General features: G+C 46.3%; 5 protein-coding genes across 11 annotated transcripts in view; 3 read left to right on the forward strand and 2 right to left on the reverse strand.

The window, feature by feature from the left end:
* POGLUT1 (protein O-glucosyltransferase 1) overlaps positions 1 to 1,315 on the forward strand; it is a 19,304-nt gene extending 17,989 nt beyond the window's left edge. Inside the window, exon 11 of one of the 2 annotated variants that reach the window (XM_077820139.1) lies at positions 1 to 1,315. This exon is cut by the window's left edge and continues 693 nt beyond it. Coding sequence is in view for 1 of the 2 variants with exons in the window: in XM_077820148.1 (XP_077676274.1) it covers positions 677 to 728 (52 nt within the window). In the remaining variant the exon portion in view is untranslated. The other variant, XM_077820148.1, reaches the window with a different exon arrangement.
* A 2,951-nt stretch (positions 1,316 to 4,266) lies between these two features.
* On the forward strand, positions 4,267 to 20,497 carry TIMMDC1 (translocase of inner mitochondrial membrane domain containing 1). Of its 5 annotated transcripts, none has more exons than XR_013346492.1 (8): positions 4,267 to 4,459; positions 6,733 to 6,898; positions 8,813 to 8,901; positions 10,717 to 10,784; positions 12,593 to 12,671; positions 13,371 to 13,481; positions 15,890 to 16,133; positions 18,698 to 18,799. XR_013346492.1 is itself a non-coding variant. In XM_077820161.1 (7 exons), the coding sequence occupies exons 1-7, from the start codon at positions 4,350 to 4,352 to the stop codon at positions 18,840 to 18,842; spliced, it is 768 nt and encodes a 255-aa protein (XP_077676287.1). In that variant the 5' UTR covers positions 4,267 to 4,349; the 3' UTR covers positions 18,843 to 20,497. The 5 variants fall into 5 exon arrangements, 3 of the variants coding, with proteins under 3 accessions (XP_077676287.1, XP_077676298.1, XP_077676313.1); XR_013346493.1 differs by lacking the exon at positions 18,698 to 18,799 and adding an exon at positions 16,459 to 18,651; XM_077820161.1 differs by lacking the exon at positions 15,890 to 16,133 and having other exon boundaries at positions 18,698 to 20,497.
* Positions 20,498 to 26,851: 6,354 nt separating this feature from the next.
* On the reverse strand, positions 26,852 to 52,195 carry CD80 (CD80 molecule). The gene is made up of 6 exons (XM_077820198.1): positions 52,099 to 52,195; positions 37,720 to 38,067; positions 34,063 to 34,341; positions 31,966 to 32,091; positions 29,710 to 29,854; positions 26,852 to 27,329 (listed from the first exon to the last, which is right to left on the reverse strand). The coding sequence occupies exons 1-5, from the start codon at positions 52,193 to 52,195 to the stop codon at positions 29,727 to 29,729; spliced, it is 978 nt and encodes a 325-aa protein (XP_077676324.1). The 3' UTR covers positions 26,852 to 27,329; positions 29,710 to 29,726.
* Positions 52,196 to 83,648: 31,453 nt separating this feature from the next.
* On the forward strand, positions 83,649 to 108,969 carry ADPRH (ADP-ribosylarginine hydrolase). Of its 2 annotated transcripts, XM_077820209.1 has the most exons (5): positions 83,649 to 83,705; positions 87,624 to 87,774; positions 101,537 to 101,882; positions 104,506 to 104,866; positions 107,172 to 108,969. In XM_077820209.1, exons 3-5 carry the CDS (start codon positions 101,570 to 101,572, stop codon positions 107,569 to 107,571), a joined length of 1,074 nt encoding a protein of 357 aa, XP_077676335.1. In that variant the 5' UTR covers positions 83,649 to 83,705; positions 87,624 to 87,774; positions 101,537 to 101,569; the 3' UTR covers positions 107,572 to 108,969. The 2 variants fall into 2 exon arrangements, with proteins under 2 accessions (XP_077676335.1, XP_077676344.1); XM_077820218.1 differs by lacking the exon at positions 87,624 to 87,774 and having other exon boundaries at positions 83,667 to 83,705.
* A 5,049-nt stretch (positions 108,970 to 114,018) lies between these two features.
* IGSF3 (immunoglobulin superfamily member 3) lies at positions 114,019 to 224,306 on the reverse strand. Its single transcript, XM_077807286.1, has 9 exons — positions 223,931 to 224,306; positions 165,976 to 166,386; positions 163,937 to 164,326; positions 161,746 to 162,147; positions 156,220 to 156,624; positions 128,307 to 128,717; positions 124,682 to 125,089; positions 116,746 to 117,168; positions 114,019 to 114,269 (listed from the first exon to the last, which is right to left on the reverse strand). The coding sequence occupies exons 1-9, from the start codon at positions 224,304 to 224,306 to the stop codon at positions 114,019 to 114,021; spliced, it is 3,477 nt and encodes a 1,158-aa protein (XP_077663412.1).
* Positions 224,307 to 288,358: the final 64,052 nt, after the last annotated feature.

The following is a 288,358-nucleotide window of genomic DNA, read 5'->3' on the forward strand; positions in this document are numbered from 1 at the left end:
CCTGGGGCATGATCCAAAGTCCACTACGTGAGCTATTTAAATCCTCTTTGCCTCCCTCCATGTAGGTATACTCCTATTGGGGGCAAATTGGCAATGTTATTGTGATTGTGTGATGGCAGTTTGGGTACAGGTGTTTTCTGTCAGCAGCCGTGGTTGGGGCTTTATGGGTAGCTTAGGGTTGTTGTTTTTTTTAAGTCTGTAAAGCACTCAGATGTTAACACCATGTTGGACATTAAAAAATACCTTTGGACAGCAAAGCTACCTACTTCACAGAGGGGTTTTGATGATGAATGAATGTTTTTAAAGTGCTCTGTTATCCTGAGATGAGAGGTGCAATCATAATGTACAGTGTTCTCTGCCTGTGCAACCCAAAGGGGCATGCCTCCTGTCCCTTGCATTTGCTCTAAATAATCTCAAGGCCTTGCATAACCACCTGTCTTTTGACCAAGGATAGCTGGATGTAGGTTTTAGTCTGTGCATTCCTTTGGATGCTTTTACCTTACGTTTTAAAAATTGGGTGTCTTCTCCATGTAAGCTGTGAACTGTCCGTCTCTGTGAGTTGAGACTCTGTCTTCTAGACCATGTGGCTGTGTTAACAGTACCAGCTTGTCTGATTTTCAGCACATTGGCTTTGAATATGAAAGGTCGGATGTCACTGGAACACTTCTTTTTGCAGCTTTCAACATGGCTCCTTAGTTGTGTGGTGGGCTCACTGCAGAATGAAGTAAAGTGCTAAGACTGTCTGAAAGCACAACAGCGTAAGCATCTGCTTGGAGTCTCACTCTTTTGAGGTTTTTGCATCTTATGTAAGTACTGCAACTCGGCTGGCCATGTTCTACGTAGATAACTGGTGGGGTGGGGAGAGGGAACAGAGGGGAGATGGAGGCAACTACTTACCCCCTACTCCTCCTTTGTCAACTGAATCAGAGGAATAGAAAAAGCCATGACCTGATTTTTCTGACTTCTGGCAGATTGGGGTGCTGCAGAGTTCTCACACACAAACACACCCCAACATCAGGCCCCAGTACAGAGCAAGAAGGACTAGACATGACAGGCAAACATCAATTTCTAGTGCAGAGCGCCAATTACAGGACCACTGGCTGGGCTGACCCAGCATGTAAAAGAGTTAAATTAGAAAATGAATAACTTGGAGTCAGAACTGTGTAATATTGGAAGACTTTTTAATAAAAGCTTGAATGACAGGTTTTAATGAGGTGATGGAATTATCTGAAATGATACAACAGATTTATCTACTGTATCTTTAAACCCTTTTTGTTTTTAATGAAGTGCTTTTGGATTACAAACAAAAAATCAACAACCCTTTTTACTGGCTGAATTATTTCTCAATCAAAAGAATGATTCTCTCATAATAAAGGAACTGGACAGTCAACAGCTGTTCTACCCAACAGGATGTGGCAATAATACATTCCTTACCATTTGTTCTCTTTAGGGAGACTATTTAGAGGAATTGCATAGCTCATGGGAATGGGATTGAGAAGTGGAGCCTTTCACATCTAAAGCTATATCTATACTTAAGGGAGCATGTAGAGTACACGCACTACACAGGTTGCTGAATGCTACAGTGAAAGTCAGGCTGTGTCCACCTTTTGTCATTGTGGTGTGTAGCTACCCGTGACTGGAAAGGCTCAGAGAGCAGGAAGGCAGCAGGGCATTACACTGGTAAAAATAGTGTGAACATGGAAGGCACTGTTTGGGTGTGTAGAGAACCGTGTAGTGTATATACCCTGGGAGTTCAGGCATGGAGGGCACTCTGCTCACGTAAGCCATGTCTCACCGTCTGCACTGCTATTTATACCCATGTTAGCTGGGCGTACAATGTCTGTACTCTACACATCACCATAAGTGTGGATGTACCTTACGTCACTAGTTCAAATCTTGTCCAAAATTGGTAGAGATTTGGTAAGAATTGTTACCATCCAATAGCTGTTCAGTGGCCCATGTGAAATAATTTAGGGAACTGAGTTCATTTCCTTGTAGGCAGGCAGACACATCACTAAATCAGGTGTGACTAATTGGCCCCCTTGCTGCCCATCTCAGTAGAAAAGCCAAAGATTGTGTTGGCAGGAGACTGGAGTCCAATCTCCACCCTAGGGGTGGTTTCTCCCTCCAGAGTAACATTTGTAACACATTCTTGGGGCAGTGTGTTAAAACTGCCCTATTCTGTGAGTATATCATTTGTAATGCAGCTGTAGTTTAGGAGCCCTAGTTAAGGACCAGGATCTTATTGTGATAGGCAGTGTACAAATGCAATAAAAAGACAGTGTCTGTCCCAAAGAGCTTACAATCTAAGACAAGAGACAACCGGTGAATAAGACAGATGGGGGAGCCCAAGGAAACAGTGAGCCAATACTGGTAAGTATGATAAGCAGAGGTCTCAGCACACCAGCTGGTTAACTTGTCAAGTTGGTTGTGGGCATCATGGCAAAGGGGAGCTTTAAGGAGGGATTTGAAGGAGAACAAGGAGTTATCTTTACAGGTGTTTAAGGGGAGCTCCTCCCAAGCTTGAGGGACAGCATGGGAGAGAACATGAAGGTGCATTTTTTTAAAACCAACAAGTGGGTGATGAAGGCTGGCATCATTAGCAATGCAGAGGCAGGAGCCAACTCAACAGCATATATCATAGGTAGGGTGAGGATAGGCTGGGAAGGGCTCTGAAAGTGAAGGTATGTAGTTTGTGCTCCATGAGCTGGAGAAGGGTGAGTCAATGGAGGGACAGAAAAGGATGATGTAGTCAAAGCAATGAGCCAGGCAAATTATCTTTTCCAGTTGCATTTTGAATGGGTATAAGCAGCAAGACTTCTGTCTCTAGAGCATCAGCACTAATTTTCCAGTCAGAATTTAAAAAGACGAAAAAAGGTATGAACTCTAAAGTACACAAGGACCAGCTCAGGATTGTAGATCGTGAGGTATGAGGGGAAGTACTACTCCCTCTTGTATTTCTTCACTTCTGGGTACAGTATGGTTAAGGTTTCCCTGGACTATACTTTTTGCATTTTCAAAAAGGAATATAGCTTTGGTTTCATTTCTTGTATTTTTTTAAATATCTTTTTATCCTACTGAACCATACAGAAAACTAATGTAAGGAACCATAAGCAGAGGCACTAAGCATTAGGATTGAAACACAACTTCCTCCAACCATACATTCAAATCACAATAGGGCTAAACCTGTCCTATCTCTTTTGGAAGTAGATAAATGAAGCTCCTTGCCCTTTATTGGGGAAGGGAGGTCAATTAAATCTTACAAACCAAGATCCTTTTTGTACTTTGTGTGGACATTAAAGATTCCCTAGTAATTTTTCATTAAGTGAGGGTTGGAATATCCCATTTCTGGGCTGTTGTACTGGGTGCTGGTTGCCATGTTCCACTTTGGAGGTGCTTGTATTTCAGTGGTGCTACATATGTAATAGAAGTGGGCCAGTATTGCCAAAATTTCTTCACAAATGTTTGGAGCAAAGTTGTAGCTTTTATTTGAACAATCTTCTTGGTGACCCTTTTTATTAGTTTTCCACAAATATTTGTACATGAGTGTTGGCAGAAAGTGTAAGTCCTAGGAAAACTTGTACATGTGTTTTAGGGTGACCAGATGTCCTGATTTTATAGGGACAATCCCAAGGTTTGGGGATTTTCCTTACATAAGTGCCTATTAGCCCCCACCCCGTCCCGATTTTTCACACTTGCTATCTAGTCACCCTAATGTCTTTCCATTAAATATTTTTGTTTTTCTTCCTCCCCTATAAAATTCACAAGTCAGGCAATCAAAAAGCTGAAACAAGACTGTACAAGTTAGATGAGCAATCAGACACCATAAACTGCAGAAGTGAGCAGTTCACCATTAGCCTATAGGTGGACATACAGCGGCATAACGTGTTCAGTACTTTTGAATAATGAACAGATCAGTAGAAATCTGTTTTGGGATCGTCTGAAAACCAACAAAAATTAAAATTCATCAAATCATTGCCCAGGAGTAGATTGCCCCGCTACTGTCTAGGGCGTGGTCCGTGACTTTGGAAAGCCCCTAGGGGGGCTCTGGTGCGGCGCGTTGGCGGCAGGGCCCGGCTCCCGCCCCATGAGCGGGCAGACAGGGCGGCTCGGGCAGCGGCGCGGGGGGCAGCAGCGGTGCCACCCGACCCCTGGGCCGGTGAGGTGCGGGGCCGGGCTGTCCCCGGCGGGGCCGCTGAGGGCCGCTGCTTGCGCTGCCCCTCCCGGGCGGCAGGGGGCGGGGCGGGGCCGAGCCGGGGCCGCTCTTGCCGCCGGGTGAGGCGGGGGAACCCAGGCGTCCGGCAGCGGAGGCTGGAGCCCGCCCGCGGTTCCCGCGGCAGCAGCCGGACATGGCAGCCCCCGAGAGCGGCCGGGCGCTGGGCTCGGCGCCCCGGCACTTGGGCACCGCGCAGCCCCCGGGCACGGGCTGGGAGCGGCTGCGGGAGCTCTGGCACCGCGAGTGAGTAACGCCGGGCTGGGCCTGCAAGGACACGGCCAGGGCAGCCCGCCCTCCTCCCCGTGTGTGCGCGCCCGCGCGCCCCTTCCTCCCTCCCCCACCCCCACATTGCTGTGCTTGTGTGTGTGTGTGTGTGTGTGTGTGTGTGTGTGTGTGTGTGTTCCCCCCGCCCGACACATGCACACGGTCTGCGGTGGTTATCTGTCCCCTCCTCTTGTCTCTTTGCACCCACACACTGCTGTGGTTGTCCTGTCCCTCTCCCCCCACTGTGGTTATCTGTGTCCCTCTAACACAGACACCCCCCCACACACACCTTGCTGTGATTGTCTGTGTCTGTCTGTCCATCCCTCCCACACGCATGCGCACACTGCTGCGCTTATCTGTCCATTCGTCCACCCATTCCCTCCTATCCATCCATCTCCCACACACATCCATCTATCTATCCATCCATCCATACATGCCCCCCCTCAGCTATGGTTTTCCATTTATTCCATCCGTCCCCCACCACACACACATCTGTGTATTCATACATGCGCCCCTCCCATCTATCCATCCTATACACACACACTCTGCTGTGAGTGTCTTGTCTGTCCATTCCCCCCCTTGACACACACACAGTCCCGTTAGATTATCGGTTCTATTCATCTGTCTGTTCTCTCTCTTTATTCTCCCCCCGCCCCCATCCCACACACACATGCATTCTGCTGTGATTATCTATCTATCCATCACATGCTTCTGTGGTTATGTGGCCTCCTCATTCCAGCACTTATCCTGCACAGCCATTCACACCTTTTCCTGGTGCAACACCCGTTGGTGAATCATTCACAGCCACGTGGATGTACACCCAGGCTGACCTGCACACACAGAAATTCACACCTAGTACATAACATAACACAGTTATAAGGGAAAATAGCACTGTTTCCATCAGGCCGGGAAACAACATTAGCAACCTGCGAGTACTGATCATGTTCCTCTCGGGTGAGCATGGCCTATACTGCTATGCCAACCGCAAGCACTGGAAAATCATGAGATTGATTTAAACACCATTTAATTTGCTCTGGATTCTGAGCTCTTGGGGAGCATTTGAGTCATGTTTTTGACCTTGTCTCCACAACGTGGAGGGTTAGAAACATACCTTTTAAAAACAAAAACTGAGATTCTCCTGTGATCACCTGACTCGAGGAACTGGGGCTTTAAGAATAACACCCAATATCACAAGACTCACAATAAAATCATGATAGCTGGCAACTACTACCTTTGTGATATTTTGTATTGCCATTTTGTTTGTCCTGCAAATAGGTCTGTGCAGGCAAGACCCTACCCCAAGTCTTGTTCGTTTCAGTGGAGTTCTAGGCAAGTGCACGGATTTGCCCACATGGAGCAGTTTACAGAACTGAGACCTTCGTTTGTGATTATAATGTAATTGTAGTTTATAATACATTTCACTCAGCTATCTCAAAACATTTCCCAACATTTAATGAATTAATGTATTATGGAAGAATTCATATAGGTGGCCACCAGAGAGAAGGCTGCAAAATGGTTGTAAAGGTGATACCATGTTTTCAGATTCACATAATGTAACACATTTTCATTTAGGATAAATCAATCCAGTCTTGGTCTCAGCCCAAAGATTTGGGTTTGGGGCTTTCTTAAGTTTAAGCAAAGTTTCTTTGGTTATTGTTTGGTTGAGCATGCAAGAATATTGGGGAGTAATTTTTTTTAAATGTCAGATTGATTTATTTTTTTGCTCCCCCAACTGAAAAATGACAAATATAAATTCATTCCACTCAGTCCTGCCAAAATGTCTAAACCCTGCCTAGGAGAGGTCACTTCTAGGTGTGAGAAAGCACAGTCTCCGGGGTTCACTCAGTCCTTGGCCTTTTTGCTGAGACTTCCCCTGAGAGACGTTTGTTAGGGGTGTGGGTTTTTTAAATACCCTGAGACCCACCAATTCATTTCACATAGACCTCCAAACAGCCATTTTTGGACACTACTGATCTTGACTACATCAGAACCTGTGAACAAAAGATGAAAGACTCTCTGTCCCATTCACTTTAGCTGTCCGGTCCTGTCCAAGAAGGATTTAAAAAAATATAATGTTACCTGTTTGCTTAATATTGATGGCAGATTATGAGTTTAATCTCTAAATGCAATAATTTGAAGAGTAGTGTCTGAAATAATGCTACGTGTGATACGTTTTAGCAGGAATGACTCTTGTTAGGATAGCAGTGCTCCCAAATGCTAAATCTCCCAGTAACATTGTTTCTTTGTGCTAGTGAACTACAGCAGTACCCAGAAGAAACTCTCAACATTATCAAAGCTACATTTTCAGGGGCTGTCATTGGCTGGGCGTATGGAGGTTTGCCAGCTTTTCACCATGCGAAGACACAATATATTGAGCGGAGCCAAGCGGAGATTTTTCAGAACCGTCTGGATGCTGTGGTATGGACCAAAATCATGCATATTGGCACCAAAACTGCTCCTTTTTTGTAGAGCCTGTTTTCTGCAGCAAAGAGCCTGTAATGAACTGCATCTCCCATATCTGGCCAATGGTTGGGTCAGGAGAGGCTTATGTGCAGAACTCACACCTAAGGTTAATGAACTTTAAGGTGGGGCTGGTTGAGACTTACTTTAAACATGGGAGCTGCGGGGTCGGTGCCTGCAGGCGAGGGCAGCACACGGAGCCCTCTGCCCACCCCACTCCTCTGGGCCGCAAGGACGTGGTGCCGGCCGCTTCCGGGAGTGGCACGGAGGCAGGGCAGGCAGGGAGCCTGCCTTAGCCCAGCGGCACCACGGGAGTGGCAATCCCGTGGGCCGGATCCAAAGCCCTGAGGGGTTAGATCTGGCCCGTGGGCCATAGTTTGCCCACCCCTGCTGTAGATGCTGGCTGTTAATCAGGCCAACTATTTTAGGAGACAGGTTGACCTGTTGTGCTAGACCAAAATGTTAAAACTTGAAAGAAAAACATCCGTACTTAAATATGAATTTTTAGATTGGCACTGCTTGTGGTTGCAAATTTAACAAATTGGGCTGCTGTGTCACTTACTGGCTGCTGCCATTGTAGAGTTATAGCATTGTACGGTACTTCTCATTTGGAGGTCTAGTGTACAACAGAGAATTCAGTTCCCATTGGCAGTCAAATTTAAAGGGCAAGATATTTTTATTACAGGTAAGTGCGCAAAATGTGAGTGTAATTACCTACGTAATTTTCATGCACGGTTACTGTGATTGCATTCGAAAACTACCAAACTCTTTGATTTATATTCATAAATATATAATTTGTGTAACCATCTGTGGTAATTATGTACCTCAATTAAGTGTTGAGTTATGCTCACATTCTGCATACTTATGTACTCAAAGTTATATTTAAGCTATTAAATTAGGCAAATTCTATTATTTCAAAAAATGGCTTTCAAAAATGTTGAGTCTCTAATTTCCAGTGTGTTTTAATGGCAACCATGTTCTCTTCTAATCTGCATCATGAGGCTGTCAGATTGGTAGCTGCTTCTTTCCTTGTCAGCGTTTTTTGTTTTATTTAAAACTTGAATAATTGTAATTTTATTCTGTTATTACATCCAGCTGCAAAAAAGAATATTTTATATTTCACTGGATCATGTCTTTAAAAGGACTCTTTTTTAAAATCTTACCTATGTTAGTAATTTGGATATTAAAATAGAAATGACTTTAAAAATACTTTTAATCATTTATAGTATTTATTTAGTTTTGGCGTTTTGATGAGCTTCCACAAAAAAACTAGAGCAGCCAGTTTCTCTCTCTGTTTCTAGTCTGTTTCAGGCTGTTATATGTTTGCACCAGCATTTGGGTTGGAAGCACTCAAAAGAAGGTGTTGGATTTAAGCAATCTTAATTGAAATGTTTTAAAATTTCATGAGATTTCTATTAATATTACATCTTGTAAAACCTTATTTATTTTCAAAGCTTAAATGTTAGGCCTAAACTACAGTGCTTGAGGGTCCTTCTTAATGTTTAAGCCAAATGGTTATCATTCAGTTATTTAAAGACTATTTACCCATAGTTAAAATCAGTTAGAAACTAGTTTAAAGTTTCTGTCCCAATAGGTTTCTGCACTGCCAGTGTCATAAAAGACATTACTTTTCTGAAAGATGGCTGCCTTCAGCTCTAGGATTGGAAATACCAATTGGAATTACACATTTACATTCATTCTCAGTTTTCCTGTTGAATGGCTGAGATAAATGGGGGCTGTTTCCCCTTAAGATGGAACCAATGTATCAATTCCATCAGTTTGAGTACTATCAAGATGGGTAATCTTAATGGACTAGCCAGCGTCTCAAGTATCATCGTCTGATCATCTAACCATCTCTCATTCTCCCCATAGCAATCTGCACATCGTGCTGCAGTCAGGGGATTCATCCGTTACGGCTGGCGCTGGAGCTGGAGAATTGCTACTTTTGTGGCAATATTCAAGTAAGTTTTTCATACCTGTGTTTATGGGGAAACATCAGGATAAGAACCTGCAGAGATTTGTTTAGGTGAAAATAACAGCTATAAGTATTAAAAGGTCTTTGTCAGGTTGAAAAACATATTTTAAAAAAGCTTTTTAAAACAAATGTAATTTATTTTTCACCATTAATACTCTTAGTTTTCTTTTGACTTTTCACTGAGCGTGGAAGATAAAAACAGAGTGGTTGGTTTCTCTTTTGGGGCTAAATCCATAAAGGAGACGTGGGTTCAGGATTGCAATGCCTAAATTTAGATGTTCTGCCACCTAGTGGAATGCACAACTGCAAGTTAGGCCCCCAAGCTCTTTGCCCAGTGCATGGGGAGAGATAGGTGCCTAAAAAAGATATCTACAAAAGCCAGCAAGCTGAATGGATTGTTGCCTAAGATAGCCAATAGGAAATGCTGAGGAGAGAGGTGTGGCCTAAGTCCCACCCCTCTCAGGGGCTGAAGCACCTGACTTTGGACTGGAGGAAGAGGTCTTTCTCCACTCGGGGTTCACAGCTGAATCCTAAATTCACAGGAAATCCAGTTTCCTGGATTTAGGTGTTTCAGCCAGGTCAATGCTTTCTCTCAAAAATGGAGGAGGTGGTGGTGGTGGTGTTGTCATCCCTTTTAGCCCTGAAGCCTCATGCTTAGGTCACTCACCTAGGAGGTGGGAGATCTGCAGTAAGTTCCTGCTCCTCGCAGGCAGAGGGGGACCTTGTTTGAACCTTGTTTCTGATGAAGCTGTTCCATTTAGCATGAAATACTGAAATATTCATCGGAGCAGGAACTTGAACTTGACTCTCCCCCATCCCAGGTGAGTGCCCTAACCAGTGGCCTATAGAGTCATTCTTCAGTCCAGTGAGTATTTAATTATTTTATGCAAAGTGGAACAGTTTCATCAGGAAAGATTGAAAGACCCACCTCACTGGTGTTTGCAGTTCCTCACAGTTCAGTACCCTTTTCAGATTTAATTGGTGTGCTGTTTACGCCTTCTTCTGGAACTTTAAATACTGGACCTAGCACACGTCCTTGTGGTTTCCCCACAGCTGTCTCCAGACATCTTCCTCACAGCTTGAGACATTGCTCTTTTTCATTGCCCCCTTGGATTTTTATTCTATAGCCAGTATTCAACCTACATGGCTGACAGTGTCCATGTGCAAACCATTTTATAGTCATTTTGGGAGTAAGTTTTTGAGATAATGAAATGCCTTCCTAAAAGCCAAATACAGAATTTCTGCTGCATTCCTCCTTTCCACTAATCATAAGCTTGACCAGTAATTCCCTAACCCCCCCACCCCCCCAAAAAAAACCCCAAACAAACAAGAATAACCCAATAACCCACAGTTGATGGATTTATCCTCACTCAGTAGTTTGAGACATAGGCTGTGCTTTAGGAGTTGACCAGCCACGCTTGTGGCTCCCACAAAATGTTCATGGTATGCTGTCATGATTGGTAGGTTCACTTTTGGGTCTAACCTGCTTGCAGACTTCATAGGGTTTTAATTTATGCTTGGAAATGTTGCTTTAAAAAAATTACATAAAAAACCTTGGAGTTCTTGCTCCTCCACATCCTGCTGCACTGCAGCATGAGATAAGATGATTGAAGTCAACGCATTAGTGGCTGCTGTGTGTGTCCCAGACAGATGGGCTGTAGGGAGGATGGTGTGGGCTGACTGCTTAGCTCCCCATTCTTTAGTGAAATCTTCTCTGATTTGGGTTCCATACGGCTGTATTGTCAAGTGTGCTCTTTGTTCATGTCTGCCTCCTGACTCTCTCTGTGCTCCACGCTTGCAGCACAGTGAGCACTGGTCTGTCCGTGTACCGCAATAAAACAGCCTTCAGTCACTTCGCTGCCGCAGGAGGTGAGACTACTTTATTTTATATTCTGCTCTGTTTGAATGAGGAGATACTATCTTTGATTTGAGTCAGTGGGAGTCAGGACTCCTGGCTTGTCTTTCCTCTGCTGCCACTGACTCTCTTTATGACCTTGGTTAATTATTTAGCCATCTGTGCCTGTTTCCCATTCCTAATACAGGGGTGATAAAACTTTCCTAACACGCCAGAGAGTTGCAAGGCTTCCTTAATGTTTGAAAGTTTGTTGGCCTTTTTGAGTGAAAGGTACTTGGGTGGTATAAGTGCAGCAGAACAGCGTATACCATCTCATTCTCAAAAAATGAGAAATGAGCATTAGGAATCCATCAATGAGGGGGTATGCATATTTCTTCCTTCTCTTCATAACAGCTTAATGCTGGTGCTTACAAATGTGTCCATGGGAAAGATGATTTTTGAGTTTGCTCTAGATATAAAACAGGGTCTTTTCTCTGTTATTTTTATACAGGCATATAGTGCGGTTCCAATTGGATATATTTTCCCTCACTTCCTGTTTTAAACTGTTAGGTAGTATTACTGGTTGTTGTTGAACAACTGCTTTGCTCCGTCAGAGGTAGCTCCATTTCAGTAGTGGGTGGGCTGGTAGTGCTCCCCAAACATTTAGTCCTTACAGCTCTTTGGGAATCTTTTGGAAGAAATTTTGTGCTGTGTTTCGTGTCAGAGAAGATACAGATTAAAAAAAGACCTATTAGGTTGCCACTCCCATCTTCCCTTCCAATCTGAATTGGAAATATGGCAACCGGGGCCAAAATGTGACTGTTGGGAGTGAAGCAGCTTTACTGAGTCACGTGACTCCATATTGTGACATTGTCCTAAAAGTGGTGAACATAGAGCATTGTATGTAATAGAGTACAGACTGTCACACATGTTCAGGCCCCTCAGAGATTGGCTGAGCCACTGCTGGCTCAGTATTTGGTTTCTGCTCTCTTGAGACTGGCTTTTGTCATTCAGGGGGTCGGAGGTGGAAGTGACAGAGCAGTTCCCTCAGTCTGTGTGTGGTGCTAGGACTCCTTAGAGCAGGGATAGGCAAAGTTTTTGGCCCAAGGGCCACATCGGGGTTGTGAAACTCTATGGAGGGCAGGGTAGGGAAGGCTGTGCCTCCCCAAATGGCCTGTCCCCCCGCCCTCTATCTGCCCCCTCCCACTTCTTCCCCCCTCAGAATCCCCAACCCATCCAACCCCCCCCACTCCTTATCTCCTGACTGCCCCCCTAGAACCCCATCCACTATCCAACCCCCCTTGCTCCCTGTCCCCTGACTGCCCTGACCCCTATCCACACCCCTGCCCCCAGACAGGGCCCCCCAGGACTCCCATGCCTATCCAACCCTCCCCGTCCCCTGACCCTCCCCCCCCAGAACCTCCGCCCCCTATCCAACCCCTCTTGCTCCCTGTCCCCTGACTGCCCCAACCCCTATCTACACCCCCGCCCCCTGACAGGCCCCCTGGGACTCCCATGCCTATCCAACCCCCCCCGTTCCTGACTGACCCCTGGAACCCCCTGCCCATTATCCAGTCCCCCCGCTCCCCGCCCACTTAACATGCTGCTCAGAGCGGCAGGAGCTCGCAGCCCCACCACCTGGTCAGAGCCATCCACGCTGCCCGGCAGGAGCAATGGGCCGGAGCGATGGGCCAGAGCGCTGGCGGCGTGCTGAGGATGCGGGGGAGGGGCTGGGGGCTAGCCTTCCCAGCCAGGAGCTCAGGGGCTGGGCAAGACGGTCCCGTGGGCCGTAGTTTGCCCACCTCTGCCTTAGAGGCTCATGTCTGTGGCTTGTGTGTTTTAGCCTTTACAGGGGGCCTGTTCAGAGTGCATTTGGGCCTGAGCAGAATGGCAGCTGGCAGTGTCTTTGGAGCAGCATTTGGGTAAGCTGCACACATACCAAATCAATGACCAGGGTCAGAATTGCAGTCTTTAGCTAGTGTATGTTGGATGATGACCTCCCAAGTCAAGCCTTGATCTGAGGAGGGGCTACAGCAGACTTCCCATACCCTCAGCACCCTGCTGGATTTTCTGCATCCCTTTGTGTACCATGATGATTTCTGTCTCCAAAAGTCCCCATCCAATTTTTCCGTACTTTGCACTTCATTTTTCTTCCAGTGATGGCTGGATACATGGAGATTTCCCTCTCTCCTTAGGGTTGATCAGTGCCTGCTCCTTATATGGCCATTGAAGATGCTGATTAGCATTAAAACAGAAAAACCACTGACTTCCTGTATGCCCTTGTGCAAATCACTTAGCTTCTCTGTGCCTGTTTTCCCAGCTGTAAAATTTTAATATTACTGACCTACCTTGTCTGATAAGAGGCTTAATGAGTGCTTACAAAGCACATCAGAAAGTTGTAGCAGGGGTATTGTGTTTCCTTAATAGCTGTGTGAGGTGTTGAGCTTCATGCAGTGGTTGTCCCAGCTTAGTGAAAAGGCAGGTCTGAATATTGAAGGAGGTTATGCATCACTGACCACGTGATTGCCCTCCTTCCCACATACTCCTTCCTTATTGCCAGTAATTTATCACTATTTGTGTCTTCTAGTGGCTTATCTGTAACTTTCTCCTCCACATCTCAGCATCCCTGCAGGAGGGCTGTTATTGGCAGTGCAGAAGCTCGCTGGTGAGACCATACAGGAGAAAAGAACACGTGAGAGAAGATTGCTGCATGAACAGAAGTTAGCAGAGTGGTAAGAAACAGTGTTGCACTATCTAAATTAGTGAATCTGTATCACTGATCAGAGATGGCTGTAGTTTCAACTTTTTCATTTGGCAAACCAATTTGTAAAAGAGATCATTGGATGGTCCATTTCTGCTTCCAGCCCCAGTTCCTCACTGTTTGATTCTCAGGTTGTTTTAGGGATCAGTCTAAGAACCACTGATCTGGTCTTCCGAGCCTCAGATTGCACCATTTATTGTCCAGTGGAAGTCATTCCAGTCAATGCTGTAATTTGCTTATTTTGTAATACAGTTGTTTGAATTTGTAGCTTGCCTCCCCTCAAAACTCTCCCAACATAGATCATAGAATATCAGGGTTGGAAGGGACCTCAGAAGGTCATCTAGTCCAACCCCCTGCTCAAAGCAGGGCCAATCCCCAATTTTTGTCCCAGATCTCAAATGGCCCCCTCAAGGATTGAACTCACAACCCTGGGTTTAGCAGGCCAGTGCTCAAACCACTGAGCTATCCCTTCGCCTATCTCATGTGGCTGGAAAAGTAAACAGGAGATTTTAATGTATTTTAAAGAATGTTTGGACTTTACTGAGTCTTTTATTACAATTTGCCGGCTGGGGTCGAGGGGAGTCAAACAGGGTCAAAATTATTCTCATGTAGCTTTACATTTCTCTTTATTGGAAAAGGGATGCCAGAAGTCTTTGGGAAGGAAGGCCTCCCCTAAAGCTCTTGAAAACTGAACAGTGTATATATTTATTATATTAAAAAATACCCCTAAAGATGGAAGAGAGCTTATTAGGTCTTCTATTCCATCTGCCTCCAGTAACTTGTGCAGGATTGTTCCCTATAATACATTTTCCACTGCTTTGTCCTGATCCATTTTAAATGCTTGAAGCCGATGTGCTTTCACCACTCCATTCCTCGAGTAGCTGGAAAACCGTCTGTCTCACTCTATTTCCTAAATTGTCCTTTCTTCTCAGAATCACTGCACATGCAAAACCCACTTACGGTGTCCCATTGTGCCTCAGCACAGGAGTTTGGAACGGTGTCCCTTGCAGTGTCCCGCAGGAGTCTCCTGTCCCGCAGGAGTCTCGCATGCCCGCGCTGCCCTCCCCTCTGCATTCCAGAGGGCGTAAAGGGCAGAGTGACCTCAACTGCCACTCAGCTCTTTCCAACTGCCTCAGGTAGTGAGTCAGAACAATATAGTGTCCCTCTGTAGTGCTCCTGTTACTTTGTAATTAAGCAGATAGTTAATTTGTTTATAGTTAGTAGTTAGTGTTCTCGTTACTGTTTCATTTAGCTTAGATTAGGAGAGGGGGAAAAAAAGAGAGCAAACACCGTAGTTTATGGCAGAGCCCAGATCTCCTCGTTTCAAGCTATGCCCTCCTGTGAGGGATTATTCCTCTGACTGACACCCACAACAGACCCTTTTGCTGCGAGGAACATACCCTCGCTAAGTGTGCAGTTTGCAAGTTCTTCAAGAAACAAACACAGGAGAGGCAAGGCAGATAGAAGCTTTTTCTTATGGAAAAGTCCATGAGAACCATGTTGGACTAAATCACGGATCTGGTACAGAGGCGGCTTCTTGCATAACTCATCCCTCCAGTGCTCCTGTCACCAGAGATACAACACCTAATACAGGAACAGTTAAGAAGACAAAAGGAACTGAGAAATTATCTACTGGAGCAGTTGGGGATCCTCCTGTCTTGAGGGCTGAGTGGCTCTGACTGTAAATTAGTTTCTTGCCACTGAGCCCTGTCTCCCTATCCCCTGAAAAGATACTGGATGTGGCAAAAGACCTTTATGCTACCCCTGCTTCAATTTCAGCTACTTCAGAATGCACTGGTCTTAGATACTAGGTACCATCCAAGGGTTTTGGGTATGCTTATATTCATCCAACTCAATCACATTGGTTATTGCTGCTGCCAGTAAGGGATTTAACAATCAGGAAAGATTACTCCTGAGGAGAAAGAGACTGGATCTCTTTGGGAAGAAAGTCTACTCTTCAGCCTCCGTACAGGTCAGGGTAGCAAATTGTCAAGCCGTGCTATCCAAATATGGTTACTTGTAATGGGCTAGATGGCCAGATTTTAAGGACAGAGTTTAGATACTAATTCAAGGCTATTTGTGAAAAGGGTCAACTGCTTGCTAAAACCTCTCTTCAAGAGGCATTACATGCTGCTGATTAGATGTTTGTTGACTACAGGTATTGTGATGGGGCATTCCTCTTGGTTATCTTCAGGTTTACCAAGAGAGGTACAAGCAACAGTTGAAGATTTACCATTTGAGGGCAAGACTCTATTTAGTACTAAGATTGATGAGTCTCTGTATGCATTAAAAGATTTGAGTTCCATGCTCAGTTCATTGTGTTTATATACTCAAGTGTTTAAAAAAACAACAGTTTCACCACCACTCATCATTCTTTAGATACAGAAACACCTAGTCGTTGTCGCCATATTCTCAGTACCTGAGGCCTTCCAGACCATTCAGAAAGAGATTCAGATATCAGAAAAAAGAGTCAGTTCCACTATCATCTTCTATAATTAATCAGTGGGTCAGGCACAGAGACATCAGATTTGATGCGATGGTCAAGGATCTTGGACTAATCTGCAAGGATTACCCAAAATGAGCTTGTCAGACGCATTGCTCATTTGGACATTCAGGATTTTTGGTGAGTTCAAATTTGTCTAAACAGACTTCACCTGTACATGGCATAATAGTAAACAGTGGGGAAGATAAACTAATGTGCATCCCAGAATGTGCCCCTGTTTGGACTAGCAGCCTGCATGCCATTCAGAATCAGCCAGTGTGCCATGTTTGGCACAGATGCCATAGGTTGCCAATCCCTGCTGTCCAGGTGAAGTAGTGGCACCTTTTGGCCTGCCAAGTTTTGGACACTGGATTATCCAGTCCACCAGAAAATGCAATTGAATATTACTGCCCTATACCTTTATGGGTCCAAAGAGTCATTACTAATTCAGAGTACTCTCTTTCAGAATTTCAGCAGCCATAAGGGTGTTTACAAAGTGCCTCTCAATAATAGCAGCCCATCTGCGCAAACAAGGATTGCACATTTACCCTTACATAGATGACTGGCTTGTAGGGGGATGTCATAAGTACTGGTCATAGTGGCAGAAAAGAAACGGATTCATTTATTTTCATCTCTGAGTTTGAGGATCAACTTGAAAAAGTCAACTCTGATTGTGTCCCAGTCTACAGAGTTCTCTTAGACTCAATAACAACAAGAGCATTCCTCTCATTGGACAGATTTCAGATAATAAATCTGATTATCCACTTCCAGCCTTACCCTCGAACAACAATAAGAATGTGCCTCAAATGTCTAGGCTATATGGCTTCATGGTCATTTGTAACCCCATTTGCCAGATTACATTTCAGACCACTTGAAGCATGGATTAAGTCCATTTACAGATCCGCAATCCACAATATGTCACTGAAGGTGCTGATTCCAGATCAGATTTTATCCTTGATGTAATGGAGGATGATAGATGGAAATGTATGTGTGGGAATTCCATTTGCACTTCTAAATTGTGTCTGAAATTTTGATACAGTTAATAAATTCATAGATTCTAAAGCCAGATGGGACATTGTGATCATCTGATCGGACCGCCTGTATAGCCCAGGCTGCCCCAAAATAATTCCTAGAGCTTTTAGAAAAATATTCAATCTTGATGTAAAAACGATCAGAGGTGGACAATCCATCGCAACCCTTGGTAAATTGTTCCAATTTTTAATTACTCTAACCATTAAAAATGTACACCTTATTTCTAGTCTGAATTTGTCTAGCTTCAACTTCCAGCGATTGGATAATGTTATATCTTTCTCTGCTAGATTGAAGAGCCCATCATTAAATATTTGTTTGCCATATAGATACTTATAGCCTGTAATCAAGTCACCTCTTAACATTTTCGTTGTTAAAATAAATAGATTGAGCTGCTGGAGTCTATCACTAAAACATCAGTTTGTAGAACAAGCAGATTACAAGCCCCAATGATAAATCTTCCATACACAGTTTTTCACATGGATAGCGTAATTGAGACCATGTCCATCTTTTATTCCAAAAGTACTATCAGATTTTCATATCTATCAATTCATTCACTTACCATTTGTCCAAAACCTCACTCTTCACCTGCTGGATCTAAATTACTTCATTTAGACATGAGACTATTGCTGTTACTTTACATAGAAAGAACTAACTCTTTTCATAAAACTTCAAGACTTGTTATTGCTTATGGTAACAAACCAAAAGGGATGGATATTTTATCACAAAGACTTTCAAAATGTGTATAGGATTGTATTAGAACTGTTTATGATATTAATAAGAGGAGCCCTCTATCAAAATCAGAACTCACTTCACACAACCACAAGTTGCATCAATAGCATGCCCAAGTCAGGTTCCCACACTGGACATATATAGAGCTCCTACTCTGTCTTCAGCTCATACACTTACAAAACATTATTCATTACTCGTTGCTTCAAGATCTGATGCCAACTTTGGAGGAGCAGTTTTGCAATCTCTTTTCAGATAACTCCTAGAGCTCACCATCTAGAAAGATGATTGCCAGCTGATCACCACAAGCGGGATCAACATGTGCAGTAAAGCAAAGAAGAAAGATGGTTATTTAACCTTTTAAGAAACTATGGTTCGTTGAGATGTTCTGCACATCTGGACCCCATGACCCGTCCTCTGTTCCTGCAGCTCAGAAGCTTATAAATAAGGATTCTGGGCTGCAAAGGAAGTTAGTGGTAGTTGAGGTCACTCTGCCCTTTGTCTGCTTTGAGGAGGATGGGGGATTGAGGCCATGCATGGCGCATGTGTGACCCTGGTAGGGAAAATATTCCACACTCCAGTGCTGGGGCCCAATGGACACCATCAGTGGGATCCAGGTGTGTGGAACATCTCAAAGAATGATGGTTACTGTAAGGTAAGTAACCATTCTTTGTTCATTTTCAGTTTGAGCATTCATTTGACTGGCAGCTTGGGAAACAAGTGTGTTCAAAGGGATAAGCCTGGTTCTTGTCAATGACACTGTTTGTGTGACTCATAAAAAGTTACAAATAGTGACAAAACTAGACAGAGCCTAAAGATTTGGGCTTTCAGGTTGCTGGTGTTTGTTTTACCAATGAGCAGGAGGAGATAACTAGACTCCAGGGCTGCAAATAATACACTTAGAGTACAGAAACTGAAATTACTTTATCTTCCCTCTCCCCTTTTAGGAAAGCTAGGCTTAATGTTACTGAGGCTGACTTGGAAGAAATTGTCAGTAATACTCAGGAAGGAACCATGGAGAGAGACATCGAGAAGATCCAAGAGTTGTTAAATCTTCCCAAGAACCCTCTGCCATCGGAAGATAGGAACTAGTCTGAGCTCTGACTTCAGTCAAGGCATCTTGGAAGACTGGCATGAATCTGTTTCTGTATCCATTGTTTTTGGCAGCAGCAGTTTGAGGACAATGTTGTTGTGGATATGCATCATGACGGAGGGAGGGTTTGAGATCTTCAACTGGAGTAATGACCGGTGAGCTGTGTTTTGTGTGAGGGCAGCAACAGTACTCTTAGTGGCTACTTCACACTTGAATGCCCCAGGGCCACATCTTAATGCAATATACACAGAGAAAGGGGGGTTCATTAGTGCTGCAAGAGTGCATATCCTTATGCCACTGTTGTGAGTGGCATGATAGCTGAGTCTAGGAGCTGCCAATCTCCCAAAGAAGCCTGTAATAATATTTTTGTCCTTATTCGAAAACAATTCAGTTTTGGTGAAACTGGCTGCACTGACATTGCTGTAGTCCTGCCTATCCACTGCCCAGGTGCAGCACGGGCAATGCCCATGCTAGTTCCCTCCACTCTATTTTTTCAGCGTACCTCAACGGTGCTCCGGTAGGAACGGTGCTACGGGTTGGAAGAGTTTGGTGACTGTGGCCTACTCAGGCTTTAGGCGTTTTTGCGGAAATAAATGGTTCTCAGTTTTACAAATGAGGCTTGCGAGTGTCAGGATCACAAAGAAAGTGCCTGACATGGACATACCTTGGGTTCCTCTAAAGCAGGGTGCCCTCCCTTGACGGGGAAGGGGGCTACAACAAGGATGACTGCGCGTTGGCAGGAGAGCTTAGCATTACGGACACATTTTAACAAAATAATGTGATTGTGTTAAGTTACAAATCACAGGATCCTCTTGGAGGAAAACTATTGGAAATGCTATTTAACAGACATAACCACTCACGGTGTCTAGACTGTTTTGTCTGCTAGAAGCTCTTCTTACTCTGGTCATACAGTATTGTAATTGAGCTCACCAGCAAGACTACTGCCAGGGATGAGGTGAGTTAAGTCTCGTAGCCCCATTCAGGCTCTTGAGACTGACAACTGCAGTTCTCATAGCAAGAGCAAACAGCTTTGTCGTGAAAATTTAGGGCTGGCTTTGAATTATAACAGTCTGTGGTTGAAATGGCTCTGTGTCCCTTCACCACTTCATGCTCAGCTGAAGCCAGTTTTTAGAAATGCTAGTAGTTAATCCCTGTAACTGTGAGGTCGTAGCTGCACGTCCCTGCTCCATGTAATGGAAGAAAGTTCCAACAAGTTAAAGACAGGAACCTGTTGACAAGCCATAACAGGATCAGGGACTAGGTATGTAGCTTCCCTCCTTAGGGTTCAGCCAGGTCCATGTAATTAAATTCTGCCTAAATGTGTTATTCCTCCACTTCCAGGTTGCTGTTAACATCTGCACAGCTCAGTCAGCAGAGCATGTCCCACCCACCCAAACGCAGTTCCTCACACAACTTGTTTAAATAAGGCACTGGTTTTCAGAAATGAGCATATTCTCTATCAGCTATTCTCTAGTTTTTCCATAGAAGGAAAAAAATGCATTTTTGGGGCGGGCTTGTCTTGCTCCTTCAAGGGGAGGAATGTGTACAGCCATGGCTCTGCTTCATTGTTGGTCTCACCTTTCCTCCACACCTATGTACATGTCATCAACAATGCTGCCACGACCCTCAACAAACACATGTTTTTGCCACTCTAGTTATGCTGCATTGTTTTTCAGCCTTGACCAGTTGCCTAATTCTTTCATGCTCACATACTTTCTTGCTTCCCCATTCCTCGTAAGCACCCCACACTTTCACAACTTCAGTTATGAGCTATATGCTGATATGGCTCATTGCTCTCTCTGCCTCTTTTAATGGCTGTTCTGGGAGCGATGATTAACGTGTGCACAGTGGAATGCATGCTAGAAAAAACATCAGAGCAAAGCTAGTTTCATAGAGCTTTTTCACTCAGTGAGGGTCAAATGCTGTGCTTTAGTATTAGAAGTTGATTCACTTGCTCTTTCAAAAGTCAGAATTGAAACACCCTCCTTGATGCATTTCCTGCCCAGTCTGTGTTTCTGTGTACTTCCTTATTTTGTATAATCCCAGCCACTGCTTCAGTCACAGCTCAGAATGGGGAATGAGGCGTTGGTTCTGAACTGTGTTTTTTAAAAAAGCATTTTTACTAGTGGTAAGAAGTGGCATGTTGCACAAAGACTGCAAGCCTTTAGCTATGAGATAGGTTCATGGTGGAGGTGTGTGTGCTGAGCATACCTGTGCTGTGTCAATGCTATAGTGGAGGGCTCATGGGCTCGGAGTTGAAGGGGGATTAGGAACAAGCCCTTCAGGCTGCTGCTGAGACTGTGCAAAGAGGCATCAGTTACTGCTGATGGAGTCTGTGCGTACCAGCATGACCCACCTGCTCCTTTACTGCCTGGAATACTGACAAAATGGGGGTTAACACATGCACACTGGCTCTTGCCCGGTGACCGTTGGTGCTGACCTGGCACGTGCCAAGTACCCTGGGCTCTCGCTGGCATTAGCACTGCACACACCTTGCAGGACTGGACTTTAAGGTGCAGGCCCCCTTTCCACCTCAGGCCCCTTTGGTTGAGGATTGCATTGGTGTAACTCGCCAACCTTGCACATACTTTGTACTGTGGCAGCCAACTGGCTAGAGCAGGGGTGGCCAACCTGTGGCTCCAGAGCCGCATGTGGCTCTTCAGAAGTTAATATGGGGCTCCTTGCGTAGGTGCTGACTCAGCCCCAGGCTCTGCCCCCACTCCACTCCTTACCCCCAAATCCCCACCCCGTCCTGAGCCTGCAGCTCCCTTGCTCCTCCCCCCTCCATCTCAGAGCCTCTTGTACACTGAAACAGCTGAACATGGTAGGCAGGGGGAGGGAGGGAGAGTTGCTGATCAGCAGGGCTGCTGGGGATGGGGCTGCCGACTATTACTGTGGTTCTTTGGTAATGTACATTGGTAAATTCTGGCTCCTTCTCAGGCTCAGGTTGGTCACCCCTGGGCTAGCGCCACAGAAGACTACAGCACCTAGCTGCCACTTTAAACCAAGTCCAACTGTTAGAGCCTCAGAAAGCTCACTCAGCTGCCACTTCACTTGGTGCCTAAATTTCATGGGCACCAATGTTTCTGCCAGTAACATCCTGATACCTCCACATGGCTTGGTGCCTAAGCCCTGGCAAGCTCCTCACACTAGCTCTAACCACCGGGCTAGTGGGAATAACAGGGGGAGGAGGGCAGGGGTAATGGCACCACCACAACCATGTTTTGCAGGAAAGGTTTAACCTGGTATAATTGCCTAACTCTAGGTTTGGGACACTGTTCACAGCTGTGAATCCCAGGTGTAAGGCAGCAGCACCTCCCTCTCACCCAGGTGGCTCCGGCCTCACCTCTTGCAATTACTTCTTATTTACTAGCATAAATAGCTTCCTCTGCTCAGCAGGCTGGATTTTGTGGAGCCCATTCTTAGGTGTTTAACTCTCCCCATGCATGTATAGGGAGCCTGGGCACCTAACACAGGGCTGTGGATTTTACTAGGCAGCAAGGCACCTAAATGTTAGGTTTCAGAGTAACAGCTGTGTTAGTCTGTATCCGCAAAAAGAACAGGAGTACTGGTGGCACCTTAGAGACTAACACATTTATTTGAGCATAAGCTTTCATGGGCGACAGCCCACTTCATCAGCTGCATAGAATGGAACATAAGTATGAAATATATACATACAGATAAGTTGGAAGTTACCATACAAACTGTGAGAGGCTAATTAGTTAAGATGAACTATTATCAGCAGGAGAAAAAAACTTGTAGTGATAATCAAGATGGCCCATTTAGATAGTTGACAAGAAGGTGTGAGGATACTTAACTTAAGGAAATAGATTCAATATGTATATCCTCTGATTCCACTGAGGATTACCAAAAGAAACGATATCATCTTTTCAAGAAACTCCCTGAAAAAGCACAGGAACAGATCTGTGCAGACACATGCCTAGAACCCCGACCAGGGGTATTCTATCTGCTTCCCAAGATCCATAAACCTGGAAATCCTGGACGCCCCATCATCTCAGGCATTGGCACCCTGACAGCAGGATTGTCTGGCTATGTGGACTCTCTCCTCAGGCCCTACACAATCAGGAATCCCAGCTATCTTCGAGACACCACTGACTTCCTGAGGAAACTACAATCCATCGGTGATCTTCCAGAAAACACCCTCCTGGCCACTATGGATGTAGAAGCCCTCACACCAACATTCCACACAAAGATGGACTACAAGCTATCAGGAACAGTATCCCCGATAATGTCATGGCAAACCTGGCGGCTGAACTTTGTGACTTTGTCCTCACCCGTAACTATTTCACATTTGGGGACAATATATACCTTCAAGTCAGTGGCACTGCTAGGGGTACCCGGGTGGCTCCACAGTATGCCAACATTTTTATGGCTGACTTAGAACAACACTTCCTTAGCTCTCATCCCCCAACACCCCTACTCTACTTGCGCTACATTGATGACATCTTCAGCATCTGGACCTATGGAAAAGAAGCCCTTGAGGAATTCCACCATGATTTCAACAATTTCCATCCCACCATCAACCTCAGCCTAGACCAGTCCACATAAGTGGGCCATTTCCTGGACACTACGGTGCTAATAAGCGATGGTCACATAAACACCACCCTATACCGGAAACCTACTGACCGCTATATTTACCTACATGCTTCCAGCTTCCATCCAGGACACACCACACGATCCATTGTCTACAGCCAAGCTCTAAGATACAACCGCATTTGCTCCAATCTCTCAGACAGAGACAAACACCTACAAGATCTCTGTCAAGCATTCTTAAAACTACAATACCCACCTGCTGAAGTGAAAAAACAGATTGACAGAGCCAGAAGAGTACCCAGAAGTCACCTACTACAGGACAGGCTCAACAAAAAAAATAACAGAACACCACTAGCTGTCACCTTCAGCCCCCAATTATAACCTCTCCAGCGCATCATCAAAGATTTACAACCTATCCTGAAAAATGATCCCTCACTCTCACAGATCTTGGGAGACAGACCAGTCCTTGCTTACAGACAGCCCCCCAACCTGAAGCAAATACTCACCAGCAACCACACACCACACAACAAAAACACTAACTTAGGAACCTATCCTTGCAACAAAGACGGATGCCAACTCTGTCCACATATTGATTCAAGTGCCACCATCATAGGACCTAATCACATTAGCCTCATCATCAGGGGCTCATTCACTTGCACATCTACCAATGTGATATATGCCATCATTTGCCAGCAATGCCCCTCTGCCATGTACATTGGCCAAACCGGACAGTCTCTATGCAAAAGAATAAATGGATACAAATCTGACATCAGGAATCATAACATTCAAAAACTGGTAGGAGAACACTTCAACCTCTCTGGCCACTCAGTAAAAGATTTAAGGGTGGCAATTTTGCAACAGAAAAGCTTCAAAAACAGACTCCAGCGAGAAACTGCTGAGCTTGAATTAATATGCGAACTAGATACCATTAACTTGGGTTTGAATAGAGACTGGGAGTGGCTGGGTCATTAAACATATTGAATCTATTTCCCCAGTTAAGTATCCTCACACCTTCTTGTCAACTGTCTAAATGGGCCATCTTGATTATCAGTACAGAAGTTTTTTTTCTCCTACTGATAATAGCTCATCTTAACTAATTAGCCTCTCACAGTTTGTATGGTAACTTCCAACGTAGCTGTGTGTGTGTGTGTGTATATATATATATATATCTTACTATATGTTCCATTCTATGCATCCGATGAAGTGGGCTGTAGCCCACGAAAGCTTAAGCGCTAATAAATTTGTTAGACTCTAAGGTGCCACAAGTCCTCCTTTTCTTTAAATGTTAGGTGGTGCACGATTGACCCTGATTCCCCATTGTAGATCTACATCCTGCTGCTTACTCTGTGACTATATAGCTTTTAGCCAGTGTAGAAGCTAATGAGTTCCTGTAGTTTCTCAGCACATAGAGTGGATATGTTTATTATTAAGAAAAGGAAACCAAATGCAGAGTTTACCTTTTAATACAATTAAGGGGGGAAAAAACCCCATAGAATATCTTAGCCAAAATGAAGATGTTAAACTGAAAGCAGTTCACCTGTTACATTGGTTCAGACATTAAATAAGCTGAAAGGTCTCATGGAAACCATGTGCATTTCACTGAAAACACTGTGAGACAGTAGAAAACATAAAACATGTTTTATGGTGTGGGAAAAATCAAACCCTACATTTCCTGTATTTCTGTCAGTGTGAAATCCCTTAGCTCAGCTAGAAGGAATTATTTACAATGTCGAAGGGTATCTGGTGATTTACAAAAGCATATGCTCAACAGAAAAACCCTGCCCCAGAGAGCTTACAGGCTTCAGTTAGGATCACATATTAAGTATGGAACAGCTGGAGGAAGAGGGTTGGGAGTACGCCTGGTGCTTTTTGGTTTTGTTTTTATTTTAAACAGGAAAGCCATTGTGGTACAGATGCATTTCTAGGAGGAGAGGGGGAAGTTACAGAGCAGCATGAAAGAAGGCACAAAGCTGAGAGTGGGCAAGTAAGTACAGAGTGGCATAGTGGACCGTGGCCCAGTAGGAGAATACAGTAGTTAAAGCTGTCAGTAGCAAGAGTACAGACTGGTTGGTGGGTAGTAGGAATGGGAAGAAAAGAAAAATGTGACACCATTCCCACCACCATCCTAACTTGCACAGGCGTCTCACCCAGAGCTTGAGCTTCCTTAAGCTGCCTTTATTGGCTTGGTTTCCCGCCAGTAATTTCTCTCATACACACCTATTTACCAGAAAGAGGAGTGTAGGATTAGGGTGTCCCAGTGCTGCCTCCCAGCTGTGCACTCATTGGTTGCAGCAACGTCAAAAAAGTGACCAATGAGAACTCTGTGATGCGCAACCAGTCTCCACAGTTAGTATCCACTCTGCACTGCTGCCATGCGGTTACTGGTTCCCCCCCGAACAATGGCTGCAGAACAGGCTGAATGAAGCTGTAACTCACAGAGCCTATAACCAGTTAGCTTTAAAGACAAAGCAGAAGGGGTAGAATAGAATATGATAAGCAAACTGGGGCGGAGTTATGTTAGTAAATCCCATTGTGCAAGCAGCCTGTTGGGTTTTGGTTTTCCCCTCAAAATGAGAAATCGCTCTTTCCTACACAGTAGGCAATAAAACCATTCAGGCGAGATCTGGATAGGTCCTATCCAATGCTAGAGCCCAAGTCGGGCTCTTCCATGCTTCAGCTTCTGAATGGATACAGGGGGCAGACTCTGAGAACAGCAGCCATAGACTGAACAGCAGCATCCTTGGCCAGGGTAGTCCCATACTACCAAGTTTTCTGCAAGAAACTAAAGACTCAGCCCACCTCAAGCCTTGTGGAGAAGCAGTGGTAACAAGGGTGTTGTATTCACACATCCCCACACACCCTTAAGAGGAGCAGACCTGTGTTTTTGGTACTAGACAGAAATTTTCTATTTCATGTTACATTCATGTAAGTTAGCTGCTGAGCAATCTGACCACATATGAGTGTTGACCAGGGGAAATACATATAAAAAGTACCAGTTGGGTGTGTCTGCATGCTGTTAGTTGGCTGGAATGTGCAGATGAGCTTTTGGCACATCAGCTTCCTCTTTGGGGTGAACTAGCAGAGCTGTATCTTTGATTCACTAGCTGGAGAGGTTTTTGGGACAACAGGTCACGAGTACTAGCATTGCGCTGCAAATGAGGCAGATAGCTGTACGCACGTTAGTTAGCAAATGGGCAGGGTGTCAGTATATTAATGTCACTCCAGACTACACTAAATGTTATGGCTGGTGAAATAAGCATAAGACGTATTTCCCTGTCTCTGTTCAGTTCTTCCTTAAGGAGTGGCTGAACCTTGCATCCTTACTGGAGAAGGGGCCCAAGACAGGAGACATCTGTGATTGTCAGGTCCTCAAATACATTCTTAATCCAAACTCTACTCCAAGAACTCTACTGGCAACATGTCCAAGCCCAAGGACCATGCATAGAATGGAACAGATTACAGCTGCCCTCAGCTCTAACAAAGAGGTGCAGTCTGTGCTTGGCTCAAGATTGCACATTGGGACCTGTCATCTCCCAAGGGCCAGCCCCTCCTTACTAAAGATGGGCTACCTGGTAAAGCACCACAGGCCACCCTTGCCTTAGTGACAGTGTCAAAGCCAAACATCCCAAACTCTGAGGAGGCAGGTGGTGTCCTGGAGCATCAGGATGCTGGCAATATTTCTTCTTGCAGCTAATCAGGAAAATGGAGCTTCCTTTGAGGTGGCATTGCAGACACAGGGCTCTGGTGCGTGACTGTCCGAACGCTTCTGTGGTGGTGGTGTTTATTCACAAAACACCATTTTCCCAGTCCTCTTGAGCAGATTTCCTGCCTGCTCCGTCATCCTCTTCTGGAAGAGCCAAACAGTCTATGGAATAAGCCTTGGCCACAGAGGACAATGGGGACTGCAGTGCAGGGCACACGGGGTACAAGATCTGAGGGGACACAAAGGTTAGATTTTTTTACTCCTAAAACATCCATGAAAATGACTGTCAGAGATAACAGAACCATCTGCAGACTTCATGACGGCATCTAATCTAAAAAGCAGTAGCAGACGGGGTGCTTTGCCTGGGTGAGGGCAGGCACGGCAAGCCACACACCACTAGGGCGCCACACTTTGGGTTGGAATCTGGGCCAGTCTTTGGTCCTTGTGAAAGCCTGCAGGTTGTCTGGGGAGAGGGTTTACTTTGGGCAGTAAGGATGAATCAGCAGCAAACCAGCCTATCTGACTTACAACGGGCTGTGGTTGGTACTTAGATAAACTCTGCATTTTAGTGTAAGAGACTGTCCCAAGATCAGCAACAGATCTCAGCAGTTCTGACACCTGATCTCCAGTTCTGCCCACTAGACAGCAGCTATTTCAAGCATCAGGACTGGGAACAACCAAACATTTACAGAAAAGCCAGGAGGATTTTGAGAAAGAGGAATGCAGTGGAATGAATTTATTCAGTAGGGAAACTCCTACCATAGAATCTGTGCTGATAAACCCCCTCGGACTACTTGCTAACCAAGATTTAGTATCTGTTCCAGATGGGGCCTTCCCCGTAGGACAGTGAGAGTGGGTGGCTGGGTTTGGAAATGAGAAACACTAACTATGATGATTTCCCCTTCCTTCATTCTCACAGCATGTCAAGTTGTGAGCCGATCCATTCTCAGAACAGAAAAACAAACAAGTGTGACCCCTAGGACTTCACACCTGTCACCATGCTGCACACACTGGCCACTGGGACAGCAGAGAGAGAACCCAGGACATTTCCCCCAAAATAATTATTTATTAATAATTATTAGCTCTTATTGCTCAGATCCACTCTCCCCCCATTCCTTCCCCTCACCTATAGGAAAACCTTTGTTAGGAGAACAGGGTTTAAGACACAGTTGAGCAGTTCCAATTCCATCCCCAACCCCCAGGCATTTGGAAGCAGCATCTCAAAGATCTGTAATTCTGAGCCTTACTCAATAGCATTTATTTTTTCCTTTGCTTTGATTCCTATTTATCAGCCTGGGTCCTCAAGAGGAAGAGTCAGCTGTAAATCAAGTCAGGTATCAGGAGTAAGGAGAGGGGCTCCCCCGTGCCCAAAGTCATTGTAGAGGTGTAACCAGAGTTTTTCCTCACTCTGTAATTACAGGACAGTGACCCACTTGTGCTTCCATTTTCTAACACCCCCGTTTCCATGTTGACCATTCCCCAGAAACCTCCCCAACATCTTTCACTTGATCTATCAAAAATAAACAGCATTTTCAAGCCATCTCCTCCTTCTGGGGCTCCAATGAAGCTATTGGATACCTCACACCCTGTCGCCCACCTCACTGCTCACATTGGGAATCCTGAGAGGGAGAAAACTCTCCTCAAGCTACTGAAGAGGAGGGTTTGGAGGGAAGTGCCTCAGAGATGGATGAGCATTTAGGTCAACAGACTCAGGCTTGCAGGGTTCACGCTACCATGCTAAAAATAGCCAGGTAGATGTTGCAGCTCGGGGTCTGAAGTCTGGGGTGGGAGGGTGGGCAGTCTGCACAGCTAGTTCCAGCGTGGTTGTGTGAGCTCCCTGAGCCTGAGTCTGTTGACCTGGGCTGGGAAGCTCACTGCTGGCAGCTGCGTAGATAGACCTTAGGAGCCGATTATGAAAAATTGAGTTGTTCACTCACAGTTGTGCCCTCTCTCAACACCTCTGGCCACTGTGGCCATTATATGTAGCAGGAGAGGCACATGGTCTATGTGCAGTTCACCAGAAATAGTTGCTAGGGGGCCAGGGTAGCACATCAGACTGGTAAGAGGTTGATAGCTGGTGAACAGGTCAAATCGGATTCAATTTAGTAGCGACTGAAAGACATTGGCCTTGAGAGTTGTTAGTTGGCCTGTTTGTGAAATGAACAAACCTACCTCTAAGGCAATAACCAGCCTCCTGGTCTGCAGTCTCCGCAGAGCAACCAAGAGCTGGATTTATCAAGAGCTCCTCTTTCTCCCCTGCTGGCGTGAACTCTGGAGCTGGGGCAAATTGGAGGGGTGGCAGGAAGGGAACTTACACTAATGCAGTACCCATTATATTGCGAAAAGGATCAAGTGACTTGAAGAAACTGAAGACCACAGGCATCTTTCACCATTACTACGTTCACTTTAAATATAAACAAAATCTCTGCAGTTATCCAGCTGGGAGACACCTTCACTCCAGAAGATCATGTCATCTGTCCAAATGTGAGTGGCCACAAAGCCCTACAGCCTTGACCCCAGAAAACAACAGAACAATTTGTGTGCTAACATCACCACCGCATAGCATATGAGCATCTATTTTGCCATCAACAAACGGGGGAGAAAGTTACCTGCAAATACGGTCTAATCAGAAAGATTCTGCTTCCAACTTTACTGCAGGGGAGTGAATGACAACTCTTACACCCTCTTTTATTTCAGTTCCCACTACTGGATCTTGAGGGACAGGGGAGTGAGAGCACCGCAGTTGTTCGCAGCCTACGGAAAGAAGACAATCCCTCTTAAGCGCTCAGAATTCCAGTGCACTCAACAGTACTGGATCCAAATGCTTCCTTCAGCCACATTTTGATCCCTTCAAGTGGAATATCAGAGTATAATCAAGGAAACCAGATGGAGACGAGCTCTTCGTTCTAATGCCATCACTCACTTGGCAGGATTGTTCCCTTCAGCATGTTCGAGTGATTGTCTATAACCATATTCTCACTGGCTGGTTTGGGCCTTCTGGGTGGTGTCACAGATATACACCAAATCCCGCTGGTGCAGAACTAGGACTTCAGGACATGGGGCCTGTGCCCAGCGGACCCCACCGACTGGGGGGGGGTGGGCGCCACTGGAAAAATTCTGCCACTGAAGCCACAGGATGTGGAAAGCCCCCCCAGCAGCCCCTGACCCTGTTCCAAAGCCAGCCCTCCCTCCCCCGCAGCGGCCCCCACCCCTGTCTCCGGGCAAAACCCTCCCTCCACCCCACCCTACCCCTGGTGGCCTGGGACTGTAGGAGCTCTCACTTCCTGCTGTGCCCCAGGGCCATGGCACGGGGACAGAGCTTCTCCGGTCTTGGGGCTGTGGGGAGCGGGGGAGAGAAAGGAGCAAAAGGAGTTGCAGGGCTGCAGTGGGGGGACAAAATAGGGGGTACCCTGGGTGGAACACGGGTGGGCCCTTGGGCCCCACCCCTGGGGAAGGGGCAGAAAGGGGTGGGGCTGTGGGTGGGGTCACAGGCGGAAGGGGCAAGGCTGCCGGCGGAAGAGGTAGGGAGGGACCCTCCTCTTGCTGTGGCCCAGGGCCCCAGAAAAGCTTAATCTGCCTCTGATGGTGCACCAGGAGGAAACAGTGTTGCTTGACTCTCAGAGCCTAGGCTGATTTTGTAGGGTGGGCGGATAGAAACCAAAACCCCAACTCCTCACTTGTAGACAGCACGTTGAAAATTAGCTGCAGAAGCAGTGGTGCACCCAAGGAAAATAAATGCCCTTCAGCGGTTTGGGTCCCAGCTACACTAGAAATAACCTCTCCCAGCGAGGGGCAGCACTGCAACTATGATCAGCTCAAACATGCAGGCCAACAGTGCTTGCTTTAGGAGGGAGGGATAACTCAGTGGTTTGAGCATTGGCCTGCTAAACCCAGGGTTGTGAGTTCAATCCTTGAGGGGGCCATTTAGGAATCTGGGGCAAAAATTGGGGATTGGGCCTGCTTTGAGCAGGGGGTTGGACTGGATGACCTCCTGAGGTCCCTTCCAACCCTGACATTCTATGATAAATAGGATAGTGGCTACTGACAGTGCATCTTCACTGCAGGGGTGATTCTGGACTCTGAAGCTCACTTCGCCTGTGACCAAAGCCTAGATTGTGTGACCCTTAGGACACACTGTAAGGCTCATGTATTTTTCTTGGGCCTGATTTACGAAGGTATTTAGATTCCTAGAGATGAAGAGAGGTTTCTAGGTGGATTTTCAAAAGTGCCCAAGGGAGTTAGGTGCTTAACTCCTGTTGACTTTCAGTGGGAGTGAGATGCCTACTCTGCTTTTGTAAATTCCACTAGGTGCTGCTCTGCATCTTCAGGTGCCCAAATAGCTGTGTAAGTCTGGCCCCAAGTTATTCTGGGGGAAGCAAGGGGATGGTGCAAATAGGAGCTTGGTAGTGGAGGGCTTGAGGATAGGTGGCAAAGTCTTTTTAAATGGTAAAAACTCCACTATATTTTTGATGATTATACAGCAGTGATAGCCCTGGCAAAGGGCTCCTTTATATGCTTTAGTACATAAAGACAGGTCTGAACCAAATTGGCCTAGATCTAAACATCATTCAACTTTGCACAATTTCTGATCCTGACCCAAATGGCTCAGTTGCTCCCTGCCTATAATGGATCAAACCAAAACCCTGGACCTACATAGCTGCCAACCTTTAGGAAAGCCCTGTAATGGATCTATACTCCGTGACATTGACAGTTACAATTAATACAAACAGAGCATTGGATATTCTGCATTTCCTTCCCCAGTCTATCAACAGAAACGTTTCCAAATAGTACATTTTATCAAGTTTCCTATGAGGCAACAGAAAACAGCCCATGAATGTGACTCTCATTAAAGGAACTGTACTTACCATGACACCAGAAATATTTTAAAAGCAAGGCAATGGCCACAAGGAAGATGCAGATGAGAACCAAACTCGAGGCAATAATGGCCCCCTGGGGCAGAAGTCTTGGAGAAGAACATTCCTTTAGTTTTTCTGAGAAGAAAGGATTGATAAATATAACTGAAGGGCCCTTCACCATAGTGCCACTTTCACACAAGAGTGGGTCTGAGAATCCTGTTCTGTCCAAATTCTAATGTCAAGTAATGCTATTTTTGCCAGTAACATGCTTATTTGCAATATATTATCCAGCCACTCCTTATAGTCGCTGAACTATATGGAGTTCCAGGCAGGGTATGCTCCCTGGTACACAAAAGTGACAAAGCTAGAGCTCAAGCTGTGAGGAAGCCTCCCATTCCCCAAGAGTATTTTTCTGGGTTTAAGGTTTTTATGACATCTGTGTAGTTTTAAGTGCTGGATTTTCTTCCAGAACTGGGCATGGATGAACTGTGTTTTACATGAGTTCTGCAAGGCTGGGAATATCTAAAAGCAGATAGGCAAATTTGACATAAAAAGGTGCACTCAGAGGTAATACACAGTAGGAACTAAGGATCATAACCTATCTGATTAACAGAGCAGACACTGCCTGCCCTGAGAAGCCTCTGTTGGCCATGGGTGTTTATGTGGGGAAGTAACAAAACTCTTTTCCTTTAAGGAACAGTCTGCATTAAACTTCCAGTCATAGAGGCACTACTCAGGTTCTCTTGTTTCAGGTACATTTACACCTAAGCCAGGGCAGTATGTATACCTCCAGGCTGATACATAAAAGAGACCTATGAATGCAAAAGGCATATTTGAGCTATCGTTCTCTGAGTAGGGGGCAAAAAGAGTGAAGGCCTGTAATTTTATTTCAATGGATTCAGATGCTCTTGCCATTCTCATCAGATGGTGGAACACCTGTCACTTAGAATATTTAAAAGACTAGACACATATTACCACTTCTACAGTAAGGAGCTCTCCTGCATTGGCAGGAAGATGGCCTAAATGTATGCTTCATCTCATAGGGCTTTTCTCTTGCTAATGACTATGATTCTAAGATTGGGCTAAATTTAGCAGCATTCAGTTTCCTGGACATTGGCTTTATTTTCCCCATAATCTTGTCAGCTGCATGTGTGAGCCCTGCTAGCCCGGAGCTGGGACTCCCAAGCATTTGTTGCTTTAAGGACTGTTCCCAACAAACTGAAGTGAAAGTGGCCACCGACTTTAAAAATCAAAAGGTGTTTTTTGTTGTTGTCACTGTTGTTTCCCCTCCCTGCCTTCAAAGAATCAGTCATCACCTCAGGCTATTGTTTTTTTATGATTATTTTGCTGGGATTTTTCTTCCTTCTCTTCTATTCCACGCAGTATACTGTTGAGCCCTTTTCTTCATACTTGTTTCCTCCTGGGAATTTAGACATTATGTCCAGTTATTAGCAATATTCTCTGAGGGGCAGGTTCTGAGCTCCTTGCTCAAGCTGAATGGTACCTTCACAGGTCCCATTGAGTTCAGCAGGACTATGATGAATAAGGCACTATTTACCATGGGTAAGGGCAGCAGCATCTCTCCTTAGCTTCCCTTGGAAATGCCTGGATCCATACAGTCAGAACATTGGGCATAGAAACATGTTTTAAATGTTGTTTTTAATAAAAAATGTTATTTTAAATCTCTGGCTTTAAGCATCTTCTTGCAAGCTCCTTTGCACTGTGAAGCATTTAGACTGTAACGACTACCTCACATTCAGTGTACTGCCTTTCATCACCTTCCCTGTCTGTTATCACTTGCCCCTTTCCAGGCACAGACCTATTTATTGTATGATCCTCTATTTTGCACTGCACTGTATACAATCATGGTACATTACTACATACATATGTTAGGAATACTCCTGAGTGTGGGAAGATGGAATTTCTTCCTGATTATTGCAGCCAGTAACAGACCTTGAGACAGGAACGAGAGGGCTTGCAAGTTTTATGTTAGTGTAACTGTGGACACGATTCTGACATGAGTAAATGCACCCTTCTTTCTGAGCTATGTACCTCAGCGAGTTCCACAAGTTCATTACACACTGCGTACAATTGGCAGAAACTTACTCAGAGAGTAGTTAGAGGACACTTTGAAGTCATCATACTCAATGGTACATGTGAGGACAATGTCTTCAGTCAGATTGAGCTGCAATTTGGCGGTGACATTATAGAGACTGTTTTCTGAGGCAGCTGGCTTGGTTTGCCAATCCACAGACATATTATTGAGGATCCCGGAGACTCTGGGCTTTGGAAAGCCCCCATGAGAAGAACAGTTCACCATCACCTCAGTTGAGCCACAAGCATCTTTGGGTACATCCGCTGATATGACCGGCTTGCTGAAGTCAGCTGGAGCAAAGGTAGTGAGAGAGATTTAATTACCATTTTGTCAGATGAAGCACAAAATTGCAGGCTTCCTGACGCCTTGTCATTAAAGAGCCCACAGCACTTTGCATTCTAATGCCGCCAAATTCCTTCTAAAGTTACAGGTGGATAGGGAATTCTGGTATTCACCTTCACTTCCTGTCCTAAACTATTTTCCAGTATTGCAGTGCACTGTTTCACCAGCTGCCACATTCAGTGGTGGCGTGCGGTCTCTCTAGACATATGGTCATTTGTAAGGTGTCCTTCTTAACCAAAAATGCTATAGAAATATAGGGTTTGTGGTTATTAATAGTCTATTGCACAAATGTGTAGAAAAGACAACACATGGTGTGAGAAGGGCAAAATAAAAATATTTCTTGCACTGGAGTGCAAATGTCCCCATTTTCCCCACCAATGTACTTCAACCCTGTATAAGAGGCTCCATCTCTAGAGTGTGCAAAGGGAGTTGAGTCTCTAAGGAATATTCATACATTGGCCTCTCTTCTGAGTCATCCAGCAAGGGAGTCAATTAATTAATGATTTGTATTACGGTCATGTCTAGGGATCCCCCACCCACCAACTGAAATCAGGGGCCCATCATGCTGGGCACTGTACAGATGCATAGTAAGAGACAGTCCTTGTCCCAAAGAGCTTGCAATCTAAGTAGACAAGAATCAAAGCATGGAAGAGGAAACTGAGGCACAGAGGGATGAAGTGACTTTCCAAAGATCACACAGCAGATCAGTGGCAGAAAGAGAAAGATCCCAGGCTTCCTCAGTTCTATCCCAGCACCCCATCCACTGGGCCCCACTGCCTTAGTTAGCACAAAGGATTGTTTTAGAGACAGCCACTTCTAAACCAGAAACTGGACTGAAACCACTAGCTCATTTCACACAGGAGCACTGAACAGTCATCACATGGTAACAACTTTCAGTCACTGTTGTCCTAGTAATTTGTCAGCACTAGGAATATTCCTCTCCACAGGAGATGCACCCCACAAGAGGGGGAGTGGAGTGTTCTGGAAATATAGGAGGCAAGAAACTGGACAAGTCTCTTTTTTCACCTCAGTTCTCACTCGCTGATAGGGAGACAGTTCCTTCAGGGTTCCCTGCACACCAGGGGGTGTTATATACATGCTGCTGCAAGGCAGGCTGAGGTCTAGAGATGGGAAAACCTCAGGAGAGATGCACATTCAAGGTGTGGAAGATTCCAGTGCTTATTCATGGACCTAGATAGAGGCTTCCCTGCGAGATCTCTGGGACTTTCTGCTGTCATACGGCTCAAAAAGAAATCAATGTCTCTATTCTCAGTTGAAACCAGCTACCACAGAGGCAGCCGTGCAAATGGAAAATGATGATGCGAATAGAATTTCTTCTAATTTCCACGAAAGGTTCAGATTCGTTTTGAGCAACAGCACTCCTGTTCCTCCACTAAACCATTTATTGGGGGCAGTGCTTACATTGGTCTGAAAAAGTGTGCATGGGAGGAAAGATCATTTTCTATAGAAATGAAAGTGACATCATCAACATCTGCCTGTCTCCCCCACCCGCCCCATTAATTCTGCTCCCACATCTGTTCTACCCCCCTGGCTCCCCATCAATTCTGCCCTTTCCCAGCTTCATGTCTGCTCTTCCTGCAGCTCCTGGGGTTCTTCACTCCCCTTGTCACTCCCCAGGCCAAGAGTGGCTGCAGTGGCATCCCCTGTCCCCCTTCCCATGCTGGTGTTGCTGGCAAAGGAGAGACCACAGGCACCAGCCTGTCCCCATTGCTCACAGGAGGGGTGGGGAGAAGGAGCAGGGCCATCCTGAGCTGCTGGGCTCTTCCTGCTCCCCACTCCTCTCCTGGAAGAATAGGCTTCTGGGGATGGGGGGAAGGCAGGGCAGAGGAAGAGCTTTGCCGGTCCCTGCATTAGCTCTGATTGGCTGCTTACACCCTAGCAGGTGGCAAAGTAGCCAACCAGAGGGGGTTTCCCCCCATGTGGGGCTGACATGTGCACTCCTCAATGACAGCTTGAATAGTACAACTTTTATTGGCTGGGTCTGGAACCCCTTTCAACCAGGTGCCATTTAAGCACAGATCTGAGCTCAGGCTCATTTAACCCTTAGGGCATGGAAGTGTCTCATCCCTACAGCACTGGCCAGTCCCCTAGAATGTTGTGGGGCTCTCCAAGAGTGATGGGGCAAAACCAGGAAGGGTCTATGGCTGCTGAGAGGTGGGGCCTGGCCAGAAAGCAGTGTTCCCACCATACCATACCTTCCCTTGCAGGGAACGCTTCCTCCTGCCCTACGAGAGAGACCCAACTTCTCTGTGCCTCACCCTAGAAAGCAGCAAGGGGCCAAATAGCTCAAAGCACAGACCAGTGATGGCACTTTCTGGAGCGGCTCCCAGAATAAACTCCATGCCAAAGAGACTACTAGCAGGCAAGGGAAGGCAGGGAGGGAGGGGAGACCCGCTTTCAATGCTTGAAGTAGTGTGGGCAGGACCAGATTTCCAATTAGGCACATGCCTAGGGACATCGGCGTTCTAGGAGTGCCTAAAAATTAAAAATGAGTTAAAAATTAAAACATTCGCCAGTGATTCTCAACCTGCGGCCCGCGGGCTGCATACAGCCCAATTAGCACACATCTGCGGATGGCCCAGTTGTGTGCCAAAAAAAATTCAGTTTGCCACTCCAGTCCTGGCGGGGGGGGAGGGAGGGGGCTTCAGCAATGCAATGCAGAGGGCCCTGTTGGGCAAGTGGGCAGGCCCCACTTCTGCTCCAGCCTGGCTGATCACGGCTCTCCTGAGGGGCCAGAGCAATCCCTGACTGCCCCTGGTTGTGCTGCCGGCTCAGCCCGGTGGACGTAGTCACCTCCCAGCGGGACCGGTGAGTGTGGCCAGGGCACAGGAGAGTGGATCTGTAGGGGGGCTTATGGGGGGGCTCTGGGCGGTGAGGAGGTGAGGAGTGCTAGGTCATGGCGGGTGTGAGAAGTCTGTGTGTGTTGGGGCGCTGGGTAGTGGGGGGGGGGTTATGTGGGGCACTGGGCAGTTGTGGAGGGGGTGTGTGCAGGGGGTGCTGGGCAGTGGGGAGTCAGTAAGTGGGGGGGCGCTGAAGATGTTGTGCCTAGGGGTGTGTAAAGTGTAAATCTGGCCCTGAGTGTGGACTGCCATGTAGGAGGCCAGAGCTAAAGAAGGGGGATGGCAGGTAATCCTATTGGAAATAGAATCCTAATGCTGAGTCTAGCCATGCTTACGCTTCCTCAAGGATGCTATGGCCTATCTGTTCTGTTGCCATAGTCAATGATGCATCTAGTCATCCATCTTAACCCCTGGGTCTTTGTGTATTAATTAAAGGCTTCTGATGATTTGGGTCACACCACTTACCTACAACCGCCAAAACCACAGTCACGTCACATGCGCGCTTGTAAGCTCCATCCTCTAGCTCTTGAACTATGCATTTATATATGTCGTTGTCTGATAGTTTCACTGGGAAGATCGACATTGTGAGGTTCTGTAGGTCCATCTTGGTCCGGTTCTCATACTTTGCATCGGTCTTGAGCTGCACACCTTTTGAGTAAGCAATCGCTACTTCCGAATTTGTTGTTTGCCAGTAAACACGATAGTTAAACAGGGCGTGTAGGCTGGGTAGTTTATAGCAGCAGGGCAGGAGGACGCTGTCTCCCACTTTGGCTTTGAGCATCATTTCCTGTGCAAAGACTGCAGGGAAACAAACTGGAAATAACAACATATGTCATGAGATAGTCATATACCCGTAATGCCCATTCTGCCTACAACTCCATCACCCTTGATCACAACTCAGTCTACTCCCACTGACGTGCCCCAGCTTTCCATTGTCCAGTTTACACTGAAATATTCTCCTGGAAGGGACCTGTCTCGGTGATGTGTTCTTGTGATGCTCCAGTCTCACGTATGGATTTAAGTAGGGTGACCAGATGTCCCGTTTTTAAAGGGACAGTCCCGTTTTTTGGGCCTTTTTCTTATATAGATGCCTATTACCCCCCACCCCGTCCCATTTTTTCACAGTTGATATCTGGTCACCCTAGATCTAAGTAATAAAAAATGGTTGCTAAACCTGTGGATTAGCGAAAATGAATAGAGCAGCAGCATCTGCATGGAAAGCAGAATAGGTCACAACTTTCAAAACTCAGAGTAAGTAATCATCACTATTGTCATTAAAGGGGTGATGTATGTTGTCAAAGCTGTTAGGGACCAAAACATCTCTTCTCTCTCTTCCTAGAGCTGTTTGTTTGCAAAATCCCTGTCGTTTTCCTGTGTGTTTCCCCAACCCCAAGCAAATGCAGCAATGCATCTTTCTTGTAAAGGGAAGGGAGGGAGAACCAAGCCAACACACCAGCACTCATGAGCAACCCTACAACAACAAGCCAGCATCATAGCCCGACATTCACAAGCATCTCTACAAGAACAAACCAAGACACACAGCCTACAGTTCATGAGCATCCCCACAGCAAATCTGGATACATACCCTGGTGCTTATGAGGAGCCTCACTAAACCCAAACTGGCAGCTCGTTGCTCATGAGTATCCCCTATGCTAACAAACCAATGTCACAGCTTGGTGCTCATGAGCATCCTTGTGACAATAGGCCAGCACACTTCTGAAGGGGAAAAAAAGAAAAGATCAACCCAGCCCTGTCCTGCAGTGGTTCCCCTGCTTTGCAGTATCCCCTTTGCACTCTGCTCCCATGCTTAGTCTTGCAATGCAGCACTACAGTAGCTTCCCCCCACTCCATCTGGCCACACAGTGGAGGTAGGACATCAGAGGTGATGGCAAGCTGGAAGGCTGGAGAGGACCCGTGATAGCAGAACAGAGGCTAGCTGAGGATTGATTGGCCCAGAGTGATGACAGAGCAGTGTCTGGAGAGAAAGAATGATCTTGTGGTTCAAGCAAAATGTGGGCAGTTCTATTGGGACCTCTGCCATAAGTTGCTGAGTAGCTTTGGGCCAGTCAACCTCTCTGTGGCCAAGTTTCCCAAAGTGGGGATAACGATACTTACCAACCCTAAAGGGTCTCCTAAGGCTTAACTCATTGCTTGTAAAGCTCTCTGAGATCCTCCCTGGAAGGTGCTAGAGAAGGAAAAAAATCTTAGCCTGCCCCGGTGCTCCCTGATTTGCAGGAGGCGTGCCTGCAATTAACCAGAGTTCACAATTCAGACACCAAACCAAACCGAAAGCATGAGATTTCATGATTCCAGCATGAAATGCACAGGGAATCCATTGCCAGAGCACATGCCCCTGCTCCACCCACCTGCCTTATGGCAAATTAGTAGGAAACATATAGAAAAATGCCAGGTCCAGCAAATACAAAATTGTGTTTTCCATTTAATTGGGGAGCTCTTCTTTGACTCAGGCACTTCATTGCCCCCTCGCTAGTGACAGATCCCAAGGAGAGCTCTTTTTTATCAATCAGGTGTGCTACTCTGTGTAACGCAGCCCACCTTAAGCTGCATGTCTTGCTGCTCCTCCTCTTTGAGTGTGTCTGTCTTCTTCCTGCTTGTGTCTCCTTCCAGCTCAGTTACTATCATTGCTAGACTTCCGATAACAGCAACTGAAACTTTGGGATTTTGGCCTGATATCACCACCCAATGGAGCTGGGTTTTTTGCTTTTTTTTATTATAGAGAAGAGTGGGCGTAGCTGTAAATGTCAATGAGACATCGCATCATGAGTTGCATGAGGTTCTCCACACTTTGCCACCAAGAGTCTCCTCTGCAACCAAAAGGAGAACAAAAACCTCCTCGGCAGTACATATGCAGAGGCTGGAAACTCCTGCTGATGTCACACCCGCCCTTAAAAGGCACTGCACCCATGAAACTGCAACCCGAACACTTTAAGCCTGAAGCAACCACAGTCCAGGGAGAGTCATGCAGCTCCACAAAAGTCCCCAGTTCATATGAGTTTACTTTAAAGGTGAATTGCAAAGCAAACATGAAAACTGAAGCCAGTCCAGATTTACGTACCTAATGTTCCCCATAACCATACTCTGTAGAAGGCATCCACTATGGAAAAAACATTTTAATGAATCATCTAGACAAAAATTCCCCCCTCTTCCCAACCCGCCTATGAAATCCTCTTGGTCCTTGCTCTCTGTTCCCAGAATGGATACTTCATTGTGACCCCACGGATGAAGGAGTCAGGGATAGAGGAAGGAATTTCAGTTCTCTCACTCCTCCCACAGAAGAGAGCAAGATGCAGGGATTTCCTTAGTTGCTTCCTACAAAGGACACAGGAACTCCAACTCCATTTGCTTGGTGATTCCCACTTTACTACCTACTTGATCAGAGACAGTGCTATGATTAGATCTCTGCATGGGTCAGGCAGAAGGAGTAGAGTGCTGATCAGGAGAGGTGCTCTGAGCATAACAAGGCAATAAGGAAGCGTTAGCAGTAAGGTTGGCAGAATTTATATACATAATTTCAGTGGATAATATCAATGGTTATTTTTAAGCATTTTAATTTTTTTCAATTTAAAGTTTCTCCATTGTGCAAAATTATGGGTTTTAAGCATTTATTTTTTATTTTTTATCTTTTTTTTTTTTAACAGTTGCGGGATCAGGAAATTATTTAATGACAGCAGATACTGAGGTTCAAAAAATTAAAGCTTTATAACCATTAAAACACAAACTGTCAACATCAGATATCAAAATATACAATACATATATCCTTAAATCAACAAGTCATACCTGTTTTTTGCTATTCATTTGCTAGTGCATTTGTAATCAATCTAACTCAAAATCTAAATCACTGGATTTGTCAAGTACCATTTTTCTTACTTTTGCCTATCCGTAAATTTCAGTTATCATCTATGGAATATTTTTTCAGCGGTTTAAGTGTGTATGGCGAAATAGACATTTACTGACATATACAAATCAAAATCTAACCCTTCCAAACCTAGTTATCGGGGATCAGATTGGGCTAGCTAAAGATGTCTCAATGAACCATTGTTTTTCCCTGATTTCTGCATCTTGATTCCAGAATTTCAATTTGCATTATGCATCTGCTGGTTGCTACTCCACTGTTAAGGTTAAGTTTTGTTTTTAACTTAAAGCAGGGATTCAACCTCTTCACTTTATAGGAAAACTATGGCACATTCTCCCCAACATTCTAGTACTTACTCCTTAAATACAAAGTGATTTTTCCAAGAATTTACAAATAAATTCAATAATTAGGTTATCAATTAAAATTAATTAAGTAGGTCTTTAAAGAAATTTGCACCTGCTTCATTATTTTCCTGTCCCAAATGATCTTAGCAATGGGATAACAGATATTTTAAAATTTCCATATAGTTCATATTGGGCATAGGCTATATCTCAGGCAATGTGGTTGTATTTAAGATGAATTACTGTTGTCTCTAATTGTTATGAGTATATTTGCTATGGACAGGCTCCTGTCAACAGCTCAGGTAACTCATAAGTGGGGCTGGTGTGACATCGGAGGTAACTCAACAAATCATCACCCTTCCTCTGAAGCTAATTTGCATGCAACAATTCTATTGGTTGTAATGCCTCAGTGGTATGAGGAAGACAGGGCACATGTGCTGAGAGCAGTCTTCGGTAGATTTGGCCCAACTGGTAGTACGCTTTAAAGATTATGTAGCTGTATAGTAGGTGGCTGCACATTAGCTTGACAGGATTTGACAGGATTCCTATGGCACTTCTATTTTGGTTCTACTGTGCACGGAGGCAGCACTGTACTGGGAAAATGAGGCAGGAGCACAGAGATACTGGACTCAGCAATGGGTTCTCCCTGAACCCCTTCCCAAGTGCTGGAATCAGTAAGAGAGCCCTGCACACCAATAAGTCAATTGCAAATTAAGGGTCCGGTTCACCAATATGCTTCAGCAGCTTTGTGCTGCACGCTCTGACAATGCAAAGCAGCTATAAATCCAGCTCTTAGTGACCAGGTACTCCTTGGTGGGCCAGGAGCTCTTCTTACCACAGATGTAGTGCGGAGAAGGAAGGTAGAAACAGAGCAGCTCTTTAAAAAATAGATAGTTTTTTTATGTCACCAGGAGTTGTATTCAGTCCCATTTCCTTATAGGTGTTCAGTGTGTGTCAACTGTGCCCAAAGCAACCTTAATTCTACTCTGTACTGATTCTATGAGGAGGGAAAGGTATGAAAGAAATCAAATTTGTTTTTAAAACTGAATTTCCTCTAGACTGGGACCGTACATGCAAATTCATGGATTCTAAGGCCAGAAGGGACCATGATCATCTAGTCTGACCTCTTGTATACCACAGGCCACAGAACTTCCCTGATTTAATTCCTGTTTGAATGAAAGCACATCTTTAGAAAAATATACAATCTTGATTTAAAAATTGCTGATGGTGGAGAATCCACCTTGACCCTTGGTAAATTGTTCCAATGGTTAATTACTCTCACAGTTACAAAAAAAAAAAAAAAAAAAAAAAAGCACGCTTTGTTTCTAGTCTGAATTTGTCTACTTCCAGCCACTGAATCTTGTTATAACTTTTGTCTACTAGAAGTGTCCTTTATTATCAAGTTTCCATACTGGACACAGATGTTTGTAGACTATGATCAAGTCACCTTAACCGTCTCTTTGTTAAGATAAACAGACTGAGGTAACTGAATATCACTGTAGGACATGTTTTCCAATCTAATCATTCTCGGGGCTCATCTCTGAACCTTCTCCAATTGATCATCAACATCCTTCCTGAATTGTGGGCACCAGAACTGGATGCGGTATTCGAGTAGCAGTCTCATCAATTCCAAATACAGAGGTAAAATAACCTCTCTACTCCTTCTCAGTATTCCCCTGGAATTCTAAGGATTTCATTAGCCCTTTTGGCCACAGCATTGCACTGGTAGCTCATGTTCAGCTGATTATCCACCGTGACCCCCAAGTCCTTTTCAGAGTCACTGCTTCCCAGAATAGGGGGCCCCAGCCTGTAAGTATGGCCTACATTCTTTGTTCCTAGAGGTATAACTGTACACTTGACCGTATTAAAACACATAGTTTACTTGTACCCAGTTTACCAAGTGACCCAGACCAATCTGTATCAGTAACCTATCTTCGTCATTATTTACCACTCCCACAATCCTTGTGTCATCTGCAAATTTTATCACTGATGTTTTATGCTTTCTTCCAGGTCATTGATAAAAATGTTAAATAGTACAGGGACAAGAACAGATGCCTCTGGAACCCCACTAAAAACTCATCCATTGATAATGATTCCCTATGTACAGTTACATTTTTAGATCAATTGGTTAGTCAGTTTTAATCCATTTAAAGCATTCCAATGTTGATTTTGTTTGGTTCTAGTTTCTTAATGCCACGTGGTACCAAGACAAATACCTTACAAGAACTGTAAGTATAGTACATCAACACTATTACCTTTATCAACCAAACTTCTAGTCTCATTAAAAAAATTATCCATTTAGTTTGACAAGATCTATTTTCCAAAAACTACGTTGATTGGCATTAATTATATTACCCTACTTTAATTCTTTACTAATCACGTCCCATATCAGACATTCCACTATTTTTCCCAGAACTGATGTCAGGCTGACAGGCCTGTGATTACCCAGACCATCCCATTTATTCTTTTTAAATAGTGGCACTAATTAGCTTTCTTTAAATCCTCTAGAAGTTCACCACTGTTCCAAGACTTATTGACAATCAGCAATAACGGTCTAGACTGCTCCTCTGCAACTCTTTTAAAACTCTCGAATGAAAGTATTTGGACCTGCTGATTTTAAAATGTCTAACTTTAGTAGCTGCTGTCTAACATCTCCAGAGATACTAGTGGAATGGAAAATATTTCATCATCAACACCACCACCACATCACTACATTGTCTAGCTTTTTCATTGAACATTTCTGCCTTTTCTGAATTGTCACTGACAATTATACCACTTCCATCTAGTAAAGGACTATATCATTGTTAGGATTCTTTTTGTCCCTAAAATACTTGACCATCTCCTTAATGCCTTTAACGTAATCACATAGCTGTGTCATGTCATCTCTATAAGGCAAAGTTAAGGTGGGTTAGAAGCTGCAAACTGTGCATTATTGCCTTATGTTTGTATTTCTTTTAAGCATAACCTTAACCCTCAATTTCCTGGATTTAAAAGGCTTGGTTTGAAGACAATTACAACATCTCTACAGGTTTCAGAGTAACAGCCGTGTTAGTCTGTATTCGCAAAAAGAAAAGGAGGACTTGTGGCACCTTAGAGACTAACCAATTTATTTGAGCATGAGCTTTCGTGAGCTACAGCTCACTTCATCAGAGCTGTAGCTCACGAAAGCTCATGCTCAAATAAATTGGTTAGTCTCTAAGGTGCCACAAGTCCTCCTTTTCTTTTTGCGAACATCTCTACAATTTCTTTTATCCTTAAGGTACTGATACATACTTTCAATCTTAACACCATTTTAACATTTTTATTTTTATTTTATTTTTTTTGGTTTAAAAGAGGTCTCTAGCCCTTATGATTATGAAGAAAGCCTGGAAAACATGAACCATGTGAAAGCGATGCACTGATGCTGAGCCTGCAAAACAGCATGAACTCGTAGATCTGGGAAGTGTGTTACCCCTATTCATCTCAGTGGCAAGTTAGCTCTGAAGCCTAATGATGGTAATATCAACCTCAATAACAACATTGTTAACTATGTTACTGAAGATCAAAGCATGTCCAGCACCACGACTTCCCTCCCACCCAATTTAACCCAAGCCTGTCACAGGCAGTTCAAAGCAGAGCACATGGGGTGCTAATCAGCATGCTGTCCATTGTTGTAATTCTTACTCAGCAAGAATTGGACTACAGTCATCCCCACTTTGCCTAAACTTGTTTGTGTCACTACAGTGAGCAGACCACAGCCCAAAGACTTGCAGTCAGGGAGCAGATACACTGAGTAAGACGGGGGCATTTTTACTGAGTCACTGATGTGACAATAACTTTGCTGATCAGAAAAACAATTCAGCATTAGAAGTGCCTTGATCTTTAATTAGTAACTCCTAAGACGTGCCAGGGAAGCTTTAATAACCATGTAGTCAAGAGGGTGTCACCTTGGCACCATCTCTAGCAACACAGTGACATGCCCCACATCAGCGTCACCATAATGGGGGCACATGAACACTGCCTTCTGAGCTCCACTTCCCTGTGCAAGCCACCCACTGGGGTACTTCAAATCCCAACTCTACCTAGTTTACAAGATAAGAAAGATCACATCTCATGGTAGCAAGACTGTATAGCCACTAGCCAATATGTTACATCCAAACAAGGAGCTGTGAGGGACAAAACCCTGATGGATTCCGCTTTCTTAGCTGCTTGGATCCAAGTGAAGACATTCAGACTGGATGAATGACTTTTTTAAAGGTCTATTTGCCTTGACTTTTATTTTGCCCCTCCCACTCGGGTTATTCTGAGACAAATGGAATATGCGTGCTGGGCAGGGGGGAGGGTTGTTTTCTTTAATGCATATCAGCAGAGCTGGGGTATAGGATGGAAGGGGAGCGGTTTTTGTTGTGGGAAGAGAGGGGAGAGGGAGTGAAAGACCCAGTGAAACCCTCTTCCAGCACTAGGAGCAGACAAACCAAGTTAGGATAAGAAAGGACTGAGTTGAACATTCACTCAGAATTCAAATCCAAACCTGGATCTTCTCTGAGGTTAGAAAAATGGCGGTTCCTTTAAAACAACTCCCTCCTCCCCCACCCCGACATTTCCTCAGCATTCTTGCGCTTGCTGGTTTGGGGCACGACCAGAAGTAGAAGTTGTGCAAGACCAATCTAGGGGGATGTGTAGAGCACAGAGATTGGGATGAATTTGTTAAGTTTTTTCAAGATTCATCTATCCCTGGTTTGAACCCAGTCCTGAATAGTACTTTCTAGTAGAATACTTTGCCGTTCTGTAGCACCTTCCTACTGAGGCAGTTCTCAAAGCACGTCCGTCACAAAACCCCCGCCTGAGTATTATCCCCACTTTATAACGAGAGGTTTCAGAGCAACAGCTGTGTTAGTCTGTATTCGCAAAAAGAAAAGGAGGACTTGTGGCACCTTAGAGACTAACCAATTTATTTGAGCATAAGCTTTCGTGAGCTACAGCTCACTTCATCGGATGCATACTGTGGAAAGTGTAGAAGATGTTTTTATACACACAAACCATGAAAAAATGGGTGTTTATCACTACAAAAGGTTTTCTCTCCCCTCACCCCACTCTCCTGCTGGTAATAGCTTACCAGCTATTAAGCTATTACCAGATGCTGTAAGTGCCCAACACCTGTGAAAATCAAGCCCTACATGCCTCAGATTGGGTACCCCAAATTAGTGAACACTTTTGGTTTAAGTGACTTCCCTGAAAATGCACAAGTTAGTGATAGGGCAGGGAATAGAAACCCAGAGTCCTTACTCCAAGCCCTCTGCTCTAATGGGCATGTATCCACTAGGGCACTGAGGTGGGAATCTTGGCAATAATCCAAAATGTGAGGTTGAGGAAATATTTTATATATATATATGTATTTAATCTAACCGGCTAAGTGATCATTAAAGGAGAATAAAATTGCATTCTACAACTATCTGACTATAACTATCTGAAAGGTATAAAGACCAAGGATGGAGAGAAATTGTAGAGGGCAGTCCCAAGGGGAAAAAAGCTAAAAGTATGAGTCCATGAGAGGACCATCTATGTTGAATTGCAAGCACTTTCTAACAGCAAGATCTCTTTAGACTGAAATAGTTTCCCAAAGGAAGTGATGAACACGTCTTAGAACAGTCAAAGGTAGACAGGCGGTCACATGCTCTACATAGAACAAGTTTGCAAGTTGCAGTGGCAGGGTTTGACTAGATTATCTTTCCCACCTTTAATTTTTATTATCCAATGTTGTTATACTGCAGAATCAGAGGAAAGTGAAATGTACTGTGTCCTGTATGTAGGAAGACGTCATCATTAGTCACTGCCCAGCCAGCAGTCAGTCAGCACTTTCATTTTCAGTCAGGGAGTCCCCTGGGACCAATGAACTGAAGTGATATTTGAAAAGGTAAGAGAGAAAAGCAGAAGCACAGTCAGTGGCAGTTCCGCATTTGGAACCATTTGCATATTCTCGAATGACCTTCTGAATCTACCAGTGATGTTCCTTGGAGGGAATCGAGTTGTTACAACTAGATTTGAGCTCTGATCCATTTAAAAACAGCAACTGGCCTCTTTCGCACAACGCTGAATTTTAGAGCCTTCAGCCTTCCTGAGGGCATTTACCAATGTCGCTCACCTGGCTAAAGGCACAGCACATATAAAAATACATCTACTGAACGCACAGCTCAGACAAAGACCTCACGTCATTAAATGCAAAACACCTCTACATAAATTCAATACAACAATAACACAACAAATGTTTGTTATTATGTGATTATCATACACATTGTAAGGAGAGTGGTCACTTTAGATAAGCTATTACCAGCAGGAGAGTGGGTTTGTGTGTGTGTGTTGGGGGGGGGGGGGGCGTAAAACCTGGATTTGTGCTGGAAATGGCCCAACTTGATTATCATACACATTGTAAGGAGAGTGATCACTTTAGATAAGCTATTACCAGCAGGAGAGTGGGGTGGGAGGAGGTATTTTTTCATGCTTTGTGTGTATATAAAAAGATCTTCTACACTTTCCACAGTATGCATCCGATGAAGTGAGCTGTAGCTCATGAAAGCTCATGCTCAAATAAATTGGTTAGTCTCTAAGGTGCCACAAGTACTCCTTTTCTTTTTGCGAATACAGACTAACACGGCTGTTACTCTGAAACAACAAATGTAAATGCTGAGGAGTCAGCAAAAGTTAATGGCCTCAGAGTAATATGAACTCACACATGTGCACACTGGATTTGTTTGGATTTATATAGAAGAGTCTAACTGGGTAAATGTAGGTGAGCTAAGGTCTTCAGAGTAACTCTGACAGCGCCTGATGTGAACATTTGAATATGCAACTTAATACAAAGTTTAAATGTAGTACATTTCTTTGGGGGTTTTTACTTTTATGTAAAGAAAATAGAACAAAGAGAGGGGAAAGGAAAGAAAGCATCCATAAACTATGATCCCGACTAGACTTTCTAGCTCGCCCTTTACATTTCTGGGCAGCTTGGGGTGGAAGGTTGGAAGGAGTCAATTCTAACTTTTGCTACCGATATTTTTGGCTGAATAAATTGTTTCTGCATCTTTGGGTTCTGAGGAGGCAGCAGCTCATCCAAAAAGGCAAAAGAGACAGGGGCAGCAGTAGCAAAAAGGCAGAAACTGAATTTGCATGGCTTGACCGCTTGGGCTGTGGCTGCGTCAGTGAAACATTTGCAATTTCCTCATTGCAGTCTGGCCCCGGTACAGCCCCTAGTCCTATTGGGAATTGCACAGAAACTGGCCACAAATGGACAGAGAGTCATTAGTAGCTGATGAAAACTTTGCCAATGCCCACTGAGCATACTACCCTTTTTGATTTTTAATCTCTCCCACCACGCCCAACAGAAACCATCTCCTCCCTGAGCTGGCTATTGTCACATGCGTTAGAGAGGGGATTCCCAGCTCTTTTGAGTTGTTGGTGAGGAAACATTTTCTTTCATTGCTGAAGGAAGTGTATTTCCCCACCTTCCAATAACTCAAAAATGTTGCAGGGATTTTCCTCAAAACTTTCCAAAAAAATTCACCGCTGGCCAGAGCCCAGGAACCAGATCCTGACCCTTGGCACCACTCCGGGCAGGCAAAGAGGCTGCATAACCGTATTAAAGGGGTAGTAGGAGCTTCTCCCAGCAAGTGAGACTGGACGGCTAAGGATGGCTCCATTGGCTCTACGTCACCTCCTTCTGGTCTTCACCAACACCTGGGGTAGGCCAGGAGCACACTGAGATCCGGCAACCGTTGGCCAGTATAAGAGTTTCTAAGGGTACGTCCACACTGCAGCACAGAGCGAGCCTCCCAGCCTGAACTGACAGATTCAGGCTACCTTGGCTCGAGTTAGTGTGCTAAAAATAGCAGTGTGGATGTTGCTGCACCAGTGGAGGCTTGGGTGGCTAGCGCCCAGCTGCAGTGTAGACCCACCCTAAGGGGCTGTTACAAGCCAGCATAATTTAGAATAGCTCTAAGGCTACTCTAAGTTACGCTAGGACTTGAAGTGATCTCAGGAAGCCCTGGGGAATTGGGGAAGCACAAAGATGACTTGAAGCCACCTTTGCAACCCTTCCCTGCCCTATCCCAGGTCCTGTGCTGAGTGCAGCGTGTTGGAACCTGAGAACGGGGACCCACGCATGAAAAACACCAGCCACAAAGGAGAAATGTTCAGAAAGTTATGAGCATTTGGAAAGATAGAGTTAGATCGAAAGCCCTGAGGTTACACTATCTATAGCAATCACTAACAGTGACTGTGTGTGTGTGTGTGTATCTATATATACACACTGTATCCACTATAGCTCTTGTGTGTGTGTGTATATATATGATACACACACACACACAAGCTAAGGGCTATAGTTGATACAGTAAATATTGTGCCACAGGTTGAAGAAAATAGCTTCAGGAATTATTGCCCACTGAAGGTCATTTTATTCGCCTCAAGGGGCAATAAACATATGTATTCTGGGGGTGATGCTGGTTTAGATTTTATTATACAATGTTCTGTTTCCTAAACATGGTGCAGCTTTAGTTAACCTCTAAAAGGGTCCTGAATTTTATATCACAGGCTTAGAACAATTTTGTTCCATGTCATAGTAAAATAATGACTACAGTAGGTTCTTCTAGAGTGCCCATCACCATGGTATCTACCTGCTGTCATTTAGCCCTTAATCCATACATCACAAAGTAGGGTATGTATCAAAACTTCTATTTTGCAAAAGCATTTAAGGCTCAAAAATAGTCACTGATTTTGGGTACCCAACTTGAGGCACTTCAAGGTGCCTTGATACTATCTGAGTCCCCCAGCTCAGAGAGGAGAAAAAATTATAACCAGTACATTTTAGAAATCTCCAAAGCTTTTCTCTGCTTGTTAATGCCATAGTGTTCAAATCAAGCATCTTGCAGTCTACCAGGATTAGAAACAGAAGGATTGTTCCTTTGGAAAGGACAGTTCCTGGCTTTCTAATGGGATAAAGCTCCTGTTTCTATTGATTAGACCTTAAAACTGTCAGTGGTGAAGGCCTGCGTATTGTCTATCCTGGGCTTAGTATAATTTTGGGGAAAAATGTCACTTTACTCATCAGTAATGTGGCCTTCTCGTACACACACACACTTATACACATACACACGATGGTTTAGTGCGGCATAGCATTACAGCATGAGTGTGGATGGATGCATTACTCACAAATACATGTATTATGTTTATGACACATATTTATATGTGTGGTTAGGAAATTGGGAGAGAGAAAAGAGCCCTGAAAACGTGGTGGTTTGCTTTACAGGGGACTGCATGTTTAATTCCATGTGAAATTCCCCAAGTTTTGCTTTGAGTTTCAGGTTTGAACAAACTCAATCTTAAAGTGAAACTCTGTGGAAATGACAAAGTTTTCCCTCATTTCATAATACTACCATGAAAAACTCAGAATTTTGAACAACTTTTATGCAAAGCCACAGTTCAGCACAGTTTGCTCTAAAGTGTCATGAACTACACGGAAACTGTCATTAAGCCTAATGCTTCAAATCTGTAAGGGATCCAAGCTCAGGAGAACTGTATGTGCTTTGCGGTTCCGGTGTTAACATTTCACACAGCTGTGAGGACTGATCTCAAAAGTCTATTGAATTCAATGGGCCTAGCAGCAGACTCTTGGAGAGGGCGAGGGGACAGGATATATGACTCAGTCCCAAGACCAGTAATCTAAGCCTGCATTAGGGGAATTGTTGATTGTGTGATTTTGCAATGACCAGTTTATTGTACATTTCCCAGAGGAGAAATGATCTCTTTCCATTTCTGCATCTCCTGGGAGCTTAGAAGCTCTTCTGTCCCAGAAGCTCTGAATCAGCCCCTATCCTTGCAGTCAAGGGAAGACTGGACAGGGCAGGGCTTCAGTGACTGGAAAGGGTACCGCTGAGCAATGAGAGAACACCCACGCATTAACACCCTGCCTATCCTTGGCAGCACAGCTGGCTCTTAGCTGTGTGTGGCCCTATGAAAAGTAGCACTTGCATGGACCCCCCCAGCCTCAGACCAGGCACTTTCCCACATCCCTTCCTGCCTGCCTCTGGTACTCACCCTGCCCGTGGGGAACCCTCACCCCTCACACTATTGAGACTCAGCAGTCTTTAGTGACCCACTTGGCCTAGGAAGCCAAGATGGAGGAGAACTGCCACTTTCCAAACAGAGAGCGGACAAGGGTGTCTTGGGAATTCTCTCTCTGCTGTGGCCTGCAGGCACTGCTCCGATGGGGCCGCGGCTATGGAATTGAGGATGCCCTTCTAGACAGCACCTCATGGGTGTGGGGAGTGCAGGGCCCAACATAGGCACATAGGTCACACAAGCTTATGGTTGGGTCTGTTCAGAGGAGTGGGACCAGGATCAGAAATCCAGTTCTTGCGTAGAGTATTAACCCCCACAGGCCATCAGGGCTCTCCCCAGCACCCTGATATTTCTACTAAATTTTAGAAAGAGTGAAAGGCACTACCTTGGAAGCTGCAGTCTTCTCTCTGTCCCCACAACATGCAGCAGCAGCAGCTCCAGCCCCCCAAGTTTCTGCCCCAATGCTCCTCACCGGCCTAGTGTGGGGAACGAGGGAGACAAAGCTCCTGAGATACAAAAATGGAACTGAACTTGTCCACTTACCTAGACCAGTGAAGTGAAGCACAAAGAGGCCCTGCCAGAACCAATTCTTTAGAGCCAGTCCAGACCACATCAGTTCAGCCCCAGCCGCACACACCATTTTCTCAGAACTCCTCGGATAAAAAAAGACAGAGAAAAGAAAAGGAGTGAAACAAGAAGGAACTGATGAGTTAGTAACTGAACCCTTGCATTGACCAGAAATCTTAACTCTTTGGACAAGTGATACACCATGTAGCATGTCTATAGTGTCGATCGCCCAGCAGGATCCCATAGCACTTTACAAACACTGGTTAATTAAGCCTGAGGGTCAGCGCGCTGTTCACCCTCGATGAGTTTCATTGTGGACTGGGTGATCTGCTTTGCTTGGGAAAGTCTAATGGGCTTTTCAAGGGTGTTCTGGGTGCTATGGGGGTTATTCTGAAGGTGCGGTTAGGTGACTTTCCCAAGGTCCTGGCCACTCATCAGTGGCAGATTTGGCAATACAGCCCAGGAGCCCCAATTCCTAAATCCTCTGCTCTATACACAAAACACACTGAGCCCCATTCTCAGTGCACCAAGGCTCTGGTTGGTGTAAAATCAGGAGGCTGGCTTTACACGACCTTTGTGCCTCCCCCTATTATTCTGGAGTTGGCCAGGAGCCTAGAATAGCCTCAGGACTTCCTCAAACTGCACCCAGCTGCCTTGGCCTTTCAGCATTTGGGAAGTGAATTCAGTGCTGGAGAGCTGCTGGATTTACAGCTCAGGAGAAAGCTGTTTATTAAAGAGGCATGGCCCCAGCAAGAGGGAGTCAGTGTCCTCAAAGCCTGCGTCCTCCCATTCTGCCTCAACTCATAAGAGCCTCCTTTTTAAAATCATCCGCTCAAGGTATTCAGAGGTTTGCTTTCCAGCCCGGCAGATTTCTGACCAATTTAAAGATGACACATTCTTGCTTGTCAGCACCCCACAGAGCCCAACATTACCAGAAACATGCCATTCAGCCAGACAGTAGTGAACTGCTAGCAGAGGAAAGCAAAGGGCCAAACCACTCCAATAGAGGCCCCCAGAGTCACCCGCAGCAAGACAAAAACCGAGAGCACTCACTTGTATTCCAGGGGCTCCTTCTCCCTCTTGCCGTGGGGTATGGGTAGTCCTTAGCTGGCCACGTCCTCTGTGTAAGAGAGCTCAAAGCACCTCATTCTCAGTCACCCGTGCACAACAAAAGAGCAGAGTGTGTGGAGCTCAACTTTATATGAGCAAAAAGGGTTGCCACCCCCACAACTTCCCCTTTTGCACTGATTAAGAATCAAAACCTTTCTGACCCTGTGTGCTTCATCCCGCCCCATTCTGACGTCTCCACGCTGCTTGGAAATGGTTGTTACAGAGGCCCAGGGACCAACTCGACAGGCTGCGTTGAGGGTTCCAACAGAGCGGCAGCCCGATACAGCCACATGGGGCCGTTTCTCTGCAGCCACAAAGGAGAGGAAACATCATTTCATAATAGTCTACAATTGGACCAAAACATTGTTAATGCTCACGCTGCCTTGTAATCAGTGGCCCTGCTTAATCTCATCCCACCACCTCCAATACCAACCCCTCTTCCCTCTCCCACCACTGGCACCACCCAGATCTCCCACCCTACTGTTCCCTTCCTTTTTATCTGCCCCTCCGCTTTGCAGCAGACATTTTGCTTCCTCCTGCTTTTGGAACATTCTCTCACTGCCTCTCCCAACGCCATGCCATGAATGCTTGGTACACTGGTCTCCCATCAATGAGCTGTCTGTGCCTCCTGTGTCTGAAACACTGCCCCTGCATTTTGCCTATTTTAGAGACCCATCCTGCGAAGTGCTGAGCACCTTCTGAGAGGGCCTGAGCACACAACTCTAGGGCTGGGCAGATTTCTGTATGAACCTTTTTTCAGCAAAAAAGCCCAAATTCAGTGACATCGAACTGTTTAGCAAATGCCTGTTGATTTTGCCAAATTGTTTCACCCGAGGGTGGGGCGGGGGCAAAGTCAGAAAAAAGTTTTGTTTTGACTTTTTTTTTTTAATAAAATGTTTTAATTTTTTTGGTTGAAAATGAGTTTTTATTTCAAAATTTCCTTTCCATTTATTAAAAAAATGTAATGGTCAAAATTGAAACAAAACATTCTGATCTGGTCAGAATGAAACACTCAACCCCAAATTATTATTTTTTTACTTTTCAATGTGCCAAAATTTTTGAAAAATATTGTTTTTGTTTTGACTGGACTCTGATTTTGTTTTTTCATTTTCCAGAATTGTCAGCAAACCACAACATTATTTTTTCACCTAGCTCTAAACAACAGCCGTTGGCTCCAGTGACAGCTCAGGGCACCATGCAGAGATGCTCAGCGCCTCACAGGATCAGATCTGCAAGGCACGGATCTTCCCTTCTTATTTGTTTTGTTAAGAGGCCTGTATCTTTACATCCCAGTGGAAATAATGCCCTATCCATTAACCCGCAATAACAATAGTTATAACACAAATGAATTAAGTATGAACATCAAGCCTGATTCACCACTGTGTTGCTCCAGTTTTAACTCTGTGTAACACTTTGATGTCAGTGGGCTTACAACACCATAGAACTGGAGTAAGATGCGGTGAACTGGACCCACTGTACTGTGAACAAATCAAAGTTCTATTTTGATAGCTCAAAGCTGGCCACATGCTAGCTCTATAAGGAAGTCAGACATTGACTGGGCACAACATACAACTATTCTGTTAAGGATTCAAGTAGCTGAAATGGTATGGAGGAGCTTGGCATCAGAGCAACCAACCACAAACTAAGAATAAATTAGGACTATTTATCTGGCTGCTGGTGGATTTCTAGCACATGTGTTTCATCGATTAATTTCCTTTTCTTTTTTCCCCCTGTAAATTTACATTCTATCTATGGATCATCAGCATGGTACATAAATATAGAGACTACTAGTTACAGTAGATTTAAAGAACAGAAATTCATTCATGGCACTTCAGAGGAAAAAAATAAAAATATAGAATCACCAAAAGCTTGGCTATTCTGAGTCCAGTCTATTGCCCTAACCACAAAACCACCCTCTTTCCCTTTGTGTATCCATATGATCATACATGTCTATTATAGCCCTCCAGTATAACCACACACCATTTCATGTTTTATTGCCCTCAAGGCTTGAACGCATCTCAGGTACAGTTTTCAGAAGTGCCTAAGCCACTTAGGAGACAGTATCATTTTGAAAAGTGACTTAGTATTATGGTCACAGCATACTGTGACAGGGTCGGGCCAGATGGCTACAGGAGAGTGATCCTACTGGGATCTGGGCTTTGCCCGCCCACTGCTAAAAGATCCACCCACAGCCTAAGAGGGGATCCATAGGACCTGGACACCAAATAAATACGGGGGACAACTAATGAAATAACATGGACAGGAGTCTGGTCAAAGGGTCAAACGAAGGGAACCAGACGGGGACACCGAGCAGCGAACGCCCTACAGGAGAGTGTTAGAAGGCAGATATATTAGCCCCAGGCTAAGTAGGTCCCTTTCCCATGGGTAAGGTAACAGGGAAAGTTCCAGAACAATCAGGAACTTTCTGCAGACAATTAAGGCAGACAGGCTGATTAGAACACCTGCAGCCAATCAAGAAGCTGCTAGAATCAATTAAGGCAGGCTAATCAGGGCACCTGAGTTTAAAAAGGAGCTCACTTCAGTTTGTGGTGCGCATGTGAGGAGCTGGGAGCAAGAGGCACTAGGAGCTGAGAGTGAGAACACGGACTGTTGGAGGACTGAGGTGTACAAGCATTAACAGACACCAGGAGGAAGGTCCTATGGTGAGGATAAAGAAGGTGTTGGGAGGAGGCCATGGGGAAGTAGCCCAGGGAGTTGTAGCTGTCACACAGCTGTTCCAGGAGGCACTCTAGATTCCACAGGGCCCTGGGCTGGAACCCGGAGTAGAGGGTGGGCTCAGGTTCCCCCGAAACCTCCCAACTCCTGATCAGACGCAGGAGGAGTTGACCTGGACTGTGGGTTCATGAAAACGGCCAAACTGAGGGCTGCTGTGAATCTCTGAGGCGAGCAAATCCACCAATAAGCGCAAGACCCACCAAGGTAGAGGAAGAACTTTGTTACAATACACAGAGAGGAGCCAGATGTAGGGTTGCCAACCTTACAGTATTGTCTTGGTGTCTCCAGGAATTAAAGATTAATCTTTAATTAAAAATTATGTCATGTGATTAAAACCTCCAGGAATATATCCAACCGAAATTGGCAACCTTAGTCAGATAGGAACATAAAATACTCTTTCTGGAAGGTTGCAGCATAACACTACTTTACTACTTGGAATTCAGATCGATAACACACAAGAACCCAAAACCAGAGAGAGACAAAGCAGGCTGCTCCCTGAAACAGAGTCACACATATTATCTCACCTTACTCTGCAGACTGACTGCTGCTAGAGTGCTAGGCCAGATCACATCCTTTCCTAGGGAGTTCCCTAGCCTGCAAACAGGGCCAGGAAAAAACGCTGACCATTTAAAGTGATAGTTTACAATTTTAGTACAGTTTTCAATACACCACACATAGAAACCTAAGTCTCATTGATTTTCAAGGAGACCTAAGCTCTAAATCACTTAGGCACTTGAAAATTTGATTCTGAGACTAAGCACATCCCCTGTTTGGTAATATGATACTGGCAAACCTTTTTGAGCTGTAAAGAATATTTTCTCACTTTCATTTTATATTTAAATGATTAAAAACAGTTTTGCTTTTACTATATTAAAACTAAGAAGAAATTCCAGTCAATGAATGCAGATGCTGTGGTAGTTATTTAGGACTCAAGGGTGCCCTGAGAAATGCAGGGCCACTCTCCACCAGTCCCCAGAGAGGCTGACTGAACTTGTGAAGCCATGTCCCTCTTGTCACAGTTTGCAGGTATACTGGAGGGCAGGATTGTTAGGTGCATAGGAGATGTAGTCACAATAAAAGTGTAGCCCTGACAGTTTCACCCCGTGAACAGGTGTGGTATTAGGGGCTGTGCCTTTAAGGGCTGAGCTTCCCAAACAGAAAATCTGGGTGGGGCACTGTGAAGCCAGTTGGAACCAGACACTTGCAACTTCCTTGAGCACTGAGTGATCTCTGAACACTGCATAATCCCGGGAGTAAAAAGAACTGAGAAAAGATCCTGAGTGGAAGAACCAAGCAGTTAAAAGCCCCATCCATCAGAGATGAAACTTTAGAAATGTGGAAGACAGCTGGAAAAGGTTTAAACAGTGCTTCTCCCTGCATCTACAAGCAATGAATGCTAGAAAATATAGACACAGGTGGAAGGTAGCCCTATTTCTGCCAGTAGCAGGTTCTGAATCACTTGATGTGTTTAGAAGTTTTTAGTTAACTCAGGCAGAGTAGGCTAACTATGAAATTATTCGCAAAAAGAAAAGGAGGACTTGTGGCACCCTAGAGACTAACCAATTTATTTGAGCATAAGCTTTCGTGAGCTACAGCTCACTTCATCGGATAAATTGGTTAGTCTCTAAGGTGCCACAAGTCCTCCTTTTCTTTTTGCGAATACAGACTAACACGGCTGTTACTCTGAAATATGAAATTATTGCAGACATTTGAGGAGAAACTGCACTCCACCTAAAAATGCTGAAAAACATCTCTCAGCTGTTTCAGAGTACAACAAGAAGGTGAAACAATAGCAGAGATTTTAGAGCTGAGTCCCTCATAAGAGACCAGCTTGCGACTGGAATCTGGAACAAAAATGTTAGAGACACACTATTGGGAGAGCCAGAATTAACCCTCACTAAGGCAATTAGAATCTGCCAAGCACAGGATGTCACCCAGTCCAGAATGAAGCTCACGGAGAGTGGACAGTGCGCTGATGCTGTAGACAAGATGGAGAATCCAAAATAACATAAGAAGATGAGATGAGAGGCCGACAGGCATGTAGAACTCAAACTCGGGGTCCACCAAAAACAGCACGTGGCGCTGCACATGCTGTGGCAACCAACCCAAGTCAGGACAAGGCCCAACATAGGGGAAAAGATGCAAGAGTTTAATGGATAACATCCCTTTGGAAGAGTACGCAAGAGCAGCAGAGGGGGCAGAGTTTGGACAAAGAGCCTGACAACAGCCCAGCTGGCTCAGATGAATTTTTCCTGGGAACAGCTGACAACATTGCAGCAGAAGATGATTGGACTATCAGCCCGAAAACATTAATTTTCATTTAATTTTGAGGTGGACAATAGTGCACAAGCAAACAATGTTTTTCATACTAAAAGAAAAGCCACAGGCGCTGGCTATAAATGGGTAAAACTCAGGCTTACAGTTGTGAGCTTATCCCCACTAAAGGTGGGTGTGAACTAAACGTATGGGTAAATAAAGATACAATTTGTAATAGTGCCAGGGACAAGAGCACCCATTATTGGGTTAAAAACGTGTCACGCCCTGGTCTCATCAAGGGAGTGCATTCTTTGGTGGGGCAAGAGACCCAAACAATTAAGGAGCAATTTGAGGACATCTTCCACTGGATAGGGAAGCTCACAACAGCACACAGAAGAGAGCTGAAAGAGCCCAACTGTCCCACAATTCATGCCCCAAGGAAAGTTTCCCTAGCCCTAAGCCAGAGGCTAAAAGAGGAGCTGGATGAGCTCATTGCTCTGGGAATCCAGTGACTAGAAGAACCAAGAGGGTAACACTTGTTGGTCATTGTAGAAAAGCAGACAGAACCCTCCACTTGTGCATAAACCCAAAGAATTCAATATGTCAAAAGGGAACATTGTCCATGTTCTATACATGGAGAAATTACTTGGGAGTAGGCCTGATGCATCAGCAGGGTTCTTGCAGGTACCTTAGAAAAACAGAGCACATGCTTGTGCCAATTCAACACCCCCTTTGGGAGACCTTGTTTTTGCAGACTGCCATTTGGGTTTTGGTCTGGTCCCCCAGGTGTTTCACCCGAAAATACCACAAAATGTGGTTGATATAGAGGGTACTAACTTAAGGTTTGCATAAATTACATTACGATCTGGGGAAAAACAGCAGAGAAGCATCACCAGAGGCTCTGAGCTGCTTTGGAAAGAACCCCAGCTACTGGGCTAAAGCTAAACAAACAAATGTAAATTCCATGTAACAGAAATAACATAGCTGGGGAGAAGTTAACACAGCAAGATGTACAGGTAGATTACAGTAAGGCTGAAGCCATCACCGACATGCGGGCCCTACCAGACAAGGAAGGGTTACAAAGTTTCCTTAAAATGGTGAGCTACATAGGGAAATTTGTGACTCAGCGAGCTGCCTGAACCAGCCACCTGCGAGTGCTACTGTGCAAAGACATGCAGTAGACATGTGATGCACATCTTAATAGAGAGTTTGGGGAACAGAAGGAGACAGTTAAAGAGGCCCCAGTCCTGAGGTACTGTGACAGTAAGTACAAAACTAGGTTGTCCACTGACTCCTCTAACGAGGGTATTGGCTCAATCCTCTTACAAAACTGGAGACCAGTGGCGTATTCATCATGAATACTGAGTGCCAATATGCTCAAATAGAGAAGGAGGATTTGGCATTAGTCCATAGGTGTAAACAGTTTCATGTCTTTATTTGGTGGGGGGGGGGAGGGAGGAAGAAGGGGGTTGTGTCAGCTGAAACTGACCAGAAGCCATTTATTGCCATTGCTGAAAGGGGCCTCGCAGCCCCGCCCAGCAAGAATACAGAGATTATTTTTTCAGATTCTACTATATGATTTGCACATTGAATACAAACTTGGGAGACACGTGGTGGTCTCAGGCATGGTGGTCTAGAGCATTTGACAAAAGTGGACCGAAGCAAGGTCCAGAGCTGGATTTTGTACATGTCAATCTGACAATAAAGAATACCTGTCCAATCTCAGATGAAATATGGACGGTGATGGCCAGAGTTACTGCTGTGGATGAGACTTTGCCAAAAGTGATTATGTCTATTAGCATAGGGTGTCTGGGACAGCATACTCCCAGCTCCTATGATCAGTTTAAGGGGGAGCTCTAAGTACTAGATGGGATTTTGTTTAAAGGCACCAGGATGGTGAGTCTTAAGGTATTACAGAAAAGTATTGTTAAAAGGATAATGAAGATCATCTAGGCATTGAAAAAAAATCTAAGAGAAGGACTAAAGACATTTTATACTGGTCCCAAATGAACAGTGGCATTAAGGAAGCTGTCAGTGTGTGTTGTACATGTCAAAAACTCAGGCCAAGTCAAGTAAAAGAACTGATGTTTGTTGCATAGGAAAAATTGCCCCCCTCCCCTGCCCCCTAAGCAAAATAGGCATTGATTTGTTTACATCTAGACTAGTATTTTTACTTCCCTGAGACAGCCTTATTATAAGATACTACAGCTAAAGAGGAGATTGTTGTTTTCATGCAGCTTAAACTCATGCCCACTAAACTGTGGCACATTGTCTGGTATACTACAGTCAGCAAAGTAGATGCGCTCTGCACAAAGTGACCTACTGAAAAAGGTTGCGGAGTCAGACTCTGTTCTGTATTTAGCATTGTTAAATTACAGAATGCATCAATGAAGCATGAGTTGTCCCCAACTGGCATTCTGTAAAACTGAAAACTCAACACAAGCATGTCTGCTCTGTTAGAGGGAGCTCCTGGGGGCTTGCAGATGGCTAAAGAGACAAAAAGGCAACACAAAACAAATCAGTGGGACTTGGGGTCACAGGAGCTGCCACCACTTCGTGGAAATGACACTGTGTGACGGGCAACAATGGCTACAAACAGGACCAGTGTCACAAGAGGTAGCTCTGCGGCCATATGAAGTTGTCACACCAGACAGACATATACTATGGAGTAATAGGTGACACCTTTTCCAAATCCCAGAAGGGAAGGAAATTAGGGGCACTGAATCTGCTGTTTAGCCTGGAGGACTCAAACAGGCAACAACCACAGCAGGTTGAGACAACAGAGCCCCAGGACACGAAACCACCAGAACAAGTGGACTTGCTCCCTCCTGACAGCAGTAGCGCTGAGGTTCCAGGGGAGCCCTGCAGGCCAAATGACAGCACAGCGCACCTCCAAGACTAAATGAACATTGGCAGTAAGCTTCATGATTGGTTTGGATGTAAGTGTAAATGTGTGGCACTAATGGGTTTTCAGTGTTTTATTACATTTTGGCTGGGAAGGGAAGATATGGTATTGGGACTGTGCCTTTAAGGGCTGAGCTTCCCAGACAGAGTCTAGACAGGACACTGTGAAGCTCCTGTTCTGCACAGTCAACTGGAACCAGACTCAGAATAGAGCAGATCTATGCAAGTTCCTTAAGCCTTGGCCCCTTTCTACAGAATACTGGAATGGCAGATCACAAGGAGCTTGCATTTAAAAGAAAAAGCACACCAAGCATATCGCTTCAACTAGAGGCAAGAGTCATAATTCTAATTCACTTATAGCTTCTCTCTCTCTCTCTCTCACACAAACACACACACACACGTGACTTTGGAGCCCAGTGATTTAGCTCTTCACAGGAAGCCTGATATACACTAAATTAGAGTGCACATATTAAAGCCCAAATTCAAAAAAGTACTTAAGTGCAGGCTCAACTTTAAGCACATGCAAAAATCTCATTAGTTTAAGTGCATTCCTGAATCAGGGATTAAATGGGTAGAAGGAATATTGTAATCTGAAAAGGAAATCTTATAATTTAACAAGAAAGGGTATAAGCAATTGTATTAAAAACAATTGTCCTATAAAAAGAGGAAGATGCTGAAGCACCAGATTTATCACAGTTTTTCCTCTTTATTTTCTTTTACATAAAACAATAAGAAGAATGGAAAAGCCACGTCAACTTGGGCAAACTCATGAACTTTGCAGAGGAATTAGATTTTACTGATCAGCACTTGTGGTGAGCATTAGAAATTCTTTGCGGCCCAAAGAATGGTTGCTCACATATACCTCTAACAGAATTCTGTTATATATACATCACCAGCTTCTCCAGAACACAGGCTAACCAATGCACAAATACAGTTTAAAAAGGGGTTAAATCTTACTAATTTGCAAACACTGATTTAATGACTTCTCTTTCCATTTCTCAGAAAATACTTAATAGCGGACAAAGCCTACAGGGAGCAGAGCTGGGTGAATGCTGCAAAAGGTATTAGTGAAGCCTTGGAACTGTATTTAGTTCATTTTGATCTTTTTTATTTGTTTTATGAGAACAAGCAACATTTTGTTCACAATGCCATTCAGGCAAAGGGAAAGTGTCATGAATACTTGAGCAAATATTTATTCTTGCCAGTGTAATCAGCTTGAAAGCTCTAAGTTGATGTAGAAATTAGCCAAATGGGGGAGCAGAAGCAATCCCATAAGATATAAGGTAATATTTTCACAGGGCCTATTTTCAATCTCTGACAGCTCCAAATGCTGTTTGTGGAATAAGACATGTGTTGGTGTATGAACTGAATACAAAAGCACAGACTCATCTGTCCCTCCTGGAAAGTAAGTGATGCCTCCCAAAGTGTGCATAGGGAAATAGCCCAAGTAAAGATGTTCCTATTGCTTGGAAGTTAGACGACTTCATAAACTTCAGGCAGACAAATCAGAGATGATTCTTGAAGGTTTCCAAGATCAAAGCACAGGCATGAAAGGAAAGGGGAAAGTCCCAGGGTCGGAGATTACAGGAAATCACTTTAATTTAGGTTTAAAGGATCAAAACAACCAAAGCTCAGCATTGCAACTGAGCTGGTTCAGGTTAAAATGTTTTCAGTTTCAGTTCTTTCATTTTCCTCCCCTAATTCACCCTCCCCCTTCAAAATAGGAACCTGGCAGATTTTCCTGATGTTTCAGGGTTCTGAGAGCAGAATTGCATCCTGGTGTGTTTCCAGACAACAGAGGAGTTTCAGAAAACAAAGACATTTTTCATTTGTGCTAATTACTCCTACAGCCTTCCCCGCACTTGGGCCCACCACATCATTTACAAGAGAAAGTTGGAATTTTCCCCCCATCTCCATGTTAGGTTCCCAAGTACAGACTCTCTTTCTCTAGTCCACTCTCGGAATTAATTTAATCTCGGGTTTCTGATTAGCAAATGGCCAACCTCAAAAGGTTTGGAGTTGGGTTCAAGTCTGGTGCAAAGTATCAAGGGAGTGGGAAGTGCAAGTTTTTTTTAACTCAATCCTTTTACGACTCAGTTAGATGTGATGAAATCCTTAAATCCCTGGGGTTCTCCTACACTCTGTGGTGTCTGCAGAATCCCACAGATTATTTCCTTGTGCATCGGTGCAGAGATCTATTATAATGCTCAAGGTATTTCTCAAGTTAAACTCCAACTTTGAATAACTAAGGGTTACTTACATTAAGGCAAAGGGCCAAATTCTGCTTTCTCATGTGCACATTTGACTCGTGTTGATTTCAAAGGCAGCCATGTCTGTGGATGTATCAAGTAAGTTCAGAATCTTTCAAAGTCAATGTATGTTATACACAGCTGGTGAAACTCCCACTGAATACAGTGTTCTGTTGCATATACTGATCTGTGCGCAAACTTACAGCCCACTTGATAACACTTTAAATTACTAATCAGCAGTATTAAGTGTGCTGAAGTCTGCACTGTGTACAGCAAGAGAAATGAACAAAAACTAGATCTAACATCTATGGTAATTTAGAAGCAGAGAGGGGCAAAAAGCTCCTGGCTGGGGGCAGAGGAAGAAGGCGTGGCAGTGGGGCAGGATAGGAAGAGAGGGTTTGTTGGGACAGAGGCTGAGAAGGGGGAATGTTGGTGATGTTTCACACATCTTTAGAGCTGGTCAGAAATTTATTTTGACACTTTTCAATAAAAAGGGACAAATTGTTGAAAATAAAATTCACAAAAACTGTTTTGTTTTTTCATCGGCTCTAGATGTTGCCACGCTTTTGGAATGTATTATGCATACATTATTGCTATGCTTATTTGTAGTGGTAAAACTGGATTTTGGGAATATTTTTTCCCTTAGGTTGCTGAGAATGGACTCTGGCCTTTAGCACCCTGCTAATTCACACTAACAATTGGGAGACCCACAGCCTTTGATCCTGATCCTGCTGATATCCATGGGAGTTTTGATGTTGCTGGCAGCAAGACCAGGGCCATAGTGAATTACTGAATGTATCAAATTAGGGAGTAAATGACAGAACATAATGAAAGACAGAATGCACTCTCTTCACTCATTTGGACAAATGTAGTTTAGTTCTAATTCTCTGACAGCATTTCAGAATGTACTGCTCTGTGTAGCTTATTAAACCTTGTAAATATAACACACATTGTCAGTAATCTGGAACAAAACTCCTGGAGTTGGGTGTTCTAGTCACAGTAAATAACATATTAGATTCATTTAGCTTTTTTGTTCTGTGATTATTTGTACCCTTGTAGTCCCTACAAGCCCTGTTATTGACCAGGACCCCACTGGGCAAGATGCTGTACAAACACTGGAAAAAAAGACAGTCCCTGTCCCAAGTAACTTACAACCTGCGAATAAGATTCACGTTTTTACATATTTTCTGTTAATTCAGCCTATGGATTGTCTGAATGCTATTTGCCCCAATTTTTACTACACCACAACTTACTATTTATGCAATTTGTTTGGTTGACTTTGGGTAATATTTTCAAAAGGCTCCTAGATCAGTGGCGCCGGAACAGAGGTGGCCAGGGGACCCTAGCCCTCCCACCTTTTGAAAGTGGATGGGCCTGGCCCATCCACTTTTCACCATAGGCCCCACCCCTCCTCTTCCCCCTGAGGCCCCACCCCCAGGCTAGGCCAGTACACCAGCAGCTGGAGCCCAGCTGGGGAGCCCTGGGGAGCTGTGGGGAGCCGCATACCCTCCACCTGCCCAGGGTGGGGGGGCCTGAGAGCAGCCCCCAGCCCTTGTCCCTGTCCCCCAAAATCCCCAGCCAGGGCAGATGGACGGTCCATGGCTCCCCACAGCGGCCTGGGTGGCTCTTACCATGGCCAGGCTGTGGCTCCGAGGCCCCACCCCCTGGCAGGAGCCGGGTCGAGGTAAGAGCCGCATGGGCAACTGTGGGGCGCCATGGGCCCTCCACCTGCCCTGGGCTAGGGGCTCTGGGGGCAGGGACATGGGCCAGGGGCTGCTTTCAGGCCCCCCCCCTCACCCCAGGCAGGTGGAGATGCCCAGACTCCTTGCCCCCTGCTTGGCTGGGTGCGGGGCCTCGGGTGAAAGAGGCAGGGAAGGGGCAGGGCTACAGAGGGGGTGGGGGGCCCTGCCCCTCCCACTTTTGGGAAGGCTCCTCCGCCCCTGTCCATTCACGCCAAGTCCCATTTTCAAAAGAGACTTAGGCCTAGTCTACACCTAAAAATTACATCGACCTAGCCACATTGCTCAGGATTGTGAAAAATTTCACACCGTGTGTGACATAGGTCAATTTAACCCACACTGGAGCTGCAGCTAGGTCGATGAAAGAATTTTTTAATTGACCTCGCTACTTTCTCTCCAAGAGGTGGATTAACTACATCAGCAGAAAAACCCCTTCCCTCGGTACAGGATTCACCGCAGAAAAAAAATCAAAATTACGCAAAATTATTTGTATTTTTTTTTTACATATTAAATGAAATATAACCCTATTTGAACCTTCTTTAGAAATATAGGCAGGCATTTTGTTTTTAGATAGCACATACAGCACATTTTATCACAGAACCTACTATAGGGCTTTATCATTCCGTGAACAAAAAAAGCGACCTGGCAGGTGTGATTTTTAAAACTAAATAACATTTTTAAATAAGGACTTGTTCAACTGAGGTTAGTTTTCCTAATTTTCAGCAAAATTACCCTCTTTCTGCAGTAGACTAGATGCTAATGTCTTTTCAAAGTCCAACTGCAAAACAAAGAACAATTAAAGAAAAGACTGCTTTGAGTCTTTGCGCTATCTCAAGTACTGTGCAATGCAACAGAATTATTGTGCAGTTACACTGGATTCTTCTTTCATACTGCTTACCAAAATACTAGAACAGTAAGTAAAAAATAAAATAAAATAAAGCACCAGTCAGACTAAACCAATGGATTTTTGGTTAACATAAAGTCTTTTTACATTCCAGGATTGAAATAAGGGAACACAAGCTCTTTCAGTTTGTCTTCCAAAAGAGAATGCCTCTGGTTGGAGAGGACAAGATTATACAATGAGTTGCTGTGCTCAGCATCAGCTGTGTTTGTTACAGCATTTATGTATCTGAAAGCCAATGTTTTCAAATTTAGAAGAAGGTCGGCTGTTGACGACCAAAACATGGCGATGTCAATTTCCCGACTGTAGAGTGCTCTTGATCACCTCGGGTGTCACCTTCCCGGTATACAACGCCAACTCCTCTGCCGAAAAGTCACTGAAACCAGGAATTGAAGCATAATCCTCCTTGATATGAGACATTACAGGAACTCTTCTGGGGTTGGAACTCCTTATGCATTTCAGGAACTTAATTGCAGGCTGCCCACTCTCAGTATCACTGATTTACTTTTTCAGCTGAATTGTCAACAGCCGGACAACTTGCTACTCTCATCAGTTGTTACATTGTTGACATCTTCAGCCCTGAGAAACCTTACAGTGGGTTGCTCCAAAAACTGAGCGTGTGTCCCAAGGAAAAACAGCAGTTCTTCCATTTTCTCACCAGCAAAGAGAGTGCACAGTCCCTGACTTTCAAATGTAGCCATTAGGTCAATGATTGGCTTGCACATTTCATTGCTAAAACACAACACAACCTTTAGCGTTAAACTCTGGGTTTCGTCGGACAGCACTCTTGCAAGTTCCTGCAATGAATGTGGTGCCAAGCAGCCACGCACACCCATCTCTTCTTCAACAAAGCCGTGGTAATATTGAAAATGCTTTTCATGATACTGAACAGCAGCAAAACAGCTGTTCTGTCTAGTTGCTACTGGTTCTGGTGCTATCGTTGTACTGGGAACTTTTTGCCTGAAGTAGTTTAAGTACCTCATCTTCCTACCCCCTACCATGTGGAACATTTGGAAGAAAGCTTTTACCAGTGCAGTGACATCATCGAATGGCTTATGAAAACTTTTCCCCACCAGATTGATCATGTGAGCAAGGCATGGATGCTATCAGGAAACAGTCCAGACAGTCCAGTTTTGTAAGTGTTTTTCATGTACGCGGTATTATCCATGTCAAAGACAACCACGTTGTTGTAAGCAGTTTCATAACTTTGCACAGTCTGAATGACTGTTTGAGATACGGTGCTGTGATTTGTTTTCTGCATGAACTGCGTGTCAGCAAAATAGGAGGACACCTTCCCGGTAAGGTCTTTCACCAGTGGTGCCAGTAAATTGTTAAGTACAATAGTCATTTAATCAAATATAACTGACATGTAGTTATCTTTCACTTTGTCCTTAAGTTTATTTCTCTCAGGGTTGTAGACATCTGTAAGATATGTATCTTGAAGTTGGTAACCTCCCGGAATTGTGTTATTATTCTTGACTCAAGTGTTTAGAAACTGGTGTATGAAAGGATGGTCCATTTAGATAATGGTACGTTTGTAGTACACAAGTTAAGACCCGGTCATGGAAATAGGCAAATGCTCATGTTGTGCTATTGTTGTGTTGAAACACGTTGAAAGTGTACGCTGCATTTTTTATGATTCTCCCTGCAATGTAGTTTCTCACTTTAAATGCTTCCATGATTTGGTGAGGTGGTTTGCAATTGTCAATTTCCTCTGAGGGTCCAGAAGTACGTTGCACGTTTTGCAAGAGTTTCCGACATCTTCAAATACCGGTCCGGGAAAATCTTTTATTCTCTTTTGCTGGTATATTTGCAATGTGGGACCCTTGTTATGGCATTTTGTGGCAAAATCGATGAATACTCCTTTGACTCTCAGTGTGATCCAACATTTCTCATGGTCTTTCTCTGTTAAGGGATATTGTGCAATATTATGCTACAATGTATGGTCATACATTTTATGCATAAAATTATGTGGGTACATATTTGCTTAATTCCCCACAGTCTAATAGGAAGTGCCTACACTATAAAAGAAAAGATGCAGCACCATAGCTGTGCTGCTGTAGTATAAACATGGCCTTAGGCACTTAGAAACTTTGTGAAACCCCAGGGTGCCACCCCCACAAAGGTATGAGTGGTTTCAGAGTAGCAGCCGTGTTAGTCTGTATCCGCAAAAAGAAAAGGAGGACTTGTGGCACCTTAGAGACTAACCAATTTATTTGAGCATAAGCTTTCGTGAGCTACAGATCACTTCGTCGGATGTTTGTTTTCCCCAATTTGCTTCTGAATCAGCCCTGGTTTTCATTCATTACTCTTTGTATATACAATACAGATTTGGACATATTTACTGTTGGTGATTAATAATTTAAAGTATTGCCAAGTGTGGGTGGTCATTCTGTGCACAAACAGACATGCACAATGCAACACTGAATTCAATGGGAGTTGCACCACCGGGACAGAGTTGGAGTATGGATTATAGGTAAGGCTAAGATTCAGTCATGGGTATTTTTAGTAAAAGTCATGGACAAATCATGGGCAATAAACAAAAGTTCATGGCCTGTGACCTGTCCATGACTTTTACTGTAAATATCCATGATGATTAAATCTCTGCTCCTGAGGCCCTGCTGCTCTGGGGGTACTCTGCTCCAGCGGTGGGGGCTGACTGTCCCCGGTGGCCTGCTGCTCCAAGGCCCCGGGGAATAGCTCTCTCAACAGCCTCTGGGGCTCCCCCTGGGACTGCTGCTGCTCAGGCGGTCCCCAGGGCCAGCTGCCAGGACTGCTCAAGCTGCAGCCAGTGCACTGGCCCCGGGGGTGCCCGAGGAGCAGTCCCGGGGTTGGCCCCTTGGCGGCCCTGGGGTCAGCTGTACTGGCTGCTACAGCTGCGAAAGTCATGCAAAGTCACAGAATCCATGACTTCCATGACCTCTGTGACAGAATCGCAGCCTTAATTATAGGCAGACCTGGTAGCACCACCTATACTTAAGGTTGCCTGATATTTTCCATCATAAGTCCTTGTTTTAAGTTGCTTACAACTTTACCAAACTACCCATTTAGGCAGAAATTTTCTATGCTGTCTGCCTGAGGCTGACTTTTTTTTGGAAAGTTTCAGAAAAAAAGTCGAAAGAATAGTAAATATGGCAGGCGACCAGCTTGGCTTAACGGTGAAATCCTAGCGGATCTTAAACATAAAAAAGAAGCTTACAAGAAGTGGAAGGTTGGACATATGACCAGAGAAGAGTATAAAAATATTGCTCGGGCATGTAGGAATGAAATCAGGAGGGCCAAATCGCACCTGGAGCTGCAGCTAGCGAGAAATGTCAAGAGTAACAAGAAGGGTTTTTTCAGGTATGTTGGCAACAAGAAGAAAGCCAAGGAAAGTGTGGGCCCCTTAATGAATGAGGGAGGCAACCTAGTGACAGAGGATGCGAAAAAGCTAATGTACTCAATGCTTTTTTTTGCCTCTGTCTTCACTAACAAGGTCAGCTCCCAGACTGCTGCCCTGGGCATCACAACATGGGGAATAGATGGCCAGCCCTCTGTGGAGAAAAAGGTGGTTAGGGACTATTTAGAAAAGCTGGACGTGCACAAGTCCATGGGGCCGGACGAGTTGCATCCGAGAGTGCTAAAGGAATTGGCGGCTGTGATTGCAGAGCCATTGGCCATTATCTTTGAAAACTCGTGGTGAACGGGGAAAGTCCCGGATGAGTGGAAAAAGGCTAATGTAGTGCCAATCTTTAAAAAAGGGAAGAAGGAGGATCCTGGGACATACAGGCCAGTCAGCCTCACCTCAGTCCCTGGAAAAATCATGGAGCAGGTCCTCAAAGAATCAATCCTGAAGCACTTACATGAGAGGAAAGTGATCAGGAACAGTCAGCATGGATTCACCAAGGGAAGGTCATGCCTGACTAATCTAATCGCCTTCTGTGATGAGATTACTGGTTCTGTGGATGAAGGGAAAGCAGTGGATGTATCGTTTCTTGACTTTAGCAAAGCTTTTGACACGGTCTCCCACAGTATTCTTGTCAGCAAGTTAAAGAAGTATGGGCTGGATGAATGCACTATAAGGTGGGTAGAAAGTTGACTAGATTGTCAGGCTCAACGGGTAGTGATCAATGGCTCCATGTCTAGTTGGCAGCCAGTGTCAAGTGGAGTGCCCCAGGGGTCGGTCCTGGGGCTGGTTTTGTTCAATAGCTTCATAAATGATCTGGAGGATGGTGTGGATTGCACTCTCAGCAACTTTGTGGATGATACTAAACTGGGAGGAGTGGTAGATACGCTGGAGGGCAGGGATAGGATACAGAGGGACCTGGACAAATTGGAGGATTGGGCCAAAAGAAATCTGATGAGGTTCAATAAGGATAAGTGCAGGGTCCTGCACTTAGGATGGAGGATTGGGCCAAAAGAAATCTGATGAGGTTCAATAAGGATAAGTGCAGGGTCCTGCACTTAGGACGGAAGAACCCAATGCACAGCTACAGACTAGGGACCGAATGGCTAGGCAGCAGTTCTGCGGAAAAAGACCTAGGGGTGACAGTGGATGAGAAGCTGGATATGAGTCAGCAGTGTGCCCTTGTTGCCAAGAAGGCCAATGGCATTTTGGGATGTATACGTAGGGGCATAGCGAGCAGATCCAGGGACGTGATCGTCCCCCTCTATTTGACATTGGTGAGGCCTCATCTGGAGTACTGTGTCCAGTTTTGGGCCCCACACTACAAGAAGGATGTGGATAAATTGGAAAGAGTCCAGTGAAGGGCAACAAAAATGATTAGGGGTCTGGAACACATGACTTATGAGGAGAGGCTGAGGGAACTGGGATTGTTTAGTCTGCAGAAGAGAAGAATGAGGGGGGATTTGATAGCTGCTTTCAACTACCTGAGAGGTGGTTCCAGAGAGGATGGTTCTAGACTATTCTCAGTGGTAGAAAAGGACAGGACAAGGAGTAATGGTCTCAAGTTGCAGTGCGGAAGGTTTAGGTTGGATATTAGGAAAAACTTTTTCACTAGGAGGGTGGTGAAACACTGGAATGCGTTACCTAGGGAGGTGGTAGAATCTCCTTCCTCAGAAGTTTTTAAGTCAGGCTTGACAAAGCCCTGGCTGGGATGATTTAATTGGGGATTGGTCCTGCTTTGAGCAGGGGGTTGGACTAGATGACCTCCTGAGGTCCCTTCCAACCCTGATATTCTATTCTATGATTCTAAAAAAACAGTTTATCCATTTCCAAGACCAAGATTAGGAGAAAAAAGACATTGTTTCCCCTTTGTTAAAAAAGTTTTTACATCCATTTCGTTGAGAGGTTCTAGCGTGTCCATGCTTTGGGACAAGGAATTGAAATTTGGCAGGGGGGTAGTTTGCATATGCTCAGTAGAGACTTGTTAAGAGTTTGGTAGCCAAATTCTCTCAAGATTCTGTCTGCATTGAGCATGCAGTGAGGTTGCAAAAGCAACCTCAATTCTGGTATTTCCTCACTTCTGAACGCTTGACTTTGCAACCTTAACATTCTCTTAGCAGTGTAATTTTTTTAATGCAATATACTATACAGTGGACTGAATGGTCAGGACCAGAGTCTGTGCTTGCTGATACATCCACATTCGCAACTCCCTTTGACATGAATGCAAGTGAAACGTACATTTGGGAGAGTAAAACATGGTTTTCTGGAAATAGAACACACTAGGGCTCAATTCTTCCCTCAGAAATGTGAAATAAAACTTCAGAATATCAACCCAGCAAGTTTTCTGAAGGTGGGAGGGGGAATTTAAGGGAAAAAAACTAAGAACCAAACCTGAAAACATGTGAATGTCAGCTTTGTTGTGGTGCTGAGCTTTGGATTTTTTTTTTTTTAATTTAAATGAAAGTGATTTTCTGTAATCTCAAGCCCTGGGACTTTCTACTGTCTTCATGCATCTGTGATTTGTTTTGGGGAACCTTTAAGAGGCATTCCTGATTCGTCTGCCTAGACTAGTCTGTGATGCTAACTTCCCTGGGAAAGAAACCTCTTTACTTGGGCTGTTTCCCACCTGCATTTTGGGAGGTATCATTCACTTTCAAGGAAGGCCAGAGGAGTCTGTGCTTTTGTATTCAGTTCATATACCAATACATCTCTTATTGGTAGGTGTTGCTTGTGGGGGAAGGTAAATGTATTTGGCCCTGTAAGGCCTGATCTTTCAATATACTTCTGTAGTGTCACAAGGCCATGAGATGAGAGAAAAATCTGGCCAATTTACTGTGTATGTTAACAAGACTGCTCTGTGGGCACCCCGTCCACACTCAAAATTATACAAAATAAATGTCCTCTCTGAAGACCAGATTCCGACTAAGGGCCTGACCTTTCGAAGCGCTGACGAGTGCCCACAACTCCAGTCGAACAGTGGGTGCTCTGCACCATTGAAACTCGCGCCTGAAATGAATATCCCTCAGTGAGGCTTCCCCGTGTGTCTAAGACACCAAATGACGACTTCCCATAGAAGTATTTCCTCCCTTGTGTCCATTCTTCAGGCTCCCCAACTGAGCCCTGCACTCACTCTGGTGGTCAGTCATCACTCTATAGCCAAAGTTATTGTACAGTTGGACAGCTCATCAGCCCCTCAGTACACTGCCACATTTCCTGTCCTCCACAAGCATCACCTACCAAGTCCGCACCTAAAGCACTGTATAGCCCTGGAACCTCAGTGTCTGCTTTCATCACCCACTGCTTCTCCTGCATGTTGCAGAAACGTGCACAGATCATCAATGGATTCCATGCTCCAGCAATGTTATTTCTTGGTGGATGCACCTAAATCAGTCCAAGTCTCACTGCCATGGTACAATGTCATGAGGCTATGCATATTCAGCGTGTATCAAATACCGATACAGCAGCACTTCAGTAACAGTTATTGGAAAAGTAAAAAGTGGACTAATCCTGCCCTTGGAAGGCTCTGGAGACTGGGATGTGGAGCCTTTCACCTCTAGGGCATCGTCCCAGCGCAGGCAGATGATTGACAGGATATGGCTAGGGGAGCAGGGCACATGAACTGGGAAAACAACCTCATTTTAAAAGGATGCTGTCAAGGTCATTACCATTTTCCTCTGCTCTTTGTACATTTCAGGTAACTCACTGGCCGAGGCCCAAAGCTCCACAAATTGGTCTTGCAGTTTTCTAATCCAAGCTCTAAACTGCTCCGTGACTTGAATTCCACACTGCACAGGACAGCAAAAACAGCCATGTAGGAAGCTGTTCCTCTCATGTGTGTCACAACCCTCCAGTTAGTCCACAGAGAGGTGGCCACTCCAACAGATACTGAAACACAACACACTTCCCAAATTCAATGAACACACACTAAGGCAAAACCTTAACTCAGAGCATATCCATGCACCACCACTGATTTCAGACAAGACGTCATTCCCCGTGTCCACTGTTGACCTACAAGGACACAGCTGAGGGTGGAGGTAAGGTTTTGCACTACAGCACAGGTAAGCCTATCTGCGCAGATTGAAGGAGTAAGGATTGTGCAGCACTAACTGCAGGCAGCCGAAGCTGTTTCCTTGTGGGAGTGCGCGTGTACAATAGGCAGCAGTCACTCTGGCTATATGGGCAGCACAAAGTATTGGAAATGCCACATGAAGGGAAAATCCTTCTGGTTTCCAAGGTTTTGTATGGTTGGGTTGTGCCCTGGTTCACCCTTGACTGGGTTTTAACAAGGTGTGCGCAGAGACGGATCAAGGTCTCTAGGGCCCGTGGGCCGGAGCAAGTCGGGGGGGCCCCAAAGCCGGAATTGTGGACCTGCCCAACCCCTTTCGCCTGCGGCCCAGCCCGTTTCACCCCTTCTGCCTATGGCCCTGCCCACAGACCCACCCCATTCTGAGCTTCCCCTGTGGCCCTGCCCCCCTTCCACTCTTTCCCCCACAGCCCTGACACCACTCTCTCCTTTCTGCCCCCACCCCCTGCTGCAGCCCTGAAAACGGGGAAGCTTTGTACCCCCTGCCATGGCTTCGGGGCTGCGGCAGGGAGCAAGAACTCCTCCAGCCCCAGGGGCCTGGTGGGGGAGATTTTTCCAGGGGCCCCAAATTGGCAGGGGCCCCTGGGCACAGGCTCCATGGACCCGTGCAGTAATCTTCCACTGGATGTGTGGTCTAGGATACAACATTGGGGGTTCCTAGAGCCCAAGGCCAGAAGGGACCATTGTGCTCATCTAGTCTGACCTCCTGTGTAAAACAGGCCATAGAACTCCCCCAAAATAATTCCTAGAGCAAAGCTTACAGAACAAGACCCAATCTTGATTTAAAAATGTTCAGTGATCAAGAATCCACCACTGCCTTAGTAAATTGTGCCAGTGGTTAATTACCGGTCCTGGTAAGAAATTTAAGCCTCCTTTCTAGTCTGAATTTGTCTAGCTTCAGCATCCAGCCATTGGATCATGTTATACCTTTCTTTGCTAGTATGATTATTCCCATTTTACAGATGGGGAAACTGAAAATTAAAGGGACTTATCACGGTTACCCAACAGGCCAATGGCACAGCCAGGAATATCACCCAGGTCTCCTGAGTCATAGGCCAATGCTGAAGCCACCCGATCATTCTTGATCAGTTAGATTTGTTTAATCCTAAACAGGTTTCCCCTGATATTGTCACTATAGCCGTCTTGGATGGCTCCCCCTGCCTGCCTTATGCTCAGAGTGTCAACGACTGTGGATCCTCTCTGACCCAATGTAGAATATTTTTTTGGTGACAAAAGGGAGCTTTGGGGGACAGCTGCTTGTGCCTCTGAGTGGCAAATGGCAGCAGTGCTAGGAGGGGAGAAAGCCAGTCTTTCAGCCAACCTGTCTTTGTGGCATATTGAGAAGGCTTCGTCCCGCTGTGAGCATGGACACCCGTGTGTGAAGGAAGAGGAAGGCTGTCAGAGGGCATGAGTGGTGTGTGGGGGATTTGACAGTGAGTGAGCACATGCTCCCTGTGCGAGAGCTGCTGTGTGCATTAGGGTGGCGTCATGGTTGAATAACATCAGACAAAGCACCTAAATATGAAAGGGAAGCAGGAGGATATTTTTAGGGCTCTGTTAGATTGCTGGATAAAATGTACCCATACAATGACCCTGTTGCATTTGTTCCTCTTCTGACGCCAACCAGCACTTCCCAATTCTCTGAAATGCACAGCATGGAGCATTCTGTCAAATACAGAAGTACCCGTTCAGGACTGCACCCTGCTCCCTTTTCCCTACTGCCCTTTATTTCCCTGGTGTTCCAACCTTTTGGGCCCCTTGGCTTCTGGTATAAATCAAACCAACAGGAGACACTCCCAGAATCAGCAGCATTTTACAATGAGCCAATCAAGGAAAAAAACAAAGGAACCCTGTCACTTCACAGCGTCAGAGAAATCAGGGGTGGAATACAGTTGTCTGGTCAAATAGCAGTCAGCCCAGCCCCTGGTCCTCCACCACCAGTGTGGGGCTGTTCTTGTTTGCACTGTTTACTCATTGTCCAGTCTCAATAGAAATGGCTCAAGCTGTGGGAGATTGTCAGTCCTCATCTGGAAAGGAAACATTCCTAATGGTGGGGTCTAACATCCAGCCTACATTTCTTAGTTCTACGCCATTCCTCCTTGTTCTGTGCCCGGACCCTCTCTAACCAGAGGATCTCTAACCACTTCCTCTGCTGCTTGGTGTTTACACCCTTCAGATACTTGCAGATAGCTGGGCCAGCCCCACTTAGCTGTCACATAACCAAACTAGATGTAGTGGGCCAAATCCATGCCTATTTTTACTCCACGGATGTCAACGATGTTCCCCCTTTAACTCTTTTATTCTTTCCTCAGAAGTCCACCCTGGTAATCGTCTTTTCTGTTGTGCCTCTCTGGATCCCCCTCAGCTGCTAGAGACCTTTGGGATGGCAGTGCTCACCACTGGCCCTTCCAGGCTGCATCTTTTTACATGGAAGAAAGGAGATTGCCCTGAAAGCAGAAACAAAACTTGGTTAACATTTTGCAACATGTTTTCCCCCCAGTGTAGACAGAACCTAACACAACTGCAGTAGCATGATGTTAAACAATCACTTAACACCCAGTGTAGCCAGGACAGGGTATGTTTAAAACATGTTAACTGATCATGTTTAAGACTTAACATCCTGTTAGTTAACACATTCTCCACCATGATGTTTGTCCCACAGTGTAGAAAAGGCCCAAGAGACTCACAAGGTGTGGCCAAGGGGCATGACTTCAGCTCCTTTTCCAAAGGGCAGAAACAACTCCCATTTGTGTGTGTGTTAGGAGGCAGTGTCTTGACTTCTCTCCTCAAACTCAGTGAGACGGAAAGCCCTGCAGAATGCCACAACTACAAAGCATCTTAAACCAAAATGCCATTTTCTTTACATCATTTCATAAAGGGAAGGAGCTTGCTTGATAAATTTCCTCTGTGGCTTGAACCTAAAGTCCACTGAAAGTCAATGGGAGTCTTTTCATTAACTTTGGTGAGCTTTAGATCAGGCCTGGTAGCTGCAGAAGAAGCTTCCCCTATGCACCAACATGCACGTTGTAAACCTAATGGAAAAAGAGAGGAAGGATGTTCTTGTGGTCAAAGGCATCAGACTTGAATTGGGAGATCTGAGTTCAGTTCCTGATCCATCACACACTTCCTGTGTGACCGCGGGAAAGTGACAACTTCTCAATGCCCCATTTCCCCAGCTGCATATCCTACAATAAGAGAGTTCTCTCCCTGGTTCAATATTTGTAGTCTCCACTGCCACCCCCCGCAAGTTATGTTCTGTACCAGCATGGAGGGGAGTTGCGTCTGCTTGAAATCTGTGGGCTTTTTCTTAGATGAACTAGAGAGGGTCCCGAAGTCAGATACCAGATCCAGGTTCATACCTGAATTCATAGCTCAAACTAATTCCTATAAAGAACAGAATCCAACATTTGGGAAAGTTTGGATCCAGATTTCAGACACCCTGCAAGTTCAAGATATTTCAACATACTGATTCAGGGAGGCACATCCTGGAGAGAGGAAGTTTGGGCTCATCTGGAATTTGATCCAAGACTTTCTTCATCAATGTTATTTCAGTAAATACACGCTTTCCTCACTGAGTCACTTCATGTGCAGAGGACATGCAGAGTCTAGGATTATACAGCAATACTTAGCACTTCCACAGAGTCTTTCACCCATGTTGTTCGAAGCATTTTCTAAATATTAATCATTCACTGTTGCCAAGTCTTATGATTTTATCACAAGTCTTGGGATATGTGGTATTTTTTCTTAAAACCCCAGCTCCTGGAGTCAAGTGATTATGAGAGAATCTCAGCTTCTATTTTTTTTTTACAAATAATGTAAATTTCTAGCCCTTATGCTTGCAGAGAGAACTTGAAATTGTGACTCATAAAGGCTCCAAAGCCAGAAGGCAAATAAAAAGACCCCTAAATTGGTTATTTTTAAAATCTCAATTTTGAGGCCTAACTCATGATTTTTAAATGCATGAGGCTGGCAACACCACAAGCTTCATAATGTTCTGTAAGGCAGGGTATAAGTATCATCATTCTCATCCCCATTTTAAGAGATGAAGAAAAAGAGGCATAGAGAGCTGAAGTGACATGACCAGAGCGAAGGAATGACAGAACCAGGAATAAAAAGCTAGTTCTGATTCTAAACTAAACTTCTCCAAAACTGCAGAGAAGTGCCTGGTCACACAGGGCTGTTTCCAGCTGCTAAACTGCACTGAAGGAAGCTAAAATACATTAACACGTCCCTACCATTACTTGTCCTGTGGCTGTAACTGCCACTGAGCTGTTATGTGATTGGGTACAATAGGGCAAATGTCCATGAGACATTCTCTCTGCTAACCTATGGTCCACAATAAGTGAAACTTCAGGGATTCCTGATTTAAACAAAGCTATGACCGATGAAGAGGTGTCATTTGATTTGTAATTCTAGATATTCCCTCTCTCCCTCAGTGTAGTATCAATTAACTTACAGCTCCGCTTGTGCTAGAAATACTTTCATGATGTGTAAAAGGCTAAACAAAATAGTAAATTATATTTAAGAGAAGCCTTTTTTCTAAATAAATAAAATAAATAAATAAAAGTCCCCACTCGAGAGCTGCAGTGGGATGAAAAAGGAGCTCTTCCCTTTCAGTAATTGATACATGTGTATTAATAAATACGGACATGGAACAGAAGGGATGCTACCTTTGCTATGGGAAATGATCCTTTTGCTTCTGAGTTGCGAAGCACACAGTGTCAGTACTTCTTGGGATAACACCCCATCTGAGTTGTACTTACATCCAGATTTAAACCTCTCATTTGAAGAAAGTAGCTGTGACTGCTATTCATTAGTATTATTATTATCTACTGGCCACCAAAAGAGGAAGCTACAACCCCTGCCTTACATGTAGGCTGCCAATATAGAGTTGGGGCACCCCCAGAAGTCTTCGCCTATTAAGAAACAAGAAAAAGTGCTATTAAAAGAGCTAGGTGTTATTAACTATTAGTACTGATATTAGCACAAATCAAAATGAATGTGCTGTAAGGCACATGCTGATGGGTGGAAGATCCCTTGGAGGGTCAATTTTTAAATCTTGGGCCAAATTCAGAGGTGATACATAAGGTGGTGAAAATTAGAACCCCAAACGGTCTCTTAAATTCCTTTCCGCTCAGTTAGATCTACTCCATGGCTATCTCAGGGGATCTAAGTAGGTGCTACTTGCATGCTTGAGAGCCAGGAAATGTACAAGTTAAAGTAGCTCCCAACCTACTGTAAACTGCACCTTCTTCCAGCTCTTTAGCACGTGACTGACACTAACTTGGACACTGGTGGAGTTAAAGCAGCTCTAGGTGAGTCTGGGTTTCCTTTCCTCCAGCTGATGCAGCAGCTCAGGTACAGGGTGTGTTTGAAGAGAAAACACCATTTCCTTTTAAGTAACACACCAGCTTGATCACACTGACAGAACTGCTCATCTAAAACTAATGATCATCTAAAAATATTGGCAGCAGGCACCAGCACCTCTGTTGCAAAACAGGCAGCTTCTCTTCCCACTGATGCTTCTGGTGGTGGTGACACATACTGTGCCAGATGCCTCTAAAAACCCATCACACAGAGGTGCACAAACAAGCAGCAAATCTTTAAGTGTGCAGTCAACATTAAACCACTGAAGTCCCAGGAGGCAGATGCCTGGCCCCTGTGCTGCATTCTCAGTTACCCTGAAATTCCCCAGGGCCCATGTCCAACCCTGCATTCTTAGTTGCCCCAAAATTCCCCAGGGACTCTGCTCAGACACACTGCTGAATTCTCAATTGCCCTGAAATTCCCCAGGGCTGCTGCCCAAAGCCACCACTGCATTCTCTAAGACAGGTGGGGGATTTTTAAATGTTATATAGGTGCTGATACCATCTCATGTGAATCTAGGTTATCTTGGCACAAATGACCAATGGATGATGAAAGAGTCTAGTGGCCTTTATTTGTACAATCAGGCAGAACCTCTCAGCCCTGGGTCATGTCCAACCCCATTGCACCTGAACCTGGCCTCGTACCCCTATTTCCCTCCCTCCTTTGCCCATTCACCATCCCCTGGATGATTGAATCATCATCATCGTCGTCTAAGGTAGCTATTTATAGACTAATTATAAAACCTCTTACAGGTGATGATAATGGCACTGGGGCATGGAGCCACAATTTTAAAAAACAAGACAAAGCCAAAATAAGTCCAGAGGCATTGGATGGCTTGCTGGCAACAAGAGACGGAGCCCTCTTCTCCAGGGATACTGGACTCAGCACAGCTCAGCGTCGTGATGGAGAGCACTCATCATATAATGGCTGTTCAGAAATGCTGGCGGCCCAAGGGGTGCTGCAGAAAACCAGAGACTGGAGGGAAAGATGAAGCCTTCAGAGGTAAGCACTGGAGACCAGGCAGGTAGGGTCAGTGGTCTCAGCCCAGGTCACAGTGGATAAGTGTCCCCGCCCCCTGCCCCCCCCCCCCCCAAAAGGCACTGGTGCTAAATGACTCACTGCTCTGTGATCTCAGCAGAGATTCCAACGGAGGAGGGCCTGGAAACTGAACTCTCCTACCCACAGCGCTTCCAGTCAGGGTTGAGAGCTGGTTTCATTGGCCCAGCCTCTTCCATCCAAGGGAGCTTTGTTTCCTGGAGCTTCTAGGCTCTGCAGCAGCTTGGGAGAAGAGAAAGGCATGTCAGAAAAGAAGGCCCCAGAACCACTCCCAAAGGCTGCTCCTGGGCAAGGGCAGGGAAGAACCCTGCAGATGGAACAAGAGACAATATGGTCACGGGGTAGACAGGATTCCCCTAGTTATGCACATTGCCCAAAGATGATCTACTACAAGCTATTTCTTTCCCACCCTTCCCCAACAATATTTTACTGCCATTGCCTTGGAGTCCAGCAGTATTTGTAAACCAAGTTATCACGTACCATGGGTAGAATATCACACCATCTGGTGTGCACAGCGCTTTCTACAGAGTGAGAAAAGGCAGGGACCCTGCTCCAAAGAGCTAAGCAGAGTATGGCAACATAGGTAAGGGAAATAGACAACAGGCACAAGGGGGAAGGAGGAAGGAACATCCAGGAGAGGGTGATGGGACGCATAATACAGTGCATGTGCTAAGATTGATATGTATGGCCCCATTTTAAAAAAATGTTACAGCTGCCAAACTCCTTCAGTCATTGCCATTAATACCCACCTTGAGTGCCGAAATGCCACAGTTTTAAAACATCTCTGTACCAGTACCGATTGCAAGTTCCCTGAATCACTTTACTATCAAGAACCCAGGGTAAATTGTAATTTTATTCCAGCTGCAAGCTCAGTTTCATTTTAAATTGTCCTATTATGTCAGCCTTCCACTGGGAATCCCTGAAGTCGGGTTATCTGCCCACCCATATGGGCACACAACTTCTGCTTTGGGAAGAAATGCTAATCTGTCTCCTGATGAGATGTGTGAAGAGCTGTACCCCAGCTAAAGGATGACCGTGATTACCACTTAGTCTTGTGCTTTAAACACAAGACCGGGAATCAGGAGACCTGCATTCCAATTGCAGTTCTGACCCTGACTCACAGTGTGACTTGGGACAAGTCTAGACAAAGATACAACCATGGCCTCCTCTACACAAAGAAGTGATTGATTATGATGAGTGGTCACTCTAAACTGCAACTGATGCCTGCTGGTACTACCAATGCTGTTGAAGGTAATTTAGGTGATAACATAAGCAAGACAAAGTCATTTATAAAAAGAAAAGGAGGACTTGTGGCACCTTAGAGACTAACCAATTTATTTGAGCATAAGCTTTCGTGAGCTACAGCTCACTTCATCGGATGCATACAGTGGAAAGTATAGAAGATCTTTTTATACACACAAAGCATGAAAAAATGGGTGTTTTGTGTGTATAAAAAGATCTTCTATACTTTCCACAGTATGCTCAAATAAATTGGTTAGTCTCTAAGGTGCCACAAGTACTCCTTTTCTTTTTGCGAATACAGACTAACACGGCTGTTACTCTGAAAGTCATTTATAATATTGTTACAGGAAGCATGATTGACACCTACTGACACCACTAGTCTGACACCATATTTTCCTTAACGGTGTTTTAAACAGTTTTACCCTATCTACACTAGTAACTAGATCATTTTCACTAGAACTTCAGGGATCAGTGGGACCTGTAGCTGAAACCATGATCAGCAATAGTCTTCATGCTCTTGGTGCCTCAGTTTCTCATTTGCAAAGGAGGGATAATATATACCCAACCCACCCAGGTGTGCGGTTGAAGTGAATTACTTTCCAATAGCCACTCACTATTGGTGCCAATATGTTGTTGTTATTTATTATTACAGAAGCACATAAGTGAACCGATCATGGACTAAGACCCCAGTGTGCTGTACAAACAGTGAGCTGTTCAGTTGTACAGGTCAGACTGGTAGCAATTTCTTTGATGTTTTCAAAGGCAGAAGAGAATCATAGAAATGCTGGGCTGGAAGGGCACTTGAGAAGTCATCTAGTCCAGCCCCCTGCACTGAGGCAGGACCAACTAAACCTAGACCATCCCTGACAGCTGTTTGTCCAACCTGTTCTTGACAGGAATTCCCCAGCCTCCCTTGGAAGCCTATTCCAGAATTTAACTATCCTCAGAGTTAGAAATTTTTCCTGATATCTAACCTAAATCTCCCTTGCTGCAGATTAAGCCTTTAACTTCTTGTCTGACCTTCAATCTCATACCTTTGAAAGCAACTCAGCTACAGAAAAAGGCTAGTTTGTAGAAGTGTCAGTTAGCACCAGTTATAACCGGACTGACCTGGCTTGATATGAAGACACCTGGTAGAACCCAGTCTGTCTTCGCAAGATGGAGAACTGCCTATTAGTGCCCATGTCTGGCTAGGGAATTAGAATGTCAGGGTTGGAAGGGACCTCAGGAGGTCATCTTGTCCAACCCCCTGCTCAAAGCAGGACCAATCCCCAATTTTTGCCCGAGATCCCTAAAGGATTGAACTCACAACCCTGGGTTTAGCAGGCCAATGCTCAAACCACTGAGCTATCCCTCTCCTGTTCTATAGCTCTAGAGGTAGCTATCCTCTGAAGAGATTAATCAAAAAGAGGCAGCCCAGGTCTTTTCCCTCTAAGATTACATTCAGCGTACAAACCTCATAACTCCTTCCCAGTGGCTGGGGTGGGGGGGGGGGGAGGGGTGAAGAGGATTTGCAAAGGTCGCAGACCTAGCCAAAGCGGTGTTTTTTTAATCAAGCTGGGTCACTGAAGGACGCACTTTAATTAAGCACTGTCGTTAGCAAAGCTGCTCTTCCCAGATTCATAGCCCCACCACGTTAATCACTGCTGAAGGCTGCTGTGCGCTGTCTTTTCGTGTAGTATGCATCCGATGAGGTGAGCTGTAGCTCACGAAAGCTCATGCTCAAATAAATTGGTTAGTCTCTAAGGTGCCACAAGTCCTCCTGTTCTTTTTCCGTGTAGTGGAGGCTGTGAAGCTGCCCATCTCAAACCCCGCCTTCAGACTGCAGGTCGGGAAGACGGAAGCACATGGAAGTATTGCAGTTGGGTGCCTTCAGTCTGAGTTTTAAAATCTATGAAGTTAGGAGCACACCACTAGAGGTACTGTCCTCGCGACCTTGGTAACTTTGCCACACGCACCCTTGGTATTACTGCCTGGGCAAGCCCGTTCTACGTGGCGTATAGTGAAGTCAGCTGGGCAATCCTGTTCCGTGTGCTGTATACTGAAGTCATCATCAGCGCTCCAGGGAGCCTTCCCCCCTTAACTCAAATTCATCGATTCCTTAATGTTACTCGTGGGCTAGAGCGCACGAGAGCTGAGGCTCGAATAAATGGGTTAGTCTCTAAGGTGCCACAAGTCCTCCTGTCCTTTTCACTAAGAAAATATCCTTCCACCCCGCTGGGAAGTTACAAGTAGCACTGTAAGGAAGAGACTCTCCCCTGAATGGAATATGGCTCAGCCTCCCACAAACCAGTTTACAGAAGATGTCTGGTAATGGTTGCTTTGCTTTAGGCTGCTGTGCGGCATTTTAGGGGCTGCGTTTCCAGCCCACACCCTGGAAGCTTCTCTCCTTTCCCTCTGGTAGGCTACGTCGCAGATGAAACAGGGGTCAGCTGCTGCCCTCAGAAGCGGTTGCTGAGAAAAGATTGGCTGCTCCATCTGCAAATCAAATCCACCCCCTTCCGCAGGACGGAAGAGTCACATTCCGCAAGAGGGCTCGGCTGCAGAACTGCAAGTAATTCCTCCCTTTTAAGCACGCTCTTTACAGCGTTTCTTACAACGGGACTGTAAAATGTGGCCGCCCTGTGCCCGTCCCGGCCCTGAGGCGCTCAGCGAGGCAGAACGCCGCTTTCCTCTAGCTAGTTTGTGAACGAGCGACAGAAAGAAACTCAGGCTAGCCGAGGGCAGCTCTCTCTCCTGAAATGCACAGGCCAGGCTCAGAGCCTCTCCTGGCTATCCGCGCCCTGGGCGTGATGAATCATAGAATACCAGGGTTGGAAGGGACCTCAGGAGGTCATCTAGTCCAACCCCCTGCTCAGAGCAGGACCAATCCCCAATTTTTGCCCTGATCTCAAATGGCCCCCTCAAGGATTGAACTCACAACCCCGGATTTAGCAGGCCAGTGCTCAAACCACTGAGCTATCCCTCCCCCCAAACATTTTGGCTCGGATGAAACTGGGGGGAGGGAGGAAGGAAATAGCACTCCCGCCTTTCACCCAAGGCTGAGCACTTCTTACTTCTTCCAAGCGCTTGCAAACATTAGCTAACCCCCACCGTTCTCATGATTTGCACGGGCACGTGGCAGTCTACAGCTGCCCCAGCTATTCCACTGCCCGCCCTGCTGGATTCTGGGGCCCTCCTCTCACAAGTCTCCATGGCCATCCCCCCCCCCCCCCGGCTGCCTCAGGGCTGTTGCAGTTACCTAGGTTGTGCTGTGTCTAATACCTGCACCCTGGCCGTCAGCCCCCAGTTTTAAAGGGAGTCCAAGCAGGGGACCCGTCCCCACCTGTCATGCAATGCCTTTGCAAATCCCACAGCATTGCACATGCCCAGCGTTGGCTGATAGTAGCAGGAGTTTCCCCAGCCTGCTGGGGTTGCTCCAGTTCAGAGGCGGATTAAGATTTACTGGGGCCCTGGGCACAAAGAACTTTTGGGCCCCCCACACTCTGGGGGCTCAGGGGCGCCAGAATTGGGGGAAAGAGGGAGGCCATCTCCCCCGCTTTTTTTTAAAGAGAGAAGGCTATGCCCGCCCATTTTTTAACATAGGCGTAGTAGCCTCAGGCAGGCACAAAGCAGCGGCTACATGGGTATAGTTTGGGGAGGTGGGGGTGGTGTTACCCCCCCCAAAACTGCAAACCTCAGGCTAGAGGTGACAGGAGGAGCGATGCCACATGTGGCTGCTGCCTTAGGCACAAAGCCCAGGCGGCAGTGGGGTGACCCAGCAGAGGCAGCCTGGCAGCAGGAGCTGGGCACAGGCACTGAGCGAGCCTGGGTGGAGTGCAGTGGCTGCTGAAGCCAGAGAAGCTCTCTGCCCAGCTCCTTGCTGCCTGTGACCTTCCCAGGGCTCCCTACTGCCTCCCAGGCCAGGTCAGGGCTCCCCTCCCCACAGAGCATGTCTATGGGCCCTGGGGAGGGGGCAGGAGGCCGGACCGGAGCCCTGCCCCTGTGTCCCACCGGCAGTGGCATGTCCCACTGGGCTGGGGGCTGCTCTTGGACACTCTGGCCCCCTACTTAGGGCAGATACAGGTTCCGGGGCTCCCCACAGTGGCCTGAGCTCCCTGGGCAGCTCTTACCACTGCCGGCTCCAGCTTCTGGTCTGGCCAGGGGGCTGGGCCTCGGGGGGGGGGGGGAAGAGGAGGAGCAGGGGGCAGGGCCACAGTTCTGGTGACCGTGGCCCCCCTCCCACTTCTACCCAGGTTCTGGCACTCCTGCGGGGGCCCCCAAATTGGCCGGGCCCCTGGGCACGTGTTAATCCGCCTCTGCCTGTAGATTAGCTGCAGCCCAATGTAGCCAAAGATCCCATAGATGATCGTAAAACCAGAGACCCTGCAGAAGAACTTGAAAGGAGCAAAACCAAAGGTTCAGTGGATGAGCAGGCCAACAATGGAGCAGGTCAAAGCAGTCTTCCTGCTGGAATAGGTTTGAAGTTCCCATATGATAAGTCACTTTCACGATTCAGTTTTATCACTGGAGCAATTGCGTATGCTTGTACAGATTGGTCCTTGCCTGCCCGTCAAGTGTGATATGCCAAATGGAGAGTTTCAATTTTTCCATCAAGATGCCATTTTCCCATGTTCATTTTACAGCATGATAAAAGCACTGCATGAAGATTTGCATGTCAAGTAGCTTAGCATGCTCATATCTTTCAGATTACACATACTGTCACGTTTGGTGATTGTTTGGTGATACACTGTATTTTCCACTTTATGCATCCGATGAAGTGAGCTGTAGCTCATGAAAGCTTATGCTCAGATAAGTTGGTTAGTCTCTAAGGTGCCACAAGTCCTCCTTTTCTTTTTGCAAATACAGACTAACACGGCTGCTACTCTGAAACCTTTGGGGATACAGAAGCTCAAAAATCAACATGGGTAAAAGGTTTCAATGATTGGAAGAATATGCTAAAGTTAATGGCTGTTCATGGGAGGACCAAACAACATCTGTAGTCACATATGGCAGCTTTACAGTTTTGACCCTTCACAAGTATCGATACATGTTTTGATAAACTAGCATCTGAAAATATCAGGAAGTTGCAAGAAGTATTAAAAATATTGCATGACAGTCAAAACTTTAGCTAGTTTAGGTCTCCCTTTTCACGGCCACTGTGAAGTGTTGGAGAGCATCTGTTGTGGTATTTAGTTGATTATGAAGCTGCTTGCCTGAGATAATACGACTTCTGCCTGACATACCAGTGACACCAAGAGAATAAATATTTGAGCAAGAAAATTACAGATGAACATATAAGTCTTTTTGCCTCAGAAACCAGGAAGCACATATTTACTAGCTGCAAAGAAGTGAAGTTGTTTACTGTCATTGCAGATGCAAACATGTTGATCAAATGGCTTCACTTTTTTAATATTGATCGTATCAAAGGAAAAGTAGATATAAAAGAGCATTTGTGGCAATAAGCGAGGCAGATGCTGCATCCTTGTGTGACAAGTTAACTGAAGTTTTATTTGACAAGTATTGGATCAGACCCTAAATACATGTCTGGACAGGATTCAAAAAGTAACTAGATAAGTTCATGGATGGTAGGTCTATCAATGGCTATTAGCCAGGATGGGCAGGGATGGTGTCCCTAGTCTCTGTTTGCCAGAAGCTGGGAATGGGCGACGGGGATAGATCACGTGATGATTACCTGTTCTGTTCATTCCCTCTGGGGCACCTGGCATTGACCATTTTTGGAAGTCAGGATACTGGGCTAGATGGACCTTTGGTCTGACCCAGTATGGCTGTTCTTATGACAGGGATATGTTGGGGCCAGTGTTATGGCTGGACCTCGTGGAGGAATGCAAGCAAAAGAGAGAGAACATCTTTCAGGCAAGGGAGGCAAAGTGTGTGCACCATATATCCATTGCCTAGCACAGGCCTGCACAACCCATAAAGCGGTGAGGGCCATATTACTCCAAAGAAAACAGCTGAGGGCCAAAACTCCCTGGCCTTGCCGAACCCTCCCCCCCCACCCCCCCAGTGCTGCCCGGCCCCGCGGAAACAAACCCTCCTTCCCCAGCGCTGACCCGCCGAAACAGCTGTGGGCCAAAAAGGAAGGGAGGGGCGGGGGGTAGTGATACTTTATTAAGAATTTTTCAATTAAAGCAAACTTTTTTTAATTTTAGTTTTTTTAATGAATCATGGAAAAATGAAAAACACCTGTTCCGTTGAAAGAAAATATTTGTACTTTTCATAATTACCTTGCAAATTTAATGAGAGATAGTACATCTCTTTTGGGCAACAAGGTTGTCGTATTTGGGGGTGATATTTGAAGTGGATATTTTCATAATGTCTTCAAATGGTCGTCAGTCAGAGAAGAACGATGCTTGTTTTTATTCATGTTCATGATGGAAAATGTTTGTTCACATATGTAAGTGCTTCCAAAAATGCTGAACGTTTTCAGTGCAACTTCGATAAGATTTGAATTGTATTTTTCATTGTCCAGACTTTTGTAGAAGTCCTGCAGGCTGCTTTCTCTGTGCTTATTTCGGTAAACCGCCGAACATTGAAGTTCAATAAACTCCAACTGCAAATCTGGTTCCACAGAAAAGGGATCTTCAGTCAGCTTCAATTGGACGTCTTCTTCTTTAGACAAAGTAAGTCTTCTGTCAAATTCTTCAATCAAAAGATTAATGTGCTTTGCATATTTTTCTTCTAACTCGGCACGTTTGTGCTGAGGGAGACGCTGTGCACAAGTGGGAAAGTGACACATTTCGCCTTTTGACAGCTGACTTCTGAAAAGTTTCAGTTTCATTTTGAAAGCTTTCACTGCTGCACACATTTTAAATATAAGTTGATCTTTTCCATGAAGTTGAATGTTGAGATCATTCAGGTGTGCTGTAATATCACAAAAAGAAAAAGAGATCTTGATTCCAGGACTCATTTTCAAGCTCTGGGAATTTTATTGGCCCATTTTCTAGGAATTTTGCTACCTCCTCTTTCAAAGCAATGAAATATTGGAGCACTCTTCCTCTACTCAACCTCCTCACTTCCCGTATGGTAGATTAAGTTGCTGCACTCGGCGTCTACCCCTTCAAGAAAGGCTTGAAATGTCCTATGTTTTAGTCCTCTAGAACGGATGTAGTTTACAATGGAAACTACAACTCACATTACATGCTCAAATTTTAAGACTTTGCAACGCAAAACCTGCTGATGTATAATGCAGTGATGTTTGGTTATTTGTCTCCCGATAAATTCTTCAAGAAGAGTAACTTCTCCAACATTTTTTCCGCACATAGCTGGAGCACCATCAGTACAAATGGCCACCAAGTTTGTGAAATCTAATCCCGACTTATCATTCGTGCACTTTATCACTTCACTGGAGATTTCTTTTCCGGTTGTGCAACCTATCATGGAGCACATGTTCTTCAGTAATTTCAAAGTTTTTATCAATACCTCTAATAAAAATAAGAAGTTGGGCGGTGTCTTTAAAGTCTTTTCATCCATAGCTAGGGAGTAAAAGCAGAATTTACTGACTCTTTGCTTTAACTGATCACTTAGATTGGTAGAAAAGTCAGCTATTCTTCTCTGTACAGTCATGCGTGCTAGACTGACATTCTCAGATATTCCCCTCTTTTCTGGACGTAACTCAGATACAGCAGTCAACATACACTTTTTTAAAAACTCGCCTTCTGTGAAGCATTTCCCAGCAACAGCAATTTCCTTAGAAATTTGGAAGCTTACTTTAGTAACCGTATCATTCTCAGTGCTCACTTTCTTGAAAATTTGCTGTTCTCCACTAAGGTTTTTCACTAAACTGGCTGCTTTAATTATTTTTTCATTTGGGTTCAGTTTGGCGAGATTGGGATGTTTAGTTTCAAAGTGCCGCCGAAGGTTGTATTCTTTTGGAATGGCTAACGTTTCACGACACACAAGGCACAGTATTTTGTCTTTGGAAACAGTACACGAGTATTTATTCGTCCATTCAGTGTTGAAAACTCTGTGCTCTGATTCTCTTTTTCTTTTCACTCATGGTATCCATTATGAAGCTCAAGATTGTATTGAATAAATTCACACACAAGGGAAACACTCACAGTCACACACAAAGAGCTATCTCATGGTGCATGGCACACTGGAAGCCTGTAGAGGGGGAAAGAAACGGCGTGAATAGGGTGACCAGATCACAGCAGTAAAATAGGACCCGTCCCTGCCCCGCTCAGCCCCACCATCACACCCCTCTTCACCCCCTAGCCCCCTGCTGGCTTGCTGCGTCCCTCCTAGTCAGTCCCCCACGCACCACTCGCCTCCTTTCACCTCCTCCCTCCCCTGCCAGAAACCTGCATGCCCGCCCCTAGAACCCCTGCCGGCTCACTGCTTGCCTCTTTGCCCCCCCTCACCCCTCCCCAGTATAAAGCCTCATTCAAAGACCCAGGGGTCACTATATTACTGCACACAGCAGTCAATCAATGCAGTTGTAGATAAATCTCTGCATTATGCATTTTTGTATAACTTTTATATGACTTTGTATTGAACCTTGGTAATATGATATAGCAGGCCCCTAAGGTAGTATAATTAAGGTAAAAGAAAAATGTCTTTTTGCTAGAAGTAGAATAAGATCTTCCCCCCACTTTGTAATCAATTGCCCTGTTGAATGAATGAGGTGTGAATGAGGCAGGGGTGGTAGGCAGGCACCTCCAGACAGCTGCAACCCTTGGAGAGGTGATGGGAGCCAAACCAAGGACAATTAAACTTGTCAAGTGGGCTGACTAGAGAAGAGCAGACATACTGATGGCCTCGGGGATTAGAAGCAAGCACCTTCCTTTGGGAACACCCTCTTTGCAGCATTGGGACAACCCCCAGCCCAGAGAAAAGCAGCAAAAAGGACCAACGGACACAGTCCCAGATTTTGAATCTGGGAGATTTGCATAAGAGGGAAGCTGCTATAAAAGTGAGGTGTCTTGCAGAGAACCCTGGGTTTCGTCTTGTCAACATCAGAGCACCGATCCGGATCGGCAGAAGCCCGGCTCCACTCCTCCCCCATCTAACTCACCTGGCCAGTGAAATTAAGGGGAGCAGCTCGTTGGTAACAACAGCACGATGGAGTGTGTGTGTGTATGTGAGTGCAGGAGCGTGATATACATCCTATGCATATGATAGTGCTGGTTATTACATGTAATACTAATAAATGTGGCGTTTTGCCTTATTCCCCCTGAAAAGATCCTGTACGGTACTTTAAGTACAACACAGTAACAAAAATTAAAATACTGAAAATGGATGCCCCCCTTCAGCCACCGACTCATCGCTTGCCTCCTCAGCCCCCTTCCCCCGCCGCCAGCTCATCTGCCCCCAGCCACTGGCCTCTTCACCACCCCGCCTGCCCACCCACCCACTGGTTGGCCAGCCAGCCGTTTGCTTGCCCCACCCCGCCGCTTGCCTACACCCCCCCGCAGGCAGCACAGTGAGCCCACGGGGGCCGCATGTTCTGCAGGCCTGGCCTAGCACATCAAATTAACCTAGTATTGGTTCATGCTTCTGAAGATATGGCCAATCCAGACCTGAAGATTTTCTTCACAGCTTTGCAGGAAATACATAAATATTTCACAGACGAGCCATCGATGTGGAAAACCTAATGATTAAGTCTAAAAATAATCTTGATCTTCAAACTCTTGCTTGAGAGAGTACAGCTTTACAAAGAGAAGAGGAACTTGATGATGCGCTGTAGGGCCCTGAAGTCGCTGTCAGGACTGATGCAGCAGCTGAAATGGAACAGGCTCCTAAAGAATGAAGGAGACCTTTATATCGAACAGCACTCTGCGAGACTAGATGGGCAGTGCAAATGAAAGCCATTGAGGCAACTATAGTAAATGCATTAGAGTATTATTGAATGCCAAGAAGATGAAATTGTGGCTGAATGCAGGAGTAGTGAGGACATATATTGAGCAAAAAGCAACATGTCTGATGGATTGGCTGTTCTACCTCAGTCTGTTATGGTGGCATAGGATCTTCATTATCATGGCAGCAGTCTCTGGAATCCTTCGGTCATAGAAAATTGACCTGATCCAAGTCCTCCAACACAGTGAATTAGCTCAGCAATCTCAGATCTGAAAAAAATTATGCGGGAAATTGTAAAAATCTCAGACCAGGTGAGAAGCAATGAGTTATGGAAATACAAACTATCCAAGCCACAGGAAGAGATGTGTACTATGCATGTATGATGCATTTGTACACAATTGTGTGTTAGAAACAAAGGAGAACCATCAAAGGAAATATTTTGAGGTCTTAGATATGATCAGTGAACTAAAATCTCAGTGTGAGGGAATTCAAGAGGTAGCTGCTTGATTTGGTTTTATCCATCCCAGGTGACTTCAAAAATATAACTTTAGCAGAGTCAAAGTGAAAGGTCTTAAACTCATGGGGAAATATTAATTTTTCTTTAGATTTGGTTCATGAGATTGTAAAATTATTCATCTTGAAAAACAAAGGACACAGAGGTGTTCGGTTTGTCCCTTGGAGTCCAGAGCTACTTGAATTTCATAGTGTCAAGTTATCCCGGTGATGTTTTACCAGAAATGGAAATAATTGTGTTGACTCTCACCCTGCTCATTGGAGTGCCTTGCGCTGAATGTGAAATGAGCACATTAAGATGTGTCAAAAATTATGTGTGTTCAACACTACCACAGACACAGTTGAGTGATCTTGCTCTCCTTCCAACAGAGAAAGACAAGACAGCCTCATAAAACAATTGGCCAAGGAAAAGTATTGCCATTGATGTGAGGTTCCAGTAATTGAGAATACGCAAACCAACACAGTTTGGGTGACGTTCCACGTAGGTTTGGGCCTGTGATTTTTGTTTTATTTGTTTACTTTAAACTTTTTATATTAAAAAAAGCCTAAAGCGATGTGGCTATGCTGCATATTTGCTGACCATGTTCCGACCTTAAAATCTGCCCCTAAGTTTGGCCTATCCTGGTTCTCTGTTTTTGGATGGATTGTGAGTTTTATGTTGTGTTAAAGCACCCAAGGCTTGAGATGGGATTTTTTTTAAAATAAATCTAAAACCAAATTTCTAAAAAATCCCTTGACTCACTTAGAATGACTAACTCACACAAGCTGATCTGATGCTGACTTCCTGTGTGATTTCTGCCAAGTTGCCAAACTGCTCTGTCCTTGCTCACAGAGTGTCTTAGGTAAATGTCCCCTAAATTGGTATTAAATTATACCAAGGGTTGGAGCACTAGTGCAGACCGACCACTGGCATTTTAAGCACAGAATTGTCTAGATCTATCCTGAGCATGGTCAGACAACAGGCTGGTTCATAGAATCATAGAATACAGGGCTGGAAGGGACCTTAGGAGGTCATCTAGTCCAACCCCCTGCTCAAAGCAGGACCAATCCCCAACTAAATCATCCCAGCCAGGGCTTCGTCAAGCCTGACCGTAAAAACCTCAAAGGAAGGAGATTCCACCACCTCCCTAGGTAACACACTCCAGTGCTTCACCACCCTCCTAGTAAAAAAGTTTTTCCTAATATCCCAACCTAGATCTCCCCCACTGCAACTTGAGACCATTACTCCTTGTTCTGTCATCTGCTACCACTGAGAACCGTCTAGATTCATCCTCTTTGGAACCCCCTTTCAGGTAGTTGAAAGCAGCTATCAAATCCCCCCCTCATTCTTCTCTTCTGCAGACTAAACAATCACAGTTCCCTCAGCCTCTCCTCATAAGTCATGTGTTCCAGTCCCCTCATCATTTTTGTTGCCCTCCGCTGGACGTTTTCCAATTTTTCCACATCCTTCTTGTAGTGTGGGGCCCAAAGCTGGACACAGTACTCCAGATGAGGCCTTACCAATGTCGAATAGAAGGGAATGATCATGTCCCTCAATCTGCTGGCCATGCCCCTGCTTATACAGCCCACAATGCCATTAGCCTTTTTGGCAACAAGGGCACACTGTTGACTCTTAAAACCCCTGGGCCCTGTCTACACTATTGCTCTAGCCAATGCTCGACCTGCAATAGACTCATAGATATTAAGGTCAGAAGGGACCATTATGATCATCTAGTCTGACCTGCACAATGCAGGCCACAGAATCTCACCCACCCACTCCTGCAATAAACCTCTCACCTACGTCTGAGCTATTGAAGCCCTCAAATCATGGTTTAAAGACTTCAAGGTGCAGAGAATCCTCCAGCAAGTGACCCGTGCCCCATGCTACAGAGGAAGGCGAAAAACCCCCAAGGCCTCTTCCAATCTGCCCTGGAGGAAAATTCCTTCCCAACCCCAAATATGGCGATCAGCTGAACCCTGAGCATGTGGGCAAGATTCACCAGCCAGATACCCAGGAAAGAATTCTCCGTAGTAACTCAGATCCCACTCCATCTAACATCCCATCAGAAGCCATTGGGCCTATTTACCATGAATAGTTAAAGATCAATTAATTGCCAAAATCATGTTATCCCATCATACCATCTGTTCCATAAACTTGTCGAGGTTAATCTTGAAGCCAGATAGGTCTTTTGCCCTCACTGCTTCCCTTGGAAGGCTATTCCAGAACTTCACTCCTCTGATGGTTAGAAACCTTTGTCTAATTTCAAGTCTAAACTTCCTGATGGCCAGTTTATATCCATTTGTTCTTGTGTCCACATTGGTACTGAGCTTAAATAATTCCTCTCTCTCGCCGGTATTTATCCCTCTGATATATTTATAAAGAGCAATCATATCTTCCCCTCAACCTTCTTTTGGTTAGGCTAAACAAGCCAAGCTCCTTGAGTCTCCTTTCATAAGACAGGGTTTCCATTCCTCGAATCATCCTAGTAGCCCTTCTCTGTACCTGTTCCAGTTTGAATTCATCCTTCTTAAACATGGGAGACCAGAACTGCACACAGTATTCCAGGTGAGGTCTCACCAGTGCCTTGTATAACGGTATTAACACCTCCTTATCTCTACTGGAAATACCTCGCCTGATGCATCCTAAGACCACATTAGCTTTTTTTCATGGCCATATCACATTGACAGCTCATAGTCATCCTGTGGTCAACCAATATTCCAAGGTCCTTCTCCTCCTCTGTTACTTCTAATAGATGCGTCCCCAGCTTATAACTAAAATTCTTGTTATTAATCCCTAAATGCATGATTTTACACTTTCCACTATTAAATTTCATCCTATTACTATTACTCCAGTTTACAAGGTCATCCAGATCCTCCTGTATGATATCCCGGTCCTTCTCTAAATTGGCAATACCTCCCAGCTTTGTATCATCCGCAAACTTTATTAGCGTACACCCACTTTTTGTGCTGAGGTAAGTAATAAAAAGATTGGTCCCAAAACCGATCCCTGAGGAACTCCACTGGTAACCTCCCTCCAGTCTGACAGTTCACCTTTCAGTAGGACCCGCTGTAGTCTCCCTTTTAACCAATTCCTTATCCACCTTTCAATTTTCATAATGATCCCTATCTTTTCCAATTTAACTAATAATTCCCCATGTAGCACGGTATCAAATGCCTTACTGCAATGTAGGTAAATTAGATCCACTGTGTTTCATAGAATATCAGGATTGGAAGGGACCTCAGGAGGTCATCTATTCCAACTCCCTGCTCAAAGCAGGACCAATCCCCAACTAAATCAATGTCAGGTGATTGTTTCTTGAGCCAAATGATCACTTCCTTATTTAAAAATGTCACCTTGCTCTCCCACGTGGAAACAATTAAGAATCTCTTCTAAAAACAGACTCCCTGTCTCTCCAGTAGAGTTCATCAGTCAGGAGATGCATGAATTGGATTCAGAAGGAGTGGCCTGAAATACCTCCTGCAAGTCATACTGGCTAAAATTCAAGCAAAGAAAATTCTGTTCCTGTCCAGAACTAGCTCTGCCTCCAAACAATCCAAAAAGTTCAATCTGAATACAAATAATCTCATCATGGAGATTTAAAAAAAACCAACCAACCAACCAAAGCACTCCTCACAACAAACAATACACAACAGTCAGTACTGTAGACAGTTATGATTCACCATGCTACCCACCACTTGGGTCTGCTGACTGGAAGTTTGTGGAAGCAAAGAACTGCTGCCTGGATTCCTATTCAGCCAAGACTACATATCAAAAAGATGGGTTCAGACTGAGATTTTGACCCCTAGAACCTAGCCATCCTCCTTCATGCTTCACCTGTTTCAGGCAATGTGTATACCAAGGTGCCATATGATGAAGAAGCCAAGAAAGATGGCATTTGGTGGCCATAATATGACAATCATGGAAAAGTAACCTTCTGCTTGTCTACCAATATCCTCTCCTCCTTTACAACCACTTCCTACAACACAATTTTCCTGCAATATTTTTGTCCTCGCCAAGCATCTCTCTACATTCTCCCATAACTGAATTGTGCATTGTAGATTTTTGTAATAAGCCCTGTGGGGTAAGAAAAGTGACCTGTCCATGAAGTACCATGTGATTACACATCTTTAGGAGACACTAGCCAACAGACAGCAAAATTCAAATTTTGTGGAGAATGGTATGTTCACCAAGCGATGTAGGGAACTCATGTTTCCTTTGTCTAAAAAATCTGTTACTTTCTCAAAGAAGGAGATCAGGTTGGTTTGGCACGATCTACCTTTTGTAAAATCATGTTGTATTTTGTCCCATTTACCATTGACCTCAATGTCCTTAACTACTTTCTCCTTCAAAATTTTTTCCAAGACCTTGCATACTACAGATGTCAAACTAACAGGCCTGTAGTTACCTGGATCACTTTGTTTTCCTTTCTTAAAAATAGGAACTATGTTAGCAATTCTCCAGTCATACCGTACAAACTCTGAGTTTACAGATTCATTAAAAAATCTTGCTAATGGACTTGCAATTTCATGTGCCAGTTCCTTTAATATTCTCAAATGAAGATTATCTGGGCCCCCCAATTTAGTCCCATTAAGCTGTTCGAGTTTGGCTTCTATCTCGGATATGGTAATATCTACCTCTGTATCCTCATTCCCGTTTGTCATGTTACCATTCTCACTAAGTTCCTCATTAAAGACTGAGGCAAAGTATTTGTTCAGATATTGGGCCATGCCTACATTATCCTTAAGCTCCACTCCATCCTCAGGGTTTAGCGGTCTCACCTCTTCTTTCCTTTTTTTCTTCTTCTTCTTTATATGGCTATAGAACCTTTTACTACTGGTTTTAATTCCCTTTGCAAGGTTCAACTCTACATGACTTTTAGTCTTTCTCACGTTATCGCTACATGTTCTGACCTCAATAAGGTAGCTTTCCTTGCTGATTGCTCCCATCTTCCACTCCTTGTATGCTTTCTGCTTTTTCCTAATCACCTCTCTGAGATGCTTGCTCATCCAGCTTGGTCTACAACTCCTATCTATGAATTTGTTCCCCTTTCTTGGGGTGCAGGCTTCTGATAGCTTCTGCAACTTTGACTTGAAGTAATCCCAGGCCCCTTTGCCTTTAGATCCATAAGTGCTTCAATCCAATCCACTTCCCTAACCAATTTCCTTAATGTTTTAAAGTTAGCCGTTTTGAAATCAAAAACCCTGGTCGCAGATTTATTTTTGTTTATCCTTCCATTCAGTTTGAACTGAATTAGCTCAAGATCACTCGAGCCAAGCTTGTCCCCTACAACCATTTCTTCTATGAGGTCCTCACTACTACTCACCAAAACCAAATCTAAAATGGCATCCCCTCTTGTTGGTTCAGCAACTACTTGATGAAAGAATCCATCAGCTATCACATCTAGGAAAATCTGAGCCCTGTTATTATTACTAGCACTTGTCCTCCAGTCTATATCTGGGAAGTTAAAGACTCCCATGATCACACAGTTCCCATTAATATTTACTTCATTAAAAACATTAAAGAGGTCTCTATCCATATCTACATTAGATCCAGGCAGTCTATAGCACACCCCAAGCACTATCACAGGGGAGGCTCTGGAAGCTTTCTTTCCCAATGTGATTTTTGCCCAGACAGACTCTGTCTTATCCATTCCGTCACTTCTTATTTCTTTACATTCTACCTCATCATTGATATACAATGCTACTCCACCACCTTTACCTTTATTTCTTTCCCAAACAGCACATACCCTTCAATATCGGTACTCCAGTCATGACTACTGTTCCACCATGTTTCTGTTATCCCTATAATATCTGGTTTCACTTCCTGCACCGTTAGCTCTAGTTCCTCCATTTTGTTACCTAGGCTCCTCGCATTGGTGTACAAACATGGGAGGCTTGTCTAAAATTCCTGATGCAGATGCAGCCTCTATACCTCTGTCATAAATATAAAGGGAGGGGTAAAGCCAGAGGAAAAATCCTCTCACCTGTAAAGGGTTAAGAAGCTAAAGGTAACCTTGCTGGCACCTGACCAAAATGACCAATGAGGAGACAAGATACTTTCAAAAGCTGGGAGAAGGGAGAGAAACAAAGGGTCTGTGTCTGCCTGTATGCTGCTTTTGCCCGGGATAGAACAGGAATGGAGTCTTAGAACTTTTAGTAAGTAATCTAGCTAGGTATGTGTTAGATTATGATTTCTTTAAATGGCTGAGAAAAGAACTGTGCTGAATAGAATGACTATCCCTGTCTGTGTGTCTTTTTTGTAACTTAAGGTTTTGCCTAGAGGGATTCTCTATGTTTTGAATCTAATTACCCTGTAAGGTATCTACCATCCTGATTTTACAGAGGTGATTCCTTTACTTCTATTAAAAGTCTTCTTGTAAGAAAACTGAATGCTTTTTCATTGTTCTAAGATCCAAGGGTTTGGGTCTGTGGTCACCTATGCAAATCGGTGAGGATTTTTACCAAACCTTCCTCAGGAAGTGGGGTGCAAGGGTTGGGAGGATTTTGGGGGGAAAGACGTGTCCAAACTACGTTTCCCAGTAAACCCAGTTAAAGTTTAGTGATGGCAGTGGAAATTCCAAGGGCAAAGGGTAAAATTAATTTGTACCTTGGGGAAGTTTTAACCTAAGCTGGTAAAAGTAAGCTTAGGAGGTTTTCATGCAGGTCCCCACATCTGTACCCTAGAGTTCAGAGTGGGGAAGGAACCTTGACAGCCTCCATCTGTAAGTTTTCCTACTTGTCCTCTTATTGCATTTAAGCATCTTCAGTGATTTTGCACAGGTGCAACTGATTGAAACTAAGTATGCAAAGGCCTGATGTGCAGAAAGGAATAGGCGCCAGCTCACACTTGCAACTGGGCTGGTTCTGCAGGGATTGCAGAAGTGAAATGTAGCAGAAAGAAAGGGGTTTCACTAAACTAAACAGATCCAACTCTGAATATACACACGGGGTAGATCGAGGCAATAAGGGGTCATTTCTATAAAATTCAATGGCAAAAAAAACTACATGCCGGCAGAGTTAGGGTTGCTTGGCGGCATGTCGTCCCCTTGCAGAACGCTAAGTGGAGCAAAAGTCAAACTTCTAAAAACCAGGAAACGTAGAATTAAGGCTGTCCATGCAATCTTAACTCTGCCTTATTTCAGCAATGCTCTAATATGCCCTATCACACATACCTTTACTCTGCTAACCCCACAGTTGCTGAATGGTTTAAACCTTTCACCTGTTTTTGCAACCCATGTACTCTCACTCACATGAATCCATCTAATGCTATTAAAGGACAAAAAGGGAAAAAGTTGGATGAGCACTAGCTCCCTTAGATCCTAGCACTCACAGAGAGGGCAGCAAGAGGGATTCAGATACCCCCAAAGCAACAAGGCCTCCCACACCTCAGCTCATGAGAGGAAAAGGTGGGGGGCTCAGCCCCCCCCGCCCAAGGGGCAAGAGCCCTTCAGATTTGGGCACACACATGGGAGGGAAGAATGTGGGGCTCACAGGTGCCCGTCTGTATTCTCCCCCAGTTCCATGCCATTCATCCCAACAATTCAGTATCCTGCCCTTCCAATTTCCCTAACCCTCACGCCTCCCTCAACTGCACCCCCAACCTCTCTCTCCTCTATCACCTATCTCCAGCTATCCTTCTCCCCTTGCTGCAGCCCCAAACCCCTCTCCCCTTGTTCCCCCACTGCTCTGCCCCTTAATGCCCCTCCCTCCCAGAAAGCATTCATATGTTTAATTCCTGCCTCCCACCGTCATGGAGTGTATGTACCCCATGCTGGCCCAACAACCAAAGGGTTAATACAGGCACTGCTGACTGGCAGCCTCACAGCAGCTGGAAGGATAAAAGGGCTGGGACGCAGAGGGGTGGGGTGGCTAACAGAGGAGCGAGTAGACTGGCGAAAGGCACTCCTGTCAGCAAACTGCTAGAGAGCTACCAAGGGACAACACCCCAGGAAGGGTGGAACAGACCAAGAGGCTGAAGAGCCTGCAGTGACCTGGGGGAAGGTTGCTGGTGCCCTGAACTCCTTCCTGAGTCAATGAACTCGGATCCTGCTTGTCTAGCTTGAGAGCCCTGAGCTGGAACCCAGTGCAGTGGTGAGCTACCCTACCAACTGGCCCCGAGAACAGAGAGGTTTATTCAGATTCCTAGGCGCCAGGAATAGACTGATAGCCCCGCTAATGCTGAGTGTTCCAGTGTCATGTCCCACTTGGCCGCACCAACTCCACCCTCTCTCCCAAAAATCCCCTGCCACCTATGACTCTCAAATTGTAGCCACTTAGTCCAAACCTTTTGCTTTAGGTGTGGGCTTATGATTAACTTACTCTTAGTTATGTCAATTGCAGGGTGACTGCACAGCTGTAAAACCTGGATTTGTGCTGGAAATGGTCTAACCTGACAATTACTTTAGATAAGCTATTACCAGCAGGACAGTGGGGTGGGAGGAGGTATTGTTTCATATTCTCTGTGTATATATAAAGTCTGCTGCAGTTTCCACGGTATACATCTGATGAAGTGAGCTGTAGCTCACGAAAGCTCATGCTCAAATAAATTGGTTAGTCTCTAAGGTGCCACAAGTACTCCTTTTCTTTTTGCGAATACAGACTAACACGGCTGTTACTCTGAAACCTGTCAATGAGATCTGTGATTCATCCAGTCATTAGTACCCCTCAGTTGAACAGTACAAGGCAGAAGGAAATCAGTTTTGGCGGGGAGAGGCTGTAACTCGGCAACCCCTTGGTCAAAAGACCCCAAGTCTGGATCTCTAAGCCTGTGCCCCCATGAGGCACACCCAGTTTCAAAGCAATCTGAGGAACTGTTTGGATTTTAGAGCCCGTCCAAGCGTCGGCCTTTAAAGCCTATAAAATGGAAGGAAAGGAAACCCTCTAGCCATTGTTCTGTATTGGCGGGTGTGCACTGTAAACAATGTACATTTTCTCAAATCTTGTCCTCAGTTTGTATCCCCCAAAGATTTAGTGGGTGTCACCACTATCTTGGGTAAAACTAGACAGATTGAGACCATTTTGAACTGCCTCACATCAATAGTTTTAGCTCTAGCTCTAGCTCTGTGCAAAAAAACTCCTACACCACAGCAACCAACTGCAGATAGAAACTTTTTGAAAAATGGTTATTTTTTTCAGGTCCTAAGCCTTTATAGCCCCTACCCTGCACTCTCTTGGGGCACACCAAATTTCAAAGGACTCCTACTAAGCATGTCAACTTTAGAAGACTTAAAAATGTTGATCTTTAAATGGAAGTTGTAATATAATGTTAACTCTGGGGCGCTGCTGGACCACTATAATTACTCTTCAGAGTGCAACTGTACTTCATTTTTGTTTTAAATCACTTTCTTAACCTATAGCAATTGATTAATACATTAACCTTTCACTCTTGATATGGTTTTCTTTTTGCATTTTTCTCAGACAATAAAAATAGACCAAACAATTTCATGTTCAGGCTCTTAAGCATTTATCAAAATGTTACTATAACAAGGTGGCAAATCCTGCAGGGGGATATATGTTGTCTGGTTTTTGAATAAAGAAATGTTGGGTTAGCTTTATTTAACTACAGATTTAATACAAAACCACTTAACCAACCAACCTGAGGGTGTTATATGGATCACACTTTTTAAAAAAAACAAAACCAATCAATCCAAATTTTAATACTTATAAATAACTTTATTCTCAATTGCATCTGTAATTTACCTGGGCCAGGATGGCAGCAGCTGAATGTAGTTGGGAATAAGAATGTGTACTTTGTCAGATCCTGAGAGAAACATGCTATAGGCCAAGGCCTAGAAGCTTGTATGATGGAAGGCTGGTGTGGGATCTACTCTTGGTTCAGAACAGGGTTTGAATTTATATTGGTTTCCCAGTAGAACACCCACAGGCCATTCCCTACTCAGAAGCTAAACTAACCATACAGATTGTGAGGCAAAGTGTGCAAATACTGCATTTCAGAGCTATTTGTGCAAGTTAAATTGCCCAGCAGGTGCAGAAAGGCTGAATGCTCCAGCTCTTAAGACTTTGAGTATGGCTCTTGCTTGACTAGATACACAATGAAGCACCCTCCCAAACTAATAATACTTGTTTGATTTTCAGAGTCCACGAAGCGGAGCCACCCTGAGGCACAGCATGAGTTCAGGTCTGATTGAGAACTATGTGGCAGCCATGGTGCTGAGCGCAGTTGGTGATACCCTGGGCTATTACAATAGAAAATGGGAGTTCCTGCAGAATGGCCAGGAGATTCACAGGCAGGTTGCACAGAAGGGGGGGCTGGGAAACATCAGTATAGCAGGCTGGAAAGTCAGCGATGACACAGTGATGCACTTGGCTACGGCTGAAGCTCTGGTAGCTGCTGGGAAACAGCCAAGTTTTCCAGAGCTCTATTCCCTTATAGCAAAGCACTACAAGGACTGTATGGATGACATGGCTGGCAGATCTCCAGGTAATCCTTCTGAAATTGTATCTGTACCATACAAAACAACGTTTCCTTCCTCAGTCTAATTTTCTCTCTCTCATTCCTTCTTTAGTTAAGGCTACCAGAGAGTTGCCACTGTTTATAGTTGCTTATAACTTTACCAAACTAAGTGTTCAGGCTGAAATTTTCCATGTGAGTTGTCTGCATCAGACTGATTTTTCTGAAAAGTTTCAAATAAAACGGTTCTGCCATTTCCAAGAACAAGGTTGGGAAAAAGACATTGTTTTGCTAATATTCTTACAACAGTTTCTTCGAGAAGTTCTAGCATCTCCGTGTTTGGATCTGGGACGTGAAATTTGGCAGGGAGGTGACCTTTATGTCAAGGATATGCCTTTGCAATTTCTGTGAAAAATATGCCCACATATGGCCCAGTTATAAGCCTTTTGGGAAAAAAAAAAATTTCACTTTTACATATGCTCAGTAAAGACGTTGTAGAGTTTGGTAGCTACATTCCCTGAAGATTCTCTCTGCACCGAGCATGCTCCAGCCCAGGGTGGAAGGGGCTAAACAGGATATGACTGTCTCTGCAGTTGCTGCTGGGGGCCACTATAGGGCCTGGCATCAGACCTGAGAGCAGGAAGCCTTTTTGTCCTGTGCTCTCAATGCCTCCCCATCCCCGCCCTGCTGGCACCCTAGCAGTGTGGAGGAGAAAGCAGCCTGATCCAAATGCGGAGTTGACAAGAGCTGGATTGGGGAGGGGCAATGGAGGAAGTAGATTGGAACAAACTGTGCGGGGCTGGGGAGAAAGACTGGAACTGGCTGGGTAAATTGACTGGCTATATAAGTAATACAATCAAAATAAAATATTTCAACCTTATCAGTGAAATTTTTGGCATTTCTGTTCCATGGGAAATTTCAGCTTTTCATTTGGATACAGAACTAGTAGGGGTTTTGTTTGTTTATTTTGGGAATATCCTGCGGAATTCCAATGCCCAGGCAGCTGTAGTGACCATGTAATTAAAGATAGTATGATATTGTATATGCACAAGGGAGTCAAATTAAGGTTTCATGGGCTACCTTAATTCTGCCATTTTCTAACTTTTCAGTACTTTGCTTTGCATCCTTAATATTCTTTTAACATACAGTAGAAACTCAGAGTTACAAAGTGACGAGTCAACCACACACCTGATTTTAAACTGGAAGCACACAATCAGGCAGCAGCAGGAGAAAAAAACCCCCAAAACTAATACAGTACAGTACTGTGTTAAATGTAAACTACTAAAGAATAAAGGGAAAGCAACATTTTTCTTCTGCACAGTAAAGTTTCAAAGCCGCATTAAGTCAATGTTCAATTGTAAACTTTTGAAAGAACAACCATAACGTTTTGTTCAGAGTTACAAACAACCTCCATTCCGGTGGCGTTCGTAACTCAGAGGTTCTGCTGTAGTTTTTGGTATGCAGTATACATCTTGTGCATACACATATACACAAAAATAAATTTTAAACAGATGTGATAAGAAATTAAATACAAGAAAACTGATAAGCCCCATCAAACATTTTTCAAAACCATAATGATCTTTACCGGTAACACCTTAGTATTTAGTAAAATCTAAATCCCTTTTCACTAGTTCTGCTGTTTAATTTTCTGTGTTTTTCCTCAGCAGGACAATGAAAATATAGCAATCACAGTTTAGCCAGTTTTATTTTCCCATACTCGTACAATGCTGCAGTTTGGGTTGCAAACATTCCAGGGGAATATCTGGATGCTTGTGGAATAGGGACATGGAGACACAAAAGTTACCACTGATGATTTAGACAGCCTTGCAGTTGTTAGGCTATAAATATGCTTTGGACCTAAACTGAGGAACACTCATGGCTCTGGGTAAGCCAAAGGAAACTGCAGGTGCCTAGCAGCTTTGTTACCTAAGAAGAGATGGCCTAATTCCCAAAGTATGGATGGATGTACCTTACTTTAGGCACATTGACAATCTTTGCCATTGTCCTAGGTGGTTAAGAGAAAGAATCTCTCTGTAGTTACAGCTGTAGCTAGCTTTCTGTTACAAGACTGATTTTTTTACCCTTATCTTACATGTTCAAAACTTCAGTCATGCTATTTGAAATTTGTCATGTATGTGCTCCTCTGCCAGAGAAGAAGTTTTTAGGAGCTGTCTGACAAAATCTGTTGAGACACACAGTCTGGGGGTGGTGGTGATGGTGGGGCAATCAAAAAGATTGTTTAACTTTTTAAAATTAGTTCTTTGCTTTCACACACTAAATTTGGCCTGAAAATGCCAAACTTGTTTTATTTTGTTGGCTTTGACAAGGACTGAGACTTTGATGCTGTCTTATATATTTCTCTTCTCTCTCACACACACACACACACACACACACACACACACACACACACGCATTAAGGTTAGTGTTGTAAGTGAGTTTGGTTTGGGATTATACAAGTTATTTCAGCAGTTGAAGTAGAGAGACATAGGTAAGCGAGGCAAATTAGGTCTTGATATGAAATTAGGAAAGGTACACAGGAAAGCTCCTTCCCTTCCCTGCCTATCCTCTGGCTTTCACCATTCCTCATTCTAAATGAACATTCTGGCCTGTTGATCAAGGCTTCCCTTTATTAGTCTGTTTCCTTCCTGAACAGGTTCTACCTGCGTTCAAAACGCACTGGGCCTGCAGCCAGACAAACCAGATGGCTGGAGGATTCCGTTTAACAAGAATGACGGAGGATGCGGGGCTGCCATGCGGTCCATGTGCATTGGGCTGAGGTTTTGTCATCCTGAGCAGCTGGACAGCTTGATTCAAGTCAGCATCGAGAGCGGTCGAATGACCCATCATCATCCAACTGGCTACCTGGGATCCCTGGCTTCGGCTCTCTTTACCGCCTATGCTGTGAATCGCAAGCCCCCTCACGGATGGGGGAAGGGACTAATGGAAGTGCTGCCGCAGGCTAAAGTCTACATCCAGAAGTCTGGCTACTTTGTGAAGGAGAACCTGAAGCAGTGGTGAGCTGGGCTGGGTTCTGCTGGTGAGATGACTGGAATTTGTAGGCCCCCAAATGTCTGGTTATCAGTCTCTCCAGACTATCGAATGCAAGGCATTCAGCAACCTCAGCCATGGGGTCTGAACACTGTTCTGTGAAAGGAGTCCGTTTCATGGATCCCAACAAGGAGGGTTTGCGTCATGGCCCTTTTACACTGTCTTTGTGTCAATGAGAACCGGGCCCTAGGATAGGAAAGGTTTGTACCCAATGCCACAGCTTTCCTCTGCATTGCCCACTCCTGCACGTTCAGGCCTCTCTGCAGTCTTGTTGGAAGGTTATGAAAGTGCTTTACACACCCAGCGACCTAACTTTTCTAAACCCTCTGCGAGGGAGGGAAGTATTGCTGTCCCTATTGTTAGTGTCCAGGTGCTGGGGGCCTACGAGATACAGATCAGGCTAGATGATTTTGTAGTCGCTTCTGGCCTTGAACGCTATGACTGTATGACTTTACAGATGGAGAAAGAGGGGATTAAGCAACTTGTCATCCTCCATACTTGAGTTCTCTAATGAGGCCAAAGAGAGAACCCAACTCCCTGCATCTCATCTACAAGACCATCCTTCCTCCCTAGAGCCTGAATGACTAGAGACTGGGGCTGTTACACTAAATAGGGAAAAGCAGTACTTGTGGCAGCTTAGAGACTAACAAATTTATTTGAGCATAAGCTTCCGATGAAGTGAGCTGTAGCTCATGAAAGCTTATGCTCAAATAAATTTGTTAGTCTCTAAGGTGCCACAAGTACTCCTTTTCTTTTTATGAATACAGACTAACATGGCTGCTACTCTGAAACAAAATATGGAGAACCTCAAATAGTTTCAGAGCCGAGCTCAACTCGGACAAGCACTCAAGGGTTCTGATGTTTCTGATGCTAAAACCAATCCTACAGCCTGCAAAACTTATGAGAGAACATGCTTCTCCATGAGCTTTCTTCTGGACATCCTGCGAAACAGCCTCTCTGTTCAAACTGTACCGCTGATGTCAGACAGAGCTAGGGAGTGCTGAGGTGATTGAAACAGAGAGGGAGGGAATTATTCATGCTTTTCAGAGTCTAACAAGGTTCTTTCTAAAAAAAGAGGTAGCTTGGGGAGGAGGAAGGGGATTTTAACTTTATCCAAGGTAATTCACAGTGTCCTAATTAGCTTAAAAACCAACACTTGGGTTCAGTTCCTCAGCTGGAGCGATGCAGATTTACACCAGTTGATGATGATCTTCAACAACAGCTCATTGAATACTAAAGTGATTTGTGAATATTTGTGACTAAGAAACAGCACGTTTGGTTCACTATTCTTTGTGGAGTCATTCACTGGCTATTCAAATGGCTGACAACCATTGGTGAAAAAAAGTGTGAAATTTTCAAGAGTCGCACACAATTTTTAACACCAATGATTATTCATTATTCAGAAATTTCCTGTAAAATTTGTCATCTAATCATGAGGCAGAGATACCAATAAATTCTCCAGTTAGGGTGACCGGATAGCACCTGTGAAAAAATGGGACAGGGGGTGAATAGGTGCCTATATAAGAAAACGTCCCCCAAAACTGGAGTGTCCCTATAAAATGGGACATCTGGTTACCCTGTCTCCAGTGGACACTTCAGACAAACCATAGGCTGAAATTTGGTTGCGTAAACTGTTTGGCAAATACCAAATTGGCAGTAATCAGGATTGGCTCATCTGTAATTCAGAAAAGGGCGGGGAGGCATACAGCTCTATCTTCCATCACTAATAAGCTACCTCAGCTTGGAAGAAAGCAGTCCTGAGGCACCAGGCAAATTAATTTGTTGAGTTGGGGCTGAGGTGGGAAGTTCAGATACACATTTTGAAAGACCCCAGCACATTAGGGTTGGGGGCGAGGGGCAGCTAAAATATTCTGATACGGATCCTGGTTTGGACTCTGAATCCATTCACACACGCAGTTTGTGGAGATTATCTGAGTGCAGGATTTGGGTTCTCTACTTATTTTCTGTCACTTTGAATCCCTTGCAATGCAATGGGTTATTTATCCCTGTCTGTGCATTACTGCCCTCTCCTGGAGGGAAGAGTCAAAGGCTTAAGTGTTCCTCCCTTTGAGTCTCATCCTCTCATCGCCTGTGTGTCATGCAGCTAATGTCTCCAATTAGACAGGAGAGATTTGCTGTTTGGTTTAGCAGGTGGGCTGAGTTCTCTCTCTCATGTTTTTTGCTGACAGCTGTGGTGTCCATCTAGTTAAACAGAAGTGCTGCCTACTGCTGCCCTGGGACTTTTGCTTACTTTTCTCCCCTGTTTTGTAGGTCCTACTTTGAAGAACGGTGGGAAAAATACCTGGAGGCCAGGGGAATTTCAGATGGAGTGTCTGTTCCTACCTTCCCCCCCGTATATGGCGTGAAGGAGCGAGATGAATTCTATGTTTCCCTGAGCTACTCTGGCTGGGGTGGCAGCAGTGGGCACGATGCCCCAATGATTGCCTACGATGCCATACTTGGTGCTGGAAACTCCTGGACAGAGCTCGCTCACCGGGCTTTCTTCCACGGTGGGGACTCCGATTCCACAGCGGCTATTGCCGCGTGCTGGTGGGGGGCCATGTATGGCTTCGAAGGAGTCAATGTATCCCTCTATAGAGAACTAGAATACAGAGAGAGGCTGGAGAAAATAGCTAAGGCCTTGTATGAGGTCAGCCAGCCACAGAGCTAGTCCAAGGTGGTGCTAGGAGAGGTGGTTCTAGAGGTCACAAGACAAAACTAAGTTGTACAAACTTCCCTGTATAGCTTGGGCGGGGGGAAGAAAGGGTTAGATTGATTTTGGACTGCACTTTACTGCCCATTCACCCCCATCTCCTGATCCACCCAGGTCTTGCTTGTGCTTTAGCAGTCTGTCTAGCCAATGCCTAGTATTAGAATAACAGGATTAAGGATGAAAGTGTGAGGGGGAAGTGTGGCATAGCAGCTGTGTTCCCTCAGTTTTTTTCCTTTTGCCACTGTTAGCAGAAATGCAATCTGAGAAACACCAGAGAGCAATGCGTGGTCAGTCAGGTTTGGATTTTGTCAGTAATTGTAAAAGAATTTGGTCCTGAGTTTGAGTGACATTTAATATTTCTCCACAGAACAGAACCAGCACCGACCGCTAGTGCGAGCCTTCCCTTCTCTCACATCGCAGTGCGCCTCCCTCAGACACATAGTGAGCACCTTGACAGCTGAGAAGGGAATACAGGCTCTAGGGCCCATTCAAGCCCTGGTCCTAAGGGACCAATTAGTACGAAGCACAAGGGAGGATTTTCACACCTTTAGTGTAGGGAAGACACATTTTCCTGCTTTAAGTCTGGTCATTTGGCATTTGTTTAAAACCTAATTTCACAGCGTCTCTAACCAATTGCAGAATTTCAAGACCTTTTGTTATGATTAAATAAAAATGTCATTGTTATCTCTTGCCTACTGCAGTTAAGGGGGAAGTCAAATCCACATACAGTCTTGCCATTCACTTAAGGTAATTCTAACGTTAGGGACAGAAATTGCACCTTACTTCATCAAACTGGATCTCGTTATGAAGAATTAGAAATAGGAAATGCCACTTGTTACCATATCCCAGTTAAGAGCCGAGACCTTCAGAGCTGTTGATAGATCTCCTTTTCTCAAAATGTTATGTAACTGCTGATAACACCTTTGAAAGTTTCTTGCTTTTCTGTGCAAACAGCTGAATTGTGTGCGTCTTACTCCCAAGATGGCAGCTTTCAAGCTGATCATCATTTATCCTGTTTAAGATCCTTTACAAAAGAATAAAATCACTACAGAATGTAATCTGATAATGCAGAACAATTCTGCTCTATGTGAAACCATCTAGATTTGCAAATGAATAGAAGATAACATCTGCTTCACCATGTCAGAGGTTTGCCATTGTGCCTTTTGGTGAATTTGCAGCAGATATCAAGGAAATGCTGGAAGCGTATGAACAAGTTTCCAAATGAGAAGGAAAAGAGATTTGCAGTTCTGTACCTTTTGCCTGGGGTGACCTCTGGTTTTTAAGTGCTCTGTCTAGAATTAAATAAAAGCATATATTTGGCAAATGGAAGATAAAGCACATATTTCTCATATGAAACTGTTTATTGGTGTTCCATTTTGTCCTTCATTCTCACATGAAGGAGTTGTATGAATCCCTGACCAAACCCAGTGCTCAGGTCACTGAGGGTACATTTATTCTTCCCTCGAAGCGCTGCAAAGTAACGCGAAGAGCTTTTGTGCTTGCATTGAGGAGACAGGACCCCTGTGCCCAAAAGGACAAAGGTAAAGGCAAGGAGAAGATGGACAGATACTGTTAGGAAAGTGAAGGCCACACACCACTGTTCGTTAAGGAACTGTGCTGAAGTGACATGGAATATAAACTCAGAGCTGAGGTGGTTTGTTTTTGTAAGGTAGTGCGGATGCTACTCCCCCCGCCCACGTATTTCTGCACAAGTCCGGGCTCCCATTGCTATAGCAGTCATGGAAGGATGCATCTGCCCATTGATCAAATTCAGACTTGGAAAACTGTTTCCTACCCCCAAACCTAAAGAACAAACCTAAACTAGTACCACAAGAGCAACGTACCTTAGTACAGATTCCTTCCTCTCCAAGGGAACTGCTGAGGAAAACGTTAGTGGTGCACTTGGTCCATGGATCCAGAAGCCCTGCAGTTTTGTGTTTGTATTTACTCATCAAAATGATATACCCTTAGCCTCTCCTTCCCAAAAGAAAGCAAGGGGCTACTATTACTGGGAAAAGAGAATGACGAGAAGTCATGAGCCAGGGCTGTATGGGGGAGACCCCTGTCTTCTGAGAGATGCTTTATCCCAGTTACATAGTGGGCAGGGGATAAACACATGCACATGCGGAAAGCACACATTCAGCAGCTAGGCAACCTGGACCTCAGTGCCCCCTCCATCTGACTCCCCCTGCCAAAGAACCTCAGGAGACAGGAGTAGGACTGGCTGGAAAAAGCTAGTGTTTCATGACCATTTTTTAAGAAAGAAAAGTTTTTGTTAAAACTTGTGGTGGTGTTTTTTTTAAACAAAAAAATGTATGTTTTGTTACAGTCGGAACAAAACCACATTCTAACCTCCCAAACTAAACCCCACCTTGTTTCAGCGTAAAAAAACAAAAGTGAAAGAAAATGGGTGTTTCTGCCACCAAAATGAAATTTAAAAACAAGTTTACCTGAAAACCAAAACATCTCCACCACCATGAATTTTTTCGCAGACATTTCTGACCAAAAAAAAAAAAAAGCCTTTTTTTTTTTTTTAAATTAAAAAAACTGCTCTAGTCCTGAGTGTTTTAGGGGAAAGCAGCTGCATCCAGACCTCAGTGTAGATCTCGTTGGGCACATCCACGGTGTTCAAGGAGTCAGCAGGTCTCCAGGCCACATTGTGCAGTCTGGGTACTGCCCAGCGTAAAACTCCCACAGGGTTCTCTGCTACACACTCAGCATTGCTGTTTGTCCCACAGGCCACTCCCCCCTGCACTTCAGATGCCACCTCTTTGGAGCTGCAGTGGAGGATCTATCCCCATGGCCCCTGCGCATGGCCATCCTGCTGCAGATACTCAGTCTCTGTTTTAGAACATTCCTTGCACTCCCCTCTCCTGCTTGAGTCCATTTAGGGAAATGTGGTGGGTGGAGGGAAGAGGAATTTGTAATCGTGCAAATGCCTGAAAATGTGATCCTTAAATGTGTGCTTCAGTTTCCCCAGCCACAGAATGGAGGTGCTGACAAAGCAGTTTTACAAAAGGTTGGCCAGATTCTTGCACTGTCAATAAAAATTGTTTTAGTACTGAGGTGCCACCCATGTTCTTTCCGAGATTGCACACACATGGAGAACCAGGAACACAAGGCCAAAGAAATGGGCGGCTCCTTCCTGTTTTGAACTTTGATGGGATCTGTAGGAGTGTGTTCTACGGCAACTTCTGTATTAGCCAGCTCTCTGAGCAAGCCAGGGCAAGTTATTCTGCCACACCACAGTGGCTGTGCACACTGGGACCCAGAATGAGAGCAGAGCTATGCCAGCAGAAAACCTAAAGCCAGAATTCACCTAGAAGTGAGTGGCTCTAGAAAGTTCTGGGAAGTCAACATTAGCCTTTCCTCTGACCCCACGATAGCTGCCAGCCTCCTGGGTTGCTTATTACATACTTCCCTCACCAAAACTGTGCCAAATGCATGGTTAGAATCCAAAGGCCAGATTACATCTCAATTTGACACAGCTCAGATGCCATTCGGAAGCTACCTCTTGGCCAGCAGTACATGAGTAGGTGTGCATGAATGAGGAAAAAAAGCAGGCTGAAAGCCCCTATCACACAAAACCAACAACAAACATTCATCACGATTTCAACACAGTTTACTACAGCTCTCAGGTGTGTTGTATAAAACATGTCTAGTGCAACATAATACAAAGCTCTTTTAAAAAAAATCCCAAACAGGTTTCCACATCATGCATGGACAGTTTTCTCTTTGCTTCTTGGCTCGTAACAGAAAGTTAAGCAGAGAAAAGGTTGTTTGAAAAACTTCATGATAAAAGTTGTTGCACGAAGAGTCTGGTTTATTAAAAAAAATATCAATATGTTGCCAGCCCAACTGATAAGTCATATTCCAGGTAAACTGTGTAACCACAAACGCTGCTTCGAGGGAAAGCCCACCTCATGGCCCTCAGGAATGCATCTGCTTAAGGGAACTGAGCCGTGGAAGGGAATGTTTCCGGCCACTGGAGGTCACTGTGTAACAGCTTTCCATGGGAAGAGGGAAGCAATGCCAGTTCGAAAGGATGGGGAGAGATGTAGAGGCTACTGGGTCAATACAGCAGATTTCTAGTGCTCAGCTGAGGAGCAATGTTCTCTTAGGGCAGGAAAGGCTTCTCTTGATGTCTTTTTTTCCTTTTAAAACTGAAATGAGTTGCACTTCCTGCCCTGAAGCAGTATGTACAGGAGATTTTACATTTATAAAACAATACCCACTGGTTTTGGGGCTGCCGTTTGTTTGGTTTTTTTTGGTTAGTTCTTCATTTCCATTCGCTTTTCAATCCTCCCTTCTGAGCAGACCCTCTGGATAGCCAAGGGGGAAGAGTGTCTGAGTGTATATTAGAGAACAATATTATACACACAGGGGGGCTGCTAAGCAGTAACAATTTGATGGAGGGAGACTTCAAGAAGGTATTAGTGAAATGGAGCATAGCAAATTCCTTCCTCATAAGGAAAGGGATCTCTTAAAACTAACGTTAGGTGGACTCCCCCTCCAGTTGAGTGAGACTTTTATGCACATGTATGTAGTATAGACACGCCCCCTCTCCTCCATCTATGGAGAGATTACACAGGGTGTAGATTTCTGTGCAGGCTCTTCACCTGCACTGAAACATCAGAGCATCATGGTTTAACCTACTAGCCCTGCAGAGTTCTCCAAGCAGGGCTGCTCTATCATGGACCTGCCAGCTCCTTCTCTCTTGAGGAAGGATAGTCCTATTGGCTTGCAGAGGGCAGAGGCTGTGGGAATGCTCCCTCACAGACACACAGGGATGGGGAAACAGGGTGTGCGGTATATCCCCACTTGGATTTAGCCACTCCACAAAAGACAAACAACGGCCAAGTTTGCCAGGACATCAAGGAAGACACTAAAAGGCCATTCTAGGCCATCGTTCCCCCCTTCCCCCCCCTCCCAACATATGCCAAGGATGTGTTAGAAGTGGTGGTTTCCTACACCGGATGTGCTGGGGTACTTGGCTTAGTGAGTAATGGAATTTGGGTGCTCCAATTATACAGAACCCCCATGTGGTTTTTAACCGCTGTATCTTTCACGGAAAGAACAGCACCTACTGCCCCAGCACTTGCTTACAATAGGGGGTTGCAGGGAATAGAGTTGTTCTCCTAGAGAAATAAAGCCAAAATAAAGAAAATGGCACAAAAACACACAAGAGAAGGGAGAGAGGATCTGTTTCTTTCCAGAGGGCATAGTAGCACCCGAGGAGCAAATCCCTCCGGCAGCCTCCTTGCCTGGTTTCAACTCACATTGGTAATTAGTGCAAGTCATTGGAAACAAAATGAAACCTGTCATTAATTCCACACTCCCATTGCGTGGCTGTAACATACTACCCTTGCAGGACCATTCAAATATAATGAATCCCAGTAAATGGAGCCTCCCCCTCCCCTGCTTCCTAAAGTCATTACTTTGGTCAAGCTGACAAGGTTGGATCCAGCTGTCTGGCCCCGTGTGACTGGAGCACACAGGCAGCCCAGTCTCAACCCTGTCACCTCTGAGAGAGCGGCAGTACTGTTTAGTAAAACCGAGGGGGAGGCTTTTGTCCCTGGTAAGCTGGGCTGTCTGGGAAGTCTTCTTCTGGCTAGCGGCAGGGCCAGAGTGTCTCAAAAGCCCCAGGCACACACAGTCCTTTGGAGCAAACCAGGCTCTTTTAGTCCTGACTGCAAGTGGCCTGAGCGTCCAATCCTGTCCAAGGACAAGACGACACCCCCCAAATGAAGCCCCGCATACATGCTAAATCCTCAAAGAAAGGAGAAACGTTTGGGACGGAGAAGCGGCTGAGCTAGCCTCATCTTTGAGACAGACCTCACTGAAACCCAGCTGCCCTCAAAGCGCAGTTCTGGTCCTGTTCACTTCAGGATAGTGAGCAGCTGGCTCAGTTCACCTTGGAGAAAGATTTTGTTCACTACAACATGAAGTCCAAGGAGGGGCGAACAAAATCTATTTCAGGAAATGAATACTTTTACTCCAAAAAGAGCCCCAGGATACCCAGACCAGAGCGCTGAATGAAACTGCTCTGGGAGCTGCTCACGGGGCGACGGGGAGGGAAAGACGACAGTCTTTGGGTAACAAAAGCATAAGCCTAAAGGATAACAAGTGATGAGAACAAAAAGAGGGAAATCCACTATGTACAGCAAGCACGTGGACTGTCCATCCATCTCTGGACTAGTTTTGTTATCACAGGTGCTTGAGGAAGACTCAGACCCTCCAATCCCAGAGCTGGGGGACTCTGAAGGACTCAGTCGCGGAGTCAAAGAACAGATGCTGAAACAAACTAAACAAGAACATCAAAACCTCTCCGTTCCTTTGGGTTCCAGGTGTGTCTTTGCCCCGTCTCTCTCTCTCTCTCTGTGGGTCAGTCTCGGCCTCTCCCCTTTAGTCTATAGTTCCTGGGTGGATGCTGAGGACGGGCGGCTCCAGGCAGGTGGGAGAGTAGTTGAGGTGTGGCTCTTTGATCCACAGCAAAGGGACCCCATTTTTGCCCTCTGAGTTCTTGCTGGAGTTCCTGCTCTTGAATCGCACCAGCAGGATGGCAATGACCAGGATGCCGAAGATGGGGAAGGGGTAGAAGAACACGAAGTAGAAGAGGGCATCGTTGGAGCAGATGGTGGACTGCAGAGTGGAGCCTGAAAGCAGAGACAAAAGAAGGAAAAAAACTGAACACCACTGAACACTGAATCTTGGTCATCATCACCACTAGCCAGAGAACTGTCAAAGAGACGGTGATAACAGACTAGTGTGAAGATGGGGAGGCATCAAGCTCAGAGTGGATTTTCAAATCTCCCCCTCCCCACAAAGGTGCTCTTTCCCTCAGTAAATGTCAGCTGGAGGGGGCTTGTTTTCCTTGCCTGACACTTATTCCTTTATATTAGACTCATATTCATCTCTGTACTCAAGAGGTGGGGTCAGGTCATATTTTACTCCCGTTGTGCAACCATTCAAACCTAGAAACTTTTTTTTAAATGAAAGCTGAGATTTTCACCAAACCCCACGACACTGGGACCTGGGGCTTTAAGAAAAACACCAAATATTACAAGACTCGGCAACACAAAGCAACAATATCTCAGGGAAAGTTTCACCTTTTATTCTGTTCACCAGTATAAAGTAGCTGAACCTTGCAACCTTCAGCAGGAGGACTCGCACCAAGCTAGCTTAGTCTAAAGAGCCTCTGAGTTTGTGGATGCTGGGGTTTGACTGAAAGGAGACAGTGATACTTCTTCCCTTTCCAGCTCCAATCCCAAAGGCTGCACTGATCTACCTTCCAGACAGGGCTCAGATCCTGCTCTACCACCTATTCTGGAAGAGCTTTCTATTTAAAGGGACAGTGCCCCAATGCAATACAAACCCCTATTTATGGAGATTCCTATATGAGTCACACCCATGGCTGGGTGCTCTGCTTTGTCTTGCATGGCAGGGAGAGATGATGGAATAATGTACAGACACACCACAGCACACAATGCAACTGGCTCACCCAATAACTAGCCTGATATTCTTAGCTCTGATGCAGCCGCACGATTTGGTGCTTGAGGGAGTGATTTACCCAGAGCAGATTTTTTTGGTATATTTATGTCCCATGTATTCCATGCCCAGGTGACAGCAATCCTCCTCAGGGGGAAATGGAGGGGTTGGGGAAGGGAGTGTGGTGCAGCCACATCTTAATTCTCCCTCCCCACCCTACACATTCATTTAAGTCCTTTATTTGAAGAGACAGACCTTGGTCTCAGTGACACACAGGGATCTACCACTGTGGTGTGTCCCACCTACCACATTTGTAAGTCAAGTGGCTTTTTTACTTCCCATTCCACTGGGAGCAGAAAGGGCGGAGTGGCTCACTAGCATGAGTGCTTAATACTCAGCCTCACTCATGCTTCTACCTCTGCGATCCATTCCCCGATCTCCAGTGGGCGTGCCCATGGGGCCTCATTGCATATTCCAAAAGACACGGATAGCTTGAACTAAGATTCCCCATCCTCAGCTCCGAAACATGTCCTACCGAGGAAATCCGGCAGGGAAACCAGAAAGGATAGCTGGCATCTCAAAGGGCCCGCCCCGTGCACCTGAAATGCCAGGGGTGACAAGTGAGCTGTCTGCAGCTCCAAGCACTGCAAAATCCACAGGACTTGCATCCAAAGCCTGTTTGCACCTTCTCACCCTATGCGCTGGAAAAGGAAACTGGAAATGCTGGACAGTTCAGCCCAGTGCACACTGGCTCTCAGAGCAGAAGAGAAGAAAGCAGCATGTGTGTCAAGCTCCTCAAAAGTTCCCGGCAAGTCAGTCAGGCACAAGCGTCTCCCCTATAGAAGACAGTGCAGCCTCCGGCTGTGCAGCTGACCCGTAGGATGCTGGATTTCATGCTGATGTACAGACAGTAGCTGGGAGCACCTGGGTCACTAGAGTTTGAGGAACAGGCTCATCCTAAACCCCTATGGACATTAGCCAGTGTCACAAAGCCAGCCACCTCAATTCAGGGCTTCTGGCTGTTGCTTCTCAGGGATGAGGGAGGGGTCATGCAGGTCAGTGACAGACATTATGCTCCCAAGCTCCAGCACTGCCCGGCTTTTAATTGTGTTTCTGTCTTTTTTGGTTGTCAGTGAATACAGCGCTGGCGAAAGGCACCAGGGTTGGACACTCTGATGAATAAGTCCCTCCTTACCCACCGGAAAGGCACAGCATAAGCCACTTCAACTGCACTGTTGCCTCTGCCTGCCTCACCCCTAACCTGAAGGAGCCTCTTCAAGGCAGGACAGGACAATCCAGTCTCCATGGTCCATTCAATCCTTGGCCTCTCTGCCTTGATTGCCAACAAGGGGGGCCACTGGTGTCAATGGTGGACAGGAGTCCCCTACGAACTAGATTGAAACCCACCAACTCACAACATAGGGGACACCAGACAGGAATGACTTTGGGTTATTCCCCATCTGAATCTATGGCAGAAGTGAAAGGCTCCATTATTAGCCTCCTAGCATGATGCCAGGAAGGTTGTAGGGCCTGCGGAGAACGTTTGCATAGATATATTAACATACACTTCTCTGCACAGTCCCATGCCTCAGTCTCCCCGGCTGCCCCGCCCCACCTCCCCGTTGGAGCCGTCTGACGTCTCACCTGTGTCCTGCACGTGAATAGTGACAGTGCCAGACTCCTCCTCAGCCAGCCTGTACCACACCCCTTTGGGATCAGGCAGCCACTCCTCCACGAGGCATGAGTAGTTGCCAGCATCCGCAGCGCCTGCCTGCAGCACCGTCAGTCGGTAGAGGACAGAGGAGAGCCTCTGGAAGCGCAGCCTGCCTTCAAAGCGGCCTGCCTCCTGGCCAAACACTGCATCCGGGCCCACGCTTAGCAGGGCCTCCCTCTCCTCCTCTTCCTCCGTGCCATGGCCTCCTCCCTCTTTCATCCTCAAGTTGTACCAGGTCACAGCAAAGTGGGACTCTTGGCTGGAGCGGGACAGAATGCTGCAGTCCAGCGGGAAGGGCTCCTTCTCCAGCACCGTGAGGTTGGAGATGGCGGTATCCACCTGCAAGGTGGGATCTGACAGTTCGGAGACATTCATTAATGAAAGCGGAGAGAAAAACAGAACAAACACTGTCTGAAATGGCTACCCCTTTCCCGCCCAAGTGCACAGCCACGGTGGGGGTGGGTGAAGCACAGCCCCCAGGCTAAACGCAGCCTATCCCTGGCCACTGTACCATTTGTGGCCATCCCGTGCAAACATCCCCAGCGAACAATGCTTCATTTTGATCAGAGGGTCGAAATGTGAACTTTCCTATAGCTCAGTTAGGCCTTGTTTGTGCTACCCAGACAGACCCTGGCAGCAACCTTCCAGGAAGAAGTGTGCACGTGCGTATATTGTCATATGGAAAAACGGTTACATCAAGGTAATTCATTTAGATGCATAAAGAAATAAGGAACTCCAAAAAATTACAGTTCTCCTATATTCACTCACATTGTGTATATTAAGGAACAATACTGCTCCATCATTAATGTTGCAAATAAACTTACATTATAAGTCTGATCTTTTTCTCCTGAGTTCTAAAATTTACAAAAGCCATCATATTTTTGGCCTCAATACTGATAACTCTGATCTGGGGCCAAGGTTGATTTTTTCTGAAAAAGCACAAAGTGAATCGGACAATGGGTTCCTAAATCACGATGATCCCCCAAAACAGAGGTGTTAAATACAGTTTCAAGATTCTCAGGGTTGTCGTTTTCTGGGTTGTTTTTTTTTTTTTTTTTTGGGCCACTTTGCAGCAAACAAAGGGGAGGGATAAAGCTAGCTTCACCAGTTCCCCTAGCTGAGATCCAGGGCCCAGGACCTAAATTTAGTTGTTTAAAATCTGATTTCAAGAACAATTAACATTTGATTTAGTAACATCATCAAGGAATATGGGCTCTGGAGAACCTACCACAGCACCCCAAAGAGCTGCCGGAGATCTAAGTTTCCATTTAAAGATTTAAGAATGCAACTTCTAGCCCTTCTCTTTACACAGACTGAGTTCAAAGTGCAACCAACTACAAGGGAATCTTTTCAATAGAAAAATAATTTCTCCTCAAAAGCTTGGCCGGAGGTTCCCCCTCCTGGAGACCTCAGCAAGTCCAAAGGAAATAGGGGACTTCCCCTTTGATCTCTTCCTATGCAAAAGTACACCCGTAAGCCCCACTCAGCTTTTCTACCCTGTAGGCCATCTAAGTTCCATTTAAGGGAGCACAGCTCCTGTGTAGACTTCAGGAGGCTATTTTGGCTGGCTCCTGGGGTCAGGGGCTAATTTTGGATCATTTTGGGTGGGAAGCCTGTTACAGGCTGTGTGGGGATCTTCCTGGAACCTACCAAGGTCAGCAGGGAGCCCTTAGGAGCCCTGATGAGCAGCCCAAGGTTCATGGGATCAGGGGAGGTTCTGAGATTCCTAAAGGCCATGTCTACACTACAAAGTTAAGTCGATTTTATGTAAGTTGACATCGAGCCTCCGATTTAAGCAAGTCAATCTTGCGTGTCCACGCTATGCTCATTGTAGTGGCGGAATGCATCCTCACTAGCAGGGCTTGCATTGATGCCTGGAGCACTGCACTGTGGGTAGCTCTCCCACAGTGCATGTAGTGGAGTGGAATTTTGGGTTGGGCTTGCAATGCCTTATGAGACCAAACATTTGTGCGGGTGGTTATGGGAACAGAGTATTAGCCTCCCAAGATGCACTTTCCCCCCTCCCTCCCTGAAATCAACCGCAAAAAAACCAAGCCTTTTTCTCGCCTTTTTTTGGTAGGCCTGGGTTACCCGTGCAGACGCCATAGCACGATAAGCATGGACCCAGCTCAGCTGTATGCTGTTGTTGTAAGCATTACCAACACCTCGCACCTTATCCTGCAGTATTTGCTCAGCCAAAGTAGGAGCCGCTGCATGGAACAATGTGATACCACGCTAGCAGCCCTGCTGGAAGACACAGAGCGGAGCAATTCGCAGTTGCTGGAGACAGTCACGCATCATCTTTACATGGTGGAGCGCTGCTGAGAAGCCAGAAACCAGGGTAATAAGAAGAGCACATTGAGGGCTCTGTGTCTCCGGGAGGCTTTGAAAACCAGTTTCAGCAACGAGCCAGAGTAATGTGACGCTTATCTGTGTTCCTTACCAAACTGTCCACTTCATTGCATTTTCTCCCTGTAAATTCCACCCACACTAACCACTGTGTGTTGAATGAATAAAGAGCCTTTTCTCCTCAATCTGTTAAGTTTTATTATGAGCACAAACACACAGAGACAGCAAAGAAAAGTAAGATAACCTGGGGCAAAAGGGCTGATAACACCGTGGGGGGAGAAACAAGGATGGCTTGCTTACAGATGCACTGCAATAACAATCAAAGGTGTGGGAATGGGCGCCTTCTGGTCCTTGTACCCTCCCCTGGTGTTGAGTGCAAGGGATACCGAACTTTCCTCCCCCGCCTCATAGGACGTTTGGGGGAGGAGGATGTAGAACTGGGCGATGATGGCAACAGGTTCAGCATAGGCTGCAGAGGGATTCTACCATCCAGCTGCCTTTCTTGAACCTCAACCAGACGCTTCAACATGTCTGATTGCTTCTTCATAATCCGCAGCATCTCTTCCTGCTTGGCACGCTCTTGTTCCCTGCATGCTCTCCTGTCCTCCCTGTCCATGCCCACGTTCTCAGACAGTGTGATCCTCCATGCGCTGCACTCTGTCTTGTCACTCTCGAAGGCGCGCATTAACTCATGGAACAGGTCCTCCTGAGTCTTCTTTTTCCGCCTTCTAATCTGGGAAAGTCTCTGTCCCGGTGTGGAGGATGTGCCGACGGACAAGGTTTCAGCTGCAAGGAAGACAAAACACTAGGGTAGCATTAACAGTGCATATATTGTTTCTGGTGCAAGGTTAATTGTTTTTTTTAAATAAAAAAAACACCCCTCAATGCACTTCCCTGCAAACCACAACATAATCACAACCACTGGCTACTGAAAGAGTCAGTTTGCTGCTCCAGCCATGGTGAGTAAGGCCAGGAGGCATGGGCGAGAAGTCTTGTGCTGCAGCTTTTGTGAAGACATCCTTGGGATCACTGGTTGGAGCTTGACAAAAGCCCCCTTGCCCCTAGAAACCTGGATGGTGCTTGAGGACAGGCAGCAATGTAAAGCCCCCCAAATAGTTTGGTTTTTTTACAGAAGTGGCACTGGGTTGGGGTGGGGAGGATGGAGACAACTAGGAAGCTGCCCTCCCTGCCTTTTTTAAATACTGGTTGCAATATGCAGTGATCCCTTCCAATCACAACCACGGCACATTTGGCAAAGTGTGGTTGTACGACCCAGATTTCACCAAACGGGGGGCGTATTACTTGTTGAATTGTTTGTGGTTAAGGGCTAGCATTGAAAGCTTCCCCATTTCCCCTACGTGATCATATGTAATATCACTCTCCTGAGCGTAACAGAGGTGGCAGGGGAGCAGATGCTGCAAGTGTTTGGGTACAGACCTGGTCCTTATGCTGCAATGATGCCAGCAGAGTTAATACTGGAGTGCCATGGGAAAGTGTCCTACTGTGATGAACAAAACAAGGCAGCCCTTCCCAGAAACCTTCTGCAAAGGATTGCAGAGTACCTCCATGAAAGCTTCCTAGAGATCTCCATGGAGGATTCCCGGGCCATCCCTGTGCACATAAACAATCTTTTTCAGAGAGCACCCTCTGTGTAGTTGGAGTGGCCATCGATACCCACTACACCTACCTTTTTGTTCAGATTAAACCTAAAAAATAACAGCATGTAACCCCTACAGTTTGATTGGAAAGGTGTACTCACCAGAGGTGCCTTCCCTGGCATCACGCTCTGCCGCCGACTGGTCCTGTGAACGGGGTGGGCTCCAGGGCTAAAAACAGTTCTTGGCTGTTGGGGAGAATGGATCCTCTACTTGTCTGCCTCACATTTCCCTCCTCCTCCTCCTCAACGTCCTCCTTGTTGTTGCTTGAGGTCACTCAGGGCTCCTGGGAGGTATCCACAAAGCGTTTTGGGGTAGTGGTGGGGTTGCCACCAAGAATCGCATGCGGCTTCTCATAAAAGCGGCATGTCTGTGGGGCAGAACCAGAGCGACTGTTCACCTCCCTTGTCTTCTGGTACGCTTGTCGAAGCTCCTTTATTTTCATGCAGTGTAGCCCTTCTCCCCCAGGCCCCGGGTGATCTTGGCATAGATGTCAGCATTTCTTCTACTGGCTTGGAGTTCTGCCTGCACAGACTGTTCTCCCCACACAGCAATGAGATCCATCACTTCCTGTGTACTCCATGCTGGAGCGCGATTCCGACCTTGGGTCTTCATGATCAGCCGTGCTGACGAGCTCTCCACGCTGATCAAACAGGAAATGAAAATTTAAAAGTTCCCGGGGCTTTAACAGGGGAGCGGCTGTTTCCTGTGTACTTGGCTGACGTGCAGCGCAGTTGAAAGTGCTCTCCAGAGCAGTCACAGCAGAGCACTGTGGGACACCTCCTGGAGGCCAATTCATTTGAATTACACAACGCAGTGTCTATACTATCCCCATGTCGACCTGTGGATGTCGAATCAAGCGCTACACCTCTTGAAGAGCTGGAGTACAGAAGTCGACTTTACAGGCCATTTAGGTCAGCGGAAGGGTCTCGGTAGTGTAGACACATACATTATTAAATTGACCTAATGCAGCTTATGTCGACCTAAGTTTGTAGTGTAGACCAGGCCTAAAGCTGACAAAGCGGTGGAATAGGGAAGAAAGTCTCCACTCCCTTTGATCCTCTTCATGGACAATGGGGAGTAGCTGAAGTAGGAGGGACTTTTTCCCTTCATTCTATCAACTCTCAAAGTCTGCCACCTGCATTTCCCTCGCCCCACTTCCTGCAGGCATTAAGATGATAATAGGAATGTGGCTCTCCTACAACTCTCTACAGCATCCTGAGAGTCTAAAGAAGTTCATAGAAGTGGGACACTTTTTTTGTGGACCTGAGGTCTGCAGCATCAGGACTTCCCTCTAAAGGGCAGCAGGTGGTGTTTGCAGCTAGCAGGATCCCCTCCCCCAGGCCTCCCAAGCATTGCTGGATCAGGGCCCTTAGGGTTTACAGGAACAGGGCACCTTTCTAGCAGTTCTTAGGTATTTGAGATGGTCCTAAGGAAATTCTCATATAAGAAACTTCATGCAGATGATGTAAGGCTGCAAGTATATGTCAATGGTTTGAGTTTGTGTCCTTCAGGGAGGCCGCAGGAGGAAATGGAGAAGACAAGCCTTGAGATTCTTGAGATTTCTAAGATACACACAAGCAAGGCAAATCCAGGCCTCCTCATAAAGCAGGAAATACAGGAAAGGCAAAAACCCAGTTTTCCTCCTTTTTGCAAGTTACCTACGAGAGTATTTTCCAATTGCTCACAACTACTGAGTCCCAAAAAATAAGAACAAAGAGATTCTTTTTCATGGAAGAATGAGTCACATGCTAAGTTTGGAGCTTTTCTTCAGCCATTTTTGAGTTACTTGTGAGCAAAAAAAGGTTGCTTTTCTTTAAACCTAAATCAATGTAGTCCTCTTTCCCTATCTCCCCACACCCATCCAACGCAACACACACTTCCACCGCTCAAAAGGGGCTAAAGGGATTTCCTGCTACACTTTGCTAAAGCATTCATCTCAGGGCTTCGATCAGGGCTGGGAAGTTTCAGCTCAAATGGAGATCTATAAATAATCTTAGTTATAGTATGTGTAATCTACGTAGTAATCCCTTGGAGACATGAGGACCTTTCTGCTCAAGCCATGTCATTTGGAAGAGTTTCCCAAGCCAAGATTTCATGGATATGATTTTCATAATCCCCGAGACAGCATTTTTTCCCTTTAGGGCACAAACCCTCTCCACAGGTAATTACATCCCTGCCACAACCTTTCCAGTCTCCTGACATTTTGCCAGCAGCATTGCACATAACCAGGGAGAAGTCCCAATGAAATATCCTGGGGATCTGTGTAAAAACAATCAATGAATGTATTCCCAGGGGCTTAAATCCAGAAGGGAATATTATGATCGTCTAGTGTGACCTTTTGTCTAGCACAGGCCAGAGAATTTCAACCAGTGATTCCTTCATCAAGCTCAATAATTTCTGGCTGAACAGAAGCATTTCATTTAAAAAGACATCCTGTCTTGATTCAAACACTTCAGAGGATGGAGAATCCACCACTTCCCTCGGTAAGTTGTTCATTACCCTCACTGTTCAAAATGTGTGTCTTATTTCCAGTCTGAATTTGTCTGGCTTCACTTTCCAGCCAGGGGCTCTTGTAATGAGTGAAAGGCTTCAGACATACACCTCCTGCAAAGCAGGCACAGGCTCTGGAAAGGCTAAGGAAGGGTTCTGTTCCCACTGTCACTTTGTTGTACATGGCACGAGTGTGTATTTGGCAGCAGCAGGGAACACAGGAACTGCCAGACCAGATTAGACCAGTGGCCCATCTAGCCCAGTACCCTGTCTCTGACAGCAGCCAGCACCAGATGCTTCAGAAGAAAGTGCAAGAAGCCCCAAAAGTGAGCAGTTATGAAATAATCTCCTCCCAGGAGAAATTGCTTCCTAACCCCCTCATCAGGTAGAGGGCCGGGAGTTCTGTTCCCAGACTGGACAAGTCACAATATTGCTCTGCTTCAGTTTCTCCATCTGTAGTGTGGCGACAATCCATCTTGCTAAACAGCTTGGATAAAAGCTCCAATCTGAATGCCTGAAGAGGTTTTCAACCCATGTAATTATCTCCCATCAGATGCTCATGCAAGATCATAAGGTCCCTTTAAACAGATCATGATGTCACACAAGGTCGCATTTTAAACTAGAACATTAACACCGTGTAAAATATATGCAATGTAAGTCATCTGAATGATTGAAATGAAAAAAATATCTAGATATAAATTCCACGCTCTCCATCTCCACCCCCTTGCGGCACCTTGGGGTCAGGGTGGTGCTGGTGCTTTAAAAAAATTCATAGGCCCTCCAGCAACATCAGAGAGGAAGACAACCAATCCCCAAATCCTATTAGAGGATTGCTGTGTCTGCAGTACCCCATGTTCTCCCTCCAGATTAGCATGGTGGCAATGAAGGGACACAGAAATGTTAGCTCAAGCTGTTGCTGCTGCCAGCCCTGCTCCCCCCAGCTCAGCTGCAGTGCATGGGGGTGAGGGAACAAAGGAGAGAAACAAAGAGGGAGTTGGCAACGGGCATGAAAGAGTCACACGGCCGCCATTCCCCTCCCTCCCTCCCCAGCATGCCCAAATCAGTCCTGAGCTGGTGGATGAACATGCAGGCTGGACTGAGATATGGCTCCCTCACATGCCCACTGGAGATGGGGCTGCCAAGCGGTCATGTTTGGGGAGTGCTTTGAGGTGGTAGATGTGCCATTATAACAATGAATAGTCAGTTACGCCATTTCTCACGATGTGGGAGATTTCTGGTTTCAGGGGGGTGATGAGGAGAGGCCTGGCAAGCCAGGTTAGGACCCTCACAATTTGGGAAGGAGAGGAAGGGTCTCTCTCTCTGATGCAGCCCCAGAGCCCGAGGAATGTGACCCACAGGATCCAGTTACCTGGCTGTTTCACAGTGACAGTAGTCAGCCCAGAGAGGTCTTCTGCCCTTTTGTACCACTGGTTGCTGGGATCCAAGAGCCACTCCTCGACGCGGCAGTCATAGGCTCCGCTGTCTTGCACCACCACGTTCTGGAGGGTGAGCAGGTACAGGCCTGGGGAAGGGCTCTCCAAATGTAGCCTGCCCTTCAGGTCGCTCAGTGCTGCCAGATCTCCGTACTGCAGAGTGGCCTGGCGGCTCAGCCGTGCCACTGCCTCTTTCTCTGGGTGGCCAGATTTCCACACGTACCATTCCACTGAGAGCTGCGAAGCGGGGCTGGTCCGGTTGGTGACGGCGCACTCCAGTGTCACCCACTGGTTCTCCAGAACCGTGATGTTCTTCTGGGTCTGGTTCACCTGTAGACGATTGTCTGGGGGGAGGGGAAAAACAGAGACCAAAAAAAAGCACGATGACATGACTGCAACAACTGCTGTCCTTCCTCACCCCAATCCCTTCCCAGCTGTGTGTGCCTCCTCACTCACGCCTAAAATCAGGCTCTCAGCTCCCCAGAGCTTCCTGTTTGTTCTGTGAACCATCTAACACAATTCTGGGTGTGGTAAAAAAGGTAAGGCTAGGATTTTCAAAGAAGCCAAAGGAAGTTCATTTGAATCCCTTTGAAATTCAATGGAATTTGGGCACCTGATTCTCTTAGTGCCCCTTTTTTCTCAGGTGAAATAAATACAGTCACCCAATGCCCATGGTGTGGAAGGCCAGAGAGGTACTGGAGACACAGCAATCCTCTAACAGGTTCTGGGGATTTAGAACGTGCCAACAAGACTATCTGGAGCTGAAGGGGTCACACCTGGTGTCCCTAGATTAGGAATTTCTCCTCAATTTGACCTACAACTTAATTGACACCGAGGGTGGCTGCAATCAGCTGTGTATGCACATAATGTGTATATCCCAGCCTCCTACCAAGCTGCCAAAGCAAACCCTCAGAAAGGGCAGGGTTTGAGCTTCCCTGGTACAGTAAATGCTCTGTCATGACAGAACAGAGATGGGTGCTAAAGGGTCTCACATAACACTGAGTGGCATAAGGTTTAGGGGTGTAAAGTCAATAGTGGGTTACAACCCTCCTCCTCCCATCACACATAGGTCCCCAGGCACGTAACCCCCTGCAACCACCCGTTGATATCTGTACTTCTTTGGACCAGAGTTTGAGGATCCATGGAGTACTGTGAACAACTGGGTCTGGTGACCATTTGGCCCTCGGGCCATATACTCTCGTCTGTGGTGTTTCATGGCCTGGATAAATAGACATGGTAACACCTGACCTAGAGGTTGGAGACTGGCTACACTACAGCTGTAGGATAACTGCTCTGTCCTGCCTAGGCCCAGACTGCTGAAATGCTGAAGGACTGATTACCAGTCAAGGATTATGAGTTGAACCCCTCATCTGCATGATATTATCCTTCTGCAGATCTGCCTCCCAGCGGTGCTCTTCCCTCCTCCTCCCCTAGACCTAGAGGGTATTCTTTCTCAGCTGCAGTCACCCCCACAGGGTACTCTTCACATGCAGAGGAAGCTGGAGTCCTCTAGCTGTCTGGGCAAGGCAGGTTCCTCCTCCAGGAGGAGGCCCGGATAATATGCCTCTGGAGTGAGACCTGGATGGGGGAAGCTGTCAGCCTTTAAAGATCCTCCCTCCCCACCCAACCCCACATAAACAGCCCTCCTCCCCTGCATATCCATGGTTGAGGACCACTTTGGCGGAGAGGAGCAGGATCCTGATTAATTCAGTACATCCTTATTACCTCCATTTCCCATCGCTGCCAATGACATCCTCTGCCATGGAAACCACCAGCAGAGCAGATTTCTCTCTCCCTGGCAGCCAGCTTCTCACCTCATTAAACTCATTACTCATCTCTCATGCAGAGTGCAAGAGAGCCGAGACACGCTCCCGTTGGGACATTGGCAGACAGTAAAATCAAACTGGATATGAAAAAGCCCTGCATGCAGAGCTCTGCCAGGCACACACATGCCTGCTCCCTCTCATTAGGTCACTAGTTGCCACTCCAGCAGCAGGACACTGTCTCAAACAGGAGTTACACTCTTACTTAACATTGACATAGGAGGAGCAGTCCCATGTAGCTAAGCCCAACCTCAACTTGACCACTTTTCCTTGTCAAGACAAAGCCACCAACAACTAAAGGCGTCTTCAAGCCCTTCTCCAGAAAGATCCATCCAATAAGAGCTGTGCTGATCCCACCTCTCCCCACCCCCAAAACCGATCCTCTACTTTCAACACAATGTAAAATGCCCCAGCCTGTCCACACCTCCCTCTTCAAGGCAGATCCCCTTCCGTTGTGTCCTCACTCCGACACAATCCAGCTTCTTCTCTCCCTAACCCTGAAGACATGCGCTCCCAATGCCAGCATCCATTTTGCTGGTTAATGACTCAACGGCTAAATCAAAACATAGCAGTGGGGAGATGGGGTTGCATGGAGAGTGCAGGCCATGGACAGCGTGAGGTAGGGAACTGCGGAGGCACGGCAGGTCAAGGCTTGTACCAGGCAAGACTACTGCCCACCCCACTTCTGCAAACATCCCCCATCCCAGCATGGTGCCTCTTATCCAGTTTCCTGCAAAACTCCATTTCCAGTTGCCAGCTATGTGGAAAGTAGCCAGTTCCCAAAGGACTACATGGATTTATGCATATGCCTGGAGAGGGTAAATCACACTTCCTTATTCCTGTGCAAGGCTCTGCTGTGGGAACAGGCAGGCTGTGTAATACCCGATACAGAGCCCTTTATCTCCTCCCTTTAACACACCGTTACAGCTCAGGAGGATGGTAAAACATCCCTGAGTACATTCCTTAACCCAGCAGTCTGCTTCCATTCCTGAACCCCCTTGGGCTTTCCTTGAGTGTGTGTGGGCGGGGGAAGGGGCAGAGGGAGAATAGCCCTTGAGGACAGGGTCCCCATTTGAAGGGGAAGCTGCAGAGCCCCGCGTGGTTTGGACACAAATCAGTTCAGGGAGGAGACAGACATCACGAATGCGGTTGATACAGATGATAGTAAGGGCAGACTCAGGCTGTGAACGTGATACACTTGCGTAAGCCCCGGGTGCTCCTGGGGGTAACAGGAAGAGTGACAGTGGCTCTGAGCTTCAACATGACAGAGTAAGGCTGAGATGTTTCACTGACGCTAGCCAAGCTCTCCGTGGGTGATTGAAACAGGTGTGGAACCTATTAGCTGCCCAGGCCCAGTGGGAAACAAATGACCTTTATGTAGGAACACCTGCACCGCTTGCTAACCACACATCACCCCAGCCGGAACAGAGGGACTTACCAGATTCCAGCACTCTGGCTGGGAGGGGAGGCGCGTCCCAAGAGCACGCAACAAACAGGGGGATGTTTGGCAAAGTGGGAAGAGAAGCCTGGCTTCCAGTTTGGGGACAAAGGCCCAGGCTATGAGGTGAGGAAGGTGTGATTGGGTCCAGTTTGGGGACAAAGGTTTAGTGTGGGAGAGGGAGGAAGGGGAGAAGGATTTAGCTCAACAATATTTAGTTCAGCTACAGGTTTTGGGCAAAGTTAACTGCTGGAAAGAGGGTTTGCCAGGGGAATGCCCTGCCGGTGTAGTCCATGTTACCTGGCTGCTTGACGGTGACCTCGGTTCGCCCAGACACCTCCTCCGCCAGCTTGTACCAGGCATGGTTGGGGCTGAGCAGCCACTCCTCCACATGGCAGTAGTAGCTGCCGCTGTCACTGACCTCTGCCCGCTGGACAGTAAGGCTGAAGAGCCCTCCAGAGGAGGACCGCTCAAACTGCAGCCTCCCCCGTAGCCCCTCCTCCTCGGCGTAGGTGCCGTACTCGAAAGCAGAGCTGTGGGTTGTCTTCAGGATGAGCTTGCCATCGGCGTCGGACGGCTTGTGGACATACCACAGCACAGCAAAGTGAGAGTCCAGGCTGGTCTGCGATTTCACGGAGCAGTTCAGGGGGATGGGCCTGTTCTCCACCAGGGTGATGCTCCGCTTTGATTTGCTGACCTGTAGCTTGGTCACTAAGAGGAAGGAGAGGGGAGGATGAGAAGTGGTAGGTCATTAACACAGAGAAAAAACACCCACAGTTAATTTAAAAAAAAAAAAAAAAAGATGACAACCCTCCCCGCACATGCAGTCTCATCCATTATCTCCTTGTATAAGACTAAATAGGACCACTGATCCACAGGAATTTAGAGACCCCTGTATTGAATCTTCCCAGTTTCCTCCTTCACCTCAATGAACTCCTGAATCCTCCCCACAGCTCCCACAGTGAGAGGCTTGGTTTCTCACAGCTGCCTCAGGCCCCTTAGAAGGATCCTGGATTAAGGCATCCAGTCTAGCAGGAGATTCACACATATCATCCGTTCTCCAGGGACTTCAGATTCCTCCGTCCCTAGGGCTGCACTTGTTAAATGAACCCTTGTTTTTCCAAAGCTTCCTGCACAAATCTCTGTGCTGCTGACCCAGCGCTACAGAAAGCCACCTGCAGATAGAGCGTGTACCCTGCCACACCCTGATCATCTCACTGAACTGAAAGCTTTTTAAAGGCTATTGGGGATCAGATCAATATGGACATTAAAACATGAGCAACGTGAGAAACAGACACTTGACTGGAATGGAAGAGGAGGGAAGCATAGTCTGGTTTGCAGTCAGAGCCCATGGCGGGAAGTCAGGAATTCTGTGCCAAGTTCTGCCACATGCTTGCTGTCTGACCTTGGGCAAATCACAGAGACAGTGACTCTCTCAACTTCCCACCATTACCTCCATCAGTTCAGCTCCCCGAGTGGTAGCAAAGGTGGCTGCACTAGTGTATGCAAGGCACAGCACCCACTGGTATTTTAGCCACTGCGTTCAGACCCGCTCTGAACAGGGTGACAATGGGTTTAAAACCCTGGTGCCCTCCCTATGCTGAAACAAGAATCATGGAGTGACAGTCTTTTTATTGTATGTGCATGGGCTATGCCTAATACAATGGGCCTTAATCCCTGACTGGTGCCCCTAGAAACTACTTCAAACACAAACAAAATAGTTCAGTGTATTTACATCTGTATGAAGGTACCGGTGCCTTTCCTGCACTTTTGGGGCTATCTGGGATTTGGTATGCCCTAGATCCCACTGAATGAAGATTTGAAGTGAGGAGCAAGGTCTGAGTAGACACAAAGCGAGGCCCAGACAACTCTGACTCAGTCCATCTCCCTTCTTCCCCCGTCTAGGAAAGTGGGGCATATTTCCCCCCCAAGAACTGCTGGCACAGGAAATGGATTGGCATACCTAAGTATTGGTTAGGCCAGGAAGAGGAAGGGGATGTGGGAAACCAGATCACATAGTTAGAAGGGATTTACCCCAAGTTTCAGCACTGAGAGCACTACTGGATCTCATCACACCAAATAAGCTGAACAGGGTCAGACCCATAAATACTCATATAGGAGACCTCCAGGTGATGCAGGGAGTGAGTGTTGGTGCTTCTGGCAGATGACATCTTTCCCTCAAAGTCAGCACTGAACTGGTTCCCCAGCATTCAGTTCTCTTTGCTACTGGAAGTGCCATCTTTCAGATCAGATTTATAAATGCTGCTCCTGATGCTTGTGAAAAGTGCCACTGGTTCTTTAATGGCCACGAGAGTCAGGGTTTTAACTAACCCTGGTACCAAGGTCCAAATCAGGTAATTACAATCTCTACCTAAATTTCATCTGCAGTTTTTGTTGCTGAATGATGATCTGCAGGTCTTCTCCTGAATGGCCGTGTAGCGTCACTGTACATGGTAATACCACTGCTGTGTTTCACTCCAGAAGTGGAGGCATTTTTGTGCTGGGAGAAGGGATTCCGTACACAGGTTTTAAATCTATTATTGAAGTTTACAAAGCATTCTGGGGACAAGAGGCAGCACAGAAATACACGGATTGCAAGTCAGCACAGCTTCATTCAGATAAAAGGCGGGCTGCAGATTTACACGAGCTGAGGATCTGTCCCACAAGTTCTATTGATTAGGATGCAATGGGGTCTCTTCTCACTGGGGCAATGAGTCTCCATTTTGCATTACTTTTTACTTCACCAAGCTACCACTGAATTCTGTAGTCTCAATCGCCCTGTCAGCCAAGCTGAATGTGTGTGGGGAGGAGCCTGGGGGAGAGAAGGGTACATACAAACAGCATCAAATGGAAGGAAGAGGCTCCGACGACAATGACACTTTTCTGCTCTAAGACAACATTTGAAGATACGTATCCTGGTAGCACAGAAAAGTTCCCCTGGAGCCTGTACTGCCTTTGGCTTTAATCCGTGTGCTAATAAAGACTAGATAACTGTATTATGGGATGGCACATTGGGAGCGGGGGGTGGGGTGGGGGAATAGCCCCCAGCTTTCCTCTCTGGGGACTGACTCAATGGAGAGGTTTAGGCTCATGCTGCTATGTTCCTCCTAGCCCAATCCTCCAAGCAAGTTGCACCGAGACCCACTTCACCTCCTTGTCTCATTCTAGGTGGGAAAAGGTTATTTCAAATCGGAACCAGTCCTCCAGTGCCTGGGATAAAAACCAAGAGAAAAGGAAGCCAATCTCAGAAGCTCTATTTCTCCCCCTTCAACCCCCTTTCCAACAGTTTATTTTTAATTGGTACGGGATTATTTTCTGCAACTGTTGCTAAGGAAACCTCAGTTGCTATAACAACTGTATATGTTAAGTTGCTTGCTTATATCTATTAAAATACAGTATACACACATGCTGTTTGTTGTGGGGGCATACTGTATCTATATACATATGCCCTGGGCATATATTGTACCTATATTTAGAAACATGAAAAATCAGAAAGAGATCTTTAAGAATCCCTCCTAATTTTCTTCCCACATTATAGCATTTCAAGGGGAAGTGAGCTGGAAGGAGAGAGAAGGGATTTTTTAAGCCTGGTGCTTCTGGGCAACAGACCCATATCTCACATGGATACGATTTATTCCACTGATGGGGCAAAAGTGCACTCCCAGACCAAAATACGTAGCCATTCTCAGCACACACACGTACACCCTGATGTAACAGAGCACCAGGGCAGCCCAGAGTGTGGTTGTTCCTGCTTCCTCCAACACCTGGGAGTGTTTCCCAGCCATTGCCCTAGTTTTCAAAGCCTCTGATCTGTTTCTTACTGCCCTCCCATAATGAGAAGCCGTACACGCTGTAGCCTGGAGGGTATGTTTTGAGATGTGTGTCTGAAGGGCCAGACAAGTAGTTCTGGCATCAGGCAGAGAGCTAAGGAGGAGTCTGGTGCTATCCCTGACACAGGATGATAAATCCTCCACCCTACATGCTGGATAGAAAGCAGAAAGTATTGTGGGGGTTTATTACACTTAAGTTACCAGGTGAGAAGATAGTTACATTTTCCGTAACTGGTTTTCTTCGAGATGTGTGGCTCATGTCTATTCCACAATAGGTGTGCGTTTTTGCCACATGCACCGGTGCCGGAAGATTTTCCCCTAGCAGTACCCGTGGGGGGGTGGAACGCCCCCCCCCGCAAACCCTAGGGTGGTGCCTGCCTGGCACGGTATAAGGGGAGCTGCGTGCTCCCCCCACCCTCAGTTCCTTCTTGCCAGACCAACTCCGACAGAGGGGAAGGAGGGCGGGATGTGGAACAGACATGAGCAACACATCTCGAAGAACACCAGTTACGGAAAAGGTAAATGTCTTTTCTTCTTCGAGTGATTGCTCATGTGTATTCCACAATAGGTGATTCCAAGCTATATCTGTTGAAGGTGGGTAGGAGTTCACAAATTCCCAGGGCGGAGGACAGCTCTGCCGAACCCGGCGTCATCCCTGGTTTGGGGGATGATCGCATAGTGCGAGGTGAACGTGTGAACCGAAGACCACGTGGTGGCCCTACAAATGTCCTGGATGGGGACGTGGGCCATGAAGGCAGCCGACGAGGCCTGTGCCCGAGTCTAGTGTGCCCTCACAATGGGTGGCAGGGGGACACCCGGGAGCCCATAACAGGAACAGATGCACGAAGTGATCCGATTAGAAAGCCACTGAGTGGAAATCGGCTGGCCCCTCACGCACTCAGTTGAGGCGATGAACAGCTGCGAGGACTTTCTGAACGGCTTGGTCCGCTCGAGGTAGAAAGCCAGAGCCCACCGCACATCAAGCGTGTGGAGATGGCGCCCATCACTGGACGCATGAGGCGTGGGGCAGAGGACCTGTAGAAAAATGCCCTGACCCATGTGGTAGGAGGAGACCACCTTTGGGAGGATCGCAGGGTGTGGGCAGAGCTGGACCTTGTCTTTATGAAAGACCGTGTATGGTGACTTGGAGGTCAGGGTCCTGAGCGCCGAGACTCGCCCTGATTGCAACCAGGAAGGCCACCATCCACCAGTGGTTCAAACGGGGGCCCCGTGAGATGAGCCAACACCAGGTTTAGGTCCCACTGCGGGACTTGGGGTCTAGAATATGGAAAAAGACGGTCCAAACCCTTAAGGAACCGGCCAGTCATAGCATGGGAAAATACCGTGTGCCCTTGCATCAGTGGATGGAAGGCCGATATGGCTGCCAGGTGCACCTTGACTGACGAGGGCGCCAGACCTGGGCCCTCAGGTGGAGGAGGTAATCAAGGATAAGCTGGATCGGGGCGGTCACCGGGGAGACACCCTGGTCCGCCGCCCACCTAGAAAACCAGGACCACTTCACCAAATAAGCGTGGCGAGTGGAGGGCCATCTACTTTCGAGGAGGATGCGCTGAACCTGCTCTGAGCACGTCCTTTCCTCTTGACCTAACTACTGAGCAGCCACGCCGTGAGGTGAAGAGCTGCCAGGTTGGGGTGAAGGAGGCAGCCCTGGTCCTGAGAGAGCAGGTCTGGGCTGAGCGGCAATGGCCACAGCGGAGCTACTGCCAGGCTCGTGAGGCTCCCGTACCAATGTTGCCTGGGCCACGTCGGGGCAAACAGGAGGACCTGGGCCTTGTCCATCTTTTATCTTCTCCAGGACCCTGCCAACTAGAGGGAATGGGGGAAAGGTGTAGAGAAGCCGGCCTGGCCAGGACAGGACAAAGGCATTGGAGATAGCACCCCTCCCCATGCCCCCCTCCAGAGCAGAACTGGGGGCATCGCCGGTTCTGCTGAGTTGCAAACAGGTCCACCTGGGGAGTACCCCACCTTCAGAAGAGCTGGTGGGCCACTTCCGGGTGGAGGGACCACTTGTGTTGCAAGGAAAAGTCCCTGCTCAAGCGATCTGCCCTCTCGTTCTGGGCGCCCAGTAAGTGGAAGGCCTTCAGGTGGATGTTGTGGGTTATACAGAAGTCCGACCGCCTGAGGGCTTCGCGGCAGAGGATCGGGCCCCGTCTTGCCTGTTGATATAGAACATTGAGGCCGTGTTGTCCGTGAGGACCCTGACTACCTTGCCCTCCAGGTGCGAGCAGAAAGCCATACACGCCAGCTGCACCGCCCTGAGCTCCTTGACATTTATATGTAAGGTCAGGTCTTGAGCCGACCACAGGCCTTGGGTCTGAAAGTTCCTCACATAGGCCCCCTAACCCAAGTCCGACGTATCGGACATCAGCTCCAACGACAGGGCCCTGTCCCTGAACAGGACCCCTTGGAGCATGTTGTTTGGGGCAGACCACCACTGCAGAGAGGTGATCACCGAATTCGGCATGGTGAGGACTTTGTCCATCCTGTCCATGGCCTGGGAGAACTTCAAGGCCAACCAGAGCTGGAGGGGCCTCATCCTGACGGACCACTTACGTGCACGCCGACATGTGACCCAGGAGTAGTAGGCAAAACCTGGCTGTTGTTACCGGGAACCTTGTGACTGAGTCGATGAGACCTTTCAGGGACTCAAATCTGTCTGGTGGGAGACAGGCCCTGGCTGACACTGCGTCCAGGAGCGCCCCGATAAACTCTATGCATTGGACCGGGACTAACGTGGACTTGGTTGTTGTTTACCAACAGCCCAAGGTGGTGCAGGTGGACAGGAGGAGTGCCATGTGATCCCTCACCTGCGACTGGGAGGTGCCCTTGACAAGCCAATCTTCCAGATAGGGAAATATCTGGACCCCCAAGCTGTCTGAGGTAGGCTGCTACCACAGACATGCATTTTGTAAACACCCTGGGGGCAGTGGACAGACCAGATGGGAGGACCGTTAATTGGTAATGATTCTGACCCACCACAAAATGGAAGAAGCGCCCTGCGCTCCTCGAATATGTGGATGTGGAAGTACGCGGCCTGTAAATCAAGGGCAGCGTACCAGTCCCCAGGATCCAGGGAGGGGATGATGGAGGCCAGGGAGACCATTCGGAACTTGAGCTTCACCATGTACTGATTCAGACCTCGGAGGTCCAGGATGGGCCTGAGCCCCCCTTTGGCCTTCGGGATAAGGAAATAACAGGAGTAATACCCCTTGCCCATGAACTCCTCGGGCACAGCCTCTACTGCTCCTAGTCCTAGGAGCTGCCCCACCTCCTGCTCGAGCAGAGCCTCGTGTGAGGGGTCCCCCAATAGGGACGGGGGGTGGGCAGGATTCGGCGGGGAGGAAGTAAACTGGAGGGTGTAACCCTGGGAGATGGTGTTGAGGACCCATTGGTCTGAGGTTAGCTGCGACCATTCCGGGAGGAAAGCAACCAACCGGTTGGAGAAGGGAAGCTTTATTGGGGGTGGATCCCTGATGAGGACTGGTGGGGTACCCCCGAGCAGCCTGTCAAAAACACCTTTTCCCCGCCTGCTTGCCCTTCAAGGACCCAGGCTGGGGGGCAGGCCGAGACTGCCTCTGAGGGCGTCTCTTATAGTCCCGCTGCTTCTTATGGGTGGCCTGGGCAGGAGTGTGCTTGAACTTAGGTTTTGCCGGAGCTGAGACATAGAGGCCCAGAGTCTGGAGGGTTGTGCAGGAGTCTTTCATGCCATGCAGCCTTGGATCTGTTTCCTCCGCAAACAGAGCTTTCCCGTCAAACGGGAGATCCTGCATGGAAGACTGCGCCTCGCTGGACAGCCCAGAGAGCAGGAGCTGTGACACCCGTCTCATGGACACCACAGAGGCCATTGATCGTGCGGCTGTGCCGGCAGCATCCGAGGCTGCCTGCAGGGATGCCTTAGCAGCCTCTGCCCCTTCCTCCACTAGCGCCTTGAACTCCTTCCTATTGCGCTCCTGGAGGGAGTCCTCAAACTTGGGCAGGAACCTCACAGATTGAACTCGTACCGGCCGAGGAGAGCCTGATGGTTTGCCACTCGTAACTGGAAGCTCGAAGATGAATAAACTTTCCTTCCGAAAGAGTCCAGTCTCCGAGAGTCTTTTTTTCTTTGGGGTTGGGGCGGCTGACCCTGCCGTTCCCTGTGGTTGACCGACTCGACCACCAGGGAGTTGGGCGCCGGGTGGGTATACAGGTACTCATGCCCCTTAGTGGGTACAAAGTACTTGCGTTCCGCCTTTTTAGAGATGGGGCCAACAAGCCCGGAGTTTGCCACAGGGCATTTGAAATCTTAGCCACCCCTTCATGGAAAGGCAAGGCCACCCTACCCAGTGCCGATGGGGACAACACGTTAAACAGGAAGTCTGAGGGTCCTCCATCTCCGCTGCCTGGAGGTGGAGGCTTGCTGCCACCCTGTTTAAGAGTTCTTGGTGGGTCCTGAAGTCCTTCTGCGGGACGGAGGTGGGTGGGGCTGCAATCGCCTCCTCTGGGCAGGGTGAAGAGGCCAGTGCGGTGCTCTGGGTGTCGGCCAGCATGGGAGGTTCCACCACCTGGTTGGATTCGGGCATGGTGCCGAGAACGCACGTCCCATAGCCTCCTTTCTTGGAGGTCTGGAGAGGGAGGCCAACGGTGCCTCTGAAGCTCCAGCCACCGAGCGAGCTCCCACCAGGGGCTGCACCGGAGGCCACGGTGCCCACTGTTACCATTGGGCCGGCCACAACGCTCGGTGCTACTGCACCTGATGTGGCACCGGCGGGGCTGGCTGTTTGGGTTGGCTGGCCTGGCCCACCGAAGGACGGCTAAGAATGGAGACCAGGCTGGCATAAGATCTACTGCTGTCTCTGGACCAGGAGAAGCGGCAGTGCCGGGATCTACGACGGCCACGGGACCGTGATCTTGATGTGGAGGACCGGTACCGGTGGTAACAGCTGCTCTGCAAACGGCCTCGACAGGCGGACCCGTGACAGCGAAATGCCGGCGATCGTCGCCCTGGGCTGAGATGTCTTGGCGGAGACTTGAAGCGGGAGTCCGAGCAGGAACAGCGTTGACAACCATGCTGTGATCAACTGCAGTACCCTCTTTGAGACAAGGACCGATGGCAATGCCAGCCTCAGTCCTGCAGATATTCACTCCTTGAAGATGAGCGGTGCCGTGAGTCCCGGCCGGCCGGAACCCAGCCAGACAGTCTGGTTGGGGTCGAGGGCGATCCACCTGGACTCTGCCGCGAGCAATCGCTGGGCGGTGATAGGCGTTGGGAATGTTCTCTCGACCAAGACCGGTACCGGGCCAGAGGCGACTGCGGAGATCGCAGGGGTGGCTTACTTCTGGAGTGCAGGGCCGATATCATAGACATAACATCGGGAACTGCATAGACATAACATCCCGGGCCCCCTGGAGGGCTTCAGGTGTGGACGGAGAGACCTGTTCCGAAGGGGCTGGGCTACTCCGTTCAATGTGAGTCGGAGGCCTGGGGCCCGGTGGGGATCGAAGACTGCCCGACATGGGCCTAGCCTCTGTCCCAGACTTCCCTCGGTGCCGCTGCAAATAGGGAGTCTTCCTGGCCCTCTTGGTGTGCCCCGTGGACAGGGAGCGGTGCCGACTGGTTAATGGCACCGGAGGGTCGCCGCGTACCGACAGTGGTGCCAGGTACCGGTTCGGAGCAGCGTGCCGGGGTCACCGTCAGCACCGACTCCATCAGGATGGCCCGGAGCCTAATGTCCCTTTCTGTTTTGGTCCGAGGCTTAAACAACTTGTAAATCTTGCACCTTTCGCTGATATGGGTTTCTCCTGAGCAGCACAAACAGTCTGCATGCGGGTCACTTGTTGGCATAGAATGCCTACAAGAGCCGCATGACTTAAACCCCGGGGCATGCCCTGGCCCGGGCTCACTGACTAACTAAACAGCTAACTAACTAGAGGTACTAACGCTGAACGAACAAACAGTTCTGGGGATGAGCTACGGCAAAGCTGGAGCAGAGCAGTTCCGACGCACCTTCACTGGCTGCAAGAAGGAACTGAGGGTGGGGGGAGCGCGCAGCTCCCCTTATACCGTGCCAGGCAGGCGCCACTCCAGGGGTTGTTGGGGCACTCCCCCCTATGGGTACTGCTAGGGGAAAAACTTCTCACACCGGTTCAAGTGGCGAGCACGCACACCTATTGTGGAATACACATGAGCAATCACTCGAAGAAGAAATTGCTCCTATCACCTCCACTCCTGTCAGCCACCACCACAGCAATGCATAAGGCAACGTTCACAAAGCCCTTTTTGCACCCAGAAGGGCTTAAAATACTTTTTCTAACGTTTTAATTCTGCAATAGCTGATAGAGATGACAGAGAAGTGGTGGCACAGAGTACTCTGGGGTCCTGGCTCAGCCAGACAGGGGCAGGTAGATTGTTTCAATACAGATCTGGGTTTTGCTATTTCTTTTGTGGCTTTATGGTTCATCTTTAGATGCGTTTGTGAGATATGGTAGTTGTACTGGCCTGAGATAGTGTTCATGTGGTTAAGGCAAGAGAACACGGGTCCCAGGCACTGTATCCTCCATTGGCCAAACCTCAAAATCAAACCTTACTCAGTCAGAACTCCCCACCCCTTCAATGTGAGATTGGCCTGAACAGAAAGACAGCAAAGGGTTTGACTCTACAATTTTCTCTCTGTAATTTGGCTCTACAATTCTAGGTTCTATAATGCAGCCTACCCGGGACTATTCTGATGTGGGGAGAGGTGGTGGTGGAGTGGCTGCTGTACTGAACTGCAAAACACCATGGATAGCGGGAGCAATGATGTGAAGACACACAGCTACATAGCATTCTCTGCTAAGCTGTCAAGAGACCAAAGCTCTCTTAATAGGTCTCAAAAACATCTGCTCGGGGAACCCTGGGAAACAGGTGTGTGTTTTGGTGAGATAGTGTAGAGATAAACTGCAAACCATAATCCAGTCTCCACTGTGTTTCTTGGATTCCCTGGAGGGAGGAAGAAAATAAAGAGGATGGTAGCTTCATGCACTATTACTGGCTGTTGATACAACACTAACACATCATTTACACTGGCAATGAAACCAGTTTAAATCAATCATTGTTAAATCTGGTTCTGCTAGTATGGCTTCCTAATCACCAATGACCAAGCACAACAGTGTAGTGTGTGTGAAATGCGGGTTTAATTGACTTTTCGTAGCTGTGTTCTGTCAAACACAAGCCACTTAGTTCTGGGGTGGAACACAATAGCTATTTAAAGCACAAAGCAGCACTACACACCCACACTGGAGTAACTTTTATAACTTTATCCAACTGAAGCTGCAGAGGGAATTTAGGGAAGTTAAATGGGTAATTACCAACCTGGAATTTGGACAGGGCACCAGGGTTTAACATCCCTCTTCTTGGGAAGAATATGGTAGAGGAATTTTGATAACCACAAGAGGTCATGCAAGAGACACACCTCCAGCCGCATGGTGCCCTTATATTACTTCCATGCTGGGGCATTGCTTCAGCATCAACTCACAAGAAAGAGCATCATCTACCGAGTCACCAGCATAACTTCCTGCAGCACCCTGTGCTTTCCTTGAAGGTCTCCCATCTCAGAGCTGCATGACCAGGCCTGATCCTCAGGATCAGACACAAGAAGACATGGCTGCAGACGTACAGCATGTACACACCACAGAAACTGGAAATCATTCCCTTTTCAGCTGAAGCCACTATGTAATGGATATAAACACAAATATACATAGGGAACATATGTTTCAGGAGGCAATGAGTCTAGTAATTGTAGCAGGGGAGGCTGAAAAGAGGACTCAATTGGCAGCTTTCCCGCCTCCCACCGACTTGCTGTGTTGGTTCAATCAGTTAATTTCTGTGCCTCAGTTTCCTTATCTGCAGAAATAAAAAGTTACCTACCTTTGTAAAGCACTTTGAAATCGGTAGATAAAAATGCTCCATAAAGGTGAACTATCAGCGCTGTTCTTTTTAAGGCTGTTTAAGGCCTTCCTCTTGTAGAGCTCCCAAGAAAAATCAACACCAGAGTCCCACTGAGGGCAGACAGGAGGCTTTGCTCTTCTATAAAAAAATTCTAGGAACCAAGCTAATTAACGTGGCTGAAAACGCTCCCGGCAGAGCGTTCTCTTTTAAAGAGGGGGGATGGGACATCAGCTAAGAAATGCAACGCTGCGCATTTGTGTGAATTTTCAGGAAGTGCAAAGTACTGCCAAGGGCAGCCCAGGGAATCTGCTCATCTGCACAGGGAGAGGAGAGGAGTCAAGGGCTGCCTGGTCCCACTTTGAAGATTGTCATCCTTGAGGAGAGCTTCTGCAGAAACAGCCTCTTCCGGAGAGAGCTTACAAAATATTACTGAGTTTCCCAGAGAGTGCCCTAGTTTTAAAAGCCTCTGATAGAATGTGGCTGTTCTGATGTGAGAGAGGGAAAGGGGAGAGGGTAGAAGGGGAAACGAAACCAAAACCAAAGAGGGCTTGTGCACAATATGCTGATAAAAGGTTGATCCACCAATGGGAGTGTGATTGCATGAGCTCATAGTTGATGCCCCACAGGGTCAAGATTTAATTCTTACAAATAGGATTGTTTTAGGAGCTGCCTGTCTCCTCAGAGTGTTAGGCTAGTGGATTGTAAAGAGTGATTTACAGTCTGTGGACTGCTGGAAAGGGTGGGAAGGAAGTCGGGGCTGTGACTTGCCTCCTGATAAGATTTCCTGGCTGAGGGACAGGACAATCTGAGCCAGTTCCACAAGAAGACTGTCATGCAAGATCAATGTATCAGTTCCTGTATCAGTGGACTCCCCAGAACTGCAGCACCGTCCTGAGCAGTTGCTCAAGTGCTGTGTGTCATCCAAGGTGAACCCTGCAGAGCGGGCTGAGCCTCTTGCCGGAAGGAAGCCCTGTTACCCCCCTCACTAGTGCCAGGCAGCCCCCAATACTGTAGACAGGCACTCCCACTGGAATCCACCTCCTCCCTGTCAGTTCCTCCAGAGAGGAAGGACAGTTCAGTAGGCACTAGCCTGGGACTCAAGAGCCCTGGGATCAGTTCCCTGCTTGGGCACAAGCTTGGGCCAAGTCACTCACGTGTCTCTGTACCTCAGTTGCCTGTATGTAAAATGGGAACAACAGGCCATCCCTACCTTATGAGGCACTCGAGCACTATGGTAGTGGGGCCCAGATAAGTACCTTAGACAGTTCCTGACTCAGGACTGGCAGCAGGAAAATGGGTGGGTAAGGAGGATGTAAGTCCACTGAATTAGCTGGCAGGGAAGAAGGCAATTAAGAACAGATGAAGATGAGTAAAGAAAGGAAATAACAGCAGAAGGGGTGGTCAGGTTAGGGCACTTACAGGACGAAGGATGGGCCAGGAAGCAGGAGAAGGTTCTCCAAGGGTTTAAACATTAAATACAAATCACAATGAAGCAGAGACAAAGACTTCAACACGAGGGCCATCTCTCCGGAGATGCAAGGAACATGGCAGCACAGCTCCTGCTACTGCTATTCTCTTTTAATAGAACACAAGTCCTGCTGAAACTGGATTAGCCATGCTGCAAATTGCATTAGCCAACATGGGCGGCTGGCTGGTGCGATGAGCGCATGAGAAGAGGAAATAGCATTAGGCTTTGCCTGCTATTATTACTGCTGTTATTAACTTGTCACTTTGCTGTAGTGTTCCTATAACAGTGAATTATTGCCTGCAAACAGGCCGATATGATTGAATTACCGGGGAGAGCAGCTCCATGGAAAGGTAAGACGGCCTCTTTCCTGAGGATCTTTCAGTTGCTGCCCATCCTGCCGTCCAACACATATATGATACAGACAGAAGAGCCATTGAAGGTAGTTGACTGGCCATTCAGACTTCAAGCAATGCTAGTTTCAGAACCATTCTCCTTACCGCACAGGAGTTGTTTTAGTGTGTGCTGCACTACACACTGATCTCACTAAGATAAACACCTTATAGTTCCATGACCTTAATCACAAGGCAACAATGATTTGTTTTAATTCCAGTTTAGTTCCTCATGCACCTAGTTGGTGCAGAGACAACTCAGATACTCAGAACCTGATCCTAAGATGCACCAAGCACCCAGAGCTGCTGTTTAGTGTAACATCAAAGGCTCTTGCAGAAGCCCAGTATCGCCTAGGTCCCAGTATGTGATGACCTGTCACCCATCTAAGGCAGATATATGAGGAACAAATAAGTGTCATGGGACAGTGGTAAAGAATCACAGAAAGAGCTGTTCTGTGTCCAACTCACTGCACATCTTCTGCCTAGAGCCTTCCTCACATTCCTTCTTGCTTCGCTTGTCACTGATTTAAAGAAACAGCACACGTACCTTTGCCGCTGCCCTGATGCATACACAGTCTTCAAAACAAACAATTAGATATCCAGATGAGTCACTCATGTGACCACTTGTCTAGAGAGAGATGGATCTGCTCCTCCCTTCCTTCCCTCCCAACAGATAGAGCCCTCTGTTAGTTCAGTGATATGCTCTACTAACTCTACTGTTCTCCATCCTGAGTCTTCCCTCTCCTTGAGAGGCATTGGGCCTGGCACCCTCCAGACTATGCTGCAAAGGAGGAATACCCCCCATCAATGGAATAGCACTGGTCCTCCATTTTCACCTAGTACCATCCTAGGTCCCTCTCTATAACCCTGGTTGGATCAGAATGGCTGGGCTTGGCTGTCTCTCCAGTAGCTCCCTGATTCACTTTACCTCTAACATTTCTTTCACCTTCAAGTTCACAGCGCTTCTCCCCACAACATAACAATATTCCCGGATATGCAGCATCAACAATACCTGCAAGCCCCAAGGGCAGCTCAGCAGTGGCACTCCCATGGCCCTGGGAAACACCCCTAGGATAGGACAGACAGGCGGGAGCTGTGATCCGTCCCACTTCCCTGAGAGAGAATTAATGACTGACAGACGCATACAACAGTGCCTGCCTCCAGCAGCATGTTACACTCTACAAACCTTGCTGTCTCCTCAATACAGCCAGCATGAGCCAAATACTTAACGTCCACATGTACCAAGCTCACCTAAATCCACAGCAAAACCCCAGCTACCCAAACCTCTGCATAAGCATCCACCTCAGCACTGGTAATTTTCCAGAAGTCAATTGATTAACATTGTATTTAGTGCCACGACAGTTTGGGTAAGAACAGTTTAAACTCCCATGTTTCCAAATATTTGCTGCAAAGGGTCTGCAAAGTGATATATCCTCTCCCCGAATCCCTCCGGCTGAGAAGTTATCTGATCTCTGTGTGCCCAGGCCAGTTTTGAAAAGCAAGAGCTTCACTAGATAAATGCTAAGCTTTCCTGGAGGAAACTAGTTACAAAAATGTTAAATGTTGAGGACAATTATAGTTTGAAAACTGCACATAAAACCTTCACCTTAACCTTCACCCGCTAAAAACAGAAGCCTTCATGTCATGTCAAAACCTGAAATAAACATAATATAAAGGCCATGGAGGAGGATTCCCAGCACAAGCTGTATCTGCCATCAGAACACAATATACTGCTCACTGATCACTTGTAAATTAAAATAGGGAGATAGAAAAGCTGGAATAGAGAATCTGTAGCGAGCAGCGGACACAGCAGGTAAAACTCACATATTGAGCAATTTAATCAATGCCCCTTCGAAAAGGTTTCAAATGAATAGCACTGGAGCAAAGGGAAAAACATTTAATTAAACTCTTCACAAAGAGCAAGTTACACACATGCCCCTGCCTATTTAATTTTGGAGCTAGTTCATTAATGGTCGGGGCTCCAAAAGGTGCCTGCATTGCACACACACAAACCAGGCAACTGGCTACCTGATTTATATACACTGTTATTTGATTTGCACACATCAATATATATGCGATTCAGAAGCTTCTTTCGCAATTGTGGCTTTACATGGCTTATAGACGGATTGACAAATAGAAGCTGGAATTTTGGTGGCGGTTAGAGAATTCTCCTCTCCACAATTAAGAGAACAATTTACCATTATAGGAACAGCTTAGGAGCGCAGAGATCTAGGGCTATATCTATGCTACACAGATGCTACAGCAGCACAGCTGTAGCTACTCACTGTAACGTAGGCACTTCCTACATTCACAGAAGGGTTTCCCCCCATTGATGTAGGTAATCCACCTCCTCAAGAGGCAGTAGCTAGGTTGATGGAAGAATTTTTCCATCAACCTAGTGCTTTTTACACTGGTTTTTACACTTAGATCAACCTAACTATGGTGCTCAGGGTACAAAATGTTTCACACCCCTAAGCGACGTAGCTAGGTGGATCTAATTTTTGAGTGTGAACCGGGGCTAGGAGGTTCCACCCTCCAGACCTAATAAGTGTGCAGGGTTTCTAGTACTGCCATCCTTAGACAGTTTCCTTGATTTTGCTGTGTAGGTAAATCATTTAGTCAGGAGTCTAGAACATGTAACAAAACACTACAAATATGTAACTCCCCACAATATATTTTTCAGGAAATTGTCACCCTAAAAGGGGAAACATGGGAACACAGGAACAAACAAAAGGTCCATTGAATCAGGTACCCTGCTTTCCTGCTGTATTATTTTTTAAATGGGTGCCTGGAATTAGGCTTCTAGATTCATTTTTATGCACTTAAACATGGATTTGGGAGCCTAAATAGGTACCTATTGTGACAGATTGACAATATCCTGGACATAACCTATGGAATTAAGATAAACTTTAATAAATAAGAGTTAATGTTTTTGATTCCACTGAACTAAAAATGCAATTGTATGTAACTTCTCTAGAAGCCTGACTAATGCAATCTCTGGAATTATTATTAGGAATTCCAAAGAGCTGTTTGGGACAATACACGTGAAGTGGGAAGTGCTAATTTCCTTCCAAACCCAGCCTTTTGAAGCTATGACCTGGGAAGAGACACCCATTGTCTACTAATTACCTGCTCCTGGGAACTCTACATCTAGATCAAAGATGCCCAAACTGTATAAAAAGGAACTAAACTGTTCATGGGGGTGCTAGTTCTGAGCTGAGGATATGTACTTGTGACCACAAAAGAGAAGGGGGGTGGGGGAGGACCCACCCGCCAGAGCCCAGTTGGAGACTGTTTGGGGGAATATCTGGTAAGCTGATTAGCATGTATGCAGGTTCTTTTAGTGTTTTTAATATGCTTTCTCTGTAATGCTTATACCTTAAGTATAAATAGGCTTGCATAGGAAGTGTTGCACTGTAATTTATAACTGTGACAAAAGGAGAAAGGCAAAGCAGGCCTGCTTAGCTAGTCTGACTTTGCTGGTGAATTCACACCATATAATCAGGGAGCTTTGCAACCTAGAAATACTCTGGTCAAGAGGGAGAGAGATGCATGTCTCCATCCAATAGAGGTGACTGTCCAGGGAGCCAGAAGACAGAGAGTGGGTGCCCTTGCTGGATTATAGAGAGGGAAAACAAGTGCAGCTGTCCTGAACTGTGACACCTTTTTTAAAAAAACATTGGATCAGGTGCCACAACCAAATGGAGCAAAAATCCAGCTCGTCTAGTACTGTATCTAGCCTCTGACTGATGCCAGATGCTTCAGTAGAAAGTGAAAAAAAAACAACAAAAAAACAGCCCTTTACACTTGATTATGAACCAATGCCCTGGAATAGCTTTAAAAGGAAAATTGCACTAATTTGGTTTACTCGGCACAGAGGTATTAAAACGCTACTGGGAAAAAACAGTGAATTCCTTACTTTATTTACACAGTTTTCCTTACAATTGGTATTTCTGAGCCTAGCATGGCAGGTAGCTGTCTGAGTGAAGAGTAAAGCCACCTACAACACTCCCAACTACATAAGCCCAGAAGAAAACATTGTGAACCAATGTGTTAAATCAATATTCAAGCAGACTGGAAACTGGTGGCACACTGCCAGGATGTTGAGCACCAACCTGAAGGAAAGGGTGAAAAGTACACTGACCATCTGTGCAGAAGAATAAAAGAGAGGGTAACAGAGGGGAACATTCAATGTGGCACAGTGATTAAAAAAGCAACTACAATCTGCGTTGCATATATATGGGGAGCATATTAAAACAAGGAAAGAGTTCTTTCCTTTTACACAGCACTGTTAGGTAACAGCTGGTGTTATCCTTTTCAGCTTATGAATGGAAACCTTGTAGCCCAGGGTGGGCAAACTTTTTGGTCCGAGGGCCACATTGGGAATGCTAAACTCTATGGAGGGCCAGGTAGGGAAGGCTGTGCCTCCCCTCCCTCCCACTTCCCGCCTCCTGACTGCTCCCCTCAAAACCCCGATGCATTCAACCCCCCCTGCTCCTTGTCCCCGGACCGCCGCTTCCCGGGACCCTACCCCCTATCCAACGCCCCCTGCTCCTTGTCCCCGGACCACCCCCTCCCGGGACCCCACCCCCTATCCAACACCCCCTGCTCCCTGACTGCCCCGACCCCTACCCACAGCCTGCCCCTAACCGCCCCCCCGGACCCCATGCTTCCTGTCCAACCCCCCATGCTCCCTGTCCCCTGACTGCCCCCCGGAAGCCCCTGCCCTTTATCCAACCACCCCGCTCCCTGCCCCCTTACCATGCTGCTCAGAGTGGCAGGAGCTTGCAGCCACGCCGCCATGCTCCCCGGCAGGAGCAGCGGGCCAGAGCGCGGGCAGCGCAGTCAGCTGAGGCTGCAGGGGAGGGGGGACAGCTGGGGAGGGACTGGGGGCTAGCCTCCCCGACCAGGAGCTCAAGGGCCAGGCAGGATGGTCCCACGGGCCAGATGTGGCCCGTGGGCCATAGTTTGTCAACCTCTGTTATAGCCTCATGTTTAGAACAAATGCTTGGGACTTAGGACTCACACATTCTATTCTCTGTTCTGCCACTGCCTTAATATATGGCATCTGGACAAATCACATCCTCTATGGCTTAGTTTCCCCATCTATAAAATGGATGTGAACTTTGCCTCACAGAGGGTGGGGAGCTCTAAGGATTAATGTCTGTCAAAAGCTTTGAAGACGGACAGCGACAAGTAATTCAGAAGTGATATGGGTGCTGACAGGGGAGAAATGAGGTTGATAAAGCATAGGGAGGGAAGAAACACAAGAAGAGATGAGAGGAGTTCAGTATACACAGCCGGTGATGAAGGAGGCTACAGGGGGCTACGATTCTGGTTCTGTATGTACATGCTGTAGGCAGGCGGGAGAAAAACTGCCCATTAAATAACAATGAGAAGAAAAGACAATGATTCTAAATTAAAAGAGGAAAAAAATCAGTTTAAATAGCAGCCAAAAAAAAAAGTCAATTTGAGAAAGGAAGCAAATTCTGGATTAAGGGATAGAACTAGGGCTGTCGATTAATCGCAGTTAAGTCCCGTGATTAACTCAAAAGAGTGCGATTAAAAAAATTAATCATGACTAATTGCACTATTAAACAATAGAATACCAACAGAAATTTATTAAATATTTTTGAATGTTTTTCTACATTTTCAAATATATTGATTTCTATTACAACATAGAATACAAAGTGTACAGTGCTCAATTATTATTTTTGATTACAAATATTTGCACTGTAAAAATGATAAACAAAAGAAATAGTATTTTTCAATTCACCTCATACAAGTACCATAGTGCAATCTTTTTATTGTGAAAGTGTAACTTACAGATGTAGATTTTTTTGGTTACATAACTGCACTAGGTAGAACCCAAGCCCCAGAAATCCTTAAGTCTTAGCCAGACAAGCACCAGATGAGCTAGCAATAAGCCAGGTAGGACATGGACTTAAGTGACCTAGTATAGGGACCTTCTAGCACCAAGAACTCACAAAATATCCCAGATGCTTCCCAGACATTAAGGGACAAAATTTTGGCTCTCAAACTCCTATTGTGTTTTCCAGACTCCCAGTAAAAACATGGAAGCCCCCCACATTATTATTGTTATCAATAACTTTATTATACTTGGCTCTTACAATGCTTTTTCATGATCAGATCTTGAAGTATTCTGCAAAGGAGATAAGTCATTATCCCTGTTTTACAGATGGGGAAATTGATTGAGACGGAGAAGTCAAGTTTGTCTACATCATCCAGCAGGCCAGAGGCAGGAATAGAACAAGGTCTCCAGAGTCCCAGGCCAGTGCCTTAGATGCTTGACTGGCTCTGCACAGATATCTGGAGGCAGAATTTGGGCTTGTATCTCTAAACACAAAGTGAAGTCTGTGGAATATAGCATATCCTACCAGCAGCATCTGCAGAAGAGAGAGGGCAAAGAGGAAAAAGGACTCAACAGGTAAGTGGGAGAGAAAATGCCAGTAAAGGGGAGATGGGCAGGAGTGGGAGAAAACAGGATTTGATGCATTACTGTGGGGAAAGAGCATTGGGAGTCCTCGGTCAGGGAGAAGACAAGTACCCATGGATGGAGGAGGGAGCCAGAGCAGGGAAGCTGCATGTGTGAGCTGCATGGGAGGTAGAACTCCCTTCAGTAAATCTGCAGGCTTGGAGGCTGTCTCTGCCACAGAGGATGAGGGGTATGGAAAAAAAGAAAAAGCTCTCGTACTGTTGTCAGAGAATGCAAGGCCACTTGTTTTGTTCTCTTACGAATGGGCTGAGATAGAGCACAATTATGGGTTGCACAGAGGCTCAGTCACTTTATTTTGACTGTTAAATGTGAAGGTCACAGAGAAGCAGCAGCTTGGTGGCAGGACAGGAGGTTTTATTACTCCAGTGATTAAGGGAAAGGAGCAAGGCCCTGAGCATCCAGCAGAGAGAAGGCCATTCTGCATCACAGTTACAGTCACCATTAATCAGCCCGATCCCGCTGTGTGGAGCCCTGGCGTTCAGAACGAGGGGTCTTCTCAAGCATCCTTTAACCCCTTCACCACGGAAGCATGTGCATTGCTGCATGCAGCTTTTCAGAATACAGGAGTTAAAAGTGTCCAGAGTAAATCTGGTTTAAGATCAAAGCAGCAGAATTAAGATTGTATCCAGTCATGATCTCAGTTATGCTAAGAGGGCTTTATATCAGCAGTTCTCAAACTGTGGTTCGGGACCCCAAAGTGGGTCGCGACCCGATGTTAATGGGAGGCAAAGTGCAGAGGGCAGGGGGACATGGGATCATGTGCCTCCCCTCTCCCCCCAGATTTCTACCTTCCATTTAGCACAGAAGTTTTCAAACTGTGGGGAGCACCATCTTACGGGGAGCACACCCCACAGTTTGAAAACTGTTACCTCCTGCCAGGAGCGGGTGGATCAGAAGCTGGTGGGAGCTGCCTGGCCTGCTTGGGCCCCTGGCTCTTCGCACTGTGGGAGCTGGGGTGCTAGCTGGCTGCCCACCCGGCAGCCCTCCCTGCCCTGCTCCCCAAGCCGGGCCACCCCTGCACAGCTGGGCACTCCCCAGGCAGGGCGGGCAGCACAGCTCAGAGTTGCACCCCTGATGCACTCTTGCCTCTCCCCCGAAGGAGCCTGGTGCTGACTGGAGAGGGGCCCCCTGGAGCTGGCTTGCCGCTGCCCTGGTGCTCCTGGTTCTATGGCTGCTCCTTGTGACAGAAATGCACTTCAAGTTACGAACTTTCAATTCTTCAGCTAAAATTAATCCTTTAAGCAAAAAATATTTGCATGTGACTTGTACTGTGGAAAGTTACAGCATTTAAAGCGGAAAATCTATTTCACATTTGAAAATAACTGGCTATTTAAAGAGAAATTATTATTGCAATGTTTTACATGAAAGCTGTAGACGCTTACAGTCATTAATAAGTATTGATAAAATATAAGCACCTTGTTTTTTCAGCTCAAAGGACCCATGATGAGCTATTAACATGAAGTTCTACAATGAGAATTAAACTGGTCCTCAAGCGAATTACTGTTTCTTAATTGCTGGGTATAAGGTCACACAAGCCGCCTCATCCTCCAAAGTGATGAATGGGCAGTTACGTGACCCCCCCCTCATGTTTAAATTGTGCCTCCCCCCACTGAAAACATTGCCTCTGCGAGACACTCTAAAGGAAGGCAAACTATTAGTACAGTAGCAGTGGTGGACTACTCAGTACCTGTCTCAGGATTCCTTACCAAGACAAAGCACAGCTCATCACTGTGAAGCAGGCTCTCCAAGTAGCATTAATAGACTAGTTCAGCTCAGCAGCCTCCCCTACCCATTGACGGGTTCATCCTGATAGCCCCTAATAAACTAAACTTTATGAGGCAGCCTCCAGAGAGCCCCTGGCTGCTAATTAATGCGCTAATGAAGAGCCTGGCTGTCTTGTTTGCTCGACAGCTCCCTGGTCAATCAACCTGCCAGGGCCAGGCTTGCAAAAGGGACTCCTGGAGACTGCTGCGGTATCAGCCCCCTCCCCCCCCTCCCACATTCATTGCCCATTCAAAACCCAAGCAAAAGGGGGAATTTATAGGGAAAAGCTGGAATCACCCCATGTGCCTGCTTCAGGATTAGTCATGAAAGAACAGGCAGGCACAGACAGGGGTACAGGAGGTGGGAGAGGGAATGGGAAGGGCAAGAGAGGACGATGGTAAAAATCAATCCATAGAAGCAGATGTTGCTGCACTTTTATTACAAGCTAATGGCCCACACGTATTACGGTCTCCAAGTCCAGTCCAGTGGTGGAAAGGGGGCATGTGGCTGTCAGAAGGCAAAGGACACCGTTAATGGTTTTTGACTTCAATGACCCTTGTACACAGGGGACAAACAGCAATTGTGCTTCCTAGTCCATTTTATTATGCAGGGACACTGGGGTGAGAGGAGGTGGCCAATTGTAGATGGATTGCTAGCAAGGAGTTGTCTATCACTGGCATCTAGATACCGGTATAGTCAAATGAAAGCAGCGGGCATCAGGAAGCCTGAGCATAGCTGGTGTGAGGGACGTTCAGGAGAGCAAAGGTCACTTGAGCTCATGTTTGCTGGGACCAGGTAAGAAGAGGCAGTGAAAATAAGAGGAAGGGGAAGTTGTTGGCCACCTCTGCACACCAATCCCCTTCTCAAACAGCAAGTTCCTGGTTAACCCTGTGGCCTTTGCCAGCCTTCCTACAGTTCAGAGTTGCTAGCCTGGATGTCCCCACAGGATGCATTAATGCACGCATGTGCCCTGGGGCAGGCCAAAATTCCCAGTGGGCCCCATTTCTTCCCTTTGGATAAAGGGGCTCTTATCCTGGCTGCTGTGCAGGCTCAGAACTTCCCTTCCTAGGAGGAGAGCAGAGGATCTTTCCCGCTGTGTGCACACGCACTTGTGTGACTAGGGACAGGACTGCTAGTAGGCTTGCTACAACCCACAGCCCTGATTTGTACGGATCTGTAGCACAAAACACTTCTTGATACTCAAGTGCTGGATATTCTCAAAGCCAAAGGTCCTCTGCCAAAGGACCTCATCCTTCAGCCGCAGAGCAGAAAGATAAGTGTGTTAATGCACATGAGGACTATGGCAATTCAATACCACCACAAGACTGCTGAAACCTTCTTGCCAAGAGTCATATTCAAATGTCCAAGCCTGTACAGACTGCAACACAGCCACCCATTGTGTACTGCACTGACAGAGACCATCTGCTGTCCTTGTCTGATCCCATAGACATGTCACACCTGCTGCTCGGAAATGTCGTACTTTGAATTAACAGTTCCCTTTGCCAAAAACTTGGCAGAAAGGTGTACAGTTTGACAAAGCAAAGGGAATGGAGCGGAATCTCCCTGTGTCTACCAGCCCTGCCCCGTCCTGAATCTCCTCTCACCCAGAAGTCTATCCACATCTCTCTTCTGCCCCTGGCTGGGTCTTGACAATTTTCACCTTCAAAGTCGCAGGAAGAAGAGGGATCGGAATGGGTTAGGGTTCCACTCATCTGAAGTACGTCTCCTCAGCAAGTCTAGCTGGGCCAATAGCTCAGCCCTGCACTGCGTGCCATGGAACTGCAGGGGGGTCACTGGGGTTCACAAGGAACCTTAAGACTCCTCTCTCCCACTCACGCCAGAGATTCAAGTGCAACAAAGAACTACTGTGCCCGGGCTCTGTAGGGATGAATCTGCCCTGAATGATCACCTACTGGCCAGCGTGGCAGCACTGTCAGAGGGGATCAGTCAGCACCTCCTTCCAGCTGGAAAGGGGCAGAGGCACTGGAAGTGAGTGCATAAAGGAAAAGATGGTGGCTTCAGAATGGAGTGGAGCAGGGAGAGAGCACCTTAAGAGACCTGCCTTTGGGACAGAGAGAACACACGTTTCAATAGCAGGAGAGAGCCAGTGACAAGAGGAAAGTCCCACAGGAAGGGCACAGGTGAAGAGAAATCCCCATGTGCACATCCAGGACTTATTTGAAGTTCAGACAGAGCTCTGAAGTTGTCAGGAGTGCTGCAAGCTGTCTTCGAGGAAGGAGCTGGCCTTGAGTTGTCTTGTTTTATTTTTCTTTCCTGACCATTGGACACTGTGCTCATGCCACCGGAAAGCAAAGGGAGCCTTGAGAACTGGGAGGAAATGAGGGGAGTGTTGCCATCATTGGCAACACAGCAATTGCCATAGTGGGTCCGTCCTGTCTCTGATTTGAATGCCGGTCTGCAGTGACAGGCCAGTGCTCAGACTGCATTACATTACAGGACCTCTTCTTCTCTGAGAGGGATATCTAATGTCTTAACCTGCTCACTTGACTTGCCCATATGCCAACTGGGAGAGAGTGCATGCACGGGAGTGCAACCCTCTTGTGGCTTTAGATCTCAGAACAAGATTTCCTGGACTGTGTAATTGCACTGATCTAGCCCAGCTCAGTGAAAGAAGCACAATACCCTGAGTCTATCACAACAGGCCTATAGAAGTAGGCAGGCCACACAGATGAGTTAATTGAAGTTTCCTCGCTACCTGCCAATGCACCCTACAGCAGCGTTTCTCACACTGGGGTCTGCAAGGGCACTCCAGGGGGTCCATAGTAGAGTACCACAGGGATGTGTGCTTTCTGCTTTCATTATTTAGATACATTGGCTGCTGAAAGCCACAGTGAAGAGGTATAGCATCTGGGAAGTGATAACTTCCCGTATCTTCTTAGCTCTCATAAGGAAGCTGGGCTGGGCCTGGACACTAGCTGGTTTGGCACCATCCCAAGAACATTCAGAGCACTGCGGATTTAGTAGGTGGCATTCTTACCTCTATCAGCAATAAACCAGTTACCCAATGTGGGGTTGTAAGGTACTGAGCTGTTGGCAGGATTATCTTTAGAATAAGACATACATCCCCATCTCCCCAATGAGACAAAAAGTGAGATCCTGACCTCCTTTGGTCATTAAAGATCTCACAGTCCCTTTATACTCTAACTCTCCTACTCCTGCTAATCACTCACATTAGACTGAACTCCAGAGCTGTCTTCCTGAATTCTCAGGAGGATACAGCATTCTTCACTTCATGTCCCTCATTTTTGTAGCGATTCCACGCATTGATAAACAGCATCCGTTATACCTTTACAGCCTTTATCTACCGACTCACATACTAACTGTTTAGAAAGTGTTTTGAAACAGTGCTGAACGGTAAATTAATGCCAGTTGTCTGAGTGGTTTAGAGTTGCTGACACTTGGCCTCTAAGAACTGAGCCGAGATCACTTTTAGTCACTAGTGGACTAGCTGGTTTGGATCTGAACTGATGACCTGGAGATTAACTTCAGTGTCACATTATTATTCTGAGCCATCCTGGTTTTGCACTTCCAGTTTGTGTCCACTAGGCCAGTGGTTCTCAACCAGGAGTACACATACCCTTAGGGGTACACAGAGGTCTTCCAGGGGGTACATCAACTCATCTAGATATTTGCCTAGTTTTACAACAGGCTACATAAAAAGTACTAGCGAAGTTAGTACAAACTAAAGTTTCATACAGACAAAATGAAAAAATAAGCAATTTTTCAGTAAGCTGCTGTGACACTTTTGTACTTTTATATCTGATTTTGTAAGCAAGTAGTTTTTAAATGAGGTGAAACTTGGGGGTACACGAGACAAATCAGCCTCCTGAAAGGGGTACAGTAGTCTGGAAAGGCTGAGACCCATTGCACTAGGCCGAGCAGCTCTGCTGTAAAAAAGCTGTTCCTCCATACATGACCTGATGGTTGAGATATGGCTGTGGATGGCTCACTAAGTGCAGAAACTGCCTGACATTGCCACATGCTTATAAACGGTTATCATTGCAGCCACACACAAGTTATCTGAGTCTGCCAAGCCCTGAGCAGCAACCAGATCCAAACAGTACATTGCCTAGCTTTCAGCCATATCGCCTCAGGTGCACGCTGCTGATCTCTTGCCTTTCTATAGCACCTCACCTCAACACACTTGACAGACTTATTTATATTTTGATCACAACTCCCATCACTGCAGACAGTCACTTTTGGGGAGGAATGCAGCAGCCATTTAGTTTAGGACAGGAAATGATAAATAGGATTTTTTTTTAACATTTAAGTTCAGTTTGACAAACTTTGACAGAGCTGGGATATTTTGATCTCAGAAAACTAAAGTTCAAGATTAATGCACAGGCTGAAGGATCTTGAAAATACGTACTAGCCAGATGTGTATATGACTCATAGATAAGACTTCTGTAAAAAGCTGCATTAGGTTAAAAAAGAGGATGGTATCCTGTTGAATTTTGGTAAACAGGATTATTTACTTGAGTTAGAATTTGTCCAGGGCACTGTGGCTGATGCCCTCTCTCTTGTACATAAGTAGCCATAGCTCTACTTTTCTGTCGTCTGAAAGCCAGCACCTCAGCAGTGCAGGTCTCACTAGCAGCAGGGTGAGACATTGGTTAAGTATTGACTGATGGAAGAGGGCTGCCTACTGAATCTCGTGCACCACCTGGGTTTTCTCTGGAGATCATCCAGACAAAGAACCAGCAAGACCTGACCCTATTTAGCTTGTAAGAGTGAATGGAATCACAACACAAATGAATGTGGCTGCAGGCAGCGGTTAAGGAGACAGCTTGTGTCTTGGAGGCTGCCTGAGGCACAGAAATTAAATGTGTAAGAGAATGCAACATTGACACGGGGAGCTCAGCAAGAGGAAATGGGAGAGAAGGGACACGCCCTCCTTCCCTTTATTCCCCTATGGGCCATAAACCCACAAACATTACACAATGCTCATTAGACCAGACTTACGACTTGGCTGCAGAGGTTTGCCAAGCAAAGCTCCGGCCTCGTTTAGGAGATGGGGTGTGCAACAGATCATAGACACACATTTCATACGCCCTATTAATGCACTAGTAGAGCTTGAGCGTCGCAGGAAGGAAGTGGCAGTTCCATCATGCAAGGCCTCTAGCTGGCCTTTAAATCTCCCCGTGTGTGCTGTGAGGTGGATTTCTCTTCCTGGATGGCATTACTAGGAATTCACTCACACACAGCTGCATTACAGAGAGGTGTGTTACTTCAGGGACTATCTCCAATCAAACTTGCTTCCCAGGAAAAGGAACTAAGAAGATGAGAGTCCCCATCCTGACCTCCGGCGCACCCCCGACAATAAGGCAGTTATTACAAGGCAGGATAACAGTATGGGAGTCAAGACAAAAAGGAAGGGATTACCTGCATGTAAAGAGAGGGACAGATGAAATAATGATGGCACAGGCACTGCAAAAGCAGACTCTCATACTGAAGAGTGTTTGCCGACTCATCCAGGGATAGCCACACTCAAGTTGGGGAGGAAGGAGGGAAACCCCCCCACACAAGAGCAAGGCGTCTGGCAGCACAGGAGTCTAGGGTAGAGGGTGAATGAGTGGAAGAAATTTCCAGTGCAGTAAGAACTTGGGCCACGATTTTCAGACGTGACGAGTGATTCTGGGTGCCCAAGCTGAATGAGCCTGATTTTCAGAGGACAGGTGGCCCAGTACGTTCTGAAAATCACGCTGCTTTTTGACAAGGGAAAGCTGGGCCCCCCAAAATGGAAGCACTCCAAAGCAATCATCCCTTTTGAAACCCTGGGCCCTGCTCTCAAGCAGAACTTGGCTCTGGATGCAACATGTAACCGGGAAAAGCTACTGCACGTCATTCACTGAGAAGTGCATGCAGACAAGTCTTGGTGGGTGCGTATGCATAACATTCATAAAGTCTGACGGCATGACTATGATTAGTACAGCAATATCTAGGGTTAAGGCCCCACCATGCTAGAGTAAGATATGAGATGCAACAGGTGGGAATAAACAAACAGAGGGAGGAAGAGTAGCAGTGAGAGGAAGGCCCGGTTACATGCACTGACAGTATGTATAACGTGCAGGTCTGAGGTGTTTTTTCCTTGACATGTAAAGGGACAGTAATGTTAGTCGTCCTTGCTGGCGGCCATAGCTGTACCATCACATCGTTGTTAAAGGAGTTTAGAGCTAGGAGGTTTTTGCCTCTGCCCTTTGGGGAAGGAAAGAGGGCAGAATTTGAGTCATGAAAGTGAGTTTAGTCCTGTCACTTTCATGAGTTCTAATCCTTCAGGACACCGACCGTCAGGGCTCTTACCTGGCCTCAGGACCCGGATCTCTAGTAGGTTGGAGGTCCTGTCTGCCAGTCGTGTCCAACTGCTGTTGTAGTTCTTCCGCCACAACTCGGCCACACACTGGTACTTGCCAGCCTCAGTGTCACTGGCTCGGCTGATGCTGAGGCGCACGTTGTTGCTGGACTCTGCTTTTTCAATAGCAGTGCGGGTCCGGAAGCCCGTGTACCTGTCTCCCCACTGGACCCCACCGTCCCGAGTGAAGGTGACCAGGTCATGGAATTCTGTGGTGCCCGCTGGCTGGAAGCGCCATGTCACAGACACTGGGACCCAGGACGGATAGTGCGGCTTGATGATACACTGGAGGTCAAATGATTCATTGTAGGTCACTCCAGGGGTTCTGGATATGGCTGTGACAGCAAAACCAGCCTCTGCAGAGACAGAGAGAGAGAGAGAAATGAGTGAGACTGAAGAGAGTTTGTAGAACTCTGCCAAATGAGGCCTGCCACAATGCCATGAATGAGAAATGGTTACAGCAGTGGTTCTCCAATTACATGACATGGAAAGCTACTGGTGCTTCTCGTTTCCCATTACTAAGTTACCTTAAAAGCACCTAAAACACTTCAAATACAGTACTTGCTCCACAGGAACTCTCCACGTAAGCCACTGCTGCAGTGCGACAGGGATGGTATTTTATCCAACAGGAGGGGAGGTGGCTCCTACAGCCCTGAATGGGAGTGGAACTGTCGGTGAGAACCTCTCTTCTATCATATGGTCCATACCAATGGTTTTCAACTCATGGGCTTCAACCTGTGGGCCACTTGCAGTCCAAGCAGCACAGAGCTGTGGCCCATGTGTCATCCTCATGGCCACACAGGTAGTGTATATATATATATTGTGTAGCTGTGGCCCACATAACACACAGAGAGCTGCATATGCAGCTCACAATGGTAAATAGGTTGACAACCACTGATCCACACTACCAAAGTACTGAAGAAGGGAACACTGAGCTAATAGGGAGGAAGCTAGTAATCATGGAGAACCTACACAACAGCCAGACCTAAACTGTAGAAACTGGATGAAAGTTTGGCCACTAATCTCATAGCATTTGGACCTGGATTCAATACCCACCTCTTGGCCCAGGCTTTCCTGCAATAGTAACATCGTTCTTTTGTATTAATAATTTTTCCCTGCCCCCATATCCAAGCCTACCTCCTGGTGGCACTGAAGGGGTGACGGGAGGGGAAAGAAGGGACAGCTTGTTGGCATTTATACTCTTGAGAAGTGCCCATCGCTCTAGTTTGAGCACCAATATAAAAACCCTGGATAGAGAACCCCTGAGTTAGCTCTGGTTTTAGTCTTTATGTGACTCAGTCACCTAGGCAGTGGCTTTCATTGTCTCTCAATTATAGCTATATTTGTGTTGGATCATATTAAAGAAGTTCTGTATTAAAATCACAAATGAGTTTGATTCCCCACAGTTTAAATTCTAGGGTATTACTAATTAAGAGGTCTCTTGGTTTTTGGTACTGTTTCTCTCCCTCTATGTGTGAAACTTGCAAGCTGCTAATTGTGTTAGTACATTCTAAGAGAGAGTCTGTTCTCAAAGCAATTCTTTGTAACAGAAACTACTCACACAGAGAGAGACTCAAAGCAATACTCTGTAACAACAGAAACAGCTCCCAGAGACTCCCCGCCCTTTTGTTGTATTCATCTCGCTTTGTTAACAATTGTGATTAAAATAGAGATAGAGGATGTCTGTGGATGGATGCTTGGTGTGGATAATAACTGAATGATCAGGGAGGTGCCAGCCTAAGAATCCAGCGTCCATCGGCTGAAGAAGGCGTCAAGTGGAAATAACCAGAGGACCCCCGGAGGGCAGACTGGAATCCACCCAACAGCCTCAAGAATGGGAGAATCGAAGAACAAGATAACATCTGGCAGCACGGAGCCGTCAGGAATGTGCTATCTGCTGATTGATTCAGCAACAGCATGATGAAGCAATTCCCATAGACTGGCATAGGAAGAAATTCCTATAAAAATGGACTTGAGAAAGTGAGAACTTTGGGGTCTGATTCTGCAAACCAACGTCCAAGAGCATCAGATGAGCATCTGACAAGGCCCTGCTCCCTCCTCATGTCCAGGCCATTTGGCCAGTGGCTTGGCATGAGCAACTCTAAGGCTGGTAACTATGATAACAACCTTGCAGAACGTGTGTGTGTGAACAAATATGAAATTGAATGGAATGTTGAAGCTATAACTAACTGCTTACTATGATTCTTTCTGTATTCACAATAAATGTGGCATTTTGCCTTTTCCCCTTTAATAAGATCCTGCTGGTTTTTATTTTATTGGTATAACATTTGGACTATATATAATTTATATACCCACCCACACCCTATATAACACATATTTTCTGGATTACATTTTTCAGAATTTTTGTTTTGCTTCAGGGTGTTTTAAAACTAACACATTAAGGTGTGAGGACAATATATTCTTAATTAACTATCGTAAATTCAGAATTTACAAATTTTATGAAGCCCTCAATGTAGTTCTGAGGATGCAGTCCCATACATGGATCCAACAGAAGCAGAAATATTTGATATGTCAGAATAGATTATCAGCCTACCAAGTGCTGTAAATTACTGACAAAGAGAATTCTTCACTGCCTTGAATGCAATATCAAGACAGATTACAAACCTATGGAACACTGGCCAGGTGGCAAAAGGAGGGAATAGTCTTTGCACTCAAGACTACTCATGAGATGGTACCTTCTGACCTTAGGGTTAAACAGATATTAATTAACAATAGTAGGCAGTTGGGACATTAATTGCAGTGAGCAGATTACATTCCACGTGCCAGACTTGCCACAGAGCAGCCACTAAGATCTCTGCACACTTATAGCAAGAGGGCTCAGGAATCCTAATAATCAAAAGATGTCACCATGGCAGGGTTCCGGGCCATGTAATTACTGCAAAAACAGGTCAGTCTTTGGGATTAAAGCTTTTAGAAATGTGTTTAATGATTATCCAGGAGAAAAGGAAGAGGCCCAGTGAGCTGCCCGCATTGCAAGATCTCTGCATCTCATTACCACATGATGTGTGGCAGCCATCCTACACAGGGAAGTACATATCAGGCCCAGTCCAGAGCATAGCCAGCACGTCAGACACTAGTGCTAGAGACTGAAGGTGTAGAAGGCTGGTTTAATTTTAACAAGGTCATTTGGTCTTGTATAGGTAGGCCTGGTCTACATTTAAAAATTAAATAGACCAAGCTTGGTCACTCAGGGCTGTGAAAAATGTTGTGAGAGCCATAGTTAGATTGGCCTAACCCCCAGAGTAGATGCAGCTACGCTGACAGAAGAATTCTGCCGTTGGCTCAGCTATTAACTTTCGGAGAGGTGGCAGAAAACCCCTTCAGTTGATGAAGGAAGTATCTACACTACAGCAGCAAAGCTGCACCGCTGTCGTGGCAGCTGTAGCCGCTGTAGTGCAGACATACCCTTAGTCTGGGCAAAGGAGCATTACGAAAGGACTTCTCGACTGCCATGCAGGAATCAGATCTGCATTCTCAGGCTCTCAACTCTCATGTGCTCGTTACATCCAGCAAACAGCTTTCTTTTAGAGCGACCAATTGCCCTGACTAAATACAAAAGAGGGAGGGGAAGTGAGGCTTCCTTCAATGCCATGTTTTCTCTCCTCATCAGTTCCTGATCCAGTGAATGAGCCCAGGGCTCTGTAGAAAGCTTTCCCCCTCTCCTCCACATTGATCTACCAAGAACACCTCAATCCTGGCCTGCAGCACACGTGCTATTTCAAGCTCTGGGATTCCTCACAGCCTTCCCTGTGCCCCTTAGCTCCGATAGGCAGCATTTCTTACTATTCCAGCTCTAGGAGCACCCTTAACACAATTCTGTCTGTGTACACATCAGAGGACAGCTATTCCCCAACTGCTTGCAGGGGCCAAGGTCCCTAGCACTCTGCAAAGGGTGGCAGGACCCTCACATATTCAGAGGCTTTTGGTCTCCTCTGGCTGTAGTAATAAAAAACACTACCTTCTTTAGCACGGGCCCATCGAGTATCACAAAGCACTATACAAATATTAAGAGGGGGGAAAAAAATCAGACTTAGCAAAAGGATGTCAGACATTTTCTCCTTCAAATTTTATTGGGCTATAGTAGCACCTCTTGGTTATATAAACAGGAACTAGTTATGACCTGTCAATCTGAGATTTCTCTGGAAGAGGGAACTGCAGTGGAAGGTCAATTTATTAACTTTTAATTTCGTTTTCTGGAACTACTGGGAAGTTTTACACAGCTAACTTTCAACAAGTAGAATGAATTACTGAATGTGACACTCCCATTTTAGAACCAGGTGACTCCAATTACCGTCTTACTAACTTCCCCATGCACACCCCACTCCATTCCCCTACTCTTCAATTCCGGCATGAAATTAGCTGCCAGCTTCACCAGACTACACAAAGTACAAATTAAGATCTGCAGCTGATTCTCAGCTATGCTGATTTACACCAGCTGAGAAACTGGCCTTAATTCTTTATTACCCATGAATCTTGCCAGCTTGTATAAATTCGAAAGCAATGCTTTCTAGCTCTAGACAGAATAACTCTTAAGAACAGGTCAGAACTGAAGGGGAGGAGGGAAAAGCAAGATACTAATCAGAATGTGATATGATTTTAAAGGTCTTCGTTAATACTGTATAGCACTGGAAAGCTGCGAATCCATCCCAACTTTCCAATCACAACATACAGCAATTGTTTATAGTCCTGGCATTTTGCATGTTATAAGCTTTCAAGAACAGTCACTGGTTCTTCAGACCTGCAGGGCATTTTTGGCACTGGTCCAGCACTTAATATAGCAAGATCTAGACAAGACCAGTGAGAGTCTAAATCCATGCAGTTCCCAAAATGCCCTCCTTTAAACCATGTGGTTTTTACTGTATTCAACACTCAAAGGGATTAGTTGTGAGAACAGGGCACCAGCAATCAGGACTCCTGGATTCTATTCCCACTTGGCCAGTAGACTCATCTGTGTGGTCTTGGGCCAGTCGCTGAGGGCCTGATTTTCAGATGTGCAGAGAGCAGCTACTGCCAACATCTGATGGAGTTGTAGGTGCTCAGAATTTCTGAGAGTCAGGCCCATAGCCTCCCTGCACTTTACCTTCCTCATCTGGAGAGTGGAGAGAATATTTACCTAGTCCACAAAGAAGCCGGGAGGCTTAACATTCACAAGGCGCTACAGAAGTGCCAATTGCCATTAACCATCCTACTTCCTACTCTGTGCCTCTAATGCCACACACGGGAGTTCCCCGGTAATATGACGTGCTGCACTCCTCCAGCAAAGGCACACTGACTCCCACTCAGAAACAAGTTTCCATCACCAGAAGCATGCCCCTCCCTCTAACGCTTAGCTCTGTAGCCACACAGTGCAAGCCAGCAATGCCTGAGACCGCCTCCTGACTTGCTGTAATCAAAACCCCAGGAGGGTGAGGTGCTGGAAAGCACTGCACAGTCACCACAGTGCCTCTGGTACTCACCCAGAGCAGTGATGGATACGGGCGTGCTAGCGTGCCGCTCCCCAATCATCTGCCACTCCCCATCTTGCGTCCGTGTCCACTCAGTCACACGGCACTCATAGTGGCCCTCATCTGCCTTGACACTGTTGAAGATCTCCAGGGTGAAGGAGCCAGGCCGCACCTGCTCCATCTGGATGCCCCCATAGCTGCTACGTTCTGAGTAAGAGGGACCCGGCTGCAGCGTGCCATCCCGATCCAGCCGCACAACATCACTGCGCCTGTTCTGCTTGTCCACAAGTTGCCAGGTGACGGAGAGATGGCTTTGGGGCCCAAATCCCGAGCGCACACTGCAGCCAAAGCGCAGGCTCTCCCCCTCTAGGATATTGCTGGCATTGTTGGCCATCTCCACGGAGATGCTGGTCTCTAAAGAGACAGAAGAGAAACGTGTCACATGGAGGAGATGATTATACTCATCCATTTGCCAGTATGCAAGAAAGATAGAGACTTTGGAAGCAGTTCTTCCAAACTTAGGTGTATGAAACGACACACACACTGATTCTGCGCATGGCTAACTCGTGTGTACAAATATCCAAAGCGTGCACATGGCCAGTGACTCGCTACTGGGGAACTTGTGTGCCTAAGAACAGGGAGGGCCAAATTTTGAAAATCTGTCCCATTACTGCCTGTGAAGAGTCACAACATCTTCTGACCACAGGTCCAGGACAAGACTGTAGAAGAGGAATGTGCTGAAAACATGGGTGTTATTACTGGTACTGTAACTCCTGGTTCTGCCAAAAGGCTTCCAAACCCATTTGATTTACAACTATCACAGAATTCTGATTATCATCTTGCTATTTCCAATTCCTATGCAGTTTTCGCAGCTGTTCTCTCACAAACTACTAGAGCTTGCTATCAATGTTTTATGTCATCGGAAAAGTGGGATCCTGAAGTTTCCAGAGATATAAAGACTTATGGCTTGATTTTCACAGGTGCTGAGTGCTGGTAACTCCCACTGCTTTTTGTGGGAGTTGCAGATGCTTAGCACCTTTGAATAAAACATTAAGTCCCGTTAGTTTGTTTCTAGGACTGGTGGTTATGAAATCTCACACATGAAATCTGTTACGGTTCTAGTCTAGAAGTGCTACTTTTTAGGCATCAATCCAATCCAGGACTTCTGACTAGTGTAATTTTCAATCCCAAATGAACAAGAGTCCATGCTGAGAGAGTAAAGGACTATAATTGACCCTTACTTCAGGATAAATGGCTTCAGAACAAGCTGCATCTCACTACAAGATTAATAAATGGGAGGTAAAAATTACACAAAAGCTTTTCTCAGCTACTCCTTTGTTTGCTCAATATATATCGTTGGGTTAACTTTGAAGATACTTGCGTGGCTTGTCACATCAAAGTTATTTGAGTTGGAGAGAAAGAGCAAGACAAAGGAAATGAATGAATCAGAGGACTAGCTCTTCTTGCCCTGTCTTTTCTGTATTTATCACACCCCCTCCGACACACACAAGACATTCAAACAGGGTCAGACAAGAATGTTTTCACTAGGGTGGCTGAGTGAGGCATCCAGTGACCGAGTTGGATCTTTGTGCTAAAGAGCGAACGGTGGCTTGGGAAGGATGCAGTTATTTCTGCTCCTTGACCCATGGCACATCCCCTCTGATCTGAGGAGCTGATGGGATCTCCTGCAAGAGCACCAAAGCAGGGGCAACTGAGCAGCAGGCATGAACACATTTCCAGTGGCTGGGCTGCTTCCTGGATGAACTGGGAGCTGGTTTAGGACCAGCAGCACTCCCAATTCAGCCTTTTAAGGTGGGGTAACACCTTAAAGTTCCCAGCTTCCTACTGGGAGGTGGGAAGAGTGGGAGAATAAAGACAGGGTCCCCATTCCCTGCTCCAGCAAAAATCCCAAACTCCCTTCTCTGCTATCGAAGTAAGAAGTACAACCTGGGGCAAACACCAAGGCAAGGGCCAATTTTTCCAGCCTAAGAACCCGAGTAGTGGATACCTCCCTCCCTGGCCTTTAAAGATCTTTCTGGCTGGGTTTCTAAGCCTCACCAACAAGCCTTCACTGTGCATGAACTTCTCCGGTTGGGGTCCCACCCCAAGTGACAACAGCTAAGTTTCTCAGGCAGTCTCTGCTTTGCATGGGAGGGCACACACAGACACAGCACCATGCAGAAGCATGCCAGTCTCTACTTACTGAGGGGCAAGACCGTGATGGGCGTGTTCTTCGGCCGCTTGCTCTCCTTGTCAATGAAGTCCCCCGTCACCGTCTTCTCCCGCTCCGTCACCCTGCAGTTGTATTTGCCGCTGTCCTCCAGGCGGAGGCGGTAGATCTTTAGAACAAAGACATTGTCGCTCTCCTTGGCTACCTTGAGCTGCCCCAGGGCCTCACGCTGGGCAAAGTCACTGTTGAGGACGGGCACGGCGTTGGGCCCCAGGCTGGCAATCAGGGAGCTGTTGAAGGCCCACGAGATGGAGAAGTAGCGTTCTGGGATGTTCTGCGCCTCCAAGATACACCGGAACGCCACAGGCTCACCCACCGTGTATGTCCGCTTCTCTGTCTCCAACCGGACACTGAACTCCTTATCTGGAGAGAGACACACCAACGCGCAGCAGTGTCACTGTAGCACTGCACATGTGGAGGGGACCCTCACCCAAGAGGCAGACTGGGCAGCAGGACACTTCCATGCTTCATTTTAACCCACTTCTCAGCCACCCCGCGTCCCACATGTACCCTATGTTCATGCCCCTGCGTCTCTCCCTGTTACCTCTGCCATTAACATACAGTCAACACAGGACTTAAGCATGCAATTGCTGCCTGGGAGAACACAGTTCATCTCACCCTCAGGAGGAGAAGCAGCCAGCTGCTAGGTTTGCAAAAAGCTGCAATCACAGTCAAACCAGGAGCAGGGGAGAGAAGGAATAGCTCATTTCTTTTCAGCCTTTTTATATTAGAAGTGCTGTTATAGTCAGAAGAAGGACTCCAAAACATACTCTCTCAATAACCCCGACCTCTTATATAAAACTGTACAGATACCCCTTTGAAATGAGTACTAGTTCTGTCTTTCAGAAACTGGGATAGAGGGGTTCAGAGGGTGGGAGGGGGATCAGGGCAGGGGCCAAGGGGTTGGGTCACAGGAGGGGGTGCAGGCTCCAGGCAACGCTTACCTCAGGCAGCTCCCGGAAGCAGCAGCATGTCCCTACTCCGGCTCCTACGCAAAGGCGTGGCCAGGTGTCTCTGTGCGCTGCCCCATCCAGAGGTGCAATTCCAGTGGTGCAATTCCTGGCCAATGGGAGGTGCAGAGCTGGCGCTTGGGGCGGGTCCAGCATGCAGAGCCCCTGGCTGCCTCTTTGCCTAGGAACTGGAGGGGGGACATGCTGCTGCTTTCGGGAGCTGCACAGGGCCAGGGCAGGCAGGGAGCCTGCCTTAGCCTTGCTGCGCTGCCTACTGGACTTAATTTTTAACCAGAGCCACCAGGGTGCCTTTTCAAACCGGCGTTCCTGTCAAAAACCGGATACCTGGCAACCCTAGGATATTCCCTTCTTCAGGATTTCTCAATTATAGAACATTGGTGCAGATCCAAAGCCTCTCTAGGGAGAGGAATGCACTCCTGGGGAGGGGGAGGTCTCTGGAAACTCCAAGGACAGAGGCCAAAGAGATTAGCCCCTTGCAGTAGGAAATGTTGAGTGATAGGAAGCCTATTTTTGGAGGCCTCTGTTTGCCAGAAGCTGGTAATGGGCAAAAGGAAATGGATCACTATTACAGCACATCTAGTGACATCTGTCCCTCCTACCAGCAATAAAGCTGTTCTGGTGACTGTCTTGAGAACGTCCTGCCACTGGCCACCTGAGGTTCCACCCAGGAAACTGTTAATGAGATCACCTCAGATGATTATAAACATTGCGACAAAGCACGGGGAGAGAGCTGGATTTTGTGGTAGCCAAGGCACACAACATTCATGGCTTTCTCCTGTCTAGTGTTAAGAATGACTCTGGCAAGAGGGCTTTCATGACTTTCCTAAGGAGACTATTCTGTAGCCAAACCAAACTTCATTGATAGCAGCACACACAGGCAGCGAGGCTAGGCAGGCTGAGCTAGTCACCCATTGGCCTGCTCAGTACCTGAGAAGTCTCTTGTAAGTGGAACTCTCACACATTCCCCACTCTCTCCCTTATTGCACCACCCACTGCTCCTCCTGATACCTGTCCAAGAGAAAAAACCCTGCAGATACCGACCAGTGGCTTGGATGTTGACGATGGTGCCCTCGGAGCGCTTGCGGGTCATGGCGTACCAGGACTTGTCAGGGTCCTGGATCCACTCAGCTGCCTCGCAGTAGAACTCGCCCTGGTCTGATGGCTGGAGGTTGTAGACGGTGAGTTTGGAGGTGGTCTCTCCCACCTTGTCTAGGCGGACATCGCCAGTGGCCTGCCTCTGCGCATAGGTGCTGCCCGCCCGCAGGACAAAGTCGCGGCTCAGGGAGATCACCTCCACTGGAGGCTCGCCCACCTTCTGGCGGTACCAGGAGATGGAGAGGTGACTGTGTTGGGGTGTACTCTTAGACACCTCGCATTTCAGCTCCAGAGAGTCGCGCTCCACTTTGTTTAGTGTCTGTGGAACTGAGGTCACCCTCAAAGAGTCTGGAATAACTGCAATAAAGAGAATGAAGACAGGGAGGAGATGAGAAAACAAATCTTTACAGGTAGCGGCATTAAGAAACCTCTGAGCCAAGGGAGCGACTAAAGGCTGGATTCTTTAAAGGAGCACTAGGAAGGTGGTTTCTATTTACAGTTCCAGTGACTCAGACATTACAGATGGAAAGCGCTATTAGGCCACATCGAGTCCTCCCCAAATCCCTCAGCCCATGCAGATTGTTACCAACAGCATATTTTCTGGTGCTTCGTTTAGTCTATTGCTAAATGCCCCCAAGCTACCATACAGGGCCTTCTATCACTTCCCTTGGGTTACTGCTGTGTAGCTTAATAGATCCTACTTACTGACAAGGACACTTATCAGATACAGCCTATGTGGTCCTCTTAATTCCATGCATTCAATCCTTTTCATAAACCTCTGGACCACCCTTAATAATTACTCCCACGCTCTCCTTGGCATTCCCATCCTTCAAAATACTTGTACATCATTGCTAGGGCCTTTGCTGCCGTAGGTCATTGTTTGGCCAAGACAACATATTTAAGATCTTTTAATTTTCCCTCTTAAAAAAAGTCAGGAGACAATTCTTCTCTCCCTTGTTTATGTCTATCCACATTTTAACTCCCTCAGCAAACTTAGAGGAAGCTGGCTCCTCTGAGGGCAGCAGTGCAAACACACAATAGTCAATTGCCTGTGTCCTTCTTGGACAGACAGACATCAGGGAATTGGCAAAAGGCTATTAGACACATGTCAAGTTGATTTAGCAAATGGACAGGAAATAAATGCCATGTATCCCATTAAGAAATATGAGTAATTTCCCTACTGTCGATTTCTACAACAAAGATTAGCTACGAAAGGGAAGCACACGGAGATCCAGGGAGAGGGAAAGATAATTAACAAAACAGGCAAAGAGTCCAACACGTGAGAGAGAAAAATCTGTTTGCACAGAATCCACATCTTCTGGCTACCTAACCATAGAATTTCTCCCACAACTCCCCAGGTCCTCCCTTCCTTTTATGCCGAAGGATGGGTTGGGGAGGGAGATGACCACTGGATTTGAAGGGGCACTAATGCCAGGACCAAAAGCACAAAAACACGTAGAGCAACGCAGGGGTACCGTATGAGTAGTTACATCTATTTTTGAATTCATTTTTTAGAAACAGACTATTTCAAGTTGTTTTAAAAAGGGAAAGGTTTCTAGACTGTCTGCAAAGCAAAGGACCAAAGATGAACAAAAGGTAGAGTGGTAACAGTTATCTTCTGGAGCCGACAGATTGGCAGAGCCAGTGACTCTGCTGCTGCTCACAGTTTTGATAAGTACCAGCAGAGTTAAATTAACATGTCTCTGGCCAGTTCCACAGCCGATACTGTGAGTTGCAACGAGTCAGACACTGGAGTTATTCATGGGTGAGGACTCAAATAATGAGAAAGGGGAGGGATTAGCAAGGAGGTGGAGGAAGTGAGGGACAGAGAACATCTCCTGTCCAGCAGGGAGAGGGGAGGTGCTTTCAGTGTCATCAACTATTTACTAGCTAGAGACTGTTATGAAATGGAGTCCCCACAAGCAGGGACAGTACCATGGTAGAAATCCCTTTCTTACCAGGTCATTGCCCCTGGATTTCAGCAGCAATGCTGACCCTCTTCCCTTTTTCTCCCCACCCTTCCATTATTTTCTCACACGTTGACCACTAGGTAGAGACTTTGGAACCTACTCCACTAGGTAGTTGGTGTTAGACACATTTTTCAAGCCCCGTCCTACCCAGGTGTCAGAGTGAAAGAGTTCGTTTCCCCTTGCCTTTGCTTTTAAGCTCAGCAATGGCCATGACAGGCGGCAACTAACTTATTCACCACTCTTTCCTGATGAGATTTAAATTACCATTTAAAACCCATCTGAATAAATTTCCAGAGCAGCTCAGTTCTTCCTCTCTGCCCTGCAGTCCTGGGGCTCTCTTGTAACGGTTTTATATTATTAAATAAATTAAATCTGATTGTCATCTTGCTCAAGTCTCTTTCCTGCTGTGCTGCCTCAAAGGAGGATATCTTTGCTACACTGGCCTCAGTGGGATATAGATCAAGGAGTGGAAATGGTTTGGAGAAAAAAAGCACAAGACACTTCTCCAATAACGTGACCACTGCAATACCTCATGTTATTGCTTTCCTGAGTCCTTCCTTTACCTATGTATCTCCATATTTATAACACATCCATCACTGAGCTTTGAGAGCTCTACATACCTCCCATTATGACATTCTTGAGTCCCCACACAACTTTACCAATGTACCTCAATCCTGACCAGCTAAATACACTGCTATTCCACTCCCTGCCTATGAGGGCTTGCCTACACTTACGATGCTGTCAGCGTACCTCCCACGTGCCTGCAAAGCAGTAGCTATGTCCATGAGAGAAACCCTCCCATTCACATAGTGCTGTCTACACGGGGGATTAGGTCAGTATAACTGCGTCGCTCAGAGGTGGGGATTTTCCTCATTCCTGAGCGACGTAGTTATATGGACGTAAGTTTGTAGACCATGTGGACCATGGCTTAGTGAAAGCCACTGCAAATCCTAACATACAGGCGTCACTCATTCCGCGAAGTGAGCCAGATTACACTCAGTTAGGGTACATGGGCTGGGTCTATAAAGTTTGGGTCATGCTCTCCCCATACACTACAGCAGAACTCACACTGAAAACAAACAGGAAGCGTGTAAAAAAGATGGATGCTAAACTATAGCTTTTATATTAGTAACCACACTTGAAGCTCCTGTTGCATTCAACATCAGTGGGGAAAGGATAATACAGGGCACTTCTAGAACCATGCATGTCCTCTGTTTATTAAGCCACTATTGCATGCAGTTACAGATTTTCACACATAGTGTACCACTTATGCTCACAAATGCACACTTAAGTGTCATATAATTAAGTGTAAGCATCACCATCCTTTACAAAATTTATGCAGGCTCCTGCAGAGGTGGGCCTTTGAGAGAAGTCAAATGCATGGGGAAATGGGGTTTTTGGTGTTCCGAGGATGATATAATTTTGTTTCAGTCATTTATGGCAAATGGTTAGACAAACACCTGTCAGGGATGGTCTAGGTATATTTGGGTCCTGCCTCAGCATGGAAGAATGGACTAGATGACGTCCTGAGGTCCCTTATAGCCCCACCTTTCTATAGTTCTATGCCAAGTCTCGGAGAGCCACTAACGACATATTATGGATGTTATTCACTGGAATATCTGTTAGCCCAACAGAGTGGGCTGGAGTTTATTCTGCCTCTGACACTGTCTGGATCCCCAGATTGCTTTGGAGTTCAGAATATTTATTAATGATGAGAGTGTACATGGCAAAAGTGATCACTTAACTCATTTTAAAAAAGCAAATTAGACTTGCAAGTAACAGAGAGAATAATGAATAGGAAACTCTTCTACAATGTCACTTTTGACAGTCACTGTGAGCATGACGTCACACTCAGAAGGGCACATTTCAAAAAGAAACTTATTTCGAGCCCATTTCCGTGCCCAGGTTTGATAGAATATGCTGGTTAGCATCCGAAGAAGTCAGAGGTAGTTGTACTTGTCCAGCAGAATGGACGAGGGCATGTTGTTGCTGCAGAGTTAGCTTGAGTGACCAGCCCACAGATTAGCCTACCCTAGATGTGAGCAGCCACACTATCAAGCTATATCTGAGTTACTGTGTCCTCACTAGAGCTGTGTTCACCTGAGGGTGTGGCTAGGACTTCTGGGGGCAGATTCCATGGTTCCTTGGGCTACAGTTAAGATGAACAGCTCTATGATCCTTTCCGAGTGAATTATGGGAGAACCTGCCTGTCCTTCTGGGCACATAGTGGGGACTTGTGGAGGACTATCAATGCTTTAGCCTGTGTCTTCATAGCCAAGTGGGCAGGTTACTAGCCCAAGCGAAAATCTCACTGGGGCTTTGGCCTATACCCCAAACAAGATGGCTAATCTGGGTTTAAAGCACCACCAGCTCAGGTCAGAAGTCTGTGTGTGTGGACAGGATGGGAGCTGGGACAATAGCAGAGGAAAAGCCTGGGTTAACTTTGCATTGAAGACATGCCTTACAAATCTGGCCAACAGAGCTGTTTGCTAAAGAGTGGCCATTTGAATCCAGCAGGAATGGGTCAGAACACCCATGGACCTGATTCCAACAAGAATGCTGCAGTGAGAAACAGTGGTGAGGGAATGAAGGTGGGACACAGCGACAAGGCAGCTGGGCAGCATGTTCAGGGGAACAGGGAGAACAAAAGACCAGGTGGCTGGGCAGTATGCCCAGGAAAGAAAGGCAGCAGAAAATCCTGTGCACAAGGGGGAGGACAAGGCCCAGGCAAGAGAGGCTAGGCAGCAAAGAAGCACGTACAAAGGAGCAGGGACAGAGAGATTAATCAAACGGATTGAGATCTCCTACTGCCACTCTGGAGCCAAAACATACTTGGAATTGCTAGAGTAGACAGTGTCAATTTTTTTTATTGAAAAAAAGCAAGACAGCTAAAAATACAGGGCTCCCTAATATTTTCCACACCCACAGGTGACACCAGGCGGTATATAAATCACAGAGAGGAAGGGAGATGGTCCCTGAGGCACACTCTTTCAAAGGTAACGGTCCACATTATGGAAAAGTTTGAGAGCAAGTGTTATAATAGGAGCCGCCATGAGGTGGCGTCAAGATTTCAGCAAGAATTGTGTCTAGGCAAGAGAGTCTGGTAAAGGCTCTCTGCCCTACTGTAAAGATAAGGAGTGCTGCTGAGAGAAATGCTTTAGCTTCTCTTGCAGTTGGACAAAAATATCCATCTCTTCCCAATAAATCCTGGAAACAAACTGTCCATTCATAAAGCTTCTAAACACACCACAAAAGTGTAAATATTAGCCCTCTATGGGATAAAACATTAATCCTATTTCACAGCTGGGAAATCGAGGCACGGAGAGGTTAAGAGACTAGTTTAAGGTCTCACAACAAGTCAGTGGCAGAACTGGGATTACATATGAGCTCCCGGCTCTACTTCCTGTGCTTAAGCACAAGACCATGGCATCTCTTGGATATTAATCTCAGAAGGGAAGAATACCATGTATTTTGCTACTAACCCCATCTGCAGCAGCGCCCCCTCACCCTGTGCTGATGCAGTAGCTCCGTACTGATGGAGCAATGGCCACCAGAGTGGTCATTCTTCCACATTTTCTCTCGGGACTCCACAAAAGATAAGTCATCTACAAAAGGAGGTGTGACCACGTGAGCTGCACACCAGAGGGAAACTGGGAATTCTCCAACATTTTGCGGATTTAGGCAAATCAGTAAACCTCAGCTTCCCCCTCTGTAAAATGAGGATAATGCAACTCTAGAAGCAGCGTGTGTTGGTGGACAAGACACTGGACCTGGAGGCAGGTCAGAGGCAGAACCAGGCATCGAACCCATATTTCCTGTGGGTGACTGTGGGCAACTCACATCACCTCTCTGCCATTTTTCCTCCCACATTTTGCCTCAACACAGATTATAAACTGTCCAGGGCAGGGAACCTCTCCTTACTGTGTGCATGCAGTGCCTAGCACACTGGGGACCTGATCTCAGTGGGGGGGGAGGGGGGTCTATGGGTGCTATTTTAATAAAAATAAACTAACAACCACCATCACCTCGTGTCTTTTTCAACATAATTACTTAATGTTTTTACTAATTTTCAAGACCTTCGACAAACACAGTGTAAAAGTGGTATGTACTCTAGGACACTGTCCCAGGTCCATGGCTGCATATTCCGTATAGTACGGATGGGTCTGAATTTGCCAAGTGCCAAGCAAGGACTATTTAGCCAAAACATAACCCTGCTTCCCTACTCTTGGAAACCACTCTCTGCCTGACGAATACTGCTCTGGATTCTAAGGGGAATTAACGCGAGTTCAGTTCCCATCTGGCCCACTACACCCTGCAGCCCCAGAGCAATCCCATCTCAGATTCACTAACCTCCTCCTCCCTGATCTCTCAGGCTGTGCTAGCAAGACACAACCAAGCTGTTCAAGATGAACTGTAATGCTAACACCAATTTAGAGAGCACAGGCATGGGCTGAGTCACCTTATTAACCACAGCGTAATGCAACTGGCACAAAGATTTAACATTTAGTTCTTAGCCCCTGAAAATTGCTCGCCCTTCTGTGACCACCACAGATGTCCCACAATGCAATACTCTGTGACATTACTGATACCAGAGAAGTCTGCAGTAGTATGAGAATAATTGGTAGGACATTATTCCTGGGGTCATTCTGTGCAGAAACCCATGCTTACCTCTGCTCTGAAGCTAGCTTTACAGTTTGCCTTATTGGACTTCATCAGCCCTCACCACTCTAAAATAAGAGCCATGAGGGATCGTGCAGCTGCCTTATAATGGCAGAGAGGTTCAGAGGAGACACTCTGGCAGAGTGCTCTATTCAGAGGGCTCTGGCATTTGAAGTACCTCAAAGTAAGCAGGAGGCATCAGAAACAGTGTTAGTAAAAGCATCTGCCTGCTACTGCCTCTCTCGGACACAATCCATACACCCATGGTATTGATTTCCATTCTACACAGTATCCAAAGACTTGCGTACATGTAGGGGGGATGGTGAGGAAGGAGAGATACCTAGATTAGCACTGTAATCCTCTCAGCCCTTGTTTCTGGTAATTAGTTGTGTGTGTCAAGCTATACCATCTACAGCACAGCAGATGAAACTACAGCTCTCCCTCCCTAACCAATCAAAAGACATACGCACTGCCTACAGCAGTGGGCAAAACACAGCTGCTTACAAGGAGAATGTGATAAACTCCCTAGAGGTCATCACTGAGAGTCGATGAGATTGAGCAGAACATTCTACAGGGACATGCACCTGGATTGATTTTTTTGTTTTGTTTTCAGAAGTACAGCCCAACTAAAAAAAGGTGGAACAGGAAAAGCTGGGCAGTCAAAAGAAAGCGTTGTTCCTATTTCTACTGAACTAAAGTAAAATTGTCTTCACATGCAACATGAGGTCCCAACACCGCTTACACTTCAGAACCCCCTAATCCAGGGGAGGGCAAACTACAGCCCATGGGCCAGATCCAGCCTGTCAGGGCTTTCAATCTGGCCAGCAGGATTGCCAGCCCCGTGGTGCAGCAGGGCTAAGGCAAGCTCCCTGCCTGCCCTGGCCCCGCGCCACTTCCAGAAGCAGCTGGCACCATGTCCCTGCGGCCCCTGGAGGGCTGGGGAGGGGGGCACAAGAGGGCTCCGTGTACTACCCTTGCCTGCAGGCACCGCCCCCTTCAGCTCCCATTGGCCGGGAACGGGGAACCGCAGCCAATGGGAGCTTTGGGGGTGGTACCTGCAGGCGAGGACCAGGCGCAGTGGAGCCACCTGCCCCACCCCACCACCAGGAGCCACTGTCGGACATGCTGGCCACATCCAGGAGCGGTGTAGGGCCAGGGCAGGCAAGGAGCCTGCTTTAGCCCCGCTGCATGCCGCTGCTACCCTGTAGCCGTTTGAGGTAAGCTCCCCTCCTGCACCCCACCCCCCTGCCCTGAGCCCCCCCCGCACTCCACACGCCGACCCCATGCCCTGAGCCCCCTCCTGTACCCCAACCCCTTGCCCTGAGCCCCTTCCTGCACACAGCACCCCTTCCCACATTCCTTCCCGCACCCCTGCCCCCTGCCCCAGCCCTACATTCATGGCCCTGCATACAATTTCCTACCCAGATGTGGCCCTCGGGCCAAAAAGTTTGCCCACCCCTGCCATAATCCTCCTCCCCCAATCTGGTCTTCCAGAGTCTGGAAACATTGAAAAAACCCTAACACAGCAGAATACGGTAGGATTATACAAGGTAAAAATTGTCACACCAAAACCACTGATTTTGCATTGAGCTAAGTACCCAGCCTCCTCATTGTACTAGAGCAGACCACCAGGCCGCCATCAAGGCTAGTATTCTCTGACAGAATTGACACTGGGCACTTCTCTCCCCCACCCTTTTTAAAAGTATAAACCCCTCGCTTCTCTACAATGCTATTCCATGAGGTGTAGGAGGGAGAATCTCTCCCTAATCTGGTAATTATCTTAATACGTGAATGCAGACATTTCATTTTATCATAGTTACCCACATTATATATTGTTAATATTGTATATTTCTCTACACACATGCAAACCACTATGATGAGATTACTGGTTCTGTGGATGACGGGAAAGCAGTGGATGTATTGTTTCTTGACTTTAGCAAAGCTTTTGACACGGTCTCCCACAGTATTCTTGTCAGCAAGTTAAAGAAGTATGGGCTGGATGAATGCACTATAAGGTGGGTAGAAAGTTGGCTAGATTGTCGGGCTCAACGGGTAGTGATCAATGGCTCCATGTCTAGTTGGCAGCCGGTGTCAAGTGGAGTGCCCCAGGGGTCGGTCCTGGGGCCAGTTTTGTTCAATATCTTCATAAATGATCTGGAGGATGGTGTGGATTGCACTCTCAGCAAATTTGCGGATGATACTAAACTGGGAGGAGTGGTAGATACGCTGGAGGGCAGGGATAGGATACAGAGGGACCTAGACAAATTAGAGGATTGGGCCAAAAGAAATCTGATGAGGTTCAATAAGGATAAGTGCAGGGTCCTGCACTTAGGACGGAAGAACCCAATGCACAGCTACAGACTAGGGACCGAATGGCTAGGCAGCAGTTATGCGGAAAAGGACCTAGGGGTGACAGTGGACGAGAAGCTGGATATGAGTCAGCAGTGTGCCCTTGTTGCCAAGAAGGCCAATGGCATTTTGGGATGTATAAGTAGGGGCATAGCGAGCAGATCGAGGGACGTGATCGTCCCCTCTATTCAACATTGGTGAGGCCTCATCTGGAGTACTGTGTCCAGTTTTGGGCCCCACACTACAAGAAGGATGTGGATAAATTGGAAAGAGTCCAGTGAAGGGCAACAAAAATGATTAGGGGTCTGGAACACATGACTTATGAGGAGAGGCTGAGGGAACTGAGATTGTTTAGTCTGCAGAAGAGAAGAATGAGGGGGGATTTGATAGCTGCTTTCAACTACCTGAAAGGGGGTTCCAGAGAGGATGGTTCTAGACTATTCTCAGTGGTAGAAGAGGACAGGACAAGGAGTAATGGTCTCAAGTTGCAGTGGGGGAGGTTTAGGTTGGATATTAGGAAAAACTTTTTCACTAGGAGGGTGGTGAAACACTGGAATGCGTTGCCTAGGGAGGTGGTGGAATCTCCTTCCTTAGAAGTTTTTAACGTCAGGCTTGACAAAGCCCTGGCTGGGATGATTTAATTGGGGATTGGTCCTGCTTTTGAGCAGGTGGTTGGACTAGATGACCTCCTGAGGTCCCTTCCAACCCTGATATTCTATGATTCTATGAAACCTAACTTTAGAGTTAGGCTATTGAGACAATTAACCCTCAAGTAGATTAAATAACTACACAATTATCATATGTAATCCACAAACACACAAAACTTGTATTGACCTGTTAAGGGACTTAACAAATATTCTATTAGCCTTACATTCATGATTCAGTTAATAACAAGGGCATGTGAAAATTCACCTTGCAGGTCCCAACAGCCTTAACCTTGACTAGCAAATACTCTTTAGGAACTCTTTCAGTACATACATCACTAACATATGTGTAAATTGGACTACGTAACATATAGTATTAATGATATAAATCCAGAGTCTTAAGTATGTCTTGTGGGAGACTGTTAAGGTTATTGGAATGTTCAAGGTGAATTATCATTAACTGAATGCATAAATAATAGAATATTTGTGTAAATTACCTTAATTAAGTGATCATTTTGATCCTTTAGTACTTAAGTTGCCAAAGAAATGACTATATCCCTTATGCATAAACTAAATAAAGAACTATTAGTTTAAAAAAACCTAACTGTGCAAGTTTTCTGTCTAGGATTTCCTTTTTCTAATAAAGTACGGATCCCTGAAAAGCGGAAGTCTGGTTGGCACAGGGAAACATATATGCTTGGTGCACAGTTTTCTCTATAGTGATCAGCTCCCCTGTGCTCCCCAGAGGCTCGCTGGACTGACACTCCGTACCCGTGCACTTTGGAGGTATGCAGCAGCAAGGCTGCCCTTCAGCACGCTGGCCTCCAAAGGCCAGAAGAAGAGGAACTCTACATCTCATGTGCCTCCCAAAGCGCACAAGAGGGGAGACCGGCTGAGAGGTGTGCTGGACAGGAGCTCCCTTTCTTCACATCTGAGGGATTGCGTGCCGCTAAGCTGCCTACCTTGCAAAGCTGTCAGACCTTGGAGCTCTCCTGAACCGTCACCATCTCCTGCAAACTCCCTCCTATCTGGCCCCAGGACCTATGTGTAAAATTTCATGATTGAATTTTGGTATGTAAAGTTTTATCCATCCATGTGTGACAACTGCCATTTTCTCTGTGACTGAGATGGAAATATTAATGAGGAATAATGAGGTGGGTTTTGGAATATTTTGTTTATAAAAGCCCAACCTTATACATGAGATTTTGCATAGTGCTTTTTGGGTTTTTTGGAAGAGTAGGAACGTTAATTTAAGTGAACTGTAAGCGAGAGGGAGCCCGAAGAGTGTTAGAAAACAGTTCTTAGAAGTCTGAATGGAAAAAGATGCTGCTTTTAAAATAAACCGAACAAACAAACAAAAAACACCCCACCCACACGAATACTCAACAGACTCACTTCAAACTCTCACAAAAAGTTCAACTTGTATTCGAAGAGCAAGTGGTGTAATTTTTGTGATGGTCAAAAACTTTGTTTTCCTTCCTAGCAAGGAAGATCTAAACCTTGGGTCTAATTGAACCAGCTGAACTATGGAGTCATTACCAATTTGTTCATTATGGCAAAAAAGGGCTCCACTCTTGCGGAGCCACCATTACCACTTACAATAACCTTACTGCAGCATTCCATGGCAATAGTAAAATAATGCTGCAGCTTGTTTTTTATTTAAAGGGGAGGGCATTACCCATTTAATTTCTGGCAGGGGGGCAACGGGGATTGAAGAGTTAAGTGAGACAGCATGGCAGTTGTTTCACAGCAGTAGTGATAAATCCTCAGATTACTACAGCATCCTTGTTTGTGCATTAATGACTGGAATGTTTACCTCAATAGAAATGCATTTATCAAAGCAATTGCATGAGTTCATATAGCCAGCAGGGAGGGAAACAGGAAAAAAGAGGGGGGGAAAGGGTAAGTCAGTGACATTTTTTTTAAACTGCAAATTAGGTCAGCCTTTGACTCAAGGCCTGCACTCCTCCTCACATGATGCACAACCCCTTAGTCACGCACTCTACCTGATCCACATGCTTGTCAGAGACTGTTTTTTACACTCACAGGATTCAACAGGAGACTGCACTGCACAATCTGATCCAGCTCAAGAAATCAGAAGGTTCTTTGCTGAAGACAGACCCATGAGCTGTGCACTCACCTGTTAGGGTGCAATGCTGTGACAGAGCAGATGCTCACCTGCCACCAGCAGGTCAGAAAACGTTGCTATACCTGCCAACATTTGGGTGGAAGGAATGTGGCTACACCTTTACAATCCATTGCCATATTAGACTAGGAGAGCTTGCAACAAGGACAGTGGAAACACAATAAGCAACCAACAAAATTCTCACTGGCACCTAGGGGCCCCAACTAAAAACAGAGTTCTACTGGGCCTGTGCCAGGCACCATACGTACACACAGTAAGGAACAATCCCTACCTTAAAGGGCTTTCAATCTAAACAGACCACACAGACAAAAGGAAGAAGAGTTTATAGTTGGCACTCTTCTCCCACATCCATGAATGGCACACCTTCCCAGAGAAGTTCAGATAAAAGCCAGTGCCCCCTTCTGGAGCAGGGTTAGTAATCCCAGCGGAACACCCATTGCTATATGGCAGGGATACTCAGGGACCATGTAGGCAACTTATGCAAAGCTCAAGGGCTCTGCATAAGCGTTTTTAATAAGGAAATAAACCCACAAAGCCCTAACATCTCCTTGCACGCCTATCTTCCTTGGCAGCCTGGAAGGAGCTACTTGTTTAAGGTTTCAGAGTAACAGCCGTGTTAGTCTGTATTCGCAAAAAGAAAAGGAGTACTTGTGGCACCTTAGAGACTAACCAATTTATTTGACCATAAGCTTTCATGAGCTACAGCATCCGATGAAGTGAGCTGTAGCTCACGAAAGCTTATGCGCAAATAAATTGGTTAGTCTCTAAGGTGCCACAAGTCCTCCTTTTCTTTCTACTTGTTTAAGTTTCCACCAGCTATAAATTTGCAATTGATCAGCTGCATCTGCACACTACCGTCACGTGACAAGCTACAGTGGGTGCCCCAAGAGCTGCATTTGGTTCATACTCTGACTTCTCCTCTATTACTGTGACCACACAGCACCCTAATGCACTGACAACACAGAGCCGTGCCCTGGGAGGTTTCTCCCACTGATGAGCTACGGCTGCATTCAAAGCTTTGCCCTACTTCCCTTGACTGCCTCCGACATGTAGTACAGCAGGTGCTGGGAGGCAGGGTGTGAAAAGCAACGTTTATGCTCAACAGCAGCCAGAGCTTTTCCAGTTTACTTAACACAGCAGCATCTCACTCCCCTCTTCCCAGCTTAGGAAGCTATTATTCCACAAGGAGTCTCCTAGAGGGGGAAAGAACAAAACAAAAAACCTCTTCCCTCCTTCTGTGCCCATGCCAAGGGCACCAAAAGAGCATGTCTGGTTATTAAGGCTGCTAAGTTGGGCACAGCAGTTCAAGTGACCCAATAAAGAAATCTGGGGAAGGGGCCACGGCAAGGGAGAATGTGGATTGGCAGAGGAATCTCTGAATCATCTCTTGCTAGCCAAGCAAAAATAAACAAACATTTGAGGAATTAACCCTGAGGCAGAAGCATCCAAATGATAAGAAATGCATGGCAAGCAGAGATTGTCAAAGGGCAGGTGTATCACCCATCCCTGGGGACACAAGCCTATGGAAGGGGCAATGGCAGAGGTAGGGGTGTGTAAGTAAAATTCACTTAACCCCTCTGAGCTGCACTGAACTGTGAACTAGACCCGCTGTAGCAGGGACAGCATGGAAGCCAGCCTACAGCCAGGATGCATGCACACGTCTTTTAGAAGGGAAAGGTGCATGACAGTGGCATACAGAGCATCAAGAAGAAATCCTAAGAGGGGTACGATAGGATTAAATTAGCCAAGCAAAACAGTAGGCTGAATGTCAAGGGAAGGGTTTGCTACCAGAAGAGTAATACGTCATCCCCCTGGCAGAGGGGCAGGCCTACCAGCACCTCAGCACGCTGACAGGCTTCCGTGTCTGGCAGACACCCGAGGACACCATCCAGGAGATCTTGCAGGATGCCGCCAAGATCGACGCCTCCCTGCTAGCACCGTGGCAGAAGATAAACGTCCTGAACACCTTCCTGATCCCCTGCATCTCGTTCGTCCTAAGGGGATTCGCCGTGGCGAAGGTACACCTCAACAAGGCAGACAAGACCATCTGGCAGCTGGTGAAGAAGTGGCTGTTCCTTCCCCAGAGAGCCAGCAACGAGCTGGTCTGTATCGTCCACAGGCACGGTGGTGCCAATGTCCACCGCATGGGTGACCTGTGTGACATTGCATTGATCACCCACGCCTTCCACCTGCTGATGCTTCCAGGAACATTGTAGCAAAAGCCCTCCATGACACAACAAAGAAGCGGATCGGCATAGCCCCCTCCAACCAAGACACAGCCAGCTTCCTGAGCAGTTCACTGGATGGCGAATTCGGACGGGACGGCCGCGACATCGCTTCACTGTGGTCCCATGCTCACAATGCCACGCGTCGCCTGGGGAAGCGCATCGGCTGCCGCTGGGAGTGGTGCGAGAAGCGCCAGGAGCTGGGAGTCCTGGTGCCGCAGATCAGGTCTGAGGACAACACCATCGGGCATGCTGGAGAGGACTCTGAAGGCAGCCATCCACTCGCTGTACATGGAAGCCCTGAAGCGTAAACCGGACCAGGGTAAAGCCTTCGAACTGACCAGCAAGTGGGACGCCAGCAACCACTTCCTCGCCGGGGGCGGCTTCACCCGTTTTGCCGACTGGTGGTTCATCCACCGCGCCTGGCTCAACTGTGTCCCGCTCAACGGAGCCGTCCACCACGGGAACTGAGACAGGCGTTGCAGGAAGTGCAGCTACTCCAACGAGACCCTGCCCCACGTCCTGTGCAGCTGCAAGCCCCACGCCAGAGCCTGGCGGCTGCGCCACAACACCATCCAGAACCGCCTAGTGAAAGCCATCGCACCACGCCTGGGGGAGGTCGCCGTGAACTGCGCCATCCCCGGTACTGACAGCCAGTTGCGATCTGACGTGATAGTCACCGACGAGGCCCAGAAAAAGATCATCCTCGTCGACATCACGGTCTCCTTCAAGAACAGGACCCCGGCCTTCTGCGAAGCCCGAGCTCTTAAGCTGGAAAAATACGCCCCCCTGGCCGACACCCTGAGAGCAAAGGGCTACAAGGTGCAGATGGATGCCCTGATCGTCGGACCCCTGGGCGCTTGGGACCTCTGCAACGAGCGTGTGCTGCGGACCTGTGGGATCGGTTGACGCTACGCATGGCTCATGCGGAGCCTCATGGTCTCGGACACCATCCGATGGTCCAGGGACATCTACATCGAACACATCACTGGCCACTGACAGTACCAGGAGGTGTGAGCCAGTACGACATTGTGCATCCACTATGGGAAAGGGACTGAGAGGCTTTTTCCATTGGACTGTATGAACTGGAACCATAAACTCACTGAACATTAAATCCCTCCAAATGAGGGTAGATTCATCCCCATCATCGTTTCCACTCATTATACTCCACACCTGAACATAGCCATTATATGGACAACATACCCCCATATCTCAATGTCTGTACTTTGACCCGTTAAATTTTTACCCCCAATCAGGGAGATTGCAGATTATGTAGTCCTTACGCCACCCGTTCCTAAACCGAATTTCGGACCCCTTGATAATCTGTACCTTATTCCCTGATAACCAGAAACTTCTATGCCTAAACTCTGTACCATTTTCTTTTTACTTCAACATTATCTTAATGATCTCTCATGCTGACTGCATTATGGAAAGATGGTTGCTTCTCCAGAATAAAGGAAGAGACCTGCTTATCATGTAAGCCCTCTTCCCAAAACTCCTTAAAAACAGTCCTTTGTGCTTCACATTTTGCATTTATGCTCTGTAGAAATAATTATTAATATACAGCTCTTAGACAGGCATGGCCCCAATAAAGGAATAACTCAATGAGATTCTAGATCTCATGTTATACAGGTCAGACTAGATCAGGGTTTCTTGAGCGTTTCAGGCTGACAACCCCTAATTTGCAGCAAACATTTTTTGCAACCCCCTTACATTTGCTATGAAAGCAAAAGTAAAAACTGTCGCAGCAATAACAACGCTAAGCCTATATAATTTGTGTGCGCATTTCAGGGGCTTCCGAGAATGCTTGACCTTGAAGGATAAGGGCATGCAGGGAGTGGGGGAGTGAGATTCTTATGTTTTAGACAGTAATAAAATTGTCAGTGTCTCACAACCTGCCACCCATTATTGCCTTATGTGAGCCCTTGGGGGGTCACAAGCCACCATTTGAGAAATACTGGACAAGATGATCTAGTGGTTCCTTTTGGCCTTAACAACCTATGAATCTATATGGCTAGCAGCAATTTAGCCTCAAAAAATTAAGGGAGAGCCATGCTTGGGATACGACTTTTGTGAGCATTATTACCACTGATTATTTGTATTACAGCAGCACCCTGAGACTCCAACTGAAATCAGGGACCAATCACGCGAGGTGCTGAACAGGTACAGAGGCTGCACCCAAGTGCTTACGTTGTAATTTGACGAGAGACAAAAAAAGATGAGAGGGAAACAGATACAAAAGAGGGGAAGGAGCTTGCCCTATGTCACTACACAGGTGAGTGGCAGAGCTGGGAAGTGAACCCATGTCTCCAGTGTCAAAATTCAAGGCCCTATCCACTGCTTCATAAGCAGCATCACAAAACTACTTTTGTATTCGCAAAAAGAAAAGGAGTACTTGTGGCACCTTAGAGACTAACCAATTTATTTGAGCATGAGCTTTCGTGAGCTCGCTGTAGCTCACGAAAGCTCATGCTCAAATAAATTGGTTAGTCTCTAAGGTGCCACAAGTACTCCTTTTCTTTTTGCGAATACAGACTAACACGGCTGTTACTCTGAAACCTACCTTTGTATTGTTCACACAAGGCTAGAGTCCTTTGGAATTAACTGTGCGCTGCTACATCTTTGGCAAAGACTGGGGAGCGAGCAACAACCAGCATCAACAGACCTCAACCAAGGCAGCTGGACACCAACTTCCCCTGGACCCAGGCAGTCAGTAGGCATGCAGAGGTCTTAAGCTTCCAAGGGAGGCAGAGTTAACATGCTGAAGTTCTGCCAGACAGGGGGCGGGGAGAGAGTGTGGAGGGGAGAGGAAAACAGAGTTGAATCTGAACCTGCTTGTCTTTCAAATGGCAGCTAAGGGTGGGTCAGGTGAAGGTGATGGTGAAAATCTTTAAAACAAACACACGCAGGTACTGGGCATTTAGAAAATATTTTACCTCTGCTAATAGTTTTGTTTAAACCTTAAAACATGATTTGTAACATAGGATTCCATGAACATATATCTTCACAATGCAACATACCATTTTCTGAATGGCAAGATCAATGCTTGTTGGAGGGTTTTCTTTTTTTGTATTCCTTCGGTGCCGATTTTGGCAGCTCAAAATTGTTGCTTTGAGCAAACTTCACTGCAATGATCAAAGGGAAAAGTCACAGATGACTCTGTGGCATTCTCAGAATGGAGTTTTGGCTTTCTCAGTCGTAACGAACACATGCTGCGCTACTGCATTAAAGAATTAGGATAAGCACTGCAATCTGACTCAGATTCTGAAATAACTGCACCAGACCAAACTAGTGTCAGCAGATGTAATCAGGTGATGATGTCCATCTGGACAAATATATTTTCATGAGCTTCTTTTGTTGTTCTTCCAGGATTTCACCTTCCCTGACCAACTGATAAGAGCCATACTCTTGGTGAAGTTCTTCACACTCATGTATTTATAAGGCAGGGGAAAAACCGACATACAAAATGCTCAGTACTTGAAAACCCTAATCTTGCTGCATTCTGACAGTCAGCTAGTTTGCAGTTCACAGCTGGCTGATTTTTTTAATGGACAGGTTGTAGAGAGCATACTGGGCAGCCTTCATGTATAGTACCCTGGCTGTTCCAAAGAATACTCCCATCTTTCTCTGATGTGTGACTTTCATTCTGACCTTTCCTGAGCTAACTGGATATAATCCCAAGGAACAGGCTTCCATTATCAACTTGTTTTCTTTGCAAAGGGTACAGCCCATGAGGTGTAAACCACACCAATTCTGACGTTTTGTCAACTGTTTCACAGACATACTGGTGTTAATTTCTTAATTTAGAAGACAAAGGAAAGAAGCTGCTCCCCTTCATGAGTTTGTTAAAGATTGCAAACAATGGAATGGTTGTCTAATGGGAAAATAGATGGCTCTCAGTCACAGAGGTTTGGAATGACTAAAACAGGCATAAAGAAAAGGAGGACCTGTGGCACCCTAGAGACTAACAAATTTATTTGAGCATAAGCTTTCGTGAGCTACAGCTCACTTCACCGGATGCATGAAGCTCATGGAAGCTTATGCTCAAATAAATTTGTCAGTCTCTAAGGTGCCACAAGTCCTCCTTTTCTTTTTGCGGATACAGACTAACACGGCTGTTACTCTAAAACCTAAAACAGGCATGTGTAACAATCTGTTTTGTAAACAAGTCTGTAAACAAGTAGCTCTTGAGAAGGTCATATTGGATGACAGCCCCCACATCAGGTAGCTCAAAGCTTAGCCAGGAGCCACTAATGTGTTTCAAGATTTATTTATTTTGTATTAGGTGTCAGAAAAAATTATTAAATGCTCTCTTCAGTGAGTTCTTCCCAAGTCAGTGGAACATGCCTATAGTTAAGTCTTCCTCACCAGACCCAGGGATGCTGGACTAGCCTGGCAGCTGTTGTTATGGTGGGAGGGGGACATAGTACAAATATCTAACATAAACACACTTCATTCTTATCCAGCACCCAGCTCTTCACTTAAATTCAGTGAACCCATACTGATGCTTGCTTTATCCACAGATAATCCAACCAAGTTCTTCCACAACATATTGCTATACTCAAGTGCTGCATCAGTTTTAAAAAAAGATTGACTCTGCATTTGTCACTCATCCATCCACCTGTCCCTTCCTCCCTGGTCTCCCACTCGCCAAAGGAAATAAGTGCCCAGATGAAGGCAGTAGCAGTGGAAAGCTCAAGGCCCCTTGCAAAGATGGCCATCCCAAAGGGTCAGCAGGAGAGGTGCTCATATGCGTGAGAGTTAAAGCTTTATATATTATTGAGTTAGGTGCAAAAGCCAAATGCTTCTGTCACTTGCAAAATGCTGTAGAATGGTATGTCTGCTAACGACCTGGGGAGCCAGGACGCATGCAGACCTGTTTGGATGCAGGATAGATACCGTGTGGAGCTTGTCTCCCAATACCTGCCATATGTATTTCAAAAGTGCTAAAAACATATTCCAGATTATAAAAACTCTTAAAATGGAGTCACTGGTGAGCGTACTAATTCATTTAATTTCTTGGTAAAAACAGTATTAAAGTGATGCATTTAAAAAACCCACTCACATACTGGCAAATAGAAAGATTTATATGGTGAGTGGAGTAGCTCTAACAACACCCGCTTCTGCAGAATCCAAGCTTTTTTGGTTAAAACCTTCAGAATACGAACTGTATGTCACGGATACAATATCATCTTCCTGAGTCTGCAGACAATTCTAGTTGCTTCTGCTGCTGCTCATTTCAAAGTTGCATCAGAGCGCAAAAGGACCAGAATTCTGTCAGCTTCAGAAATGCTATCCAGAACCCGGCGATCACCAGTGAAACTAACAAGCATCAAATATTTCATTCCATAACTGCTTCTTGAGAAAGCTCAGAGCAGCAGCAGCAAAAGACTGGAGTTTTAACTGATGATAGCAATCAGACAGAGGGGTGTGTGTGTGTGTGCCTCTCTTTTGCTGTGGAAGCCAGGGGTCTGGGGTAGGCTGAGCGTAATGGAAACACTTGCACATCCTCCTCAAGTCACAGAAGCCAGAAGGCTCTTGAATGGAAGAGAGGAGAGAAAACTTCTTTTCAGCACTCAGAAGTGCCTGGAAGCGTCAAATTTATTAGACACTTCCCAGATTAAAAAGTCAAACTAGTCAAACCGGACTGTGGTGGGTCTCCTAAGGAGTACTCAGGGAAGGCACATTAATGGGAATCCCAGCTGTTTGCCAGGGCACTGCCCCTTGCCTACGCCCCCCACACCTCTACCTTGTGCACTGGTAGTTGGCGCTCCGGTTAACACACAACTGGTAAATGTTTCAAGCCCTGAGAGTGCTTAATGTTTTGGGAGATTCAAGACTCGTGTTTCGCTCCCAGCTCTGTTGTTGACTCTCTATAGCAGTGGTTCTCAAACATTTGTCCTGGTGACCCCTTTCACACAGCAAGCCTTGGAGTGCGGCCCCCCCCCCCACTTATAAATTAAACACACTTAATTTTTATTTAGCACCATTATAAATGCTGGAGGCAAAGTGGGATTTGGGGTAGAGGCTGACAGTTCGCGACCCCCCACATAATAACCTTGCGACTCCCTGAGGGGCCATGACCCCCAGTTTGAGAACCCCTGCTCTATAGGACCTTGGTTAAGTCGTAACTACTCTGTGCCTCGGTTTCCCCTTCCCAACTACCCCAATAAGCTTACAAGCTTTACAGATGCCAGTCAACTCCAAGATCTATGGCTGAAACCTAATGTATACAAGACACAGAGCATATTAGGATGCTGACAGGATGCTCATTCCCACCCTCTGTCCGTACTGACTGAGACTATGCCTACACTACGAGCTAGGGGTGTGATTCCCCTGCCTGTACACACGAGAGCTCGTGCAAGTATAAATGACAGTGCAGCCAAAGCAGCACAGATAGTACTTGAAACGGGGGGGGGGGGGGGAGGGGGGGGCTGGGATGTACTCAGCTCAGCTGTGCCTCTGCTGGCTCCCACCTGTACTACTGTGGCCAGTCACTGCTATTTCTACTTGCTCTTCACAATTGCCATTGTTTGTTGGGGAAGTGCTGTTAAAACTGTTGGGGTGACACCCGCCTGCCGCATATTAAATAATTAACAGTCTCCAGCTATTTGCCCCTGCTGCAGTTTGAAGCACTGGCACACACTGCCTTCTTGAAGGAGACAATTACTCAAAGTCGCTAATTCGTCACCACCTGCAGATTGTCCTGTATCGGTTTCCAGAGGCGGTTCACTTGACACAAAAGGCTTTGACTCACACTGCCCTGAGAAGTTCTTCCCCCTAGCCCCAAGATCCTCCTCAGGCTACGTCTATGCTACGAGCGAGGGGTGTGATTCCCTGCTCATGTCCACATACTCATGCTAGCTTGGTGAGAGCTAGTCAGAGATACCAGAAGGCTCTCAGCAACACGTGGGCATGCTCTGGAATGGAAGGATATTCACGGTCTCTGCTCTGAGCAGAGCTGGGTAATATGTTTAAAATGGCAGGGGCTGCCTGGACCTCTGTCTACAGTTGTGCTCCCACAACAATGGAGTTGAACTGGTGGTACCAACCCTAGTAAGTTTTAGTGGGGTTATAAAGTCTAACACAGCCACTGCCAAAAGAAAGGAAGAGGCAGCCTATATGCTCACATATAGGGTCACTTTATACTTGGAAATCGGCTGACATGTGAATACAGTCTTAGAGACTTTAAATTCCAGGAAAGGAGGGTTTTGTGATAAAACCAAAACCAACCCCCTCACCCAACTCACTTATTATTTAGTATTCTTATTACCATAGTGTACTGGTCAGGATTGGGATCCCACTGTGCCAGGTGCTATTCAAAAACCAAAAAGGTAGATGTGGTTCCTGCCCCGAAGAGGAGATTAATATACTTTCAGGAGTATTTATACTGAGGCATGTACATTTCCAGCTCTCACATTCCATTGTTTTACCCCATATGCAGTACTGGAGCTTTAAATGACAAAGGAAAGGCAAATCAAATTTTAGGCCTTACATTACAGTTAAACTCCCTGAATAGTGACCTTCGGGGGGGAGGGGGGGCGGGGGCGGAGAGAATGGGCGTATGTCTTTTCCCACTTTCTGTTGTATAAAAGAGACATGAAAGATTTTTGAGATTTTTCCAAACATTAGCTATTCAGGTTCTTTTCTGCCCTAGCAGACTCAAGGGGGACTGAAGAATTAGTGGAATTATGACATCACAAGAGCTTGAGTAGAGGAATCAATAAGAGGAAGAGCGTTTTAGTCAGACTGTTAGAATGTGGTAGTCTTTGCTTGTTTTTATCAACACTTACTAACATACACTTGGGAAAAAGACCTTTGTTAGAGATTGAACATCCCCAACTCTTTCAATTGAGATGTGAGAAGATTCCCAGTATACATGAGTATATATACCCCAAACAAATCTTCCAGCAAAGCCAGACTTGCCCTTCTGGGTACTATTACTACAGTAAAGAACAAGCAGAAAAAAACCACCTCTTAAAAAGTTTTCAATCCCCTTTTCATCATGGAAAGATAGAGAACACAAACCCATTTTTCTCAGAAATTCTTTGCTGATCACCTGAGGGCTTATTTCAGTATTTTAACATCTCACATGCCACAGATGTCCTGGATTCCCTAAAAGCTGGTGTATGCACAACACTAGCAATGGTTTAATGAAAATATGTTTTAAAAGTAATTTTATTTAACCTGATGCAGACACAAAGTAGTTTACAATTGGCTTATGTCATTTATCAAATTATGTTACATTGATTATAAGACAGTTGTAAACCAACTGAATTGTGTCCATCAAGAAGTCTGCAACAGTTGAACTAAAGTGACTTTGAAAACAGACTTTTGTTAAAATGCTATAAATTACTCACAGAAAAGGCCTAAGCCTCACTGCATCACAAGATCCTACCTGCTCCAATTTCTTGTAGAATTTTTTTATTGGTTAATTTACTTAATTTTTTAAAACAAATCACTCTCAGGTCATCAGTTCAAATCCAGCCCAGGTCCATTCAGTGGCTACATGAAATTAGTTTGGGTAAACTCAATACAATTCCTAGGAGGAGGACAAGTGTCTGCTATTAGCTATAACATTTCTAAGGTGGTAGAAATGGTTTGACACTTCACCCCATATTCTTCACAGATATATTATGATATGATTATTGCATAATTATGCTGCATTTTGTAGAAGCTAGGTCATGTGAGGTGTCATTGGAAAAAGTTTTGATTTGCTGAATATGATTATCCTATTTGTATGCAAATACTATGAGATCTGGTTGGATAGGAGATGTGGCAGCAATATGCTTTAAAAATGTACAGAGCCCAGGTCATTCCTAGTGCAACTCTTCTGAAGGCGATGGAGCTGCACCAGGCTGGATCGGCCCCTTGATATCTAATTAGAGCTAAAAGGTAATGACCATCTTGAAAATTCCCTTCATTGGCATAGTCGTCTCCCAGCTCTTATTTATTTAAGGATAAGATCACCAGCGAGCAACCAGTCTTTGTGACTCAATTTTTCCCAGAGAAGGAAGGAGCCGCTGAGGATCTGTTGTCTGCACAAAGCATTTGTTATGCCAGATGGTCTCCTAATCCAGCCCTGGTCTGAACACAATATTCTTGTCCATATATGCTGGGATTTTCAAATAAGCCTGGAATGTTGGACCCCTTTGAAAATACCTGCTAGACATTCACAGAGGTGCTGAGTGAACAACACTTCCCAGGGACTAATTCAGAATCACAGGACCTCTGACAAGCAGGCTCTTGAAGTTTATCCTTCTCTCAAAATCCAATAGCTGGGGGCAACTATTCAGAGCTGTCAATCACACACACACACTCACAATGAATGTGACATTGGTGAACGGTGCCAAAGTGACAGCTCTGTAGCCGCAGCATGGACGGTAGCAGCGCATGGATCCCCAACACTGCCTTGTTAATATGTCTCTGCCCTGCCCCAGAGGGACTCCTCCACCAGGTGTGAGGGGAGTTTGGTCCCTATGGACCAGTCAGTCCCTCATCACTCTGCTAAGACAGCCAATAATGAGTTAATTAGTGCTGAAGGTGCCAGACAGCTGTCTGTTTCATGTCAGTCATGAAATGCTGTCATTCTCTACCTGCCTAGGCCTGGATTGGATCCGGCAATTTAGGAGAGAAAGGCTTTGTACCTTGTACCCAGTCTCTCAACATGAATTATTAATCCGCTGTCCTCTTCCACAGCAGTTGTATGCTACCAAGAAACGCTGCCACAATACTGTCCCCTACATTGAATTTCCAAGGCTGCACCCTTAAGGAGCAGAAGGTCTAGCTGGCTCCAGTTGCTGAAGAGAGCCCATATAATCTCAAGCATCAGGAGGTAGTGTTAGTCTGTATCCACAAAAACAACAAGAAGTCCAGTGGCACCTTAAAGACTAACAGATTTATTTGAGCACAAGCTTTCGTGGGTAAAAACCTCACTTCTTCAGATTCATGGAGTGAAAGTTACAGATGCAGACATAAATATATCGACACATGAAGAGAAGGGAGTTACCTCACAAGTGGAGAACCAGTGTTGACAGGGCCAATTCGATCAGGATGGATGTAGTCCACTCCCAACAATAGATGAGGAGGTGTCAATTCCAGGAGAGGCAAAGCTGCTTCTGTAATGAGCTAGCTACTCCCAGTCCTATTCAAGCCCAAATTAATGGTAAAGCAGGAGCGAGGGTGCTGAGGCGGAGGAATACACTCCGGAATCCCTAAATGCATGCAGCCAGGAGGTTGTTCTCAGTCACGGCGGCCGGTGCTTGGGGAAGGACAAACACCAGAGGAGGTTCCCGGTAAGCGGCTTTTATTTTGGGAAGGAAGTTGTTTGGTACAGGCTCTTGGGGCAAGGAGGCTTAGGGCTGCATGCATACCGAGGGTATGTCTACACTACGGAATAAGGTCGAATTTATAGAAGTCGGTTTTTTAGAAATCGGTTTTATATATTCGAGTGTGTGTGTCCCCACAGAAAATGCGCTAAGTGCATTAACTCGGCGAAGTGCTTCCACAGTACCGAGGCTAGAGTCGACTTCCGGAGCGTTGCACTGTGGGTAGCTATCCCACAGTTCCCGCAGTCTCCGCTGCCCATTGGAACTCTGGGTTGAGATCCCAATGCCTGATAGGGCTAAAACATTGTCGCGGGTGGTTCTGACTACATATCGTCAGGCCCCCGTTCCCTCCCTCCCTCCGTGAAAGCAAAGGCAGACAATCGTTTTGCGCATTTTTTCCTGAGTTACCTGTGCAGACGCCATACCACGGCAAGCATGGAGCCCACTCAGGTAACCGTCACCGTATGTCTCCTGGGTGCTGGCAGACGCGGTATGGCATTGCTACACAGTAGCAGCAACCCATTGCCTTGTGGCAGCAGACGGTGCAATACGATTGGTAGCCGTCATCGTCGTGTCCAAGGTGCTCCTGGCCACGTCGGCTGGGAGTGCCTGGGCAGACATGGGCGCAGGGACTAAATTTGGAGTGACTTGACCAGGTCATTCTCTTTAGTCCTGCAGTCAGTCCTATTGAACCATCTTATGGTGAGCAGGCAGGCGATATGGATTGCTAGCAGTCATACTATACCATCTTCTGCCGAGCAGCCATGAGATGTGGATGGCATGCAATCCTTCTGCACCGTCTGCTGCCAGCCAAAGATGTAAAAGATAGATGGAGTGGATCAAAACAAGAAATAGACCAGATTTGTTTTGTACTCATTTGCTTCCCTCCCTCCCCTGTCTAGGGGACTCATTCCTCTAGGTCACACTGTAGTCACTCACAGAGAAGGTGCAGCGAGGTAAATCTAGCCATGTATCAATCAGAGGCCAGGCTAACCTCCTTGTTCCAATAAGAACAATAACTTAGGTGCACCATTTCTTATTGGAACCCTCCGTGAAGTCCTGCCTGAAATACTCCTCCATGTAAAGCCACCCCCTTTGTTGATTTTAGCTCCCTGAAGCCAACCCTGTAAGCCGTGTCGTCAGTCGCCCCTCCCTCCGTCAGAGCAACGGCAGACAATCGTTCCGCACCTTTTTTCTGTGTGGACGCCATACCAAGGCAAGCATGGAGGCTGCTCAGCTCACTTTGGCAATTAGGAGCACATTAAACACCACACGCATTATCCAGCACTATATGCAGCACCAGAACCTGGCAAAGCAATACCGGGCGAGGAGGCGACGTCAGCGCGGTCACGTGAGTGATCAGGACATGGACACAGATTTCTCTGAAAGCATGGGCCCTGCCAATGCATGCATCATGGTGCTAATGGGGCAGGTTCATGCAGTGGAACGCCGATTCTGGGCTCGGGAAACAAGCACAGACTGGTGGGACTGCATAGCGTTGCAGGTCTGGGACGATTCCCAGTGGCTGCGAAACTTTCGCATGCGTAAGGGCACTTTCATGGAACTTTGTGACTTGCTTTCCCCTGCCCTGAAGGGCATGAATACCAAGATGAAAGCAGCCCTCACAGTTGCGAAGCGAGTGGCGATAGCCCTGTGGAAGCTTGCAATGCCAGACAGCTACCGGTCAGTTGGGAATCAATTTGGAGTGGGCAAATCTACTGTTGGGGCTGCTGTGATGCAAGTAGCCCACACAATCAAAGATCTGCTGATATCAAGGGTAGTGACCCTGGGAAATGTGCAGGTCATAGTGGATGGCTTCGCTGCAATGGGATTCCCTAACTGTGGTGGGGCCATAGACGGAACCCATATCCCTATCTTGGCACCGGAGCACCAAGCCGGCGAGTACATAAACCGCAAGGGGTACTTTTCAATAGTGCTGCAAGCTCTGGTGGATCACAAGGGACGTTTCACCAACATCAACGTGGGATGGCCGGGAAAGGTACATGACGCTCGCATCTTCAGGAACTCTGGTCTGTTTCAAAAGCTGCAGGAAGGGACTTTATTCCCAGACCAGAAAATAACTGTTGGGGATGTTGAAATGCCTATATGTATCCTTGGGGACCCAGCCTACCCCTTAATGCCATGGCTCATGAAGCCGTACACAGGCAGCTTGGACAGTAGTCAGGAGCTGTTCAGCTATAGGCTGAGCAAGTGCAGAATGGTGGTAGAATGTGCATTTGGATGTTTAAAGGCGCGCTGGCGCAGTTTACTGACTCGCTTAGACTTCAGCGAAACCAATATTCCCACTGTTATTACTGCTTGCTGTGTGCTCCACAATATCTGAGAGAGTAAGGGGGACACGTTTATGGTGGGGTGGGAGGTTGAGGCAAATCGCCTGGCTGCTGGTTACGCGCAGCCAGACACCAGGGCGGTTAGAAGAGCACAGGAGAGCGCGGTACGCATCAGAGAAGCTTTGAAAACCAGTTTCATGACTGGCCAGGCTATGGTGTGAAAGTTCTATTTGTTTCTCCTTGATGAAACCCCCCGCCCCTTGGTTCACTCTACTTCCCTGTAAGCTAACCACCCTCCCCTCCTCCCTTCGATCACCGCTTGCAGAGGCAATAAAGTCATTGTTGCTTCACATTCGTGCATTCTTTATTCATTCATCACACAAATAGGGGGATGACTACCAAGGTAGCCCAGGAGGGGTAGGGGAGGAGGGAAGGAAAATGCCACACAGCACTTTAAAAGTTTACAACTTTAAAATTTATTGAATGCCAGCCTTCCTTTTTTTGGGCAATCCTCTGTGGTGGAGTGGCTGGTTGGCCGGTGGCCCCCCCACCGCATTCTTGGGCGTCTGGGTGTGGAGGCTATGGAACTTGGGGAAGAGGGCAGTTGGTTACACAGGAGCTGTAGTGGCAGTCTGTGCTCCAGCTGCCTTTGCTGCAGCTCAACCATACACTGGAGCATACTGGTTTGATCCTCCAGCAGCCTCAGCATTGAATCCTGCCTCCTCTCATCACGCTGCCGCCACATTTGAGCTTCAGCCCTGTCTTCAGCCCGCCACTTACTCTCTTCAGCCCACCACCTCTCCTCCCGGTCATTTTGTGCTTTCCTGCACTCTGACATTATTTGCCTCCATGCATTCGTCTGTGCTCTGTCAGTGCGGGAGGACAGCATGAGCTCGGAGAATGTTTCATCTCGAGTGCGTTTTTTTTTCTTTTTAATCTTCACTAGCCTCTGGGAAGGAGAAGATCCTATGATCATTGAAACACATGCAGCTGGTGGAGGAAAAAAAAGGGACGGCGGTATTTAAAAAGACACATTTTATAAAACAGTGGCTACACTCTTTCAGGGCAAACCTTGCTGTTAACATTACATACATAGCACATGTGCTTTCATTACAAAGTCGCATTTTGCCTCCCCCCACCGCGTGGCTACCCCCTCAACCCTCCCCCCTCCCTGTGGCTAACAGCAGGGAACATTGCTGTTTAGCCACAGGCAAACAGCCCAGCAGGAACGGGCTCCTCTGAGTGTCCCCTGAAGAAAAGCACTCTATTTCAACCAGGTGACCATGAATTATACCTCACTCTCCTGAGGATAACACAGAGAGATAAAGAACGGATGTTGTTTGAATGCCAGCAAACATACACTGCAATGCTTTGTTGTACAATGATTCCCGAGTACGTGTTACTGGCCTGGAGTGGTAAAGTGTCCTACCGTGAAGGACGCAATAAGGCTGCTCTCCCCAGAAACCTTTTGCAAAGGCTTTGGGAGTACATCCAGGAGAGCCGCGAATGCCAGGGCAAAGTAATCCTTTCACATGCTTGCTTTTAAACCACGTATAGTATTTTAAAAGGTACACTCACCGGAGGTCCGTTCTCCACCTGCCGGGTCCAGGAAGCAGCCTTGGGTGGGTTCAGGGGGTACTGGCTCCAGGTCCAGGGTGAGAAACAGTTCCTGGCTGTTGGGAAAACCGGTTTCTCCGCTTGCTTGCTGTGAGCTATCTACAACCTCATCATCATCTTCTTCGTCCCCAAAACCTGCTTCCATGTTGCCTCCATCTCCATTGAAGGAGTCAAACAACATGGCTGGGGTAGTGGTGGCTGAACCCCCTAAAATGGCATGCAGCTCATCATAGAAGCGGCATGTTTGGGGCTCTGACCCGGAGCGGCCGTTCGCACCTCTGGTTTTCTGGTAGGCTTGCCTCAGCTCCTTAAGTTTCACGCGGCACTGCTTCGGGTCCCTGTTATGGCCTCTGTCCTTCATGCCTTGGGAGATTTTGACAAAGGTTTTGGCATTTCGAAAACTGGAACGGAGTTCTGATAGCACGGATTCCTCTCCCCAAACAGCGATCAGATCCCGTACCTCCCGTTCGGTCCATGCTGGAGCTCTTTTGCGATTCTGAGACTCCATCATGGTCACCTCTGCTGATGAGCTCTGCATGGTCACCTGCAGCTTGCCACGCTGGCCAAACAGGAAATGAGATTCAAAAGTTCGCGGTTCTTTTCCTGTCTACCTGGCCAGTGCATCTGAGTTGAGAGTGCTGTCCAGAGCGGTCACAATGGAGCACTCTAGGATAGCTCCCGGAGGCCAATACCGTCGAATTGCTTCCACAGTACCCCAAATTCGAGCCAGCAAGGCCGATTTAAGCGCTAATCCACTTGTCAGGGGTGGAGTAAGGAAATCGATTTTAAGAGCCCTTTAAGTCTAAATAAAGGGCTTCATTGTGTGGACGGGTGCAGGTTTACATCGATTTAACGCTGCTAAATTCGACCTAAAGTCCTAGTGTAGACCAGGGCCTAGATGTGGAATAGGGCACTGATGTGCTCTCTCACATCATGGTAATTGGCCTCAGTGATCTCTTCAAAGGTCTCATCCAGAACTTGGGCAATGCACTTGCGCAGGTTTCTTGGGAGAGCCACTCTGCCCCTGTGCCGTGAGGGGTGGGGGGACCATTGCTGTACAGAGGCAAGCTGCGTATGGGCCAAGGCAGAAGCTGCATTGCAGTAAAAGACCCTCCCTTGCTTCCCACGTCACCCTCAGCAGAGAGATATATTCCAAGACAAACTCCTGTGGAAAATGTGGGGACAGTGATCAGTATAGGGGCCCCCGCCACTGTTGGCTCTCCCCAAGGCACAGAAACCCAGAGGACAGTACAGCCGTAAAACAATCAGTCATGCCTGAGCCTGTGCTTACTCACTATTCTGGGGCTCCCGTGGGTTTTGTGTGCTCGCTTTGGGACGGGCAAATTATGCTATTGTGTAGACTGTGCTTGCCCTTAAGTATGGGGGAATCATTGCTCTGTCTGGTGTGAACAATGCTGCCTCTGTTAAGTGTTGCATTTTGCCTTTACAGTTGGAACCTTGAGATCTCAGCCATCCGTGTTATCACCGGCTGAAAGACTCCCAACAATCAGAAAGAGGCCACGTAAAAGCAAGGAAGACATGTTGCATGCAGTAATGCAGCATTCAAGTAATGAAAATCTAAAAGTGCAGGAGTGGCGGGACAGTGAAAGGAGGATCGGCCACCAGAATTCGGATTGCCAGCACCAATTCTGGTGAACATGTTGAAACTTCTTGCTAGCAACACAGTTGTTGACTAGGCTATATATTCCATACCTCCAGACACAGCTGCATTGTGGTAGAAAGATGGATACAGTGTGGGATGTTTACTTTGCACATAGTCTCAAGGTCTAGACCAGAAGCAGGGGAGGAAAGGGAATCAAGAGGAATGCCAAGCCTTATGTCCCTCTACCACTAACCTGGCAAGAATTTCTGTGCATCAATAAAAATACAAATGAACTCTTCTGCTTCCTTGCAAAGTATATTACAAAGCTGGCAGTAGAAAACAAAGAGGTAATCACCACAGATGGTCGAGATGTACACTGCAGTCCCGCACGTGATAAGACCAGACTTTTCCCATGCAACTATAAGGAAGCAGATACCAGAATGATGCTGCATGCTCCTGATGCATGCCGTTGAGGACGTATTAAAGTCCTCATACGCACAGCTGACACAGACGTAGTACTCCTTGCTGTTACATACATGCCAAAGCTTCAGGTCCCTGAACTGTGGATTGGATTTGGGACAACAGTTAAGATATCTGCTCATGACACTTGTCCTAGGCAAGTCAAAGCCTTTAATGGGGTTCCATGCCTAAACTGGTTGCAACAGAGTATGCCTTTGCTGGAAGAGGAAAGAGGTTGCGTGGGAGACCTGGCAGACATATGAAGACGTGACCTCGGGCTTTCATGGATTTGTCTGCGGCACCACAATTTATAGTTCCATCATCTAAGGGTCTCTGTTGGAGAGCTTTGTGGTGCTTCTGTATGAAAAGGACCAGTGGCACAAACACTGCTGATGAGACCTGCAGGCGACTCTTCACGCAGAAGGGCAGAGTTATGGAAGCCCTCCCACTAACCAAAGCTGCTTTGGTGCAACACAGCATACACAGCATACCAACCACACTGCTCCGGTCAGGCCTTGATACCTGCTCCTGAACTCCCTGATCCAAGGCATGGGGTTGGGCTGAGGGCACTGATGGGTGGCATCCATTGTGGACAACCCTCCCAGAAGCAAGTGATTATTAAACTCATAGAATATTAGGGTTGGAAGAGACCTCAGGAGGTCATCTAGTCCAACCCCCTGGTCAAAGCAGGACCAACACCAACTAAGTCATCCCAGCCAGGACTTTATCAAGCTGGGCCTTAAAAATCTCTAAGGATGAAGATTCCACCACCTTCGTAGGTAACCCATTTCAGTGCTTCACCACCCTCCTAGTGAAATAGTGTTTCCTAATATCCAGCCTAGACCGCCCCCACTGCAACTTAAGACCATTGCTCCTTGTTCTGTCATTTGTCACCACTGAGAACAGCCGAGCTCCATCCTCTTTGGAACTCCCTTTCAGGTAGTTGAAGGCTGCTATCAAATCCCCCCTTGCTCTTCTCTTCTGCAGACTAAATATCTCCAGTTCCCTCAGCCTCTCCGCGTAAGTCATGTGCCCCTGCCCCCTAATCATTTTTGTTGCCCTCTGCTGGACTCTCTCCAATTTGTCCACATCCCTTCTGTAGTGGGGGGGACCAAAACTGGACACAATACTCCAAATGTGGCCTCACCAGTGCCGAATAGAGGGGAATAATCACTTCCCTCGATCTGCTGGCAATGCTCCTACTAATACAGCCGTGAACTCCTAAGACGTGGCTGCAAATTGGGGTGCAGGCAAGGCGCAAGTGTGTCAAGACAGCACTGCGTCAAGACAGCACTGCGTCACATCACCCCGTGCCAGTGTAGTGGGGAATGCGACATTTGAATACATCGAAGACTGAAAGATTTTCTTGTTTTTTATTTTGTTTTAGGCTGCATGTTTATTCGGGCTGTCAATCAATTGCAGTTAACGCCTGAGATTAACTGAAAACAAAATGAACACATTAGTTTTTTTTAACATGTTAATCACATGCCTCTGGGAGGCTAAAACCCTCAGTCCCAAGGGGGCTGAAGCCCCGAGCACCCAGCCCCGAGCCTATATTTGAAAGTATAGGAAATATCCAAAAATATTTAAATAAATGGTATTCAATTGTTTAATAGGGCAATTAAAACAGCAATTAATCACGATTGATTTTTTTAAATCATTTAACAGCCCTCATGTTTATATAAGGTGCTTTTTCAATCTTTTTGAGACACAGCAATATCCTGTTATGCACAGATCAATCTGAAATATCGTTATTAGCAAGGGGGAAAATGTAACTTTCTGATCATAAACAGAAACTTGTAAACTTATTGTGTTAATTGTCTATGTAATTAATATTTTAGTAAATACTCTCCAGTGACATGTTCCTGAGCATGGTAATTCTTTACATTTTTGTTTAATCTCAAGCCATCACAACTCATTGCTTTAGTTTTTAGGACACCTCAGACAACAGGAATATAAACGTACAAAAAATAAAAACACACAGGGAAGGTTTAATACCACAAACAATCAGTAGAAAAAATGCATTCGGAATTTAAAATGGCCGCCACAGCCAACGTGGCATTAGTTGGCAATGGCCCCATATCTGAAAATATTTATCAGAACAGGTCTTAAGACTCTGGCAAATTTCATGCTATTATCATAAAACCTACCATTCTTTCACAAACCTGGTTGGCTAACTATCCAAATGGAGAGTTCTTTGCGTGTGTGACTGGGTCACTATATAACGTGAAAGGGATCAAATTCCAGCCAATTGCTGGCCCTGTAAGTATTCCAATATTTTGATTTATAACTATTAATATTTATCTTGAGGTCCTAAAATAAATAAATAAAGCTCTGCAGGCCCTTTATAAACCTTTAGCCCTTGAGTCAATGGCTGTCTGCACTGCAGCTGCTGAGCTGCTTTCTAGGACATACAGGAGATTCACTCCATAGTGGGAACACAAAGAATCTTGAGTTCAGACCTTGCATTTCAGGCTAGGAGCTTTCCCCAGTTGTTAGTATAGAAGTACAAGGCTTCCTTCCCCTTCCTCCCATCTCTTCACCTGCAGCTCTGTATGCTGACCTATTTCAAGCGTTTAAAGTTTTCAGCTCACAGTGAAGTTGATTAAACAGCAGCACTTGGGTGAAAGCCAGTGGTCTTTAATATGTTAGACCTAAATTACTGGAGGCTTCCTACCATCCTGGCTTATCTGTTTTAGACATCCTCTGAACCTGGGAGTGCTTCATACTCCGAAGAATGAAGGAAGAGCAGCTCACACAGAGGGGGAACTTGTAAGAATCAGTCATCAGAGAGGAACCAGTTATTTCACCAATTCATACCCCCAACCTCACAGTGTTAAGAGTACAATGGTTGTAGTGCTGAGGATGAACGACAAAGTCAATCACAAAACCTCCTGGACCTCACCCATTACACAGGGATTTACACAATCAAGGTACAGCTACAGAGGACTAGTATTCCAGGCTTTTAGGACCGCTGTTCTAGACTCCTCCCTTTAGCCATTCCAGACCCTAACCAGAGAAGGGTAACAAAAATTATTAGGGGTATGGAACAGTTTCTTATTAGGAGAGATTAATAAGACTGGGACTTTTCATCTTGGAAAAGTGATGACAAAGGGGGGAATATGATAGAGGTCTATAAAAGCATGACTGGTGTGAAGAAAGTAAATAAGGAAGTGTTATTTACTCCTTCTCATAACACGAGAACGAGGGGTCACCTAATTAAATTAATAGGCAGCAGGTTTAAAACAAATAAAAGGAAGTATTTCTTCACACAACACACAGTCAACCTGTAGATGGATGTTGTGAAGGCCAAGACTATAACAGGGTTCAAAAAAGAACTAGATAAATATATGGGGGATAGGTCCATCAGTGGCTATTAGCCAGGATGGTGTCCATAGCCTCTGTTTGCCAGAAGCTGGGAATGGGCGATGGGGATGGATCACGTGATGATTACCTGTTCTGTTCATTCCCTCTGGGGCACCTGGCATTGGCCACTGTCGGAAGACAGGATACTGGGCTAGATGGACCTTTGGTCTGAACCAGTATGGCCGTTCTTATGTTCTTAGTAATAAACTTCTTCACATGGCCCCAGGGAGATACTGCTGCTTGCCACTCATTCATTTAGGCCTGTGGCCAGATCAACCCAAGCTTTATTGCAGTTGAGTGCACACAACTGAACTGGGAGGCAGCTGGTACAGCCATGGGGTTCTACTCTGATAAACTGACACAGTTCATCAAGGAGGTTAAGTATAAAAATTACCTTGAAACTTGATGTGCAAGGCCTGGACCACTAAAAGGCAGCCGGTCAAGGTCTGACCCATTGGTCCAGAAGCAGCCATTCCTATTTACTACAGGCCCCAGGTGTTGCATACCCATCGCTGCTCTACAGACAAACTAAGTTTCACATATCATTCAGCTTTGGAGGTGCACTGATTTGTGCCATGAGGCACTACAGTCACAGAGGTGACCATCATCACAGGTTGAGTCAAGACCAGATATCAGCTATAAACAGATTAATCCAGCAGAGGATGACCATCAATGCTAGCAAGTAGTGCTTGTCTCCTTGTTCTGCGTGGGCAACTCTTACTTGGAGCCTGTGTTTGTTAGGAAAACTACACATGCTTGTCACCAGCGGCTTCCCCAACCCCCACTCTTCTACCAAGCAGTCCTGAAAGCAGGATAGCTGTTAATGGGGACAAAACTGTTTTCAGTATCAGCTGCGGGGAGGCCAGGAGGACCTTCTGGCAAGGATTGCTAGCAACAGGTTATTTCCTCACTGCCAACGGACCCTCACTCAGGAATATGTTCTGCCCCCAAAGGCTATGAGGGTGTTCCATAGGGCTAGACAGATCATCTCTCTCCTTAGAGGGACCTGCCTGGATTGTGAGACACCTGCCTTGAGCAGGCTCACCTGCCAGGGTCCTGAACTGTTCCTGTGAGCAGATCGACGCAATTGACACATTTCTGGGAGAGAGCTGTGTCCCGCCTCAGAATAGCTTTGATTAGATAGTTCCCTTCCAAGAGACAAGCACACTGTGTGTTGTGCTTACAACTACTGCACAGGGCAGGGCAGCTCCACAAAGCTGCTATGCTTTAAGAGTTCCTTATTCCACCGCAGCCAGCTGGCATCTAGACTATCAGCCCCTCCTGCAGCTGCCCAGAGCCCCATTTTGCATACTACAAGTGGATTCCTGCTGTTCAAGTCTGGAAGGAAAGATTAATCCTGCATGTCTAACAGCTCCAGAGGCAGAGCACCTTGGGGACAACTAATCATATAAATATCACCAGCAATTCTCCATGCTCCCCAATACACAGGGCCAAAACTCTGAGTCTCAGAAAGGCAGGCTCTGTGAACCAGATTGGCCTGAAATACCATGGCGAGGGAGGAACAAAGCTGGAGGAAAAAATACCTTGCATATACATAGATCCTCTCAGAGCACATTGCAAACATCAATTCAATTCTAGGGTGACCAGATAGTAAGTGTGAAAAATCGGGACAGGGGGTGGGGGGTCATTGGCACCTATATAAGAAAAAGTGCCAAATATCGGGACTGTCACTATAAAATTGGGACATCTGGTCACCCTAATTCAATTCAGCCTTCCAGGAGGGAAGTGAGTATTATCTGCATTTTACAGACTGGGGACAGAGAGGCAGAGAAGTTAGGGACTTACCCAAGGTCAAGCTGTGAGTCAGTGGCAGAGCCAGGAATAGAATCCAGATCTCTTGATTCCCAGTGAGCTGCTGCAGCCATTCTACAACAGTGCCTCAGCATCAGAGACAGCAACAAGGCGGGGGTGGGGGGGAAATATGACATTTTCCTCCAACTATGGGAACAGCTGTACATTCAGGAGGGATCAGAGGAGGGCATGGGAGGCTGCTTAAGCACTGGCAAATACAGTACTTCAGTTTTTGCAAAGCAAAGACAGCAGGAGAGAAGAATTTTTTACTTTTAGTATTTGTTTTATAATCCAATGTAGCAGTTTGTTTATAATGTTTAGATTCCATTACAAATCCAGGAAGCCCTGGACAAAAGATGTGCTTGTTCCTCTAGGGCAAACTACACACCTGCCATATCCTTTTGGATGTTCCTGCTAGAAGCCAGAGTGTAAGCAAGTTCTTTTTTGTTACCAAATCAATTTCACTCCAGCCTGACTAGGAGTTATGTTGGCAGTTAGCAGGTACCATGCCACAAGGGACTGTGTCTATTTGTGGCATGCCTATAGGAAAAGCAGGTATTGCCAGCCCTATGGCCAAGACTGTAACCCATACATATGGAGAGTTTTTAAAACAACTTGAATCCCTTTCTCCACTTCCTTTCCTTAGAGAAGAGTCACCTCATCAAACCTCAAAATGTTCTCTTGTTAACGAGGAAAAAAAATACACACCAGTGTGGCTCATGCAATTTTAATCAAACTAATGACTGCAAAGGGGCGGCAGGGGGGAGGGAGAGAGTGAGGGGAAAGGGGAGATTATGGTGCTCGTTCAAACCGCTCCCATTTATTCCACATCTGCGATCCCTTTGTGCTCACAACAGCAGCAAGGAGTACGAAATGTACAAAGCGAACATGTTGTGCACACAGAGCTGTCTCTTTGTTTTAGTCACCGTCTGCTGCGAATGTCAGAGAGAGAATCTCCCGGGAGCAACACTTCGCTGGCAGCACCAGCTAATTACACACTGACAAAAGCACCAGGGAAAATAAAATCAGATAACTTTTCACTGGTCTAGTTGGGGGGGGGGGGGGCTGAGAATCACCACCAGGAAGACTCAGGGGAACAAGAGGGATATACAAGGAAGGCAAATAGTTGCACTCTGAACTGGCTTTACATTTAGGGGGTCTTTAGTGGGATGCAGGGGAAGATGAAAGCAATCTTCAAAAAGCTTGACGCCCAAACAGCTGAGTTTACTGGAACAGCAAAGCACAGGCATCTAAGTGGGGGCGAGGGCGGGGGGGGGGAGGGGAAATGCTAGAAGGCACCTGTAGAGATCTGCATCTATGCTCGCTATAACGAGACAGCAGCACTTTCTGTAGAAGTACCAAACTTAAACGTTTGGTGGAACACCAGGCTAAAAGCTGGCACCCTAACATCAGGACAAAGTGTAGAGATCTAGGTGTGGCAGTCATATGCCAGCTATTCTAATGACCACCATTTTCTAAAGACTGACACACAAGGAGGAAATTAACTCCCAATAGCTTCTTTATATGGGGTGGGGGGAAACATGGCCTTTTGATTAGAGCAGGGAAACAAGAAAGAATTCTGGGGCTTTATTTCTGTCTGTCATTGCTGTGTGATTCTGCAAGTCACCATCTCTATGCCTCTGATTCGCCACTCGTAGACTGGGGATAACGATACTCATCCACCTCACAGGGGGAATCCGAGGCTTTAATACTGTTTATAAAGCATTTCATTCACCAGACCACCCCCCTGAAACACAGACACACACACACCTGGATCTCAAGCCTCCCACGAACTCCACCAGCATACTGATTATCAGGAGACTGAAGGCGAGAAGCTGGATTTTCTCAGCAGTGGTTTCTCACCATGGCTCAGGTATTAACCCAAAGTCACTGAGATGCATCAGGGAACTGGCTACGGCTTCTAGACAGGGATTAAGGCATACAAAATGAGAATTTCAAAACAAGCAGCAGGGAAGCACATGTGTACACCCACAGCAGCAAATAATCAGGTGCCAAGAAAAAGATTAACTCCGTGGTACTGGAGGAGACAAAGGAACAAGAGTCATTGTGTTTCAAGGGATGCTGCTCCTAGACAAACAAATCCAACTGGCAGGAACAAGGGTACGAGCTACGCAAACATCCTCTAAAATACACGTATACTGGCAAGGAATGAAAGTGTTTGGTTTTATGTAGTCCACAAAAATGGTGCAGACTTCCTGCTGCCGGCTGGCCAACAGCTGACAAGACAACGGGGAGCCTGCTAGGCTTCCTACAGAGTACGGTCCCTGTACATTTACCTTAGCTAGTAGTAGTTTTCTGGTGTATGTGAAGCTGCGCTTCCTCGTTCCCTGCAGACCAGGGTCATTGAGTACCGAGGTGCCGGGCACTCTGCATAGAGCATGCTGGCAGAATTCAGGTCGCAAGAGCATCCGGCACAGGAGGAAGCACCCCAGTGAGCGCTCTCTGTGCTTCAGGCAACATGGTGAGTGGGACACCAAACCGCTGGGCAGGGACCATCATGCCAAGTGGGAAAATCAGTTCTGGTTCTGCATCAAAATTGCACAATTCAGTGCTGGTGCTGCAGTGCCAAGGGGGATTAGAAGGGAATGCCCCTCAGCAGGTTATTAAAATAGAACATGCCTGTCTCTAAGGCCCAATTCAGATGGAAGTTTAAGGTGTCATGACACCTGTTTGGGGTGGAGAAGTAAGAGACAACCCTGGGGTCTTGACCAACGTTCACACATTCAGTAAAAACAGACCCTGATTCTCAGGGCTGCGTGTGAGATATTGCCAAGTGCAGAATGGCTTGTCCCTACTTTGCAAAACACAGACATTGCTGGAGCAGTGACTGTAAAGACTTTTGCAGAGATATTTGAGAGATGAGGCTCTCGGTGGAATCCACTTGCAGTATAACGACTAAACGAGATTTTCACAGGAGCACATGGCGTAAGAGCTACGTTCAATGGACAAAATGCACATCGTGATGGGGTCTGAGTGACAAATCCTAATGTTAGTGCTGCTGCAGTGGGAACAGTTCCCAGTTAGACGGCCTGCAGCAATACCCCCCAGGATAGGACAGTCAGATCTCTTAAGCTTAATCAGGTTCAGCACAGGTTTGTATTCCTGGCTTTATTTGTAGGTCTCCTGTCAAGGAACGTCAGGGAACGACATGTGATTCAACCGGTGGTTCTCTTTTCTAGTATATCTATACATCACACTATTTCCCTCACCTGGGTAACTTCAGCTAAGAAAATTGGTGTCTGCGTGTCTCAAGTGACCGGTAATGGGATAGGGACCTATAGGTCACTGGTTCAAATCAAACACAGGTGGGTAGTGACCAAAAGCTGGTAACACCCGATACTTCTGCAGTAGATTATGGAAGAAAATTTGAAGATTTCAGTCTGGCTCCTAGTGTACAAATGACCACATCAAAAGCCATCCCTGTAATGAGTACTATGCAGCTTGCTCATTGCAGTCTTAACGGAGGCACCAAGGACTGAATGGGCCATGGAAAACAGACTCCCCTCTCAAACCCCTAACGGTGGTCAATGATATAGCACAGGGGTGGCCGAACTGTGGCTCCGGAGCCACATGCGGCTCTTCAGAAGTTAATATGCGGCTCCTTGTACAAGCACCGACTCCGGGGCTGGAGCTACAGGTGCCAACTTTCCAGTGGGCCAGGAGATGCTCACTGCTCAACCCCCGGCTCTGCCACAGGCCCTACCCCCACTCCACCCCTTCCCGCCCACTCCCTTGAGCCTGTTATGCCCTCGCTCCTCCCCCTCCAAATCTCCTGCACACCATGAAACAGCTGATTGGGAGGTGCGGGGAGGGGAGCTGCCGGTGGGTGGGAGGCGTGGGAGCAGGGGAGCGGATGGGGGGCTGCTGATGTATTACTGTGGCTCTTTGGCAATGTACATTAGTAAATTCTGGCTCCTTCTCAGGCTCAGGTTGGCCACCCCGATATAGCAGCATAGGAAAGCTTGCACTTGCCTGTTCTTTGCCTAGACAGGGAACTTCAGACTGGCACCTTTCACCAGCAGTGAATTCACTTGAAGTGACAAGCCCTGACCTGAGATAGGAGAACCAGTGCTGTCTTGCCAAGGTTCCATAAATCCCCACACCACATCTTTGAAGACAACCACAAGACACTGCAAAGAGTTAGATCGGACCTTCAGTAGGATCCTCCTGAAGTAGATGAAATCTGATGGGCATCACGCCTCTGAGGTGAAAGACATTGCGCTGTCTGCTCTGGCCACAAAAATAAGGTGTAAATCATCTAAAATGAACTAAACACTAGTACAGCGGTTCTCAAACTTCATTGCATTGCAACCCCCTTCTGACAACAAAAATTGCTACACAACCCCCAGGAGGGAGGATTGAAGCCTGAGCTCGCCTGAGCCTGTCCAAGCCCTGCCACCCCCAGGCAGGAGGCGCCAAAGCCAGAGCCCCACCACTCTTGGTGTGGGGGCCAAAGCCGAATCCTAAGGGCTTCAGCGTCAGCCGGGGGGCCTGTAACCTGAGCCCCCCTCCACCACCCTCACACACACTCACTACTGAAGCTCTTGGGCAATGGGGCTTGGGCTTCGGCCCTGGGCCCCAGCAAGGCTAATGCCAGCCCTTGGCAACCCCATTAAAACAGGGTCGTGACCCACTTTGGGGTCCCAACCCACAGTTTGAGAACTGTTGCACTAGTATGTTACCTATTCCTCTCAAGCCCTTGTTACCAATCAAGTCACTTCAGAGGCCTTCAGTATCTTCTTTGGTTTTCCATTAATTCCTCAACATTTTTATATCTATCTAGATCTACACACACATACATGTGTGTATTAGGGGGTAACCAAATGGCAAGAGACAGCATGGAGGTAATCACCCCAGTCCCTCTATTCTAGCCCAGAGGATGGGCTTTGCCAATCCTATTTGAAGTCTTGCCTTAATAGCAGGTACAGAGTCCAGCTTTGGTCCATTTTTAAATGCAGAAAGGATGCCTGGATACAACTTACCCCACCCATGAACCACTGTCTGAAGGGGGAACTGGTCCCATGGAAGTGGCTCCCAGGTGCGGATATTCAGCCTCTCAGCCACCATAGCCAATAGCAACCCCACTAGTGAGACAACTACTCCAGACACAAATTCACTTCCATTGCCCCACTAAGGAAATGCTGCTTCCTCCAGACCTACATGCGGGGGAGTTCTGCTACTGGACGGGGGAGTTCTGCTACTGGACAGGTTGTCTAGAGCTGTGGTGTGCCAACTGGGGTGAGAGACATTTTCTGAGGGGACGCGAAGAAACTGGGATCCAGCAGGTACTGCTGCCACAATAGAGGGATAAAAATATACTGGGTATTGTGGGCAGGATGAGATTTTAAAAAGTCCTCCCATGCCACAAACAACATGAATGCCCCAGCCAGCAGCTGCCGCTCTCGGTACGCCTACCTCTGAAGGCAGAACCGCTACCGGCAGCAGTGTAGAAGTAAGAGCGGTGGCTGCTGGCTGGGGCATTCATGTTGTTTGTGGCACAGGAGTACCATTTTTTTAATCACACTCCCATCCCACCCCACACTACTCACTCTGGCATTGTCTGTTGAATTTTTATCCTGCTCCCGCTATTATGACAGCAGGATCTCAGTCCCACTGAAGGGTAGAGCCCTTGGGGAAAAAAACAGACAAAACAAAACACAGTTTCAGATTACACGTAGTGGAGGGGGCATGACAAATTCTGTGAAAGGGAATGGAGTTGCAACTGGAAAAAGTTTATGCACCACCGCTCTAGTGTGGCCTTTGGTATTACTTGTAATGCCTCCATAGTTTTATTTGTTAAACAAGCACTGCGAGCACCGGCCCTGCAGCACTCGTTTGGACCAAGTCTCACCACTATTGTATGCAGATGGACCCAAAGTGGCATTGTTGTAAAGCTGAAGGATTCCTGGAAGCCCTAGTGTTGCTGCATCACTGTTGCAATGGGTCCCCCCAGTCTTCTCCAAATGCCCCACAACGCCCCTTCAGGTGACTCTTCTGTTCAAGGCTCTGCACTTCGTAGCCTCTAGGCATCTCTGGCAGGCAGGTTCAACAGTTCAGAGTTTCTTACTTATATATTATGGGCTGAATGAGCCTCCAACAACTATAGCTCATGTCTCTTTGCTAGCCTCTTCCTTCATTAGGTCCATGTATTCCTGTGCAAGCTAGCTAACCTTCAAGGAGCTGTGTTGGGAACTGTGGGATAAGCACCCACAATGCAGTCAAGAGCGTGCGGACAGGTTGTTCTAGTGCACCTGAAACAGGTTGACTGGTGCAGAGGAGCTGCACTGTTGCAATTTACATCAATATAATTTGCAGTGGTACAGTTCTTCAATGGTTACAGGGCTGAAGAGCCTGGTCATTAACCCTCAGATGAGTAACTTATTGCTTATGTATTTCCAGTGGTTTGTATACACAGCACAAACTGGCAAGCAAATTGGATTTTCAAGATTCTCTCACTTTCAAGAAGAGAAAAGAATATATTTAGTGCTAGTGTTTGTAACAGAGAAATAGATTTATTTAGCATTTATAAAGCCAGGTTCCCTTCAATAAATGTGTAACAAACTGAAAGGGTGTGTGGGCACAACCTGATCCATCCATGCCTCATGGGCACCCTGCCCTGCCTGTGCTGGCTAAAACAATATTTCCTTTGTATATTTCATAGTTAATAGGATGTTGAATTACTGTTCTTAGTAATACGTAATATTTAATAATGCCCTTTAGAGTGCTGCATACCAGAACATATGCAGCGCTTAACTAGCTCCAGAGATGATCACAGCCAAGTTTGGAGCAGCCTAGTGGGAAATTCAGGACTGAGATTTTGAACATGCTGCTCCTGATCACATCAGATTTAAAGTCAGCAGCCCTGAGACACACTTGGAGAGTCTACCAGACCGATAGGGCCCTGAAAGCTAAGAGTGAAGATCACAGATCTAAATAAAATCAGAGGAACTAGAGGGGGGCAGACACTGCAGAAAGGAAAAAGGTAATGGATTGCTCTAACTCAGCCAGTAGCGGACTGTTCTGTTGAGAGGTCCAGTTCAGTTTTAAAGCAATAGATGCTCCATCACTTGACTTTGCAAGACTAGTTTACAGTCTCAGATTTGCATCATTATGAGATTTTCCCCCCAAGCATTCAGTATGGCGGTTTTTGTTCAATTTCATCCCTTTAGTCCTAATTCCATCCTCTTGCCCTCTCCTGCCCACCCCTAGAAAATTCTCCCTTAGGTGACTAGAACAGGTAGAGTGGTTATTCTACTGTCATTAGGCCAACATGCTAAGGACTTGCAATATTTCACAGGCGACAGGTCAATGTTCAAGAACAGTTCTGAACAGCAGAAGAGTCATGCTAAGCTAGTAAGTGTTATTTATGTTTGTTTATATCCCTAAGGCAGTTTTTCTTTATTAAAGTACATTGAAGAAGGGGAGGAGGAATAAGACAGGGGCAATGTGAAGTTGTTTCTTATAGACACACAGCAAGTTATGTGCTCTTGGAAAACAGATCTGAAAGATAAATAAGGTCATGCTTTGGGCTTCTTGCCCTCAGACATCCTGAAATATAAGGAACCCTGGGAACACTGTTAAAGGAAATTTAGTAGAGAAAGACCAAGGAAGCAGCATTCCAAGTCCTTTGTATGGTTTGAAAAAAAAGATACATTTGAACAATCTTTCCTTCAACTTTCTGAATACAGCTTGGCTTGTCTTCCTTTGTTTTATGTGGACAGTGTAGGTGGCATGAAAGCCTTAAAAAGGATTAGAGGTGAACAGTGAGTACCATCACCTTTCAAGATGAAAGATACTCTAAAATATCCGAAAGCACTTTTACAAACATATACTCTGTCCTTGTGTATGCGCACACACAACGCACCACTGAAATGCAACCATGTCTGAGATGGAATGTGGCAGGACAGCTGTTTCAGTGTATGGTAACACTGCAGAACAACAAACTGAGGAGTGTAAGTAAAGAATACCAGAGTGAGAAGTCTGGGGAAAAAATAATGTAATTACACCAAATGGCACTTGGCCAAAATACTACAGTTAACAACCCCTATTCTTAAAAAATGCACCATGTTATTACTAACCATCCGCTAAGTGGCCAGAGTACTTCAGCTTCACATTTCATCAAAAGATGGAGCCTGCAGCAGCCTAGCGCTTCTAACACTATGCTGGGTCATTAGTTCACTAGTGAATTATGGGAGGGGACACGCCTACTGAAACATTATGCAGCACTTGAGATTTTCTTGAAATACTCCCTTCCACAATACCTCCAACTTATCAACGGATGGGTGACAGTATGACTAGTCAGCATTTTGTGGAATGAGGTTACATTTATCCACATTGCTGCTTTACTTTCTTTGGTCTACCCCAGATACCTCTTCCCCTCCCTTAAGAGCAGACTAGAAAGCCATAATACCTTCATTTTTATCCAGATTCTATTTTTTTAAATAGTGTAAACAATTTACTTATAGCCAATGCAAAAAAAATTAAATACAGTTAAACCCTCTTAAAATAAATACTTTCTGAAGGAATATCAGCTGGAGACTGCTTGCCGACTTATAATAATCCACCATACCCAGGGAAATCCTCTTAAACCTATATCAGATAAAGATTGTAAAACTGTTATAGGGACTAAGCTGACTGGCCAGCCCCAGTATCAAAATGGAAAAATGTCTCCTCCCAGCCCCTCAAAACCACAAGGCAACTCACTACTAATTCAGGTCAAGGTTTCTTTCTGAACACCTCCCCTCCTAGGATCAGTAGGTTTCCGGTATAGGGTGGTGTTTATGTGACCGCTATTCCTACCTACATGCCTCCAGCTTTCACCCTGACCACACCACACGATCCATCGTCTACAGCCAAGCTCTGCGATACAACCGCATTTGCTCCAACCCCTCAGACAGAGACAAACACCTACAAGATCTCTGTCAAGCATTCTTACAACTACAATACCCACCTGTGGAAGTAAAGAAACAGATTGATAGAGCCAGAAGAGTTCCCAGAAGTCACCTACTACAGGACAGGCCTAACAAAGAAAATAACAGAACGCCACTAGCCATCACCTTCAGTCCCCAACTAAAACCCCTCCAACGCGTTATCAAGGATCTACAACCTATCCTGAAGGATGACCCAACACTCTCACAAATCTTGGGAGACAGGCCAGTCCTTGCCTACAGATAGCCCCCCAACCTGAAGCAAATACTCACCAACAACCACATACCACACAACAGAACCACTAACCCAGGAACCTATCCTTGCAACAAAGCCCGTTGCCAACTGTGCCCACATATCTATTCAGGGGACACCATCACAGGGCCTAATAACAGCAGCCACACTATCAGAGGCTCGTTCACCTGCACATCCACCAATGTGATATATGCCATCATGTGCCAGCAATGCCCCTCTGCCATGTACATTGGTCAAACTGGACAGTCTCTACGTAAAAGAATAAATGGACACAAATCAGATGTCAAGAATTATAACATTCATAAACCAGTCGGAGAACACTTCAATCTCTCTGGTCACGCAATTACAGACATGAAGGTCGCTATCTTACAACAAAAAAACTTCAAATCCAGACTCCAGCGAGAAACTGTTGAATTGGAATTCATTTGCAAATTGGATACTATTAATTTAGGATTAAATAGAGACTGGGAGTGGCTAAGTCATTATGCAAGGTAGCCTATTTCCCCTTGTTTTTTCCTAAACCATCCCCCACCCCAGACGTTCTGGTTAAACTTGGATTTGTGCTGGAAATGGCCCAACTTGATTATCATACACATTGTAAGGAGAGTGATCACTTTAGATAAGCTATTACCAGCAGAAGAGTGGGGTGGGAGGAGGTATTGTTTCATGGTCTCTGTGTATATAATGTCTTCTGCAGTTTCCACAGTATGCATCTGATGAAGTGAGCTGTAGCTCACGAAAGCTTATGCTCAAATAAATTGGTTAGCCTCTAAGGTGCCACAAGTACTCCTTTTCTTTTTGCGAATACAGACTAACACGGCTGTTACTCTGAAACCATTTAAGTTGGATCTCCAAGTCTGAGTAATGTGGAAACAGCACAAACAGCATCAATCTGAAAAGTACATTAGATTTAAAAAACAAAAACAAAAAAACCACACAATCCGATGCATTATTAGAAACGTGGTTAGAATTATTTGTTGCTGCAAGTATTCTATAGTTTAAATGGTGCCCCTTTAAAAAAAAAAAAGGCAGCAAAACTGTAGTCACTATTGAGAGGGAACACTGATTGGTGACCAAAAAGGTATACACAAGCAGAGACAGAAGCAGGCTGGTTTTACAATGGGTATTGAACTTCTTCTCCTGCTATGCTGGGACTTGGTTCTTCCTTCACATGGGGAGGGGATCAGACTTATTTTGTGCCTCAGGGCTGACAAAGAATAGCACTGGCATCAGCAGCAAAAACAGCTGCCCCTGCCTCTAAGGAGCAGACAGAGACAGACAGACGCAGAAAAGCCAAACTTAAGACTGGAGATGGAGAAAGAAGGAAGTAATACTACAGGGAAAATGAATTAAAAAAGAGCAGGGGGAGGGCAGAAACGTAGCAAAACATCCCCAAGAGAGGCAGCAGGAAAATGGGAGATGTGAAACGTGAAATTTTTGCTGGTAAAAGAATAATGGCCTGCTCCATTATAGGATTTCTCAGAGCTGCATCTGGCTGGAGCTGCAGGGACTGTATTTCACTTTCAGAGTTCACTGAGCAATTGCTAAGGCAGGGGACGGGTGCCATATGTTAGCAGCTGTGCTCACAGTTATCACTTTCCCCACTTAATGCTGAGAGACTCTTTTGAAGTACAGAAGCAGAGAAACTGCTCTCCCCTGCCACTCATTATTCCAGCAAAGCATTCAGAAACACCAACAGGGTCTGTCAGCAAGTCAAAAAACAGGTCTCAAGGCAGAAGAGTTGCCAAGCTGCTTTGACCAATCAACTCCTATTGCATGTGTCACAGGGAGACACAGAAGCAGAAGAGATGGATGCTTCTCTCCTGCCCTTTGGCAACGCAGCTATGGCTGCAGGAAGTTCAAGAAAAGGGACTTAAATGCTTTCTCTCTGCCAGCTTCCCTCTGATGTCTGGAACATCTTTACAAAAAGGGACTTGGACGCACGTACCAAACTCTGTTCAATCTCAACATTAGGGCTCAGTCACCCCACCACCTGCTAGCCCAGTCTTTCCAATCCTGGCTCCTCTCTCTCACTCTTTTTATTGTTATATAGCATATTCCATCTCAAAGACCTTTACAACCGTTAGAGTGCTGCACAAAAAAGTTTCCTGCATATAGCAAATAGGGCTTCATCTGAAAGAGCCCCTCATGTCCGGAACTCAATTCACCTACCTGGGAAGGATAAAAGGATCAGTGCTGTGGTTCGAAGCAATCAAAGGGTTTATCGACACTGAGACTTCACGTGCAGCAAGACAGGGTGTGAACGTACAGCACACTAGCTTGCTCTGCACTAGGTGGCCACATGGACCCTGCCAGCGCACACACGCACATACACAAAGTTCTGCAGTGTGCTCTGAGCATTTCAAACAAGCGTGTGTCAAAGTGCAGCATGGAACTTTTAGTGCATGGAAGATGGTGTATACACTAAAACGTATTTACTACATGAGGACTCCTATTAAAAGAGGTATATGCAGAGCCGTGGCACATGAGAGATTAAAGAGGGAAGATTCAATCAGCAAAGCAGAGGGAGCAGGCAAGGTGGCTGATCCAACTGCTACTTCCGCTCCAGAACAAAGGTCAGTGCAAGGCTGCAGCCAGCAGACTGTATAGTCCCTCTGAACTGACACTTGTAAGGCAGAGGGCATGAAAGAAAAGCTAGTTGATGTTCCCAACAGGCCATTAGCAGCACGGACACCTGCAGGGAGCTATGAGCTGCTTGCAAGAGTCAAGCATTAGTGGAAGCAGTGACCGAGTTCAAACTGATGCTTGTGAAAACAGCATCATGCGGACGAGATTATTTTAGTGTCAAAGAGGTATGTTTGAACTGACCAGTCCGGTTTCACTATCCAAACTAACAGACATGCAAAAAGCCACAAACATGACAAGTCCTGAACTTTAGAGTCAAATCCAGCATTTGGGTTTTGATTTTCCTCCCCATGTCAGGTAAAAAGCATCACAAATCAAACAAGTACAAACTGGCAGAGGGCTTGTTATAAAGACTAAATTATGTTTGGAGGGGAGTGTAACCTGAAAATCTTTTATTAATTTCTAAAAATGCACCTAACTACTTCAGAAATGAAAAAAAGTATAGAGATTCACTCAAAAAAATCCAAAGATCATAACATTAAAAACCCACTCCACATGTCAGCTAAAATTAAAAATTAGCCCTACCCGCATCAGGAAGAATCCAGGAAAATAAATGGAACTTTATAATGTGCTGTAAAGGACTGTAACTCCAGGTTCACTGGGGTGGCGGAAGGACAAAAATAGATTAGTTCCACAATGGAGATCCCCACACTGAAGAGGTCATACCACCAGCCCCTTCCTGCTTTCAGTGGAGGGGAGAGAGTGTGCCAGACTATTTGCCATTAGGAACACGTTCTAGCTGAGGCTCTGCAACTTGCTTAGTTTCCTGTGTATATGTTGGGGTAGAGGAGGGATGTCAAATCCTACAATAATAACAAAGTCAGGCATGTAATTCCAATCTGATAGAATAGCACATGGCATACTGCAACAAAAGGTGAACAACAGACTGTTTAAACAGGAGATGAATAATAGGTGCATAATAAAGATATGCAAAATGAATGAAGCAGAGAAGGTAGGTCAGATGCTCCTATTTACCTTCTCTCATAATAAAAGAGCAAAGGGATATTCAATTGAAAGAGATACCTTCCAGTGTAAAGCTGAAAGGAAGTACTTTAAAAAACCACACACGATGCACAATTAATCTATGGAACTCACTGCAGCAGGGTATAATTAAAGAGCTTAGCAGGATTAAAAACGATCAGCCATTTCAATAGATACTGAACATCCAGTTATGGCAACCGGATTTTTTTTTTTTTTTAAAGTTCCGAAGGGATATGAACCCTCTTGCTTCAGAGCATCAGACGTCTAAATGATTGGGATGAGGAGGAAACATCCTTTTCTAGAGAGTTACGTTAATCCACTGTTGTCCACTTTGGGGTTTCTTGTACCCTCCTCTAAAGCATCCAGTACTGATCACTCTTGCAGACAAGATACTGGACTATCTGGACCACTTATCTGATTCAGAATAGCAATTCCTATTGCCCTAATAATTTTAGAAAATATTAGAAGATGTTCTTAAGTGGCTACACAACAGTTTCAAGAAACTGGGAAACAGGCAAGTAGGACAAGAAATGACTCTCCATTCAATGTGATTTATTAGACACAGCAGAAACTTAATATTTTTGCTTCTTCTAACACCTTTCACTTGAAGATCCAAAGCCACTCTACAAATATTTAGTTCAAGTCCTTGTAACACACCTGTAGGGTATTATCCCCAATTTACTGATGAGGAAACCGTGACAGATGACAAGTGATTTACCCAAGGTCATGTAGCAAGTCAATGGCAGAGACCGGAACGGAACCCAAGAGCCTTGAACCCCAGCTTCCTCCACTAAAGTGCCAGAATCAGACCAAGAGCCCTCCTTTGGTGAGATGATTCTCACAACTGAACCCACTGCAGTTGAGACGTAAACCCATTTGATGTATGCCACCTCTCATCTTTTCTAGACTCAGAAAAAACAGGGACAAAAGATGAGGGTGGCATGTCAGATGTATTTACCAAACGACTAAAACACAGTAGGATTCTGTAAAGGAGGGGTGGTTGCAAAAAGGTCTTGGCATGGATACAAGGAAAGGATGACAAAGAAGAAAAAAAAACAGACTCCGAGGACTAGAGGAGAGCAAACAAAGTTCCCAGAGCTCTAATACCAGGATGACAGGGGCCATGTAAATTGATACATTACAGTAGATATTTTATTAGACCAATTATAAGAGAGTCTGAGGGGACTAGCAACTCACACTGCTGTGGAGCAACATATATAGCTCAATGAGCAAAGTGACCTAGAGAGCTCACTATCCCCTGGAAAGCAGAAATTCTAGCCAGATGAGAAGCAATTCTGGACCTGCCTCTTACCGATAGGCTGCTTTGCCTGAAGAACCACACCTGGGTGTGTTGGGATAGTCAAACTGAAGTAATCAGGACAGCCCAAAATTCTGTTAAACTGAAGTCTAGGATCCTTTTATTCTTCCCTTCTGTATGGAGGCTCTGTCTATACTACAAATTACTTCGGTATAATTTACGTCACTCCAGGGTGTGAATAATCCACACCCTGAGCGACGTAAATTACACCGAACTAAACGCTGGTGTGGACAGCGGAATGTCAGCAGGAGATAGCTTCTCCTGCCAACATAGCTACAGCCTCTTGGGGAGGCAGGAGTCAGGGCCATCCTTAGGCATATGCAGCATACACAGCTGCTTAGGCACCCGAAAATTTGGGGCACCCCTGGGTCTTAGTGTCCACACTTGTCCCAGCCTCTTCCTATCACTGTTCTAATCTGACCCTTCCTGCAGGCTCCCACCAAAGCTGGCTGCTGCAGGCTAGTTCTTAAAAGTGAAAAAGCCTTCCAGACCTATTAGCACAACATTGAAACTATTAAAGAGCAATTCAAGTGGTAATGGAGCCATTTAAAATGCATTTGCCAACCCCCAGGTATATACTCAAAAAGAAAAGGAGTACTTGTGGCACCTCAGAGACTAACCAATTTATTTGAGCATGAGCTTTCGTGAGCTACAGCTCACTTCATCGGATGCATACTGTGGAAACTACAGAAGACATTATATACACAGAGACCATGAAACAATACCTCCTCCCACCCCACTCTCCTGCTGGTGGGGTGGGAGGAGGTATTGTTTCATGGTCTCTGTGTATATAATGTCTTCTGTAGTTTCCACAGTATGCATCTGATGAAGTGAGCTGTAGCTCACGAAAGCTCATGCTCAAATAAATTGGTTAGTCTCTAAGGTGCCACAAGTACTCCTTTTCTTTTTGCGAATACAGACTAACACGGCTGTTACTCTGAAACAGGTATATACTGTCAGTTTCTGAATTTACTGACAAAACAGTTGTGAATTACTGTAATATTTATTCAGAACATGTTAGTCTACAGGACCTTAGTTTAAAATTTGCTTTAAAATATTTCATTAGTGTGTTGCTGAAGATTATAAAATCACATCTCTAAAAAAATCCTTGCATAGATTTTTAGATACACAATGTGAGTATTCATCTTTAGCCTTAAATGCTTGGATCTTCAGACATAGTTTTTAAAATAAATCCTTCAAAAGACCACTCTTATCTAAAATACGCATGCGAGCCCGGGCTGCCATCGGGCACAGGGGCATCAGTTTAATAATATTGCACAGGGCCCCATAAATCCTAAGGATGGTCCTGGCAGGAGTTAAACCAACAGAAGAACTCTCTCCCATCGGCTTAGAGGGGGGCAGATGTGCTGCTGTAATGTAGACATAGCCCTTAGATAGAGGTTTTTTTAGAACACAGTCCCCTGCCCACCCTAGTACCAAAAAACAAAGAGGACTGGGGGGGAGAGAGGGCTGGAGGAAAAAGCCTCCATTGTATTAGCCTGGCTGAGGTCTCATTTTGTGCCATTTTACAGCTTTCACTTTAAATAGCTAATTGTCACAAGCTCAGCAATATTTGTGTCGTAGCGCTGGAGCCAATTGCACTGCCTCCCCAGGCATCTGCCTCTCACCTGCACACGCGGGACAAACTCCTTTCTTGGGTGAAAGGCAGCTTTTAAAAAGCCTGCAGGAACCATTCCTGTCCTAAACTGCACACCATGCTCCCCCATCATTACCAGTCCGTGTTACAGTCCTCTCCAACCTCTAAATCCCCCTGGAATGAAGCCACCTGTACTCCAGCTGACAGAATAAAATAAGAGCTACACAAGGCCACAAGACCCATTAGAGCACAGTGATTGCTCAGCCACATGATAATGAGAAGCCAGGAGATATGAAGCAGGAATTCAAGGGAAAGGCATAATTTTTCCTTCTGCTTTGAGCAGAGATTGTCCATGGTTGCATTTCTTGAGGAGGGACCATGTAGAGGATGGTGAGAAATCCATCGCAGACAGATGTGTTCTCTTCCTCTCTCTCCTCTGCCACAACACATTCCTCCCATCCCTAACCCCACTTTCACTTTGCTCTCTGTGTGAAGAACTTGCATCCCAGGCCAAGGAAAGAGGCCAACTCCCTTCTGTCTAAAACTGGACTACAGATGCTTTTAGTGATCAATACGGAGGGAAATGCTAGATCCATGCAAAATGCAAGGAGATGTAAAAAGTGTTTCCCCCCTATTCACAGCTCAGTCAATGCACCTTAATCCTGCTTCACAGCACACCTCTTATTTGAGTCCTGGGGCCCCCATACACAGGTCTGTCTCAGTCTGGATGGGGCAGGCAGGCATAAATCTTTAAAATAAGACAGATTTTTAAAATATATTTTCATCAGCTGAAGCGATACATCCCCCACAGTTCCCTAATCAAGTCCCATCTGTCCTATGTCCTGTATGGAAAACACCCAGCTACCTGCCATGTTTGATACATTACTAAATGCTGGTCACACCCAATGAGAATCCTAAAGGGAGCGACACCAACAGACGAGCCCAAGTGTGTTGGATTTCAGTCAGGGGAGGAAGGACAGTAGATCTGTTGGCCGTGGGTGCAGTGTTCGTAGGAAACGCCACGCCAGGCACAGCGGCTGTGTAGCAAGGCGGAATACCAGGCTGCAGGGCCACCGTGCCTCACAGCTCATTACTTCTGCTCCTTTGCCTGCTTCCAGGAGGCCAGATTTAGGATTCAGTGGAGAAGACATATGCCGTCCCCCTCACCCACATCCCAACCGCGTCAGTCATGCTAGGACTTCAGGAAAAGAGAGCAGCAGGCAGAGTGTCTCTCTCAGCCGGGTGGCTTGTTGCTACAGCTGGAGAAGGAGCCAACAGGAAAAGGAGTAACAATATAAATGCTGCAGAGGTCTGGTTCCTCCACACCTTTGCCCTCTCAGGACACCTCTCAGTGTCATACTGTGACCTGCGAAAGACAACAGAGAAACCACAGCAACTGGGCAGCCCTCGCGGGCGCAGTGATGTAACTGAGTCAGCTTGCTGCCCCTAGGGCCAAGTCACGAGGAGAACCGCGGGGACTGCAGAGACGCCAACAGCTGACTGAGCTGTAAAGAGGAGGAGACATCACACACACAGCCCAGCATGAGAAGTGGGTGAAGACTGAGAGCAGCAAGAGGAAAGGTATTGGCTTTGATGCTTGTTGGCCAGGAGGAGCATGGCACAGAATACAGATTAAGTGCCAGTCTGCACAAGGTGAGCTAGGCTTACTTAGACTGGACTGGCTGGGCAGGAACAAAATCAATGAGTTGGGGGTATAGCTGGGTTAAGAAAGCGTGTGGGGGGGCCACCAAATTCTAGTTAGCCCTATTCCAACCCTGCTAAATTTCCAACTAAATCTGCCCAGTCTCCCAGAAAGGAGAGGTCACCAACACCCCCAGTCCCAGCTCTCTTTAGTATGAACTAGCCAGATACCCAGGGGCTTTGCATTGCAGATTCTACATTGGAGACAACTGTGCTCAGTTGCTTTTGGTTTTTAAAGTCAGAACCAAGACACAATCTTCAGAGTGCTCCTACAGCTCCACCACTTTCAGAGCAGAAAAAAATCAGGATGAAACGAGAGGATGAAGGCATGAAGAGTTCACATAGCTCCTTTGATGTAAGCCTTGGGATATGGCAGGGCCCTGATACAGCTAACCAAACCCCATACGTGATGGCCCCAGGTTCCTTTACAAGGCAAAGAATGCCTGCAATCGGCTGAATTCTGTAAGGAACTCCCTTCAATATGCCAAGGGGTCTTCTCAGTTGACCTAGCAGGACTTTTCCCATCTCTAACTTCTATGAACTGGGATTTAGTGTTGCAGCCTGCCCATTTTTCATAAATTCACAGCACCTGAAGATAAACGCCTCAAGGCGTTTAGGAGCACCTCAGGTTGTGGGCTTCAAGAAATACCAAGCAAAGCTGAGGGGCATAGAGCCGAACCCCAGATTCCCTATACACACAGAGGAACCCTCATCTTGCTGTGTATTGAGCTATAAAACAAAAAAAAACAATTTCCTGATTTTTATTAAATGTGGGAAGAAGTGAAACCTTCAAGCCCAAGTGACGTGACTTTAAAAATACCAAATCAGTCCAACAGTTAACGATTAAGTGTCTTGGCTTCATAGCACAAGGCACCTGTTCCAAGCAGGAGAGAACAAACACCACAATAGCTCAGTGTGAAAACACTGGCCAAAAGGAACAGTTAACAGGATGCATTAGCACAGCAAGAGGTCACTGTGCTGACAAGGAGTCAAACAGCAGCTATCTAAGGCAGGCTGCACTAGAATCCCACCTGACCTCAGAGCCAGATGGCTCTAGATCCCTCAGACCTGTTCAGAGAGCCTTCCCTGATCGCCAGGTCCCAAAGCCACCTTTTGTAACTAACAGGAACATATTGTTCAGTTACCATTTACCATGAACCACAACAGCACTAGGCGATCCAAAAGCCCAGACTATGCAGCTTCTAAACCCTTCCCATGCCCCTCTCCATACCCCACGTGTCCCACATCGATTCTTTTAGCATCTCTATTCTCTCTCTCACCAGCCTCTCTACTGCCAAAAAAAGCCGCTCAACCTAATGAGGAATTTAAAAATTTATAATTGAATGAAAGGAAAAATGGTTGGCTCCACTTCGGAGAAAATGAGAACAGTAACTCACTCAAGGCTCAGCAGCTCTTCTTGAACGGGTATGCTTTACTCCTGCGTGGGCTAAAGGAAACGGAGGACACACACATGTGCAAACAAGAACCCAAGAGGAGGAAACCTGGCTGCAAACCTCACGCCGTCCAGTAACTAGAAGCATTCCCCAACCACCCACCCACAAGGAGTCACTGCCCTGACTCACAGGGGGATTTTTCACATTAGCCAACAGAATCCTGGCATCTTGCAGAGCAGAGACTATTGCATTTCAGGTGAAAAAATTGCCACTGAGCAGAAGAAGAAACAGTTGATTGCCCCACATGACCTGCTAACTTTGCCAGCTTCCTCCTCTGGCTCCATTCCTGTAGGTGAGCCCCATACTACCCCCCTCAGGAAGGGAGCTCAGGGCAAATTTGAACATGCTTTCCCCAAAAGGCAGGATGGGATGCAACTGCTGTTTAGTGGTGTTTAAAAGGAAGGCAGAGAGAAGCAGCCAGTGTTTGTTAGCCCCAGATCTAAACCAGTTAGGCAGGCAACACATCTAGGATTTTCAGGGCAGGTCCTATCAGCTTCCCTGGGAGGAAGGGACAACTTTACAAAGCTAGTGCACTTCCGCTACAAAAAAAGTCACGAGCCACATTTTCCTGTATAATGACAGGTTTCAGAGTAACAGCCGTGTTAGTTTGTCTTTGCAAAAAGAAAAGGAGTACTTGTGGCACCTTAGAGACTAACCAATTTATTCAAAAGCTCATGCTCAAATAAATTGGTTAGTCTCTAAGGTGCCACAAGTACTCCTTTTCATTTTCCTGTAGGAAAGCAACTTGAAGTCCCAGTTGCCTATGAAAGCTTTGTCTCCTATTTGTCCCCTATCATCTACTTCTTAATGGGCAAGCAAGGTGAGAGAAGGCCAGTTGTCAAGGTCCAAAGTATTCCAACAACACATCCCTTCCCTCTCTCATAAATCACCAAGTGGAAGCCCTCATCCCAGGCAGAACCTGAACTCTGATCCCCCTTGTGACACGCCCAACCACCTGAGCAAGAGGGCCCAGGTTCAAGCTTAGGGGGTACTTGGCTCCACTCCGTCTGTAAAGAGCACTTAGGCCAAGTCACCTCTCAGAGTCTTCACCATCTGCCCCAACCTAGGAGACCCACATCCCTTCCCCTTCACAAAGAGGTTACTTTCCACCCCCATAACCCACTTGCAACCGGTTCTCTTCCACCCTGGCAGGCAGAAGGTGTCCCACTCCACACCCATGCAACAGCACAGCAGGCTTGGTCTTCCTTCATGCAGTCACCTAGCAGCCTCTTATTGACCTCTCCCCCTGACCAGATAGCCCTCATGTCTCCATGACACAGCTCCTCCAGTTAGCCACCTTCAAACTCTAGAAGCTGGCCAATTCACAAGATGTCCATCCCTAGCCCCAGCACAACATTAGACTGGCCTGCTGGAAAGAGTTTGCTAGTTCAGAAGTTTGCAGTGCCCCCAGTGTGCAGCTCTCCACTTTCTCCAAGAGCTAACTCCCCTCTTCCCTACCAGCAGCTTTCTGCTTCCATCACTATTTCAGATGCAGGAGTCATGCATCTACTCTAAACTCTTCTTCCACCCCATGGATCACTCTGCTCCTTCACCTAGCTCTCCTACTCCTGACTCAGGAGCCCCTGATATCCCCGCCCGCCCTGCCCTCCAATCACTGTCCCCTTCCCTATCCACCATCTTCTCCCCATTCATGAATGCTTAAAATAATTCAGGAATTAAATTGTTAAACTCCAGGTTAACATCCATAATCCTAAAGGGTTAAAAGCCTTCAGAGAGCTAGTGATTGCTCAGAGTTAGGAGAGGGAGACAAAATGATTTGGAAACCAGTCTATTTTCTGCATTTCTCTGCCCTTGTTACTTCAGCTTCTAGGGATGGTTTATATTAAAAACCAAGATCTACGTTCCTTAGGAGTCCATCTGCTCCTGCTATTTATATCCCCACCAGAGGTCAGAACCCTCTGTTTTACATGGTGACAACTGAGATGTCACAAATATGTCACAGACAGATGAACGTGACTTCTTGTGGGGGAATAAATACCAGGGAAGATGTACTTATATGAAAAAAAGATTTTGGTTATTTAAAACTGCTCCTTAGACATTAAGGAAATGAGGAAAGACGTACACAGAAAACAGAAGACAGCACTGTCCAAAGAGACTGATTTGCAAAGATTCCCCAGAAGACACCTTTGAACACTTTCCTCCAAAAATTTAAGCTTGTAAGGAGAGAGAGAAAAGCCTAGTCAAAGCAGTGTTTTCATGATCTCTGACAAGTAGAATATGTAACTGTTATATTCTTATTATATTATTTCCCAAAAATATCAATCCCAAGTTGTTTTTCTGAGGCTGAAATCCTCTAAAATGCCAAATTCTGCACATTCAGCTGTAGGGTGAATAAGCAGCAATGCTTTGCCATGCTACAGCACTTTTTGTCCCAGGATATCAATAGCACTTGACAAACGTTAACTGATTTGCACGCTCCTACGAGTTAAGTCACTATTATCCTCATTTTACAGATGGGAAGACTGAGACACAGAATTTACCCAAAGTCACAGGGCAGAGTCAGAAGGAGAACACCTATGTCCTTGCTTCTAGCCACATGCTCCTTAGCAGAGGACATCGCACCACCTGCTCCAACCACAAAGCTATGCTTATTCTGATACACCCATGGTGGGTAAGAGTGGATCAAATCTCTACCCACAGCAGCACCCCAGTTGTTATCCCACCCAGTTATTCTAAAAGCGGGGAGCATAGTGAGCTGATTACAGCATGGCACTCGGAGTCAGGCATTCTGGAGTCTGTTCCCAGCTCTATTTAAGATTCACTGAGACACCTTAGGCAAGGCATAATCTCTATGCCTGAGCTCCCTCCTTGTTAAATTGGGATACCACTGACCTAAACCTGACAGAGGCTTTAATTAAAGTTGGAAAACAACTCCGAGATCTTTTCTCTGAAAGGTGCTAGGAAAATGCCAAAACAAGGCAGCTCTTTCCGATTCGTCTAGTACAAAGGAAAAGACAACCTCATCACCCTCACCACAGGAAGCTCATCCCACTCCTTGTTCATTTCATGATCCATTTCAACATTTCCCTCTTTAATGCAGACCTCATGAACCTTGTCTGGCTGATTGCCTTTATGTTTATCTAGCACTGGCTTCCTCTCTTCCCTGCCACACAATTTTGCCCCCCTTTGGCATGAAAGCTCTCTTCTCTGTACTGGCATCTGGAACAGGCTTCCTATTTTCTGCACATAAATCAACTCCATGTCCTGCTTTCAGCCAAGATTTGAAATGCCTTTCCCCCTCGTCTATGCCTCTTGGTTTCTCTCCTCTTATAAGTCATATTACTGGAGTCTTAATTTATTCTCTTATGCTGTCTTTATACCATCGTTTCATATAATTTATACTATATACATTCTCTTCTCTTGTATTTTCTCCTTACTCAAGCATTTTGGGACACAGCATGCATGGGAGACACCACACAAGGGGCTTAATGAATTCTAGTACAGTCAACCCAGGATGAAGCCAATACTTAGTGATCTGGGTTCCAGACGACCGAGATAAAGCAAATACCTTACCCATCAGTTTCATCTTGGCGCTGTAACTCCCGAAGTACCTCTCATCGGTGGTGGGTGTGTGGCACTCATACTCGCCGGCGTCCCGATCCTGGAGCTCCGTGATGTGCAGCAGGGCAGAGTCCCCCTGTACCCTCTCTACGTAGATCTCTCCACTCCGCACACGCTGGGTGTAGATGGCGTAAGGGAAGGAGGGATCCATGGTGCTGATAATCTGCACTTCCCGCTCTGGGGCAGATGGCAGGTAAATGGACCACTGGAAATTCTGCTCTGAGGGACCCTGGTAGCCACTGACCTTGCACCAGATGGTGATGTGGGAGCCCTCAGTACGGTATAGAGGGCCTTCCTGAACGGTGACCTGACGCTGTGCCAAGGCCATGCCTGTAAAAAAGAGGAAGGGCAAAAAGTTAGTCCAAAAAAATTAAAAGGTAGTCCACAGACTTTGCTATTTAGCAAATTAATACTTCATACACACACACCCCCTTTCACTTAGATACCATTCAGTTCTCAAGACAGCCTTAGGGGATGGTTAAGTACCACCCTAACCTTGCAGGTGGGCACATATATGATGAGTGATTTGCCCAAGATCAAAAGGGGAGCCACGAGCTGAGCTGTGAACAGAATCCAGGTGTCCTGACAGCCAATCACTGGACAGCACTCTATGCCCCACCCCAGTTAGCAATTTTCTTATGCCTGCACCCTGTAAGTAACTATTGATATGAAAATTGTTTAAGAGTCTGAATCAAAATGCTTTGGGCTTTGTCACTGCAACCTCCTAGCTGCTTCACAGCTGCTGACCAAAAGTAAAGCATCTTAAGAGATCCGTTAAAAGAAGTTTTAGTTTGGACTAAGACCTTTTCCTGCAGTGCTAAGAACCCAGACACACGACTATTGTGTTAGCACAATAAGAAACCAGATCAGAAAGTGAAATGGATCACGCCAGGGTCACTGTCCAAGTTGGGTCAAAAACTAAAAACAACACTGGAGGTGAAAAGCTAGGATAATGATTTTTAAATTTTGGTTTTAAACATCTAAGGTGTTAACATAGGTGAGGGATATTTTTAGCATTGTTTTTATCTTGGCAGCGTCCTTTTAAAGAAGGGGAGGAGACATGGGGAGAAAAAAATAACAGCATTTAGCACAGTGATAGACACATACTGGGGCTAGTCACTCCTTGCTGCTTGGATCAAGATGGAGCATTGCATGGTGGGACATGTGATCTCTGCAGGCTGTTTAGAATAGAGAGGATGACTGCAATCTGCTGCATTTTATACCAATTATTTACGACCTGGCAGCCCCGGCATATGGATAGCACAGCCCACAACGGGCCGGTGTTCAGGAACCTCCAAATTACTGAAATCTGGTTTGTTTGCATCTACATCCAAGGTTCTGGAGTTTGGCGATCAAAGTGGGTACTCAGTTATTGAGTTACCAGCAGTATGTACACATTGCAAGGCCAATCGCCCTGGCTCCTGTTACTGTTTACTTGTGATCATAAAACAGCAATAAGCCGATTTAAAGCAGCCCAGCATAATCATGTTTGCCAATGTTATCCATTTTTAAAATAAAATATAATAATAATGCTGAATTCCAGAGGAGAATGTAATCTTTTCAAAAACTAACCACTGCAAGTGAAAGAGGTAGTTTGCCATCTGAGGATTATTGACTCAAGCCCTCCCCTCCCTGAGGACAGCAGAGTCCAGATATGAAGTTTTCCCAGCAGAAACCTTGGAACGAATCCAGAAGAGACTGTTCTTACCAGCTCTAAAACAAATTGTGAAAAATGGCTCAGCATATCCATCAGGCCATGCAGCTGAACAGATGGAGTGCAATGCAAACTATTAACTTGGGCTCAGCTCACTGCTGCTCCAAATTATGTTTCTTTTTCCTCTTTATGAAATAATGTGATTTAAGAGGAAGAAAGGAATATCTAGCACACTGGAAGCTGCGGGGCGGGAGCAGGGGTGGGTCAGGAAAAGCAGACACAAAGGCTCCTATGCTGCTAGTCATGCCAGTATCTCCATCCCAATGGTGCCAAGGCACAGGTTACACTGTTGCCAATGACGCCAATACCCCAATTCCCTGCCCTGTGGAGTCTATATTACATATTTTATTAAAGATTGCAACACCAAACAAAAGTCTTGCAGGAAAAAAATAGTTTGTGACCACGTAATTAAAAACGGTATCATAATGCATTATGCATACACACAACGGGAGAAAGCTAGCGTGGCACAGGCAGCCTAATTCTGGCACTTCCTAATTCGTTAGGAATGCATCACTTGATTATAAAAAGTTATTTCAATGCAATGCTTTTGTTTGTTCTGTTTGTTTTAAAGTGTAATTTCCTAGGTTGGTCAGTTTGTTTTAAACAAATTGAAAAACAAGTTCTATCACTCGTAAACCTTTTGACCCCCCCCCACATAGGTCATCAGCAAGACTGGGAACTTTAGATCCATAGCACAGACCTCTGCCACCTGAACTAGAGAAGTAACTGCTAGCAGTAGTAGGCCATTATCACCTGTGGACCAGCACTAAAGGAGAATGACAGTCTGTTGTCAGCAAGTATTTGTGAAACCCACTGGCATACAAATGTTGGGGCTCAGGAATCTTGGGTTCTATTCTAGGTTCTGAAGGGAAGGAGTCTTTACAAAAAACACTTCTTCCCAGGTCATCCTCTGTACCACAGTTGGCATCTTTCGTCCCTGTCCTCTAGTATCTCCCCAAGCCCCATCTGTCCTGATCTACCCCAGACCTCTTCTCCCTCCCCTCTTCTCTCCCGCTTGGTTCCTGTCTGCCACAAGCCTGTCCCATCCTCTCAACCCAGCCTCTTCTCTTACCCTCTGCCCCATCCCTCACCCATCTGGATTTCAGACAGATGGCTTCCCTTCCTCCTCCTCTACACGGCCACGGCATCACAGCAGAGTGAGGCATTGAGAGCCCAGGAGAAAGTTTCCCTTTTCTCAGTTCCAGTGCCCCACATCAGAGCAGCCCCCAGCTAACAAGAGCAGCAATTACAGATAAAGTCCTGTTGAGTATGATCCTGTCTGGAGCTGAACAAGTGCTGTGCTGATGGAGAATGCTCAGAGCAGATAGAATGGTCCAAGAATTTTGCTGCCAGCCTATAACAACAAGCCTCTATTGAACATGTATGAATTGTGATTTTCAAAGTCTTATAGTTTTGGTGAATTTTCATGAGGACCGCAAGCAGCATGTCTCCAGCACTAGAGTGAGACCCCCACCACCTTTCCAAGCATCAAGCCCCTGCTCCAAAGCACAAGGCAGCAGCTCCAGAGTTTTTCCATTGTAGGAACGTTTGTGCTCCCCCCCCACACACACACACCTTTTTCACCCCCTCTAAGTTTCCTCTAACCTCATGCTCAAACAGCTGTACCATCTTTGCTAAAGCTTTCTAAAAAACAGCTTCAGAGAGACACCCAACATGGAAAACTTCAGCATAAAGGTTAAAGTTTTGCATGGTTATAAGCAACTGAAAACAGAGCCTTACGATGGAAAGAGTTAGGCAACTTTAAATTACAGTAGTGACACATTGAGCTTCTCCCAGTCAATCTAAGAGCTCATCCACCTGGGGCATGGGGTAGGTGTCAAAGTTAGAAACTGCTTTCACCTTCCTGAAATCTGTGCAGAAACATAGTGAGCCATTAGGCTTTGGGACCAGCACAATAGGACTCCTCCAGTCACTCTGGGACTCTATCACCTCAAGTCCCAACATGGTTCTGATCTCTTTCTCTACACCCCCCACTCCCTGAACTTGCTGAGGATTGGTCAGAGCCCTTCTCTTATTACCTTAATACAGGTTCTGTATTAATATAGTATTGTGTTAGGAATGTCTTCCTGGGTAGGGCCGAGAATACCCATGGAAAAGCGGCCACCAGCTGGAGTGCCTGTTCCTTTTGCTTATTGTTTAAGTTCTTCCAGAGGATCACCAAGCCTTCTTTTAGGAATTCTTTACCTTGGGGACCGTAGGGAGGCGGTGTGGTTCCCCAGTGCCCCGGAAAGGGACAAGCTCTGCCGGACACCAGAGTGGGTGGAGCCAGAGCATTCTAAGCCCGCCCCCCAAGAGGATCAGAGGCTGGACAGGAAGTATAAGAGCTCAACCCCAGAGCTTACTCGAGAGGCAGCTGCTGGAGAGGCCAGACACCTCCGGCCCAGCTCCCGCCGGGGAGACTCCAGCTACCAGCAGCAGACCTGGAGACTGGTCTGACCGGCCAATATTCAACGTGGACCAGTGTATGGGAGAGTTGCCGAGCCTACCCTCCAGAGCCTAGGCCTCCAGGCCAACCCACACCTGGGGACGATCCAGTTACAGTGTATTCATGGTGACATACAACCCTACCCCAGTGCTCAAGTCCAGCTGACCGTGGATGGGGTCACGTGACCGACGGTGGTCACCCTGGCTCCTCAACTCTCCTACCCGGTGATCCTGGGGCGGGACTGGCCAGACTTCCCAGAAGTCCTCTGCTCAAACGCCAAGGAGAGTCCTGCAGTTGCCCCAGTACTGGAAGGGGGCCTCCCTGAGGCCCAGTCATAGGGGGGAGGAGGCTCCAGACCAGAGCGGACAGGAAGAAGAATCCAAGAACTCCCCTCCGGGAATTGCTGCTGAACCCCTGCTTCGCACCGACTTTTGCTGTGACCAAAGGGCAGATCCCGCCCTTAGTCACACTTACAAGCAACTAGTCACTGTCGATGGGGCCGTAATTGACCCACACCGGGCGAAGCAGTGGCCACACTTTGAACTGTGTCAGGATCAGCTCTATCGGGTAGAATGGGACCCACGCACTGGAGAACCCCAGACCCAACTATTCGTGCCTCGATGTCACCGGTGAGCGGTAATGAAACCTGCTCATGACATCCCTGCTGCCGGACACTTGGGCCATGAGAAAACACTAGTCCGGATACTGACACGCTTCTTCTGGCCCGGCGTGCACCAGGAAGCGAGGAACGATTGTAGCTCCTGTCCAGAGTGCCAGCTAGCCACACCGCCGTGGACACCCAAGGCCCCGTAGGTCCCCATGCCCATAGTCGAAACACCATTCGAGCGCGTGGCCATGGACCTGGTGGGGCCCCTCCCAAAAAGCGCAGCCAGATTTCGGTACCTATTGGTCCTAGTAGATTATGCTACCTGTTTCCCAGAGGCAGAACCACGATGGGGCATCACAGCCTGAAGCATCACAGGTGAGCTTGTGAAAGTCTTTGCTCATACAGGCCCGCCCTGGGAGATTATCACTTAGCAGGGCACCAATTTTACCTCCCAACTGCTGCAGCAGGTGTGTGGGCTCCTGGGGATCAAGCAGTTGTGCACCTCTATCTACCATCTGCAAACCAATGGCTTGGTCGAACAGTTTAACCGTACTCTGAAGGACATGTTGCACAAATTCCCCCCCAGAAGAACTACGCCAGCTACTCCCGCCTTTGCTTCTGGCGATCTGGGAGGTGCCCCAGTCCTCTACGAAATTTTACCCCTTTGGATTGCTGTATGGCCACCGCCCATGGGGGCTTCTGGACCTGATGCGTGAAACCTGGGAGAAAGCTTCATCACCAGGGCCTCTTGAAATATGTCCTCCAGCTCCAGGAATGCCTCACTCAGGCCGGAGTGCTCACTTGGGAAAACTTAAGGGTCACCCAGGAGGCTCAAGCACAAACCTATAACCAAGATACACAGAGCCGCGGCTTTGAAGTTGGTGACCGGGTCCGGCTTCTCCTGCCCTCGAGCGAGTCAAAGCTACTGGCCCGCTGGCAGGGGCCCTACGAGGTGGTCCAGAAGGTTGGGCCCGTCACCTATGAGGTCAAGGGACTGATGTAAGAAAACCCAGAGGTACCATGTCAACCTCCTGAAGCCCTGGCGGGAGCGAGAGGACTTATTAATTAACTCCTACCTGCTGGAGCCAGAGCTGAGCCCCTGTGCCCCCTGACCCAGGACACTGAGGGGCCCCGGCTTGAGGAGACCCTCACTGACGAGCAACGTAAACAAACCCGATGACTCTTGCAGGCATTCCCGCGAACCTTCACAGTCCAGCTGGGTTACACAACCCTGGTTTATCATACTATTCAGACAGAACCTGGGGTAGTGATCTGAGAAACGACTAGGCCCTTGCCGTACCGAATGCGGCAGGTCGTCGAGGAAGAGGTACAGGCCATGATAGAGCTGGGTGTAATTGAACCCTCACAAAGTGAATGGCGTAGTTCGGTAGTACTGGTACCCGAGCCTGATGGGACGCGGCACTTCTGCATCAACTTCCGACGTGTCAATGCTATTTCCAAGTTTGACGCATATCCTATACCTCGCGGAGACGAGCTGCTTGGCCGGTTAGGGGAGGCTCGCTTCCTCACCACACTTGACCTCAGCAAAGGGTACTGGCAGGTCCACCTTGACCCCACTTCCAAGGAGAAGACCGCGTTTGTCACCCCAACAGGTCTGTACCAATTCACCTGGATGCACTTCGGATCTCCATGGGGCCCCAGCCACGTTTCAGCGGCTGATGGACCGTGTCCTCCAACCGCATCAAACTATGCAGCTGCCTACCTGGACAATGTGGTCATCTACAGCCGCCACTGGGAGGATCATTTGGTACGAGTAGCTGCAGTCCGGGAGAGCCCTGTGGGCAGCCAGATTGACAGCCCACCCAAAAAAAATGCCGTACTGGATGGCAAGAAACTACTTATCTGGGGTACACCATAGGGAACGGACAAGTGAAGCCCCTTGTGGGAAAGGTCCAGGCCCTGGCGGCCTGCCCGCCTCCCACCACAAAGCATCAGGTGCGACAGTTCTTGAGGCTCGCCGGATACTATTGGCGCTCTCCAATTTACATCTATCGCTGCCCGTTTGGCTGGGCTTTTAATCAAGGACGGCCCTCGATGTGTGGTTTGGACCCAAGAGTGCAAAGACACCTTTCAGGAACTCAAAGCGAGTCTCTGCCGTGAACCGGTCCTCTGTAGCGCAGATTTCAACTGGGACTTCATCCTCCAAAGAGACGCCTCGGAGGTAGTACTGTGCGCCATCCTGTCCCAAGAGATAGATGGAGAAGACCATCTGGTCTTATATATCAGCTGGAAATTGTTTCCACGGAAGAAGAACTATGTAGTGGTGGTCAAGTGAGGAGGCCCTCGCAGTGAAATGGGCTTGTGATGACCTATGTTACTACCTTCTTGGGGCCCCATTCACCTTAGTCACCGATCACGCCCCACTTCAGTGGCTAAACAAAATGAAAGACAATAATACGAGAATACTGATTTGGTACCTGGCGTTACAGCCCTATGCCTTTACGGTTCGCCATAGGGCAGCCAAGGACCGCGCTAATGCTGACTTCCTGTCCCACCGGGGAGGTATGGAAGGGTCTGGCCCTGACGAGCGGGAGCCAGACTTAAGGGTGTGTGTGTGTGTAGGGAGGCGGTGTGGTTCCCCGGTGCCCCAGAGAGGGACGAGCTCTGCCGGACACAAGAGTGGGCAGAGCCAGAGCACTCTAAGCCCGCCCCCCAGAGGCTAGACAGGAAGTATAAGAGCTGAACCCCAGAGCTCACTTGAGAGGCAACTGCTGGAGAGGCCAGACATTTCTGGCCCAGCTCCCGCCAGGGAGACTCCAGCAACCAGCAGCAGACCTGGAGACTGGCCTGACTGCCGATATTCGACATGGACCAGCGTATGGGAGAGTCGCCGAGCCTACCCCTTGCCAGTTACCCTGAAGAGTCACTGAGCCTACCCCTCACCAGCTACTCCGAGGATCCAGTGGTGATCAACCGCCCTGAGGACCCCACCTTGACCCAGGTACCTCCAGAGGGGGAGCTGGGAAGTAGCCCAAGGGCAGCCGACCCAAATCTGGCTGCAACACAGCCAGAACTCATGTCAGTGTGTTGCGGCCAGGATTCCCACTGACACAGCAGCCGGCCTTTGGCTGCTGCTAGAGCCCTGGGCTGGGACGCAGTGGAATGGGAGGGCCTGCGTCCACCCTGCCACCCAACCCGTGGGAGGCAGTCTCCCCCTCTCCCAGGCTGCTTGGAGCCTGAACCCTTGGTGTTCTATTTACCTGTGTTTGCTCAGCCCCTGCCTGAGGTCCTGAGCCTTGGACTCTTTACTGCCCCACCCTGACCTAGGGCCTGGGCTTATTAACTGCTAACAGGTATCTGGGTTTGCTCAGACCCTACCTAAGGGCCTGAGCTGTGACTCTATTGCCCCGCCCTGACCCAGGGCCTGGGCTAGTTACCTGTTAATGGTTACCTGTGTGCGCTCAGCCCCTACCAGACAGCTTGAGCCAGGACTCCTGCAGCCTGACTGATTCCCCAAGGGGCCGTGCAAGGACTAAGGGAGGCGGTGTGGTTCCCTGCCGCCCCAGAGACGGATGACCCAGAGGAACCCTCTTTAAGGGGTCCTAGTTCTCGTTCCTCAGGGTGTGGTGCTGCGATAAAAAGGTTTTTCCTGGTTTTCCAAGGCTTCAATGAATTTATGGAGTAGATTTGTTCTTCCTTTTTTCCCCGCCGTTTGTCTGATCAAGTAGTCCACAGTTCCCACTTTCACCTCATACGGGCCTTGTCACTTGACCATTAGCTTTGATTCCAAGCTTGGAAGAAGCAACAGAACTCAGCTGCCCAACTGAAAGACAGGTGTCTGTCCTTTGGTTATACTGGTGTTGTTCTTGTGCTTCCTTGAGGTTCTCTCTAGCATATGCCCCCATAACCTTCAGTCTCTGGTGCAACTTTAACACATACTGCACCACATTTTCAGCTCTCAACATTTGGCTTTCACAGGTTTCCCATACCAAGTCGTGTATGCCCCTTGGGGTTGTCCGCATAGCAGTTTGAAGGGTGAAAACCCCATGGAAGCTTGGGACACTTACTTTTCGCAATCAGATAGTCTGGGAGTAGTTAGTCCCAGTGTTGGGGGGTCCTGGGCAATGAACTTCTCGAGCATCATCTTCAGGGTCAGGCCATCCATCTGAGGGTGGTACATGGACATGAGCAAGACTCTGACTTTTAATAGTTCCCACACTCCATTCATCAGCCAGGATGTGAAATTTGTCCCCTGGTCTGTTGGGACCTCTTTGTGAAACCTGATCTGTGCAAAGACCTTGAGCAGCATATTGGCAATTGTCTCAGCATTTGTAGAATGTAGTGGCATGGCCTCTGGGTATCTGGTGGCATAGTCCAGGATGACAAGTATGTGCTGATGCCTGGAGATACCCTTTTCTAGGGGACCTGTAAGGTCAATTCCCACTGTTTCGAAGGGAGCCTCCACCAAGGGGAGAGGTACTAGTGGGGCTTGCAGCATTCCCTTAGGGGCCACCAACTGGCATTTGGAACAGGAGGCACAGAAATTCTCAACTTCCTTGAAGACTCCTGGCCAAAAGTATTGGGCCAGGATCCTAGACTGCATCTTGTTTTTCCTAAGATGCCCTGCACATAGGATTGCAAATCCAGGTGCAGCAACTCACAGTGATATATCCGAGGTACTAGTAATTGCATCCATATCTCTTGCATCTACTTGTCTTGGTCTACACGGTATAATAAGTTGGACTTGAGGGCAAAGTGTGGATACTGCCGAGCCCTTGGGGGGGGAGGGGTCTATCCCTTTGTCATCCAGCACAGCATGGCTACCTGCTCGAAGGCTCAGCTCAAGGTCTCTTTGTTCCTCTCCAAAATCTGAGAATCCTGTTAACTTCTCCGATCCAGTTACAGCAGAGGTGATGTATGTAGTCACATCACTGGTCTCAGCTCCAGTGTCTGTGGTCCCTATTTTGGTGTCAGAGAGGACTGACTCTGCTACATCCCTCCATTCTTTCCTCGCTACCCATTTTTCCTTCTGAGGTTTGCTTTCCTTGGGTCGGAAGGTAAGAAGGTCAAGGACCTTAAAGGGGAAAAGGACACCTAAGACCTCTTGGGGTGCCTTCCTCGAGCTCCTGGGCTAAGGAAAGCTTCTGCAAGAGCTTGGGGAAATACGGCCAGTCTTGGCCTAATAGCACGGGATAAGGTAGGTCAGCAGACACATGTACCTTCATCGATGTCTTGGTGCCCATCAACAGTCAGTCTTATTGCCCTGGAGGGATACCGTAAAACATCGCCATGGATACATTTAATAGGGATTTCCCCCTTCTCGGGTCTCTCTGCCACCTGGGATATCCACTCTGGGACGAATGTCTGGTCAGATGCCGCGTCTATGATGGTTATAGCCTGTTGTCCCTCTACTTCAACTGGGATTGTGAATTTCTCTGGGATTTTCCTCCCCAGTCCACACCTGCCTGAAGTTATACTTCACATAAGGGCAGTCTTGAAAATTGGTGCCCCTGTTGTTCACAGGAGTAACAGGTTATTCTGCCTGTCCTTTGTTTTCTAGTGGCTCTGTCACCTTCTTTCTGGGTGGGTCTTCACTCCTGTTCAGGTTTGGAATGAGGAGTCGGTGGGGTATTTAAGGGTGTGGGTCTGTTGTAGTGGGGAAATCTTACCCATGGACCCTGACGTGCACCCCTATCCCTTATGCTACCCATTGACCAGCTGGCAGCATTGATTTTCCTGGGGTTTATCCAAGAGGGACCACCACTTTTGGTTCTCCAGCCCATCTCCTTCCCTGGTGTATCTGGAGCCATCGTGTCCTCCACAGCGGGTCCCCAAATGGCTTAAGCAGCCATTTAGTCCTCCATGAGGCGGGCAGCCTCAGCTAGGGTTTCCAGCCAGTGCCTACAAACTCAGTCTTGGCCAGCAGGTGGAAGGATCTGTATAAATTGTTCGAGGACTGAGTTCAGCTGTCTGGGGTCCCGTTTGGGTCCCTGGTTTTAACCAATGCCTGCAGAAGTCCTTAAGCCTTTGGATGAGCGCCAGGGGTCATGCTTTTGGGGGGGGGTGGGGTGCTTGTAGCGAAAATGCTGGCAGTAGGCTTCTTTATCTAGGCCTAACCTCTTAATATGGGTGCCATGTTGACAAGCCCCAGTACGCAGCTTGGGCTTCCCTGATGAGGCGTGGGGCGAGGCAGATCGCCCACTGAGCCTGAGGCCAATGCAAAGCTGTGGCTACCTTCTCTAAGGTTACCAGGAATGATCCTGGGTCATCATCTGTCACCCTAGGGATCATCAGGGCTGGAGCATTTCCCTGAATTAAGGGGGACACATTTCCCATAGGGGCAGGAATCTGAGGGGTAGCAGCTGGTACTAACCCTGCTACTGATTGTAACAACTGTGGCTGATGAGCTGCCATCTGTTCGAACAGCTGTTGTTGCCGCTGTTGTTGTTGGGTTTGAGAGTCTGCCAGCCATTGCAGGTGCCGATTCCCCTCCTTAGTTCCGTGGCATATACAAGGGGAGGGGGGGGGAGGGGGCTTGGAGGGGGAGTTGGGTTTTGTGTGTGTGTGGTTTTGTTTTTGTTTTGTTTTTTTGCTTCCCTTCTCTGCAAGGATGGTCTGCTGCACAAAATTCCATTTCAGGTACCACATTGTCACCAGTCCTTGATGTAGTCTTTTGAAGGATCTCTACTGCCCCTGACTGGCTTCCTTTGGTTAGCCCCTGGTCAGGACAGGGTCCCAGCCATCTGCCTCGCTCAGCCTGCTGCCAGCCTGGGATACCAGCCACCAGTCCCACTCATCTCGTTGCTGGTCTGGGGTTCCAGCCGCCCGGCCCCCTGCCAGCAGGGGTCCGGGCCTCCAGCTCTGCTCAGCCCTCCTGCCAGCTTGGGGTACTGGCAGCCAGCCCAGCACTCTGTTCCTAGCCTGGGCCCAGCACTCTGCAGCCCTTATCAAAAATTACACTACAATTAGCTTAAAAACTTGAAAACTTTGTATATTATAGTAATTGTTAAATGTATAATGTTAATAAATACATAGGTTTGATGACACAAAGTAGTTGTACTTATGTGCCTGTGCTTAATTTGTGTTTTTGATGATTTACCTTCTAAAAAAATCTCACGTCTCGCACCCCTGAAAGGGCATCTCGCACCCCCAGAGGGTGCGTGCACCCCAGGTTAAGAACTACTGCACTAAATTGATAAGATCTGCATTTTAATTTAATTTTAAAAGAAGCTTCTTAAACATTTTAAAAACATTGTTTATTTTACATACAATAATAGTTTAGTTATATAATATACTTAGAGAAAGACCTTCTAAAAACATTAAAATGTATTACTGGCACGCGAAACCTTAAATTCGAGTGAATAAATGAAGACTTGGCACACCCCTTCTGAAAGGATGACAACCCGTGCTCTAGGCCATGAAAGAAGAGCTAAGCACCTTTGTTTGAGGTGCATTTTAGCTTGATTCCTGGGAATACAGCTTCTTGTGATTCTTTCCAGCATCCACACCCTTATAGTATAATTTACTGAGTTTCTTGAGGCAAGAGTCCAGAGTTTTCAGAAATGACTCTTGATTTTGAGTGTTCAACTTGAGATACCTTAAACAGCCACGATTTTCAGAAAGTGCAGAGTACCCACTCTCTGAAACTCGGGCCACTTTAAAGGTGTCTAAAGGTGAACACCCAAAATCTTAAGGCACTTCTGAAAATGCAGGCCCGGGGCTTTGTTATAAAGGGATAAATGGGCAGACTTTAAAAAATTATATATATCCCACAGCTGCATTACATAGGGACATCATGGTAATCTAGACAATGCAACATCAGGGACAGAACCCAGGATCCGGGCGGGGGTCCAGCCTGCCACAGCCTGGCCTGCATGGCGGGGGTCCGGGCTGCCGCAGCCCAGCCACCCAGCCTCTGCAGCCCAGGTAATGCAGCCCACAATGTGTAATACGTTGAGAACCACTGGTCTAAGCTAATACCAGAAACAATTTCCACTCAGACAGCTTAAGGAGTTCAGCGTTTAAAAAATGGGATTTTTATGGTCTGTATTATGGCCATTTGATAGGCTATTACCTATACAAACAGCACTAAATTGTGAGCGCGTGCCTGTGTGTAGGCAGGGAAAGAAGAAAATGTATACATCAGATATAGCGACAACAGATTGGCATGTGCAGCAGACCACAGGCCCTGGCAGGAATTCTCCAGTAATGAAGACAATTAAGACACAAGTGATAAAAAGCAGTTAAACTAAACGCAGATTTGTGATGCTGAAAGGATGCCCTGGGCTCACATTACCCAACAGCAAGTGCTAGACCAAGTGCATAACCTTACGATGCCTACCGCTCTTCCCCTGCAGGGCTGAGATTCACTCATGGACTCTCATACAGGAAGAGCAGCACAGCAGCCAACCCCCACCAGCCTATTAGCTCCCTGTTACCAGACAACGCTCTACCATCCTCACCAACCACTCAGGGCTTTGTCTCACGGTAAACTACAACAAAACCCCACAGGCGGCGTTTGGCTCCTCTGGCTTTACTGCACCCAGTGTCACAGACTGTAAGAGACTTGAGAAGAAAAATAAAGATAACGATATAGGCTGAAGGGGAGGAAAAGGCTACACTGGGAAAAAGGCAGGAAATACTTGATTGTGTTATGTTTCAGAGTAGCAGCCGTGTTAGCCTGTATTCGCAAAAAGAAAAGGAGTACTTCTTGATTGTGTTATGAAATCAGTTTACAGAGGCCATGATTTCTTTATATGGTTCTTACTTAGTGACCGACCGCCCCCATTTCCTCCTCCCCCCCCCAGTGGGGGGGGGAATTAATGGGTCAGTGTGGGGAAATCCCACAACAAGCCACACTGTTGAGGGTGTTGTGTGGGAAAGGAAGGATGAGAGAAAAAGCTGGCTTGTTTTGCTCCCAGCAATAGCTGTCTGTGCTCCTACTCCGCAAGAAATGCAGTGTGAAACTGGCTCACTAAGGGCTTGTCTTCACTGCCTTTTTTTTTTTTTTTTAAAATAAAAGTAAGTTTTTACTTCTGGGTAAGCAATCCTGAAGTAAAAAGGCACAGTGAGGACCAGGCATCTTGAGTTTTTCCATGAGGTAAACTTGCCCAGATCAGCACCATATCCCTGCCTGGAGCTGACATTGAGTTAAATTCACCACACAATAAAACTAACACAACTGGTCTTATTTTTTTTAAATTTCAGGATAAGTCACATGCATGAGTTACTCAGAGGTTTACAAAGGCAGTTTTTTTAGCAGTGAAGATCACCCATAAACAAGCACTACAGGGGTAGCAATTAGACTTAATCCTTCCCAGGGGGTTGTTGACCCCTGCACAGTGTCTGTCAGAGAGTAAACCCTGAGGCTGCAACCTGGAGCAGCTTCTTCATCCCATTTGTATGAAAGAGGGAAGAATTCCAGGTCAGATTTAAAAAAAAAAAAAAAAAAAATCAAAGGTACTTGGCTTCTAGAATGACTAATTCTGGGCTTGGAAGAACCAATCTTCTCCATTCATGTACAAATACAACAAAAAAACAGCCACCTTGTTTTCTCTGCGAAATACTGAATTATGTTGTATGGGAGCCCTACTACAGTTGCAGGACAATACCAGAATGGAGACAAACCTCTACAGCAATCCTGCATCTGCAATTCTAATGAACCTCCAATTAGGACAAAAATGAAAATTAGGCTTGAGCACAATTTTGGGATAAGTGAAATACACAGCAGGAACAGCCTCAAAATACATTAATCTGGCGGCAGGTTGCAAAGATAATGCCATAAAAATGAACACCTGCTACAAAACTCCATTGTCATTACTATGAAGCCTTATTCTAGTCAAATACTTGATGGCACCATTTGTATTTTGTCATGCCAAGGCAGTTCACTGAATCGAAAAGAAAGATTGAACCACCTGCAGGACATCTCTGCCCCTCTTCTACTTTTCTGCCCTTGTATTTTAAATGCATTGCCTCTCTCTGCTTTATCATTAATTCCCAGCTCAATGCCCCTATTTGTCTGCTCCTGCTGCAATCACACCACTTTTTTCCAGGCCACTCCCCATACATGGAATGCCCTTCCAGAACTGATCCTGGAGGCTGTTAACTTCTCATTCAAATTCCTCCTTAGAGATGAGCTAACTAATGATGGCTACATAGAGTAGCAGCCAGGGATGGTTAATAATAATCAGCATGGAAATATCAAAGCATGGTCATGCAAAACAGGATCAACCCATGAAGTTCTTTGTTCTTCCAATTCAACGCCCCTCACTTCACTCATCTCTGCTAGTTGCTCATTTTCACAGCAGATGTTTATGAATCCTTTACAGAAATATTTCCACTTTGTGATCCATAAATATGAAAGAAGTGACATTTCTTTTAATCACTATAGTGTGTTCTAGCCTATGACTGGCTTGCCAAATTCCAACTGTGGCAAAGTCCTTGTGCCTCTATTATAGTTATGTATCCATTTTGACACATCTAATCTCTGCCTAGATCAGAGTTGCTTGTCATCCTTTTGTTGCTTCTCAGATCTGGTAAGAAAGTATGCATGTCTATTATACAGACGTTCCACTGTCTAGTTTCCATATTGTGACGTTGTTACTCGGTAGTCACCTAGTGCTAAGTCCGATCATCTCTTGAGACAACAGCTTTTATGAGCACGTTATTCACTATATGAATTTCACATTCTCCTAATCCATTTGCTTGAGGGTTACTGAGATTATACATGTTAAAATTCATAAAAAAGTTTTATAGGAATTATTCTCGAACTGCAGCTTATTGTATGTTGTTATAGTCCTTGAACTTTCCTGACATGTAAATGTGGATTTAACGTATTTGATCACAGTTGATTCTGAACTACCTTCAATAGTTAATACTTTTGGTTTTGGCCTGAGATCAATCTACCCAAGGGCCCATCCCTCTCCCCACAATAAATTGCAACTGTTGTGGTCAGGGATGTGCTGATGCTAAATATAATGGGCGGTGGGGACATGCTACTGGTAGGACATTCTCTGTAAGGACCTCAGAGGTCTGGAATGCCCTCTCGGCACTGGTCCAAAATAGCCCAGACTTAGCAACTTTCAGGTTACACAAAAGGGCCTGTACATTTCACCTGGCCTTTGAAGAGGGGTAGGTGAACAGAGGTAATAGCCAATATAGAAGATTGGTAATATTAAAGTACGTGCTGAGGCTTGGTCGAAAGAGTGTGCTGATGTAATACATTTTGGCTTTGTAATTTTAAATAAGTGGCAGAGGGCTCAGAGCCTGTGTATGGGCACTCTTTCTAGAATAATTTCAAATTCTGGAATAAAGTTGCTAAAGTAGTCCTGGGCAAACATCAATTCTGACTCTGTTCATATGGTATTAGTTACTTCCCACTGTACATCTCTCTACTTAAGATCGGTTTCACACATGCTCATTACGACCACTTAATCAGAGGCCAGAGTAGGCAATCTATTTCTAATACTTAGTTATGCCAAGATGCCCTTCATAAAGCCTTTCCAACATGACCCTTATCACCTTGGGAAAGGTGCACAACAGTCATTCATTGACAGCTTATGTTTATATTGGGGACATGCAGATGGAAAGCATGGATTTGCCCATCCTTCACTTACAACTTGTGTCTTCACTGTTTCCTCTTCCCAGCTCATTCCATATTCCTGACAATACTGTAACATAGTACTTCTATCACATTTAAATGTGCCATTAGTAGAGTGGATAAAGATCAATGTTTTGTTTTTTAATCAATTTTTATTTAAAATAACTTTTTAAAATTAAATTAAATAAACCTATTTAAAATTAAATATGCAATTGCCAAGGCCTAAACTTATTATAATCATTAAAAATTAAATAAATACTAGCAGTATGTTTGCTGCCAGGTTTTAAAGAAAGTTCCAGCAGTTCAGTGATTCGAGTCACTGGCTAAGCACCTGGAACCTGAGTTTGCTGAAGTGCTAAACCAGCTTTTGACAGCAGTAGCCTCTTCTGCAGGTGCAGAGAGAATATTTTCTTCATTTCAGTTCATTCAACTAATTCAGTTCAAAGCCGAGAAACCAGTTAGGTGTTGAAAACAGCAGGAAAGCACGTTTTCTGCTTCCAATCTATGACTAGCAATTAGGCGAGAGGATGTGATCTACTAGTTCTAAAATCTTGAAGCACATGGTGACCAGAAACAATCACAATTCACTAAACTACAGATTATACTTCCTTAGTTTAATAAATCAGTTTTAAATGCAACCCATGTTTTGATCAGAAAAAAACCATCAAAAAGATTATGTATCTAGCACATTTAAATGAAATGATTTTAATAAAACATTTAAAATACTGTTTTTGTGCATTCTAAATTGAATTTTTATCCATATAACTAGGTGTCAAGCCCAACTAAAATGTTAATCTAATAAGAACTGCATCATTCACCATTTTCTTATATAAGAAATTTAAAAATTAAGAATCTGAATAAATGTGCATTGATATTGTGCATCTTTCTGGTTAGCAAAATGAAGTATCAAACTGAGTATGAAGATTATATTTAATTGTAAATCAACATGTTTTAATGGTTACTAACCAACAAGAATCATCCTTTCTTTAGGAAAATAAAGTACAATTGGCAATGTATTTTTCTGCTTGTTTAAATTAAAATCAATGATTTAAAATCTGATTTAAAATTGTTTTGATTTAAAAATCAATCCACCTGGCTGTTTCTGCTTACCCCAGATCTGGCTGTGCATCATCAAGTAGAGCATAAGTTCTGGACAGTACATCTGCAGTTACGAAGTGACATCCACGCTGGAACGTTGGAGCCTAAGGCAATGATCGGCAACCTGCAGCCCGCCGCTTCCCATAGCTCCCATTGGCCAGGAACGGCGAACCGCAGCCACTGGGAGCTACGGCGGGGACCGTGCCTGCGGACAGGCAACATCAGCAAAATGTCTCGCGGCCCACAATTAGGTTACCCTCATGGGCTGCATACTGCACACCACTGGCCTAAGGGTACATCTACCTTGCAATACACAGCCCAGATCAGCTGGTTTGGGCTCGGACTGCGGAGCTATGAAATTGCTGTGTAGGTGTCCAGGTTCATGCTGGAGCCTGGGCTCTGAAGCCCCAGAAGGAGGGTGGTTGGGTGGTTCTCAGAGACCAAGCTCCAGCCCAAGCCCCAATATCTACACCACTGGTTCCCAACCAGGGCCACGTGTACTCCTCAGGGTATGCGGAAGTCTTCTGCGGGTACATCAACTCATCTAGATATTTACCTAGTTTTACAACAGACTACATAAAAAGCACTAGTGAAGTCAGTACAAACTAAAATTTCAAACGACTTGCTTATACTGCTCTATGTGCTATACACTGAAATGTAAGTACAATATTTATATTCCAATAGATAGATTTTATAATTATATGCTAAAAATAAGCAATGTTTCAGCAATAGTTGCTGTGACACTTTTGTATTTTTATGTCTGATTTTGTAAGCAAGTAGTTTTTAAGTGAGGTAAAACTTGGGGGTATGCAAGACAAATCAGACTCCTGAAAAGGGTACAGTAGTCTGGAAAGGCTGAGAGCTACGGATCTACACTGCTGTTTTAGCCCCACAAGCCCAAGTCAATTGACCTGGGCACTTAGACTCAGTGCTGCAGATCTTTTATTGTAGTGTAGGCATACCCATAGCCTATTTGTGTTCTTTCCAAAGCCTTCACTTGTTACCTGTCAGCTCTGTATGCTTGGGGAACCAGGGCGCAGTACCCAGCCTGTCTGACTCACAAAATACATCCCCCCTCCCCCCCGCCCCAGCCTCTGCTTGAACCAAAACTGATCAGAAGACAGATGGACTTACAGAAAGCAATGAAAAGGCTATGGGAGACACACCTAAACCCCTGGGATAAGGATGACAGGATTAAGGAAGCAGGTTTCAGAGTGGTAGCCATGTTAGTCTGTATCAGCAAAAGCAAAAACAACAACAAGGAGTACTAGTGGCACCTTAGAGACTAACAAATTTATTTGGGCATAAGCTTTTGAGGGCTAAAACCTGTTGATAATAGCCCACTTTAATTGAATTGTCTCAATCCCCCCACTTGGTAAGGAAACTCCCATCTTCTCATGTACTGTTATATATAACTTCCTACTGTATTTTCCACTCCATGCATCTGATGAAGTGGGTTTTAGCCCACCAAAGTTTATGTCCAAATAAATTTGTTAGTCTCTAAGATACCACTAGTACTCCTTGTTGTTTTTGCAGGATTAAGGAAACTCCCCAGCCTCATTTGCATTGAAGATGGGACAAGGAGGCATCTCCATTAGCATACAAAATGGAGAACAGAGATTCCAAGGCAAGAAGCACACTGAATTCTAGGACCAGAAAAGCAGGGAAGCACTGCATTATGCACTATCATATGAGAACACAAGTGACACAAGCAGTACATTGATAGAACTACAGAACCTCCCTCCCCTCCCCCCCCCCCGTCCTGAAGAGTAAGCATACCCCATAGTAACGGGTAAAGCTGGTAACACATTACAGTACCCAAGAAGGGACACAGTCAAAGCTTGAGCTTTGAAAGTATGGACTATAGGGAAAAAAATTGTAATACTTAGTACTTAGCATATAGTTAAGTCTAGCAGGTCTAATAATTTATGCATATATTCTCTGCTAGCATAGCTCTTGCAGCATATGTTCAGTCTTTCATCTCTAGGAGTACAGCTCCCAGCCCTGCTTTCGAAGCACCTGTGGAGAACTTGATTTTTTTAGTGGGTCAAAAAATTGCAACACCACTGCCAATGTCAGTACATGCTTCAAATCCTTGAACTCTGATGCTGTGGTCCATGCTGAGAGAGAGATGAGGGTTTTTGCCTTAGGCAAGTTGTTAGAGCTGGACAGTTGAATTATGTTAGCAATTTCATACCCAGCATGCCCTACAGCCTCTGATTTTGAGGGGAAAAGGGAGTCCCACCTGTTCTGTATCGCCTCCATCTCACAACGTTATTCACATTATGGTCAATTTCTCTCTTAAGTAGGTAATATCAGTCGTTTGATATTTGGCCTTGTTCATTTTCAGGTTGCTTCTTGCATTTTCCAACATGCTCTGCAGTCGCTCCTGATGTTAAATAGGAGGGCCTACCCAGGCTATTCCAGATATATCAGTGTACACGTTCACTCAGGAGACACTGTTCAGCATGTGGGGCATTGTGCAGTGAAATATCCTTGATGCCGATCATATTCTGAAAGCAAGACTCAGGGAGCAGTATTTACTAACCATTAAAAGTGAAAGTCTTGGAGTTTTCTGCGTGATGGGGAAGTCTACCAAAACATTGCTGATATATGTAATATACTGAAGAATTTTGTTCCTGATATCTCAAACACTTTGTTCCTAAGGAAACTGAAGTGGAAATGTTCCTGTTCTGCTCATTGGAGGGAGGCAGGCTCGTCTTATGTCCCCTTTACGATCCACAACTGCTGAACAAGAAATCCAGTCTGTTGGTTCCTCTTTCTATACTCATGACAGTTGCCATACGGTTATTACCGGTTTCATGTTTTTTCCACCTCCTTCATCTTTTTATTTTCTGTAAGCTATGGTGTTTAGGAGTTGTGTACTATGTCACTTTCTCTATGGCCTTTATTTGCATTTGTTTGTTCATTTGCATGGCAGATGGATATTGCCTCTTCAAGTGTCAAGTCCATGTTCTTGAGTAGCCTTTTATGTACTTTTCAGTTGCTGCATCCCAAAACTATTTTCTCTTTAATAGGAGAGATTTCAAATTCCAAATCCACAAGACAGGTCTTTGTGGCAGTCATTTTGACTGTACCTTTCTTGTTGCAAACACTTGAAAGCAATGTTGACTGCAATCTGTTGTTTTTTTCCCCCCTCGATTCACCAGGAACCATCCTTTCCACTTCTGATTACATGCCATATTTCAGTTTTAGGATAACATTTATTCAACTAGCAACAAGAAACAATTTATAAGGTAAAAGAGAACCGATATAGTAAAGCCTCAGAGTTAAAAACAGCAGAGTTACGAACTGACCAGTCAGCCACACCCCTCATTTGGAAACAGAAGTACACAATCGGGCAGCAGCAGAGACAAACAAACAAAAACCAAGCCAAACAGAGTATAGTACTGTGTTAAACAGACTACTAAAATATAAAGGGAAAGCAGAAGTTTTTGTTCAGTTGTAAACTTTTAAAAGAACCACCATAATGTTATCCTCAGAGTTACAAAAATTTCAGAGTTACTAACAACCTCCATTCCTGAGCTGTTTGTAACTCTGAGGCACTACTGTACTGTTATAATCTAGGCTGGCTGTATTGTCATCTCCAATTCTGCAACTTGTTCCTGTGTCTGTGCATAAGCAAGTCTGCAAGAATAAACAAGAAGTGTAGCACTGTGTAATGTTCTGCAAAATGGATGTCAACTTTCTCCAAGTTTAACCTGAGTTGTAGTATTTCCAATGAGAAGCGCAGTAAGGAAAGCAACTGAAATACTTCCCTGACTGTATTTTCTCAAGGGACAACCTACTCTAATTCAGATTGTCCCTCAGTCTTCACTCTGATATATTTTGGTTGTGGAAAGCAAATCTCTGTTCAGCGAGTGATGTACCCGAATACTTGGTTATTAGTATTCGCACTGTATTCTTAAATTTATTCACCTAAATTTGGGTTATTGCAGATTACGTACTATATGTATCATATGACTTTTAAAAATAAACTTTGTATTTGTGGATATTCTAGCTATGCCCAGGTGTACACTCTTTTCTCAACTTGTGTATTATATAATTTTAACATTAGCTTTAATAAAAATTTTATTTCTGCAGCAACAACCAGAAACCAAGGTAGCTTTTCCCATGCCCACCACCCACCCATGCAGTGCACCCATGAATAGTCTCTCAAACGGCCACTCACAGGAAAGAGAAACACTCTCTCAACCACCCCTGGCCACCAGAATGGGATCTTCCAATTTATGAGACAGTGACAAGGCAAAACCAAGACAAAGTGGACGCCTTCCCCACCATCGCCAACGGGGTTCACAGTGGGAGCACTCTTCTAGGACATAGCACAATTCCACAAGTCAATCCAGATAGCCAGAAGCAGATGTGCATCTAGTACCTTTCTCCAACCTTGCTCTAGGGGTTATGGGTAAAAACGACCCACAACGAAGTACCACCATCAGTAAACAATGAAAGCTCACAACAGCTCAGCCAAAGACACAGCCTGACATTGGCAGAGGAGTTCCATTTCAACCGAATCCTTGAAGTGCAGCAACTAGACAACTGCTTCTAGCCTTTGTCTCTGTTCTAGAGTTTCATCTCCCCGGGGGAAAGATTCAACAAGATTTTCCCTTCTACGCTACCCTACATGATTCAGAGTCCACTTACACACACAGATTGTGCCTGAAATAGCTCTAGAGCTATTTCTAACCCCCACCGCTACTGCCTCCTATTGTTAATTAAGATGAGTCCAGAGATACACAAGACCTTGGCTCCTTGCAGAACACAGCATGATTTATTAGCCTGCGTTATTGGAGATTTATAGAGATCACTCCTAGACAAGCAAGACTTCTATTTCTCATTTTACAAAGGCAGACAGCTGCTTTCTGTGCTAGGAGGAAAGGCTCAAGAAATGCCGAGGGGCTTACATTTAAGTTACCATTGTACTGACAATTTGGAAAAGGTAGTGTATGTATATACCTAGATCCACAGTTTTACCTCAAGTTCAAATAATATGACCCAGGAATAAAGAAAAAAGAAGATGTGAAGATTACCACATGGGGTAATCTCTCTCACAGCTCTTATTCACGTTTTGCTACTGCGCAGATAAGCTGGGCACACAGAGAATGGGTACGTGCCCTGCATTGCTATATGGCTTTTACTGCAGCAGTTTCTAGGATCAACAGTGAAAGCTCAACTTTTCTGAGAACTTTAGCAACATGACTGCTTATGGGGTTCTCCCTGATTGTAATAAGAGCTGCCTCCTCTGCTTGACATTCAGGTTCTGGGGAAATTAAGAGATGGATTTGTAGGCCTCCGCTGAGCTACTCCAAGCATATGGCCCAGCACCCATCAGCCTCCAGAAGCAACCCTTCTCTCTCCCTCTACCTTATCTCTGGGAAATCTCATCTGCAAACACAAAATTCAAACAGCTCTATGCTGGGGACTCACAGATCTACCTGTTTTCTCCACACCTGTCTCCTTTTGTCTAAGCTAAAATCTCAGGCTTCTCTTGGACATCTCATAGGTGTCTAGCCACCAGCTCAAGCTAAACATGGCTAAAACAGCACTCCTAATTCCCCCCCTGGACCATCACCTCCTAAGTCCTTCCCTCTACCTCCTTTTTCAATCAGTGTGGACTACACCACCATCCTGCTGGTCACGGAAGCCTGTAAATAGAGCATCATCTTCAAGTAGGTCTCTCGCTAGGTCCTCATATCCAGGCTATATCTAAATCTTGCTGATTTCTTTCTACACGAGATCTCAAAGATTCGGCCAGTCCTATTCATCAACACAGCTAAAATGCCAGTCTCGATTATGGCAACATCCTTCCCTTTGGTTTCGACAAATTCAATCATGCCCCCATTCATATTCATTTACCGGGCTACCGCACAGATCATTCTCCTAGTCCATCATATTGACTATGCCACTCCTCTCTTTGAATCCTTCCACTTGGTCTCCCTTCTCTATGGCATAAAACATAAGCCAATTGTCTTCACTTTCAAAGCCCCTCACAGTCAATCCCGACCCTACCTATCATCGCATTTACTGTCAAGCTGCCGATGCTCACCTCTGATTGACCTCCACTGCCCACTTGTTAAATTTTCAAACACCTTCGTGCTTTCTCCAGTGCTCCCACACACACTTGTGAGAGGCACTCCCCAAGGATATTTGCAAAACTACCTCACTATCCACCTTCAAATCCCGCCTCACAGCTCTGCTTTGCCATAACGCTTACAAAGAAACATTGACAATTATAAGGAGTACTTGTGGCACCTTAGAGACTAATCAATTTATTTGAGCATAAGCTTTCGTGAGCTACAGCTTACTTCATCAGATGCATTGACAATTATGACACTGCTGATGTGCAGAGACAACTTATGCCCATTCTGCTGACCAGTACACTCTCACTATTTCCTTGTTCTACTCCCCCCTCTGTCTGTATCTACCTGTTTTGTTTTATTACGTAGATTATAAACCACCATCTTTTTGTTCTATGTTTTTAGCATGCCTGCGGCTGGTCTACACTGGCATAGTGTAAAAAAAATTTATACTCTTAAGAGATGTAGCTATGCCTACCTAACCCAGTATAGACAGCATTAGGTCAATGGAAGAATTCATGACTGAGGCTCCTAGGCACTATGGGAAAGTAAATGCTACCCACACGCCCAAGTCAGTCAATTTATCCTCAGAACCACTCCCAAATAAGTGAATGAGAATTTTGCCTTTGACTTCAACAGAAGCAGGAGCAGTCTCTCTGGAAATATGTGGAGAGATTCACGGGATTATGCTTCCTGAACACTCCTTATTTTATGCATATGGGAGACAATTAAACGGCAAACAGATTTCAGTTGGTTTTAAAGGAAGACACTTTCCCAATCAATTAAAAAACAAATTCAAAGGGGAAAAACCCACAACAAAACATTGATTGTTCTCTTGTCTAAATTCCCTGATCAAATCATGAACACAGAAGTTTTGATATTCAGCGGCTTGCTTAATATAGTCTAGTCCCTACTGATTAGGAGCTAAGGGAAGGGCTATGTAGCTAGCAGGAAGAAAGGCTTTTCTATTTATCTGATTTCAACGTGCCTGAGTTATCAGACTCTAGAGGGATTCATTAATGAGAATAAAACTCTTGCTTGGTGCAAGCCAGGAAGGTTCTTCTCTGTAAATATCTATGCTCCAGAGACTTTACACTGATTACAAGCCTTAGTGCTGAGTGACGCACGTTAAACTGACAGCCATCACACCAAAAAACCCACCACACTTATTGAGGCTGACAAATCCAGGAGAGTTAGTAGTACAAGATAGGAATGGGGGGAGAGGGGCAGGAGAAGGGGCTTCACTCCCCCAGAAGGGAGACCGAGCCAAGGAGAGGACTAATAAAGGACTAAAAGAATGCACAAGGTAGATGTTCCCCCAACACTGACTTGCATCCAATGAAGTGAGCTGTAGCTCACAAAAGCTTATGCTCAAATAAATTGGTTAGTCTCGAAGGTGCCACAAGTACTCCTTTTCTTTTTGCGGATACAGACTAACATGGCTGCTACTCTGAAACCTGACTTGCCATAGTAACTCTGTTCAACAATTGACACCAGTGACATGTAAAAAACCCCGTTATTACATCCTCACAGACACCTATACAAGGCAGGTGTGTATTATCCACATTTCATAGATGGAGAAATGGAAGCAGAATGTTTAAGCGACCTGGCCAAGGTCACATGAAGTCTGTGGCACAGCTGGGAACATAACTCTGCAGTTTGGCTGCTGAACCTACTGTTGGTAACTCTTCCAGGGAGGGGGGAAAACATGCACAAAGCAGGCTTCTCTTCCTGACGCTGCTGCCATTTTCCAGTGACAATCCATTGACAAGTTGCCAGGATGGGAGGGGTCCAGCCCAGACCCTTTCCAGACATCTGCTTTCCTTCAGCCATAGTAATGCCGTTGCACGTGGTCTGCACTGGCTTCTTCATTTCGAGCCCCATGCGCAGTATGCCACCCTGGCCACCAGTCTGACTTGGCCTCTTGGTGGGAGAAGCAGCCATCTGGGAAGAAAGGAGGATGACAGCAGAGTGAACAAACCCTCTGCCTGATCCGCCAGCCACTGGATGTTGTGTTGTGTCATTAGATCTGTGAATAGTGGCCCTGGGCTACACAGTTCACTTCAGTCTCTCTGGGCTGCAACCTACAACCATCTACACACTCTTTGCATGTGGCTTTTCTATACACCTGCATAGGTTTCCATACCTCTCTCTGATGATCCTGTACCTGAGCAGTCCTCCCTCCAAGAGGAAACCAGTTTGTCATGGCTCTAAACATCAGATGCTTTGAATTTTCCTTGAGAGAGGAAGGCTTCCTGGCAGCTGTTGAAGTGCCTCAATAAGAAGCTTCTATAGAAACCCTGATCTACATTGCTGGAGTGTACTGCCTTAAAGAATACAGTACGGTCTTCCCACATAGTGTTCGTGCAGTGCCCAGGGTTCCTCACCATCAAAGTGAGTGTAATAGGGAGGCTACTTTATTCTGAGATTCTTCTTGCTTCTTAGTGTGCGCGTTTTGGAAAGGAGACGGTTTCTGAGATGCCAATCCCTCTGGTTGGTGTTCCCGGAGCAGTGTAGGCAGAAGTTGTCAAAGAAAATTATAGATGGTTTGCCTGGTCGCCTGGCTGGAAACCATAACAAACATTTTAGTAAAATCTGAAATGAATAAACATTGGGTAAATCTCCTAGGCATCCATGCCGGGCTCGCTCTAGGTTTTGAATTACATTTCCCTTCACAGCAGGATTTTAAAAATATATATATTTGCGCATTTTTGCAGCAGACTTCTCTGGGTTTCTGCTGGCTGTGGCGGACACTGCAGCTGGGGCCGGAGTGGAGCTGACTGCAGAGAGGGGCTGGGTGGTGCTCCCTCCCTGTCCCCTTTGGGGGCTGGCCTGGGCCCCACCGTGCCCCCCTGAATGTTCCTCCATATCCCCCAGGGGGCATGCCCCACAGTTTGGGGACCACTGCATTTGTGGGTTTTAAGTTTCCCTTTTGGCCTGAATCTGGTTAAAATGCAGTATGGCAAGGGCATCAACTGACTAAGCAGTTGTGGCCTATCGAATAACAAATATTTAGCAGAGATGCGCACTCATTCTTCCTGGCTGCTAAGCATCAGTCTTTGGTTATATGCCGTATGAGCCCAAAGCCCTCAGTGGAAGGAGTTCTTGGAGAGGGAGGATTTGACAAATAAAAGCATAGTGGGACTGGCACTCTTCTAACCTCATGTTTCAAAGGGAATCAGCTGATTGCCAGTAGGGACCAGGAGGGAATTACTTCCCTTCCCCTCTGCAACAACGTCCAACATTGCATAATTGACTGCGTATTATGTCTCTTACCTTACAATGCACCAGGTGTGGGCCATTCCTAGAAAAAACTGGCTCCCATCCCATCCAGTCCAGGAATTCCTGACTCTTTAGTCCTACACATGGATAGTTCTCAAACTCAACCTCTACCAAAAGTGCAAACTGCTTAGTAATCTGCCTCTTGTGCATGCTCTGAGACGAGGGCCCAGGAAGCCTCGTCAGCATTTTCATCTCTGGTGAAAGATGGTTCTGCTTTAAATGTATCTGTCCAACAAAACTGTCCTTGAACTAAAGGAGGAAAACTAATCTCTGAACCACAAAACTTTATATAAGCTGTTGTAGTTCTTAAAAGTAATGGGAGGTGCTTCCTCGTTCAAGGGAATGTAAGATTCCTAGACTGTTACATTTCAACAAAATAGGTAGTTACAGCTGTTTCTTCTCCTCAAAGTGACATATTTACAGAGTGTGGTTGCTACAGCTTTGATGAGACCAGTTAATAAGGTTGATGGTGGTACCTTACCAAGCTCCGACCACAGTGCCAGAATACAATTTGGGGGACTGGGAAAGGCAAGATGTGAAAGCACTGTGTGTGTGCAAGAGACAACCAATACCAGTACTTTGTGACCGGTGAGCAGAACCCTTCAGTGTGCGATAAAAACCTTCCACTGCCCTTGGCCTTGACTCCGTCCCTCCAACGGATCATTCCACTTAACCCTGCATGCTTCTGCCTCCCCCATCAACCCTCCTGTTTACACACTCAGATTCCTGCAGTCTACTCTATCATGCTTACCTATGCTACGTGTGCAATGTAAAATAAGAGCCAAAAGTATGCCGTCTAGACAAACTGGGCCCAAATTTAAGTTTAGCAAAAAAAAAAAAAAAAAATGTTTTGCTGCAAGACTTGAGCTCAATAGGGCCCTACCAAATTCAGGGTCCATTTTGGTCAATTTCATGTCATAGATTTTTAAAAATCGTATATTTCATGATTTCAGCTATTTAAATCTGAAATTTCATGGTGTTGTAATTGTAGGGGTCCTGACCCACAAGAGTTATGGGGGGGTGGTTTGCAAGGTTACTGGGGGGTGGGGGGGGTGCGGTGCTGCTACCCTTACTTCTGCGCTGCTGGTGGTGGCAGCGCTGCCTTCAGAGCTGGGCAGCTGCAGAGCAGCGGCTGCTGGCCAGGAGCCCAGTTCTGAAGGCAGAGCTGCTGTCAGCAGCAGCAGAACAGAAGACTGGCCTGGTATAGTTTTGCCACCCTTACCTCTGCACTGCTGCCTGCAGAGCTGGGCCCTCAGTCAGCAGCCGCCACTCTCCAGTCGCCAAGCTCTGAAGGCAGCGGCGCAGAAGTAAGGGTGGCCTGGCCTGGTCACAGCTGGACGCCCAGCCAACAGCCGCCCTGCTCCACCCCCCAGCTCTGAAGTCAGCGTAGAGTAAGGGTGGCAATACCACAACCCCCATTAAATAACACCACGACACCCCTGCAACTCCCTTTTGGGCCAGAACCCCCAATTTGAGAAAGGCTGGTCTCCCCCTTGTAATCTGTATAGTATAGGGTAAAAGCACACAAAAGAAAGACCAATTTTCACGGTCCGTGGCATGTTTTTCATGGCCGTGAATTTGATAGGGCCCTAAATATAAATACCCCTGGGGGAATTCTGTGCTACTCCAAGCTGCCGTTTAAAGTTGATCAGGATGTGCCCTTCAAGGCTCCCCCAGCAGGCAAAAAGAATCCTCACTGGAAGCCATTACAGAAGCCTTCATAGCCTCATGTCTTCAGTGACACAAATCAATGAACTTTAAAAAGCCCACAGACACCAGCAGGACTATTCATCTTGAGTTTTTCCTCTAATGAGGTCGGGGGTTATAGCTAGGGAGGAGCAAAAAGTTTAGGACAGTCAAAAGAGGCATCTGGAAGGCAGGCAAAAGGAGTCGCCACATGAAAGGAAGGGAAGGATTCAGAAAAGGGTGGGAGTGAAAGGGGCACAGTAGTAAAGGCTAATAAGAGAAACAGGAAAGGGTTAAACAAACAAAATAGGAAGATGCAGAGTTAGTTTACATTTTAATATGAACAAAAATTTAAACAGTACATGTCAAACCACCTCCCAATCACTCTGTTTACATTACATCCAGCCTTGCAAAAAAAGTCTACCCTCCCAACTCATGTGAGGACGAGATACTGGGGAGGAGGAGGGGAATTTTTACCATCAGTCACCAAACTAAAGGGCAGATGAGTCAATTTGAAATGATGAATTTTCATAAAATTTTGCAGGGTTAGTTCCATTCCTTCCCCTTTTGTCTCCAGAGACAAAACTTGTTAGGGCAGGGACCTGTCTCCTGAGATATGTAGAACACCATGTATACTTTGGGCACTATATAAACAGAGACAATGGTTTTCTGGGCTGCCCTTGTCTCAAGGGAAGTTTTGCCTGGGCTTGTGCCAGCAAGTTTGAGTCTCTTTGCTCTGCCTGGCTAGTGGCTACTCAGGGGAAGAGACCTTGAAGAAAAAGGTTCTTCTCTGCAGGAGTCAACCTATTCCCAAACACAGCATCTTTCTACAGACACTGAAGACAGGAGGGGACTTGAGGAAAGATTTTATGGGAGAGAACCTGTGAGGAATACAAGGCAAGAAGGAGAAATGTGGGGAAGGGAGGAGAACAAGAAACAGGGTGAAAGACTGAATAGATCGAAGAGCGAAAAACAAGAGGAAAACTTTAAGGTTAGAAATTTGGGGCTCAATTTTTGTGCTCTCACACTTTGAGTCAGCAAGGACTACCTAAAAAGAGAGAGGCAAGGGAGCATCCACTAAGCCTGTAGGGAAGAGTGTTGGTCTATATTCCACCTGAGCCTTGGGTGTGAAACATATGCCTCCATCAGCACACTCCCCGCCCTGCTTTTCCAAAAAAATTTCCACCCCTGCTTTTGATAGGTTGTATCTTTTTTGTGTGTGTTCATGTAGCACCTCAAGTACTTGAATGGAGAAGCACATTATGCGGACAAGTTCTCTCCTTAGGGGAATCTGTTACCTTTTGCTAGGTTTCCCCCTCCCTGTTACTCCCCCCTCCTCCCCAGTTCTTCCTTCTAACCTCTAACATTGGCCCGAACTTCCTTCAGGCCCAAGAGAGCTGGATATGTTGCCATAGCTTCCAAGTGGGCTATAGTTATGGGGAAAAGGAGCATGTGAGGTCTTCTCCCCCGCCCCATGTTATTTCTGCAGTATATCCAACCCAGATGCTGAATGCCGATTGCCTACAAGTCAACCAACTACAACAGCACTAAACACCTAGATTAGCTTTTTTAACATCAGTCTATTTACATTAGAAAAGTCAGTGATGTGGGGGTACATCGACTTTTCTTAAATGCTGCTGCTGTTATACGCTCTGGATTAGCGCCGTCTCCCACAGCCCCTGGCACGAGACTGATTTGACACATTAGAACAGCTCCAGGTAGGCCAATGATGCAGAGAAGGATGAGATGAATCATAATGTCTCCACCTGAGCTACAGATTAAAGAGCAACACTACTGTATATGAGCTATTCCCCTCTAGGTATAGGGAGGTGGGAAGGACAGGGCTACACTATATATACAGAGAAGCCCCTTTGCATTGAATTAGTCTGGGGTGTGTAACACTAGGGAGCAGGAAGTAAGATCAATTTCACAGCTGGAATTAGAAAACAAAAAAATCAGAGTCCAAGAGCCTCCCCCACCTTCACACCACCTCTAGCCCACACCCCATCCACAAACTCTCTAACCCTTTAAAGAGTGTATTTTACAGTAAAAGGCAAAATATCAACCCTGACAATAATACAAATATTTCACACTTACACGGCATCTCTCATTCAAGAATCCCATAGCACCCTTAATCATTAAGTCTATAAGGCACTATCCCTATTTTAAGGAAATGGAAACAACTGAAGTGACTTGCCTAAAGTCAAGCAGAGCAAAAAGAGTATAATCCAGGAGTGCTCTCTCTCTTTCACACACACACACCCCTCTAGATCCTGGACAGCCTTTCAGGCCACAGGTTACACTAGGGTTGCCAACCTTTCCAGGACAGTTCTGGAGTCTCCAGAAATTAAAGATTAATTTTTTAAATTAAAGATGTCATGTGATGAAACCTGCAGGAATGCGTCCAACCAAAATTGGCAACCCTAGGTTACACACGTTAGCGGTTCTCAGACATTGTCCGCAGACCGCTGGCAGCCAATGGGCGAGCTGGCAGGTTGCATGGTGCTAGCTGCTCCTTGTTTCCAGCTGCTTCTACAGGTCTCCAAGCTGCGAAGAGCTTTGGCATCCGTAAAAGGTGACAAGGAGCCAGTCTCCACCACGGATTGATGCTACACAGGAGAAAAGGAGACAAATCTCCAGAGGAACAGTTGGCTAACCAGGAAGTGAAAAAGAAGCAGATAGCAGAGAAGTGTAAAGGGTAGAAGAGTGAGAAACAGGAACATAAAGGGCAGGAGAGGGAGATGAAGTAATGAGAAGGCAGAAAAAGAATACACTATTTCTTCTGAAAGAAAAACACTTACCATATCAAAGAGAGCTAAATATACTCAGATACCTCCCTAATATTTTTCCTGCTAAGCAATTACCATAGTTACTATAAGAATGGTGCATAATTGTAAATGGAATCATAACTAGGAGGGGAGATGCCCCATGGATTTATACAGATGGGGGTAGGGAGAAGATGGCAAGGAAACAGATGTGGTCCATGAGATATTTTATTAAAATGCAGTCCCCAATGGAAGCGTGGGAGAAAAACTAAAGCAGACATGCAGCTAGGCCCTTCAGTGAGAGCCACACACAGAAGTGTTAACTGCTTCGTTCTCAGAAGGGCCTGAAAAATGCAGTCGGCCGCTCACCCAGGGCAAGTGCCATCAGCTTCTGCAGTACCTATGCTTTTACTTATTCTTCTTAAAGCAAAGTCTCTAACCCTTGTGCAAAATAAGAGCCTTCCAAACTTGAGCAATACATAACTGATGCAGGGATGTCTGCCTGAGCCTGCACTGACAGCTCCAGTGCCACCGCCTCCACCATTAGGGAAAGGACGGAACGTGGTTGTCCCCATCGTTGAAGAGGCAGAGGAAGACTGGCAGCTGCTGCTGCTGCTGCTAAGAGTAGGGTGTTGCAGATGGCTGCCACTCCCACCCCTTGAGCAGGGGGGTCAACAAGAAGGCACCTGAGGAAGGCTCTTCATATATGGGGTTTGTCCTCCCCACCCTACAATGACACTCCCCCATTACCCGAGCAGAGGACTCTATGCATCTGAGGGGGCGGGGTGTTGGGGTGGGGTGGAGATTCTTGTCTCCGGTTGTCAGGCTGGCTGGGGACTCCTGCTGCTCCCTGTTTTGGGCCAAGCCAGGGTCCCACATTAGGAGGTGGCCCAACTTCAGCCTCCCTGCAACTCCAGCAGAGGATCTTGCTTATTGGGGGACCAGTGTAGATTGACTTGTTGAGGGGATGCAGTCCAGACATTAATTTATTGGGGGCCTAGCACTGGTTGAGTGCCTGGGTAGCACGTGTTTGCTGGAAGACAGCACAAAGTACTTACCCGTTTTCTGCAGGCTGAATTGTATTGGGACCAAGCTAGGGGGTACCAAACCTGTAAGGCCTTGTCTACACTACGAAATTAGGTCAAATTCATAGAAGTCTGTTTTGTAGAAAGCGTTTTCATACAGATGATTGTGCGTGTGTGTCCCCACACAAATGCTCTAAGTGCATGTAGTCGGCGGAGTGCGTCCACAGTACCGAGGCAACCGTCGACTTCCTGAGCGTTACACTGTGGATAGCTATCCCACAGTTCCCGCAGTCTCCACCGCCCATTTGAATTCTGGGTAGAAATCCCAATGCCTGATGGGACTAAAACATTGTTGCGGGTGGTTCTGGGTACATATTGTTAGGCCCCCCTTCCCTCCCTCCCTCCGTGAAAGCAACGGCAGACAATCGTTTCGCACCTTTTTTCCTGGGTTACCCATGCAGACGCTATACCACGACAAGCATGGAGCCTGCTCAGCTAACCGTCACCGTACGTCTCCTAGGTGCTGGCAGACGTGGTACTGCATTGCTACACAGCAGCAGCTTATTGCCTTTTGGCAGCAGACAGTGCAGTATGACGGGTAGCCGTCGTCGACTTAGTCCAGGGTGCTCTTTTAACCGACCTCGATGACATCAGGGGCGCCTGGGCAAACATGGGAGTGACTCAGCCAGGTCATTTCCCTTTTAAGTTCCGTCTCATGGCAATTCAGTCCTACCGGCAGTCCTAGTGCACTGTCTTTTAATGAGCAGCCAGGAGAAGACGATGGCCAGCAGTCATACTGCACCGTCTTCTGCCGAGCACCCAGGAGATGACGATGGCTAGCGGTCATACTGCACAGTCTGCTGCCAGCAAGATGTATAAAGATAGATGAAGTGGATCAAAACAAGAAATAAACCAGATTTGGTTTGTATTCATTTTCTCTTCCCTTCCTCCGTGAAATCAACAGCCTGCTAAACCCAGTTTTGAGTTCTATCCTTGAGGGGGCCATTCTGTTTCTCGCAAAGCCACCCCCTTTGTTGATTTTAATTCCCTGTAAGCCAACCCTGTAAGCAATGTTGTCGGTCGCCCCTCCCTCCGTCACAGCAACAGCAAACAATCGTTTCACGCCCTTTTCCCTGGATTGCCTGAGCAGGAGCAGACGCCATAGCACAGCAAGCATGGAGCCCGTTCAGCTCACTGCAGCAGTTATGACCACTGTAAACACCTCACGCATTATCATGCAGTTTATGCAGAACCAGCACCGGAAAAACCAGGCGAGGAGGTGATGGAAGTGAGCTAATGAGGACATGAACACACTTTTCTCTAAAACCACATTCCCCCGCAATTTGGAGATCATGGTGTTAATGGGGCAGGCTCATGCCATGGAACGTCGATTCTGGGCCCAAGAAACAAGCACAGACTGGTGGGACCGCATAGTGTTGCAGGTCTGGGATGATTCCCAGTGGCTCCGAAACTTTCACATGCATAAGGGCACTTTCACGGAACTTTGTGACTTTCTTTCCCCTGCCCTGAAGCACAAGTATACCAAGATGAGAGCAGCCCTCACAGTTCACAAGAGAGTGGCAATAGCCCTGCGGAAGCTTGCAACGCCAGACAGCTATCGGTCAGTCGGTAATCAATTTGGAGTGGGCAAATCTACAGCAGGGGTTGCTGTGATGCAAATAGCCAATGCAATCATTGAGCTGCTGCTATCAAAGATAGCGACTCTGGGAAATGTGCAGGTCATAGTGGATGGCTTTGCTGCAATGGGATTCACTAACTGGTGGGGCTATAGACGGAACGCATATCCCTATCTTGGGACCGGACCACCAGGGCAGCCAGTACATAAACCGTAAGGGGTACTTTTCAATAGTGCTGCAAGCACTGGTCGATCACAAGGGACGTTTCACCAACATCAATGTGGGATGGCCAGGAAAGGTTCACGACGCTCACGTCTTCAGGAACTCTGGTCTATTTCAACGGCTGTAGGAAGGGATTTACTTCCCAGACCAGAAAATAACTGTTGGGGATATTAAAATGCCTATAGTTATCCTTGGGGACCCAGCCTACCCCTTAATGCCATGGCTCATGAAGCCGTAAACAGGCACCCTGGACAGTAGTAAGGAGCTGTTCAACCATAGGCTGAGCAAGTGCAGAATGGTGGTAGAGTGTGCATTTGGACATTTAAAGGGTCGCTGGTGCAGTTTACTGACTTGCTCAGACCTCAGCGAAACCAATATTCCCATTGTTATTGCTGCTTGCTGTGTGCTCCACAATCTCTGTGAGATAAGGGGGAGATGTTTATGGCGGGGTGGTAGGTTGATGTAAATTGCATGGCCGCTGAATACACGCAGCCAGATACCAGGGCAGTTAGAAGAGCACAGCAGGAAGCACTGCTCATCAGAGAAGCTTTGAAAACCAGTTTCATGACTGGCCAGGGTACTGTGGGACACTTCTGTTTGTTTCTCCTTGATGAAAACCCGCCCCCTTGGTTGCCTCTAAATTCCCTGTAAGCCACCTGCCCGCCCCCCTTCGATCACAGCTTGCTTGCAAAGGAAATAAAGTCACTATCGTTTAAAAAACATGTATTCTTTATTAATTGATTATAAAAATAGGGAGATAACTCACAAGGTAGCCTGAGTGGGGTGTGGGAGGAGGGTAGGCGGGAAGGAAAAGACTACTTTAAAACTTCTTGAATGACAGCCTTCTGTTGCTTGGGCTGTCCACTGGGGTGGAGTGGTTGGGTGCCCGGAGCCTCCCCCCCGTGTTCTTGGGCATCTGGGTGAGGAGGCTATGGAACTTGGGGAGGAGGGAGGGAGGTTAAGCAGGGGCTGCAGAGGCACTCTGTGATCCTGCTGCCGTTCATGAACCTCCACCAGACACCGGAGCATATCCATTTGATCCTGCAGTAGCCCCAGCATTGCCTCATGCCTCCTTTGATCTTCCTGTCACCACCTCTCCTCACGTTCATCAGCCACTGTCTTGTACTCTGCTATTGTGTCCCTCCATACAGCTCTGTCAGTGCCGGACGACTGCATGAGCTCAGAGAACATGTCATCACACGTGCGTTTTTTTCGCCACCTTATCTGAGATAGCCTTTGGGATGGAGGAGGGAGGCTTGAAACATTTGCAGCTGCTGGAAGAAGAAAAGAAGGGAGTGAAGTATTTAAAAAGATACATTTTACAGAACAATGGCTATACTCTTTCACGGTGGACAACACTATTCACATTACATAGCACATGTGATTTTGGTAAAAGGTTGCATTTTGCATCTTATATTGAGTGGCAGGCGGCCATGGTAAGCCATAGTCTTTCGGCTTCTGCAACCTTCGTAACAGCAGCGCCCTCCTTTCCCATACCAAGCAAAGCCCATTGAGCTGGCCATTTAGTGCTGCGGTTTTCCTGTTAATGTGCAGCAGCAGAAACCAAACTAACCTCCTCCCCCCATCCAATTCTCTAGGATGATCGCTTTTCCCCTCCCCCCACCGCCTGGCTGGTATCAGGGAAGATCCCTGTTAGCCAAACGCGAACAGCTCAGCGCCAATGCCTCCGCCCACCGCGTGGCTAACTGCGTGGAGGATTTCTTTTCAGCCACAGGCAAACAGCCCAGTACGAACGGCCACCTCTGAATGTCCCCTTAATCAAATTCCCCTATTTCAACCAGGTTACCATGAACGATATCACTCTCCTGAGGATAACACGGAGAGATAAAGAACAGATGTTGCTTGAATGCCAGCAAACACTGGGACCATACGCTGCATGGCTTTGTCATGCAATGATACCAGATTAGTTGCTACTAGCATGGCATGGTAAAGTGTCCTACCATGGAGGACAAAATAAGGCTGCTCTCCCCAGAAACCTTCTGCAAATGCTTTTAGAGAACCTCCAGGAGAGCTTCATGGAGATGTCACTGGAGGATTTCCACTCCATCCCCAGACATGTTAACAGACTTTTCCAGTAGCTGTACTGGCCACGAATGCATCCCAAGTCCTCAGGGCTGCTTAATCATTAAAAAAATGTTTGCTTTTATAACATGTATTATATTTAAAAAGGTACACTCACCAGAGGTCCCTTCTCCGGCTTCTTGGGGGTTGCGAGGGTATTTCAGTTAGGATGATAAAAAGATCCTGGCTGTCAGGGAGAACAGTGTGCTGTGTGCTCTCCCCAAGCTCGTTGTCCTCGTCCTCCTCATCCTCATCTTCCCCATCTGCAAAATCCTCAGCCATGACGGAGAGTACCCCATCATCAGAGTCCACGGACAGGGGTGGGGTAGTGGTGGCGGCCCCCCCCTAGAATTGCACGCAGCTCAGCATAGAAGCAGCATGTCTGGGACTCTGTCCCGGAGCGTCCGTTTTATTCTTTGGTTTTCTGGTACTCTTGTCTGAGCGCCTTAAGTTTCACTCATCACTGTGTTGCGTCCCTGCTGTAGCCTCTGTCCCTCATGGCCTCTGAGATTTTTTGAAATGTTTTGGCATTTCGTCTTTTGGAACGTAGTTCTGATAGCACGGATTCCTCTCCCCATACAGCGATCAGATCCAGTACCTCCCGTTCAGTCCATGCTGGAGCTCTTTTTTGATTCTGGGACGGCATGGTGACCTGTGCTGATGAGCTCACCTGGCCAAGCAGGAAATGAGATTCAAAAGTTCCCAGGGCTTTTCCTGAACACCTGGCCAGTGCATCTAAGTTCAGAGTGCTGTCCAGAGTGGTCACAATGGTGCATTGTAGGATAGCTCCCAGAGGCCAATACCTTCGAATTGCGTCCACACTAACCCTAATTCGAAACAGCAATGTCGATTTCAGCGCTAATCCCCTCGTTGGGGAGGAGTACAGAAATCAGTTTTAAGAGCCCTTTATGTCGAAAAAATGACTTTGTTGTTTGGACGGGTGCAGGGTTAATTCGGATTTAATGCTGCTAAATCCGACAAACTCGTAGTGTAGACAAGGCCTAAGAGACTAGGCCTGGATGTCGGGACTGGAAGAAAAGGGACATTTTTCGTTTGGCATATAGGCCTACTCGTTGGGCTAACAGGTACTAGGTAACTTTTCCAAGCCCTTTTCCTCAGTTAACATTAGTGCCTGGTTCAAGCAGTATGGTTTTCCAAAGCAGGACTTTTCCTGCAACGGAACAAGCTATCAACTCTTGCAGACTGAAGCGTACCAGCCTTTATCCACGGTCCAGCTTTACCTTCTCTAGGGCCTCGAACGTTGGAGGGATGGGGAAGAGTCAGACCACTTTCCTCCCCAATCTCCTGCTGCATAGAGAGATCAAGACTTGTCTCAAGAACAAGCTGTTCTCACAACATACTACTGTTGTGTCAGATCAGTACCCTTCCTTGCAAATGGGACAGATCCTTCCTCCATCCAGGGTTAGTGTCTCACCTCCAAATTTAAAAGGGATCTCTTGGTTCCCCTTTCTCGGAGCTTAATTTCCAGAAAGCCTAGAAATGGACCAGTCTTGTCTAGAAGCACTGAGAAAGGGGGATACCATGGAAGTGTCATTTTTACTTTTGCACACACACACGGGCAGGGAAGGATCATGATAGTCCCTTCTAACCTTAAAGTCTATGAGAGCATCAGATTTTAAGTGAAAAATACAGTAAGTTCAACACTTGTGTCACCAACATGTTAACTGAACCCCGCAGTGGAGAGATGACTGCACAGCACTATCTCAAACCAGCTCAGTCTCCCTGACAGCCTGCTTTTCAAGTGGCACTAGGAGATTGTGGGGGGGGAGAGGTGGGGGGAGGAACACCTCTTACGTCATTAGAATGAAACCTGCCACACACAATGGCTCCAATCTTGTTCCACATATCTGTCCTGTGAGTCTCTTTGCAACATATGTGCTGCCTTTAGTGATAAAAAGAGTTCACTTCTCTACCCTGACTGGAGTCTATTCTGCCCTGCATTTCAGAAGTTTCAGCTCATTTCTGATGGCAGAATCTCTATTGCTGGTGATATGAGAGACAGAAAGAGCACGGTGGGATTTTTCAAACCCCAAATAGAATTGATAGCTCACTAGTTAGTGGGGGAGGAGAGTAAATCTCTTGGCTGGAGTACATTGCTCTGGAATGATTGAAAGAATAGATATGAATTCCTACAATCCTTTTCTCTCACACCCAGAGTCTATTTCATGACCTTAAACACAAGCCTTTATCAACAGACCCATGTCTTCTAACAAGCCAACACCTAGCTGCTGAAAATTCTTGAGACCTCACCTTTTACCCTCCCACCACTCTTCCCCCTTTTTGTTTAACCACTCAGCTTCTTTTATTTAGCATTCTATAACCTATTCAAATCACCTCAGCAAGACTCCCCTACGCCCTCGGCTGGCCCTCCCCTCCCCCGACAGTGGTGCACCTGGAAACATCACAGAAACACCAGCCATAGATTAGAATTGAAAAAACAGGACCGTACAGACAATGGGTTCCAAAGGGGGGATTCCAAAAAACAGAACAGCCTCTGTTAAGTGACTGAAGCTAAGATTTATGAACACTAATCAGTTCTTAAGTCATTTCATTGCCTCTAGGCAGAGAAGAGGAATCACAGCGACATTTCCAATGTGCCACAGTACCAAGGCACAATGTGTTAACTCATGCTGTGAAAGGACTTTTGTCATTTGGCTGAAACAGTATTTTCAATTTCTTTTGGATTATTGCAGAAGTTATATTTGCATAACTAGAAAGGCAAAAATTCCTTTTTTGGCATTGTGGCGTTCCAGTCAAACCTTCTAATGACAAAAACTTGCTCACATCCATCATTCTGAAACATGGTCTCTGTGTATTGATGGAAATGGAGTGCTTGGTAAGGTTAGCGAAAGGACAGAGATAGAGATCATACAGAGAGACAAGGTGGGTGAGGTAATACCTTTTATTGGACCAACTTCTGTTAGAGAGAGACACAAGCTTTCAAGCTACACAGAGCTCTTCTTCAAGTTTGGGAAAGGTACTGAGAGTGTCAAAGCTAAATACAAGATCGAACAGATAGCACATATTCTAATTGATGGGACCCGGTAACACACCCATAATCATAGGACTAAAAAGGGGGTTAGTGGGGTACAGTGTTGTAATAAACCATAAATCCAGTGTCTTTATTAAGACCATGATTTTTAGTATCTAGCAAAGTTATGAATTTAAGCTCCCAGGCTCCTCTTTTCAAAGTGTTGTGCAGGTTTTCTTTAAGGATAAGGACTGATAGGTCAGATACAGAGTGATTGCTTCTTGAGAAGTGCTCACCCACAGGTGATAGAGGGTTTTTGTCTTTTATCATTTTCCTGTGTGAGCTCATTCGAGAGTGCAGCAATTGTCTGGGTTTCACCCACATAGTTGTTTTTGGGGCATGTTGTGCAATGGATGAGGTACAACACATGTTGTGAAGGGCATGTGTAGTACCCATGATCTTGAGAGGTGTGTTATAGGGTGTGTTAATCACTGTAGCAGTGGGAATATGTCTTCAGGTTCTGCATCTGTTGTTCTAGCAGGGTCTGGTGCCCCTTTGAGTTGGTGTGTCCTGGTCTGTGGGGAGCTTGTTTCTGATGATGAAGAGCACTGGAGAGGTTGTGGGGTTATTTGAAGGCTAGAAGAAGGGGTTCAGGAAAGATTTTTAAGGATGGGTCCCCATCAAGTATGGGTTGTAGCAGTTTGATGATACCCCATACAGATTCCACTGTGGGGTAGTAGGTGACAACTAGGGGTGTGCAGTTGTAGGGGGGGGGTATTTTTGTTTTGAAGCATGTTCTCTCGGGGTATTTGGGTGGTCCGTTCCATGATGCGATCTACTTTCCTGACGGGGTGGCCTTGTTTGTGAAGGCAGTTTGAATGTGTTACAGTATATAACCTGGACTTTCTCCTTGGAGCATTTTCTGTGGTATGAGTGCCAGGCTGCAGATAGCAGATTTCTTGGTGTGTTGGGGGTGGTTACTGGATCTATGCAGGTAGGTGGGTGATTCATGGGTTTTTTGTATATAGTTGTCTATAGGGTTCCATTGCTGAAGCTAATTGTGGTGTCCAGGAAGTTGATGTTAGTGCGAGAAGCATTCCAGAGGGAGTTTAATGGACGGCGGTGGTTGTTGAAATTGTGGTGAAAAATCTATGGAAGAGTTTAGGTTGCTTGTCCAGAGAGTGAAAATATCACCAATATATCTCAGGTACACCACTGGTTTTGGGTGCAATTTGTTCAGAAATTCTTCAAGGTGGCTCATGAAGACGTTGACATATTGAGGAGGCATGCTAGTACCCATGGCTATTCCCATGGTTTGGGCAAAGTGTTTGTTGTTGAATGTAAAACTGTTATGGGTGAGGATGAAACGGACGAGTTTCGCCAAGTGTTTAGCGTGGATATCTCAGAGTTGTCCATTGTCTTATAGATATTTGAGGCAGGCAGCTATGCTTCCATTATGAGGCATGTTGGTATATAGGGAAGGGATATTCATGGTGGCAAGGCTGGTGTTCTGAGGAAAGTTGTTAATGTTGTAGGGTTTGTGGAGGAAGTCGGTTGTGTCCTTGAGGAAGTTGGCCCTTTTTGTGGTGAGTGGTTTGTGAATGGTATCTCTCTACCACTGCTAGGACAGCTACACAGTCACTGATCACCAGACAGTGACCAAACCAGCAGACAAGAAGGGCATCACTGTAGTCCTCAACTGTGATGACTACGTTAATGAGGCCAACCGACAACTTTCCACCACCACCACCTAAGAAGAACTCAAAGAACACCCCATATCACAATTAACCCAGGAATTTAAGGATATCATCAAAAAGAAAAGGAGTACTTGTGACACCTTAGAGACTAACCAATTTATCTGAGCATAAGCTTTCGTGAGCTACAGCTCACTTCATCGGATGCATACTGTGGAAAATACAGAAGATGTTTGTTTTTATACACACAAATCATGAAAAAATGGGTGTTTATCACTACAAAAGGTTTTCTCTCCCCCCACCCCACTCTCCTGCTGGTAATAGCTTATGCAAAGTGATCACTCTCCTTACAATGTCTATGATAATCAAGGTGGGCCATTTCCAGCACAAATCCAGGGTTTAACAAGAACTTCTGAGGAAGGGGCGGGGGTGGGGGGTGTTAGGTTACCTTGCATAATGACTTAGCCACTCCCAATCTCTATTCAAGCCTAAGTTAATTGTATCCAGTTTGCAAATGAATTCCAATTCCAATTCAGCAGTTTCTCGCTGGAGTCTGGATTTTCTGTTGTAATATCGCAACTTTCATGTCTGTAATCGCGTGACCAGAGAGATTGAAGTGTTCTCCGACTGGTTTATGAATGTTATAATTCTTGACATCTGATTTGAGTCCATTTATTCTTTTACGTAGAGACTGTCCAGTTTGACCAATGTATATGGCAGAGGGGCATTGCTGGCACATGATGGCATATATCACATTAGTGGATGTGCAGGTGAACGAGCCTCTGATAGTGTGGCTGATGTTATTAGGCCCTGTGATGGTGTCCCCTGAATAGATATGTGGGCACAGTTGGCAACGGGCTTTGTTGCAAGGATAGGTTCCTGGGTTAGTGGTTCTGTTGTGTGGTGTGTGGTTGCTGGTGAGTATTTTCTTCAGGTTGGGGGGCTGTCTGTAGGCAAGGACTGGCCTGTCTCCCAAGATTTGTGAGAGTGTTGGGTCATCCTTCAGGATAGGTTGGAGATCCTTTATAATGCGTTGGAGGGGTTTTAGTTGGGGGCTGAAGGTGACGGTTAGTGGCATTCTGTTATTTTCTTTGTTAGGCCTGTTCTGTAGTAGGTGACTTCTGGGAACTCTTCTGGCTCTATCAATCTGTTTCTTCACTTCCGCAGGTGGGTATTGTAGTTGTCAGAATGCTTGATAGAGATCTTGTAGGTGTTTGTCTCTGTCTGATGGGTTGGAACAAATGCGGTTGTATCGCAGAGCTTGGTTGTAGACAATGGATCGTATGGTGTGGTCAGGGTGAAAGCTGGAGGCATGTAGGTAGGAATAGCGGTCAGTAGGTTTCTGGTATAAGGTGATTTTTATGTGACCATCGTTTATTAGCACTGTAGTGTCCAGGAAATGGATCTCTTGTGTGGACTGGACCAGGCTGAGATTGATGGTGGGATGGAAATTGTTGAAATCATGGTGGAATTCCTCAAGGGCTTCTTTTCCATGGGTCCAGATGGTGATGATGTCATCAATCTAGCACAAGTAGAGTAGGGGCGTCAGGGGACGAGAGCTGAGGAAGCGTTGTTCTAAGTCAGCCATAAAAACGTTGGCACACTGTGGAGCCATAGCAGTGCCGCTGATTTGAAGGTATACATTGTCCCCAAATGTAAAATAGTTATGGGTAAGGACAAAGTCACAAAGTTCAGCCACCAGGTTAGCCGTGACATTATCGGGGATAGTGTTCTTGACGGCTTGTAGTCCATCTTTGTGTGGAATGTTGGTGTAGAGGGCTTCTACATCCATAGTGGCCAGGATGGTGTTATCAGGAAGATCACCGATGGATTGTAGTTTCCTCTGGAAGTCAGTGGTGTCTCGAAGGTAGCTGGGAGTGCTGGTAGCGTAGGGCCTGAGGAGGGAGTCTACATAGCCAGACAATCCTGCTGTCAGGGTGCCAATGCCCGAGATGATGGGGTGCCCAGGATTTCCAGGTTTATGGATCTTGGGTAGTAGTAGAATATCTCAGGTCGGGGTTCCAGGGGTGTGTCTGTGTGGATTTGATCTTGTGCTTTTTCAGGGAGTTTCTTGAGCAAATGCTGTAGTTTCTTTTGGTAACTCTCAGTGGAATCAGAGGGTAATGGCTTGTAGAAAGTGGTGTTGGAGAGCTGCCGAGCGGCCTCTTGTTCATATTCCGACCTATTCATGATGACAACAGCACCTCCTTTGTCAGCCTTTTTGATTATGATGTCAGAGTTGTTTCTGAGGCTGTGGATGGCACTGTGTTCTGCACAGCTGAGGTTGTGGGACAAGCAATGCTGCTTTTCCACAATTTCAGGATATCATCAAATCCTTCCCCTAACAACTGCAAGAGAAACTCTACAAACTCATCCCCCATGACCTCACCCCAGAGACCTTCACATCTTCCCAAGATATACAAAGGAACCCAGGAAGACCCATCACATCTGGCCAGGCCACTCTTACTGAAGGAATACTGGGACTCAGAAACCATCCTCAAACCATTCACCGCAGCTGCAAAATTAATTTTAGATTCTATGCATCAAATGCCTAACATCTCCAAACATTTAACCAGAGACTTATCCCTCAAGAGTATTGTATAGAGAAAGAGAGAGAGAATGCCAATGTCAAAACAAACGTGACAGGTTTGTGTTAACAAAAGGCATATTCAGCATTTTAAAAGCCAGAGGCAGTCGTTTGTATTGCAATTCATTCCAGACAATGACTCCAGGGCCTAAATGCCCTTGATGCAAACAGGCAAGTCAATCACATCAAAACAGTTGTGTCTGGAAAGCTTTCCCCTTCCTCCCAAACAGCTTTCTGGAACAAGAAGTTATTGAGAAGGAGTTTGCAGATTAGAAATTACTTATCAGGCTAGCGTCACTCATTCAGATTATAGCATGGTTCGTGACATATCAGTGTGTCCAAGAGAGTTACACTTCATTAGCTTACTAGCTTTTGTCATATTTTTCCAGGGCAACTATTTATACAGATTCTGTGATTTATTCTGTGCAGCCAGGAGAGGAGGGCCAGGAAAATTCTCTCTCTCTCTCTCCCCCCTACCCCCATCACCCAACCACCTCCTTTCTAAACAGTTTCCTAGCTCCAAACATTCAGTAACTTTCCAGACATGGAATGGATTCTCTCCCTCCCAAAATACACAAAACGCTATATTCCCCACACATCCCTTGCATTATTATTTATTCATCCTTGCAATTTATATAATATATCTGTCAAAAGTGTTCTAGGTACATGTACAATTTACAATAAAAAGCAATTTAATAAAGAAAGCTAACTTGACACAATGTCAATTAGATGTCCAACCTCCAAAAACCAAAGCCCTCTGCATTAAAAGCTTAAGCAAATAAGTAGGATATGCAACATGCTCTGAAGTTCAACAAATTTCACAAAGATCAAGGGAGAGGGAGATTAGATTTCAGAGTTGAGGTCCTTTTACCCAAAACGCATGAAAGAGACTGTCAGTTCAGGTACCACAACTGCCAGTGAGGTACCATAACACAGTGAGAGAGGCAGCTTCCAAGAGAAATAAGCACTCAGATCATAAAAAGCACTATAAATACAAGGACTTCATCTGCCCTTGGAAACAAACTGGCAGCCAGTGCTGTTTACAGGGCACTAGTGTAATACACTCACTGAGGGCAGGTCTACACTTAAATCGCTGCAGCTGTGCCACTGTAGCGCTTCACTGAAGACATGACTACACTGACGGGAGAGCTTCTGTTGGAACAGTTAATTCCACCTCCATGAGAGGTGGTAGCTATGTTAAAAGGGAGAAGCCCTTCCATCGACATAGAGCTGTCTACACTGGGGGTTAGGTTGGCATACCTACGTCCTTCAGGGTGTGGATTTTTCACACCTCCGAGCGACACAGTTATACCAATGTAAGTTTGTAGCGTAGACCTGGCCTCTGAAAAGTTCCAAGTAGGTAGCCACAGCCTTTATTAGCTGAACCCCAAGCAGTATAGCCCCATGCAGAGTGCACTGCAGTAATCCAGTCTGGAGGTGGCAGAGGCACAGGAGACTGTGGCAAAATCAATATCTAAGAGCAGTCACAGTTTTGTGGCCACTCTCAAATGCAAAGAGCAAGCTCATAGACTCATCTGCTTCTGGAGGTCTAGTTAGCAACAGTGGCTGTCAAAATTCTTAGACTGCAAGTTTTGATAACAAGAAGTGGACAAACACCACCTCTGCTATTTTCTCTGTTTCTCTGTTAACCAAAGAGCGCCCACCTATGTCCTGTCTAGATTTATTTTCAGCCACCTAGCTCTCCTCCAAGCCCCACTCTCAGCCAAACAATCCCAGCTAGCCAGCTAAGTTGAAACGGAAGAGTGGAGTGTCAGGAGCATACTGATGCTATGGAACCCCAACAGTCTAAAGGAGTGACAGGAAAGAAGCCTGCCTCTATAGGAGAGGGGTCTTTGGGGCAGATGAGCAACCATCCAATAGTATCCTGGGAGTCCTCTTGGCATTATCACTGTTTTTTATATTGCAGCATGCTATTTACAAAGATCTGAAGTTTCAGGACCTTTCAGTGGCTCCACTCCCCTCTAAGAATAAAAGAGCACCCATTATTATGTATGAATGAAGAGAGAGGGAAGATGTGTGTGTATATAATATCCCTACAAGCATCTAGATATGTACGTATAATGTTTAGAGCTCTTTGTGCTCACTCACAGATGGCATTCTTGATACTGTAGAAAGTCAAATGTAAGTAGGAAAAAAAACCTATTCATAGACCAGTCACCAATGAGATGGAGTTTTGCATTCTGTAGAAGCGTATTGTATTATGTTTCCTATATACTACATTATAGACATAAATAGTATCCGAGTTTGCATCCCTGGAAGAAGCAGGTAAATCTCATAACTACATACAAGATTAGTACTGCCTGGCAGAGGTATTAATAATCTTAAAATGGGGATTATTTACAGTACTTGCCCTGGTCCCCCATTTTATACTCAATGCAATGAAGTGCCACATGCCTAAAGCCTTGAAAACTGAAATACTGCAGTGAAAGAAAAAAGCAGCAACTGTCTCAGAGTGTGACACCCACATGCCAGCTGTGGGTTTTCAATCCCTCGTTCTGCAGAGTTATTCTGAATTTGTTAATATAAAATAGTAAATCAAGTACAAGCTAGTGAAGTTGTCTTCAGCTTTTATCATCGCCTTTCTTTTTACATTCTAATGGGTTTATAAATAGTAGAGCAATATGAACTACACTCCTTTTTAAGTGCACCTATCACCATAGCATCAGCACTATATATTATAGCACGAAAACCAAAAAATAATAATAATAATAATAAAAAAATCACTCTGAATCCTTATTTGGAAAGCCAGTCAGAAGATTTATGTTATAAAACAAGATAAGCTTTTGACCCCCACCCTATCCTTCTCCTTAGTAAAGCAAATTAAGTCTCTAGCTTTCAGAAACACTGCCCTAAAGAATTTTTGAGTAGCCTCTGGCTTTCAGACAGAGCAGAAGGCTTCAAGGCACTGTCAGATCAGGTGTTATTAAAAAACACCAGTTCAGCAAATATCATGCAAACAGTTTAAAGAAGCCCAAAACCTAAACTCTTGTGATGCATACCAAAATGGGACTAGCCAATTCCCCCGTTAAACTGTACGTTGTTCGTTTTTTTTAAAAAGGAGCATCTTACACATATGCTTCTACTTGCACACATAAAGATACCAAAATGCTTTACAAAACTAGAGATGCACATAGGATTCTGATGCATACAATTAAAAAGTAGCCCTTCTGAGATAGAAGGCAGCAGCTGTTTGATACCTTGGCAGCTTTTCCACACAACACTGATAGAAAATTAAGAACACTGGATTAAGTTTTAATTGGAGAAGTATAAAACATAATTCAGGTTAACAGAAAGTAATTACCAAGATGGAATTTGACCAGGGCACTGGAGAGAACACCTAAACTCTTATATATGAGAAGAGTTGTCAAGATCTGTGTTTTATATCTGATCTGAACGACCACTCCTCTAGCAACACAATGCCCCCTACTGCTATGCTGGGGTATCAGTTTAGTATCAACTTTGAAGGAAGAATAGACAAGCACCCACTCACTCCTTATTAGGAAAAGGTTATCCAGAATAATATTGTTCTTAATCCAAGAGGATTTAGTATTCAAGCACGTAAAGTTAACTCAAGCAGTTTCAATTCATCCATATTGACGATCAGAATACAATAGATTCAGTTTGTAAATTATACAGCAAAGTAATCCAGGCAACCTTGGTTTCTAAGTGTTTTTCCAGGGAGTGGGGAGGAGAAACAATCATTTTTTTCGAAGTTTGAACCCTAGCCAAAACCAGTACAAAGGTTCACCTCTCTCTCTTCCGGCAAAGGAAAGATAGCATAAGAAACATGAAATCGGAGATGTGGAAGCACGGCTGTGCAAGTCAAGCACAAGTGTTGTTTCCAAGCTATCCTGCATTTGCTTTGCCAGTTCTTACGACTAGACACAAAAGATGCTGCCAGTTCTGCTTCTTTTACTCCAACAGTTTAGAAATTAACAGAAAATCCTCATTTCCATAAGAGCAAAAGAAGCTTTCACCATTACTAAATATCTCCCTTCACACATACACATCAGGTTGTATTTTTCAGGTGTGGAAACAGTCTGTGTTATCACAAAGATATCAGTTTACTCAAAAATGCATTTTGCTAACACTAAGCTAGACATATGGGCCATCATAACTCGTATTCAGCCATTCTTGAAATCATAAAGGGGTCTTACATTGCTACAGCATCTCTCTTCCAGAAAGATCCCAAAGCACTTTACAAGACTACGTACATTCACCCACTGAGCTGAGACAGACACTTGTGGGATGGGACACAACAGCTATTCAACTGCACACAGCACTTCTACAAGACACTTTAAGGCAAGAATTGAAGAATATTATACCCAATTGGAATGGTAGGGGGAATTCAGGGAGACAGAGTATACTTACACAAGTTGAAGTTTAGCCAGGAAGCCACCTCCACTCTCGTAAAAATAGAGATTACATTAAATTAATAAGAACCATAGATTAGGAGGACTCTGGTTTTATGTTTTTTACATCCAGCAACACAGCCAAGGCATGCCTTCTGTACTTACTAGGAGAGATAAGCACAACCTTATTTATTCATCAAAACTTAAGTTTTCGTGGAGGTATCCCAGTCCAGTATTAACCAGGCTCAAATGAGCTTGTGAAATCTGACAAGCAAAGTTCAGAGCCAGAAATGGTACAGTTGCAGGCACAACAGAAAAGGACCGTTCATTGTTCCCTTCTCATGCACAGTTTACAAGTTCTGAATGGATCCCAGTACATAGGCATCAGGGAACACTTTTCTGTTCTGCATTTGTACAGCGCCTAGCCTAGTGGGGTCCTCACGTTTGACAAGGATTCCTAGTGGTAATACTGTACAAGTAAATAATATAAAGAATTTGTTCAATGCTGAAAGGGCCTTAGATATTTTTCTCCCTTCAATTCCAGCAATAGCAGTTGCTACTGCATTTCTTTTGGAAGAGCACAGGGTACTATCTGCCACTTGGAATCTCTCAGGAAACTGAATGGGTGTGATACAGTCCTATTCCATATAAAATGCACTGCTAAAAAGAGAAATGAATGGTGGGTCAAACTTTTAACAGATTATTGATATAGACAGGCAGTTACTTACCTAGCAGTAGAAGAGATGTCAGCTCTTGCAGAAGGCACCTCATCTTTGTAAGAGAGTGAAGATGAAGGGGCAGCTCTTGTTCTCTTCCTCCCTCACCTATTCTTTTATCTTCAGCTGTCAGACAGACATCAATTGGCTTGTATTTCCAGAAAAATATTTTGTTGGGAGTGAAAGTACAAAGTAGAGGGGAAGAAGGGAAAAATAAGTGAGGGAAAGGCTTCGTGGGCAGCCTGAAAACGTCCTCAAATGATGAATAATCTTCCCAAATTGATGCTACTGCCTTTCCAGATCCTGACACACTCTGTGTCTCAGTGTCCACTTTGATTTTTTCCAGGTCCAGTTTCAACAGTGGCTGTGTATCCTTTCCTTTTAGATTAGTGCTCCAGGGAAGAGGAGGGAAAAGAGTAAGAGTAATCCTTTCATCTGCTCCCTCTGGTAATGCTAGATCCTCCTCCCAGCGAAAATGTGCCTCCCAGAACAGTTCCCAAGAGTCAGTTACCGGCCCCGCAGCTGAAGAGATAATGGGAGTTCAAAACCCCTGGCGCCCAAGCTTGGCTGCTACATGACAAGAGCGCGTCAGAGTCGGTGTCTTTGCTTCTCCAGCGGTTTCCTTCCTTGGGAAGGGATGAGCGTGAGCTGTGTCCCGATCTCCTCCACCCGCCAGCGGGGCTGGGCTCGGCTCTGCCTAACAGTGCGCGGCTTCTGGCGGTGCAACCGGGGCCGGGATCCTACCCTCCGCCGCTGCTCCCGCTCCGCCTGGGCTCGGCTCCTAGCTCAGCTCATCTCCCGGGAGCGGGCAGCTCCTTCCAGCTCCCCCTGCGAGCGAAGTTAGCAAGGCGTGAGAGGCGGCCTTCCGCGCCCCCCAGCCCAGCGGCGGTCGGACGCGGAGGGCAGCGCTGCGGGGAACCGAGCCCAGCCCGCTATTGTCTCACCTTCGCGGCTGTTCGGGTCTCCGGCGGGGCTCATGCACCGGGAGACGGGGCGCTCCGAGGGGCGCCCCCTGGCTAAGGGGCGGGGTGGGGGAGAGCAGCAGCAGCAGCAGCCAGCCCCTGCCGGCTCCGCTGCCCCGGAGCGGGCTGCGGCAACGGGCGAGCCGGGCGGCCCGTCTCCCCGCGGAGGAGGGTCCGGGCGAGCGCTCCCCGTGCCCTGGCAGAGCCCGCAGCCGGGCACCGCCACACACACTCACGGCGCCTCCAGGTGTCCGGGCTCCCTCCGCACGTCGGTCCCAGGAGCCCCGGCTCCCCGGCCCGCCCACGCTGGTCCCCGCGGGCGCTGCTCCGCCCCCGGGAGAGGTGGGGCCGCCGGGTCACCTACCTGCCCTGCAGCCGGCACCGCCTGGCTTCCCTTCTCCGCTCGCAAAGCCGGGGGGAGGCGGGCGCTTCCTCTGCGCCGGGAAACTCCTCCCTCCGCTCCACCCTCTGCCCCCTGGGCCTCCCGCTCCCCTCCGCCCTGCCCCGCCTAGTCCCTCCCCTCGCTTCCTCACCTCTAGCACCGGCAACCCGGCCGCCAGGGGCCACGCCTGGTCTCGGCCGGCTCTCCGGGAAGCAGGCGGGGCTGGGCTTCCTCCCCCCTCCAGTAGGGAGGGAGGAAAGGGGGATGCAAAGGGGTTGAGATAAGCTGGACGCACCCGCATCTGCTTTTTGAACCGGGAGCCGGCTCATATTACAGCCGGGCTGAGATACTCTGGTTCGTGCTCCTAAGGCTCTGGATCAGTGGTTCTCAAACTTCTGTAGGCGTGACCCCTTTCACATAAAAAGAACAGGAGGACTTGTGGCACCTTAGCGACTAACACATTTATTTGAGCATGAGCTTTCGTGAGCTACAGCTCACTTCATCGGAGCTGTAGCTCACAAAAGCTTATGCTCAAATAAATGTGTTAGTCTCTAAGGTGCCACAAGTCCTCCTGTTCTTTTTGCGAATACAGACTAACACGGCTGCCACTCTGAACCTTTTCACATAGCAAGCCTCTGCGTGTGACCCCCCTCATAAATTAAAACCACTTTTTTATATATTTAATACCATTATAAATGCTGGAGACAAAGTAGGGTTTAGGGTGGAGGCTGACAGCTCCTGACCACCCCTCCATGTAATAACCTTGCAACCCCCGAGCGGTCCCAACCCCCAGTTTGAGAACCCCTGCTGCAGCTAGAGAAGCTTCCCCCTCCTAAGGTTCCTTCAAATCCTTACTGCTTATTCGTTACTCATGCAAGTAGGGGTGCAGGAACAGTTTGTATAATGGGGGTGCTCAGAGCCATTGAACTAAACTGTAAACCCTGTATACGATGGAAATCACTTCAAGTCGGGGGGTGCAGCAGCACCTATCCATGCAGTGGTGGTTGTACGTACAATCAGGGCTGCCACCTTCTGTCTTTCTGGGACAAAAGCAGGCCTTCCTCCGGCCCCTGTGATATTTATTGTTGTGGCACCACATTGTTGCATAACTTCACCCATGACTAGGGCCCTGCCAAATTCACACTCCATTTTGGTCAATTTTAAAAAAGGTAAAATTCATGATTTGAGCTATTTAAATCTGATATTTCATGGAGGTGTAACTGTAGGGATCCTGACTCAAAAAGGAGTTGGGGGGGCACAAGGTTATTGTAGGGGGGTTGCGGTACTGCTACCCTTATGTCTATGCTGCTGCTGGTGGCAACGCTGCCTTCGGAGCTGGGTGGCTGGAGAGCAGCAGCTGCTGGCCAGGAGCCCCGGTCTGAAGTACAGCCACCGCCAGCAGCAGTGCAGAAGTAAGGATGCAGGGTATAGTATTGCCACTCTTACTTCTGCGCTGCTGCCTTCAGAGCAGCTGCCGCTCTCCGGCCTCCCAGCTCTGAAGGCAGCACAGAAGTAAGGGTGGCAATACCCTAAAATAACCTTGCAGTTATGGGCAGCGGGTGAGCCTCCGCTTTGGGGACGCTAGCCTGCTGGCCACACCCCTTCCACCCAAGGCCAAACCATGTCGGAGCCCTGAACCCACCCACCCATAACAAGAGAAGCCCTGAAGGCCCTCCTGTGACTGGAGGCGCCCTGGCCTGCCCACCCCAGCCACGACAGCCTGCCCCACCCTGAGTGCTGGGCTGAGCCGCCAGCCGCCCCCCCCACGCCTGGCCAGCCGCGTCCGGCCAGCTGCGGGCCAGTCCTCTCACTCCCCCACCAGATCCTCCCACCCACTGCTGGCTCACTGCGTTCCCTCCTCGCTCCCCCACCCCTGAGGCGCAGGGACGTGGTGAGCAGCAACAGGCAGACTGCAGCAGCAGGCAGTGGGGGCCTCAGGGAAGGGGCCGGGCCACTGTGGCCCAGGTGTCTGGTGGCGGGTCCGTGGCAGCTGCGCCAGGGAATGGTTAGCCTTCCCTGGCCTGTTATACCTGCCACCCATACTTGCGACCCCCTTCCCCCCCTCACCCCCCCGCAACCACCTTTTGGGTCAGGACTGGGTATCTGGCTGCTGAATCTTGCCCATATGCTCAGGGTTCAGCTGATCGCCTTATTTGGGGTCGGGAAGGAATTTTCCTCCAGGGCAGATTGGAAGAGGCCCTGGGGGTTTTTCGCCTTGCTCTGTAGCATGGGGCACGGGTCACTTGCTGGAGGATTCTCTGCACCTTGAAGTCTTTAAACCATGATTTGAGGACTTAATAGCTCAGACATAGGTGAGAGGTTTATTGTAGGAGTGGTGGGTGAGATTCTGTGGCCTGTGTTGTGCAGGAATTCGGACTAGACGATCATAATGGTCCCTTATGACCTTAGTATCTATGACCCACAATTTGAGAAAGGCTGGTCTCCCCCATGACATCTGTACAGTATAGCGTAAAAGCACACAAAAGACGAGACTTCATGGGGGGAATCCAAATTTCATGGTCTGTGACGTGTTTTTCATGGCCATGAATTTGGTAGGGCCCTACCCATGAGTATCTTCACTGGACACTGTGGGGCTACTCATAAGTCAAGTTATGCACCTATTTAAGTGTCTGTAGGATCAGGTCTTGTACCCCAAAATGCTTCAAAGAGTTACAAATAAACAGCAAAGAAAATTAGGAAATAGAGATAAGGGAGAAAAATACATTTCAGGCTAAAATTGGAAAGAGATAAAGACTCAAGAGTCCAGAGCTTTGTCTAGAAGACCATGCTGCTATGGAACTTGAGATAGGTTTGGGAGTATTCTTATTATGTACAGGTACCATATTAGTATACCCCATATGAAGTCTAAAGGAGCATAAAATAATATGCACTGCAAAATACCAGAGATTCACCGAGCTTTCACATCCTCCTTTTCTTAAAGCTCTTCCAAGGTATTGCATTAATGCATAGTAACAATAATATACATAAAGGGACCATGCAAATGACATTATAGCATTATAAAATTAATCCTATTTTAGTCAAATTAGAATATAATAAACACTGTGTGCTAAAAACTATTAATGGGAACCTATGTTTCGAAAGCTTCATCATCTCCGTGCTTGGTTCTCCTCTTTGACCCCAATAATAAAAATAGCTTCACGTTCATAATAGCTCTTTTCACTGTCAGATACTTTACAAATATTCTTTGAGGAGAGCAAGGGTATTATCTCCATTTCATAGATGGGAAAACTGAGGCCAAGAATGGTCAATTGACTTTCCCAAAGCTGTCAAGAGATTTGATGTTACAGCCAGATTACAAGGGTCATGCATCAGCATTCATGATGCACTCCCCATCACTACTCGGCCCGGGCTGGGGAAGCTAATGATCCAACTAGCAGATTAAATTTGGTGATGAATCTTGGTCATGTGCCACCGGAGGCCTGTTGTGCATATGCTAAGAAGCAACAGCTAGATTAGAACCCAATGATTCCTACTGCTCCATTCTGGGCTGTGACAACTAGGCCACGTCTCTGCCTACAGAAATATATTTGTAGGCATGGTTCATTCACATAACTTACATGGTGAATTAAATAAATACATACATGGGCAAAATATCCTCAAAATATCCCCAGGTCAGTGTAATGTTCCAGGACAAGACCGGGCTGTGTGGAGCTCTGCACAGATCCACGTATCCGTATTCACTTACCTCTTCTTCAGGAACTGCCAGAGCACTTTGTTCATACCACTTGGTTGCACGGTTTGGCGGTGGGGATGCCATAGTAGCTGGAGGCTGGTGGGTGTACCTCTGATGGTGCCCACACTGCTGCCCACAATGTGGGGTTCTCCCTGCCACTGCCAGTGCACTGCTCAGAACTGCTTTCTACTTTGCTCACCAGAGCCTCCAGCATGTCTACATCCCTGCCCTCAGCAGGCAGAGGTGAGACAGTGCTGGTGGACCCCCCTGGCATGAGAGAGGGAATGATCCAGCTCACTGCAGCCCCCTGAAAAGCAACTGTGGCACTTAATCGGCAATTCCAACCAATTCCCATGTCTTCCTTAATGAATGGGATTGTACCTGTGAGACAATTCAGCAGAGTTCAGCATCAGGCTCCCCCAGGCCTTTGTGCAGGAAAAGGAAGTGACACAAAGCAGTTGCTGCTTGGATTAGGACAATTAGCAGTGGCTCTGTTACCAGGGGTCCCTCAAAAGAGTGGCTATATTTAAATAAAACACCTTCCACTGGTTTTCCCTGAAACAGTATTCTTTGCCTCAGGAAAGCAAAGACAAGTGACACACAAATTCAGTGTTGTATGCAGTGTAGTTGTAGCTGTGTCACTCTAGGATGTTGGCGAGACACCCACCATGTCCCAGAACTCCCGCTCAGATAGGAATCTATTCCTGCCCTTAGAAAGATCTGTCACTTTGCTGAGGCACAGAGGGTTATACAATGAGGTCAGGAGGTCCCCTCTTGTGTGTACATGGTAGATCTCAGCTCTGATATTCTACTCTTCCTACACACATAGGCCTCCTGTGTTCCACAGATGGGGGGAAAGAAGAATGTCAGACTGCTATCTAGTCCTGAGAGAAGACGTCTGAATGCAACTCGTCTATGTCTATGGCATAATAATTACATTACTTAGCCATTTCATCTCAAAGTGCTTTACAAACCTTGAATCCAATTATCATCAGTTACTCTGTTCCTGTATTTGTTACAGAATGTAGAGGGAGCAAAGGTGGCTTTAAACCAGCTCTGTAGTCCATATATTCTGGGGCAGGCAAGGTCCTGCCCAGCCCAGGTGTAAATTAGAGTAGCCTCTGGGGTACTCAGACTTATACTCCACTTCCCTTTATAGGGGAAAATAAGCACAGAAAGGCCATAGGACAATGTATAGTCAGAAAGCCCTTATACTACTTCCACCCCTTTAAGTCACCTAAGTTGCAATGGGGGCCCCAGTGTAACTGAGAATCAGGCCCATTATTTTATCCTCACAACAATCCAGAGAACAATGCAAAGTAAGTATTATTATCCCTATTTTACAGGAGGGGAAACAGACACAGTGGGCCAACCTTGGCCCTACTTGAAATCAACTCAAGTTGCTTCCGCTTACAGCAAAATTAAATCTGGCCCAGAGAGATTAAGACTCACATTTTTTAAAATGCCACTGATTCAAGGTGCCTTGGTTTTTGTGTGTGCAACTTACCACACCTAAGTACCCTAAATCAGGCAACCAGAAATTGCATCATCCATCATGAGAGACCACTTTTGGAAATGTTATTCCATATGACTTGTGCAAGGCCCACACTCTGAAAACCAGTGAGTGGGGTGGGTCTCGGAGCTCAGGCTTCAGGCCAAGCCCAAATGTCTACACTGCTATTTTTAGCCCCATAGTGCGAGCTTGAGTCAGCTGACCGAGGCTCTGAGACTCATTACTGAGGGTGTTTTTTTGCTCTGAAGCCATACCTACAGTGAATCAGCAGAAGAGTCGAGACTAGAATTTAAGAATGTGTAAAATTATCCTAACTCAGAAGTTCTCAACCAGGTGATCACAAAAAGGTATCAGTGGATCACAGCCACTCTGCTCTTTCTTTCCATATTGCTAAACCTGGGGAGGGGGTCACAGCTAGATAGTAGGTGGGAGTGTTCCCAGCATGGAAAAGGGATATCCTCCCAAAAAACATGAGTGATATGAGCCACTATCCTACCTGCTATTGAAGAGTGGCCAAACTTCTTGCTTAAACATTCCGAGACCTTTCTTAAGCTGAGAACTTCTACACATTAGTTTCACCCAGTGAGATTTTTTTATTGCCAAGGTTCAAGTCCATTTAAAATGGGTGTGAGAGCTTGTAATGGGGACCAAGACAGAACCCTAACTGCTGTGGCTTGAACAGTGGTGCTGTCATTGCAGGAAAGCTGGCATCTGTAATTAGTCCAAGTATTTGGGTTTATTTATGCCTAGTGTGTGCCCTGGGGTCAGTATGCCAGCCTGTGGCAGATACATACACTGAGATGATGTCCCAGCAGCACAAGTTCGGTCCACACAACAGAGGATCAAACTGAAGAGCGGGGAAAAGACTATTTTAAGATAAATCAATGTATCCAGATTTTCAGGGCATCTGTCAGCAACACAGCATAAGGCAGTTAAATCCTTTTGCAGATTTTCTTTTAACCATTGCTTGACAGGAAAGTGTGTCACTGGATCTGCAAACCCCAGATCATTCCCATGCTCACAGCCATACTCTGCCTAAGACTGTGAACTGGTTGCAAGGAAGGCTATCACACTACTAACACAGGAATGGCTACACTAATGTTATGGAAAGATAATATGTGAATAAATGCTTGTGTTTAGCCTGTGATAATGCCTACTGTGAACTAGAGGTTTCTAGAAGCCTAAGCATTCTCAGGCTCAGCTGGGTGCTTGAGCAGTTAATGCCAGTGTCTTCTCTTCAACCAACCTGCCTCCTGACTACCCATTTCGCCAGTCAGAGCTCAGACTCTAAACAGGTGGTGAGTTGTGATCCAGAGACTCCTTAATGCCACCTGGCAGGGGACACACAGGGTGCATAGGGTTGTACAGGGATCCCCTGGGTCAGATATCTTCACAATGGTTCATCCATGGGTGGCACTTGAGGTCTCTCCTGAGAGACAGTTGCCCATTGATCAGCGTAATCATTACAAAATGTATGTATGGATCATATTTAAGAAGTTATGTATCTATACTGAAAATTATGCTCTTAATGCCTTTGCGATTCCTTCCAGGCAGGAGGTAACTGACACCTATCGCCCTGTCTGGCCATTTGTGGATTGTATGCCTCTGTAGTTGGCTGGCTCTCAGCCTGGGCTCAGGCGTCACCTCTAAGTCTCTTGCCCCTTGGTCTTCTCTGGCAACCCGACTCCGGGGCAAGCTCTCGGCTCCCTGCAGGAGTGATGCTCCCTTCCAGTCTAAGTCTAATTACCTGGCACTACGCCTCGGGTCCAGCTACAGGGCACTGATGGAGACATCCAGAGCCCCTCTCAGGGCTGCAGTGTCTGTCTGCCCTAATCGTGGCGGTGGGAAGAGGGAAAGCTAGTCATTGCCTTGGGCTGGCAGCGTCTCTTCTTGGGTAAACTTCTCCCCTTGGTCTGTGGCCAGCTTCACCTTTTTAAGCTCCTCATTCTCCTAGCAGACCATGCTCTTCAGGTACTGCCTGAGCACAGGGACACTTGTTAGGCTTGCTGTCCATGGGATGGGCGTGTCCCTTCAGCCTCACACTGTATGCCTATTTGTATACTGAGCTGGGTGTGAATTGTGAAACTGCAAAAATCTATAAGAGAGGAAATCTACAGGAAGAAACATACAGCAAGGGGGTGTCCTGCTTATGAATAAAGACAAAGGATTGGTCTGGAGAGCAAAGAGACACACTGAAATCCTTTACCTCGGCATGTCTGTCTTATGAAAGGGGGTCACAGCCAGCCTGGCTGTAAATCAGTGTGCAAGGATTTTGGTGAGTAATGCTTAGACAGACAAAAGAGTATAATGTTAATTAGGTCTAGGCTCTAGAATTTGCATTATGATTTTATTTTATATGTAACCCTTTGGTTCCAATACTTCTAATTGCTACTATTGAATCTCTATGCTTTGTTAAATGAACTTATACTTGATTTCACTATAAACATCTCTAAGTGCTGTGTGTAAAGCAGAGCGGTGATCTGTGTGGGAATTGGGAAGATGGGGAATACTGTTTCTTTGGAAGCAGCAAATGGATGAATACTGTGAGTGTTCACTGGACCAGGGGCTGGGCACTCCACGGGGACACTTGGAGGGCCTCAGAGTTGGAGTGTGCCTATTGCTAACCTGTACAGTGACAGTGGGGCCTGTGAGGCCTACAGGGGAGTGCTTGTGTTGCCTGTGGCTGATGGAATCAGGGACCTGACCCCTGGCAGGCACAGACAAGGCTTCCTCATGTTAAAGGCAAGTGGTGGCGAGGTGCCTCACAACCCTACGTAGCCCCGAGAAGCATCATTGTGAGTCTCTCAAGTGCATAAAATGGGAGACCTCCAGGAAACACCCAAGTGACATGGGAAGTGCTAATCAATGGCTGGTGCTCCCACCTATTGGTCAGTACTGAATCAATACCTCCGCTCCGCTGCTGCAAGTGCCATGTTTCATGTGAGATGTAAAACCAAGGTCTCTGAAGGCACTTTTTGCAGGATGGGATAGTTAACCAAAGTGTCCTGTCCAGATTCTGCCTCCTTAAGTTCTCCCTACAGTTGCAAGTGGATACAGTAGTCTTCTCCACTTTCCATACTAACCTGTTATGTAACTTCTGAGTTTTACCCCAGAGGCAGATAAGATGATACTTGTGTGTAGCTCGGATTGCACTTTGGGTTCCTTAAGCATGGAGAGAGCTAGAATAATGCAAAGGTTTATTTATTACTATTTTTAACGTGCTAACCCAGTGAGATCCAGGGTTTGAGTGGACTAATCTGCAAGGGAGATGCAACAGATAGATACAACTCTCCTTCCTTACTGCCAAGGTGATGTGTCTTAGTTCTGTTGATAAACAGAGGGCTTAGCCTTCCAGAACAACTTTTTACCAGCACAGAGTTTAATAGAAACAGAATATATATAAATCTGGTTATACGAGTGGGACTTTTGTCTGCATCTTGTTGTGTGTGTATGTTTCTTTGCATGCCTGCCTGTTTCACTATCCTAAGGTCAGCAGTGGCATGCTTAAACAGGCTACTGATGGATCATCCTGACGAGAAACAGCAGTATTTGAGATAACTCTGCATTAATCTGGAATACCTGGCTGCAGCACTGACGCACAAAACCTGTTGCCTCCTTTGAGAGAACACAGGAGCCGAAGAGTCAGAAACTATGAGTCACTTACTGAGTAGCAGAAAAAGCCAGTGCTTGTCTGGCTCACAACTCCAAACAGCTGTTCGGATGACTGTGCTGTGTGCTCAGATTTTACGTCAGAAGAGAAAAAACAAAACCTTCACTATCCAGCAAATGTCTGTTTAAATTTTATCAGACTCCTTTCAGCATTAGGCAGCAAGACAGAAGTGAAAGATGAAACAGTGAGAGGAAAAGCATAAGCCAAACTCAACTATGATCTCATGATGAGTAAGTGCTTTGAAAGGAAGAACAGATTCCTGATAAAAGGAAGAGAGGTCCTCTACACACAGAACCCTGTGTCTTCTGTGTTTTGTCACAGAATTCACATCTTGCTCCTAAGCCTAAGCTTTCATTTTAAAAAAAAGTTCTAGTCTTTATGAAAAAAACCCTTCTGAATGGGAGCTGAGGCAGTGCTATCTTTCTAAGTCTGCAAAAAAACAATAGCTCAGAGAGAGGTGTGAGCTGTCCCTCTTCACTAAAACAGAGATGTTGACTCTGAAACCTACTGATAACCTGCCTGTTGATATCACGTCTTTTACTGCTGAGCATTTTAGCCCAATCCTTACAAAGCAGATGTATATATCTTTTCCCATTAAGTTCTGTGCTGGTGAGAAGTCATTTTGGAGAACAAAGCCCTGTATTTATTCACAGAACACACACAGTACAAAGCTTCCTTGTCACACTGCCCTTCCCATGCCCCTTCCCCTAAGGTGGAAGGACCACTGTGGATGGGGTGAGAGGGAAGTTCACTCTCTAGGACTCACTCAGTCCTTACCCTCTCTGCTGAGGCTACTAGCAATTTGCCAATTAATGTCAGCTGAGGTGGTGATTTGGGACAGACACTTCTAGTCTGATTCTCCACTGCCTTGCTCCTTTTGTTGTCATTCACACCAACCTGTGCAAAGTGCTACCAAGTCAGAGTGGGGTCATTTTACACACACTCAGCACAGTGACTACACAAGGGGAAGGGCAGTGGAGAATCAGGCCCATGGTCCACTAGAATCAGGACTGAAGCCCAGATACACAAAGAGACTAAGACACCTAAGTCCCAAATTTAGGCACTACTGTGATCCCCAAAACCTCTGCTCAGCTGCCTCCTAATTCTGTAGGTGCCTTAATTCACTCAGTTCCTATATTTTTGCCGTAAAAGTCCTCTAGACACCTAGGTTTCTGCCTCTGGGCATGCACACTGCTCCCTCAGGGAAGTACCCAGATGCCTGTCACAAGCCTAAGACCCAGCTGGATCCTCAAACCAGGTGAAGGTAGGCAGGGCAACACCTATCTCACTTGTGGGTTTGATCTGATAGGCTTGCTCACACCTAACACATGCAGAAGGGGGAGACAGTGGCCTCTCTTATAACCTTTAGTCCAGTGTTTGGGGTACTCACCTGAGAAGTGGGAGATCCTGCTTCAAATCCCTCTCCCTCCCTCCCTCAGATGAAGAGATGTGGGGAACCCCCCTTCAAATCCCTTCTCAGCTGAGTGCTCTAACCACTGGGCTATAAAGTTATTCCCACTCTCTTTCTCTGGCCCCAATTAATATTTAATACAACATGGAACAGTTTCAACTAGCAGGACTAAGGTGACCAGATAGCAAGTGTGAAAAATTGGGATGGGGTGGGGGGTAATAGGCACTATATAAGACAAAGCCCTGAATATCGGGACTGTCCCTATAAAATCGGAACATTTGGTCACCTTAAGCGAGACCACATCAGAACATCCCAGTGACTAGGGCACTCATGTGGGAAGGAATTGAACTGGGGTGTCCAGTCTTTAGTAAGTATCCTAACCATTGGACTAAAGGCCATATGGGAGGCCATTGCTGCCACCACCACCTCCTCCTCAAATTGTGCATAGAGTTGGGAAGGCACCGAAGCAAGAGTAGCTTAGGTGGGGAGCTACCTAGTGTGCTGGGTTTTGTGGACCCCAGTCTCAGGTACCTTTCTCCCCCAACATGGCGTATAGGAAGGGCTGCCAATTTTGACTGGATGTATTCCTGGAGGTTTCATCACATGACATCCTGGAGGATTGGCAACCCTATGATCCTAGGCACCTTTCTCATGATTTGTGGTGACTTTTCAAGGTGCCTACAAGTTAGGCATTGGAACACCTAAGTGCCTTTGTGGATCCAGGCCTACGACCCTAAACTCCTTTCACAAAGGCTGCTTCACAGCCATCGGATGATTACAGCTTTCATTCACTACCAATGTGAGCCAATTACATTGGCCATCTATCACTGATAGCAATCCAGATACTCCCACTCACAGTTAAATATGGCTTGAAACTGGGTTGCATGATTTGCGTGCACACAACACAAATTTTAAACCATGTTTCATATGCCAGATTCACTTTCTAGTTCTATTTGACAGATGAATTTTGACAGAGCTTGGTTTCCAGAGGGAGGAGTAGGAGAGCTGCCACATGCCCTAAAATGGCTTCTGGCTCTGTAGCTGGGAATCAGTAACTTCTTTTGAGAAGTTTTTGCAAACACCTTTTAATCTCATTTGAAGAAAAACAATTCAAAATAGATCTAGCATTGCAGTAATGCAGACAGAATTGAACAAAGAATTTCATCTCGTGCCTAATTCCTGACAGCAGGTCCTTAGATAATAATAAGGAACACCACAATGAGATTGGACGTGGTATTGGCTAGAGGCAACAGGATGTCAGGATTCCTGGATTCTAAATCCAGCTTTGCCACTGACTTGCTTTTTGATATTGGGTTAGATATTAGATTCTCTATGCCTCAGTTTACCCATCTGTAAAGTGGGTAAAATAATACCTAATATGATGTTTAGAGAGCATTCAGATGTCTGATTTGTCAAACGAGAAGGTATCACATTTTCATTAATTGCACAGGCACTCAAATCAGTTCCAATTAAAGTCTGAGAAGGTTCTTAATCCGTATAACCTAAGAAGTACTGGAGAAAAACCAGGAAAAAGCAGACTTGCTATTCCTGGTATTTCTGTGTCAGAAAATAAGCAGAAAAATTACTCAGGTGTAACCAACATACACTTTCTGCCAACATGTCACAGAACTATGCTACAGCCCTGTACAGATCAGGGCAGAAGTATAATTTTGTAACAAGGTCCTAACTCAGTTTGATCCTGCTTAGAAAATCAAGACAAAACTGTGTTATAACAACATGGTCAAAGTATCACCACATTATAATCATCTTCTGGCAGGAGATAGGCCTTTACATTTATAATCAGAACTTTCCTTGAAGTTGGAAAAGTTTTAAAATAGCATTTTTCTTTTAATGAAACCTTCAGTTTTGAGAGAAAGAAGGAAAATTGACAGAAATGGCCTAAAAGGGCACAATTCATATCTCCCCCTCTCCCAACTTGTTTATAATTTCTAACAGCCCATTCAGAAACAACCCCTAACTAAGGACCTGATCCTGCAAAGACTTACACACATGCTTACCCTTAACTACGTGAGTAATCCCAAAGAGTTCACTGTTACTATTCATATGCTTACAGTTAAGCACGTGCATAAGTCTTGGCAGGATCAGGCCTAGATCACGACGTAGCCTGAGAGTAGCAGGATGAATGTTAAGAAAGAGACATGGCACACAGCTATCCCATTTGCAGTACAGAGAACTCAGCCCTTTCTGACAGAAAGCAGCATAGCTGGTTAGAGACCCCCAGAAGGAAATTACAGTAAGAATAAATTTTCTGTACAGGAAATCCAAGAAAGATGAAGAAAAAAGAAGCCCGTTATCTATATTTATACGATGGAGCTTTTCCTACATGAATAAACCTCTTAAGAAATTTCCTGGGCACTTAGGTTATATATTTAATAGGTTTTTCTGGTATAATTTGAAAGTAGATCACCACCATACAACGATGCCTGCTTCACTTTTCTCCCAGCAGCCTCACTAGCCTCCTTCACCTGTGCCCTCAGAAACTAGAGCACCAGGTGTTATTCTCACTATACTAAGACAGCAGATTTCCACACACACTTACAGATTTTAGAGCAGGGGTGGCAAACTATGGCCCGCGGGCTGGATCCGGTCCAGGAGCCGTTTTAAGACGGCCTGCAAGCTCTGGCTGGGTAGCGGGTTGGGGGCTGCACCACACGGCTCAGCCCCGCTCCAGCGCTCCAGCCAGGGTGTTGGATTGGGGGCTGCACCACTCGGCTCCCGGAAGCCACGGCATCGCCCATCTCTGGCTCCTATGTGCTCCAATGGGAGCTGCAGGGGCAGTGCCTGCGGATGGGGCAGCATGCAGAGCTGCCTGGCCACACCTCCGCATAGGAGCTGGAGAAGGGACATGCCACTGCTTCTGGGAGCTGCTTGAGGTAAGTGCCACTCAGAGCCTGCACCCCTGAGCCTCTCCCCATGCCCCAACCCTGTGCTCCTGCCCTGATCCCCCTCCCGCTCTCCAAACCCCTCGATACCATCCCGGACCACCCTCCTGCACCGCAAACATCTCATACCCAGCCCCACCCCAGAGCCCGCACCCCTGTCCCAATTTTGTGAGCATTCATGGCCCACCATACAATTTCTATTCCCAGATGTGGCTGTCAGGCCAAAAAGTTTGCCCACCCTTGCTTTAGAGCTATTTGCTCCCCTTTTGCTGTTCTGTCTTAGCAAGTTCTTGCTCAGGCCTCCATGCTTGCTTGCTTTCAATTTGTTGTAACACAACAGAAAAAGAATTACCTCAGAAGCTAAAGAAAAATGTAAGCCCTAATGAAACCATCCTCCAAACTCTTCATTCAACACCTTGAACACATTCTCAGTTATTCCATCCATGAGCTTGGGGCAGGGATTGAGGAGTCATGCAGGGACCTGGCCAGGCCTCAGTGAAAGTTAAACCAGCCTCAGGGCTGTTCTAACTTATGCTGTATATCCCATGGTCTGCTCTGGGCTCTGAAAATCGGAGAGCAGCCATAGCACAGTGTGCACTCCTGTCATACCCCTGAGCCGCTCCATAGGCCAGTGGCTGGGAACAGAACCAATGTGGAGCCTTTACACAACAGTTGTTTCCTGGCTCTCTGCACATGGGGTACTTTCAGGGGAACATTTCCACTCATTTTAAGGCCACTTTATGTTACCAGAGTGGCATAAAAAGATTACAGGCATTTTACGTTCTCATCAGTGTGGCTAATCCAGCATTTATACTGTAGTTTATATTTTAAAGGGATTCACAGAGTGGTGGAACAGCAGATATCTTCCTCATTTCCCTTCTTGGGCTTTGCTCCTTTCTGTCCTTTCCACTACCCAACCACTGCTGGTGTGCAAGTATTCTCTTCTGCAGCTTTTCCCATTTGGAACAGCCCTTCCTGTGTGTCTTCCTCATCCTGATGCTCCATCACTTGGAACATTTAAAACAAGACTGACCGGACAAAATACTGACGAACATACTACAGAGGGAAAGCCTGGCCCCCAAGGTGATACAGTTGGCCTGAAAGAACTATACTCAATTGTCATAAATATAAAGGGAAGGGTAACCACCTTTCTGTATACAGAACTATAAAATCCCTCCTGGTCAGAGCCAAAACTCTTTCACCTGTAAAGGGTTAAGAAGCTAAGGTAACCCCCTGGCACCTGGCCCAAAATGGCCAATGA

The sequence above is a fragment of the Eretmochelys imbricata genome, chromosome 1 (assembly GCF_965152235.1).
Source record: "Eretmochelys imbricata isolate rEreImb1 chromosome 1, rEreImb1.hap1, whole genome shotgun sequence".
Lineage (NCBI taxonomy): Eukaryota > Metazoa > Chordata > Testudines > Cheloniidae > Eretmochelys > Eretmochelys imbricata.

Coding starts and splice junctions, on each gene's coding strand:
- TIMMDC1 (XM_077820161.1), top strand. CDS start 4,350: ATGGCAGCCCCCGAGAGCGGCCGGGCGCTGGGCTCGGCGCCCCGGCAC. Junction 12,672..13,370: donor GTCTTTGGAGCAGCATTTGG/GTAAGCTGCACA, acceptor TCCACATCTCAG/CATCCCTGCAGGAGGGCTGT. Junction 13,482..18,697: donor GAACAGAAGTTAGCAGAGTG/GTAAGAAACAGT, acceptor CTCCCCTTTTAG/GAAAGCTAGGCTTAATGTTA.
- CD80 (XM_077820198.1), bottom strand. CDS start 52,195: ATGGTGTGTGCGGCTGGGGCTGAACTGATGTGGTCTGGACTGGCTCTA. Junction 38,068..52,098: donor GCTTCACTTCACTGGTCTAG/GTAAGTGGACAA, acceptor TGTTATTTCCAG/TTTGTTTCCCTGCAGTCTTT. Junction 34,342..37,719: donor TGTGGTTTTGGCGGTTGTAG/GTAAGTGGTGTG, acceptor CCTTTGCTCCAG/CTGACTTCAGCAAGCCGGTC.
- ADPRH (XM_077820209.1), top strand. CDS start 101,570: ATGAGTTCAGGTCTGATTGAGAACTATGTGGCAGCCATGGTGCTGAGC. Junction 101,883..104,505: donor CATGGCTGGCAGATCTCCAG/GTAATCCTTCTG, acceptor CTTCCTGAACAG/GTTCTACCTGCGTTCAAAAC. Junction 104,867..107,171: donor AAGGAGAACCTGAAGCAGTG/GTGAGCTGGGCT, acceptor CCTGTTTTGTAG/GTCCTACTTTGAAGAACGGT.
- IGSF3 (XM_077807286.1), bottom strand. CDS start 224,306: ATGGCCTTGGCACAGCGTCAGGTCACCGTTCAGGAAGGCCCTCTATAC. Junction 166,387..223,930: donor CGCCAAGATGAAACTGATGG/GTAAGGTATTTG, acceptor TCTTTATTGCAG/TTATTCCAGACTCTTTGAGG. Junction 162,148..163,936: donor CATCACGGTCTTGCCCCTCA/GTAAGTAGAGAC, acceptor CTGTCTCTTTAG/AGACCAGCATCTCCGTGGAG.